Source organism: Vulpes vulpes, chromosome 12, assembly GCF_048418805.1.
Source record: "Vulpes vulpes isolate BD-2025 chromosome 12, VulVul3, whole genome shotgun sequence".
Taxonomy (NCBI): domain Eukaryota; kingdom Metazoa; phylum Chordata; class Mammalia; order Carnivora; family Canidae; genus Vulpes; species Vulpes vulpes.
The window spans coordinates 144,858,125-145,088,032 of record NC_132791.1 but is presented as its reverse complement, the minus strand read 5'-3'; the positions used below and the strand labels follow the sequence as shown (position 1 = coordinate 145,088,032).

The window sequence follows — 229,908 nt, the reverse complement described above, 5'->3', positions numbered from 1 at the left end:
ATGTTCTGCTTTCTATGTAACCCAGGGATTAGTTTCATGTAAACTGTTAGCCTTTTAGTTTTATCACCCACTGAGTATGCCAACCCAAGCAAATGAAGGTTAATAGCCTAGCAAATGTTCTATGGACTTGAGGGTAGACTTGAACATTGCAGTAAATCCTGAACAAAACAGACCCAAAGCCCAAATGGAACAAATGACATCATTAGCATAGTCTGTATCTCCTGAAGGAGGAATGGGGCCTTGCAAGGACCTAGCCAGCTGCAAAGGGCAAAGAAGTTCTTGGACCAAGAAGTGGGAAGGTGGTCTGGAATAATCAGAATGAGAACTACCATTTCTGAGTACCTACTTTGTGCAGGCATCGTTCTAAGTGTTTTGTGTTGGAGGTAAACTGTACCAGTCAGTGGGAACACAATCTCAAAAGTAACAGCAATATTTGCCTAAAGAAAGTCATCATAAATGTGTTTTCAACCTTTGTCTTGAGGGAGAAAATTGATTTTATATTGTTATAGAGCAAAGAAAACTATAACCTATGTTCAGCTGATTTTCAAGTCTGATTTTATGTTTTGCTTGATTTTGTGTTCTGTGTTTTTCACAGTTAACATACCCTCTATGATGTTAAGATATTTTGTTAGGACATCATTTACACATCACTCATTGCATGGACAATGGTTTCTCCGAGGCTGACTGTGCTCCCTCCCAGGCCTTACTGCTTCCTGAACAATGCTATTAGAAGCAGGTCATAGGTCCCCTCTACTCTATAGATTCATTAGGCCTCTCTCTTTTCGTCATTCCCCACCCCTTCCAGCCCCACAGAAACTTCACTTTTCACTTCCTGTTTAAGATACTTGGAATAGGGGCACATCCTGAAGAAGGGAGCTCAGAAAAGGCTCTCTTGAGAAGATGAGATATGAACTCAGATCTCAAGGAAGAGCGAAGAGTTAACATGTTGAAGAGGAGTGAGGGATGGGAAGGAAAGTGTTCATTTGGGGATGAAACCTTAATTATAGAAGAATATATATTCTTGTGCTTTGGTTATGAAACTTCATTAACTATACAGTCATTAACCATTCACTACACAATAGTGGAAAATGTTTAAGGACTGCTCAAAGCCTTGGGCTTGAGTTTATGCCTGACCAGTTATCAGATATATGGTCTTTGGTAAGTTATATTACCTATTTAAGCCTTAATTATATTATCTGGAAAATAGAGATTATAATAATAACTACCTCTCTTATCTGTCCCATAGGATTGCTCTAAGGGTATAACAAGATAATGGACGTGAAAGTGCTCTACAAACTGTAAAGTACTTTAACATACGTTATTACTAGTGTTATTGATAACTAAATCTATTCACAGTACAATTCAATATTTTCTTTTAGGGAGACTTTTATTGAAACAAAATGGCAAATACTGAGTGTTCTGCTTCTCATTTGTAATTGTATGTAACTACATAGAGGTGAACCAAAGGAACACACTATGATACAAATTGTATCATGAATACAATCTTCCTTCCCTACAACAGTTGCAAGAGCATCTAACAACTTACAACTTACAGAAGCTCTATGTGAAAGGTGGGTGGTAGAGAATGACCAAATAAAGTAATGAATATGTAGGAGTCTAAAATAGGAGTCTAAAGTCAGACAAGTCATCAAGTCATCATTTAGGCTCCTAATTAGTACATTAGCAGTGCGTGTGTGAGCGTGCACACGCACATGTGTTGTTGGTTTTTTTTTTTTTTAAGATTTTATTTATTTATTCATGAGAGACAGAGAGAGAGAGAGAGAGAGAGAGAGAGAGAGAGACAGGCAGAGGGAGAAGCAGTTTCCATGCATGGAGCCCGATGCAGGACTCAATCCTGGATCTCCAGGATCATATCCTGGGCCGAAGGCCGGCGCTAAACCACTGAGCCACCCAGGGATCCCCCACATGGGTGTTTAAGGATAAAATGAGACAGCTAATTGCTAAGCAGAACTCTCATTCAATTCTTAAAATTCTATGGTAAACTCCACAACATATGTAATTGGGAAAATGCATATTAAAACAACGAGATACAACTACACATCTATTAGAATAGCCACAATTTAGAATACTGACAATACCAGAGAGGCAAGGATATGGAAAAGTAGCAGCTCTCATATATTACTGGAAGGAACAAAAAATTGTGGACAGCCACTTTGAAAAATAATTTGGGTTTTGGGTAGTGAGGGGTTTGTCTTGTTTTGTTTGTTTTTGCAAAATTGGACATGCTATATGATCAATAATCATTTTTCTTGATATTAACCCAAAGGAGTTAAAAACTTATGTCCATACAAAATCCTGCACACAAATGTTTTTAGCAACTTTATTCATAATTGTCAAAATTTGGAAGCAACCAAGATGTCCTTCAGTAGGTGAATGATAAACTGTGGTATGTGCAGACAATGGAATATCATTCAGCACTAAAAAGGAATGAACCATAAAGCCATGAATAGACATGGAAGAACCTTAAATTCACCTTATTAAGTGAAAGAAGGCAATCTGAAAAGGTTATATACACTGATTCCAATTATAGAATATTCTGAAAAAGATAAAATCACTGAGACAGTAAAAGATCTGTGGTTGCCGGATTGGAGGCAAGGTAAATAACAGACAGAGCACAGAGGATTTTTAGGGCAGTGAAAATGCTCTATATAATACTATAATTTGGGTATATGTTATTATACATTTGTCCAAACCCATAGATTATACAACACTAAGGGTGAACCATTATGTATACTCTGGGTATTTAAGGAGGTGTCAGTTAGGCTCATTGATTGTAACAAATGTACCACTTTGGTGAGTGTTGTTAATAATGGGAGAGGCTATGTGTTGGTGGGGGCAAGGAGCATATGGGAAATCTCTTGTAACCTCTTTTGGTTTTGTTATGAGACTAAAATAACCAAAAACAAATACTAAATTTTTAAAGAAAATTTATTAGAAATAGAGCTTACTACTAGTGAGAAGCCAAAACTAATCTAGAAAGCCAGCAAAATAATTGCTTCTATAATTCCTTCTATAATTTAAAGATCTTAAAATCAAAATTGATGATAATCCTAAACTATCAGAGTCTGTAAAATCAGGAGTGAGAAGGGTAAAATGAAAGAGGTTCAGTGCCTCAGGATCAGTTGCCCAGTCTAAGAATAATAAAATAGTTTTATTTTTCATTTAGACTTGATGAGCAGGGATGGTACAATACATGAACAATTTTGAATGGTCAAAAGTACAGGATAAAAAGAAACATTGTTTCAATTGAATCAAGTTTTTATTTTGTTATACAGCATGTTATAGAAAGTCCAACCTTTAGGAAAGATGAAAAGATGAACAACGATGATTTATATCAGCAGAAAATTTATAATTCTTATTACTTGGCCTAAGCTCTGGGTCTACCTAAGAAATCACCTTGCTTTTGTTTAAAGGATGGCTCCAAAGAAATGGAGATTGTGAAGAAGTGGACACATAAAAGGCAGATTCTACTGTTGCATACATTCCATTCTTAGTTTCATACAGACTTTATTTTTTTTTCTGAGAACTTTGTGAGTTTCGAATGTCTCATCCTCTCCTCTCCACTTAGAAGGCTTTGTTTGCAAAACAGGGCACACTGTCCTATGGCCTCGGTTAACAAAACACAGGACTTGTTCTAAAGAACAGCATGGAATAGGCTGTTAGCAATCTGTTTGGGGGAGTTGCTGCCTCCCACTCCTCCTATTTCCACAAGCTAGCTCTAGAACCCTTCATAAGATAAGATCCAGATGCCAACTACAAATTGAGGACTTTCTATTTTCTCTCTGGGCCCCCTTAAGCCTGGGCTTAAAACCCATAGCAGATTTTGGGCATGCAGAAGAGGATGCCCTGATGTATCCCAGACTAACTCTTCTCACTGAATTGGGCGTGTGATGCATAGTGGCTAAACAATGCAATTTTGACATTTGCTGTCATGTCTTTTGCTTGTCAAATAGTCTAACAAAGTTTCATAGCTTCAGCTCTCAAATCTAAGAGGAAAAAAATCTGATTTAGAGAAGGGTGTGAGAATCCAATATTCTCATAATACTAACACAAGTGGAATTCATAAATTCTGAAAAATAGATCTTGGGAAGCCGAAGATTTAAGAGTCTATGGAACTTTATCTTGTAAAGATTTTTGGTTTAAGTAATTCTAATGGTGTCCAAGTGTGGTTTCTAATGGAATAATAATTTTCTAACCTATTTGGACATTTTATAAGTACACACATGTAGTTGTATGTACTTGGAATATGACTAAAAATAATAAAAAAATCCAACAAGACTCTTACAAATAGCCTAGATCACAAACTAATCACATATTTCTGAAATTAAAGTGTATTTATGTTAAATTGAAATGGAAGCTATACACCAAATATCATTTTTTAACATCAAAATCTGAACTTACTGCATACAATTGGATTATTGGACATTAAACACTGTTTATTTTTTCTTTAAATAGCAATAAGAAAAAATAGTAATGATGAATTATCCTTGATGGTTTGACTTGGGTCCAAGCAAAGTATCTATTATATCTCCCTGAAAAAAAAAAAAAAAAGTCAAACAATTACAATGCAGTAAAGTATAAATTAAGAGGTAAAGGAGTTTTTAAAATGTCATTTAAAATTTATAACTTAGTGATACATATAAAGGGCATTCAATAAGATTGTAATAAGGAAACAAACCAAAGTAAGTTTAAATAGTAACAGTTACTTCCTAGTATAAACCTTTTTCCTATGAAAGACTCCATTAATGGAGTTTCATAAACAATTTTATAACTATTCAGTTAAGAGATAATTTTGAAAGCTCCTGTTTAGCCTCCTGTTTGGTTGTAAGTACCATAAAATCTGATTAATAGGTTTTTTTGAATCTCCCAGAAAAATAACCCTTAAACTTTAAAATATAATGACCAAAAGCATTATTCCTATTCCTATAGGAATAGGAAACATATTCCTATTCCTATAGGAATAGGAAACATATTCCTATAGGAATAGGAAACATATTCCTATTCGGAAACTGTATTTATTATTCCTATTAGGAAACTGTATTTATTATTAATGTATGTAATATATTTGTTACAAGGAAATTTTGCTTACCAGCATTGAAATCATTAACACATATACAATACATATATATACTCACACACACATTGTCAAAAATGTTTCAGACTCTCAGCTTAGCCTTCTGCTTTCAGGGCATACTGCTCAAAATAAAAGATGTCTCTAATGTATATATATTCTACATCTTCTTTGTCCATTCATCATTGATGGACATTTGGGCTGTTTCCATAATTTGGCCACTATAAACATCAGGGTGCATGTTTTCATTCAAATTAGTATTTTTGTATTCTTTGGGTAAACATCTAGTACTGCAATTGCTGGATCATAGGGTAGTTCTATTTTTAACTTTTTGAGGAGCCTCCATACTGTTATCCAAAGTAGCACCAGGTTGCATAAAAAAAGAATGAAATCTTGCCATGTGCAACAATATGGATGGATAGAGAGTATTATACTAAGCGAAATAAGTCAGTCAGAGAAAGACATATAACATATGATTTCACTCATATGTGAAATTTAAGAAGCAAAACAAATGAGCATAGGGGAAGAAGAGAGAGGAAGGCAAACCAAGAAACAGACTCTTAACTATAGAGAATGATGGTTACCAGAGAGGAGGTTGGTGGGGGTGATGGTTAAATAGGTGATGGGGATTAAGGAGTGTACTTGTTGTGATAAGCATCTGGTGTTGTATGGAAGTGTGAATCATTAAATTCTATGACTGAAACTAATATTTTACTGTCTGTTACCTAATGGGAATTTAAATAAAAACTTTTAAAAAAATCTAATTTATTGAAATCCAAACACAAGGATGAAAGTTTTCTTCCACATTCCAATCTATATTCCATACTTTTACTAACTATAAATATGTCCACTAGGAACACAGTTTTTATATTTGTGTTTAAATAATGTTACATAAATCATAACATATTGTACTTCTATAATTTCCTTCAATTTGCTTTTATCACTCAACTTTTTAAAAGATTTATTCAAAATTTGTCATATTAACACATTGAAATATGTATTACTTAAATTTTTATACTAGAGTCACTCATGTGAATATGCCACACTTTATCCAAAGTTTCACTGATGATAATCTAAGGTTGTTTCCAATTTATCAATATAGAAACAAGGCAGGTATGAACATTCTTTTCTCATTAGCATGTCTTTCAGATCACTACTAACAAATTAAAATCTTGGGAGATATACAGAATCCAAAGAGATGTTATTTAAACATCTTATAGATGGATTTTAGTCCTGCCAGATAGGAAAAGTGAAGTAATTCAGAATTACTGACACAGTAAATAAATGACTTGAAATCAATTGTGTGATATAACAACCCATGGAGAGTTGCAGACTTCCATGAGGAGATGGAGGATGTAGGTAATAGGTAAGTTGACTCCAGAAGACATGCACTCTGAGACCACTCCATTTGGAGGGCATTGACAAATCGACTATAGAACAGGGCTCAGTGTGGCAGCCAAGGTATTTAGCAAAATCTCTTTAAACATCCACAGTCAATATGCACATCAAGCAGTTGAGAAAATAATCTCCAAAACTACTCAGAATGCTTCATTTGTTTATTGGAAAACCTATTCTTACCCTGAGAAGAATAATTATTGTATATAGAAATAATGCAGCAAACCAAACAGATAATTTTAATATTTTTTGTATTAAGGAACTTGTATATATTTGGAATTTTCAATATCCATTATTTAAAAGGGAATTTGCCATTATTTGATTGCTTAGCAAATAAATTTGTGATTCTTTTTTTTTAAATTTTTTTCTTAAGGTTTTTTTATTTATTCATGAGAGACACACACAGAGAGAGAGGCAGAGACACAGGCAGAGGAAGAAGCAGGCTCCATGCAGCGAGCCCAATGCGGGACTGGATCCCGGGTCTCCAGGATCGCGCCCTAGGCCAAAAGCAGGCGTTTAAACCACTGAGCTACCCAGGGATCCCCTAAATTTGTGATTCTAATTTAAATGTGTAATTGGGTAATTAATTTAGACCTGTAATTATAGATGGAAATATTATTAATTTGTATAAGGCATTGGAACAATTAAGAAAATTTAAGATCCATCATATTCAAAATTTAAAATTTATTAAATTGGGATGCCTGGGTGGCTCAGCAGTTAAGCATCTGCCTTCGGCTCAGGGGGTGATCCTGGAGTCCCAGGATCGAGTCCCACATCAGGCTGCCTGCATGGAGCCTGCTTCTCCCTCTGCCTATGTTTCTGCCTCTCTCTCTCTCTGTCTCTCATGATTAAATAAAATATTTTAAAATAAATAAATAATAAAATTTATTAAATTAATAAGAATTCCGTAAATATCAGATTTGTTTGCCCATAAGACAATTAAAGTACTCATAAATCTGTATTAAATTTAGAAATTAAACAGATTTAAAGAAACTTAATTGTTACAAAAGCTTATTTAAAGTATGTATTAATATTTGTTGGACTTATAAACAGAATAATAAAATATATCCTCTAAATGTAAGAGCTTAAGGTGAACTAAGACTTTTAGAAATTGTATAACATATTTGAATATGAACATTTTAAGCAAAAGTAGATTGAATAATCATGAACAAAAGAAATTTTAAGACAGGAGAAAGAAAGAAAGAAAGAAAGAAAGAAAGAAAGAAAGAAAGAAAGAAGAAAAAAAGAAGAAAGAAAGAAAGAAGAAAGAAAAGAAAGAAAGAAAGAAAGAAAGAAAGAAAGAAAGAAGAAAAAAAGAAAGAAAGAAAGAGAAGAAAGAAGACCTCACCTTGATGCCTTACACATACCTCCTAGTACACATGTGCAGGACATTCTCTATGGTATCACTGGCTTGTATGGTATATGAATTTTCAGCTTTATTGAATTGTTCTCCAAAGAGGCTATGCTAATTCAGATTCCTATGACCTTTGCATAAAAGTTCCTAATTCCCTACAACTTTGCTGATACTTAATATTGGCTAATATTTTAGTTTTTGTAAATCCAATCAGTTTGAACTGATATCTTGTATAATTTCAATTGTATCTTTCTTCATTAATAGTGAGAATAAATGTTGCTTCTTAAGTTTATTTGATCTTCCAGTTTCTTTCTTATGAATTAGGATGTTATACATTTGCCCTTTTAAGAAATTGAATTGTTCTTTTTTTTTTTTTGAAATTGAATTGTTCTTATTGTTTTGTTTTTGTTGTTGTTGTTGTTCTTATTGTTTAATAGGAGTTTCTTATATATAATGGACATTATGTCTTTCATAATCTTGGAAATTTCTTCTTTTAATCTGTTTCTTTTAACTTGGCATATAGAATCTTGAACAGAAGGTATTAATTTTGACATAATAATCATAAAAGAATACTTGAGTTTTATTGAGAGCTTACTATGTACCAATAATAGTTCTAATCACTCTGTACCCATTAACTCATTTAATCTTTCTAACAATCTTTGATTCTGGTACCAATATTATGCCTGTTTTACAGATAAGAAAACAGGAAAAAACTAAAAAAAATAGGGGATATTTTTGGTCTTTTTAAATCCATCTTTGCCTTTAGATCATTAAGACATTATCCTACATTTCCTTCTAGTGGTTTGTTTTATTTTTCAGTCTTCAGTTCCTTTAGAGTTCACCATCATACAAAATGTGAGGTAAGAGTCTTATTTCATTTTCCTCCCAAGTCACTTCTAGAATTATAAACCTTAAATGGCTTTTTATTTTCTACAAGATGAAGATCAAACTCCTCATCATGGCAAATGACCCAACTGGCCCATTTGTCACTTTTCTCTTAAGCAATCTCTTTACCAGTCAAAAGGTCTACTCATCTTTTCCTTAAAATGTCATGGACCTTTCCAATGCTGTATCTTTGCTCAAGCCTTTCCCTCTGTCTGAAGTAACAACAGTTGTATTTGCTTGTCTGCAAGGAAAATTTCTAATCCTCTGAAGCACAGTTAAAACTTAACCTCCTGTGTGAAAGGCTTCCCCTAAGTATTCTCATATGTTTTGCTTTCCTTCTTCCCACTCTTCTTTCAAGAGTCAATTTTCCTACTCTGTGCTTCTACTGGAGTTTTTAATTATTATTTCAGTGTTTATGACTCAATTATATTTTTGTACATATATTTTCCTTTCTTAGAAACCACGTGCCTTTTATAAGTGTGTTCATTTAGACATTTTTCAATATTTGCTGAGTGCCTATTATGTGCTAGCACTGTGCTTGAATATACAAGTTTCCAAGTAGTTCAGACTAGGAAGAAAGACATATATACAAAATATTGTAGTTTATATATTGATAAATTATTATAGGTCTTGATAGGTACTGTAGATATATATGTGATGAAAAGAATGAACATGCTAATGCCCATAAGTTTCTCTGCTACCACTACCCCAATACACACTAACAAAGATTTTTAAATAATTCAACTCCCTCTCCTCACTGCCCAAGTTTAGAATATTGGGCAAGTTCTTAGAGCTCTTATGGGATAGAACTGATGAAATCACAGAGATAGAAAGGGATGGATTTAGGCTTTGACACTACATTTAGAATTTGAGGGATATGTAGAGAAGAAGAAAAAGATTACTATGAACTAAGTATTTTGATTCATTTTTAATGTTTTTGAGAGACTTGAATAAAGAATAGAATTCTCTGATTCCTTCTGGCTGTTGGGCTGTGTATCTTAAACAAATGTGAGCATAAACATCTCAGTAGCTATTAAAATAGCTTATACTCAACAAATATGTGAGAAATTAAAAATATCAAAATGTTTTATGTCATGAAAAAATAAGCCATTGGGGTCTCATTCCTCAGAGCAGACTAAAACTATGATGTAAGAACATGAATTTTGGGAAGAAAATACTTTATGTAGTGTAATGATTTGGAAAATAGATAAGTAAAAACAAAGACTAAAATTCATTCATGATCCTCACACTAAGAAATAAACTTTCTGATATGTTGAATTTTCCTCCAGTTTTTCAAGGCATATTTATTCAAGAAATACTTATTGAATAACTTCTAAGACACTGTACTAGGCTATAGGAATATAGTTCAGAACAAAAGAGACAAAATTCACTATTTACATGCAGCTTACATTCTAACTATGGGAGACAGGCAATTACAAATCAATAAAAGAATATGATATATTTGAAGATAAATGTTAGTAAGAAAATAAGTCATAGAAAAGTATTAAATAGGAAGTGTAGGGAAGGGATCCCTGGGTGGCGCAGCGGTTTGGCGCCTGCCTTTGGCCCAGGGCGCGATCCTGGAGACCCGGGATCGAATCCCACGTCGGGCTCCCGGTGCATGGAGCCTGCTTCTCCCTCTGCCTGTGTCTCTGCCTCTCTCTCTATCTCTCTGTGACTATTGTAAATAAATAAAAATTAAAAAAAAAATTAAAAAAAAAAAAAAGGAAGTGTAGGGAAGAGTAGAGGTGCAATTTAAAATAAGGTAGCCAAGGACGATTTCACCAAGAAAGGACTATATTTGAGCAAAGATTTAAAGTGGACGGAAGAACAAACACTGGATTTTAAGTAGGAAAAATGACAAGTCCAAAGTCCTAAGCAAGCATCTATCTATCTATCTATCTATCTATCTATCTATCTATCATCTATCTATCATTTACAGTCCAATATGGATGGGATAAACCTCCACCTTCTACATGCAACCCAAATCTAATCAACACACCTGACTTCTCTGGCCACATTTCTCTCTGGTTGGATATTTATTTATTTTTTTTGTTTTGTTTTGTTTTTTTAATTAATTTTTATTGGTGTTTAATTTACCAACATACAGAAAAACACCCAGTGCTCATCCCGTCAAGTGTCCACCTCAGTGCCCGTCACCCATTCCCCTCCACCCCCCGCCCTCCTCCCCTTCCACCACCCCTAGTTCGTTTCCCCGAGTTAGGAGTCTTTATGTTCTGTCTCCCTTCCTGATATTTCCCAACATTTCTTTTCCCTTCCTTTATATTCCCTTTCACTATTATTCATATCCCCAAATGAATGAGAACATACACTGTTGGATATTTAGATTATTTCTTTTTCTTTTTCTTTTCTTTCCTTATCCTGTTACAGTTATGCTATAATTAATTTCTTTGATTGCCTTTATGAATATTTCTATAGAATGGAATTCCAGAAGTATAACAGTCTTGGTTCAGACTGCCAAATTGCTTCCAAAGAAGTAATACTGCATTATTCTAACATTTCTCTGTATAATAGAAAATGTATCTTATCAGATGCTTGCCAGTACTGAGTAGTCCCATTAAATTAAAAAAAAAAAAAAACTTGGGGCACCTGGGTAGCTCAGTTGGTTGAGCATCCAACCCTTGGTTTCACCTCTAGCCATGATCTCATGGGTCCTGAGATCGAGCCCTGTGTCAGGCTCCATGCTCAGCAGGTAGTCTGCTTGAAGATTCTCTCCCTCTGCCCTTCCCCCTGCTCAGGCTCTCTCTCTAAAATAAATAATAAATCTTTAAAAAACTTTTTTTAAATAAAAAGAATGAATCTTTTCCTTCTTTAAAAAACCTTTAATTTCACATGTGAGAATGCTACCACATTTTAATTTGATGTAATAAATTTTTATTTCTTTAATTATCAGTGAGGTTTAATTTTTTTTTTTTTTTTATTTATGATAGTCACAGAGAGAGAGAGAGAGACAGAGACACAGGCAGAGGGAGAAGCAGGCTCCATGCACTGGAAGCCCGACGTGGGATTCGATCCCTGGTCTCCAGGATCGCGCCCTGGGCCAAAGGCAGGCGCCAAACCGCTGCGCCACCCAGGGATCCCAGTGAGGTTTAATTTTAAAATATACTTGCTAGTCATTTTTTGTGTGTGAATGAACTGTTCCTGACCATTACCCACTCTTCTATTATAGTCTTAGTGTATTCTTATGGATTTTTTCATTTTTAAAATATTTTAATATGTTTATCATATTGATGGTAATATTTACTAGATTTATCCATAAAATAATAACTTAAACATAAAAAGCAAAAAATTGTAGGGCACCTGGGCGGTGCAGTGGGTTGCACCAGCTCTTAGTTTCAGCTCAGGTTGTGATCTCAGAGTCATAAGATCAAGTCCTTCATCTGGCTCCATGCTCAACACAGAGTTTGCTTGCAGTTCTGTCTCCCTCTACCTCTACCCCTTACCCCCCTCCTTTAAATAAATTAATTAATCCTTAAAAGATAAAAATAAAATTAAAAAATTAAAAAACAAAAAAAAATGGAAAAAATACCTTAAAATAATAGGCATCTAGTGATACTGATTGGCTGTCAAAGTTTTACAGTAAAGTTTTCATATTTGAAGATCAGAGTAAAGGAACAGGATAACACTACAGAAGCAAAAAAACAAATGCCTATTTGGGGAACATTAGATAATATCTAAAATATTATCATTTCTTATAAAAGTCTTTGAATATTTATAGTAAACTTCTTCAGCTACATTCAATAATTATTATTCCCAACAGTATACTAGGCACAACTTTAAGTTATTCCATGTAACATTTATAATTATTATGGTATGATATTATCATTTTCATTTTACAGAGAAAAATCATGAGGCTCAAAGAAAATAAGCCTAATAGATACCATGCTTAGTAGGTAGCAACTCTTAAAACTTACGTTATTTCCATTGCACTACACTTAACATATTTAAGAAATGTAAATTCCTTGTATGATACAAAAAATTACATAAAATAACAAAAATTTTGTCACGTGAGTCTTACCCGGCCAGAATCCGACGCAGTGGGCATATTTCTTAGTTCATACACGGCAACCTGTCCATCACTGTCACCCACTAGAAGGCAATCTGTTTGTTTGGCAAAGAGAACAGTTGTGAACTTGATTCCAGGGTTAGCAACATTCACAATGAGAGGATCCAAACTGAAATAAAATATTTTATTTTAAATTCAGTTGTTGTTAATACATTCTTTTTGTATACAGATTAAGAAAAGTCAGATATTTTTTGTGACTTCAAATGACAAAACAAAACAAGCTTCTTAAGTAACTTTCCAAAATCAAAATAACTATTTCTCAACTCCTTATTCAATCAAAACTTTCATTTCTTCAGTGAACTAATTTCAAATAAATAAATTCAAGAAGTTCACAATTAAGATGTGAACTCATAAGTTTAAACTCCTCTGCTGGTTAGCTTGGTGAGGCTATGGTACTCAGTTGTTTGGTCAACACCAGTCTGCACTTTGCTGTGAAAGTGTTTTGTTTAAAAATGATTAACATTAAAACCAGTAGAATTTGAATAAAGCAGATCACCCTCCATAAGACAGGCAGATCTTATCCAACTTGTTGAAGACCTTAAGAGAAAAGATTGAGTTCCCTGAAGTGGAATAAAATTCTGCCTCCGGACTGCTTTCAGACTCATGACTGCAACATGGACTCCTGATGGAAATTCTAGCCCGCCAGCCTGTAGCACAGACTTGGCACTTGCCAGGCCCCACAGTCATGTGAGTCATTCCTTAAAATAAATCTTTCTTTTTATTGCTTCTGTTTTTCTGGAGAACCTTGACTAATACAACTTCTGAAGTAATAAATGTCTTTTAAAAGAAGGATATTTTGATCCAAATAAAACTCTGGAACATAAAAGAATACTTTGAACAAGAATTTTTTTCTATTCCCCAATCATCCAAAGCAATCCACTGATGCCTTAAAACACAAAAGAAGCAGTAACTTGTATACTTCTGAAGGAATGTCCTGAGAACTGCAGTTTTACCCAAAAAATTAAAATGATAGGTGGGATGAGTTAGGTAATCATTTTATACATTAGTCATTTCATATTCAAATATAAATTGTTTTGTGATATAATCCTTGTTTGGGGGTTCAAACTGTTTTATAGTATAAGCCATGGCAAATTTTAGAGTTACTAAGTTATTAACTTCTAGGGAAAAAAAAAATTGCCATTAAGAATAAGTTCACCGAATTTTGTGTCACTGATTTTAACCAAGAATGCATCCCTCTGGGGCAGCCCCGGTGGCTCAGCAGTTTAGCGCCGCCTGCAGCCTAGGGCGTGATCCTGGAGACCCTGGATCGAGTCCCACGTCGGGCTCCCTGCATGGAGCCTGCGTCTACCTCTGCCTGTGTCTCTGCCTCTCTCTCTCTCTCACTCTAAATAAATAAATAAATAAATAAATAAATAAATAAATAAATAAATATCTTAAAAAAAAAAGCTTTAAAAAAAAAAAGAATGCATTCCCCTGATTCTTGCTAATGATCAGCATAAAAATCTACAGTGATTTCCAACTGAAGAACTCACCTCATTAAACACTTTATTCCTGTAATGTATAAATTTCTATTTTAAAAAGAAAGATGGCTCTAGAGGATACTCTAGTACCTTGGTATAACACATTAAAATTTTTAATTAAAAAAATAAAATAATAAAATTTTTAATTAAATGCATGGCCCTTTGAATATGTTTTAAAGAGGGTAAGAGAATAAGTAAATATTGTAAAAAAAATTATTTTGTTCCTTTTATCTTATTGCAGAAAATCATCAGTTAAAAACAATTAACTGCCTGTCTGCTTCTTCTATAAACTAGGCAATAAAAACGAATTCAAGGTAGCTATGATATACCAGCCTGTAAAAGTTTTAGATGAATATGGCAACCTATTTTTCATTTAAATATTTTTAAAACCACATATGGGAGGACACCTGGGTGGGTTAGTCCATTAAGCATCTGCCTTTGGCTCAGGTCATGATCCCAGGATCCTAGGATTCAGCCCCTGCTGAGCAGGGAGCCTGTATCTCCCTATTCCCTGCTTCTTGTGCTTGCTCGCTCTCTCTCTGTCTCTCTGTCTCTCTCTCGTTCTCTCAAATAAATAAATAATCTTTAAAAAAAATAAAACCACCTATGGTATAAGTCATTAAAATGAATATAGCTTCCTGGCATATATCTTTTATTCATAAGGACTCTCACAATATAAACTATTACTTGTTTTTAAAATAACTACAATTCTCTCTAACAAATACCAAAATTATCAGGTATCATTTAGTTTGAACTGCTTCTACAAGAAATGTCACCAAGAAAAACATTAACACTTACGTGCTGGTGTGAAGGTCCCAAATCTCTACTCTGCTCTCATTTGCAGCTGCAAATATATAGGAGGATTTTGGGGACCAGGCAACATCATAAACAACATAAGTAGTTGGATAAAAGCTCAAAAATGGCTTGGTGTTCTCCTGTTGCCATATAATAACACCCCAATCTGCAGAACAGCTTAAGAACACATCATGACAAAATGGATTCCATGCTATTTTATATACTGGACCCTAGAATAAGACAAATAAATTAAAACACATACATATATAATATTTGACATTTTATACTTTAAATCTGACCAACAAATTAAAATGCTAAGATTTCTAGAAGACTTATGCACTATGCATTGTGTATTATTTTAACTGAGAGAGTAAGGTCATAAATTGAATCTTCTCTAAATTATGCCATACAGAAACATAAAGATATAGTTGTTATAATACTAACTAAATATTAACACATATTATACTCATTTACCTTAAAAAATATAGGGAACATTTTAAAAAATGAAGGATCAAATGAAGAAAACATAGATGGAATAATCACAAAGATACAGAAAATAAGTATATGCTAGATATATTTTTGCCTTGGGATAAGCATGTTACCATAAGCAAAGTCTCTTAGAAACAAATAAAAATTGTAACTTCCATAATTTGCAAGAAGAAATCAAGAATATCTAGAAGCTAGAGGTGCCTGGGTGGCTCAGTTGGTTCAGTGTCCAACTCTTGATTTCGGCTCAGGTGTCATGATCTCAGGGTGGGGATATCCAGGCCCATGTGGGGCTCCATGATGAGTGTGGAGCCTGCTTAAGATTCTCTCACACCTTCTCCCTCTGCTACCCCCACCCTCCAGCTCCAGCTCACATGCACAACTTCTCTCTCTCTAAAAAAAAAGTAAGAATATCTAGAAGCCAGATAAGATGCCCCATGCATTATTGATGGTTTCCATACAAGAAAGCACTTAGGTTGGTAATGTTAACTCTGAAGTTGTAAATTTATTGCATGTTAAAGGTACTGTGTATAATACTATTTTTTCAGAAATATCAAAAATAAGTTTTCCATACCTACTATAATTAAACCAACCTTATGTCCTCTGTAAGTATCTAGGTATTGTTCATTATAGGAACAAGAACATTTGTGAATATGGCCTTCTTCGGTGCCAGCCAAATAGATATTTGTATCCTATAACACAAAAGATTTAAATGCATTGGCTTGTGATACATTAGTAAATGTACTAAATAGAAAGTTAGACCCCTTAAGATCTTTTAAAATCAATTCTAGGACCAAAACTAGAAATACTATCTTGATCATAGTTGTCTGTTGTCTTTTTCTTTCTATCATGATTAAACTTTCTATAATTAAACTACCTGAAAGGCTACTATGCAAAGAAAATATAGATTTGTTCTTTGCTGGAATAGAGGGAAGAACTTAGATCCTGTCTAGACATTAAATGGACAAGCACCAGCTTAAAATAAGGAAGAAAATTTCTAATATTTAGAGTTACCTAACAATGGAACTAGCAATCCAGGGAAATAGTAAGTGTTCTTTCATCAGAACTAGTCAAAGAAAAAAAAAAAAAAAAGAACTAGTCAAAGAGAAGACAGACAACTTAACAGTACATAATGCTGAAGAAATGGTTCTTTTTTTAATTTTTTTTAATTTTTATTTATTTATGATAGCCACAGAGAGAGAGAGAGGCAGAGACACAGGCAGAGGGAGAAGCAGGCTCCATGCACCGGGAGCCCGATGTGGAATTCGATCCCGGGTCTCCAGGATCGCGCCCTGGGCCAAAGCCAGGCACCAAACCGCTGTGCCACCCAGGGATCCCAGAAATGGTTCTTGCTTAGAGTGAAAGATTGAACTAAAATGGAGTCTCAAGCATTTTTAACTCTAAACGTATGTACTAAGTAGAGATTTTAAGTGTATTTCCTACTGTGAAGTCATAGTCAAAAGGTCTGAAAGTCGGGTTCTATGCCCTATGTAGAGTTACCTGGGAGCATTTTAGAGATGCAAAAACTTAGGCCCTACCCTAGACCTAAGGAATCAGAATCTGCATTTTAACAAGATTCCCAAGTAATTTTATGTACATTAAAATTTGAGACACATTGCTTTAGTATATACCAGTACTTAAAAATGCAACTACTAGATTATGGATTATAAGTAGTTTTAAATAACACAATAAAGTACATATTTTTTCCTAAACTAGTATTAACAATTTATATTCAGCAGTATATAGAAGTTCCCTTTGATCCACATTCTCATCAACAGTTGGGTTATATTAGAAATCTTAAATTTTGCCATTGTATGAGGTATAAAATTATATCTAATTGTTTTAAGTTCCATTTTAATGAATATTAACAAGGTTGAGCACATTTTTATGTTTAATGCCCATTTGCATTTCTTCTTCTGTTCATGTCTCTTGACTATTTTATACATAATATTTTTTATATTCATTTATATAAAAGTTCTTTATATATCCTATTACATATGCTTTGTCTGTTATACATGTTGCAAATATCTTCTCCAAGTGTATGGCTTACTTCTTCCTTTCTTTAGTGTCTTTTGATGAACCGAAGTTATCATTCTAATGTAGCTGGTTTATAGCATTTTATATAGTTAGTATTTTTGTGCTTTGTTTTAGAAATATTTCCTACTTTGAGATAATAGAAATGTTTTCCTACATCTTCTTCTAGAAGTTTTTTGTGTATGATAGAATTGATATCTAATTCCATTTTTATATGGGTAATGATTATCCCAACACCATTTATAAGTGGGTTATCTTTCCCAGAGATCTTCAAGGTCACTGTCTTAGAGTTGTGTTTGTCAGTCTATAAAATCTGACATTTCCATTCAAGAGATTTATTGGTCAGTTCACTCAGAAACAGAAATGGGCAGAGATTTAAGTTGAACTATGATACAGTTGCAACAAAGGGCTCAGCCCAACCTCTAAGAAGTTCTGGAGTTGAGATAGCATTTGAGTTCTGCCTCCAGGCAAGGAGGCCAGACAAGTTATACCACCATCCCCCACCCCCTCCACCACCACCAATAAACTAGTGAAGCAAAATGATAAAACTCAAACCAAAACCATATCAAAATCAAACTGAATGATAGTAGTCTAAATATCACAATTAAAAGACAGACACTGGGGGATCCCTGGGTGGCACAGCGGTTTGGCGCCTGCCTTTGGCCCAGGGCGCGATCCTGGAGACCCGGGATCGAATCCCACATCAGGCTCCCGGTGCATGGAGCCTGCTTCTCCCTCCACCTGTGTCTCTGCCTCTCTCTCTCTCTGTGACTATCATAAATAAATAAAAAATTAAAAAAAAAAAAAAGAAAAATTAAAAAAATAAAAAAATAAAAAAAAATAAAAGACAGACACTGTAAGATTAGATAAAAAAGCAAGATCCAACAATATGCTACCAACAAGAAATGTACTTTTAGACATAAATAGATTAAATGTAAAACGATGGAAAATGAATGATTTAAGAAACAAAACAAATGAACATGAGTGGAGGGAATGAAAGGAAAACCAAGAAACAGACTCTTAACTATAGAAAACAAACTGATGGCTGCCAGAGAGGAGGTGGGTAGAGGGATGGGTTAAATAGATGCTGGGTATTAAGGAGGGCATTTGTTGTGATGAGTACCAGGTGTTGTATGTAAGTGTTGAATCACTAAATTCTACACATGAAACTAATATTACACAGTATGTTAACTGGAATTTAAATACAAACTTAATTTTTTAAAAAGATATAACATGCTAACACTAGTTAAAAGAAAGCTGGTGGCTACAGTAATATCAGACTAAGTTGATTTCAGAATACATAATATTATCCATTATAGATAAGGCCACTTTACAATGATAAAAGAGTTGATTAGTCAAGAGAACATAACAATCCTACACATTTATACACCTAAAACAAACGTTTGAGTAACATAAGGCAAAAACAGAATTATAAGGAAAAAATAGACAAATCCACAATTATGGCCAGAGATTTCAGTACCTTTCTCTTAATAAGTGGAAGAAATAGGCAGAAAATCAGCAAAGATATAGTCAACTTGAACACCTTTAACCAATCTAACCTGATTATCATTCATAGAACACTCCACCCAATAGCAGCAGAATATACATTTTTCTGAAGTGCACAGGGAACTTTACATGTTAATATCACATTCTGGGCTTTAAAACAAATCTCAATAAGTTCAAAAGGATTCCGTTTATAAAAAGTTTGTTCTCTGATCATGATGGAATTGAATTAGAAATCAAGAACAGAAAGATCCATGCAAAAGCCCCAAATATTTAAAAACTAAATAGCATGCTTTGAAATAATCCATCCATCAAAAAAGAAATCAAAGGAGAAATTAGAAAGTACTCTGAATAGAATAAAAATGTAAATATAACATATTAGACTTTGTGGGATGCTGCCAAAGCAGTACTTAGAGAAAAAGTTATAGCACAAATGCCTCTATCATAAGAGAAGTCACAAATCAATGATCCTAGCTTCTACCTGAATAAGCCAGAAAAATAAGAGCAAAAAAAAACCAAAGGAGAAGAAAGAAAATAAAGATCAAAGTGGAAATCAATTATATAGAAAACAGAAAAACAATAGCGAAATTCAGAGAAATCAAAAGCTAGTTCTTTGAGATCAGTAACATTGATAAATTTCTAGCTAGATTAAAGAAAAGAGAAAGAAAAAAGAAGACAAAAATCACTAATAGTAGAAATTAAAGAGGTGACATATTTTAAAGACTACATATTTTATAGCTATTAAAAGACATTAAGGAAATATTATTATGCCATTAATTTTAATAACTTAGATGAAATACATTCCTTGAAAGACACAAATTACCAAAATTCACTCAAGAAGAAATAATGATACTAATAACACTATATCTACTGAAAATTTTAATTTCTAGGTAAAAGTTAAAAATCTTCCCAAAACTCCAGGCCCAGATGCTTTATTAATTTCATCAAATATGTAATGAAGAAATAATACTAATTGTACAAAATTTTTTTGAAAAAAGTAAAGAGGGCATACTTTTCAACTCATTCTAGAGGATTACTCTAGTATCAAAACCAGACAAAGACCTTACAGAAAAGAAAACTATAGATGACTATCCCTTACAAAGTTGAAAAATCTTAAATAAAATTTTAGCATATTAAATTCAACAGTAGATTAAAGGTATAAATCATGGTCAAGTTTCTCTTAGAAACAAAAATTTAAAAATTAATGTAATTCATCATTTTAACAAACTTGAAAGAAAAATTGTATAATCATAGTCATATGTAAAAAAAGCATTTGATGAAAACCTAACATCCATCCCTGATACAAGTCTCAACAAATAGTAATGTAACAGGATCTCCTCAATGTGATTGATTGCATCTACATAAAAACCTCAGCTTACATCATACTTAATAGTAAAAGGACGGAATGCTTTCTCTCTAAGGTCAGAAACAAGAGAGAGATGTCTATTCATGATTGTGCTGGAAGTTCAAGCCAGGATAATCAGGAAAGAAAAAAAAATAAAAGGTTAAACTCTTTATTTACAGACTACATGATTATCTCAAATTCTTCATGCCAAGGACATTTCTAGGACACCAGACTAGGATTTCTCAATCCAGCACCATTGATATTTTATATATATATATTCCTCCTCCTCCTCCTCCTCCTTCTCCTTCCCCTTCCCTTTTCCCTTCTCCTTCTATGCAGAGGAAGGCAGTAGTTGTCCTGCGCATTGTAGGATGTTTAGTGGCATCCCTGGACTCTGCCCACTAAATGCCAATAGCATTTCTTCCCATGTCCCACCTCCTGGAGCTGAAACAACCAACAATAATATCGAGACATTGCAAAATGTACTGTGGTGGTAAAATATGTCCCTTCCTGCCAACATTGAGAACCACTGTTCTACAGTCAAGGTGAAATGTGAATTACAAGAATTTGAGAATGAAAGCAGTTAAGAATACAACTATAGTGGTAAAAATGAAACATAGGGCCTGAACTACACTAGCAGTGAGTAGGCTTGGACTAAAAGGAGCAGGACCACAAGACATGAAAATCATTTGGATGATAAGGTAGAAAAGAGTAAGAGCTCAAGTTTTGGTTTGCATAACTAGGTGGATGACGGTGTCACTAAAGAGATGACCATATCACATGTAACAGAAAACATAAGAGGATACGTTTCCTTTGAAGTCTGTTAGTTGCTGAATTTTCTGATTCCAAAGAACTTCCATAAAAAAGAATGAGAAAAAGTAGGACTTCATTAACTGTGCTTTGATTTGATTCTGGCCTGATAAGCATGAACTTAACTGGTCTTCCCAATCCTCAGGATCATGAGAGGCACCACTCACATTGAAATAGAGGACTGTATAGTAGATTTGATTTCTATTAATATGATGAAGCAGCAGAACACCCAAGAGGAGTAAGGAGGGGCATTCAAGTTAAACATGAAGTTGAAAAGAGAATCCTTTCACAGTTCCTCAGAAATACAGACCTTTCCTCTAGAAGGCAGAGGAAGGCATAGGGCAGCCAACTGGAAGTTGCCACTCTATTTTAGTTTGGCAGCTATGCCTATGTTTGTTTTGTTTTGTTTTGTTTTACCTATAAGGCACAGTATTTATTAACATGCTAAAACTTTGTCTTGCTTTATATCTTAATACACTTCAAACACTGGAAGCTGTTATATGCAATAGTAAATAATGGATTGAAATAATTTACCTTAGGGTGAAAAGCAAAACACATTCCAGGAGCCTGCCGAGATATCAGAGCTTCACCTTTTTTTTCCGTTTCCCCTCCTTTTTTGCTGCTACTAGCGGTAGTTCGCTTCAAGCGCATCAAGTCTTTATTGAAAGAAAAAAACTTTTATCTTATTTACCACATGAAAAAGTATTGTATATACAAAGTGTATCCCTTCTAGAAAGAATAGTGTGATTTCCGCCCTCTATTGCATGTGATTAGGTTGAAATTAGCAAATACCAGAACAAGATGCTTAGAAAAACAATGACCAAGCCCAGTTTCTTTCTTATGTAGCCAAACCAAAATTGGTCACCTCTTACATATGGCTCACTAGGAATTTTAAGGCAGCACATGACAAGAGAAAGATCATTTGATTGATAGATATATATGTATTTATGCGTTCTTTTTACCGTGACTGTCTAGTCCTTTCCGTATAACCCATTTGGAGATTCTTCCATCTGCTGATATAGAAACAAGTATTTCTCTTTTGTCATCACCTGTTGTCCCTCGATCTTGTTCTATCCATTGTAATTGCCATACAGGTCCCAAATGTTTTTGAGGTGATTCACTAAAACAGGGGAAAGCACTAAATATAGAATCACTGTCATAATTTTTGAAAGGACATGTGTATAAGTCATAAGGACAACGCCCTGAAGCACTGCGACCTACTTACAGAATAATGCCTTTATTGTTCAAAACTGGATTTTTACTTAAAGTATTTTGAAAAACGGGGAAAATAATCATTTTGTCACATAATATTTTTTTGGTATTCTCATTTCTTACAAAAGGAAAATTTTACTGACTTAATCATATTAATTGCCATAACAGAAACAAAAGAAAATATTTTCTTTCCTTTCAGAACGTATTTTCCTTACTCCACTCATTTACTTTTTCCTAGATAAGTTATATAAACTTATATTGGATACATTGAGTTTAAGTATCTTCACCTTCATATGAATTTTTTTCATAAATGAATAAATTATTTAAGTCTTATTTAAGTAAACAATTACCTCACCTTTCTTTCTGTTTCTGGCTTGCCCACTGGCTTGATTCTCTCTATGGCTGAAATTTAACGTTTTTCTGAAGAATTAAAATCGCTTCTCAGATTACTGATTTTTTAATGCAAATCTTCCAAAGCAATTATTCTGAATCTTTTAAATATCATACAGCTTTGATAATTTGGTAGAAATATTAGACCCTCTTCCCAGAAACAAGCACAAAGGCCCATGCTTACAAAACATTGCAAATAATTTCAAAGTTAAACTTAAGGGCCCTGCTTTACTGACCATTTTCAGCTCTAAGTTTATTCAAACACTAATATAAATATATTACTTCACTTTTGCCCCACTGGTATCTGATCTATTACAAAAGCCTAACATATTTAATATCTTTCACTTTTGATTTTTTATTTTCTTAATATCACTCGTTTATTTATTCTTAAACACTTAAAATAATCCTCTTCCATGTCTGATATTATGTGACATGCTGAAGATACAAAGCTAAGACTTAACTCTTGATTTAAGTTGCTTACAGCCTCTTCAGAAGATATATATGTAAACAATATATATGCAGTATAATAAGTGATATAATAATTAATACAAGTGCACAAAATAATGGAATGGGAAGGTTACTTGGAGGAGGTGACACCAAAGCAATAAAAAGTATACTTTCAGTTACAAGATAAATGAGTTCTGGAGATCTAATTTACAGTATGATGATCATAGTTAATAATACTGTACTGTATACTTGAAATTTGCAAAAGGGTAGATCTTAAGTCTTCTTACCACATACACTCAAAAGGCAACTATAAGAGGTGATGGATGTATTAATCAATTTGACTGTAGTAAACATTCCACGATGTATACATTATTAAATAATTACATTGTACCCCTTTTAAAAATTACATCATATGACCTAAATGTATACAATTTTTATTTGTCAATTATACCTCAACAAAGCTGGGGAAATTTAAAATTTTTTTAAAGAATAAGCATAAACTGTCAAGGAAGTTTGGTGAGGTGGACAGAGAACATGCAGATTTTAGAACAGAGCATTCTAGCTAGGGAGATAACATGAGGAACTATTAAATATTTGAAAAATAATAGTATCACTTTCAACAACAATATAAACATTCACTCAAAACTAAATAACATTGGAGTAAATTTTTACTTCTCCCTAAAAAAGTACATATTATATGTTTACCTAATTCTTGGATTCTCACCTACTATCCAGAACTGGAACATTACTGTTGCTCTGTACATTATAAATGGCAATTGTGCCATTGTGATAGCCAACGGCTAGAAGATTAGGTGCTCCAACTGAGAAATCCACAGCAGTAACTCCATATGGACTCTGATAAATACGTTCTGGCCACTGAAGAAAAAAATAATTATATTTTAAACTAGGTTTTGCAGGCCATATAAGATAGGTTATAATGGTGGCTAAATGGTGGACTGTCTGGTAGCAGTGGAAACGTAAGAAGAGCTAGTCCACAGTCAGTTACTCCTCTCCTCCTAACTTGAGTATAGATGAGAACAAAACATCAATTAGTCATGTCCTTTACTTTGATGAATACTCAGAGCTCAATAATTTTAAGAAATACCACAGCATGGCCTCCTCCAACAATGATCGTATTTTGGTAATCTTTCAGCAGGATTTGTATGGTCACCATAGATCATCTTCTTTCAGAAACAAATAATGCTCTAAACAAATTATCTAGCAATGTTCCTATCTTCCAGTATATGTTTCAGATGCTTGGATTATCTAGACATTTCTAAGAAGGATAGAGGAAGCTCCAAAAAAAAAAAGAGAAAAGAAAAGAAACTCTTGAGGGTAGAGTTCTACAACTCTACAACTTTGTGAAGAGTTTTATTGTTTTATTTTGCTTGAAGTCTAATCTAAATCCTTTCTTGCTTCTAACAATCTATGTGGAAAAGTAAACAACTTACTGATAACAGATCTTTTATCAATCCTTCTACATGTGTAAAATTGCTTCTTCCTTTCCTTCTTTTACTCTATATAAACCCAGCTCCCTAATAGACTGGGACTATTTATAAAAGGTCTGATTTTTCCCCCCTCTGATCCTTTTCTAAGTTTTCTACTTCACATTTCTAGTTATTAATTAAATCTAATGTAAAGCTGCAAAGTAACATATTGACTGCTACTGCTTAATGAAAAAGCATGATTGATTCTTATTATTCTTGAAAAATTCATGCTAATAACACGGTCATATTTATCTATTTAATGTATTCAGGATAGCAGAAATCTATCTTATAAGGTGATGATTTATTTATAACCCAGTATTAAATGAAACATAATTTGCAAAGGATTTTCACTTGCAAATTTGTCTTTGTTATGGTAGACAACTCTGAATCATCAGATCTAACAGCCCATGGTAAATGCTCAATAAATATTTATTAAATGAATTTACTCTATATCAATAAGAACAAATTTTAATTCTTACAGATTTTCTTTGGTCATTTTTTTTTACTTTGTTTAATTATCACATACAACTATATACTTTATGAGAATTATGTCAACATTTAACTGACTAAAAATAGGTTTATTCCTATTTAGTTACCATAGGATTCTTTATTGACCAGCAGCAAGCCAATCCTCTTTTTTGCTCTTTAAATCCAAAGTGCCCATAGCCAACAGCCAAAAGGTCCTGAAAACCAGCAAATTATGTTAAAATAAGAGAGGATGGTATAAAATATTGGGAAATATGTAAAGATGCATATTAATGAACTGTGTTTAAAATAGCAATAAGACATTTCTATTGAGGAAACAAAATACCAGTCTACCATCTATTTTTACTTTACACCTCCATCTTCCTAAGCAAAATAATAATCATCATATCTTCATACTAATAAATATCTAAAAAGAATCAATTAAAAAGTTCTTTTATATATTGAGATAATCTTCCAAGATTGTATTACTACATTATAATGTTTCATGGGTTTTTGAGAATGACTTAATTATTTCAAATATAAAAACAGAGTACCATTAATTGAATTTTGAATCTTCCCCTAAACTACATGTGTTGCAGCCCTAATCCCCAATATAATTATATTTAAGGATAGGGCTTTAAGGAGGTCACCAGGGTTAAATGAGGTCATAATCTTAGTCCAGTAGGATTGGTGGCTTTATAAAATGAGGAAAAGACACCAGAGCTCTCTCTCTTCACCATGTCTCACATCAGCATGGCAAGAAGGTAGCCATCTGTAAACCAGGGAGAGCTTTAACCAGTAACCAAATTGGCCAGCACCGTGCTCCTAAACTTCCTAGCCTCCAATACTGCAAGAAAATAAATTTCTATTTTTTAACCCAGCCAGTCTATGGTATTTTGTTATGGTACCCCAAGCAGATTAATAAAGCAGTTCATCTCAAGAAATGCTTATAGACAAAAATTTAATGATTAACTAAACCCAGTCTCTTCTTCATTATCAGAATATCTTTATCAAAAATATAGGGGCATATGGGTGGCTCAGTGGTTGAGCCTTTGGCTCAGGTTGTGATCCCAGGGTCCTGGGATTGAATCCCATACCAGGCTCCCTGCATGGAGCCTGCTTCTCTCTCTGCCTGTGTCTCTGTCTCTCTCTCTCTGTTTCTCTCTCTCTCTCTCTCTCTCTCTCTCTCTCTGTGTGTGTGTCTCTCATGAATAAATAAAATCTTTAAAGATATATATATATTTTTTGCCACACCCTATCTTCAGGCAAACATCTTCTCTATAATTTTCTGTGCCTTAAACCACTCTACATGGACAAGCTTTTATTAATCTTAGACTCAGCATAGGCACCACTTCTTCTAAAAAGCATTCATGAGCATCTCTTATGTATTCCCACACAGCACTATTTATTTTCCTTATTAAAGTACATAGAGGACCATTATATGGGCAGGATCTATGTATGACTAAATTACTACTGTAACTCTAATGCCTTATCAGAGTTCCTGGCACAGAGCGAATGTTCAGTATTTGTAGAATGAATTAATAAATATGATAGATGGTATTTGTCATATTTTTAGCTTCACTAAAAATTATTAAACTTTAATCTCTTTCTTTAAAAAATAGTTTTTATTTCTTTATTCATGAGAGACACAGAGAGAGGCAGAGAGGCAGAGGGAGAAGCTCTGTGTGGGGAGCCTGATGTGGGACTCAGTCCCAGGACCCCGGGATCACGCCCTGAGCCGAAGGCAGCTGCTCAACCACTGAGCCACCTGGGTGCCCCTAACTTTAATCTCAATAGCAATATATTAACTTTTAAAATACTAGTATATTCAGTTTCTGAAAGTGAATTATTCATCTTTATTACACAGTTATTATTATTAAATCTCACTTATCCAAATATAGTTTTATAAAGACCAATTCATACTAAAAGTATTTTATGCAATTTAAAAAAATGTGCATAATTTAAATAATGTGTTATAGAGGTTTCTATAAAAATGATTAAATAATTTCTGTTTTTTAATAAACATAACAACTAGCATATTTGCACATAGAATCTTATAAGGTGTGGCAATAAAATAATAAGGCTAATTCTTTTTTTTAAGATTTTATTTATTTATTCATGACAGACACACACACAGAGAGAGGCAGAGACACAGGCAGAGGGAGAAGCAGGCTCTATGCAGGGAGCCTGACATGGGACTTGATCCCAGGTCTCCGGGATCACACCCTGGGCTGAAGACAGCACTAAACTGCTGGGCCACCGGGGCTGCCCCAAATCCTTAAACATACATAATACAATGCAGTGTAAATGAACAAATTAGTTCTGACCACTTTAAAAGCACACTAAATATTCATTCCAAAGATATTGTCATTACACAAAAGGTTTTGGAATCCCTAATTGAAAATCTTGTCTTCAGAAGCAGTTTATAAGCCCTAGGAGAAAATAAGTCTCGTTACTCTCTCTCTCTCTCTCTCTCTCTCTCTCTCTCTCTCTCTCTGTCTTCTCTTTTAATTAAAGAGAAGGGGGGAGAAGCGGAGAGAGAATCTCAGGCAGACTCCCTGCTAGGTATGGAGCCCAACACAGGGCTTGATTTCACAACCCCGAGGCCATAACCTGAGCCAAAATCAAGAGTCTGACGCTTAACTAACTGAGCCACCCAGTCACCCTTATAGTCATATCTTTTTTAAAAGCAAACATACCATTCCTAACTTAATGATTCATATAACTTGCCTCAAGATGATTTTTGGTGCCTGTGCAGTTAAGAACCCTGGTGCCAGATGTTTGGGTTTGAATTCTAGCTATTTAACTTACTAGTTGTATAACTTTGGGCAATTTATTTATCCTTGTTGTACTTCAGTTTCCTCATCAACATAGTGGGGAAAATAGTACCTAACTCAGAGTTGTGTTAATAAAAGTAAAATGCTTGCAATAGCACCTGGAATATAGTAAGTGCTGTTTAAGTATTTGTTATCACTAGTAGTAATAGCATTTTGGGAATCTCAAAATTATTTTGCACATTTTCAGAATCAGTAGATTAAGTATATACTTCTGAATATGATTACTTCAAGAAGAATATAAATTTGGGTACATGAGTTTGATATCTGAAAATAAATCAATTATATATTATCTTCTGGTTTACTTTAAGTATCTAATATGGATTCAGAGAAACTATGTCCCAAGTACATCTCCTAAAATAAAAATGATGATGTTTTCATATTGAAGGAGAAAAAACTTATTTTATAACTATTTTCATTTTCCATTTTTTGAAACATGAACTTCTTGTGAAAGGATATTAAAACTCTGGTTTATGTCAATTAAAATCCCTTGCCTAAAATTGAGGGGAAAAAAAACTTCATTAGTACTTGACAGTCACCTTATATGCTAAACATAGAATTGTTAAAATGTTCAATAACTTACAGGATTTATTTTATTCCAGGCAAGGCTGCTCACACTAAGGCCTTTGGTTAAATCACAGGAAAAGGACCAAAGTCGTTCCAAAATGGCTGGTATTGTCGACTCTTCTGTACTTATTTCTATTTCTTCTTCTTCTTCCTTCTTACCCTCTTCCTGTGACTCTTCAAGTTTTTTACTTTCTAGAAAGTCTGCAGGTTCTTCAGGTTCTGGTTCTAAAATTAAATCACATAAAGATATTATTATTCTCTATCCTTTTCTATGCAGGCCAAATAAATGGTTACAGGAGCCTGTCAAAGGCTCCACACAGCACCTCCATCTATGAGACATTTCAAGCACCATTGAATCTGCTGGGTCATATGGCCTAAGTGATAGGACATGCTGAAATAGTGCCTGGATCTGTTGAAGAATCTTCTGTCGTTCTGGGCCCCATTCAAGGCTAGCATCTTTTCAGGTCACTCAGTAAATGAGCCAGAGTAACACATCCAAATAAGGAATATATTGCCTCCAAAGAACAAATAAGTCTACTAGGCATAGACACCCCCCCCCCTGTTTTTTGGTTCTAAGAGGTGCCAGATGAAACAACTTATCCTTCACCTTGGTAGGTATATCTTGATATACCCCATATTACCGACCTTGAAAATTTCACTGAGGTGGAAAGCCCCTAAAAAACCATATTAGATTCATTTCTCACCCTCTGGCATGCAAATGCCTTACCAATAAGTCTACTTCTTGTTCATCAGGTCCAATCAGCATAATATCATCAATGTAATGGACCATTGTGATATTTTGTTGAAGGGAAAATTATCTGCAAACAAAATTATAATATAATTCTGAAGAGCTGATATAACTTTGAGGTAGGACAGTGAAGGTATATTGCTGGTCTGGCCAGCTGAAAGCAAAATAGCTTCCAGTGGTCTTTATCAACAGGTCTTGCAGGGCGCCGGGTGGGAAGAGCATTTCTGTGTCAATAGTTGCATCCCAGGTACCAGGGTATGTATTAATTTCCTCTGGCAATGCAACCACATTTGGAGCAGCAACCGCAATTGGAATCACTATCTGGTTAGGTTCACAATAATCCAGTTATTCCTTAAGATCCCGTATTTTTCTATGCAGGCCAAATAAATAAGTTGAACGGGGGATGTGATGGGAGTCAATACTCCTGCATCTTTCAAGTCCTTGATGGTAGAATCTCTACCATTCCTCCAGAAATGTGGTATTGCTTTCCTAGTTTCATAAGTAGAGGCAACCCTAGTGGCTTCTACTTAGTCATTTCCTACCATAAAAGGCCTCCCTCCACAGCTCAGTGATAAAACATGAGCATTCTGCCAGTTGCGGAATATTTCTACTCCAAAGAATACATTCTGGAACACGGGAAATAACCACAGAATGGGTTCCGTGACCCACTGGACTCACTAGGAGGTGGACCTGAGCTAAAATTCCACTGATCACCTGACCTCTGTAAGTCCTTATCTGGCTAATAGACCACAGTGATGTTTTGGGTCTTGTGAAGTTAGTGAACTCTCAGAGTTAGTGTGCACTGATCCCTGAAATTTCTGATGATTTCCTTTTCCCCAAAGCACATTCACCTTGGTAAAAGGAAATAGGTTCCTTGGGGGAAAGTTGAAAGAAATATTAACAGTATACATTTTCGACAGTATAGTGGGATACGTCCCCTCTATTCAAGGAGTTCTGGGTCTGCAAACTGACTCAAATCTAGAAATTGCTTAAAGGGCTATGACTTTATTTTGGTATTTCAAATTAGACTTCTGCTCACTTGATTCTTCTGTTTATACAGATCATATAAGAATTTAGGAGACCACCGTTTATGGGCTGTATTGGGTGTCCCCAAAATTTATATATTGAAGCCCAAATCCCCATTACCTTTGAATGTAAAGGGTTTGGAGACAAAGGCTTTAAGGAAGTGATTAAGTTAAAACAAGGCCATTCCTCTAAGTCCTAATCAAATATGACTACTATCCTTATAAGAAAAGGAAATTTAGACATACCAAAAGACACAAGGGATGCACGTGCACAGATTAAAAAAAAAAACCATGTAAAGAACTGCAAGAGGGTAGCCATCTGGAACCCAAGAAGAGAGGTCTCAGAGGAAACCAACTATGTGAACACTTCAATCATGGGCTTCCAGCCTCCACAATTATGACAAAGTACATTTCTGTTGTTTAAGCCACCCGGTCTGGTATTTTGTTATGGCAGCTGTAGCAAACCAATACAGCACCTACCTGTATTCTCTTCTAGGTACATGATGATCAACTACCATGGGTGTCTGTGAGTCAGACTATTCTGATTTCTGCGTTGTCTGCTCTGATAACCATGCCTGCCTTTTCTTTAGTAATTAAGGGCTGCCACTTATCCCCTGCCACTCAGGATCAAATTGTTTAAGGATCTCAGTTTACTGCAGTTCCCACGGTAATTTCTGACCTACAGAGAAGAGTGACCACGGAGATCTTCAAGGACATTGGGATATCCCCTCAAAAATGTATTTCTCACAATTGTGGTTAAAGGTGTATTTTCCTTCTGCAGTGGGTGAGCAGGTGATCATGATAAATCTACCCTAATATTCTAATGCCCTAAGCCTTTGGATACCTTTCTCTATAGTGTACTAAGCAGTTCTGACATTTCAGCTTCAGTTAGTGAAGACCACATTTGGGTCTAATATCAGCCAAGAAAATAACAAAAAGAAAATAAAACTATTAGATCCATTTCTTTTTTAAAAAATATGTATATTTTTTATTGCAGTTCGATTTCCCAACATATAACACCCAGTGATCATCCCGTCAAGTGCTCCCCTCAGTGCCCGTCATCCAGTCATCCCATCCCCTGCCCGCCTCCCCTTCTGTTACCCCTTGTTCATTTCCCAGAGTTAGGAGTCTCTCAAGTTTTGTCACCCTCTCTGGTTTCTCCCACTCATTTCTCTCCTTTCCCCTATAATCCCTTTCACTATTTTTATATTCCCCATATGAGTGAAACCATATAATGTTTGTCCTTCCCTGATTGACTTACTTCACTCAGCATAATACCCTCCAGTTCCATCCACATTGAAGCAAATGGTGGGTATTTGTCGTTTCTAATGGCTGAGGAATATTCCATTGTATACATAGACCACAGCTTCTTTATCCATTCATCCTTCGATGGACACCGAGGCTCCTTCCACAGTTTGGCTATTGAGGACATTGCTGCTATAAACATTGGGGTGCCGGTGTCCTGCCATTTCACTACATCATTATCTTTGGGATAAATCCCCAGCAGTGCAATTCCTGGGTCGTGGGGTAGCTCTATTTTTAACTCTTTGAGGAACCTCCACACAGTTTTCCAGAGTAGCTGTACCAGTTCACATTCCCACCAACAGTGCAGGAGGGTTCTCCTTTCTCCACATCCTCTCCAACATTTGTTATTTCCTGTCTTGTTAATTTTCCCCATTCTCACTGGTGTGAGGTGGTATCTCATTGTGCTTTTGATTTGTATTTCCCTGATGGCAAGTGATGCGGAGCATTTTCTCATGTACTTGTTAGCCATGTTTATGTCTTCTTTGGTGAAATTTCTGTTCATGTCTTTTACCCATTTCATGATTGGATTGTTTGTTTCTTTGCTGTTGATTTTCATAAGTTCGTTATAGATCTTGGATACTAGTCTTTTACCTGATAAAGGATTTTGCAATCTTTTAGATTTGCAAATATCTTCTCCCATTCTATAGGTTGTCTTTTAGTTTTGTTGACTGTTTCTTTTGCTGTGCAGAAGCTTTTTATCTTGATGAAGTTCCAATAGTTCAGTTTTGCTTTTGTTTCCCTTGGCTTCATAGATGTATCTTGCAAGAAGTTGCTGTGGCCAAGTTCAAAAAGGGTGTTGCCTGTGTTCTCCTCTAAGATTTTGATGAGTGTTGAACCAACCTTGCATCCAGGGGATAAATCCCACTTGGTCATGGTGAATAATCTTCTTAATGTACTGTTGGATCCTATTGGCTAGTATCTTGTTGAGAATTTTTGCATCCATGTTCATCAGGGATTTTGGTCTATAATTCTTTTTGGTGGGATCTTTGTCTGGCTTTGGAATTAAGGTGATGCTGGCCTCATAAAACGAGTTTGGAAGTATTCCATCCCTTTCTATCCTTCGGAACAGCTTTAGTAAAATAGTTATTATTTCTTCTTTAAATGTTTGGTAAAATTCCCCTGGGAAGCCATCTGGCCCTGAATTTTTGTGTCTTGGGAGGTTTTTTAATGACTGCTTCAATTTCTTTCCTGGTTATTGGCCTGTTCAGGTTTTCTATTTCTTCCGATTACAGTTTTGGTAGTTTGTGGTTTTCCAGAAATGCATCCATTTCTTCTAGATTACCTAATTTGTTGGCATATAGCTGTTCATACTACATTTTAAAAATTGTTTGTATTTCCTTGGTATTGATTGTGATGTCTCCTGTTTCATTCATGATATTATTGAGTCTTTTCTCTTCTTTTTAATAAGGATGGCTAATGAGTTATCTATCTTATTAATTCTTTGAAAGAACCAAATCCTGGTTTTGTTGATCTGTTCTACAGTTCTTCTGGTCTCTATTTCATTGAGCTCTGCTTGAATCTTATTAACAACTCTCTTTTTTGGTTGGTGTAAGTTTTATTTGCTGTTCTTTCTCCAGTTCCTTTAGGTGTGAGGTTAGCTTGTGTATTTGAGTTTTTTCTAATTTTTTGAGGGATGTCTGTATTGTGATATATTTCTCTCTTAGGACTGCTTTTGCTATATCCCAAAGATTTTGAATGGTTGTATCTTCATTTTCATTACTTTCCATGAATCTGTTTAATTCTTCTCTAATATACTGATTGACCTATACATCCTTTAGTAGGATGCTGTTTGGCCTCCACGTGTTTGAGTTTCTTCCAAATTTCTTACTGTGATTGAGTTCTAGTTTCAAAGCATTGTGGTCTGAAAATATGCAGGGGACAATTTCAATCTTTTGGTATTGGTTGAGACCTGATTTGTGACCCAGTATGTGGTCTATTCTGGAGAAAGTTCCATTTGTACTTGAGAAGAATGTTGCATTCAGATGAAAAGTTCTGTATATATATGTGAAATTCATCTAGTCCAGTGTATCATTTAAGGCCCTTGTTTCTTTGGAGATATTGTGCTTAGAAAATCTGTCATTTGCAGAAAGTGCCATATTTAAGTCTCCTACTATTAGTGTATTATTATCTAAGTATGTCTTTCCTTTGGTTATTAATTGATTGATATCCTTGGCAGCTTCCATATTAGGGGCATAAATATTCATGATTGTTAGGTCTTTTTGTTGGATAGATCCTTTAAATATGATATAGTGTCCCTCTTCATCTCTTACTACAGTCTTTGGGATAAACTTTATCTGATATGAGAATTGCTACCCCAGCTTTCTTTTGAGGACCATTTGAATGGTAAATGGTTCTCCAACCTTTCATTTTCAGATTGTAGGTGTCCTTAGGTCTAAAATGAGTCTCTTGTAGACAGCAAATAGATGTGTCTTGCTTTTTATCCAGTCCGAAACCCTGCACCTTTTGATGGGATCATTAAGCCCATTCACATTCAGAGTGACTATTGAAAGATATGAATTTATTTATTTTTTTTAATTTTTTAAAATTTATTTATGATAGTCACAGAGAGAGAGAGAGGCAGAGACATAGGCAGAGGGAGAAGCAGGCTCCATGCACCGGGAGCCCAATGTGGGATTCGATCCCAGGTCTCCAGGATCGCGCCCTGGGCCAAAGGCAGGCGCCAAACCTCTGCACCACCCAGGGATCCCGAAAGATATGAATTTAGTGTCATCGTAATACCTATTTAAGTCCCTGTTTTGTGGATTATTTCTTTGGGCTTCCTCTTTCTCTTAGAGGGTCCTCATTAATATTTCTTGCAGAGCTGGGTTGGTGGTCACATATTCTTTCAGTTTCTGCCTATCTTGGGAGCTCTTTATCTCTCCTTCTATTCTGAATGAGAGCCTTGCTGGATAAAGTGTTCTTGGCTGCATGTTCTCCTTATTTAGTACCCTGAATATATCCTGACAGCCCTTCTGGCCCGCCAGGCCTCTGTGCAGAGGTCTTCTATTAATCTGATATTTCCCCTCATATAAGTTAAGAATCTCTTGTCTCTCACTGCTTTGAGGATTTTTCTCTTTATCTTTGGAATTTGGAAGTTTCACTATTAAATGTTGAGGTGTTGAATGGTTTTTATTGATTTTTGGGGGGAGACCTCTCTATCTTCTTCCCTCCCCAAATTAGGGAAGTTCTCAGGGATGATTTGTTCAAATATGCTTTCTGGCCCTCTGGCCCTCTTTGGCACTTTCTGGAACCCCAATTATACATAGTTTCTTCCTTCTGAGGCTATCATTTATTTCTCTTAACCTTTCCTCATGGTCTCTTGTTTTTCTCTTTTTTCCCCAGCTTCCTTCCTTGCCATCAACTTGTCTTCTATGTCGTTCACTCTTTCTTCCAACTCATTAACCTTTGTCATTAGGATATCCAGTTTGGATTGCATCTCATTTAATTGATTTTTAATTTCAGCCTGATTAGATCTAAATTCTGCAGTCACAAAGTCTCTAGAATCCTTTATGCTTTTTTCCAGAGCCACCAGTAGCTTTATAGTTGTGCTCCTGAATTGGCTTTCTGACATCGAATTGTAATCCATATTCTATAACTCTGTGGCAGAAAGTGCTGTTTCTGCTTCTTTCTTTTGTAGTGAATTCTTCCTTCTAGTCATTTTGCTCAGTGCAGAGTGGCTCTATGAGAGGGCTGAGTCAAGAATATCAACCACAATTCAAGTAAATTTCACCCTAGATAATTCTTTCTAGAAGTGAAAACCCTTCTCTCTGTAGTGTTCTGGCTGTTCTCTCTTTAACATTCAGGTCAAATTCCTATTAGAGTCATTTCGAATCCCCTGAGCTACAACATTGAATCCATAATCTCTGCTTAGTGGACCCATATCAGTAAATTTGGTCTGATGTAACTTTATATTATTTCCATCATTACCCTATGCCCTTAATATCCATCCCCACATATATCCCCAAGATTTCTGCCTGTATAAGTTGGAAAAGTCAGCAGTCAATTCTCCAAGAAGTCATAGTCACCCCAAAAATGTGTATGGACCTAACAAAATACATTAAACAAAAAACAATAGATCTGAAAAGTGAAAGAAACAAATACACTTATAGTTCAGATTTTAACAATCCTCTCTTAATAACTGACAGAACAGGTAGGCAGAAAATCAGTAAGGATACAGATAAACTGAACATCACACTCAATCAACTTGACCTACTGATATTTATAAAACACTCCATCCAAAAACACCAGAATACATATTTTTCTCAAGTGTCACAGAAAATTTTTTACGATAGACCATATTATGGGTCACAAACAAACAAATAAAAACCTTAAACAAATCTAAAAGAGTAGAAATCAAAGTATATTCTTAGACCATAATGGAATTAAATTAGAAATTAATAACAGAAATATAGCTAGAAAACCCCAAAATATGTGGATATTAAGCAACACATTTATAATTAAAACATGGGTCAATGAAGACGTCTGAAAAGAAATTTTTAAATATTTTAATGAAATGCAAATACAGCATTTCAAATTTTATGAGGTTCAGTTAAAGCAGTGCTTAGAAGGCATATTTTAGGAAAGAAGAAACTTAAATATACATTTGACATGCAGTCCACCTATTCTACTCCTAGGTATTGACCCAAGAGAAATAAAAGGAAATGTCCATGCAAAGACTCATACACAAATATCCATACTAACTTTATTTGTAATGCTCCCAAACTGTAGATAAATATCAATCAACAGCTAAAAGAATAACACAGTAAAGGATATTCATACAATGGAATACTCATCAGTAATAAAAAGAAATGAACTATTGATACATACTACATTAGTGAATCTGAAAGCAATTTTTCTCAGTGACAAGAAGCCAGATAAATAAGAGTACATAATGTATGATTACATTAATATAAAGTTCTAAGAAATGTAAACTATTCTATATGGGGATATAAAGCAAATCAGTGGTTTCCTGAGGATGAGGGAAAAATAGAAAGGAAGGATTCCAAAGGACATGAAGAAAAATTTGAGGGTGATGAGTACATTCATTACCATTATTTATCATTGTATGTATATATTGACTGTGGTGGTATATTAAAGCTTATTAAATTGTAAACCTTAAATATGTGCAATTTATTGTATGTCACTTATGCCTCAATAGCTGTTAGGAATAACAGTGGTATATCACTCTTTAAATGAACCCAAGAGGGCAGCCCAGGTGGCTCAGTGGTTTAGCGCCACCTTCAGCCCAGGGCCTGATCCTGGAGACCCGGGAACAAGTCCCACTCAGGCTCCTTGCATGGAGCCTGCTTCTCCCTCTACCTGTGTCTCTGCCTCTCTCTCTCTCTCTCTCTCTCTGTGTGTGTCTCTCATGAATAAATAAATAAAATCTTAAAATAAAATAAAACAACCCAAGATAATATAAATACTACAGCATTTTTTAATTGTGAGAAAATTCATTGACATAGATTTTAGCTGTACAGTTTGATGAGTTTTAATACACACACCAATGTAGCAAACACACCAGTCAAGACAGAGAACATATCCATTAGCCAAAAAAGTTTCCTCCTGTTACTTCCCAGTTCAGCTCTACCCACCACAGTCAAGCACCGGTTTGGTTTCTATCACCTTAGATTTAGTTTTGTTTGTGATAGCATATCATATAAATGGATCTGTTGGTATGTGTTCTTTTGTGTGTGGCTTCTTTCCCTCAACAATGTTTTTGAGATCCATCAAGGTTATTATGTATATAAGTAGTTCATTCATTTTTATTGCTGAGTTGTGATCCATCATTTGTTAATGCATTGACCTGTTGATAGACATCTGGGCTGTTTCCAGTTTTGGGCTCTTAATGAATAAAGTTGCTATGAGCATTCTTACATAAGTCTTTTTTGCAGACATGTTTTCTTGAGTGAGTACCCAGGAACAGGATAATTGGATCATTCGGTGGATCTATACTTACTATCTTAAGAAACTCCCCAGAAGACTTCCAACATGGTTGTACAATTTTATACTCCCACAGCAATATATAAAAAACCTAGTTACTCCATATTCTTGCTTGGTGTTTTCATTATTTTTAATTTTAGCCATTCCAACTAGCATATAGTAGCATTTTATGGTTTTAACTTGCATTTCCTTGACAACAAATTATGTTTAGTACATTTTAAGGTGTCTATTGATCATTAATGCATATTTTTAGTGGTTTCTGTTCAAATCTTGTGCCTATTTTCTATTAGACTGTCTATATTTTTTATAGGCTGTGGCTTTACATATTCCTAATTTATGTCTTTGGTTAGATGTATGTTGTAAACATATTCTTCTAGACTGTTGCTTGCATTTTTCCCCCATAACAGTGTTATTCAAAGATCAGATACTTTACCACAAAAGCCTCATTAATTTTTTTCTTTCATGTTTTGGGATTTTTGTGTATTAAATAATCTTTTCTTATGCTAAGATCATAAACATTTTTCTTATCTTCTCCTAGAACTTTATAGTTTTAATTTTTATATGTAAATCTATAGTCCATTCTGAGTTAATTTATATATGATATGACATGGGGGTTGAAGTTCATTTTTCCCCTATATGGATATCCAATTGTTTCAGCATCATTTATGAGAAGATAGTCTCTTTTAATTAATTCACTTTGGCATATTTGTCAAAAATCAAGTGATCATATAAGTCTGTGTTTATATCTGGACCACTATTTTACCTCAGCTATCTATATGTCTACCTTAGACAAATACCACACTATCTAGATTACTGTAGCTTTGTAATCATCACCTGTGATCAGGTGGGGTAAGTCCTCCAACTTCATTCTTTGTTTCAAAATTGACTTGGTTATTCTAGGTCCTTTGCTTTACCAAATAAAATTTGTGATCATTTTGACAATTTAATTATCTTTAAGGAAAAATTTTAAATAGTAAGAAATGTCTCTTACTTTCACTCACATTTTCTAATTCCAGCACTCTATTCATTTGTGTAGATCATAATTTCTGTTATTTTTTTTATCAGTCTGAAGAACTTCCTTTAACATTTTTTGCAATGCTTGTCTGCTGGCATGAATTCTCTCAGCTTTTGTTTGTCTAAACATGTTTTTATTTCACCTCAATTTCTGAAGGATATTTTCTCTAGCTGTAGAATTTTTTAGCACAGTAAAAATGTCATTGCATTGTCTTCTGCCTTCTGATGAGAAATAAGGTCATTATTAGCTTTATTCTCCAAATGTAATATCTTTTATCTGGTAACTTTTAAGATTTTTTGACATATATTTATGATGTACCTCAATGTGTTTTTCATTGTGTTTATATTGTTTAGGTTTCATTGAGCTTCTTATATTGGTTTAAGATTTGTTCAAGTATGAGAAATTTTCAACTACCCTTTCTTCAAATATTTTTCTGCTTCTCCTCCTTCCTTTTCCACTACTACAATGCCAATATCATGTGTTAAGTCACATGACCTTGTGACACAGGTCACTGAGGCTTTATTTTTTTTAGACTTACTTCTTTCTCTACTTCAGTTTGGAATGTTCCTGTTGCTTTAATGGTCTTTTGCAGTTTTTAGTATTCTGATAAAACCATCCAGTGAACTTTTCATTTCAAGTATGATATTTTTCAGCTCTAGAAGTTCCATTTGGTTCTGTATATAGCTTTCATCATTCTTATTTTCCTTAAATCCTTAAGTATATGTTAATAGCTTTTTCTTTAATAGACTTTTTATTTTATTTATTTATTTATTTATTTTTTAATAGACTTTTTAGAGAATTTTTAGGCTCACAGAAAAGTTGGACTTAAAAGTGAAGAGTTCCCCTACCCTCAAACCCATATATATGCATAGCCTCCCTTAGAATCATCATCCTGCACCAGTGATATATTTGTTATAATCAATGAACCTACAATGACAAAGCATTATCACCCAACTCTATAGTTTACATTAGGGTTCACTCCTGATGTGTACATTCTATGGGTTTGAGCAAATATACAATGACATGTACTCACCATTATAGTATTATAGAGAATAGTTTCACTTCTCTAATAATTGTATTGCTCTGCCTATTAGTTCCTCCTAGCCCTCAAATCTCTAGCAATCAATGATCTTTTTACTATTTCCATATTTTTTCTTTTCCAGAATGCTATACATTTGGAACCATACCATATATAGCCTTTTTATATTGGCTTCTTTCATTTAGTAATACGCCTTTAAGTTTTCTCCATATCCATTCATGGCTTGAAAATTCATTTCTTTTTAGTGCTGATAATATTGTATTGTCTGGACATGTCACAATTTATTTATTCATTCACCTACTGAGGGACATCTTGGTTACTTCCAAGTTTGGGGAATTATCAATAAAACTACTGAAACCATTTGTGTGCAGGTTTTTATGGGTATTAAAGTATTGAGTAAATACCAAGGAGTGTGATTATGGGTAAATACCAAGGAGTGTGATTATGGACCATATGGTAACAGTATGTTTAGTTTTGTAAGAAACTGCCAAACTGTCTTTCATAGTGGCTAAACTTTATGCAATCTCAGAATAAGAGTTCTTGTTCCATATCTTTGCCAGTATTTGGTGGTGTCAGTGTTTTGAATTTTCATCATTCTAACAGGTGTGTAGTGGCACTTCATTGTTGTTCTAGTTTTCAATTCCCTAATGACATATGATGTTGTCTTTTTATATGCTCATTTGCAATGTGTATATTTTTGGGAGGAAGTGTCTGTTAACAAGGTCTTTTGATCATTTTTGATCATGTTGTTTTTTTATTGACTTTTAAGAAATATTTTTATATTTTGGAAGTGTCCTTTAACATATATGTTTTTGGCAAATATTTTCTCCAGTCTGTAACTTGATTTCTCATTCTCTTAACAATACCTTTTACGAGAAGTTTATAATGCCTTTGGTGTTAAATCTACAAAGTCATTGCCAAATGACTCTAAAATCATCAAAGATTTTTTCCTGTGTTGACTTCTAAGGGCTTTACAGTTTTGGATAGTACATTTAAGTCTATGATTTATTTTGGGTTAATTTTTGTGAATGATATTAGGTCTGTGACTAGATTCTTTATTTTATGTGTAAATGACCAATTTTTTCAATACCATTGGTTGAAAAGACTAACTTTTCTCCATTTTATTGCCTTTTCTCTTTTGTCAAAGATCAGTTGACTACAATTATGTGGATCTATTTGGGGGCTCTCTATTCTGTTCTGCTGATCTCTGTGTCTATTCTTTTGCCATACCATACCGCCTTGACTACTATAGCTTTAAAATAAATCTTAAAGTCAGGTAAAATGTCAGTCTTCCAGCTTTGTTCTTTCCCTTCAATGTTATGTTGGCTATCCTGGGTACCCTTGACAAAATTCAACACCCATTTATCCTTGAAAATGTTTAGAAAACTAGAAAGCAAAGGAAATTTCCTCAAACCAACAAAAGACAGCTACAAAAAATTACACCTAACATCATATTTAATGATAAAATATTGAATGCTTTTCCTTAAGTTTAGGAAGAAGACAAAGATATTTGTAATCTTGAAGCAGGCAAAGATATCTTTAAAATGACATGGAAAGATTAACTACAAAAGAAAAAAGTGATAGATAAGACTCCATCAAAATTAATAACTTGTGCTATCAAAACAAAAATATATTGGGAAGTCATTGACTTAGACTAAACAGTTGTAATACATGTATCTTTCAAAGAGCATGTTCCAGAATATATGAAAATAAGCTCCTACAACTTAATTTTTTTAAAAAAGAAAAGATAAGTTAAAATGGCAAAAGACTCAACCAAACATTACACAGAAGAAGATACGTAAGTGGTGAAAAAAAAAGTGCACAAATTCAACATGATTAGTCCTTAGAACAACACTAAAAGAACTGCCAACATCAGCTGTTATTAAGAATGTGGAGCAACTGGTAATCTTGTACATTATTTGTGGTAGCATAAGGTGGGACAAGTACTTTAGAAAGGTATTTTGCAGTTTCTAAAAAAGTCAAATGTGCATCTATCCAGTGACCCAAAATTCCATTTCTAGGTAATTACCCAAGATAAATTAAAATATATGTCTGCAAAAGACACAAAAATGATCATAGCAGCTTTATCATAAAAACCCCAACTGGAAACAGTCCAGGTGTCCATAAATAGGTGGAATGAATATATGAATAATTATGATATATGCATAAAATGGAACAGTACTCAGAAAAAAAAAAAACGAACCACTTATCACACATCAACTTTGATGAGTCTTAAAACCATTATGTTGAATGAAAGAAGCCAGACACAAAAGCATCCAAGTGGCCCTTGAAAAACACAAGTTTGAACTGTGTAGGTCCACTTATATGTAGGGTTTTGTTGTTGTTGTTGTTGTTGTTGTTTTTTAGTTAACAGCAAAAGCCACAAGGCATTTATTTATAACTGCCCACCCCAGTCTCCAAAGATGGAACAGAGGCACTGGCACAGAGGTGGAACTTGCTATATGAGTGCCTGGGGATGCCCCCTGGGATCCCCCTCAGGGGATGCCCCCTGAGGAAAGGTCTGCAGGTAGCCCTAAGTGAGGATATGATGGTCAGGTGTTACATTGAGGGCTACCAGGCAGAAGGCTGAGCTAAAGATGAACACAACCAGAAGGCAAGGATGCTATTGAACAGGGAGCCCCATGTTCCCCAGAGTCCTCCACCAACTTGCCTCCAAAGTTGCTCCAGGGAGGCCAAGGGCCTTGGTCCCATTGCAGGTCTAGTGCAGATTCTTCCCTGTGGTAGCCCCCTGCCTCATGGCCTCCTAAAGACCAGTGTGCTCATGCTTGGCTGCAACTGAAATGGCCACTTTCAGGTGGTACACCTGGTATACAACTCCAGGCAGTGGTACAGCTCTATCGTGCCTCTAGACTGCTTTCACTACCTATAGGCCCACTGAGCAGCTGCTACTGCTGAGCTGAGGCCACCAGACTGCAGAACTTTGCTATTCTGGGCCCAGGACCACAGTCCCTGTCACTGACCCTGGCCCAGGTTAGTGTATATATAAAACTGTAAATGTATTTTCTTTTCCTTATGATTTTCATAATAATATTTTCTTTTCTATAGCTTGCTTTATTGTAAGAATATAGTATAAAATATATACAACCTACAAAATGTGTGCTAATTGACTAGGCTATTGGTAAGGCTTCTGGTTAACAGTAAGTTATTAGTAGATAACTTTGGGGCGGGGGAGTCCAAAGTTATACTTGGAGTTTCAACTGTGCCAGAGTCATCATCCCTAAGCCCTGCCTTGTTCAGGAGTCAGCTGTACTTACTGTATGATCCCAGTTTTTGAGATACCAAAACAGTTCATCTATGATGAGAAATATCAGATAAAATGCCTGCTTATGGGAAGTAAGATTTAACTGGAAAATAGCACAAGGGAAATCTTAGGGTTTATCATTTATTCCAGGCAATGAGAAGTTATTGAAGGTTTTTTAACAGTTAAGTTCCAGGTTCAAACCCATTAGCCCACCAGGATAGTAGAGGGGAAAGAGAATTGGGATGAGATCAGAAGAACTTGGTTGAATGCCTACCTTTGTCATAGACTCTACACCTGGAAAGTTTCTATATGTTCCATCTTCCTTATTTAAAAATTGAAAGGTTGAATTAATCTCTAAAATCTTTCAAAATATTCTGTGAACATATGAGATGGGATTTGCAGCAATAAAAATAGGAAGAATGCCCTTGCAATAAAGTTAGGGAGTGGTAATAACCACCAGAATCTGGAAAGTATCAGTGGCAATGGAGAGGGGGTTTATATATTTTTTTAAAGATTTATTTTTACTTATTTATGATAGACATAGAGAGAGAGAGAGAAAGGCAGAGACACAGTCAGAGGGAGAAGCAGGCTCCATGCCAGGAGCCCGACGTGGGACTCGATCCCGGGACTCCAAGATCCTGCCCTCCGCCAAAAGCAGGCGCTAAACCGCTGAGGGATCCCCTGGAGAGGGGGTTTAAATGTGAGAAAATAATTCAATGCAGGGGTGAGAGAAAAGAACCACGGAAGCTTATGAAGATTATAGTTTAAGAGACTAACTCTTTTTGCGGGGTCTGTAGTTTGAACTCTGTTATTTGGATGTTTAATGCTAAAAGCTGTACAAATGTGTCTTTTGATAAGTGTTAACCCAATCTGGAGGTTACATTTAGAAATAATAACTCCATTTAATTCTTTTAATTATTTAAGATTTTCTTTTTTATTATTATTATTTGAGTTTTCCTAATGTGATTTTTGCAAATACCTTTTAAAATACGAAGCTGACGATAAGCTGCAAGTTTTGGCTGAAATAAATTTTCCATTAGAACTCGTTCCATAAAAAATAAGGCCTGACGAAACTTGTCAGATTTCAATATTGTCTCTGAGTGATCTTCTTCATCATCATGGATTGTAGTCAGAATTACATTTTCTATATCCATTAAGGAACTAGCTTCACTATCTGTAAAATACAAAATGATGCAATGATAAAATTATTTAGATAGTATTACACAATTAATGCATTCTAAGCATTATAAAAATCCCATTTTGTCATTACTATTTGTTTTCCTCCAATATTCAACAACTTCAACAGACATTTATTGAATAGTTTTTATGTACCAAGCACATAGAACATATACATATATAATATCATTTTGGAATACTTTTTAAATATTTTATTTAAATTCAATTTGCCAACATATAGTATGACACCCAGTGCTCATCCCATCAAGTGCCATCCTCAGTGCCCATCACCCAGTTACCCCATCCTCCCACCCTCCTCCCCTTCTGCAACTCTTTGTTTCCCAGAGTAAGGAGACTCTCATGGTTTGTCTCCCTCTCTAATTTTCCCCATTCAGTTTCCCTCCTTTCCCCTTATAGTCCCTTTCACTATTTCCCATATTTCACAAGTGAGTGAAACCATATGATAATTGTCTTTCTTGGATTGGCTTATTTCACTCAGCATAATACCCTCCAGTTCCATCCACGTCAAAGCAAATGGTAGGTATTCGTCCTTTCTGATGGCTGAGTAATATTCCATTATATATCATATATATAATGTGAGATATATATATCTATCACATCTTCTTTATCCATTCATCTGTTGAAGGATATCATGGCTCCTTCCACAGTTTGGCTACCGTGGACATTGCTGCTATAAACTTTGGGGCACAAGGGTCCCATCATTTCATTACATCTGTATCTTTGGGGTAAATACCCAGTAGTGCAATTTCATTTTGGAATTCTTAATCATTCAAAAATATACTGTTTGTCAGAAGATAAGCAGTGATAACCTCATAGGTAATGTATATCTCTATATATTGTTATTCAAATTGAATTAAGATTATTAGCCCTCAGATAAAGGTCCGATTTGACTATTGTTTTATAAAAATGCTATACCACTGCATTAGTTTTTTTTTGTTGATGAGAAAATAAAGTATCAAAAACTTAGCAAATTAAAACCATGCAAATTTATTATTTTAAAGTTAAGTAAGTTAGACACAGGTCTCACTGGGCTAAAACTAAAAAGCTAATAGGGTTATGTTCCTTTCTAGAGGGTCTAGAGAATTCATTTTCTTATCTTTTTCAGATTCTATTTCTTTAAAATTATTATTTATTTGTTCATGAAGGACACAGAGAGAGGGAGGCAGAGACATAGGCAGAGGGAGAAGCAGGCTCCATGCAGGGAGCCTGATCTGGGACTCAATCTCAAGACTCCAGGATCACACCCTGGGCTGAAGGCAGGCACTCAACCGCTGAGTCACCCAGGTGTCCCTCTTTTTCAGATTCTAGAGGCCACCTACACCCTTCCTCCATCTTGAGAGACAACATCATTACATGTCTTTGACCTTCTTCTGTTATTACATCTCTCTATGACCACAGCTCAGAAAGGTTTCAACTTTTAATTATCCATATGTTTAGATTGAGTTCTCCCATTCTAACAGAAACCACAACAAAGGTTCTTGGCCACATTTTCCCCTCATTCTTTCTGCCTCCTGACCAATCCTGGTGCTTCTCTATGTAGCCCACAGCATAGAATGTCCCCTCCTCTTGAGATCTGTGAGTATAACATTCTTTTCAATGGCAATAGTGTCCTGATCTGTTGGTCTTGTCATGCCTAAATAATAATACAGTCCACATTAAAAAAATATCATTTATAAGAAATGCAATTTAAATGTAAAGACACAGATAGATTAAAAGTAAAGAGATAGAACAATATATACTATGTTAACATTACTCAAAAGAAGATGGAGTAGCTATATTTAATTTCAGACAAAGTAGGCTTCAGAGCAAAAAACAAAAATTATCAGAAATAGAGTATTGCATAATAAAAAAGAAATCAATTCTCCAAGAAGACACAGCAACTCTAATCATTTATGCAACAAAAAAACAGGACTACAAAATATTTCAGGCAAAAGTGATAGAACTGCAAGGAGAATCAGACACATCCACTGTTATAATTGGAGACTTTAACACTATTTTAATAGAATACATGTTTTTCTCAAGCTCACTTGGAATGCTCACCAAGCTAGAGCATTCTGGGCCACAAAGCACATTTCAATGAATTTAAAAGAATAGAAATAATACAAAATATGCTCTCAAACCACAGTGGAATTAAACTGTAATTCACAGAGAACTAAGCTGGATAATCTCAAAGTATTTGGAAGTTAAAAAATACATAAATAAAAAATAGGTCAAAGAAGTCTCAAATAAAATTTTTAAATATTTGAAGTAAATTAGAATAAAAATATAACATCAAAATGTGTGAGATGCAGCAAAAAGATGCTTAGAGGGAAATTTATAGCTTTTGAATGCATATATTAGAAAAGAAGAAAAAACTAAAAATTAGTAATCTAAGCTTCCATCTCAGGGCACTAGAGTAAGAAGAGTAACATAAGCCTAAAGCTAGTAGGAAACAAATGTATATAAAAAATTAAAGCATAAATCAGGGAAACTGGAAACAGGAAATCATCAGAAACAATCAATGAAATTAAAAGTTATTTCTTTGAAAAAAAATCAATAAAACTCATAATGATCAGCTATGTTAGCCAAGAAAAGAAATAGAACATATAAATTTCCAGTATGAGTAATAATAGAGGTGCCATCACTACTGATCTCATAGACCAGTGGAATAATAAGGAAATACTGTGAACAACTCTATGTCCACAGATTTGATTATTTATATGAAATGGAACAATTCCTTGAAAGACAAGAAATCACACAAAGTGAAACAGATCATCTGAATAAGCCTATCTCTATTAAAGAAATTGAATCAATAATTAGTAACTTTCCAAAATAGAAAATAGGCCCAGATGGTTTTACTGCTGAACTATATCAAACATTTAAGGAATGTTTGTACAATCTATTTCAGAAAATAAGTAGAGGAAACACTTCCCAATTCATTGTGTTAGGCTGGCATTACTCTAATACCAAAACTAGATGAAGACATTACAAAAATGGAGAATTACAAAACAATATTACTTATGAGAACAACACAAAAATCAACAAAATATTAGCAAGTCAAATATAACAGTGTATAAGAAGAATTATACAACCCAACAAAGTGGGGTTTGCTCCAGGTATCCAAAGCTAGTGCAACACTTAAAAATAATGTAATCCATCCCATCAACAGGCTAAAGAAGAAAAGTCACATTAAATTCAGAAAACTCTTTTGACAAAAATCCAACACCCATGATGATATAAAGTCCCAAAAACTGAGGTACTTGGGTGGCTCAGTCCATTAGGCATCTGACTCCATTTTAGCTCATGATCTCAGGATCCCAGGATTGAGCCCTGAGATAGACCCTGAGCTCAATGGGGCTGGGAAGGTGGGGGGGGGGGAGGGAGGTGGGAGAGTGAGGGAGGTTTGCCTCTTTCTCTCTCTCTCTGCTTCTCCTCCCATTCACACGTACAACTCCTCTTTCCCTCTCTCTCTCTCAAATAAATAAATCTTAAAAAACAAACAAACAAACTCCCGGGACACTAAGAACAGAAATGAATTTCCTCAACTTGATTTGAAAAACCTCCACATAACATCATATTTAATGGTGAAAACTCGAAAATTTCCCCACTAAGATAAGGAACAAGACTAGGAACCTTTATTCAACATCATACTAGAAGTCCTAACTAATATAATAATTCAAAGAAAAGAAATAAAAGTTATACAAATTGGAAAGGAAAAGAACTTTGTAGATGACACAGTTGTTTATGTAGAAAATCCCATGAAAATTATAAAAAAATAAAATTTAGGGGATCCTGGGATTGAGCCCAGTGTTGTGCTCCCTCTCTCTTAAATGAATGAATGAATGAATAAATAAATATTTCAACATCACACATCATTAGTGAATTGCAAATTAAAGCAATAATGAGAAAAAAACAATAATGAGATACCACTATACATCCGTTAGAACAGCTTAAAAAATTTTTAAAGTAATGATATCAAACGCTGACAAAAATTAAGAGCAACAAGAACACTCACTCACTGCTGATGATAATAACAAAATAGTACAACCACTTTGGAATACAGTTTCAAGGCTTCTTAAGAGTCTAAGCATACTCTCACTATATCATCCAGCAACTGTACTCCTAGGTTAACCCAAATGAAGTGAAAAGTTATGTCCACACAAACGCCTACACATAAATGTTTATAGCAGCTTTGTTCATAGTCACCAAAAACTAGAAGCAATCAAGAAATCCTTCAACAAATAAAGAAACAAATCATGGCACATCCATACAATTTAATATTATCTAGTGAAAAAAGTAAATGAGTTGTCAACTCGTGAGAAGACCACAGAAACCTTAAGGGCATATTGTTCAATGAAAGAAGCCAGTCTGAAAAAAGTTACATATTGTATGATTCCAACTATATAACGTTTTGGAAGAGGCAAAACTACAGACATAATAAAAAGATCAGCAATGGTCAGAAGTACAGATATCTAGGTCAGTGAAATTATTCTTTACAAAACTGTAAAGATAGACACGTGTAATTATGCATTTGCCAAAACTCATAGAACTGTACAACATGAGGAGTGAACCTCACTGTAAATTAAGAATTTCAGTTAATAATAATGTATCAATATTGATTCATCAGTTGTAACAAATGTACCACCCTAATGCCAAATGTTAGCAATAGGGGAAGCTGTGGTTGGGGGAGAAATGAAGGAAAAAATTATAAGCATTTCTCAGTACTCTTTGCTCAATTTTTCTGTAAATCTAAACCTATGCTTGAAATGTCTATTACTTTTTTAAAATCTAAAGGTTCCATTTAAAAAATCCCATGAGAGAAAATTGAAAATAATCTTTCCCTATGAACTGAGATAGGGTCTTACATATATTCAAAGATGGAAATCATGGTCCTGGGATCCCTGGGTGGCGCAGCGGTTTAGCGCCTGCCTTTGGCCCAGGGCGCGATCCTGGAGACCCAGAATCAAATCCCACGTCGGGCTCCCGGTGCATGGAGCCTGCTTCTCCCTCTGCCTATGTCTCTGCCTCTCTCTCTCTCTGTGACTATCATAAATAATAAAAAAAAAAAAAAAAAAGAAAATCATGGTCCTTTTTCCTCCCTCGAATATAATAGAAGGTTAAAATACAACCTGTATATTCAAAGTTTAAATGGAATAGAAATATTTCTTAAACCAAATATGGACCATATTTAACTTTTTTCTTTGTGTTTGCATTATAAAATCTCAGACGCAAAAGGGACCCTAGAGGTTATCTAGTCCTAGTTTTTATCTGAATCTCCCTTACATTCTCAATAAATCTGATCATTCAGCTCTGTTGCCAATCTTTTCCTATTTTTTTTTTATTTTCTCCCTTTTCCTAGGTCGGTTCTCTCTTATCCCCTTAATTGGCTATAATACTAAAATTTATTTTTATTTTGTACTGTAGTTCTTTAATATGGTTTTTATGACCCCTTGTTGCCTTTTTAAAAACATCCATATACACAAGTAATTAAATATCCACAAACTGAGACTTTTTTTTAGGACCTTCCACTTACACTTTTTCTTTTTTTTTTAATTTTTATTTATTTATGATAGTCACAGAGAGAGAGAGAGAGGGGCAGAGACACAGGCAGAAGGAGAAGCAGGCTCCATGCACCGGGAGCCAGATGTGGGATTCGATCCTGGGTCTCCAGGATCACGCCCTGGGCCAAAGGCAGGTGCTAAACCGCTGCGCCACCCAGGGATCCCCACTTACACCTTTTCTATGTGTCAGTGGCCTTAACAGAGGTGGAATATGTATATCCAGTTTTGAAGTCCCAATGTAATTTTCAGTCTAAGATTGATGTTTTTCCTAGCAACTTTTGGCAGGAAAAATTTTAGCTTCTAAAAGCAAACCTATTATATGGGCATTAACATTTAAAGAAAAAATAAATATTTCTTTAGTAATAACTAATAATTCATTTTTCCCTTCATTGTTCTCTAGAAAAATAAACTGGTGTTTATTTTACAAACAATTTCCAGTAAAACATAGCTATAGTCAACATGACTACAAATATAACTTTTAAAAACAAAAAAATATATAGGTGACATGTTTTTTAAGTTTTAATTTTTTAAAATATTAATCTTAAGATATAATGATAGACCAAATTATTAGGTGGTAAGTCCTGTAGATCCAGAATCTCTGAAGGAAATGTAGTCAGTTATAAATATGGTAATTATTTTCTGAAAATTATCAATTCTCCTTTAACTTGATTTTTCAAAAATATTTCCTATTTTTAAATATTACATTTGTCTTTGTGTAAAAATGAGTGAGAATAGAAATATTTCAGTTTACCTTATGAAAATTTGCTAAAATTTTAACAAAACTTGCCAGTGTGTAGTTATTCTGAAATAAGGACTCCTTATATGTAGTGATATTATTTTATAAGAAAAATGACTCAAAAGTTCAGAATAGGGAGAGTAAAACTGTCTAACCACAAAACAATCAGAAATGGAACTTAACAAATTCCTTATAGCTGGACTTTGTAAAAATTCTTTCCGATTGCTAAGTATATTTGAAAGATTAAAATTTCGTGTTGACTTTAATTATAAGCATTTAATCTCAAAATTTAAAACACTAAAAGCTAAAGTTGTAATGCAGGATTTCCCAACTTCGTAGTGTTATATTTGGGCCAGGTAATTTCTTATCGGGGCTGTTTGGTGTACCAAAGGATTTTTAGTAGTATCCTTGGCTTTGACCCAAAAGATGCCCCCATAGTCATGACACCCAAAAATGTCCCCAGATATTGCCAAATGTCCCCCGGGGAGGTAAAATCATCCCAAATTTATCTCCATTTTAAGTTGTTACAGAGCTAGCAGATGTTCTTTTTCTTATAAACTATAGTCTACAGAAAGAAAAACAGAAAATTATGGAACCCACATGTTCCCACATGTATGAAAGAGAACTTAAAAGCAAGTAAAGAAGCAACAGAGGAAGATAGAATCTTTGAAATTCTTGACAGATATCCAAGAAAAATTAATTTTTTTAGTTCAGAGTCCAAGATGATGTGAAAGAGTAACAATACTATTTCTGAGTAAAAGTTGTAGTTTTATCTTCCACCAGAGAGTAAGTATTATAACTACTAAGAAAGAATTTATTTACAATGGCATGTGCAAACATCATTTTTAAAAAAAACTGAAAGAGTGCTTGCTTAGGCAGCACATATAGTAATATTGGAGCAATACAGCATAGCTCCTGTGCAAAGATGACATGCAAATTTGTGAAACATTCCATTTTTTAAAAAATTAAATAAATGAAACTTACTTTTTTCAATAGTACTCCCTGGCATTCTTTGCTCTCGATCTTTAGGAGGTATACTTGCTCTACTAGTTGATTCAAGCATAGATTGTTTTGCTGCTAAAGATGAAAGCTCCATAGCATTATAAGAATCATACAAATCCCAAGTACTGGACATTACACCTAAATAAAGAGACAGAAAAGTAAAAATTATTTTAAACCAAATTCTAATAGGTTAGCTTATATATAATTAGTTATAGCAAAATCTAAGATAATATCTACTGTTTAAGAAAAGAATACTATATTTTACAATGGCAGGAAGTAAAGATGAAAAAGAAATAAACCATGAGGATACCTTCAGATCCTTACACTTTTGCATCTACTTATACATTAGTGTTTTAATGATAACTCCAAATTATCCTCACCATTCTTTCTGATCCCCACACCTCTCTCCCCTCTCTCCCCTCTATCCCAAGCTGATGGAGCATAATCTCATCCGTTAGTATCAATCTTGGTTGATACGGACCAGGACAATCATGTCACAATAAGGATTTAATGATCCTTTACTTATGATTAACATAGTTATATTCTATAGAACTTTTATTTTTTTTAAAGATTTTATTTATTTATTCATAGAGACACAGAGAGAGAGAGAGAGAGGCAGAGACACAGGCAGAGGGAGAAGCAGGCTCCACGCAGAGAGCCTGATGTGGGACTCGATCCAGGGTCTCCAGGATCACGCCCTGGGCTGCAGGTTTCGCTGCGCCACTGGGGCTGCCCTAGAACTTTTAATTTATAGTATTCTAATTCCATGTTTATTATATAAAATCTCCTATATACTTATGTGAAAAGATTATGCTTGTTGGAAAAATGGTAGACTCTTTTCTCAAGAAATTTGTAGAGTAGTATGGTTATTATCTTCCCTTTTATTTTTTATTTTATTAAGATTTTATTTATTTATTCATGAGAGACATAGAGACAGAGAGAGAGGCAGAGACACAGGCAGAGGGAGAAGCAGGCTCCATGCAGGCAGCCCGACGCGGGGCTCAATCCCGGGACTCCAGGATCACGCCCTGGGCCGAAGGCAGGCGCTAAACCGCTGAGCCACCCAGGGATCCCCTATCTTCCCTTTTGAAAATTTTTGTTTGCATTAGCTATATTTTTTCAAATGATCAAATATAGCAATGATCTCCAAACAAAACTTGCAAATTTTTATGTCCAAAATTTAAAAAAAAATCCAATATTTTTCATTATTGATATAACAATGAAAGGTTCACATAGCAATTATTTTATCAGTGACCATGTAATAAAATATTCCTATATGCTAAACTTGCAAAAGTTTAAAGTACAGTGATCTAATAAAGAATTCTTTTCTCTGAAAATCAAAACAAGACTGAATATAATAAATGCAACTACTTCATTGTTATAATTGTTATTTTCATAAAATATAATGAAGGAGCTCTGGTATTTCACAATGATTTCAGTTAGTAAGAATGTGAACTCACATTTAATAATAACATTTCTATTTTATTGAACTGACCTTAATAATGTCTAACAAAGTTATACACATAATAAATACCTAGTCTATTTTATTGAATTGAAAAGGGTACAATTTCTGTTGTTTGTAAAGTAAAAGACCATAAAAAGATATTATGTTTTTGAATATTTAATTACCTAACCTTCATTTAACCGAAAGTTTAACAATTTGAGTATATAGGAATATATTGTTACATCGTCATCAATAATTGCTACATAAACAAAAGTACATGTTATAAATGAGCAATGTAAAATGTTAGGGTGATTTAAGGTTGTTTCTTGTTTGAAGATAACAAATAATATTGGTAATATTAGTTTGGGTACCATCATGACATTTGTACATTTGAATAAATTAACCTAGGAAATAAAAAATCCTAAACCATATGCCATAATATCAAGCACAAAATGAAATGATAAATAATGAATGATTGGTTTTTGTTTGTGTTCCATACAACACCTGGTGCTTATCACAAAAAGTGCACTCCTTAATCCCCATCAGCTATTTAACCCATTCTCCCACTTGCCTCCCCTCTGATATTCATCAGTTTGTTCTCTGTAGTTGAGTCTGTTTCTTGAAGAAAGAAAAATTGAATGATTGTTACTTCGCAATTTTATAGTTATATTATGTTAAAGAAAGTTTTAACTAGCATCAGAAAAAGGTATTCCCAACTCTACCATGTTTTGAGCATTTCTGAGTCTGGGATATGTCTAAATAGTTTTTGCCCATTTAAAAATATTGTTTCTATCTACTAGTTTAACAGACTATGAAAGTGTAGCAATTAGCCATGTAACATTTATAGAAAAATAATTTTACTTTTTAGCTGAGTAAAAAGATATGATCAACATTAAAGAAGAAAAAAAGATAAATATGACTTGTATTTCCACCACCCAGAGATAATAACTGCTAACATTTTGGTGTATGTCCTTCCAGATTCACATATGAACAAATACATATATGTATTTTTTAAAATAAAAATTAGTTCATATCACACATTTTTATTAAAAAATTATAGTATAATATACATAGAAAACAAGCTGGCTTTTTTAAATCTACAGCTATAGGATTTATTTTTTTTAAGATTTTATTTATTTATTCATGAGAGACACACAGAGAGAGAGAGAGAGAAAGAGAGGCAGGGACATAGGCTCCCATGCAGGGAGTACCATATGGGACTTGATTCGAGGACTCCAGGATCATGCACAAGCCAAAGGCAGACACTCAACCACTGAGCCACCCAGGCATCCCTACAGTTGTAGGGTTTAATATATTTTTAAAAGTTAGCCAGGAACACTAATACATTCATTGAATTATCCATTTATTTGAAATGCCACTTTTATCATAAAATACTATATGCGTACTATTAAGTGGAAAACTTTTTTCCTCACTTTCTGTGACTCTTTACAGAGGGAATTTGAGCTAAATTAACACCCTGATCTCTCTATGTCCCTCATTCACTCATTACCAGAGAAAAAGTGATTAATCCTATAGGAGAGTTTAGGAGAAGGAATTGCGCTCAGCCACTTCTGGGTTCTTTTGTTAGGTCTCTTCAAGCATGCTTTCTGGTCTGTTCTCACTCCTAAAAAAGTCTGTGCTTGTCTAGCTGTGCCAATTACGGCTGGTAGGAAGGAAGAAATGGCAAGTCCCTAGCGCTTCAGATTTGAGGCTACATTTTTTTCAGTATCTTTATCAGTAATAAGGCTAATACTTGATTTCCATCTCTCTGACTCCTGAATCTCTTTCAATTTCATCCCAAATCAGGCAAAGAAGACATGTGATTTTTTTTTTTTTACTGATCCATAAGACTTTAATATTTATTTGGTCTATATTGTAATTTTTAATATTAACTTTCATTATTTTTAATAAAATTTTTCTGTGAAAAATATATCATGCACATAAGAGTGTATAATACATATATGTGTAGTGTGAACAGTTACTACCATGTACTCACCAGCCAGGATAAGAAATAGAACATCTCCAGGTACTTAGGAGCCCTGGATGCTCTTCTATCTGGCCCTCTCTTTCTAGCTACCTCCAACAGAAGTAAATCCACTTTCCCTAACTTCATTTTTTTTTTTAAGATTTCATTTATTTATTCATGAGAGACACAGAGAGAGAGAGAGAGAGAGAGAGAGGAGGCAGAGATACAGGGGTAGGAAGAAGCAGTTTCCCTTTTAGGACCCTGATATAGGACTCAGTCCCAGGCCCCAGGATCATGCCCTGAGCTAAAGGCAGATGCTCAACCACTGAGCCACCCAGGCATCCCTCCACTTTCCCTAACTTCTGGATAGGTCATTCTCTTGCTTTGTTTTAAGGTTTTTCTCCTGTGGTAGATGCTGTTGGTGCCCTGCCCATATCTATTATACATTACCTCTTACTAGCCAATCTCCAACTGCCAGCATCTATATTGCTTTGCTTGGGGCCATCTTTGGCCACCAAGGCCACTTTGATGTCCACAAATTTGGCCTAGAACGCCAACAAACTAACAAGTCCATAAGCCTTCAAACAATGATTTAGAAAGTTGGAGCATGACAAAAATAACTCTGACTTCCAGAGTTCTCTAACAGTATTAAACTCCAGTTAACCAAAGAGGTAATTTATCAGCATAACCTCTGTCAGCTACCTACCCTTTCTTATTTCACTTACTCTCCTACCAATGTTTCTTAGGATCACCTCCAAAATAAACGATGTGCACTCAGAACCTTTCTTCAGAGGTTTCTTCTTGGAAAACTTTTGAAGTTCAGAATCCATAGGCACATAAGGCTCTCCAACATATACATATCTACACAATATATTGTCTAGTTTTAAAAATTGGAAAGTTAAAAAAAATTGGAAAGTTAATGATCATATGGTTTCACTCATATGTGGAATATAATAGTGAAAGGGATTATAAGGGAAAGGAGGGAAACTGAGTGGGAAAAACTAGAGAGGGAGACAATCCATGAGAGACTCCTAACTCTGGGAAACATAGGGTTATGGAAGGGGGGGTGGGTGGGGGCATGGGGTAACTGGGTGGCAGGCACTGAGGAGGGCACTTGATGGGATGATGGCACTGAGGAGGGCACTTGATGGGTGTTATACTGTATGTTGGCAAATTGAATTTAAATTTTTTAAAATGTATAAGAAATTTTCAAAATATAAACAATAAAAATTGGATAGCAAACACTATCACAGATGCATAAAAAACAAAACAAAAGAAAATCACCACTATTAAATGAAAACTACTAAAGGAGGACTCTCAGGAGAAGATCATGAGAACATTCTGGGTCATATTCTGATTTCAGCCTCCCTGAGAGTTTACAAGAGCCACTAATGATGAAATCACATAGTGAGACCATGAATATGTCCTTGGAAACATAGAACTTAATCCACAGGTACCTAACAAGCTAGGCATTGAATGTCCAATGAAAGTATGGTCAGGTAAGTGGGCAGCTCTGAATTTTCTGCTCCCCATGGCTTTTGGGCTGCTCTCAGGGTAAAACAGAACATGTATGTGCAGTGAAGTGAATTTCCTCAACTTATCTAAGAAAGCCACAGGAAAGGAGAACAGAAGTACATTAACAATGGTAAAGGCAAGCTAGATATAAAAAAAAAATCGGCAGATTCAGCTGAGCATTCTATCCAATTCCATTTACAAACGCATCAAAAAGAATAAAATATCTAATAATAAACTTAACAAAAGAGGTGAAAGAATTGTACTCTAAAAATGTATCTAGGGCAGCCTGGGTGGCTCAGCAGTTTAGCACCTGCCTTCAGCCCAGGGCGTGATCCTGGAGTCCCGGGATCGAGTCCCACATCAGGGTCCCTGCATGGAGCCTGCTTCTCCCTCTTCCTGTGTCTCTGCCTCTCTCTCTCTGTCTTTCATGAATAAATAAATAAAATCTTAAAAAAAAAAAGGAAAGGAAAATCTTGTGCATTGTTGGTGGGAATCTAAATTGTTGCAGCCACTATAGAAAACAGAAAGAAGTTGTTCAAAAAGTTAAAGATATAATTATCAGATGATCCGGCAATCTTGCTTCTGGGTATTTATCTGAAGAAAACAAAAACACTAACTCAAAAAGATACCTGTACCCTCATGCTCATTGCAATATTACGCATAATCGTCAAGACATGGAAGCAACCTAAGTGACCCTTTATGGATACATGGATAAATAAAATATCACATGTACACACACATAAATATTATCCAGCCATAAAAAAGAAGGAAATCTTGCCAACAATATAGATGGGCCTTGAAGGCATTATGCTAACCAAAATAAGTTAAACCAAAAAAAAAAGGCAAATATCATATGATCTCTAAAATAAACAACCAAAACCAAAGAAAGAAAAAAACCCCAAGTTCATGAATACAGATTGATGGCTGCCAGAGATCAGAAAATAAATGGTGAGTGAAATGGGTTAAAAATTATGAACCTCCAGGTTTAAAATAAGTAAGTCATGGGGATGTAAAGTACAACATAGTGAGTATAGTTAGTAACACTATGTTATGTATTTTAAAGTTGCTAAGAGAGTAGGTCTTAAAAATTCTCACCACACATACACAAAAAAAGAGCAATGCCTGGGTGGCTTAGTGGTGGAGCATCTGCCTTCAGCTCAGGGTGTGATCCTGGGGTCTGGGATCAAGTCCCGCATCGGGCTCCTTGCAGGGAGCCCGCTTCTCCCTCTGCCTATGTCTCTGCCTCTCTCTCTCTCTCTCTCTCTGTGTCTCTCACAAATAAAGAAATAAAATCTTAAAAAAAAAAAAGTGTTGTATAGTGGTGAGGACTTCTCTATGATTAGGTCCCCTGGAGTTTTAAACTCTCAGACTTGTTCACAATGAACCTTCAGCAATTTATCAATTATAGTTCAGGTTTTCTATCCTAGACTTATTGCAGTAATCATTTCACAATATATCTATGTCATATGCCTGAAACTAATATAATGTTACATGTCAATTATATTTCAATTAAAAATTAAATTGAATTTAAAAGAATAAGAGCAGAAATCAGTGAAATTGAGAACAGGAAACCAATAGAGAAAAATCAATGAAACCAAAAACTGGGTTTTTGAAAAGATGAATAAAATCAATAAACCTCTAGCCAGAATAAGAAAAAAAGTATTAATATCATAAATGAAAGAGAGCACATCTCTACAGATCCCATGGACATTAAAAGAATAGCAAAGGAATACTATGAACAAGTATATGCCCACAAATTTAATAATCTTGATGAAATTCAGGATTAATTCATTGAAAGACACAATCTGCCAAAATTTACACAAGAAGAAATAGACAACATGAATAGGCCTATATCAACTAAAGAAATTAAAATTTAAAAAAAGAAATGGAATTGATTACTAATAACTTTCCAAAACAGAAAATACCAGGCTCAGATGGATTCACTGCTAAATTCTATCAGTCATTTAAGGGAAAAAAATTATACCAATTTTATACAATCACTGTCAGAGGATAGAAACACAGGGAATACTTTCTAACTCATTCTTGGAGGCCAACATTGAATACCCAAAGGCAGACAAAAACATTTCAAAAAAACCTCCAAAAAGAAAAAAAAGCTGACAACTGTCAAAGAATATAGATGCAAAATCTTCAATAAATAAAAGCAAATCAAATCCAACAATGTCTAAAAAGAATTATCCTCCAAACCAAGTGGAATTTATCACAGGTATGTACAATTACTTTAACATTCAAAAATTAATGCAATCTGTCAGACCAATAGTCTAGGAAAGAAAAATACATGAGTGTATCAATAAATTCAGAAAAAAGGCATTTGACAAAATCAAATATCCATGCATAATAAAAACTTTCAGTAAACTAGAAATAGAAGGGAACTTCAACTTGATAAAAACATCTACAAAAAAGCTACAGCTAACATACTTAGCCTTCCCACTATCAGAAACAAGGCAAGGATATCTCCTCTCACCACTTTTTTTCAACACCATATTGGAAGTCCAAGTTAATGAAATAAGACAAGAAAAGGAAACAAAATACAAATTGGGAAGGAAGAAAGGAAGCTGTCTTTGTTTATAGATGATATGTTAATGCATATAGAAGATCCAAAAGAATGCACAAAAACTCCTAGAACTAACAAGTGATTAAAGAAAGGCTACAGAGCACCTGGGTGGCTCAGTCAGTTAAGTGTCTACCTTCAGCCCCGGGCCAAGATCCCAGGGTCCTGGGATTGAGCCCCATGTCAGGCTCCCTGCTCATTGAGGAGACTGCATCTTTTCCCTTTGTCCCTCTCCCTCCTGCTGCCCATGGTCTCTTGCTTACTCTCTGTCAAATAATTAAATAAAAATCTTTAAAAAAAGAAAGTAAGGTTGAAGGATATAAGATTAATATACAAAAAGCAATACAAAATTCCTTTCCTAAATGTTGGCAATGAACAAGTGGAATTTGAAATTCAAAACAATACAATTTAATTAGTGCCCCAGAAATGAAATAGTTAGCTATGAATCTAACAAAATATGTACAAAATCTATATGAGGAAAACTACAAAACTTCAAAGAACAAAATTAAAGAAAGACAACAAATGGAGAGACATTCCATGTTCACGTTTAGGAAGACTCAGTATTGTCAAAATGTCACTTATTCCCAAACTGATCTATAGATCAATGTATTCTCAATTAAGATCCCAGCAAGTTATTTTGTGAATATCAACAAGCTGATTCTAAAGTTTATGCTCGAAGAAAAATAAAGCTGAAAGACTAGCACTCCCCAACTTGAAGATTTACTATAAGTCTACAGCAATCAAGACAATGTGATATTGGTGAACAAATAGAAAAATTGTTCAAGGGAACAGAACAGAGTTCAGAAATAGACCCACATCATATTAGTCAATTGATCTTTGACAAAGAAGCAAATACAATGGAACAAAGATAAGTCTTTTCAAGAAATGGTACTGGAACAACAGGACATCCACATGTAGAAAAATGAATTTAAATGCAAATCTTATATCCTTTACAAAAATTAACTCAAAATTGATTATAGACCTAAAAGTAAAAAGTGAAACTATGAAAATCCTAGAGGATAACATGGAATAATATCTAGATGACCTTGGGCATAATGATGACTTTTTAGATAGAAGACCAAAGGCATGATTGTTAAAGCAAAAATTGATAAGCTGAACTTTATTAAAATTAAAAATGTCTGTTCTGTGAAAGGCAATGTCAAGACAATAACAAGATCATACTGGAAGAAATCATTTGCTAAAGGTACATCTGATAAAGTACTGTTGTCCAAAATATACATGTATTTCTTAAAACTCTATAAGGGAAAAAAGTAACCTAATTTAAAATGGTCTAAGGAGCTTAACAGACACTTCACCAAAGATATACAGATGACAAATATTATATGAAAATATGCTCCACATAATATGTCTGTCATCATGGAATACAAATGAGAACAACAATGAGCTGCCACTGCATACCTATTAGAATGGCCAAAATCTGACACTGACAACAAGAAATCTTGGTGAGGACACGGAGAAACAAGAACCCTCCATTATTACTGACAGGAATGCAAAATGGTACAATCACTTTGGAAGAAACTTTGGCTGTTCCTTACAAAACTAAAAATATGCTTACCATATGATTCTGCAATATGTTCCTTGGTATTTACCCAAAGGAATTGAAAGCTTATATGTCCACACAAAAACCTGCACACAGGTGTTTATATCATCTTTATTGGTAATTGCCAAAACTTAGAAGCAATCAAGATACCCTTTGGTAGGTAAATAGATTAAACTTTATCCTCTCCAGAGAGAAACTTCTGGCATCTGCTAGAGTAGAAGAGAGGAATTTGCTCAAAGCATGTATCTGTACTTGACTCCTTTTTATAACTCAGTAACATTTCATTAAATATATGTTACACGTTATGTTTATCCATTCATCCATTTGTGGACATCTTGCATGTTTCCATTTGTTGAGGATAAATATTGTTGCCATGAATAAGCATGTACCTGTATTTGAGGGCCTGTTATATATATGTATACATTTAGGAATGGAATTGCTGGGTCATATGATAATTTGATTGTTCCTCAAACTATTAAAACTGGTTTTCATGGCAGGGGCACCATTTTGCATTGCAACTGGCTGTGTATATTGGCTCCAATTTCTCAACATCCTCATTAACACTTTTTTCCATTTTTAATTATAGTCCTTTTAATGGGTGAGAACTGATAACTCGTGGTTTTGATTTGCATTTCTGTAATGAATAATGATGTTGAACACTTTTCATGTGCTTGTTGGCAATATGTATACATTCTTTGAAGAAATGTCCCAATTTTCTTAGTTTCCTTTTTGAAATGTTCATTGACAGTGTATAAAAATACAACTGAAATTTGTGTGTTGATTTTGTATTCTGAAATTTTGCTTAACTTATTTATTAACTCTACTAGTTTTTGTATGAATTCTTTAGGATTTTCTATGCTTAAGATCGTGTTATCTCTGAATAAAGATACTTTTATTTCTGATTTTTTTTTTTTGATAGACATAGAGAGAGAGGCAGAGACACAGGCAGAGGGAGAAGCAGGCTCCATGCCGGGAGCCCCACGGGGACTCAATTCCGGGACTCCAGGATCCGCTCTGTGCCAAACTGCTGAGCCACCCAGGGATCCTCTTCCTTTCTGATTTAGAGTCTTATTTCCTTTTCTTGCCTAATTGCCTAGGACTTCCAGTACAATGTTGAATAGAAGTTGAGAAAGCAATCTGGATCGAATAGATTTTATCTATTTTATCCTTATCTTGTTCTTGATTTTATGGGGAAAGCTTCTAGTTTTTCACCATCGAGTATAACATTAGCTGTGGGGTTTTTATAAATGCCATTTATCAGATTGGAAAAATTCTATTCCTAATTTTTGAATATTTTTATCATACGACTAAGTTTATTACAGTGATTGACATATATGTTGAATCACCCTTGCATCATTGGGATAAACCCACTTGATCATAGTGCATAATCCATTTAATGTGCTGCTGGTTCAGTGTAGTAGTATTTTATTGAGGATTTTTGCATCCATATTCATAAGGAATATTGGTATTAGTTTTCTTTTTTTATGTTGTCTTTGGCTTTGGTATCGGAGTAAAGCTGGCTTCATGATTTGTGAGTGTTCTCTTCCATTTTTCGGGAAAATTATTTTTTGAAGGGTTGGTGTTGCTTCTCCTTTAAATGACTGGTAGAATTCACTAGAGAAACCATTTGGTCTTGGAGTTTTCTTTTCAAGATTTTACGTATTTATTTGAAAGAGAGAGAGGGAGAGAGAGAGCCTGCGCACACGTTGGGGGAAGGGCAGAGGGAGACGCAGGAGCAGACTTCTCGCTGAGCAGGAAGCCTAATACCATGCAGGGTTCCATCCTATCCTTGAGAGATCATGACCTGAGCCAAAAAACAGATTCTTAACCAACTGAACCATCCGGGAGCTCCTGGGATTTTCTTTGTTAGGAAGGTTTGATTATTAATCCAGTCTCTATACTTATCATAGCTCTGTTCAGAGTTTATATTTCTTTTTGAGTCAGTTTTGACAAGTTGTGAGTTTCTAGGAATGTGTCCATTTCATTTAGTTATCTGATTTATTGATATGCAGATGTTAATTTTTTATGATCTATTTTATTTCTGTAAGGTCAGTAGTAATGTCCCCACTTTCACTTCTCATTTAGTAATTTGAGTTTTTTCTTATTCTTAGTCTAGTGAAAATTTTGTCAGTTTTGCTGATCATTTCAAAGTACCAACTTAGTTTCACTGATTTTTCTGTTTATTCTTTTTGCTTATCTCCATTCTAATCTTTATTATTTTCTTCCTTATGTTGGCTTTTGGTTTAGTTCTATCTCCTTTGTCTCATGCCGTAAGGTGTAAAGTTATTGATGTGAGATTTTTATTATTTTTTTATTGAAGTATAGTTGATATATAATGCTACATTAGTTTCAAATGGAGATCTTTTTAAAATGTATCTACAGCTATAAATTTCTCTCTAAGCACTACTTTCACTATATCCTATAAGTTTTGTTATGTAGTATTTTCATTTTCATTCATCTTAAAATATTTTCTTACTTCCCTTGTGCTTTTAAAGAGTGTGTTTAATACCCAAATATTTAAAAATTTCCCAGTTTTCCTTTTGTTATACATTTTTTGTGTCATTTCATTGTGATCAGAAAAGATTTCAATTTTTAAAATGTTATTATCTCTTTTTTTGTGGCCTAACATAATGGTGTATCATGGAGAGTTTTCCATGTGAACTTGAGAAAAAATTGTGTATTCTGCTGTTTGGGGATGGTGTGTACTGTATATATATATATATATATATATATATATATATATATATGTCATATCTAGTTTATATTATTATTCAAGTCCTCTATTTTCTTTTTGATAATCTGATTATTCAGTCCATTACTGACAATGGGGTACTGAAGTCTCAACTCTTTGTGTAGAACTACTTCTCTCTTTAATCCTGTCAATATTTGCTTCATATATTTGGAGGCTCTCTTGTTAAGTACACGTATGTTTATAATTGTTATATCTTCTTTATGTATGAAATCTTTTATCAATATATAATGTTCTCTGTCCCCTGTAACAATTTTATATAAAGTCTACTATGTCTGATGTTAGTAATGCCATCTCACCTTTCTTTGGTTGCTATTACAACTTTCACTTTACATATTTTTGTCTGTGGATCTAAAAGTGAGTCTCTTGTTAGCATATACTTGCATCATGTTTAGTTTTTTTTAAATCCATCCTACCAATATCTGCCTTTTAATTGGAGAGTTTAATCCACTTATTTAAAGTAATTATTGCTCAGGAAGGAGTTCTGCCATTTTTCATTTAAAGTAATTATTGCTCAGGAAGGAGTTCTGCCATTTTTTTTTCTTCTTTATGTCTTATGTCTTTGTTCCTCAATTTTTCAATTACTGCCTTCTTCTGTTTACTTGATTTTTCAATAATGTTCTGCTTTGATTCCTTTCTAATTTTATTTTTTTCAATTTTTAAGTTATTTTCTTGGTGATTGCCATGGAGATTACAAGTAATTTCTTAAAATTTTAACAATCTATTTTTTAAAGATTTTTATTTTTATTTTTTTGTAAGAGACAGAGAGAGAGAGAGGAGACGGAGAGAGAGATTGGCAGAGACATAGGCAGAGGGAGAAGCAGGCTCCATGCAAGAAGCCCAATGTGGGACTTGATCTTGGGACTCTGGGATCACACCCTGAGCCAAAGGCAGACACTCAACCGCTGAGCCACATTAAGCCACATTGTTAAGGCATCCCTTAACAATCTATTTTGAATTAATACTACCTTCCTTTAATAGTATATAAGAACTCCTATACGGTTCCATTACATCCACTTTATGTTGTCACAAATTACATCTTTATACACTGTGTACTCATTAGTATAGATTTATAATTATTGTTTTATGTATTTATTTTAAATTATATTGCAAACAAATAGAGGAGATACAAACCAAAATTACAATACTGGCTTTTTTTTTTTTTTAAGATTTTACTTATTTATTCATGAGAGACACAGAGAGAGAGGTAGAGACATAGGCAGAGGGAGAAGCAGGCTCTGTGTGGGGAGCCTGACATGGAAGTAAATCCCAGGATCCCAGAATCCCAACCTGAGCCAAAGGGAGACACTCAACCACGGAGCCACCCAGGCGCCCACAATACTGACTTTTGTATTTACCTATGTAGTTACCTTTACCAGTGCTCTTTGTTTCTTCATATGTCTTCGAGTTTCCGACTGTTGTCCTTTCATTTCTGCCTGAAGGATTCCCTTTAGCATTTCTCATAAGGCTATTCTACTAGTGATGAATTGCTTTAGCTTTTGTTATCTGGGAGTAGCTTAATTTATCCTTCATGGGAATATATTTGATCTTAATTATTTAATTTCTTTATCATGAGAATTATTAGAAGGATATAGACTTCTTGTTTGATAGTTCTCTTTCATCTCTTTAAGTATGGCATCCCACTGACCTCTGGACACCATGGTTTCTGCTGAGAAATTGAGTGTAATCTTATTGAGGATTCCTTGTACCTGAGTCACTTTTTTTTTTTTTTTTCTGCTTTCAAGATTCTTTCAACATTTAGTTATAATGTGGCTGACCTAAGTGTAGATCTGTTTGTTTATCCTTTTTGGGGTTTGTTGAGTGTCTCAAATGTCCAGATTCATGACTTTAATAAAGTGTTGGAAGCTTTTTGGCCATTATTTCCTTAAATTTATTTTGTTCCCCTCCATCTCTTTTTCCTTCTATCATTCTAAAATTCCCTTTATGTGTATGTTGGTATGCTTGGTGGAGCCCCATAGGTCCTTTGAGCTGTGTTCACTTTTCCTTACTCTTCTTTCTTTCTGCTCCTCAGCCTATATTATATTAATTGACCTGGTTTTTAAGAATTGCTGCCAGCTCAAATCTGCCATGAATACCTCTAGCAAGTTTTTCCATTTCAATTATTGTACTTTTCATCTCCAGAATTTGTTTTTTTAATAATTCCTATCTCTTTATTCAGATTTTTTGTTTGTACATCATTTTGGTTTGCTTTAGCTCTTTGCCCACAGTTTCCTTTAGCCTTATCAGAATATCTAATACAATTGATGTAAAGTCTTTGGATAATAAATACAATGTACTTCCACCGAGAGAGTTTCTGTTAATTTCTTCTTTAAACAGGACTTACTCTCTTATTTCTTTCTATCCTTTGTAATTTTTTGAGAACTGAACATTTTGAATATAATAGTGTGGTAAATCAGAATTTTCTTGGTCCTTGGGTTTTGTTTTTGTAGTATGCTGTGTGAGTCCTAGTTTGTTTGCTTAGTGATGTTTCTAAAGTATTTTTATAAAGACTGGATTCTTTGCCATGTATCATCTTTGAAGTGTTTGATCTTTGGCTTTTGGTCAGCAAGTGTTCTGACAGAGATTTCCTTGAACACTTGAATTCCTCCCCCATCAGAAAAAAAGGAGAGCAAAGAGAAAAGAAAAAGAAAGGAATAGAGAAACAAAGGGGGGAGGGAAATCTCTTGGTCTTTGTAGATTGAGTCTGTGTTAAGGTATTCTTTTAATACTTAGCCAGGCTGTTTACAAGTATGCCTTAGCCTTCATTTCCTGCTTGTACTGAGCCTAGAGATCAGCGAGAGGTGAAAGATTAGGATCTTTTCAGGTCTCTTCTGAGCATGCGTCCTGCCCTACGTATGCACATGACTCTCTAAATTTCCCTGTACATGCAAGCCTTTTTCAGTATCTTAATTTCCCAAAGAAGCTTCCTCCCTAGCTTTTTCTCTCACGCTTTCAGTGTGTTTCTTGTTTGATTCCCTCCAAGAGAGAGGAGTTGTTCATTTGCCTTTCAATATTTGTGGAGAATGCACTATGCACAGCTGCTTTACCACCTGAGAGAGCTCTGAATTTAAAAATGAAGATTAAAAAAAAAAAAAAAAAAAAAAACACCAGACAAGTGCTCTGTGTTAGTCCTTTAGGTAGCCTCCCAGATGGGTTCAAAGAGAGAAACCAACTCCACTGAGAATAAGGTCTGCTCTGTTCCCTCTGGAACCAAAAGCCAGAAGGCAGACTGCTATCTTTAAGACCAACACCATACTGGGGAGGAGAGTATGGCAAGAGTGAGTAAAGATGCCACAAAGCTTTCCCATTCATTATAAGTTGCCCTTTTTTTGATCTAGTACTTGCTTAGAAGTTTGTCTATTTTAATCTTTCAAAAGAACTAGCTTATAGTTTTGCTGAGTAACAAAGGCCATTAAAATTAAAAACTTTCTTCTAATTACCTTTTAAGTCCTACTTCACAGATTGTTCACTATACAGGATTGTTAATTTATAAACATAGAAAAAAAACCAATAAGTGTAGTAAAGGACTGTCTGAGGGTATTCCTGTGTGCCATGCCAGGTGAGTGACCTTGGCAAATTAGCTAACTTCTCTTCACTTGTTTCTTTCTCCAAAAATGGAGAGTAACAACAGTATGTATCTCATAGGGTTGTTGTGAGAATTAAACCAGTTAATATTCGTGAAAGGCCTAGAATAATGTCTAGCACATTTTAAATATTATTAGTTGTGGTTGATATTCTTTGTGAAAAAGCAGTTTCTCTAAATATTTCATAAACATTTGAAGAGTATAAAATTGCATGAAAGAGTTTCTATAAAAATTAAAAATGGTAATTATGTTACCTAAATCTTCTATATTTATGTTTATTACTAGGCATTTGTCATATTCTAAAAGCTATAGATTACCCATCTACCATTGCAATTTGGCCAAAGTATTTCTATCTTTGCTTTATATGTTTCAACATTTATTTGTTAACTGACAGACTCAGAAAATGTATATTAAAATATGGTAGTTTATCAAGAAGAATAAAATATAAATTACCTTTGTCTTCTTTTATGATTTTGTCACATTGAACATCTTTATTCTTTGGTGCTCCATTAATAGTCTGCATCATCCTTTCAACATATAAGTCATTGCCTAATCTATTTCTACAAAGGGTCTCGTAATTCTTGTTTCTCCGACTATAAAAAATAAAGTATATTCAACTCATTAATAAAAAATATTACCACAGATATTATCTCTTTATATTATGTTTTCTCTTTAAACTTACCTTTCTTAATGTGGATTACATCAAACATGAAGCGAGAGTCCAAAAAACTCCTGAGGAAAAGATGGCACTGAACTACCTCCAAAGGATTCTATTTACTATACCTCTCAGCATCCTTGCTACTTTCAATGTCTACCAACAATATTCTAGCATTTTCTTCAGATAAGTTTTATGAACTTTGCTATAAACACTGAAAGCTATACATTTCCTTCAAAGTACTACATCTGTGTCATCCCGTGGGTATCATTTTCATAATTATTTAATTCTGAGTATTTCTTAAATTTCCATTATGATTTCCTCCTTGATTCATGAGGAATTTAGAAAATGTGCTTTTTAAACTTCCAAATGTGTATGTGACTATGTATCTATACTTTTATTGAAATTTGTGTTATTAATTTTAACTTAATTATATTTGTGGCCAGAGAATTTAGTTTGTCCGATACTATTTCTTGGAAATTTTTGAAACCTTGCTTCACAACCTTGTGTGGGGATAATTTTTAGAAATGTTCTGTTTGTGCTTGAAAAGAGTGTATGTTCTGTAATTGTTAAATGCTGAGTTGTGATTATGTTTTTGGTTCAAATCTTCTATATGTATGTGAACTTTTTATCTGAAAGACATACAGTAATTGAGAGGCATGTTTAAATCTCCTACTTTAATAGGATACTTGTCAAGTTTCTAGTTTCTGCTTCATATATGTTGAGGTTATTTTATTAGGAGTATTCAAAATTAGAATTATTTTTATCTTCCTGTCATTATGAAGTGAACTTCTTTGACCCTAATAATGCCATTGGTTTAATTCTTTGCCTGTGGATGATATGCTTTTTTTTCTTCTGTTTTTAAAATCTTTTTTTAATATTTGATATTTTGGAGTATCAGTACAACACACTTAGTCCATTTCTTTTTTGTGCTTATTTATATATTTATTCCTATTTCTGAGACATTATGTCTTTTAAGAGCTTGAGAAAGTCCTTACTCTTTTTTTTTTTTAAAGATTTTATTTATTTTTTCATGAGAGACACAGAGAGAGAGAGAGAGGCAGAGACACAGGCAGAGGGAGAAGCAGGCTCCATGCAGGAAGCCCGATGTGGGACTCGATCCCAGGACCCCGGGATCACATCCTGAGCCACTGAGGCACCCAGGCATCTCTCTCTCATATTTTATATCACATTTTTCTGTCCAATGTTTATTTTGTTTAATTTATCCAGATCTATGCTTCAATTTATTAAATCTCTGTTCAATTATGACTTCTTTAAATTTAATGTTTACTTTTCAATTTCAACAATTATGTAAACATACTCTATTTTAGAGTTCTTTTTAGATGTTTTTGCAAATATGAGTCATCATTTTTAGTGAGGTGTTAAATCTTTTATTTAAATATTTCACGTATATGTTATATTCTATGTCTCACAATATAGCCCTAATAATATCTCAGTATCCACAGTCATCATGATGTAGATCTAGGCTTTGTTATTTCTTTTAATTCTCATTCATATGTCTTCTTTATTGGTTTGGTGTATTTCTACCAAACTCAATCTGAGGGAATTTTTTTAAAAGACTTTATTTATTTATTTATGAGAGACACACAGAGAGAGACAGAGACAGGCAGAGGGAGAAACAGGATCCCTGTAAAGAGTCCCATGCGGGACTTGATCCTAGGACCCTGGGATCAAGTGCTAAGCCGAAGGCAGAGGCTCAACCGCTGAGCTACCTAGGTGTCCCAATCTGAGGGAATCTTAAGACCCTAAATGGGAGTGCTTTCCATCAGAGAAAATTTGCGTTTGCTTATGATAGTAGCTATAAGACCTGGGATCACTTGAGAAAATTGAAATCCTTTTAACGGTCTTTGAGGAGGACCCAATATTTAACAGACTCTAGATGCATGTGCTAATTTTGACATTTTTAAAAAGATTTTATTTATTTATTCATGAGAAACACACAGAGAGAAGCAGAGACACAGGCAGAGGGAGAAGCAGGCTCCATTCAGGGAGCCCGATGTGGGACTTGATCCCGGGACTCCAGGATCACGCCCTGGGCCAAAGGCAGGCGCCAAACCTTGAGCCACCCAAGGATCCCCTAATTTTGACATTTGCTTCTAGCATCTCTCCCTCTCTAATTTCAGATCACTTATCTGTCCATTTGTTATTCAGAGGAAGGCAAATTATCAGAGATAAAGAGGGACATTACATAATGATAAAGGGGTCAATTCTCTCAAAAAGGCATAACGATCATTAACATGTATGTGTCTAACCACAAAGCTTCAAAATACACAAGGCAAAAACTAATGATTTAAATTTATTAATAAGGAGAAATGGAAAGTCTGCTCTGATACAGTAATTTCAGTTATTTTCCCATTACATATTTTTCCTTCTTAAGTTTTAAATATAAAAATGTCAGTCCTTTCTTAAAAAGAAAGAAGTCCTTTCCTTTTAAAGATTATGGTAAAGCAATGGGTTCTTCCACTAGAAAAAAGAAGGCATATACAACATAAACACTTTACATATCATTTCAAAGGGCACATATGTAACTTTATATATAATTTCACCAAGCACATATGCCACGAATATTTATCCAGGAATCCCCCAAAACAGAAACAAGAATAAGAACCTCTGACTTAGCACTTAAATTGCAGAAGCAAATAAACAATTGAGCCATACATACAGTAGTTTCTCAGCTTCTTCAGATTCCACAGAAACCATGATGGTTGGTAGGTTAAAAAATCTCAGTGTTTCCGTCTCTGTGAGTGTTATCTCTATAGTCTTTTGTAGGTCTTCTTTTGTTACAACTTTTTCAGGTGTTGCCCTTACAACTCGTAAATCTAAAATACATGACTTAATAAGAATCATTTATTAATTGTTATTTTCAATTTTCATTTTACCAAAACATCATGATGGATCATACATTGCAGATGGCTTTATGTGGTCAAAGAACATGTTGTGAGATATATTCAATCGCTCCAAAACTGGAGGAGATTATAATAACCCAATAATCCTCCTGTCTCCCTCTGATAGGATGATCTTCCATGATGCAACAGACAGTGCTGAATGCCTAAATTTTCATTACTAAGGGTTTCTCCCTTCCCTTGCTCTTTGCATTAAGAAAATCAAGCGTTTAGGTTTCCTAGCCTCTCTTGAAGCTGGGGGTGATAAGAGAGTTCTGGCCAGTAAGATAACAGCAGAAATATATAGGAAAGAAGGTGGCTCCTGGGAAAACTTTTACTTTCCTGATAAATAAAGGTGCTACTGCCTTTCTTCCTCTCTCTGCCTTTACTGTAGATATATACTCAGAGCTGAGGTAGATATTTTGAGACCATGAAGAAAAAGCAAGAAGCAAAGTGTTAAGGAAACAGAATAGCAGCGCTGCCAATCCAGAGTCTGACAGTTAAGCCACAAAATCAAACCTAAAATCTACCCTTTAAGATCCTTTAATATGAGAAAAATAGGTGATTGTTTAAGCTAATGGTAGCTGGGTACTGTTACTTGTTAGAGTATTCCTTACATATCTTAACACCAAAGACTCTATCAAGCACTTTTCCAACTTTATGAATACTTATATTAACCCTTCCTTATCATCTGAGGAAGAGACACCCTTACTGCACTCCAAGGCGAATGTTCCTCAAGGAGTTATCCATTTCTTCCAGCACTTTTGATCATCCATTATTTCACCATTCTTCTATTTTCATTTTCATAATCCTTTAGCTCATATTTTATGCTCTGCCTGGAAGGAGCCACTCCTATTTGTTTTCCTGACAAATTACTAATCATTTTTTAAAACCCAGTTCAAAACTCAATAATGTTCTCTGTGAACTCTTTTTTTTTTTTTTTTCCCATCTCAGAGGTGCGACTTTCAAAGTGCTCCCATCACATTCTGCTTATGTCCTATTAGGGCACTGATCACAGTGTATCAGAATGACTTGTCTCCTGAGTTAGAAGCAGAATACTTCTAAAGCAGGGTCTGTGGTTCCTGAGGCTGGTGGTGCAGGAATCACCTTGGGAACTTTACTACTACCCTGGTAATTCTCATGTAGCTACTCCTTAGGTCAGAATTTGGGAATCATTGCCATAGTTCTTTTGTCTCAAATACCTGACAAATAATAACCATATTTGCTAAAGAAATAATAGGCTGTTACTGAAATAAATTATAATATTTTCATTACCTGTAAAACTAGTCAGTTTTTCCCGTTTATACGAAGGTTCTTCTAGGTCTTCTGCTATTGATTCAGTAGTAGATAGACTTGATTTAGTAACTGTACTGCTTCCTAAAACTGACCTTCAATAATGAAAACATGATTCTTTTATTTAGATGTTCTCATGGGTAATTAAATGTATAAATAATAACATTATCATGTTGAGAAATAAAATATACTATAATCACATAAGAAAAATTGATAAAAATAAATTACTTCTTTAAACACTGAGTTGGTTTGTAGTGTTCCTGAAGTAAAAAGTCATTATAAATGTATTTTAGAAATAAAATATGTCAAACCTATGTTTAAAGTGCTTCGATGGGTTCCCAATATATTTAGTATGAAAAGCTAAAGTACAGTCTACCTATCAAGTCTCTCCATCTTCATTATCACTCTTCTCTTCCCCATTCTCCTCAATCTTGTGGTGGTCTCTTAATTTACAGCCTCAGCCTGGAACTTCTTTTCACTTTTTACTAATTATTTGTCCATCATTCAAATCTCATCTTAACTGTGATTTATTCAATTTTATAAGATTTGAATAAAAGAAAATGTATATACTGGTTGGGAAATCAATACATCAAAGAATACAAAAATAATTTATTTAAACATATGAACTTAATATTCCTTAATGATATTATATACTTTTTTCCCTTTGTATTTATAAGTCCAACTGTCCTCCAAAAGGGTAGGTTCAATTTCCTGGAATATTCTTTGTTTTATAGAGCATTCCTATGGCTACTGTATGCAAATTTGGAGACAGACACTCGAATGACATATTTTCTCCTAAAATTTTGTTCTTAATTACACACTAAAATATTTCCTAATAATCTTTAGATTATTTTACGACATACTGTTTTATTATTGCATAGATTGAACTTCTCTATTGTAAGCATTACTAAAATTTCAGTAAGTGTCTACATACAAAATACATGCATAACATTTCCTTTATAAAAAAAATTATGAGACAAAAAAGAAATCAAACCCTAGCAGAACAGGGATTTTCATGGAAGAATGAGGGGGTGGGACAGGGAGAAGGAAAGCTACTTCTTCCCATAAATTGCAACATAAAAGAAATTGAAGAAATACGTTCTGTGGTATGTGATGCTAGCCCCACGTTTTGATTCCTCAGGAGATCCTTAATAAAATCTATATATTTTCTCACAAATGTTTTGGTATGTCAGGGAACTCTTAAGTTATGCAAAGCTGTACATCTAAGTAAAACATGAGGAGAACATAGATATGACACGCTAACGTAGAGTGGCATTGGGAGACTGAAGACAACATCTAAATTACATATATGCAATATGAAAAGATAGTACATATTATGTGAAACAGAATAATAGAATAATATACTCTACCTTGTAAACTGCCCTAACATACTAGGATTTAATGTATTCTGATAAAGGCTATAGGAAGATATATAGTCTGATGCATATGATCCTTCTTGTGATGTCAGTAGTTTATTTGGTTTAGCTGTACCCATATGTGGGTCTGGACGGTAAAGAGGTCGGGGAGTAACATCATCTCCTTGTGGATTAATTACCTGTGGAAAATGGTAATTTAAAATGAAATAAGAAAAAAGGATTTCTGAGTAACAGGTCCTAGAAAATAGAAATAAAAGTAGTAGAAAAAAATGAATACATTGTTTCTAGCATGGAATGAACACGAAAAATTGAGTGAAAGATTTTATTCTTAAAAAATTTCTTAACTAGGCATACTTTTAAAAAGCGTCTTATTCATGTTTTTACCTCTATGCAAGTAATATTATTAATTTTGAGGGAATTCAAAAAGAAAAATAATTCACCCAGATTGTTAATATTTTTGTAAATTTAATTTCTTATGTATAAGCCTTAAAAAGCCCACATTTATTCATTCAATATTTTATTGGAAAATATTTCCCAATTTTTACATATTTTTGTTTTTGCCAATTCTTAATCTTTTCCATTTTGAAATTTAACACATACAGAAATACAGGTCTTACATTCAAGTTTTTAATCCATTTTTAGTTAGTTTTTGTATATAGTATATGTGGTCCAACTTCATTTTTTTGCCTGTGCCTTTCCAGGTTTTCTAACTCTACTTATTGAAGATAGTATTTTTCACCAGTGTATATACTTTGCTCTTTCATTGTAATTTAATTGACCATATATGTGTGTATTTATTTTGGGGCTATTTAGTTCCATTGATCTATGCGTTTATATGCAAATACCATACTGTTTTAATTATGACAGTCCTGTAATATAGTTTGAAATCAGACTGGCTGATGTCTCCAGCTTTATTCTTCTAAGATTGCTTTAGCTATCTATAATCCTTTTAATATATTGTTGAATTTAATTTGTCAATATTGTTTAGGTTTTGTATCTATGTTCATTGCAGATATTGGTGTGTAATTTTCTTTTCCTGTGGTGTCCTTGTATAGTTTTGGTATTAGGGTAAGGCTGGCCTCAAAATAAATTTGGAAGAGTTTTCCCCTCTTCCTTTATTGGAAAAGTTTGAGATGGATTGATATTAGTTCTTTGAATGTTTGCTATAATTCACCAGTAAAACTGGTCATAGACTTCTGTTTGTTGGGAGGTTTTTGATTAGTGATTCAATCTTCTTAATAATTGGACTGTTCAGATTTTCTATTTCCTCATAATTCAATTTTGATAGGTTGTTCATTTCTAAGGATTTATACATTTCTTCTAAGTTGTCTAATTTGTTGGCATATATTTATTCATAATATTCTCTTATGATCCTTTGTATTTCTGTAGTATCAATTGTAACATCTCTCTTTTTAATTTTTTTTTATTTATTCATGAGAAGCAGAGGGAGAGACAGGCTCCTTGCAGAAAGCCTGATGTGGGACTTGATCCAGAACTCCAGGATTACATCTTTTTTTTTTTTTAAGACTTTTATTTATTCACTCATGACAGACACACACACACACACAGACAGAGAGAGAGAGAGAGAGAGAGAGAGAGAGAGGCAGAGACACAGGCAGAGGGAGAAGCAGGCTCCATGCAGGGAGCCCGACGTGGGACTCGATCCTTGGTCCCCAGGATCACACCCCAAGCCAAAGGTGGCGCTAAACCGCTGAGCCACCTAGGCATCCCTCTCGTTTGTTTTTGATTTTATTCATTTGAACCTGATTTTGTTTATTTGAATCCCCTCTCTTTTTTTTCTTGGTGAATATAAAGATTTGTCAACTTTATCTTTTCAAAGAACCAGCTTTTAGTTTCATCGATCTTATTTATTGTCTTTTCAGCCTCTAGTTCATTTATTTCTGCTCAAATCTGTTATTATTTTACTTCCACTAACTTTGGGCTTCACTTATTCTTTTTCTAGTCATTTGTTTCTTGAGATAGGTATCTCTATGAACTTCCCTTTTATAACTGCTTTAGCTGCATCTCACAAATTTTGGTATATGTCCACTTTCATCTGTCTCAGGTATTTTTTTAATTTCTCTTTTGATTTCTTCTTTGACCCATTAGTTATTCAGTAGCATCTACATATTTTTTAACTTTCCAATTTTCTTTGTGTAATTAATGTCTAGTTTCCTAACATTGTGGCTGGGAATGGTGCTTGATATGATTTCAATTCTTTTTTTTAATTAAGACTCATTTTGTGGCCTAACATGTGAGCTATCCTGGAAAATATTCCATGCGTACTTGAGAAGAATCTGTATTCTGTTGCTTTTGGTTGGTATCATCTCTCTGGAGCTCCATTCATTTTCTTCATTCTTTTTTTCCCACTCTTGTTTTTGGGTTGCATAATCTCTATAGATCTATCCTCAAGTTTGCTAATTCTTCCTTCTGTCAGTTAAAATCTATTATTTATCTCCACTAGTGAATTTTTAAAGGTTTGACTAATGTACTTTTCTACTCCAGAATTTCCTTTTGGTTCTTTATAATTTTTTCTGGTGCAACTCAGAAACTGAATTTTATCTGATTAATTTTAATTGAGATATAACTGATACATAAGATTGTATCCACTTTAGGTATACAATATAATGACTTGATGTATGTATGTACTGCAAAATGATTACAATAATAAGTTTATTTAGGGCAGCCCGGGTGGCTCAATGGTTTAGCGCCGCCTTCAGCCCAGGGCGTGACCCTGGAGACCTGGGATCAAGTCCCACATCGGGTTTCCTGCGGAGAGCCTGCTTCTCGCTCTGCCTGTGTCTCTGCCTCTCTTTCTGTGTCTCTCATGAATAAATAAAATCTTTAAAAAATAATACATTTATTAAAAATCCATTACCTCAAGGGCACCTAGGTGGCTCAGTTGGTTAAGTGTCTGACTCTTGATTTTGGCTCAGGTCATGATCTCACGTGTTATAACACTGAGCCTCGCATCAGGCTCTGTGCCCAGCAGACAGTCTGCTTAGGGAGTTTCTCTCTTTGTCCCTTCCCTCACTTACTCACTCTCTAAAGTAAATTAAAAAATAAAATCCATCACGTCACGTAGTTACAAAATTATTTTTTGTTATGATGAGAACTTATTTTTTTAAAGATGTTACTCATTTTGGAGAGAGAGAGAGAGAGAAAGCCCTGGATGGGGAGGAGAGGCAGAGGGAGAAGAGAATCCCAAGCAGACTCCATGATGAGTGGGGAGCCTGTCTCAGGCCTGATCCTGGGCCCTTGACCATGACCTGAGCTGAAATCAAGAGTTTGCTGGCCAAACAACTGTGCCACCCAAGCACTCCATGATGAGAACTTTTTAAATTTTTTTTTATTTTTACCTTTTTAAAAAGATTTTTATTTATTCATGAGAGAGAGAGAGAGAGAGAGAGAGAGAGGCAGATATCACATCTTCTTTATCCATTCATCAATTGATGACTAATTCAATAATGCTGCTATAGACATTATGGTGCATGTATCCCTTTGAATTCGTATTTTTGTATCCTTTGGACAAATACCTATGAGTGCAATTGCTGGATTGTAGAGTAGCTCTATTTTTAGCTTTTTGAGGAAACTCCATACTGCTTTCCAGAGTGGCTGCACTGGTTTGTATTTTGAACAGTACATGAGGGTTTCTCTACATGTTGTCAAAAACAGTTGTTCCTTATTTTGTTGATTTTAGCCATTCTGACAACTGTGAGGTGATGTCTCCTGGTAGCTTTGATTTATATTTCCCCAGTGATCAGTGATGTTGAGTCTCTTTACTGATTTTTTTTCTGAATTGGATGTGACAGTCATCATGCTTCCTTTTATTTCTTTAATCATGGTTTCTTTAGTCCTATAAAGACATTTATAAGGACTTCTCTTAAAACTCTTTTTGTGGGATCCCTGGGTGGCGCAGCGGTTTGGCGCCTGCCTTTGGCCCAGGGCGCGATCCTGGAGACCTGGGATCGAATCCCACATCAGGCTCCCAGTGCATGGAGCCTGCTTCTCCCTCCGCCTGTGTCTCTGCCTCTCTCTCTCTCTCTGTGACTATCATAAATAAATAAAAAATTAAAAAAAAAAAAAACTCTTTTTGTTAAGTCTAACATCTGCTTCTTCCCACAGTTTCTATTGCCTTTTCTTTTTCTTGAGTATAGGTCATATTTTTCTATTTCTTTGTATGCCCTATGTTTTGTTGGAAACTGGAGATTTTAGATAACATATTGTAGTAACGCTAGGTATTGCTATCTCCGTCCTTTCTAAAACTTGTAATTTCTATTTGTTTATTTGTTTAATTACCTAGATCACTTTGTGAGATCTATTTCCCCGTAAAGGGTTGAACTGTGCCCCCCAAAGAAGATATGTTGAAGTCCTCACCTCCAGTACCTCAGATTGTGGAAACAGAACTTTGCAGACTTAACCACGTTAAGATGAGATCATTAGGGTGAGAACCTAATCCAGTATGACTGATGTCTTTATAAAAAGGGGACATTTGGACATAGATACACATACAGGTAAGACATCATGAAAATACATGGGGAGAACACAATGTGAAGATAGAGAATTGAAGTGATAGATAAGAAATGTCTAGTCTAGGACTACCAGAGCTAGAAGAGAAATTAACCCTTCTCTATTATATTTAGAGGGTACATGTCCACACTAACACCTTGATTTCAGACTTCTGTCCTCCAGAATTGTGAGACAATGGACTTCTATTGTTTTAAGTCATATACTTAAAATATATACTTAAGTTCATGGTACTTTGCTAATGGAGCATGTGCCCTCTCCCGTCATTTATCCCAACACAATGTTAACCCTCTGATGTTGCTTCTCAGGGACTAGCTGCTTTGGGTATCCTCACATCCATCCTGGGATGACAATGGTACTGGTAGGGCTGTCTACTACTTTTTAATACACTTAGCTGTTACACTGATTGCTGATTGCTCTACTGTTTTTTTTTTTTTTTCAGCAGTGCCCTGGGGCACAAATTCTCTAATCCAATCAAATTGTGACTACTTCCAGGGAATAATTTCTGAGGTCAGTTTGGTATTAATTCTCACTCCAAAATGCTCCTCCTAGCTGCCTTATTCCCAGGTTCTCTGTTAACCAGCCAGCCTACAGTCTAGAGTGTGTCTTCATTTGATCCATGAATCTAAATCAATTCCCATTCGCCACAACCTCTTCTAGTTTTTGTTTTGTTTTGTTTTAAAGATTTTATTTATTTATTTGAGAGAGAGAGAGCAGGCAGAGGCAAGGGAAGAAGCAGACTCCCTGCTGAGCAAGGAGCCCCATGTAGGGCTCCATGACCTGAGATTATGACCTGAGCCGAAGGCAGACATTTAACCAACTGAGCCACCCCGGCGCCCCTACCTCCACCGTTTTTGAGTGTACTCGTAGGTTCAAACTTCTCCATGCTCTATTGCAAGTGTAGTTAGTTCCTTTTGGAAGATATTAGAAGCTATATGTTTGACAATTTGCTTCTTCCCTCAGATAAGATCTCTGTACCAGGTCTCTGAATGTGGGAGTGGAAATGATAGTAAGCTTCTCTATGAGTGACAGCCTCACTCTAGATGTTAAATGCTTCTTGGAGGGGGCAGAGCAGTAACCTGAAATATTTTCAGCTTACTTTTCCTGACATGGAACCATTATGTCATGATCCAGGGAAGACCTCAGTATTCTCAGTGTGCCACACTCAAGGTAGAATTCATCAGTGGTGATTAGGCAAAAGAAAGGAGTCCATACCTCTCACCTGCTCCCACCTAGAACTTGGCTTCAGCAACAGGTATTTGGGGGCAGGATGAGAAATGCTGAAGTTCTGCTTTTGGAAAAGAAAGCCCTATACATGGGAGCTAAGGGGAAGGGGAACCTTGTGTTCTCGGCTGCAAGCAGTCTAGAGTGGAATATATACCTTGCTAGGCTGGGAGGGAAGCAGTGGTCTTGGCTCAAATGCCACAGCTTTCTTATAAACTGTCATAGACGTTCTTAAATGATTCTTTGTTTACTGTTTGCCCTTAGGTCCATTTCCTGAGGCATTAAATCCTTGTTTTTAAAAAATAACTTTCATCAGTTTCACTTGAGCTGGGCATTGGAGATCTTCATGCCATCATGCAGGAAACGTTGAACTAATTATCTTTTTAAAAAATTGTAGTAAATACAGAATGCATAAAATTTATCATCTTAACCATTTTTAAGTTCTTTCACATTAACTACTTTCACACTGTTGTGCAACCATCACCACCATCCATCTCCAGAATCACTTTTATCTCATAAAACTGAAACCATAACCATTAGAAAAATAACTTCCCTGTAAAAACATCCCCTGGTAACCACTATTCTGCTTTCTCTGAATTTTATTCTAGGTATCTCACGTAAGTGGAATCATACACTTTGCCTTTATGTGACTGGCTTATTTCAATTAGCGTAATATCATCCATATTGTAGTAAGTGTTGGAATTTCATTTCTTCTTCAAGCTAAAAATTTTCCATTATGTGTGTATATATACACACATATTTTTTTTTCATTCATCTACTGATGAAAACTTGGGTTGCTTCCACCTTTTAGTTATTGTGAATTACACTGCTGTGAACGTAGGTGTATGTTCAAGTCTCTGCTTTTAATTCTTTTGGGTATAGACCAGGAAGTAGAATTACTGGATAATAAGGTAATTCTATTTTTAATTTTTTGAGGAATCACAATACTGTTTTCTGTAGTGGTTAGACTATTATACATTCCTATTAACAGTGCACAAAGTTTTTAAATTCTCTAGATCTTCACCAACATTTGTTATTTTCCATTGTTGTGTTTTTAGCTATCCTAACGGGCCTTAGCTGGTATCTCATTGTTCTTCTGTTCTGCATTTCCCTAATGATTAGTGATGCTGAACATTTTTTCATGTGCTGTTGGCTATTTGTGGATCTCCTCTGGAAAAATATTGAATTCTTATCCATTTTTTTTCTTTTTTCTTTTTTTTTTAATTTTTCTTTATTTATTATAGGCACACAGTGAGAGAGAGAGAGAGAGTCAGAGACATAGCCAGAGGGAGAAGCAGGCTCCATGCACCGGAGCCCGACGTGGGATTCGATCCCGGGTCTCCAGGATCGCGCCCTGGGCCGAAGGCAGGCGCCAAACCGCTGTGCCACCCAGGGATCCCCCTTATCCATTTTTTTAATTGGACCACTTATTATTGAGTTATAGAAGTTCTTTGTATCATCTGAACATTAACTTCTTATCAGATAGATAATCTTTAAATATATTTTCCTAATTCTGTCAGTTGCTTTTCACTGTTGTTGTTTCCTTTGATGCACAGAAGTTTCTAATGTTTGATGTGTAGTTCATTATATCCATTTTTTTCTTTTGCTGTATGTGCTTTTGCTGTTATATTTTAAGAAATCCAAAGTCAAGAAGGTTTTCCCTTATGTTTTCTTCTTTTTTTTAAAAAAAAAAGATTTTATTTATTTGAGAGAGAGAGAGGGAGAGCGCATGCACACACACTAATGAGCAGGGTGAAGAAGTAGACTCTGTGCTGAGCAAGGAGCCCAACTTGGGGCTCTGTTTCAGGACACTGAGATCATGACCCAAGCCAAAATCAAGAGTTGAACACTTAACCAACTGAGCCACCCAGGTGCCACTCTTCTAAGAGTTTTATCATTTTAGCTGTTAAGAGCTTGATACATTTGGAGTTATTTTTGTATACAAGTCCTATATCATTCTTTTGCATGTAGATATCAAGTTTTTCCAACATCTTTGTTGAAAAGATTCTCCTTTCCCTATTAACATAGAATTAGCATGCTTGTCAAAAATCATTTGAACATATATGTAAGGGGTTATTTCTGGACCCTCTATTCTATTCCATTGATTCATATATCTATATTCATATATATTTTATATCCTACACCTTTGCTGAATTTATTCTAAGTTTTTGGCTTTTTTGTTTTGTTTTTTTAATGTGGAATCTTTGGGGTTTTCTACATACTAGATCATGTCATCTGTGAACTGAAATTTACTTTTTCCTTTCCACTTTGGATTTTTCTTTTTTCTTCTTGACTAATTGCTCTGGCTAGGACACCCACTACTATGTTGAGAAGCAGCAAAAGTGGGCATCCTTGCCTTGTTCCTGATCTGAGAGGAAAAGCTTTCAGTCTTTCATCACTAACTCTGTTAGCTGTAGTTTTTTCAGAATGCCCTGAGGAAATCCTTTCTCTTTCAGATTAGCTAAATGGTTAAATATTTTTTATATATATAATGATATTAAACTCTTTTAAATGCTTTTTCTTTACCCGATCTAATGATCCCATAGATTCTCCCTTCCCAGTCTACTAATATGGCAAGTAGTATTGGTATTTATTTATTTATTTATTTAAATGCTTTCAGTATTTTTATTTTTTAATTTTAAAAAATTTTATTTAAATTCAATTTGCCAACATATAGTATAATACCCAGTGCTCATCTCATCATGTGTCCTTAGAGCCCACCACCCAATTACCCTATCCCCCTACTCACGTCCTGTTCTGCAACCCTTTGTTTGTTTCCCAGTTAGGAGTCTCTCATGGTTTGTCTTCCTCTCTAATTTTTCCCACTCAGTTTCCCTCTTTTCCCTTATTAGTATTGATTTTTATTTTTTATTTTTTTATTTCATTTTTAAAAAAAAAGATGTTATTTATTTATTCATGAGAGACAGAGAGAGAGAAAGAGAGAGAGGCAGAGACACAGGCAGAAGGAGAAGCAGGCTCCATGCAGGGAGCCTGATGTGGGGCTCGATCCCGGGACTCCAGGCTCATGCCTTGGGCCGAAGGCAGGTGCTAAACCGCTGAGCCACCCAGGGATCCCCTAGTATTGATTCTTAAATGTTGCAACAACCTTGCATTCATTATCCTCAGTTGGTCATGATGCACTATCCCTTTTACATATTGTAACACCATATAGTATGTATTCATTGCATGTATATATGTATAATACATACATATTACATATAATGTATATATAACATGTAATTGTGGACTGAATGTTCATGTACACTCAAAATTCATGTTGGCTTCCTAATCCCAATGTGATGGTATTGGAAGGTAGAACTTTGAGAGGTAATTAGATCATGAAGGTGGAGACCTTATGAATGGGATTCATGCCCTTCTGAGAAGAGGCCAGAGAGTTAGCTAAATCTCTTTCCGCCATGTGATATATAGAGAACACATTAAGAAGTTAGCAGTCTGCAACCTGGAAGGATCCTTACCAGAACTCAACCATGCTTGCATTCTAATCTTGGGCTTCCAGCCCTAGAACTGTAAGAAATAAATTTCTTTGTTTACAAGCCAACCAGTCTATAGTACTTTGTTATAACACCGAGTTGACTAAGATAATGGTACATGTAATATACATTCAAATATATAGTATTCATTTATTAAAATTAGTGTGTTTTCATTTTTTAGCTATTATAAACAAAGATGCTATAAACACTTGTACTAGAGTTTTTTATAAACATATACTTTCTTTTCTCCTGAGTAGATACCTTGAAGCGGAATGGCTGGATGATATAATAGGTATATATTTAACATTGAATAAACAACCATGGTTTTTCATTTTCCATTCCTACCAGCAGTGTATAAGAATTCTGGTTCCTCCACATACCTGCCCACATTTGGTATGGATGCTCTTTCAATTTTAACCATTCTAATAGGCATATAGCAGTATCTCATGGTTTCAATTTGCATTTCCCTAATGGTTAATGCTCATCATCTTTGATGTGCTCATTTGCTATCTTTATATGTGCTTTGTTGAAGTATTTGTTCAAATGTTTTGCTTATTTTATTTTATTTTATTTTTTAAAGATTTTATTTTATTTATTCATGAGAGATGAGAGACACAGGCAGAGGGAGAAGCAGGCTCCACGCAGGGAGCCCGACGTGGGACCCGATCCCCGGACTCCAGCATCACGCCCTGGGCTGAAGGCAGGTGCTAAACCGCTGAGCCACCCAGGGATCCCCTGTTTTGCTTATTTTAAATATTATGTTGCCTTAATATTGTTTTGAGAATTGTTTATATATTTTGAATACAAGTACTTTAGCAGACATATGCTTTATAAATAATTTTTCCCACTGTATGGCTTTTTTTTTCATTCTTTTAGCAATATCTTTCTAAGACCAGAAGCTTTAATTTTGATGGAGTCCAATTTATCAATGTTACCTTTAATGGACTGTGATTTTTGTGTCATATCTAAAAAAAAAAAAGTCAATGCTTAGCCCATTCAGATTTATATATTAATTACATGCTTGTCTGTATATATATATTAAACTTTGATTAAAAGTTAAAAAATTTAATTCTTAGTTTTCTAATGAGATAACCAATTTTGTGACAATTCATTTTATATTTTCTAGAGTACATTGCAAAGACGAATGGATATTAGCTTTACTATCTATAACTGGGTTAGCTATTCTTAATACCATAATCAACTAGTTCTTGGTCACGAGTAGACTTTCCTTACTCAACTCTAATGTTCTCATTATTAGAAATGAATTATAGGAATCAAGAGCCAATATTACGCTGTAAGATATGTAGTAAATACTCTAACAAAATTAACATATCATTATTAGAAGTGAGTTGATTATTTCAAAGCAGTATATTTTTTACTTTAACATTTTAGTCAAGGTCTTTATGGTATCATTTTCAATTTAAACTCAGAATTCTAAGGAACATTACCTGTATGACTGTCTTTGGGGTAGAAATATTCATTTTTTCTGTTTTTATCTCAGGTAGAATTGTCATGGTTTTTGACATAGCCATTCTACTTTGGTTTGCACCAACATAGCTTTTTGTGAAGCCTCCTCTTGCGGTGTTAATAAAGCTAATAGATTTCTTGGCCTGTGGGCCAACGCTCCTATATTAAGAAAAGAAAACATAAGACAAAGGATCATGACAGAAGGAAAAATAACCAACAACAAAATAGCAGACTTTCATTAGAAACATGGAAACAATCTGAATACATAAATAAGAAATAATAGCTACTTGAGAGTTCATTATGTGTAAGCATAGTTCTAGAATGTTTACATTCATTATGTCACTTTTTTCTCATGACCCCTAAGAGGTTGCTGTATCATTTTATATAAAATCACAGAGGCTTAAGAGAGAAATATTCCTCTGAGAATTGAAATTTGAACCTAAGCAGTGTGATCCAAAGTCTATAGTGATTTCTCTGGGTCTCAGTTTCTTTATTTGTGAGATGGGGATATTAATAGTTCCCTATTCATAGATTATTATGAGGATTAAATGGATTAATTTGTATATTATGGTTAGGAAGTCCCTTGAACATAGTAGGCATAAGTGAGTATACAGTGCAGCCACATAGGCAGAATGAAGCATGAGAAATAAAACCTGGAAAGAATATCGTGTTCCTGTCTCAACAATTACATAATTTTTAATAAGAAGAGAAGATAAAATCAAAGTGTTTGCATCCTGGAGAAAAAAATATGATTTTACTTTTGTATACTCTGCAAATTCCTTAACTCAAAACCCTATCTTGTCATTTCTTTGTTCTGGTACTGATTATACTGTGGATTTCTATAAAATAAGGATGATATTCTCTTAGATTATAAAAAGAAAATCTGTTTCCAAAGAAAACATTTTATTTTTCCATTATTATTTTTTAATTTTAATTTTAAGTAGGCTCCACACCTAACGTGTGGCTTGAATTCATGATCCTGAGATCAGGAGTTGCATGCTGTACTGACTGAGCTAGCCAGGCACTCCCCTGCCCTCTCCCCCCATCTCGCCCCCCAAAGAAAACATTTTAAATAGTACTTTTGCTTTCAAAACATAAAAGATCAGACAAGAATGAAATATTTTTAAATGGCAACCATCAATCCATTTTTCATATTTTATTTTTCATAGCTTTTATTACTATTTGATACATTGTTCTTGTTGTCCACTCCTCTACTAGAATGTAAGCATCTTCAGGGCAAGAACTTTGGTCTTGTTAATTGATATATTCCTAGAACCCACAACAGTACCCAGTATATTGTGGTCACTAAAGAAGGATTGTTTAAATAAATGGATTCCATTCATGTAGTATTTCAAATTAACATTCTTCTAAAGTATTTTACTCTATTCTCCCTCCTTCAGTGTCTAAATGACTTCACCTTCAACATCTCTAAGAAAGTAAGATCAGGTGAAAGCTCCTTAAATTATTTCTCTATTGTCATGTTTTTCTTTCATATCCTACAAACACTTCTAAATTCATCTTTCTTTTTTCAGCAAGAGTTGCCATTCCTATCTAAGGCTCATCTTTCTACTTGTGCTCTGAAAATCTGTCTGTTACTACTTTCTCACGGACTTTTGTCCATCAATAATTTCCTGTCTGCTACATATTACTTCCTATTTTTTCCCTTTGAGCATATAATTATGCTCCAGTCACCCCATCAACTTAAAAATCATTTTTTAGCCATGTCTTCCTCTATGTGTTACTTTATATACCCTTCCTTTCATATTCCAACTCTTTAAGTAGTCAAGAATACTACTTCCTTATTCCTCTTATCTGCTCCATAATTCACTACAATCTAGCTCTAACTCTTCTATCCTACTGCATAGAGACTACTTTCATTAAAATCACCTAGTCCTTCAACTTGTCAAATACAAAGACTCTTTTCAGTACTTATCTTTGTATCATTTGACAGTTGACCCTTCCTTCTTCTGTGAAACCATCATCTCCTATTCTTCAATGTCTTTGGGACCTCTAACCACTTGACCCTTCCATTTTCTACTAATTAGTACTTTTAGGTTTTTCTTCTCTATTTAATCCAAAATCCACAATTCATCAAATGAATCACTCTTTTACCATTACCTTCAACTTGTATTTGCTTTCTCCTTGACCTTTGCCCCTTCTATCCTTACAAAAGCTAGTCTCCTTCTATTTTTCCTTTATTAGTTTCCTCTTTTGAAAATTATACTCAAAAAAAAAAAAGAAAGAAAATTATACTCTGGCTCAAACCTCAGTTATCCAGTTGTTCCCTCCCTCTCTCTCCCTGGCTCTACACACACACACACATACACACACACACACACACACACACACAGACCTTGAGTATATGTAAAAACTCAGGGTTTCAATGATTTATATTATATTCTACTTCCTTATGGCAGTCTACCATCAGCACCACCTCCTTTCTTCCATTCCCTGAAGATTTTATATCCTAAATTACTGAACCTTTCTCACATAATCTTGTTCTCCTTGCCATGTCAGCTATTTATTCTCATGGTCATACATTTGACCTTGTCCCTAGCAAGGTCAACTGTCACTTCCTATTTTTGCAGCTTATATCCCTCCCCCTTTTTTTAATGATTTTTCTTGGGTAACTTACTCTTTTTTTTTTTTTTTTTTTGAGAAAGAGAAAGAGAAACCATGCAAGCAGGAGGGGAGGAGGGAGGAAGGGGCAGAGGGAGAGGGAAAGAAAGAATCTTAAGTAGGCTCCATGATCAGCACAAAGCCTGACATGGGGCTGGATCTCACAACCCTGAGATCATAACCTGAGCCGAAATCAAGAGTCAGATGCTTAACTGAATGAGCCACCCCGGTGCCCCTACACCTTCTTAATACCCAATTTCAAACAACTCTATTTCACTCCCTTCAACTCCATTATCACCTTTAAGCCCTTGATTCTACCCTGCTTTACTCCCTTACTCAACCCTCTCACATAATCCCTTTTCCCCTGAGCTTAAGGTTAATAAATATAATTCATAGTTAATTAGGCATACTTTGGACATGTTGCAGGTTCAGTTTTAGGCTACCACAATAAAGCAAATAGCACAATAAAGTGAGTAAAATGAATTTTTTTGTTTCCTGGTGCATATAAAGTTTTGTTTACACTGTACTGTAGTCTATTAAATGTGCAATAGCCTTATGTCTAAAAACACAATATACATAATTAAAAAATACTTCATCGCTAAAAAATGCTAACCATCATCTGAGTTTTCAGTGAATCATAATCACTGATCACAGTTCACAATAACAAATAATTAAAAAGTTTAAAATATTGCAAGAATTACCAAAATGTAACAGCCACTAAGTGAGCAAATGCTTGAAATGTGAGCAAATGCTTGAAAAATGGCACCTAGCTTGACACAGGGTTGCCATAAACCTTCAATTTATAAAATTCACAGTATCAACAAAGTGCCATAAAGTGAAATGCAATACAATTAAACCTGCATTATAACCCTTACAGTCTCATCTTCCTTCTCCTTTTTAAAATTCACTACACTGGGATCCCTGGGTGGTGCAGCGGTTTAGCGCCTGCCTTTGGCTCAGGGCGCGATCCTGGAGACCTGGGATCGGGCTCCAGGTGCATGGAGCCTGCTTCTTCCTCTGCCTATGTCTCTGCCCCCTCCCCCCCCCTCTGTGTGACTATCGTAAATAAATAAAAATTAAAAAAATAAATAAAATTCACTACACTTGCTGGCAAAACCAAAACTTTGTTTAATTACAATTATCTTCTAACTTTGAGCCTACACCTGTATATTAACCACATCTCTATCTTTTGTAAACTTGATATTCTACCATTTGCAACACATGTTTATGCCCAACACATCTTGTTCTGGACAAACTGATATGCTCAAGCACTGTGCCTGATTTCCTGCCTATCTTGTCACCTCCTCCCCTCCCATGGGCACAATTTCCCAATGCAAACCAGTCTATGCCCAACTGCCCCCTTTATCAGGCCCTCACACTCTGGGCCACTATATACACCTTCCCTAATCGCCCGATAGCCAGGTACCAGACAACTAAGGATGGTCTCTATGTTTCAGAACCCACTGATATTATTCAAACTAGCAATCTTAAGCCTGCTTATCATGCCTTACCTGTACCCTCCCACCAAAACCATAAAAAACATGGGACCACAGTTTCTCCCTTTCCCTCTTCCTGATGTCTGTCTGACCCCAGTGCTTTCCCACGTAGTCCCCTGTGGGACTGCCTGCCCTCTCCTCTTGAAAACTATGAGTAACAGACTATTTTTTTCAGTGGCAATCATCTCCTAATCTGCTGACCTAATACTTCAAGTTTTCTATTAATATGATAGATTTTAATTCAACTTCTGCAGCTAAATGAAGCTGGAGAAAAAATATCCGACCATGATGCCAGATCTCATTTTAAATTATGGATCATTAACTTAAAGTGTCTTTAATGTGCCAGCAATTATACTGTGGTACAAATCACTTTTTACTACACCTTCTAAGGCCACTATTTCATACTTCTCTCTACTTGATTGTCAACATCTACTCTCCTATCTTTTTTTTTTTAAGGTTTATTTATTTATTTATGATAGACAGAGAGAGAGAGAGAGAGAGAGGCAGAGACACAGGCAGAGGGAGAAGCAGGCTCCATGCCAGGAGCCCGACGCGGGACTCGATCCCGGGACCCCAGGATTGCGCCCTGGGCCAAAGGTAGGTGCCAAACCGCTGAGCCACCCAGGGATCCCCTACTCTCCTATCTTTACTTTCAGCTAATTAAGTGAGAAAATTGAGCTAATCAGGTAACTTTCAAATATTTCCACTGTTACTACTTTGCACCTGATTATATCTATGACTACATTCCTTATTTCTCTCTTGTTACTTTGGATGAATTAGCTATGATTCCAGCTTAGGTCAATTCCTCTACTCATGTACTGGATTCCATTACTTTCTACCTATTCAAGGACATTGTTCTAGTAATTCTCTCATGCATCATGAGCTTTTCTCACTCTACTGCATTATTCCTTTTAGCAGATAAATATGCCATTATTTCTCCTATCTTAAAAAATTTCTCTTGATTCCATCTCTCTACCTACCATCCCATTCATTTTTTCCTTTAATTATAGCAACTCCTTTGAAAGAACTGTCTGTACTTATTGTTTCTAATTCCAGTAAAGTTTTAGCTCTTATCATTCTTAAACCTGATCCAGTAAAGTTTCAGCCCTTATCATTCCACCAAAAGAATTATTGCCAAAGTCCTGTTACCTCCATAATATTAATTGCCAATGTTCTCATCTTACTTATCAGCAAAATTTACCCAGTTGCTCCTTCTTTGTTCTTTTTTTTCCTTCTTCGTTTTTTTCCTTCCTTCCTTCCTTCCTTCCTTCCTTCCTTCCTTCCTTCCTTCCCTCCTTTCCCTCCCCCTCCCCTTCCCCTTTCCCTCCTCCTCCTCCTCCTCCTCCTCCTCCTCCTCCTCCTCCTCCTGTTCTTCTTCTTCAACTTGGATTGCAAGATACATTTGTTATCTGGCGCTCTTTCTACTTTTTCTGCAGTGTTCATCCTTGGACTTCTTCCTATTTCTGTCCACACTCATAGCCTAGGTGAACTCATCCAATGCATGATTTAAATACCATCTATATGATAATGACTCCTAAATATATATCTCTAACTATACCATTCCTCTGAACCCTATACCCATATACCTACCTGCCTGCCTGACACCTCTAACTCAAAATTAGCAGGTGAAAAACTGAGCTCCTGACAATCTCACTCTCACCTTGTCCAGCAAACATACTCTTTTTGCAGTCTTCCCCCATTTGTTAAAGGTAATGCTATTTCAGTTGCTTGGGTGAGAAAATTTCAAAGTATATCCTGAGTCCAACCATTTTGTTATCACCCTTGTTGCCACCATCCTGGTACCAATAACTATTCTATCGTTCTTGGATTGTTGCAGTAGCCTTCTAATTTATCTTCTTGCTTAACTTCAATCCCCTGACATCTATTCGCCATATGGCAACCAGAGTGATCCTTTAAAACACAAGTTAGATCATATCACTACTATGCTTAAAATCCTCAATCTGTTTACCATCTCATAAAGCCTAAGTCCTTATTATGACCTAAAAGTTCTACATGCATCCAGTTATGTCTCACTTCATGTTCAATACTCTTTCTCTTGTATACTTAGCTCTTGTCACACTGGCATCCTTGATATTGCCAGGTATATTTCCCTATTGAAGCCTTTGCCCTTGCTGTTCCTTTTGCTTAAAATGCTCTTCACATGAAATGTACATATGTAACATCCTTTCTTCAGGTCTTTACTTAAAACCACTTTTTTAGTATAGCCTTCCCAGGCTCTCCTATCTAAAATGCCAAATACTCCTCTCAAATATTTCATATCCCCTTGCTTTATTTTTCTCCTTAGGACTTACTACCCAACATAATGCATCTTTTATTTAAATATATTATGAGTTAGCTGTTTATCCCCCACTTAGAATTTAAGTTCCATGAGGGTAAGGATTTGGGGCTGTTTTGTTCCCTACTGTATCCCTAATGTACTAAACACACAGTGGCTGCTTAATGATTATTTGTTGAATAAATAATCTGTAAGTCATTATATCTAATTCAAAACATGCAATTTCATACTTAGATGTTTAATAGCCTACTGGGTGGCTCCAGCTAAATATCTATAAGACACTCAAATGGACCAAGTCCAAGATGGCAGAGACATAAGAGACCTTAGTTTCATCTGGTCCAAGGAATTCAGCTAAATAGCTATCAAATCATTCTGATTATCTGCAAACTCAACTGGGGATCTAAGAAAAGAATACATGCAACTCTATAAATGGAGAACCAACTACTTTCTTCAAGAATGACTAGATGGAAAAACTCACCTCAAAAAAGAGAACAAGAGGAAGTACTGACTGCCTGGGACCTAATCAGCATGGATATAAGTAACATGTCAGTCAGAACTAGAATTCAGAATAATGATTATAAAGATACTACCTGGACTTGAAAAAAACATAGAAGACACTAGACAATTGCCTTCTGGAGAAATAAGAGAACTAAAATCTAATCAAGTCAAAATGAAAAAGGCTATTAATGAAATGCAGTAAAAAATGGAGGCTCTAACTGCTAGGATAAATGAGCAGAAGAGAAAATTAGTGATATAGAAGACAAAATGATGGAGACTAAAGAAGCTAAGAAAAAAGACAACTACTGGATCACAAGGGGAGAATTTGAGAGATAAGTGATACCATAAGTGAAACAATGTTAGAATAATTAGGATCCCAGAAGAAGAGGAAAGGGGTGGTGGTGGCAGAAGATATATTGGAGCAAATTAGAACAGAGAACGTCCCTAACTGGGGGAAGGAAGCAGGAATTCAAGTCCAGGAGGTGCAGAGAACTCCCCTCATAATAAAAATAGGTCAACACCTTGCTATATGAGTGAAATTTGCAAATCTCAGAGATAAAGAGAAAAATCCTGAAAACAGCTTGGGACAAGAAGTCTCTAACTTACAAGGTTAGAAACATTAGGCTGGCAGCAGACCTATCTACAGAGACCTGGCAGGCCAGAAAGGACTGGCATTACACATTCAGGGTACTAAGTGAGAAAAATATGCAGCCAAGAATATTTTATCCAGCAGGGATGTTATTCAAAATAGAAGGAGAGATAAAAAGCTTCTAGGACAAACAAAAACTGAAAGAATTTGTGATCACTAAACCAACCTTGCAAGAAATATTAAAGGGGATCCTTTAAGTGAAGAGAGCCCAAAGGTAACATAGACTAGAAAGGAATAGAGACAGTACACAGAAACAGTGACTTTACAGGTAATACAATGGCACTAAATTTGTATCTTTCAATAGTTACTCAGAATGTAGATGGGCTAAATGCCCCAATCAAAGGATACAGGGTATCAGACTGGATAAAAAAGCAAGACCCATCGATATGTTGTCTGCAAGAGGCTCATTTTAGACCTAGACATCTTCAGATTGAAAGTGAGGAGATAGAAAACCATTTATCATGCTAATGGACATCAAAAGAAATCTGGGGTAGCAATCCTCATATTAGACAAATTAGATTTTAAACCAAAGACTGTAATAAAGGATGAGGAAGGACACCATATCATAATTAAAGGGTCTATCCAACAAGATATAACAATAAATATTTATGCCCCTATCATGGGAGCAGCCAATTACATAAACCAATTAATAACAAAATGAAAGAAATACACTGATAACAATAGTAGTACAGGACTTTAACACCCCACTTACTGCAATGAACAGATCATCTAAGCAGATGGGAGAAAAAAGGGCTTTGAATGACATACTGGACTATATGGACTTCACAGATATATTCAAGCATTCCATCCTCAAGCAACAGAATACACATTCTTCTTGAGTGCACATGGAACATTCTCCAGAACAGATCACATACAGGGTCACAAATCAGGTCTCAAATTGTACAAAAGACTAAGATCATTTCCTGCATATTTTCAAACCACAATGCTTTGAAGATAGAACTCAATCACAAAAGGAAATTTGGACAGAACTCAAATACATGGAGGCTAAAGAGCATCCTACTAAAGAATGAAAGGGTCAACCAGGAAATTAAAGAATTTAAAAACTGATGGAAACAAATGAAAACAGAACTTTTCAAAACCTTTGGGATGCAAACCATGAGAGACTCCTAACTCTGGGAAACAAACAAAGGGCTGCAGAAGGGGAGGTAGGTGGGGGGATGGGGTAACTGGACAATGGGCACTAAGGAGGGCACTTGATGGGATGAGCACTGGGTGTTATAGTATATGTTGGCAAATTGAATTTAAATAAAAAAATTAGATAAGAAAAAAAAAACCAAAACCTTTGGGATGCAGTAAATGTGGTTCTAAGAGGTAAGTGTATAGCAATACAAGCCTTTCTGAAGAAACAAGAAAGGTCTCAAATACACAACCTAACTTTACATCTAAAAGAGCTGGAAAAAGAACAGCAAATAAAGCCTAAACCCACCAGGAGAAGAGAATTAATAAAGATTAGAGCAGAAATCAATGAAATAGACACCAAAAGAATAGTAGAACGGATCAATAAACTACGAGCTGGTTCTTTGAAAGAATTAATAAGATTGATAAACCCCTGGTCAGACTTATCAAAAAGAAAAAAGAACTCAAATAAATAAAATCATGAATGAAAGAGGAGAGACCACAACCAACACCAAAGAAATACAAACAATTATAAGACCATATTATGAGCAACTACATGCCAACAAATTAGGCAATCTGGAAGAAATGGATGAATTCCTAGAGATGTATAAACTACCAAAACTGAAACAGGGAGATAGAAAACCTGAACAGACCCATATCTGGCGAGGAAATTGAAGCAGTAATCAAAAATCTCCCAACAAACAAGAGTCCAGTGCCAGATGGCTTTCCAGGGGAATTCTACCAAGCATTTAAAGAAGAACTTTTCTGAAGCTGTTTCGAAAAAACAGAAATGGAAGGAAAACTGCCAAACCCTTCCTATGAGGTCAGCATTACTTTGATCCTAAAACTAGACAAAGACCCCACCCACAAGGAGAATTACAGACCAATATCCCTGATGAACATGGATGCAAAAGTTCTCACCAAAATACTAGCCAATAGGACTCAACAGTACATTAAAAGAATTATTCACCATGACCAAGTGGGATTTATTCCTGGGATGCAAGGGTGGTTCAACACTTGCAAATCAATCAACGTGACAAATTACATCAATAAAAGAAAGGACAAGAACCATATGATCCCCTCAATAGATGCAGATAAGGCATTTGACAAAGTATAGCATCCTTTCTGGATTAAAACTCTTCATAGAGTAGAGATAGAGGGGAACATAGCTCAATATCATAAAAGCCATATATGAAAAGGTCCCAATGAATAACATTCTCAATGGGGAAAAAAATGCGAGCTTTTCCCCTAAGGTCAGGAATATGGCAAGAATGTTCACTCTCACCACCGTTGTTCAACATAGTACTAGATGTCCTAGCTTCAGCAATCAGACAACAAAAAGAAATAAAAGGCATCTGAATTGGCAAAGAAGCCAAAATTTGTTACACTCAAGGTAATATCTCTATACTCTGGGGTATATGAAAATTAAACTTACAACTATTATTAAAGTCATGTAAAAGCCTTATTTTTAAAAAATAATAGCAGTCTTCCTATCGTAAAGGACTACAATGCAAATTCAATTTACAGGGATTTCGAAATTAAATCACATTTCCCAAAATAACAAGTAAAAGAAAGAGCTGTATTACTGACCACTCTGCCTTTTTGCATGTGTCTTGGTCCTTGCAGGTTCCCATTTCCAGCACCTTTTGCAAATGACATGATATTCTATGTGTAAAACCTTAAAGACTCCACCCCAAAATTGCTAGAACTCATACAGGAATGCAGCATAGTGGCAGGATATAAAATCAAGGCACAGAAATCAGTTGCATTTCTATACACTATGAATGAGACAGAAGAGAGAAATTAAGGAATCAATTCCATTTACAGTTGTACCAAACCCCATAAGATACTTAGGAATAAATCTAACCAAAGAAGCAAAGGATCTGTACTCAAAAAACTATAGAATGCTCATGAAAGAAATTGAAGAAGACACAAAGAAATGGAAAAACATTCCATGCTCATGGATTGGAAGGACAAATATTGTGAAAATGTCTATACATTCAATGCAATCTCTATCAAAATATCACCAACTTTTTTCACAGAGCTGAGACAAATAATCCTATAATTTGTATGGAACCAGAAAAGACTGCAGAGAGCCAAAGGAATACTGAAAAAGAAACAAAGATTGATGGAACAGAGTAGAGAATCCAGAAATGGACTCTCAACTCTATGGTCAACTAATCTTTGAGAAAGTAGAAAAGAATATCCAATGGAAAAAAGTCTCTTCAACAAACTGTGGGAAAATTGGACAGCCACATGCAGAAGAATGAAATTGGACCATTTCCTTGTACCATACACAAAAATAGACTCAAAATGGATGAAAGACCTAAATGTGAGAGAAGAATCCACCAAAATCCTAAAAGAGAACACAGGTAGCAACCTCTGTAACCTCAGCCACAGCAACTTTTTGCTAGACATGTCTCCAAAGGCAAGGGAAACAAAGGCAAAAATGAACTATTGGGACTCATCAAGATAAAGAGCTTTTGTACAGCAAAGGAAATAGTCAACAAAATCAAAAGGCAACCAGCAGAATGGGAGAAGATATTTGCAAATGCCTTATCAGACAAAGGGCTAGTATCCAGAATCTATAATGAACTAATCAAAATCAACAACTAAAAAATAAATAATCCAGTCAATAAATGGGCAGAAGACATAGGCATTTCTCCAAAGAAGACCTCCAAATGGCCAAGAGATACTTAAAAAAAAAAATGCTGAACATCACCCAGCATCAGAGAAATACAAATCAAAAACACAATGAGATACCACCTCACACCAGTCAGAAGAGCAAAAATTAACCACTCAGGAAACAACAGATGTTGGTGAGGATGTGGAGAAAGAGAAACCCTCTTATGCTGTTGGTGGGAATGCAAGCTGGTGCACCCACTCTGGAAAACAGTATGGAAGTTCCTCAAAAAGTTGAAAATAGAGCTACCCAATAACCTTCCAGTTGCACTACTGGATATTTATCCTAAAGATACAAATGTAGTGATCTGAAGGGGCACCTGCACCCCAATGTTTATAGCAGCAATGTCCTCAATAGCCAAACTATGGAAAGAGCCCGGGTGTCTGTCAACAGATGAATGGATAAAGAAGATGTGGTACATATACAGAATGGAATACTACTCACCCATAAAAAAAAGAAATCTTGCCATTTGCAATGATGTGGATAGAACTAGAGGTTATTATGCTAAGTGAAGTAAGTCAATCAGAGAAAGACAATTATCACAGATCTCACTCATATGTGGAATTTAAGAATCAAAATAGAGGATCATAGGGGAAGAGAGGAAAAAATAAAACAAGATGAGATCAAAGAGGGAGACAAACCATAAGAGGTTCTTTTTTTTTTTTTTTAAGATTTTTATTTATTCATAGAGACAGAGAGAGAGAGAGGCAGAGACACAGGCAGAGGGAGAAGCAGGCTCCATGCAGGGAGCCCGACGTCGGACTCAATCCAGGGTCTCCAGGATCACGCCCTGGGCTGCAGGTGGCGCTAAACCGCTGCGCCACCGGGGCTGCCCCGTAAGAGGTTCTTAATCATAGGAAACAAATTGAAGGTTGCTGGAGGCAAGAGAGGTGAGGGGATGGGGTAACTGGGTGATGGACATTAAGGGGGCACATGATATAATGCACACTGGGTATTATATAAAACTGATTAATCGGGATCCCTGGGTGGTGCAGCGGTTTGGCGCCTGCCTTTGGCCCAGGGCGCGATCCTGGAGACCCGGGATCGAGTCCCACGTCGGGCTCCCGGTGCATGGAGCCTGCTTCTCCCTCTGCCTGTGTGTCTCTGCCTCTCTCTCTCTCTGTGACTATCATAAATAAATAAAAATTAAAAAAAAAAAACCTGATTAATCATTGACCTCTATCTCTGAAACTAACAATATATGTTAATTGAATTTAAATTAAAAAAATAAAGGAATGGATTTGAAAATAAAAAAAGACATCTCAAACCAAATAGATGCCTAATGAAATATCATATTTACTCATAAACCAGTTCTTTCTACTCTCTATAGGACCCAAATAGAAATGAATTAGTGAATGATGTTACATTTATCAATTACCTAGTTATTGGGATCTCTTGAGAGAGGATTATCAGTGAACCCCCTCCATCTTCATACTTATAAGTTTTATCAGAAGGAACCATGTTTATTATGTCCATAGTTACAGTATAGCTCTTAGCATTCTGCCTGGCAAAGTAAGAAATCAGAAAATACAGACCACTTTTTGAAAGAAATTGAAAGAAGTACCTGTAGCAATTATGTGAGAAATTTATGGTACATCTCTAACTACTTAGAAAATATGTTTTCAAAAGGGGCAAATTAGAGAAGATAACCACTTTGAGGTTTCAAGAGGTAAGCACTTTGAAAACCATTACACCTGAAAACAGTCATCATACAAGTGGTCATGTAGAGCTCTATGGACATTCTTGAGTTTTCCAAAGCAGGGACCTAATTTGTTTTGACTCCTGCATCTTCAGTATCTACGCAATAACAAAAGTATAAGGCATTAAACAGGTATCTGTTGAAAGAACTCCTGATAATCACTTCCATGAAAACAGGGGCAAATGACATTAAAAACATGCTATCCATCCACAAATCTTGCTATGAAATAAATAATCACAAGGAAAAATAAGTGTGGCTTGTGAAAGTTTCTGTATTTAGCCCCTTATTTTAATGAGATGATGGTAATTTCCATCTAAAACCAATAAATTTCTTCCACTTATTCAAGTTATTTATAAAACACTGTACATAAGGTAAGGCCTTGTGCTACACACTGGCAAGGATACAATATGAATCAGATCTATGAGCCCTAAGGAGCTTACAATCTAATAGATAAAACATGTATATGATTATAATAGAAGTACAAAATTTTAGGTGCCACAAAGGAAGTACACAGAGGATGAAATGAGCATTGTGGTAAGATTACTTTGGATGAGAAGTATGAACAGAGAAATCACGACAGTGACATCTGACTTAGGCCTTAAATTTAAATAGAATTCAAAAGAAATATTTGGGATGTGCATGTATTTGTATTTGGTGCAGGAGGAGGTGAAGGAGGACAAGGGTATTGGAGCAGAGTGAAAAATGCACCCTGAGGAAAGACCTTTGTGAACGAGAGTAGAAAAGCATGTGGTATGTACAGGGAATCCTAAATAATTCAATTAAATGCATGAAGGAAAACAAAGTTAACCAAAAACAAAAGAGCCAGGCTATGTTTTTGGATTTTTTTTTTTTTTTTTTTACAAAAGCAAGAGACTGGCTTTGAAGGTTTTTAAGCAAAAGAGTAAAGTGACCTAAACAATTTTCCAAAAATATTTAACTGTATGTAGGAACATATGCAGGAACATAGTAGAAGTAAGACCGTTAGTTAGATGCTATGGGAATAGCTCAGGTGAGAAGTAATCAAGGCTTAACATGGAGCAGCAGATATAGACATAAAACAAATACAAGATACACCTTGTGTTAAGCATGTCTTTTTATTTTTCGCATTTTGGTGTTTTGACATCAAAGAACTTGCTGACCCTGGAGGGACTGCCCCACCCAAGGTTAATCAAATCCTATACATAGTAAAAGATTTACCCACAAGCACCCTTACATCTGCAAACCAGCCAATCCAGAGCCTAACCCTTACCAACTCCTTTTCTCAGGCTCTCAAATCTCTTTCTGGGTCACTATCCACCTGCCCTAATCCCCCTTACAACAGGAACCAGAGCCTTTTGAAATTATCCAAACGAGCCAATTCTAAACCTGTTTGTTCTGCTTTGTCTATTCCTCCCACAGAAACCACAATAAAGGTTCTTGTCCATGTTTCCCCTTGCTTGTTCTATCTCCTGACTGGCCCTTGTACTTTCCTATGTGGAACCCTGTGTGGCAATGGCATACCATGCCTCCTTTTTCTATAGATCCATGAATATTAAAAAAAAAAAAAAAAAGACTTCTCCCCTCGTAAGAGTCATTTCCATGTCTATAAAACATAAAAACATATCTTAGGCACCCTTAAAAGATAGCAGATACAGAACTGATAGGACTTGGTAATAGATAATAACAATGCCACTTAAACTTTAAATTTCAAAGAACATCCACCTGTATTTTATAATTTAATTCTTATAATAACTTGTAAGATATTTAAAGTCATGTTTTACAAGTAAGAAAGCTTAAACTCAAAGGTCTATTTAAATGCTCAAACTCATCCAATAATTCATCTGTTTCTTTATTTTTACATTAAGGTTAATAATAGTACGTATCTCATATAGTTAAGGTGGGGATTAAGTTAGTTTTCTAAAACACAGTTAAAAAGTTCAATTGTAGACATGTTCATATTAGATATCAGTGATATCTTGGTGTAGCTGTCTGGTGGCAGTTCAAAATGCAAGAGTAAAGTGAATTTCAAGGAACAAAAGTTAGAGTTGGAGATTCAGATTTGAGAATCTTTGCATGGAGATGATAGTAAATGAACAGAGTCCTAAAATAAAAACCTAAAGGCACAAAGAGAAGGTAACAGAGCTAGAGGGAGAAGCTGGAGATAAAAGAAACCAGAAAAGTGGCATTTAGACCAGTAATAAGTGAGCCAATAAAGCTCAGGGTTGAGGAGAGGAAGATCAATATTGTCAAATGCTACAGAGAGGCAGAAAAGTTAAGAAAGCCCATTGAATTTGATGACTTTTGAAAGCTTTCAGTCACTCATTACTGACCTTTGAATAGAAACAGAGACAACAGACTGCAAGGGTTAAAGAATGAACATAGATGTTTCTGGTTCAACATGTAAAGACCACAAGTCACCAATCTTGTTTTTATCACAAGAAAGACTTAGCAAACTGAAAATCAACAGGTCTCTTTAGATCCATCAGATCAGTTTATAGATAAACCACTGGCCCCAAAGTTGGACAAGCAGGAGAAAGAGAATCACAATTTACTGGGAACAAACTCTGCAACTAGGGTGTTTGGTAGGAAATAATAGGTAGTGAATGGTAGGAAAACTTAAAGTGTAATTGACTGCTGGAGACTGAGTGTAAACTAATTTTGAAGATAAAAACTCTCAGGGCCCAGTCTCACTCACCGAGCCCTACAAAGACACCCATCAGCCTCTCAGGAAGATGATCAGAGAAAAATGCCCTCATAATTCCAGCATGGGAATAGGACATAACCATTCTAAAATATACCCAGAATTTTCAGTTTTCCTTAACAAAGGTCTGGCTTCAAGGAAAACTATTTTAGCAGAGCCTAATCAACATGGGGGAAGGGAAATAAATACACAACTCCAAGTTTTCCTCTACATTTCTTGTTCTACCTGAGAAGGAAAAAAATATGAGAAAGACTTTTGAAGGTCATAGCTCAAGGTCAAAGGTCCACTAAAAGACTAAGACCTAATTATAGGATTATGGAACATTTTCTCTCCCCTCAATATCTTACCATCACACCAATAGGTCTCCTTCCTGTACAATAACAGGGGATTGAAATAGGAAGAGCTGCAAGGCTCAGGCTCCAAGGAGTCTCTAGGGGAATGTAAAAAAAAAAAAGAAAAAAAGAGACAAAAAGAAGGACACTGGAGGAAATTGAAGCCTCATAAACCTACTGCTACAGTAAACACAGCCTAATTCCTAGCCAGATAAACATAAAATCTCACACTAAAGGCTTATTTACTTCAGTTCATATTACATGATGCAACATGTTCAGCTTTTAAACAAAAAATTACACAGCACATCAAAGGGCAAAAAACAGTCTGAAGAAACAAAGCAAGCATTAGAGCAGACTAAGATATAGTAGAAATTTTGAAATTGCCAAGAATGGGAATTTAAAATAATTATTCTTAATATGGTAAGAACGCTAATAAAAAAAAAGTGGACAGGTAACATGAAAACTCAAAGAACTGAAAGGAAATGCATAAATTTGTAAGAGAGTAGAACAGAGGGGCTGGGCAGAGAAGTGGGATAGGGGCATTGAAGAAAGACTGGCTGTTTTATCACGCTGGGAGATTGTTACGCTAATGGTAAACACCTAATCCAGAAAAAATGGGAGAAAGTAAAAAAATGTGAAATACACGTTTCATGAGATCCTTTCCAAGATCAGCATTAAATCTAAAAGGAAGAAGATGAGAAATAACATATTAGGTCAAACAAATGGTTGTAATTTTAAAATCTGAAATTTTGCTTTGACTGGATAACATGGCTATCTAAAAAAGTGAAGGTTATACTACTTCCCACCTGATTCTTTCCTTAATAGGTAATCTGTTATGAATCTGCCCTTATTTAGGAAATCCCCAAGAGAATTCATGAATTCAGCTTAATTTTACTTTGAGATTTCCATACCTATAAGTATAAACAAAAACCAGACAGGATGCACAGTAACCAATATTACTCACATACATTATTCATTCGTTCAGTAAGCAAATAGAATGCTTTCTTCATTCAAGGCAATGGCAGTGAACAGAACAAAAATGTCTGTCCTATGGAATACCATAGTTTGGGTGAAGACACACTGATGAACATGTATATTATATACCAAGTAGAGATAAGTTTTATAGATAAGTTTAAACCAGGGTTGAGGAACTGGAAGGGCTAGGAATTAGAAGTATTATATTACTTTATGAGAAGTGGTTAGAGAAGGACTTTTTGATAAGATGACATCTGAAGGAAATAAGTGAGTCATGAAAGTATGTGGAGGTGCAATATTCCAAAGAACAGCAAATGCAAAAAAAAAAAAAAAAAAAAAAAAAAAAAAAAACTCCACAAAAAAACAGCAAATGCACTGGCCGTAAAGTGGGAAAATAATGTGTCTGATATTGTTGTGGAACAATCAGCCAAAGGGAAGAGTCCAAAGTGAGATCCTGTGGGGCTCTGTAATGATGTGAGTTTTTACTGAATGAAATGGAAAAAACTGGAGGGTTTTGAGAAGAGCCATAGTGACTACCATGTGTAGGGTGTTAGTAAGAAGACCATTTAGGTGGTTACTATAATGTTACAGGGACTTCTATTAGTCTTGATTTATTTTGCGGGTAAAAATGATAGAATCTGCTGATGGAGTGGGGCATTAGAGAAGCCAAAAGAAACTGCAACGTTTTTTTACTGAGTAACTAGAGGAGCAGAAACTGCTATCTAATGAAATGGCAAAGACTGCAGAGTAGAGAAGAGGGGGAAATAAGGTTAGTTCTGCATATGAATTATGAGATGCCTATTAACTTCTAAGTACAGATGTTGATTTTCTTGAACTCTGGTTTTTGGAAGAGGTGCCGGCTAGAGATATAAATTTATGAATCATCAGTGTACAGGCGATTTTTAAAGGCATAAGACAAGAGTGAAGGAAAGGGGTCTAAAGACTGACTGCAGCAGCACTCCAATATTTAGATACGGGAAAGAAGAAAAGGTACCACCAAAGTATTTTGAAAAGAAGTAGCCACAAAACAAGGAGAGAACTAGGGAGGAGTGGGGTCCCAGCAACCAAATGAAACGATTCAAAACGAGAAGCGGAAGGGCTAAGAAACTGAGAAATAAGACCTTGCATTTCGATGGGCGCCTATTGCCGACCTTCACAAAAAAAAAAAACAAAAAAAAAAACAAAAAACAAAAACCAAAACCGGTTTCGGTGGAGTGGTAGAATGGACAAAGGGCCCTGAGAACCATATTCAAGAGAGAATGTAAGGGTCTCTCCCAGGAACTTTGAGAGTCCTGGTAAGAATGATAAGCTGGGCTGCAGATTGGAGGAGAGATGCTGAAGGTCTGAGAAGAGAGAACAAAAGTGGTCTGAAGTGTAGGAGAGCGGATGAAGGAGGAAACTTTAGTGCGGCTGCTGGGGCAGCACCAAGGCATCTTTTGAGGTTTGCAAGCAAAACAAGTCCTCAGAGCTGTGCGCTCTCCTCCAGCTTCTCTCTCCGGTGTTGCAGAAACGGCAGAACGTCCTTCGCAGGAATGGGTTTTAAAGCACGGAGGCAGGAGGTTTTAGAGCACCTGGACCACAGAGCACAGTGAACCTGCGGGCTGAATGGGGGCAACAAGCTTGACCGGCTGACCGGAAAAACCACCCCAGGAGTGTCGGGAGGGAGAGCGGTTCTAAACAAAGCAGATCTTTTCCCGTAGGGCGAACACGGCAGTTGGGGGGTGGGGGTGGGGGTGGGGGCCCAATAAGGCCGTACGAGGCCGAGGAAGGGGACGCCGAGGCAGGAGAGCCCCGAGGGCCGTCTGAGCACGGATGCAGGAGCCCGGGTCTAAAAGAGCTCCGTCAGGGCCCCAGAAGGATGGACTAAGTTCTCGGCGCCGGACTTACAGCCAGAGGTTCTGCTGCTTGCGGCTGTTTCCTGGAGAGGTGGGCATGGTGGCGACAGGCGGCGGAGTGCTCGGCGCCCCCTTCCCTAGCTGCTTCCGGACTCCCTGGACCCCGACGCCCGGCGCTAGCGGCTCCGGCTGCGGCTCCGGAATGTTTGCCGGGCGTCATGGAGACGGAGGAGCCCCGGCTCAACAAGCGGCCGCGCGGTTGGCTGGCGGCTGGAGACCGAGAGGAGGGCGGAGGCGAAGGGGAGGGCAGAGGGTTGGTGGAGCAAGAGGAAGCTCCGGACGACGACTAGAAAAAGGAGGCGGGCGGCCCGGGCCCCAGGCCCCGCCCAGGTTCTGAGTCTCCCCGGCTGCAGGCGGATGGATGGGGCTTCTTCAGGCGGTGGCGGCAGCAGTGAAGGTGGCGGCGGCAGCAGCGGCAGCGGCTGTAAGTGCAGCCTCCATACACCATCTCTCCTCTCCTAGTCCTGATTGGGACGAGGGGCTCCTAAGGTGTCCCCGCTCCCCTTTCTCCCCCTCCCCTCCCCCACCGCAGAGCACCGCCCGGAAGACCCTTAACTTCCGGGGAGGGGCTGCAAGAGAACGCGCCCGGCCCGCTCCTCCCTCCCCGAGGGCGCCGGCCCCCCCGAGGCGCATGCGCAGCTGCCCTCCTCCGCGCTCCCCCTCCCAGCCCGGTCTTTTGCTTTGGTGGCGGCGGCGGCGGCGGCGGCGGCGGCGGCGCGCTGGGAATCCGCTGCGGTGTGAGTTCGTCTCGCCCAGTTTGCTTCCGCCCCTTTCTCCTGTCGGCCCCGAATACGGTCGGGGTGGGGCTAAGCTGACCATCCCCCCTGTGGCTCCGCCTCTTTTCCCCTGTGGATACGGGTTCGGTCCCAGCCCCTGGGAGGCTCCTGCTTGCACTGCAGTGCCCCGTGGTGAGCGGGGTCCTGGGCGGGCCAGCCCATTTCGGAGGGGAGTGAGGGAGGGGAGAGAGACACTGGAAGAGGGCATTGAGATGAAGGAACGAGGCCCTGCCAGCCCGTGGGAAGATCCCTGGGGACAGATGCCTACCCCTCCTTGAAATGGCCTTGTTCTTGCAGCTTTTCGTGGAAAGACCTCTGGCTTGGAGCCCATCTCTGGTCCCCGTTTGCTGTGTGACCTTGGGCAAGTCACTGCCCCTCTCCGGGCCCCTGTTATCCCTAAAGCTTCCTCCAACGCTTAAACTCTTAATTTTGCAGAAAAGCTTATGCAGTTACAAGACTGGCCCTTCTACTGAGGCCGCTTAGCCCAGATGACGCGGAGTTGACCGAACCTTCTTTCTTCAGTCATGGATGGAATGAGGCGACCTATTTATTGGGCCGCTTTTATTCCTTGACCGTCGGTTACCAATTGCATGTCTCAAGGCTAATTAATGTTTTCCTAAAATTGTCATGGGATCCTTGTCCTAATTCTTGGCTATCTTAAAAATTAGAGACAGGCTGAGAATTAGAGACATGGTGAGCTTGTGGTATCATCGTCTCTGGGCTCGTTACTACTGAGGCTCTCTTTCTTTGATCCAGATGGTGTGGTGGCTCGATTCTCCCAGTGCCTGGCTGAGTTTCGGACGTGGTTAAGAACCAACTGGTTGAGGTTCAATGCAGACAAGACGGATGTGATGCTGGTAGGCAGGGGCACACTTGGAGATTAAGGGAGGGAAAGTCCAAACTCCCTCAAATAATATACATACTCCGTTACCCTTTCTGTATATTCCAGTGTTTGAGAATTGATGATAGGCCAATAATTTCCAGAGTTGGGGGTGAGATAAAAATAACATGTCAACAATATTAGGGCTATAAAAATAACATTTTGTGATAATCTGATAAAGTGGGGTCATTCGATAAAACTCTTTATGTAAAAAAAAAAATTATGGAAAAAAAACCCTGTTACTTGAAGAAACAAAAGGCTATGTAAGTGTTTTGGGGTGGCATTAATAATAAAAACTAAACTAACAAAAAGATGATGCTGATTCTTGCATAGATGTGGGGCTTCCGAATGTATTGCATTACTGCTTTGTAACCTGCGTTCTGCATACTAAAGTAAAGGTAAACTCTCAATTTATCAGATATCCTTTTTAAATTTTTTGATATGCAGGTATTTTCAACCAAATTAATAGATATTTGTCAATTTTTACCTGCATTTCATGTGTAGGTTGACACTTTCAAATAAAAATTTTAGTAAATAGTCTATCAATCTCAGAAGGACTCACAGACTCTGAAAATGGTTAGGTAGAGAATTTGTTTTTAAGATTTTGAATCTGCTGCATTCAAACAGTCCTAGAGCCTAAATTGTTACAGGTATTTTCTTGGAGCATTATGAGAGGTTCCTGGGTTGCATAACATTTTGTTTATGTAGTATAGGTATATATCTTATATTTGAGTCAAGTATTGGTCCTGAATAAAAGGTTATATTTCTTAGGTATATGTAAACTGCCAAAGACTTTTATTTATTGGTTAGTTTAAGGTACTGGCTGAAGTAAAATTGTGACCTTAAAAGGCTTTTGTTAAAACCAAAATAATAATTGAAAGGGGTGTGTGTGTGTGCGCGCGCGTGTGTGTGTGTGTGTGTGTGTGTGAGTGTGTGAGATAGCTTCTATAAAAATATTTAATGACTTTTAATGGAGTATCTAGTAAATTGCTTAAAAATGATTTCCAAATATGATAGCAGTTTTGAGAAACTTAAATGTGGTGAAAGTTAATGTTAGTTTGCCTGAAACTAAGGAAGCCTTTAGGTGGGGAATGGGAGCTCAAGAGGCATTTATTCAGGCTTTGTATAGTGGTTTTTTTGTTTGTTTGTTTTGGGACATTAGCCACAAACCTCACATAAAATTGGAATTAACCACACTTTTTAGTTTAACTTTAAAATATTTTATTATCCAATTCTAACAATTACCATTTTAGATATCACATTAATAAATACTATATAAACGGTAATGATTTTAAACAGCTCATAGGTATTGGTGTATTTTTTCATACCTTTAACTCTGTTATGTCTTATTTTTAGGTCTTCTAGTATTATCGGTAGGCATTAAAGATTTATATTTTGTTAACCTAAGTATAAATATTGATTGTTTGCACTTAAATACAAAGAAGACATCTGTTGAATTAATCCAAAGTGCTGAAAAACTCAGGGAAGTGGATGGAAGTAACAAGGAGATAGATTCTGGTTTAATAAAAAGAAGAATGTTCTAAACGTACAGCTTTTTCTGAAAAGAGCAGCCTCTTCATCAGACAGTAAGTCATTGAAGGTGTTTTAGCATAGGCAGAAAAGCCTGATAGTGGGGACACGTAATGAGGGATTCCTATCTAGACAAGGTAGAAATTGACTGAAAGACCTCTAAGGTCCCATCCAACACTGAGATGGTGTGTGGCTCATGAATGTTACTTTTCATATATTTGATACTGAGGAGGTAAGCAAGAGTTTTTGAGAAAAACTTTACTTTCCTTAAAGTGGTTAAATTTTGAAGGATAAGTATATCATGAGAATAAAATGGGAATAAAACTATACTGAATTCATTAGTAATGTGTTACTAATGACTTAACAATATTGGAGCTATTTCTAACTTTATATATTTTTAGAATATCTAAGCCTAAAAAAAGGACTGAACCCGCATTTACTAAAAAGGAAGGAGAAAAACATGGAATTTTTCCTCTAAGTGATGCCACTTAAAATTAATAAAAATGATTCACAATATTAATAAACTTAAAAGTCATTTATCGGTAAGAAGGATTCCCTTCAAATAAGTCCCAGATCCGATTTTCCTGACAATTTCAGAATTCATTCTGTAGCCTAAGGGGCCATGATCCCCAGCTTTTTAATCATAATTGGGATTTTTTTTGTTGAGGTTTAACTTAAGAATCAAAGAGTAAATGGGCTTAAGCAAGCAAGTTATTCCTGTACCTTGCATTTTGACAATACTTTTTAATTTCTGTGAACTAAATTTCATATATTAGTTTAAATGGAAAATCCTCCTTTATCCCATGTTATTTTAAAGCCTGAGTTTCTACCTCTAGGCCCCTTATTCTGTCTTTACCCACCCCAGGTCTATGCACATCAATTGTTCTTTGTCTTCAGCTGTTTTCCATCAAACATCTCAAAGTGAAAACTATTTAAACAGAAACTGACTTGTCAGAAACTGTTTTTTGAGTCCAAAGGACTAAGGTAATTCAGTAGGGTAACTCTATGTACCTGTGCTAAAATATTTATTCTCCCCCCAAGGAATCCTGAAAAACACTTTTATAAAAGTATTCTAAAAAAATAAAGTGAAAATACTGTACAGTACAGTTAATGGTAAAAATTGTTTGTAGATTTGGGAACCTTAAAGTTTTCCTTTCTCTTCTTTCCCTTGCTTTTCTTTCAGTAGAAAATGTGCATCAGATGTTTATGTTTAATTGGTTTACAGACTGTCTGTGGACTCTTTTCCTGTCAAATTACCAGGTAATGTCCTTTCACTTAGCAGCTACTTCATATACCTGTAAATGCACAAATTATTCATGCACAAATTATTATCGGACATAAGAATTTCAAGTTAATGTTGAATCTTTGGAAAAAGGAAACTGCTTAATAGAGTGTAGAATTTTAAGGGAATACAAATAATTTAAGAAAACAGCCCATATTGCATTGTAAGTTGAGTATTAAAGAAAAATTGTAAATGTGCACATTTATGCAGTATATGGTGGTGCTGGCATCACATTATTTGGAAGGAATGACTTTTTATATTTGGTTGATTTGGGTAATCATTTTTGAAATTGCATTAAGAACCCTTGAACATTTAGGGGAAAACAATCTTTTTGAAATTAAGATTTTTAAACTCCTGGTTGAGTAAAATATGTTAGTGCATGTTTTAATATCACCTTTGCATTAGCCAGTATCTGCCTTAGTAGTGGAAGGGAAACATGTTTGTTATTTTGCAATCATTGGCGGTGCAGTCATGAGAGTTGGCGTTGAAGGCCAATTGGCAGTTCTAGGCCAAAATTTTAAAATAAACTTTCAAATTGCTGGCATTTCAGGCATTGCAAATAAGCAGGTTTTCCCTAAATGCAGTCAAGTCAGAGATTACGAATATCCATCAAAGAGCAGCTTTTCAGTATCTCGCATTTAGAAAATTTCTCTAATTGTGCAAAATCCAAACGTTGCACAATTATGTTGCTCCTGGCATCTCAGGAAGTGTGTGAGGGGAAAAAAAAAAAAGCCAGTGAGATGTGAGGACAGCAGACTACCTGTATCCACAGCCCCTTTCCTTAATCTCTGCTCTGACCTCTAGGATTTGGGGATGTGGGATTTTACATTCCCTGTCAGGAATCAACTGAGAGAAATACTTGTCAAGAGACAGCCGCTTTCAAAGCGCTCTACTTTGCGCCCTTGCCCTTGTTGCATCACAGCGACATCCGTTTTCCAGCAAATGCACTTCAAAAAAGGCCTACATGTAGAACACGACGTATCTTTTCCGCTGCGCTGTGAAGGCTGAACGCGGCTTTTTGGGGCACTTTCCTTGCCCTCTCTGGTCCCTTAGGGCCCTCTCCTTCAGCGGGCGTCGCGGACCGGCCAGGGCGGGGGAGGCGCCCCGCGCGGAGATGCCCACCTCCCCCCAACACCCACCTTGGCTCCGCCCCCTCCGCGCTCCTCCCCGGGAAGGCTGCCGCGGGGCCGCGCGCGCGCCCCTTGTGCGCGCGCGCGCGCCGGCTTTTTCCCTCCGGTCCTGCTCAGCCCGGGCGCCGCGAGGGGGCGGAGTGGGGTGTGGTGGGCGCGCTCGGGCGGCTCCTGCGCGTTCCCGCCGAAGCAGCGGCGGCGGGAGCGGCCGAGGCGGCGGCGGCGGCGGCGGCTGGAGTCCTGTAGCCGAGTCTCACATCCGGGTTCTGGCCGTGACCCAGCTGCGGCCGCCGCGGAGATGTGACCCGTCAGTACGGCAAATATGGCGGAGGTAAGGGAGCGAGCTCCCCCTCCCCGTCCCGGAGCCGGGCGCCCCCGGGCCCTGGCCGGGGAGGAGTGGAGTGGGCCTGGCTAGGAGAGGCCCAGCCCTGCTGGCGCCACTGCCCACCTGTTGTCCGGAACAGGCCGCGCTTTTGGGCGGGAGCTTTCCCTGGAACTTAGTTGGGATGGGTCCGGGGGCAGGAGGAGGCGGAGGCGCAGTTGGACTTCGGGGGCAGTTTGAAGGGTCGAGCGCTGCGTGGTAGTGCGTGCCGAGGGGGGTGCGGGGGTGCGGGGCTGGGCGCCCGCCGGGCAGGGGCGTCGGTGGCGCAACTTCGCCGGCCGGTGCGAGGGGCCGGGAGGAGCTGCTGCTTCCTCTTCTGGCGAAGTTTCTTCCCTCCCTCCCCGAGATGCTGTTGCGCCCTTCCGCGTCGCCCCCACCCCTTTGCTGCTGACACCCAGTCGGTGTGAATGGGGAAAACGTACGGCAGGACGGCCTTTCGCTCTCCTCCTGCCGACGGTGCTGAGATGAGCGTGGAGCACCAAGCCTGGCCTCCCGCAGGCCGGCCGTTCGGGCCGGGGACTCCCGGGTGCCCCGGCACAGTGCATTCCTCCTCGGGGTCGGACCTCTTTTTCTCTCTTCCCGTTTCAGAAGAGTTGCTTTCTGCCTTTCCCTCTCTTCACTTTCCCCATATTCCCCCCCACCGCCCCTTGAATATTAAGGCTGCCTATTATTGTCTTCCTCTTCTCCCCCCCCCCCCCCCCACGGTGGAAGATTTTTTTTCCCCCCTCTTTTTCCAGTAAACGAGTTACCGAAGCTCCTTTTTCCTCGGTGGTAATTGTTTTATTTTGGGGGGGGCTTCAAATCTTGGCGAACAACCACTCTTAATGATTCTTTCCAACTTCGTGTTGTGCCACTGGAGATTTAAATTTTGTTTCCGATTTAAATCTTTAAACGTGATTTTTTAAAAAAAAAATACACACCCCCCCCCCCGCCGCCCCGTAACCCTCGAAAGAATTCCGTTATTCTTTACCCCCTGGAGTTGAAGGAGTGATAGTATAGGGGGTTTTAAGTCTACTTCGAGTCAGAGCCTCACTCAATGGTAAGGCATTTCCTTGTATGAATTACTGTTTTCACGTTCTCCGAGACACCCCAAAACAGATTCTGGAATAGGTGATTTTTTTTTTTTAACCACCCAGTCCCCAATTTTTGTGTTCATTGTTTGCTAAATGAAGTGAGTAGTAAGTTAGGGGAGTAATTTTGGTAACACCATAATACCTCCTTTGTAAACCTTGGGCTACAGAAACGTGTAGATTAAGGAAAAATACTAATTTGGATGCTTTTTCATGTACCTGTTGAATAGAGGGACCTAAAAGTTAGCTGTGTTGTGCAGTTGCTCTTAGGGTGTTCCTTCTGCCTTCCTTATGGAAACTAACTTTATATTAATGTATAGTGGAGTATTTGCTATTAAAGGAGCGGATTTAACTATAGCAGGACTCTTTTCTGCCAGTGATGTTTTTAAAACATTTAATACTTTTCATTTAAAATTAAATTTAGAGCTTAGATTTATTTCCATTTTTTTTCTTTGTGGTTAAAGAATATGTATTTCAAGGCACATAAGCTGGAGAAAACATAGTACTGTGTGTTTCACTAAAATATCACTGGATTCATTCCACTGGGCTGAAACAATTTTAGTCCTGGTAAGATTTTTAAGTGTTTCTTTTTTCATATGTAAGGAAGGGGGGGGAGGGCTTGTAGTGGCTGAATTTACCTACATTTTGTCAAATAGTCTTCAGTGAATGCCCTTTAGATAAGCAGGGGTGTGCTGTAATAGGCGATATGGTTTCTTCCCTGGTAGTGCCACTCACGGTGGTTTGAACTCTAAATTCTGTAGTCATATTTTAAGGCAAGCTATTATTGAAGAAAACATAAGTGTTTGAAAATACAGTAAAATTTAAGAAACGTCACCCATAAATTTTAACTGCCTACCACACTGAAAACATGTAAATAGAAGTATATTAATATTTCCTGTTTATTAGAAGCAAAGATGGTTGCATTAATGTAAGAGAGGAAAAGCAATACTTTGAGTCACTAGTCATTTCCTAATATTTTCAAGAGTATCTTTTAGTTTTCTTAAAGATTGCATCACTTGGAGAATGGAACTTTCATGTTCAGTAGGAACACATGGATGGTTCAATTTCAAGAAGAGAAAACCTGAACTTTGTTTTCGATGCATTTATTTAGTGACCTGAAATCTTTTAAAAAATTTCTTTTATAACTCTTAAGTTGCTTGCAGATGGTTTTATTTTTAGTGAATTTGAAGGAACCTCCATCTATGTCCTGCAAAAAATCTAAAACAAGTGAAAAAGTGAAAAGTAAAATTAATTTGTGTTTTTCTGATCTCAATATTTTAGTAATTAGGATGATTTTAGAGCTTAGTCATTTTAAAAAATTAGGTGGAGAAATGCTTGGTGTATAGAGGGCTTTTACTTGCTTTTGTGTGAACTCTCAGGAGATTGATTCTTTATGCCAATATAAAGCATGTGCTAAAATCAAATGTACTGTTGTACTTTTGGTTAAGTAGACTTGAGCATTGAAGTTAACTGATAACATAACAGAAAATACACAGCAACAATATACATTTATTTGATAAATCTGAGGGGAAAACAGGTTATTGAAGAAGCACGTCTCTAGAGAAAAATGTAGATATTATGCTTCTGGGCTTTTTTTTTTTTTTTTTTTTTAATTTTTAGTTCTTACACAGGAGAATGACCCTGACCTTGTTTTTCCAGAGAGATGTTTAATTTTTTAATACAAATTATTTAGATGTGAGTAGAATATACTGATTTTTCATACTTGATCTGATCATCTTAGGCAGTCCATAGTAGGAAGTATGTATTTAACGGTTCCTCATATTGTGGTAACATTAAAAACATATTAAATGTGCTTGGAATGAATGGCACATTCTCCCTTTCTTAATAGTTTTTTTTTTCTTAATAGTTTTTGATAGTATTTCTCATTAATTATCCCTTAAAATGATTTATCAATCTTCTAAAAGGAGCTTCTCCTAGTCACAGTTAAAGGAAGGAAATTACAGAGAGTTGCAGTTTTACAAAGGCAATGAGAAAGAAAGCATTAAGAGGAAGAAATCGTTGATCCTTTGGGTTTTATAAGGAATGTGGTGTAGGGACCTTTGGGAATGAACAATTTGTCTGTTATTTCAGAGTTTGTAAACACATGAGGGACTTTTTTTCTCCAGGAAAAAAAAAGCCACAACATAGTACAAGACCTATCTTTTCACCTAGGCCATATTGTTATATAAAGAGAAGAAAATTTAATGAACTTGCTTTTCTGTATTTTTAAGTACTTAAAAGATTTCCAAAAATGACATACATAATGTGTGCTATCACATCTATTTGTTTGCTTCTCTTGAAAATAGACTGCTTGCTTAGTGGTTTTTTAGTGTATTTGGATTTTGTTTTTTAAGGAAATGGAATCTTGATTGCTGTTCTCGACAGTGTTAATTTCAATTCTAAACAGAACTTGTTTCACTGCGATGGATTTAGGCTTTAAATAATTCTCTGTAGTGGTAATGAATTTTTTAAAAAAATATTTGTCTTTTAGTGTATTTAGGATTTATCCAGAGTAATTAAGAACGCCAATGTATGAGAGTCTAATAAAGTTTAATTTGGAAGGGGTAATGAAGTACTTAATAAGGTAGGAAAGGTTAGTTGGAGGAAGTATAAAAGTGGATTGATATTAGAGAATTTTTGTACAGAGACTATCAGTTTCTCAAATCAGAAATAAAACACTGCCATTGAAGCAAGAAACTAATTAATAAAAGTAGGAAAAGAATCACCTATATAGAAATTTCTTGATACTAGCTTGAGTCCCTGTGTATTTCAAAAGGTTTGCAAAGGGTTTCAAAATTCATTACAGTGATTAAACTGTTCAAGTACCAGTCATCACTTGGGACCCATTCTGTTTGACTTACTCTATGGATTATAAGAATGACTTAAAATTATGTTTGTATAGATAGGAAATTCATAAAGTAGCACCCTCCAGAAAGCTTTTTGCAAGTTGAGATCATCTTTTTCCAAAAGTCTTAGATTAAAAAAAAATTTAGAAGATGCTATTAAACATATCCCATTCCTTTAGCTAAGTATTCCTTAGTAGTGATATGTCTTTTGAGCAATTCATAATAAAAGAACTTAGATCTCAAAGGAAATTGAACTAGAAGAAGTCTAAGTCTTTCTGTCTTAGGGAAAATGAAACTGAGCAGAGTTAATGCAGTTTGTCCTAGGTTGTATAGTTAGGCTGTGGCACAGGTAAGAGTGGGGCCTAGGTTTTTGAATTTCTAGTGCTTAATTATAGCAACTCACCCTCTGAATTACTATTACCATAGTCAATTTGCTAGTTTTAGCCCCAAGACTTTATTAATCTTTTTTATACTCTAGAATTCCTCAGGGGAAAGTTAAGTGACTTAGTTTTGTTTGGAAGAAGAGAAATGATGAGCACAGTTCCCCTGTCTTCACCTGGAGGAGGGCCTCTAACTCCTTCCTGGCTTCTATCCCCATAACTGTAGAATCTTTGGTTTCGTGTCTAAATTTACTACGTTGGTGATGATGATAAAGAAATGATGGTGGAATTGGTTTGAGGGGAGAAATTAGTTCAGACAGTTATGTTCATTGAAAATATGCTTTGGATTGCCTGGAATATAGGAGTCTAATGATTACTTCATGTTTTTACTACTTTAGTGTAATTATTTTTTAATAATGGTAATATGTGAGATTACCATGTTCTAGAAATATACAAAAGAGAAACATTTAGGGGATCCCTAGGTGGCTCAGTGGGTTAGCACCTGCCTTTGGCCCAGGTGTGATCCTGGAGTCCCGGGATCGAGTCCCACATCAGGCTCCCTGCATGGAGCCTGCTTCTCCTTCTGCCTGTGTCTCTGCACCCCCTTCTGTCTCTCATGAATAAATAAAACCTTAAACAAAATTAAAAAAGAAACATTTGAACAAACCTGAGACATTGAATACTGTTACAACTATTAGCAACTGAATCATGTATGTGGTGAAAATATAAAAGTTAACAGTTCATTTTTTAATTTGATTTAGCCTGCTCATACTGTGTGTGGCTGTCTAGTGTTATCTAGTCATGTAATTATGTATGCACCTAAAAGAAAACTAGGTTATTTTTCTAAATTACACACCTGTTTAAAAAAAGTGCATGTACTAAATTTTTTTAAAACTCTAAAAGTAGAGGAAGAAAATGAAAATAGCTCATAATTCCACAAGATAATCTCCACTGACTTTAAAAGCAAAACAAAACAATGCATCAACATTAACAAGTGGTTTGGAAATTCTAACAGTGTAGAAAGGTATAAAATGAAAAAAGCTTTATTTCCCCTAATTCCTAGAGATAATTTTTTAACGAATTCTTGTGTATATTTTTGAAGAAAAAAATCTTCATGTATATTCCACCCAGTTTACCCTCTCTACACTGTTTTTTTTTACTTCCATATGTATGAGTAAATATGTGTATATTTTTTTTACATTTTTTCCTCATTCACAAACAGATTTTCTCATTCCTTTTTTTTTTTTTTTTTTAAGATTTTATTTATTTATTCATGAGAGACACAGAAAGAGAGGCAGAGACACAGGCAGAGGGAGTAGCAGGCCCCATGCAGGGAGCCAGATGTGGGTCTCCAGGATCACACCCTGGGCTGAAGGCAGGCGCCAAACCGCTGAGTCACCCAGGGATCCCCTGTCTCATTCTTTTTAAAGGATTAATAGTGTTTAAATGTTTGGAAGAACTGTATTTCATTTCTAACTAGTTAAATGATAGATTTTAAAATTTTTCACCAACTTTTTGCAATGAACCACTTTATGATAGTGACGTATCTTGGCATGCTTTTTTTAGCCTACCATAGGGTAATTTCATAGTAGCAAAATGATCATTAGAATGGTTAAGCCATTCTATTTTTATCAATAATGTATGTATTTTTATCAATAATGTATGAGTGTGTTTTAAGTACGTTTTAATTTCAAATGAAAAATCTTTACTACTTGCATTTTACTTTGTACTTTTTCTACAAATAGATACTGTTACAAATGAGTACCTGTTTAACAACTTTAGTTTTATTTTTTCCCCTCCTTCTGCCTTTCCAATTTACTTTGCCATTAATGGTAGATGTTTCCGTTTTTTCTGGAGAGTATTGTTAGAGATACCAGTTCCTAACAAGACGTAGATGATAGTCTGATGTGACACTTGACAGCTTGCAGTCACATTTTAAACATGGCTTTGAACAAATGAAACCATTTTAAAAAGAAAAAGGAGTTAGGAGAGAGGTAAAGAGAAATGTTTTTAATATAGTTTTTTCCTTGGAAAATGTAGAAGCATTCAAGTCCTAGACTTTAGTTCCACCTTTACCATCTATCATGAAGTCACTTTATCTTTTTGGGCTGTGAAATCTATAAAATGTCGTAGGCAGGGCAAGTGTTAATTGCCAGGTATATAGTATGATGAAGTAACTTTATGCATTTAAAAAAATGTAGTACTATATAAATGTAAGCTGGTTCTTCTATTCTCTTAAATACCTAAATAAATAGTGTTCTAAAGTATTAAATAAATAAAAAGTGTTCTCATTTCATAAACTGAAGTTTTCTGTATTATGATACTATACTCTTATTTTGAAAAATAATTGTTTTGTCTGTTAGTTGGGTGTAAGTAATGTTTATAGTATAAACCATTTTCAAATGCCAGTTTTCCAGAAGCTGAATTTTTAATTTAACTGAATAGAATTAACTTTCAGGAAACTGACCTCTCACCCTACCCCAAATGAAATAATGGAATTTTATTTTGAGCATAGAATACTAAAATATATGTTTAGAAGCAAACCATCCCTACTTTCCCTCCCCCATGCTAATCTAGGTATACATCAGTCAGATCACAGTTCTTGAAACATTCCAGCATCTCTGACGTAAAATGATCATTAATGCTATCTTTAAGTAGAGGGTGTTCTGCTTTATGCCAGCTAAACTTACAAATGCAACCAGTCCTCTAAACATTTGGTATCTTAATTAATGGAAAAGATTCGGGGCCTTTTTCAGAACTTTAAAGCAATATATAACCTTACCCAGTAAAACAACAATCTATGGTTTGAGGCCTTTTACAAACTACAGACACCATTCACAATTCAGTATCTTCATTATTGCCAATATCTAAAATCATTGAAAATGTACCTTTAATTCTTCAGTAGGATAACATTTTAAATCAGAAACCCCTTTTTTATGAGAAGACTGTTAAATGAATAATTACTGAAGTGCTAAAAAAAAAACTAAATGTTGAAAGAGCAATTTCTTTTAAGCTCCTAATTTGAAAGGAAATCATTTCAAAAGTTTACTGAAAAGGAAAAACAGCACTGTGAGGCTACTCTGGATGGCAAACCAGATGAAGATAGTCATCGTTGCTGTAGTCTTGGAGAGAGATTGTGCTTAAACTTGGTAAATAAAGCATAATTGCATGACATAAAGGTGGATTAATACTTTAAAATATTGGTTTGCTGTGTAATAATTTGTGTGGTGGTTAAATCCATTTTGAGCTAGACATGTGTAGCTCTGCCCAAAACATATTAAGCAAGCTGGAAACCCTTTGTATAGTTACATTACTTTATCACCCTGCTCTCCAGCTTCCTATTAGAGGAATAGAATTTAAAAAGTAGCACTGTTTTGACTCTATTGTGGCACAGTAACTTTTAAGTTAAGGTAGTGGTGTGACGCTTGAAGATATATAATACCGAATACTCTTATTAGTCTTATTAAAATAAGTTGTTTTTATAGTCCTGAGCCATTCTGAGCATTAAAAGGGAAAAGAATAAGGCCCTTGGAAAAGTGTGCTTCAGATCTAGAATGTCATACTTAAGTACAATAGCATAATGTGGACTGTTCAAAATGGAGTTATACTATCTTATAAGAAATTAGTCTTAGAGGACCCCTGGGTGGCTCAGCGGTTGAGCATCTGCCTTTGGCTCAGGGCGTGATCCTGGAGTCCCTGGATTGAGTTCCAAATCGGGCTCCCTGCATGGAGCCTGCTTCTCCCTCTGTGTCTCTCTCTGCCTCTCTCTGTGTGTCTCTCATGAATAAATAAATAAAATCTTTAAAAAAAAAAAAAGAAATTAGTCTTAGAATGCCTAGCTTTTGAAAAATTAGGCACTTGTTTTGTTTTTCTTGGCTCTCTGCCTCATTACTTAGCAGAAAGAAGGAAAGTACAGATTTCCTTGACTTATGATAAGGTTATGTCCTGATAAGCCTATCATACATTGAAAATATCATTAAGTCAAAAATGCATTTAATATACCTAACCTGATGAATAAACAGCTGAGTTTAGGCTAGCTTACCTCAGACATGCTCACAAGACATACATTAGTCTACAGTTGGGTAGAATCCTCTAACACAAAGTGTATTTTATAATAAAACGTTGAATATCTCATGTAATCTATTGAATACTATATTGAAAGTGAACAACAGAAAAGGTTGTATGGGTACACAATGGTCCTAAGTGTGTTGGTGGTTGTTTACACTCGTGATCGCATGCCTGATTGGGAGCTGCAGCTTGCTGCCACTGCCCTGCATCACAAGATAGTATCATACCACGTATTGCTAGCCCAGGAAAAGATCAAAATTTGAAGTTTGGTTTCTACTGAATGTGTATTGCTTTTGCACTGTTGTTAAGTTGAAAAATTGTAAGTTGAGCCATCATTGTTGGGGACTGTCTGTACTAGAATAACCCTATCTCTTTGCTGATGCTTTTAGACTTCCAGCATCTCTGACTTCTCATGGGCATGAAATAGTTCTGAATGAATAGGAAAGATTTTAATTATGAAGTGTGTTATTTGAAGCATGTTTAGTTTTTGTTATTTATAAAAGTTTATGATTGTAGATGATTTGTTTATAGTTGTGAATTAGCTGAAGGTAGATACAAGATAGCCACAAATTGTCAAGTAGTGAAATGAGTTGCTAGCAATTTTATCTTTAAATTTTCTAAATGCTTATAGTTAAATATATGAGAAGTAGAATGCTGCAGTAGAAGCAGCACTATAATTGGAAATGTTTATAATTTTTCCATCAGATAACCTAACCTCTCTAAACTTTAGCTTGAAGGTTACTAATTCTGTGATAGTTTAAAAGTATGTTGTTTTTTAGTAAAGTTAACCCAGTGTACTATTTGGTGCTTAATAACATTTTACTTTTTTCTTCTGCTTTCTTACAATATAACTTTTATATAAAATGATGTCTTAAAGTGTTTTGGCCTTCCCTCTCCCACACGTTTTAAGCCAGAGACCAGCTTGTATATACATATAAGCAAACCTTGTATGTAATTTCTTCTGTGTTAAAAGGAGAAAATATTTTATTTATTTATTTATTTGTTTGTTTGTTTTATACATTTATTTTTTATTGGTGTTCAATTTGCCAACATATAGAATAACACCCAGTGCTCATCCCATCAGGTGCCCCCCTTAGTGCCTGTCACCCAGTCACCCCCACCCCCTGTCCACCTCCTCTTCCACCACCCCTAGTTCGTTTCCCAGAGTTAGGAGTCTCTCATGTTCTGTCTCCCTTTCTGATATTTCCCACTCATTTTTTCTCCTTTCCCTTTTATTCCGTTTCACTATTTTTTATATTCCCCAAATGAATGAGACCATATAGTTTTTGTCCAAAAGGAGAAAATATTTTAGAATGTTCCAAGATCCAAAATCAGATCTCTTAAACTACTTATCTTATGACCTATATTTGCCTTTAAAATCTGAATCAATTCCTTATTGTTATCTTTGTTTCTAGATTCAGGAGTGTTTGGAATTTTTCTCTATGTTTAAATAAACATAATGTCAGAGAAAGGATTATATAGAAGGTTTTAGTTTGTCTTGGGTAATTCAGACATTAGAGTTTACTGTGGTTTTGGGGGTCATGCTAGCCATTGAATAATTCCTTTAAATTTTGTAAAAAGTCACTACACAAAGATAATTTTTCTTCTTTTCTCCCCCCTTCCCCCCAGCCATCTGTTGAGTCTTCAAGTCCAGGTAAGTATTTTCTATGTTTTCTGTAATTTCTATTTGACTAACGTTTGTCCTATTAGTTATAAAAAGGCTAGAGGAGTTAGACTGTTATCTGACTTGCTTTTCTTCTGAATGCTTCTTTTCTCTGGGGAAAAAAGAAATGGATGAAATATTTGACTGCCCATGAAAGTACAGGTGAGGCTGCTGTGAGTTCAACCTCATGACTATTTGTGGGTTCACTTTTTTAATTAATTATTATGTGCATTTCTTAAGGTTTTGTTATTTGATTTCAAGTATATATGAAGTGTATTTTTTCAAAAGAAGTCACTAACTTCTTAGAAATATTTGCTTGTGCAGGAAACTCAAAGTATTTGAGAAAAAAATAAATGCATTTAGTGAGGGAGGAAAAAAATAATATAACCCAAACACTCAAAAATTAATATTTAATGTTGTAAACTAAGTAGGTTATGTTTAGTTTTGAGTATCATCAAGTTGTACCCTCACACCATGTAGTTTTGGAGTTTCATATTCTCTTCCAAATACAGTACAGATTCATTTTTTAACTTAGAGGCTGCAAACATGTGATTTGAATATGTCTGGGCCACAAAAGTTTTTTGTTTGGCCTTTGTAGTAATCTTAAAAATAAGATGATTTTATATAAAATCTGAATTTAGGCTTCCCATGATTAGTCAGAGGTTCTGGCACAGCATTCTTGCATAGCAACAGTTGGTTGGAGCTAAAAAGCAGTCAGGAAAGAGTCCAGTCTTTGCCTCAGTGTCCTGGGACTTTAAGAGAGAAGACTAACTTCTATAATGGAGTACGTGAATTAAGGAGTAATGCAGCATAGTGAAAAAGTCAGAGAGCTCTCTGAGACATGGTAATGTTTTATTTGAAGACACCTCATTTATATTGAATATTTAGGTATGATGTGTTACTGAATTCTCCAGATTATCGAAACAATCTTTCTGTTGTAAGTTTCAGAGAATGTTTGTAAAAATGCTTAATATGTGCCTTTTTTTAATGGTTTGAGGTCTTTTTCATGAATACAAATCATTGTACTTTGTGTAGTACAATATATCAAATGGGAGCTAGACTAGCATACCTTCAGATCCCTTCTAAATGACTAGTGTGCTCAATTGATTGTGAGTTTTGTCATATTTATTTCCGCTGCAAATATCTTACTCTTTCTAATATGATTGGGAGTAGAGTAGGCTTTGTGACATTTCTGAAACTCAAGGACTTTTTTTTTAACTTCTTAGTTTATAAATATTTTTGGGTGGTTGAGGTTGGAAGTAATCTGACCTCAGATAAATAGCAGATTATTATATCCTTTTTAGGACATGGAATTGTTCCCAATTTTTTTTTCTTTCAAACACATCTTTTCATCAAAAAATAGGTTCTAGTTGTTTTTGTTAATGTTGTCACATTGCTGATAGAGTTTTAGATATTTTTCTATGAATTTTTGAGACATTCGTCAGGTAATCTATTAGGCACAAAAAAAAAGTAATTGCTTCAAAAGTGAAATTAAATGGGTTTCTCATTTTCCTTTGGATTTGAATTGGCATATGCTGAACTGGAATAGTGGAGCTTGAAGAATACAAATATCTTTGATGGCCTTTACTACTTGAAGTAATACTAACTGTAGGCAGTTAATAAAAGTTGGTGGGGGAAAAAAACAAGAATAGAGGCTTCAATGTAAAAAAAATTTGGTCCACTGGTAAAAAGCTGTGGCCTTTGTAACATCTGTACTTTGGAATTGATGTTACTAATTATAGTCACATGACCCAGGCTCAGTGGTTTGTCTATAGACTTTACCAGTGTAAACCTGTGGAGGTACAATACAGGGCTTTACTCGAAAGACTAGTAGCCATAAGAGGTGGGGATTTAGAGAAGGGAAGGAAATAAAATTATTAAATGAGTCACATGATGTGTTATAAAGTTTATCTTTTGAATCTTTGAAAAGATGTAGGGTGCCTTTTAGTAATTTTTAGTAGGATACAATTTTATGACCAAACTGGTATTTGCCTTAACTCTGAAGCATATTTATTTACACAAAGCAGCAGACTCCATACCCCTAATAATTTATTTTAGGGATTTTTTTTTTTTTTTTTTTTTTTTTTTTTTTTTTTTTTTACCTCTAGCAGACAGCTTAACAGTGGGCCTAGTAATTAACAAAAAGGAATAGGATGGTTAATTGGTTTCAACAAAGTAAAAAAGCTGGATTAAACGAAGAAGTCAGATTAAGGCAAGAAAAGATGTGACATTGAAAGTTAGCAGAAAATAGTGCAGTGTATTTGTGGAGAAAGGATTGGAATAAGAAGGGGAAAAAGGTTTACCAACCGTTTGGTATTTCATGTAGTGAGAGGGTGAAGTGGCAAAGCTTTAAATATAATTGGCTTTGCAAAAAACAAAAAATGGGAGACTTTAGGTAAGTAATACAACATTCATAGTTTGGTGCTATGTATTCATGTGAGTTTTTTTTTTTTTTAAGTTAGTGGAAGAGTATAAGTCGTTAGAAATTAAGCATAATTATTTTTTTTACAGTATTTGTATTCAATAGGAATTACATATTATGATTAGGATAATAGTATACAGGATGGTGGTGTGAGGTAGTTTTAGGATCTTCCTGCCTACAAAGAAGAAGAAAAATATAGCATTATTTGTAGGAATACATGATTATTGAATAAACATCTTAGAAGATTGCTGAGTCAACTGAAAAGTTTTGGGAACATTTTTCTTTAAAAACTCATAAAGAAGGGATAATGGTTGGGACAAAATTGCAACTAAATTAGGAGCTCTCAAGCTGCTCTCTTATGGAACTTTGTATCCAGTCCCTCAACCAGTACTAAGATGACCTAATAAAATTATGCCATACTTTTCTTAATTCTCCAAAGAAATTGATATTATAGAAACTATAAAATGTTTTTAAGTCATTCTAAAGTCTTCAAGTCATTTTGTCTTTGATAGTTTTTTAAACTCATTTGTATTATAAGGTAATACCTGATTTAGAAGTTATGTATTTAGTTATTTCATATTTAATATCAGTCTTCCTCGAAGAGCAGAGTGACTTCTAAGTGCTTTACCACCTGACCTGGCTTGCAGTTCACCCATCTTAGTAAAAATAGGTTCTCTGCAGCGCACCTGGGTGGCTCAGTTGGTTAAGCATCCACGTCTTGATCTCAGGGTTTTAAGTTCAGGTCCTACTTAAATTTTTTTTTTCTTTGTAAGAAAAATAAGTTCTCTTCAAGTATTTGAGGCAAGATACCTACTGTTTCTGAGGCTAGGGCTTGCAGGAGGCTTGGAATACAGTAAAAGCACAGGCATTAAAATATGTAGACCCAGGATTTAAGTTACATCCTTGCCACCTACTGGTTCCATGAGTTTAAACATGCGCATCAAATTTTTGTTTTCATAGGATTATTCGAAGATTAAATGAAATATAATGTATGTGACATGCTTGAGCCATAGTATTTGGCACACAGTAAGCACTGAAAAAATGGTATTTACATAGAAAATTAAGGGAGATGACAAGAACCTTCAGCCTTGGGCACCTTTTATCCCTGATAGTCTGCTTTTCAAGAAATTAGCCTTTTGACTCTTTGTTTTACTTACTGGTTCTCTTACTGGACTGAAGGAAGAGTATATTGATGTAATATATTACTAATTAATAATGTTAATCTTTATTAATATACATTTTTATTAATACAACTTAGAGCAGTTTAATAGTTTAAATTGTTAAAAGAAATTGCTGATTGATTTTTTAAATGTTAAGTAACGTGTTTATTAGTAAAAAATGTTTTTGCAAACTTAAGTCCAAGTTTGGCAATAGCCAAATGTGGGGATGGTTTACAGAATGTATAGGCCACGTATTTGCAATCTAATACTACAGGCTTGACCCTATTGAATATAGCAGTATTCCCCAGCCACCAGGCTAAAAATAGATTAGCTTACACACTAGTTAACTATTGGAATATTTTTAATGACTTTCATAAGAGTTCTCAATGCAGTTTTAATAAATTTTGCTTTTATATTCTATATCTGAATTATTTCAGACCAAAATCAATTAAGTAAGTTAAGGATAGCTACCTATATGTTAAAATATGTTTTTGTGGAAGAACTAATAGACTACTACTTACGTGCAGCTGTATTTTCATTAGACTGTTTATTCATATGACTGTATATTTCACACAACTTATTCTCATGGGCCATAAGGATTCATGCTCATTGGGTCTATTAAATATCAAATGATTAAGAATTGTGATTTTTCTCACACGAATGATCATTCTATTTGATATGACCCTTTATTCTTTACAACTGAAATTTCATGTTTAAATGAAAGTACACTTTAAAAGCTGTACCTACATTTTTAAAGCTGTACTCTCCTATCCCCCATACTAGTTGTAATTTTAACTGTGAATAAATAAAGATGAAACCGGGCAAAAAATAATCCCTTAGAGAAGAGATTTTTTTGCAGAGGGTTGGAAATAAGTAAGGTCAAGAATTATAGAAAATATAATACTTAATGTGCATAGCTTTTCTCTGATACTTTTATTTGACTTATATCCAGCTACAAATAACATGCCCATTAAATTAATATTAATAAGATAACAATTTAACTTATTATACTTTTAAAAATATTTTTTACCAGGAGGTTCAGCAACATCAGATGACCATGAATTTGATCCATCAGCTGACATGCTGGTTCATGATTTTGATGATGAACGAACATTAGAAGAGGAAGAAATGATGGAAGGAGAAACAAACTTCAGTTCTGAAATAGAGGATCTTGCAAGGGTAAATAAGAGCTAGAGGATGAAGTAGTTACAGCTTTTTTGTGGAGAGAGGAAATATTTGAAATTTTGGTTCTCTACCTTTGTTTTTTGGGAAAAATGATGTATATAATTGATACTGAAAAATTTTATGTGGTTGTAGGTGCAATATTTAAAGTTTGAAATGAAAGGCATTTTTTAAAAAAAGAATTACTATTACATGGAATAGAATTAAAATAATTATTTTAGTAAAACATCACAGGTATCCAGTCAAAAATGTCTATATAAAGAGGATGCTTGGGTGGTTCAGTCAGTTAAGCATCTCAACTCTTGATTTCAGCTCAGGTATTATGATCTCAGGGTCTTAATCATGGTTATCATCTTCTTCATTTCCCATTTATTCCCTAAAGTGCTCTAGATAACCTCTGCCCCTTCCTGTAAAGATGACCAATGACCTTACTGTTCTGTCAGTCACTTTTCTCTGTTCTTCACTCTCACCCATATTCAAGAATTACTGCTCCTTCTTTTATTTGAATTCCGGAGTATCCACTGTCTAGTTTTTCCTCTCTGTTTGTTTCAATTCAGTGCCGTTTGCAGTCAAATCTTTCTTTACCCAAGGTTTAAATTTGGAATTCCCCAAATCTCAGTTTTGGACTTTCTTCTCTCTGTAAGTCAGTGCTCCTCAAAATGTAGCGTGAAGGTCAGCTGCTTCAGAATGCAGATTCCTATACCTCTCCCCAGGCATACTGAATTAGAATCTCTGTGGGATGTATATACATCAAATTTGAAAATTACTAAATTGGTGATCTGATTTAATCTATTCCTGTGATATCAGTATTCTTTAACATTAACATATTCCCCGTCCCCAGTTTTATCTAACCCTCTGCTTAACATTTCTGCTTGAATATCTCAGTAGACATCTTTACATTTTAAGTGTCTAAAAGGTGCCTGAGTGGCTCAGTCTGTTAAGCATTCGACTCTTGGTTTTGACTCAGGTCATGATATCTGGGTTATGTGGTCAAGCCCCACAGTGGGCTCTCTGCTCAGTGGGTAGTCTGCTTGAAGATTCTGTGTCTGCCCTACCTCCTGCCTGCTCTCTGTCCTGTGCATGCTCTCTCTCTTTCAAACATAAATAAATCTTTCTAAAAAATTTCTTTAAAAATAAATAAATAAATCTTAAATATTCAAAGCAGAACTGTTGGTTGATGTTTTTCCCTTATCTGTTCCTTCCATGTCTTCAGCTCAATAAAAAATGGCACTATTTTACTTTGTTGCCTAAGTCAGAAATCAGGGGGTCCTCTTTCTTCAGTCTCAGTACTCAGTCCTAAATAAGCTTATCATTTCTACTCACAAAGATCCCTCTTACCTGACTGTTGTTTGATCTCTGCTGCCACACTCTAGGTCAGGTCACCATCATTTCTAGCCTAGACTATTACAATAGCTTCTTAATTGGATTTTCCCCATTTCCTCTTTTACCATTCTTCCCTCCGGTATATTTCTATAATAGCCATGATGGTCTTTTCCAAATAACCATTTGTGTCAGCGTTTTATTTAAAATCTCTTCAGGGGTTTTCTGTTACACAGGAAGAAAATCCAGATTCCTTGGCTGCCAGGCCACCTGCATGATATGGTCCTTTATCCATGTATTTTACTACCCCTGTCATGCTATTAAATAGCCACACCACCTGCTTCTGTTCTTAGATGTGCTGTTTCTTTCTGCTTGAAGGCTTTACAGTTCATTCCTACTCCTTGATATGTATTTTTTTTGAGACTGGCTCCTTATCCTCTTAAGTCTGGTCTTAATGTTGCCTCCTTAGAGTGACCTTACCTTTCTCCAGATTAGCTTTTCTTAGCCACTATATCCCGTCCAATGTTTGGTTTATAACTAACACAATTTGTAGTTACATGTTTGTCTAATTTATCATCTCTCTTCTCCTTTAGTTCTGTAAAAAGAGGGACAGTGTCTGTTTTATTCACCAAGGTATTTCTTGGTACTTAACAAGAGTGCTCAAACATTTTGAATGAATGGAGAAATCAATATAGTATGCTCTTATTAAAATGTACTACATATATGATCTGTACTCCCTGATAAAAGAAGAAATAAAACATCATGTCAACCTTTAAGCATTTGGAGTACGTAATATCATGGAAAAATGAATTCTTGTACTTTTGTAGTAATAAAGACTAAACTTTAGTTTGGAACTTTTTATTTTTTAATTTTCTTTTTTAAAGATTTTATTTATTTATTCAAGAGACACACAGAGAGAGAGAGAGAGAGAGAGAGAGAGAGAGAGAGAGAGAGAGGCATAGACACAGGCAGGGGGAGAAGCAGGCCCCATGCCGGGAGCCCAACGCGGGACTCGATCCTGGGTCTCCAGGACCAGGCCCTAGACAGAAGGCCGCGCTAAACCGCTGAGCCACCCAGGCTGCCCAGTTTGGAACTTTTTATTTATTTTATTTTTTTTTTATTTTATTTTATTTTATTTTATTTTATTTTATTTTATTTTATTTTATATTATTTTTATTTTTTTTAGTTTGGAACTTTTTAAAGTGTACATTTAAACTGAGAAGAGGAATCCTATTAATACCTATTCAGATCTTGTCAGATGATTGCATTTTAGATCTTTCAGTAATTAAAGCTGACTTAATCCACAGTGCCTAGGCAATTCAGTATTTTATTATTTTAAGTTAAAATGGAAATGGTTTTAGTGGCAATGATGTATAGTTGTTAATAAAAGCTTTTTAAGAATGGGTTAAAAAGTACATGAAGAGCCTGGAGTCAAAACTGTTCTTTAGAAGAGGCTGGAAAGTCATTCACAAGACTGGTATAATTTGTTTGAATGATTCAGAACCTAGATGAACGTTGAAGGAAACAGCAGTCCCTTCATATATTCATAAGTGGAAAGGCAATTATTTGCCTATGAAACTTGTATCACTTTAGATATATTTTTGCTTCTGAGTAACCAATCATGGGATAATACTTAAAGGAGGAAAATCTTGTAATTTCACTTTTTTCACTTCATTTTCCAGTGAAAATGGAAATTTCACTTTTCCATTTTCTCACCTTCTACATTACTCATATGATTAAGTAGTTAGTCAAGAGGAGATAATACAGGTTACGCAGTAGAAGGATTATTGTTTTCTTCCACAAAATTGGCAGTGGGCTTTGCTAAAAGTTTGGGTATGTATTAGCTTTTCCCATTTCTCCTTTATTCTGCCTCTTCCAGTCTTTTATAGCCTCCTCAAATTTGTTTTCAGATGACACTCCATAGGGAAAAAACTTAAAATGGAAGTATTCGTAGAGAATATGAAAGAGAGACAGGGAACCCGTCTTTCTTACTATTCTCTTCATCCAGGCAGTCTTAGACACCTTCTCAGATGCTTCTGACTTTTCCCACAATAATTAAGGCTTAGGTTTAAGTTGTGCAAAATCAACAATGCATTTATCTGTAACCTGCAGCTAAGCTAGTTCAGGGCCAGTATAAATATAAACTCTTTAGGTAAAAACAAAAACCAGTTTGGTTTGGTTCATGTTTTAAAAATGAGTAATATTTTCTCATATTGATTACTGATTTTTCTCTTAGAGAAATGAAACATTAAACAGTTCTCTCAAGAATCAGTTAGGTGGTTTTTACCTGGCATGTTGATTATATGAAATGAACTTTTGGTGTAATTGTGGCAGAATTCTGAAAGCTAATCCATTCAGAAGTTATCAATAACTGCATGACCTGTAGTTTTAAGTTCATTCAGTTTGAAGTCTAAAATTTTAAGTGAAAAAGTAAGATGCTTTGATTTTTATTGTTACATTTCAGTACAGTTCAATACAGGCATGAATCAATATAAAGGTAGTTATAGAAGTTTACCTTTTAAATGTCTTAGCAGAGTTAGATATACTGGTCAGGATTTATTGTGGTGATCTTAGAAGAGTGTCAGAATCATTCCTATAGTAAATAGACTTTTTGCTAGGAATAGCCATATGTAGGTTGGTTTAGCTGTTTTTCAGATGTACTCTTAAAATTCACAGTCTTCCTTTGAATGGCACAATCGTAGCAGTCTGGAAGAAGAGGGATCAGGATCAGCTATATCTTTATGTATTTGCGTCTTTTAAAAATTACATAATAATGATATTATACTTAATATTCACCTTGAAGTGCTAGACACATACCATCTGGTGAATCTCTAGAACTAGAAAATAAAGATTTCAATGTGAGAGATTGAGCTTTTTTTTTTTTTTTTTAAATATACACACGAGAATCATATTGAATAAGAAGAAACCCCATTGTGGGAATTATAAAGAAAAGTTCACTGCCCTCCATCCCTTTACAGTTTATCCTATAGTGAAGCCCTAACCCCAAGAGGTTGGTTACCTTAGGAACTGTCTCTAGTCCAGTCTGGATATAGTCCCTCGACCATTCTGGATGGACATTAGTCTTTCTTCTTCTTCCCTTCTTCCTTCATGAGCATTTATTGGTAAATCATTTGTGATACAAGGTAGAAGAAGAGTACTTTGTCCATCCACCAAATGGCCCTTGAATGGGGCTTATTTGGTAACTTTACCATATTGTTTTGAAGTTAAAGGACAGATTTAACTTCAGGTAATATGTTTGTCATTTATTTATTTATTTATTTATTTATTTATTTATTTATTTATTTAATGTTTGTCTTTTAAAAAGTATTCTTTTCACTTCCATTTATCCTCCCTTTACGTTACACAGACAGGATCATTATAGTGCCTATATGTTAACTTATTTCTTAAAACACAGCATGCAGGTATAGTCCACATTCGTGTATTTTTATTCATTTTGTGCTACGTCCATATCTTCCTTTATAGTACTTACAGTCTATCAATTCAGTACATCTTATTTCACACTCCATCAGGATGAGGTATACTTAACCTAGGGTCAGGTTTCAAGGAACGCAGTGTATAGCATATATGTGTAAAGGCATTATAAAGCATTTCGTCACACTGCCTGGTTCAAAACTCAACTGCAAATGTGTGATTTTGGACAAGTTAATGTCTTTAAGCTTCAATTTTATTATACAAAACATGTAGTGCAGTGTCCTACATGATATCACTCAATGAATCTTAATAGTTATATCATTTGTAAAATTCTCAAAGAAATTTATAACCCCCCAAACTTTGAAAATCCACTCTTGTGATTTTTCTCTTTCACTTTGTTTTCCTCATTTCTATACTCTTAACACTTGTGTAAATGTTAAGAAGACACTGCTACTTTATTGTGATGTTTCAGTTGAATGTGAGGAAAGCTACTTATTACTTAGTACCTTGTAGGACACAGACTTTGACAATATAAGTTAATGCGAGATTGTCTGGAACAGGTGACTGATAGGTCCTGATATAATAGTGTACCATCAGCCATGTTTTATTCAGCTTTTAGTCTTTTTTTCAGAGGGAAATGACAAGAAACATTTGTTTTACAGAATACCATTACTGTTTATATCAGAATATTTGGGGGCAAATAATAGAAATCCATCTTGAACTAACTTAGGCAAAATGAGGAATTTAATGTAAGGCTCATGTAATTTTATTAAGGATGGGGAGATATCTAGGCCTTAAGGACTAAAGTGCCACCAGAAGGTATTTTGTATTTCTGCTGTTCTAAGTAATGGTATCCTTTTTCAGATCAACTTTCTATATGTGCTGTCAGTTTCCAGGTCTCCAAAATGTACTGCTTTAGATACTCTGTTTCTTTAATTGCTGATGGTACACATCTGGAAACAAACTATGGCCAGGTTTGGGTCATGTCCCATTCCAGACCTGTGGCAGGGAGGGAATGCAGTGATTCCAATGGGATCAGATGATATATATGTGTATATATATATATATATAGTCCAGAAAATGAACTCTCAATCAAAATACATGCTTGGAATGGAGGAAATATTTCCTGGAAGAAGCTGAATATGGAAATAGAAAGAGAAAGGATTGGGGTGGGGGGGGCAGACAACAATGAATTAGCCTTATAAGATATTTGTTAAATCTTATATAATACATAGTAGGGACATAATAAATGCTACTTGAATTTGAAGTTGGGAATTCCTCAGCAAAATTTGATTTTGATTTTTACTGTAGTTGTAGCTGTGTTTTACTACAAAGATATTTACTTTTTACCTTAGATCAAGTAAGATACTTTCCATACTAATGTCAGACTGTTGTATTCTTCAGTGGGTCTTGATTGTTGCTTAGGAACCTGTTGCTTTCTAACTTGATACTGGGTGATAGGTTAAGTTAAAACTTAATGCCTAAGCAAAAGCATAAAACCACTATATTACTCCTTGTTTTTAAAATTAAGCATTTTCTTGATGGAATAGGCAAGGATATTTTGTTTACACATGAAGCGACCTAAAATTAACTTTGAAGTTTATTAGAACTTTTTAGGACTTTACTGTTTTTAATTTTTTGGTTTTTAATATTAGAACTATTTTTAGAAGTCCTGTGAATGTGTATCTGGGCACAAGGAGTGTCTGGAATACCAATTCAGTGTCATCAGGACCTCTTGATCATTCTTTACTCATGGTTAAATTTTTTTATTTCTTCAGGGTCTCAAGTTTTTTTCTTTACCACATCCACTAATTTAGTTTAGGTTGTAATTATAGTACATGTAAACAATAGCAGTGGATTCCAACCTAGCTCTGTCTCTGGCAAATTAGATCTTTCCCTGCCAAAGTGCATCTTGAACATTTTATTATGTGTATAATTTTCCCTAAGTCTTCCCAATGTCAATCACTGCTCAACAGTTACTCTCAAATGGAGTCAAAAGTAGGGTATAACATTTACTACTAGAAACTAAGTATAACTAGAGAAGGTAGGTAAAAATACCAGGTTTAACTTTCTTATTTTAGTTACTATGATGCCTTCTGCTCTAATCAGGGTAACGCGGGTATTCTTTTTTTTCCTGTACTTGTGCAGTAGTCATTTGCTCTGGCTTAAATGACTTTATTTGCCAGTTCTGTTACGATTTCCTCACATTCAATCAAGTCTCCTCCAGTGTACTGTGATCAACCACTTTTGACTCTCCTCTGTTCTCTGCTTAGCCAATATTATAAGTGGTTTTAAATTTTTCTTTGAGAAATGAATTGTAAAGTGAGTCATATTTCTTCTTCTTCCTTTTTTTTTTTTTTTTTTTTTTTTTTTGAAAAAGAACGTTTAATTACCTTTATAAGCAGAACACTCAGCAGTGTGCGCTTAGCTCAGTTTGGTGGTCAGTTCTTTAGCCTTTGCCTTTTTCTGCTTGGCAGTATGAACCACCTACTTTGTACCCAGAATGTTGCCTCTCCAGTGACAGCAGATCTCATTATATCTGTTATTATAATTGGTCCCGATAGCTTCCACCAGCTCAGCCAGAGCTTCTTTGTCTTCTGAGTTCACCTTTGTGAAGGCAACAGTGTTGCAGGTCTTCCTGTGGCACAGATGGTCCAGCCTGGCCTTCCCCTTTTTACAACACAGGGCAAGGTAGAAGACAGCCAGCTCAGTGGGATCCACAGCATGTGCAGTCACTACTAGCTGAGCCTTCTCATTTTTACACTAAGATGGTGACAGTATTAACCCCTGCTGGGAGGACAGGTGACCTCTTAATGGGGACATTCTGCCTGGGCCAACAATCTCTGCTGCTTCTCTGTGTCTTTTATCTGTATTTGTGGGCCAGCTTAAGCAGTTGAGTAGATGTTTGGTGGTCCAAAGCCTGGGTGAACTGGTTAATCCCAGGAGGCAGTTTCAGATATTTATAAGAAATAGCCCTTCGCTGCTGCAATTGGATATAGCAGGGACATATGACAAAGTAGGTGGGGTCCCTTTTGGCCTGGATATCACGTTCCATACCAGAATTCTTGGGTCTTTTCTCAAATGGGATCGACTACCTTCTTGGCTTCCTGTTTCCTCATGACAGCAGGAGTTGGGGCCATCTTCTTACCCTTAGCCTTCTTTTGGCATCTTGGATGCCTGGAAGAGAGCTAAAGTGAGTCATACTTTGTAAATGCTTATCTAGGAGGAAAGAATCTTGACCTAACCATGGACATGAGACATTCCACATTCCTGAAAGTGATTTAAAAACAATTCCTTTTCCTGCACTTAGTAATGTCACATACTCTTTTGACACATAACTGAACTAGGTGTCAGGTGTTAGTGATAAACTTTAGTAACGATAATAATCAAGCTTTATTTTCTCCATTGGAAAGGAAATTTGCAGGTATACCATGAGATACATGATTCTAAAGGTAGTCCAATACCAAGAGCATCAGTATTACCTGGCTCATAGGAAATATGCATACTCAGTCTCCACCTCTGCCCTACTGTAGTAGAAACTTTGGGGTGGGGCCCAGCACTGTGTTTTGATAAACTCTAAGGTGATTCTGCTGCTCTTGAATGACAGACCAAAGGTAGAGCCTGAGGACATGTGATTCATAATATATCCATTTTGTGTAATCTTTCATAGTATCATTAACTCGCTTATAAAAATTAGAGGTAATAGCAATCTATATTAAGGAAGTTTTAAAGATGAGATAAATAGGAAGTGCTTCATGAATTCTTAATAAATGTTAGTTGCAAACTTACATTGATGTGGGTTTTTTTTTTGTTTGACCCTTACGCTAGTGACTTCTTTGGCTCTTGTTCATAGTAGTGACTGCCATTGTTATACATTCTAATTTGTGGTACAGAATGAGTTCATGGGAAATAGGAGCTGGGGTTAGGTCTAGGTATTAATAGAAAATACCTGTCAGAGCATGGTCTCTATTTCTGCTTAGTTTTCTTATTTCTAAATAAAGGTAGTAAATACTCCCACTGGTACTTTTAAAGATCTGTTGAGATTACATAATATTCTTACTCTACTATTGTTCAGGACAGAGAAGAGAATAAGATAGTGGAATCAAAGTACTTACCACAAAGGCCTGGCATATAGAAGACACTTTATGGCGCCTGTTTCTTCTTATTGTGTATACAACCAACCTTTTGTATATCTTTCTCTTACTCTACTTTCTTGATTTTGAAGTTCTGCTTTAGTTCTTAAATCCTGATCTTCTAATTCCAAATTTCTGTCTCCTGTACCAGGTCCTTGGTACATAGACCAGATAGCTGCATGAACGAAGTCTTTGAACACCTCAAGCACTGTTTGCTATTGCACTTTAAGAAACACAATAGGAGATGTCAGTTAAGTATGCCAGCTGGTCATTCAGCTGGAGTGGTAGTTCCTTACCTGATAGCATTACCACCATTCAGGTTGTGGCTGTTGCAAGTCATCGATCAGGGCTCTCAGAATTTTCTTTTTATAGTCAGAATGCTTCAATTTCCCTGATACTTTATATTGTCACTTGATTACTAATTAGAGTGAGTACCTTCTATAGCGTGAATACCTTCTGTAGAAAACTTGATTTCTCTTCATTTTACCCTCAGAAGGTATATTTATTATGGATTGATCCCTGGTTGAGGCAGTATGATATACTTATGTGTGGGCTCTTGGAATTAGACTTGAAATCTGGCTCTACTACTTGTAACTTGTATGATTTGGGGAGAGATTGCTTAATTTCTGAGCCTGAGTTTCCCCATCTGTGGGTTGGAGGTAATATAACAGTTTTGTGAAATAGATAGCAAAGATTGCCTAACAGGTTTTATATATAGTTTTAAGTAACCCTAGAAAATAAAGTATGGCTAATAGAACCCAGTATTATTCCTGTATCATTACCATTTTCTTTTAATATGTTTGGACTGGGCTGTGAATTTCATCTCCTTTTCTGAGTATGTTAACTTAGTTTACAATCTCTCTTCTAATTATATTTTCCCACTCCCAAATTATTTATGGTGTTTTAAGTGTGAGCATCTGTATATAGTGTTGACTGTCAGTATACATTTACTGAATTGATTACACAGAACAGTTCTAAACCAGTGTCATGTTTTATTATGCTTAAAGACTTTGTTGTTAGCTATTGGAATTGATTAGTCTCTTTTAGAAATTCTTGAAAGACTAGGATTTTCCTGGATTTCAGAATTCTTTTTGTTCACCTTTTAGGATTTGAGAATTCTTGATACAGTTCTCTAATAAGATAATCTCTGTGGAATGAAGATGTGAATTACACGAATATAAAATATTCACCTATTCAGAAATTAACTTTTTATTTGGTTTATTTAGGAAGGAGACATGCCAATTCATGAACTTCTCAGTCTTTATGGTTATGATAGTACTATTCGACTACCTGAAGAAGATGAGGAGGAGGAGGAAGAGGAAGAAGAAGGTGAAGATGATGAAGATGCTGATAATGATGATAACAGTGGCTGTAGTGGGGAAAATAAAGTAAGAATATATACATTTATTAAGATTGTAGTCTTTATCTTTGTTGAAGTAAAAATTTCTTAATTTTGGAAGTCCCCTGTAACCTACTCCTGAAAAATAATAGTTTCATCTGTGTCATTCCAGATTTCTTTTGAATGCCTCTTCTAAATAAATTTGTACCAACTTTAAAAAAATACTACTGCTTTTTAAGTAATAAAGGCTAATGGATAGTTTGTATTCAATTTTTTTATTTTGTTTTGAAATAATTTTAGATTTATAGAGCAATTCAAATATGGTATAGAGTTTCTCTGTACTCTTCACCCAGTTTTCCCTGTTTATTTATATCTCGTGTAACCATGGTATATTTATGAAAAGTAAGAATTGATACCATACTATTTAAACTATGGGCAATTCAGATTTCACTAGTTTTTCCACTAATACCATACTGCATTTAGTGTATTTCTTTTAGCCATTTAGTTTATTTGGAATACTGTAACTTTTCCTCTGCAACAATTTTCCTTACATCTTAAAGAAGTTTATTATTCTACAGGAAGAGAATATAAAGGACTCATCAGGTCAAGAGGATGAAACTCAGTCTTCCAATGATGATCCCTCACAATCTGTTGCTTCTCAAGATGCCCAAGAAATAATCCGCCCACGTCGATGTAAATATTTTGACACAAGTAAGTGTCATTAGTTGCTAATGTTTGGATAATTTTTACTAAATATATGATGTAAAATGCCACTTCTCTTCCATTCATCTGTTTGAATTCATTTTACTCTCAAATCTGGCAGAACAGTAACGTATTTTGTTCTGGGTTATTCATTCAGCAGTGTTAGGGCCTTGTTGTCTATGAGTAGATTGCAGAGATTGTTGTGTCACTACACTACTTGATTTTGAATGTGTTCCTTTTTTCCTTCCTCAGCATTTCTTTAAATTTGTCTCATGACCATCTTTTTATTTCATCTAGTCTTTTCCTCAGTTTTCATTTTCTACTTTTTTTTCTCTTATCCTTTTTAAGCTATATTCATAAGCATTGCTTTCTCTAATCAGTGGCTCCCAGTTCTCAAAGAACTGGCTTACTCTTGAGGTGGTAATATGTTATACACAGAGAACTCTTCTAATTTTACTATGGTTGTGATCTAGTCAGAGATCTGCAGTAGTTGAAACAACATTTAATGTATATAACTTGAATATTTGCATGCTTCGTCTACTCCATGGTGTTTCATTCTAAGCAGGAATCATTACTATGGATAACAGCTCTTTGATAAGAGAAAAGCAACCGTTAGTATTACTTAAACTTGTTTGGATTTCTGTGCTTTAAAAGAAAGAAAAACATTTGAAGAACAATAACCTCTCATGAAATGTAGCGATATAATAGTTGATTGAACATGGCTACTGCTTCCTGTCAATGATTTCTGATACATATTTAGTTTAGCAGTGAATGTAGTACTGCTAATGATATTTTATTGTGAATTTTGATCAAAGATTGATACACTTGAAAAGTGTATCAGTGTAAGGAAAGATTACTGAAATTGTGTTAATATTAAGTTTGGGGAAAACTTGGTATTTTTCCTTTTTCTCTTAGGTAAATTGCCAAAGTTTGCTTAAAAGTGGGATGCTAAGTGACTGCATTTTTAAAACAATATTTATTTCATACTTCTGATCTGGTATGTCAGTTATGATGTATGCACAGAAGCTCTATATATACTGCTTATCTTAGCTTTTCCATGGGAAGATTTAACTTGTATATGTAATATTATCCTTTTAAACTTTGTATTCCATTTTACAGTTGAGAAGATGCTAATAGTGTAATAGTTTTCAGATTTCCTACCCCTTTTTATAAATACATTCTTATTCCCAAATGTAAACAAATAGCACCTTGCCTGCTCTGAATAAATCAGGTTGGGGAGAATGGAGGTTTTCCTATATAGCCTCTCATTATACTCTCCAAAGTGTTGCTACAAAGTTCTCAGTGTGTCAAGGAGCACTCATTGGAAACCAGTTTTTGTTTTGTCCAAATTGTCATTTTATTAGGGAAGAAGACATTAGGTTTAAGAATAGATTATCTTGACCTGCTTATTTCAATTTTTCTTAATTTTTTTGTAGAAAATCATTTCCTGAGAATACAGTGTTCTAAGATTATCCTAGAAAGTTTTTATGGGTTATTTTGCTTTGTTTAAAACAGGGTATTATTTGGTTAGAAATATCTTAGTCCTATTCTGCAGATACTTTTAGGCATACTTAAATGTTTGATAGTAGATATAAAAATAATATACAGATATATAGATGTGGATAGGATAAACAATTATTTTCTAATACTATCTTCTTTTATCTAGATAGTGAAATAGAAGAAGAATCAGAAGAAGATGAAGATTATATTCCATCAGAAGACTGGAAAAAGGTAGTTAGAGCCGTATTTTCCCAACATTTAGGTAAATTAATATTAAAAAGCAAGTATTATTTTACTAGCTATATATTGGTATTGTTGAGGTAAGCCCTTTTGTGACATTTAAGTGTTTCACATTTCCCCTTAATACATCAAGATGAGAAAAATATTTGTTTACAAAATAAAATAATGGTATAGAAAGAATTTGACTTTTTTGAGCAAATCAGTCTCAAACCAAGAATAGAAATTGAAATTTTTAACTAGTGCTAATTTAGATATTTGGGAAAGCATTTGAGGCTTTGGTTTTGTTAAGTAGATTTTAGTAATTTAGATTTTTAATTATAAAATTGTATGACTGTACAACTTAGTTATACAATTGAGTAGAAAAATTAATCTTAAGCTGTTACAAAGCAGTGGTACTAGGAAAATGTGTCAAAATGTCATGCAGAATTGATTAGAACAAATCATTTATATAGAAGAAATGAAGTCATTCTTACTAAGCTAGCTTACTCGATTTTGCTCTATAAAACTGCATTGTTTTGTTTTGTTTTTTGCTGTTGTTTTTCCTAGGTCTGATTTTAAATTTAGTGTATGAATAGTCATTTCTTTGGAAGCAGAGTAGCTCTGAACATCATGTTGAGTGGGCTTTCTGCACTTTGTTGTACTTGTTATTTAGTTAACACTGTTGAGTCTTTCCTGTGGCTTTTTGTTGTTGTTGTTATTTGTGGTGGTGATAGTTTATAGTTTTTGGTTTGCCTGGAGCAAACTTATAAAAGAGCTGACATCCTTGCTGATTAAAATAAGGGAACATCTCATACTTACAGAGTTTCTATTAGGAAGAATGAAGTATTCAAATGAACTTGGACTGGGCTACCCAAGGATTGTAGTCTTCTGCCAGAATTGATCCATTTCTGGGGGTCCAAGGAGATGTTTAGAAGAGAGAGACTGTCTTTCAGTGTGTTAGAATGGTAAAAGAAGGTGTCAGTTAGAATGCGAGGGAAGGTTAGCCCTGTACAGTATGTATTAATTAATTTGAGTGAATGATGAATGAATAATGAGGCTCAGACCGAAAACAAGGGTCACAGAGTTACTATTTATGTGACCCATTGGGTAAGTGTCCTTCACTTCTACCTGATTCCTACACTGTGCAGCAATTATGAAAAAAGCTAGAAACCTTAGAAGTCATCTTAAACTGTTATAGTCTACCATAAATTCAAGTTTCTGTATCTTTTAAACTATTCCTTTAAACTTTATCTTCAACTTAAATTGTTTTTTGTGTCTAAAATATATAATAGATTATTTGAGTAAGTGTTGAATTATTATTTCATTTTTAATGAAGGAACAAAAGCCCAGAGTAGAGAGACATAAGGGAATATTCCTTTCCTCAGGAAAATAATGTAATAAAACAGGCCATAGTAGATCTAAACTATTAATATGATTTTGGTATAGTAAAAATTGTCAAGATTCAGATTCATCATCTAAGGCTTGTAAGGTAGTGAATTTTTCTATTTTCTAGAAGCTGGGGTAGAGGAGACAGCTTTGAAATCAAATTTGAGTCCAGGCTATAGCCTCAGAACTTAATAGTGCAGTCCTGGGAAAATGAATTTTTTGAGTGTCATCTCCTCACGTATAATACAGGAATAAGAATATAATAAAGGAATAGCCTTTTCAAAGTTGGTGAGGATTTAACGGAAATTACACATAAGAGACTTTGTACATAATGCTCCTAGATGCTATTTCCCTTCCCTTCCCTACAGAACAAATCAGCAGGTAAAAAGAAGTGTTCTAAATTCAGTAGGAAAAAGGAGTTGTCTTATTTTTGTACTAGTCCAGAATCTCAAACCTGGCTCCATGTTAGATCACTTAGAGAATTTTTAAATATTGATATCCAGGGCCTTTGTCCTGAGATTCTAATTTAATTGGTTTGGAATAGATCCAGGCATTGATATTTTTAGAAGTGCCTCAGACAAGGAGGGTTGAGAACTTAACTTATTTTCTGGTAGGCATTGGAAGTAAAGGTAAAAGAGGCACAAGAAGTGATGATAGGGTACTCTTTTTTTTTTTTTAATAAGGAAAGAAAGTTCTTCTATAAGAGTAGAGAAAATTTTCATGTGATACTCTCTTTAGAAAATTGACTGGTTTTCCTATATAGATGTAGCAATTAATTACAAAGCACATGTCTTTGGAGTTGTGCTAGATAAAATGAGATATATATCAATGGGTTGACAGAAACGAGAGAGGCACTGTTTAAATCCTAGGAGTTATTTAAACTTATTTTTTTTTAATTGATTAGAGAGTGAGAGCACACACACATAGGTGGGAGGAGGGGAGGGAGAGAGAATCTCAAGCAGGCTCTGCACAGAGCCCGACACGGGGCTTGATTTCATGACCATGAGATCACAACCTGAGCTGAAACCAAGAGTTGGATGCTTAGCTGATTGTACCACCTAGGTGCCCCTAAACTATTTAATCGCTAATCTTTTACCTTAAACTTGCAACTTTTCTGCCTAGGTCTTCATTTTGAAAACATGGTGAATTTATTCTTAACATTTAGCTACCAGATAAAGGAGGGTCTGTAATCTTGATCCCTCTGTTTTGTAACATCTCATCAGTGGTGATCTCATTATCTTTCTGAACAGCCAGTTTCCCCCTAATCTGTGATTTGACTACTTAGATTTGATGATCATGTTTCCTAAAATAGGATTTTAATTATGTTTTGGGGAGGTTACTTTTTCATTTTGTACTGTTTTTATGAAAGTCAGGCACTATCCTGCTTATCCATTTGGTTTAGAGTTTCATACATTTGGCCTCTACTAAGCTTTATACAAATCCTTTTTGTTACTTTAAATCTGTAGTTCTCAGACTGAAGTCTGTGTTGGAATCACCTGGACAGCTTGTTGAAATACTACTTCCTGAGTCCCATCCCCAGAGTTTCTGGTTCAGTAGGTCTCAGGTGGAACTTGAGTATTTACATTTCTAACAATTTCCCAGGTGACTCTGATAATGCTGCCCAGGGTTTATAGTTTAGAGTGTAAATATCTTAAAATAGCTGAATTTAATTTTGTTTTTCAGGGTGTTTGCAGTTTTCTTATTAATTGAATTATAAGAATTCATTTTTCTTTTTCTCCATATTTTTAAGTAAAGCTCGTATTCATTGTGTATATTGCATTATACCCCATTATTACTAATGTTTTCATCCAATCATATCCAAGCCCTTATCTATTGTTAACTCATTCATCCTCACAATACTCCTCTGAGGTAGTTAATTGGTTGTATCTTTTATGACTGAGAAACACTTTACCCAGGAAAATGGTTAAGCTAAAAAATGGTTATAAAATCTGTGTTACTGGGTCTTACCTAGTGTGTTATGTTATTTTTAAATAGGAGATTATGGTGGGCTCCATGTTTCAAGCAGAGATTCCAGTCGGCATTTGTAGATACAAAGAAAATGAAAAAGGTGGGTTATTAGTAAAGTTACAAAGCTTAAATTCATGCTTTCGAAGTGATGAACTATTACTTTATAGGGAATAAGACATGATAGTTTGTTACCTTACTGATTTATGAAAGAGGACCCTTCATTGTTTCTATAAGAAGATACATGTTTTTTGTTTTTCCAGTTTCATCCATAGAAATCTAGCAAGAAAAAAAAATGAATGCCTTTTTGATACTGAGTTAAAACATCTCAGCTTTTAATTTTTTTCATATATAAAATACTCTGAATATACTTTTTTTTGTAACATGTATAATTTAAATTTAAAAGGTTATTTTTTGTTTGGTGAAGCTATTAGGTTTAAAAAAAAACTCAAACAATAATATAAAAAGCATTAAGTGTTAAAACTTTCAGTATTACTAAAATTGAGTACTTTGATATTTGTTTATTTGTAAAATAATTTGGGAAAACGTCTGTGCTTAAATTTGTAAATAATTTTTTCCCATCATTTTATCTGAGAATTGTAAGGTAAGTCATAAATACTTAAACTTCAAGTAACATAATATACTTAAGGACTTAAATCTGTTTCAGATTATTCATTTTGGATGACTTCCAGAAATGTGTGTTTCTAATGAGTTCATGTGTAGTATGAGATCACTCAATGCTAGAAATTTTTCTTCCATTTCTTTTTATTTCAGTTGTCTTCTTCACCTTTCAGTTTACGTATGCAGAGCCTTTCAGAGTTGTAGAATTCTTTTGCTTCTCTTTTAGTATTCTCTCTAAAAACTTCTTTTAGGGCAGCCCAGGTGGCTCAACGGTTTAGCACCACCTTCAGCCCAGGTGTGATCCTGGAGTTCCAGGATCAAGTCCCACGTCGGGCTTCCTGCATGAAGCCTGCTTCTCCCTCTGCCTGTGTCTCTGCCTCTCTCTGTCTCTGTGTCTCTCATGAATAAATAAATAAAATCTTTTAAAAAAAAATTCCTTTATACATTAAGTATGTACCTGCTTTCAGGGCAAGCAGTAGACAAGAGACAATTAAGGGAACACCACAGGCCAATAAATTCTAGTGATGCAAAAATGTTTTATCATACCGGTAATAATTGTGCTCACTTTCAAGTTAATTCCTGCAATATACAGGAATGTTAAAGGTGTCAGTATGGAGTGACATTTTATATAGTGAAATCCTGTGCATATGTTTTGTTCTGAATACATTGTAATGTGTGCAAAAATAAGTGAACCATTGGCATTTGTATTTATATTTGTAATTGAATTTTGAATGCTATGCTTTGCTTATATGCTATATAATGATTTGTGCATGTTCACCATTGAGTTCTTTCTCCAACTTAAAGAACTGAAAGTTAAACATTACTTCTAATAAATTAATTTTTTTTAAGTTCTGACTGAAAAATAATAGGTCTGTTCTAGAAAATTTTGTGTTTTGTAGGTGGATAGGAAAATATCTTGGTTTTATATGTGGCAGGTGAGTGTTAGAGCTTTTAAAGATAGTTTTACTTACATCTTTTTTTTTACTTATATCTTAATGTGTTTTAATACATGTTTATATTGTCATATCACACTAAATTATCATGATTTCTAATATCAGTGTTTTAAATTTTGGCTTAATGCTTTCAGTTTTATTATAATTTTAAAAAGCAATTATACATAGTTTTTTTCCAGGAAAGTTGATTTATGAAGCTTTCTCATTGTGTGAACTTAAAGCATTTTAGATTGTGTGAGAATCAACGTAGATTTAGTAGAGTGATACTGTGTTGGAGGGGTCACTGTGATAGAGGGACTTTTCCTCAGTTTTGTATTTCTAGGAATTCTAACTTTTGTCATAATACTCAGAATTTGTCACCACTTAGGGTACCCTCCTGTGAAACTTAGGTAAACTACACCCTTAGAAAAAAACTGTCAAAAGGATACTGATGGATTAGTACATTCTTTCCCTTACAGGATAAAGTTTGCAAGATATTTTTCATTGGTTTGGTGAGCACACATTCAAAAGGGAGAGCATTTGGTTTGAGTGATTTTGATAAAAATGCCACTAAACTATCATATGTCTTCACTGTAGGAATTATTTGACAAGTGGATTAGAATTTTTTCATTGATACAAGGCAAACCTATTAGTATCCTGGAGAGACACTGATAAGTTTTTTCTCCCTCTGATATCTGATTTCTTTTTTACTAGGCTCCATGCAGCTTATATATTCTTCATCAGTTAACACTTCTGTTTCAGTTATATAAACAAGATTTGTTTATATGTGTTCAAGTCCTCTTCCTTTGAACCTTTATCTATTATTACACAATCTCAACTACTCTGTTAACATTTCCTTAAATTTATGTAAATTAGCACTTACACTCAGCACAGTGTATTATAATCATTTGTTTATTCATTTTTTTTTTTTGAAAAAATTTTTTTTAATTTTTATTTATGATAGTCACAGAGAGAGAGAGAGAGAGGCAGAGACACAGGCAGAGGGAGAAGCAGGCTCCATGCACCGGGAGCCCGATATGGGATTCGATCCCGGGTCTCCAGGATCGTGCCCTGGGCCAAAGGCAGGCGCCAAACCGCTGCGCCACCCAGGGATCCCTTGTTTATTCATTTTTATATCCTTAATACCTAGTATGATTTATTACATAGGTACTCAGTAAACATTTGGTGGTTGAGTTTTTAGGTAGGTACAGAATAATGTTAACAGAAATGATATGGAGTCAGTAAACTTTGATCAGTTTATAGGCATTTGGCCTTGCACATATTTACGTAACTTTTTCTCCTCATCTATAAAATAGCTGTAAGAGAGCATTTATTTCAGAGCCTTTCATAAGGATTTGCATGTGGTATTTTTATGTGTAGTTTTAACAGCATTGTGTATGGTGCATAGTAAGTGCTCAGTGAGTGGCCTTAATGTTCACTGGATGATTAATCCTATCCATTATGTGTAGGTTTTATTACTCAGATTTTCAGAAAGCATCAGTTTATGCTGTTTTACTTACAAGTGGTTCAGTTAGCTTCAGCAAAAAAGAATTTACCTGATTGTTTAACAAAGGTTCTGTGTGGCTTCAAATATAACTGGATTTGGGGTTGTTATTATTATATCAACTGTCCTTCCCCTTTCCCTCTTTCCTTCCTTGCCAGACAAAATAAGAGCTGGGAACTCCTGGCTTATATTTTACACTGTCCTTGTAGCTAGAGAACCAACAAAAATGATAACTTTCACATCCACCTTTGCTCCCACAAAAGTCCTAGAGAGAACCTTTATGGACTTAGCTTGAGTCACGCTCAGCCAGAAGTAATTACTGTGACGAGAGAGAAGAGTGAGTATTCTGACTTGCTTTGGCTCATTTATGTGTTCTTGGGGCTCCAGGGCGTGGTGTCAGCCCCACTCAGACCAAATGGAAATGATTTAATTCCCAAAGAAGTGTTGAATAGATGAAAAGCATGATTTTTCATTTCCCTGTGTGTTTTGTTTCTTTCATGTACTAAACTGAACACTGCAGTTCTTGTGATAAGACTGAATTAAATGCTGGTGAACATCTTAAAACATAGAGGGCTGCTATCACTGCCCCACGCCCTACCCCCACCCGATAATTATTTACCCAAAGTGTCAGTACTGCTGAGATGGAGAACCCTGAACTAGACTGACTGAGAATTAGTTAGTCTACTTATAGGGATAAAGGTCAAAGGAAGGAGCTAAGGTACTTCCCTAATTTTGATGCTTGCATGGTAGAATTTTAGAGTAAGGAAATGATGGCTAGAAATTAGGAAGTAGTGAATAGCAAAGGACCATGTAAATTGTTTCTAATGAACACGTGAAAAATTACTGATTGTTACTGAGAAATGTACACATGTTATCTTTAGTTGATGATAATATTGTTGAAAAGGCAGTTCATTTAGCCTGTATTTAGAAAAGCTCTGGTAGACAACTTAAAATGTAGGTCATTCATTAATCACAGTGTGACTTAAAGAATGTGGGAATTTTTGTTGTAAACTTCATTATTATACCATAACTAATTATGCATTTTTAGCCTCATAAAGTATTGATTAGATTGAATTTTTATTAAGGTATTAAAAGTGGAATAACACTTTTTTTCTTAAAATTGAAAGTTAATAAATTTATTCATTGGGAATTAGTTTCCCAGATTGCTGAAGTTTGTGGTTTTTGATGGTGGTTTCTCAGGTATCTACATTAGTACCTCCCACTCCCCACACACCCAGTGAACTTTGTTAAATTATTTTGACAACCCATTTTGTTTATTTGACAAGCTTAATTTGTTACTTACAATGCCATAGTAAGCACTTCCCTAGCTAACTTATGTTAATACACTAAGTATGCTCCTGTCTGCAGAGCTCTCACTTACTTAGAATCACATGTTAGGTTGTATCCACCATTATATATTTGTGGTTGCTTTTTAAAGATTGTAATGTTTAGGCTTCATAATTCATTTAGAAATAGTTTCAGAAGATGCTCTTACATTTCAGTAATTGTGATCTTTCAAAATCCATCATGTAATTACAAAACCATTTAATAAAGGGTATTTGTTTCTTTTTGTTGCTTTTATAGTTTTTATATTTTACTTACAGATGTTATTTCTCATGTATTTTAGTGTGTTCATAGTGATGTTCTTCTGATTTCTTGGCATTTTAGTTGTTCTACAACAGACATTTAATAAAAATCAGTGGTGTTGCCTGTTTTATCTAGATCATAGTCAAAACTAATGTTTTATTTAGAGTGAAACAAGTGGAAAATAATTTGGTCTATCTCTGGAACCAGTAAAGGCAATGTGGTTTATTCTCTGTGGTAATACTAGTTGTTCTCATCCATGGTTATTTTTTAGTATGTTGTAATTGTATAAAATGAGATGTGTTCTCAGGGTCAGCCTGTCTGGCTGTCTTGTTACAGTTCGGGGTCTGGCTTATCACTTAGCGCCATCTGCTGTTGTTTGTGTACTTACTTTAAATGTCCCTGCATCCTTTGGCTACCTAAAACTTACAGAATGATTCCAGAAATACCTTCCAGGTCATTTGTGCTTATTTCATAGGCACAACATAGGGATATTTAAGTGGGAGAACACAAGGACTCAGAGATCACCTTCCATGATTCTTAGGGTTTCCTTTGTAAGACCTTGTCCACCTTCCACCCATCAGTCTGAAGAACATGAAAACTATATCTCCCGCCCCTTGGTGAACAGAGGCTAAGCAGAGAACAAAAATCAGTAGTGTATCCAAATTCACTTTATCTTGACATTTTTATTGTATTTACAATTTAAAGTTTGACTAAGATTATATTATCAGGTTAGAAAAGGAATGAGATTTACTAGTGAAGATTTTCTAGAGATTGTCCTTGTACTTTAAAGAAGAATGTATCTGTTTTGGGGAACAGAAAGATAGAAGGATATTTTAAAGTGTATATGTGTAGTGGTGGTGGAGTGTGAGACAAGGTAATTTATATGAAAATACCTAACATAGCGCCTGATACATAGGAGATGCTTAGTTAGCTGTTTATTCCTTTTTCATAACACAGGAACTTTGGTGCTATCAGTTAGCCTCTATCTCTTAAATTCACAATTTTTCTTTAGCTGGCCCTCTTCCTGTTGTCATTTAAGTAACTGTCTCCCACGTTTAAAACCAACAAAACCAGAAACTTTCTTCTGGATGTTACCCCATCTCCTCTCTTGCAGCTGAACTTTTCAGAAGTCCTCTGCTTGCTTTCTTCTCCTTCCATTTACTCTTCAGTCATCTCCAGTGTGGCCTTGGCTTCTGTCTCTGCACAGAAGCAGCTCTGAAACCTCCTCCTCCTTGTTAGTACATCCAACATACCTATTTCAGTTTTCATATTGGCCATTTAACAACATTGAACCAGTCTAGTACTCCTTGAAACATCTTCTTCACCTAGCTGCAATGGTGCCACATTTCTTGTATTTTTTCCTGTCTTGTGACTGTTCCTTAATTTTATCTATGTTTCCATCATCTTGTCACTTAGAATCACATAAGGCTCTCTCATCTTAGGTTTTCCTCCTTTCCTTTCACTTTGTAAATCATGATGGGATTTAGGCTTTAGTCTTATTATAATGGGAATTCTGATAAAAGCTACATGCTTTTTTTAAAAAAGGAAAGACTTTTGTTTTATGAAAATAATTTATGTTCATTATAATACATTTTTAAGTTTCATAGAAGAATACATAAAAGTAAGAAAAATTACCCCAAATCTTACCAAGTAATAAACAGTGTTGACATTTGGTGAGCATTCTTCTAGATATCTTACTTCAAAAATTATTATTATAGGTAACATCCATTGAACCTTAATATATGCCAGAATTGTTCTAAAGTGGTATAAATCTTTACAACTCTTTATGATAGTGTTTTTATCCTCATTTTGCAGATGGGGCAGAGAGCAGGTCATACTGTATGCCCAGGGTCATATATGTAGTGAGTGGTGGTGGTACTATTCAAACCAAGAAATCTTGGAGTTGGTAAAATCAAGCTAAGTCATTTTAGCTTGTGATGAGAGCTATCAAGTGGTATCTCTCTCTTTAGATTGCTTAAATCGCTAAGGCTATAAATATGGCCCAAGAACAAAGGTGGGCAAGTATTAGGACCACACTTTACCTCTCAGTTCTCAACATTTTGGCTCTTAAGTATGAGTTGTTCATTCAATGATAGTGGTTTAACACAAACTTGAACAATTTTTGGCTTTTTTTAACGTTATGTTTTACTACTTTAGTATATGAAAACGATGATCAGCTCCTGTGGGATCCTGAGTACTTACCAGAAGATAAAGTGATTGTATTTCTTAAGGATGCATCTAGAAGAACAGGTGATGAGAAAGGTGTAGAAGCAATTCCTGAAGGATCTCACATAAAAGACAATGAACAGGTACATGAGTTAAGAAATAACTATTTCATTATGGAATGAGTAAGTCACAGGGATGAAAGGGACAGCATAGGGAATGTAGTCAGTGGTGTTCTAATAGCCTTGTATGGTGACTCTTGTGAGCATAGCATAATGTGTACAGTTGTTCAGGCACTGTACTGTATACTTGGAACTAATATAATACAGTTCTATACTATAGTTCAATTTAAAAAAAGAAATAACTAAAAATTTTCCCTAAATAACCATATATATTTGTATATTATAGATTTACATTTATAGAGGCAAATGCTCTCACATTATTCTATACTGTATACCAAAATTGCTATACTGTCATCTGTGGGGAATCTGAAATAGCTAGCATGCACACTCACTTCATTAGTACATTTCAGCCAAAAATAAAAAAAACTCCTTATTAGGATTTTTGAAGTTCCGTTGGATGTCCCTAAGAACCTGTGGATGTCATCAACTTGGGACAACTTGGGAATAATGTTATCAGGGATATATGATAGACCGATGCCTACCATGAACCTGATAACAGCCTTTTTTTTTGCCTTTTATCATCAATGCTTTGCTTTTCTGATTTAAATTTGAATGGAACAGCAAAAAGCCAAAAAGAAGGGATTTGTAATTTTTATAAAATAGTTTCTTTTCATTTTTAAATTTCTGAGCTAGTATGCCTGCCAAGTTAAGAGTATTAGCTTATCCTGTTTTCTAAGTATTTAGACACTAATTATCAGGATTGAATTTGTTTTTCTGTAGTGCTCTGTGTGTTGCATTCACTAGAATTATTTGTTGTCCAAACATTGGATTCAGGAAGAGCTTTTACTTTCTTAAGAAATTGTAGCCTTGAACTTTGTGAAGAGTCACATACTGAACCATTTTATTTTTCTAGGCGTTATATGAATTGGTTAAATGCAATTTTGACACAGAGGAAGCATTGAGAAGATTAAGATTTAATGTAAAAGCAGCTAGAGGTAAGCTAAAAATGTATTACATTTTTATTTGGTTTCATGACTTAGCAGAAATTTAATAAACTTTAGATCTTCAGTCTACATAGTTATATCCTAAGCTTAATAATCCTGATCTTTCTGAGTTCAGTAAGTACTTGCTGAGTGACAAATAACTTGTGACTTGTTAAATAACTTACATATAACGAGCATTATGGGATTAAGGCTATTCATCCTTTATGGGAAAGTAAGGCCACTACAATAAAAATACATGATGGATTTCAATTTCAGTGCATTTTTATTAAATATTTTCTTATTTGATCTTGCTAATAATAGTCCTATGAACTCTAGAATGTGACAGTTTCTACCTTACTTTCAGAATGATGAGACTGAGATCTCTGAACTGAAATACCTTTGCTGAGGCAAACATAATTTATAAGTAATGAAGCCATAACTAAAATCAATCCAGTTTTTTATTTTTTTTAGTCTAAAATGGCTCTCACCCTACTTCACTAAGAACACTGTTTATGTATCATTACATAGCAAACAATTCAACAAAAATTGGAGGACCTGCTAAGCTCTGAGGACATAATTATAAACAAAACCCCTGCCCGCATTGGTGCTTAGAGCCTAGGTTAGGGAAGCTGAGAAATAGTTACGAGTTCTTCTAAGGAGAATTAGAGGGTATAAGTCAAATTTATTGCAGTAGGACTTAACCTAATTTGGGGGAAGAGTGAGGCTTTTAGGGAAAGTTTATAGAACAAAGTGATATTTTTGCTGGGCTGTAAACAAATGAGGTAGGTGAAAAGAGAGTAAGGCAGAAAATGATTATAGGCAAAGGGAATAATAGCATCACAAAGTCTAAAGTGAGAAAGAACCTAGTGAATTTAAGGAAATGTAAGGTGGCTAGTATAGTTAGATCATAAAGGAGAAAATGATCCAAGTTGAGGTTGGAGAATTAGGGATCAAATCACCCAAAATTTTATTAAATACAGAGTTTTTGTCACTTCATCTTTTGCAGCCATCAATAATAGAGCTCAGGAGTAAAATACTTCCCTTATTGTTATTAGAAACTTACATTTTTATTTATAACTTCATGTACAATATTTAGGAAAATATTGCTTTAACAGTTTTCTCTCCCGTTTTATCAGAGGAATTATCTGTTTGGACAGAAGAAGAATGTAGAAATTTTGAACAAGGGCTGAAGGCCTATGGGAAGGATTTTCATTTGATTCAGGCTAATAAAGTAAGTAATGATAAAATGTTCTCTCATTTATAAAAAGATAGTTAACCTAGATCATTTTATATCTTAATTACTTCCTAATGTTAAAGATTCTATAATAAATGTTCTAATACATTGGTTTTTCAGGAATTATAAGCATACCTAGACTTCCTGGCATATGATATTGAAGCCTTTAGGAATTGGACTGCTATGCAAACATATTAATCAACTTCTGGGTGGGATGTGTGTATACAGTGTAATTACTTAAAGCTGTTTTCCACAAACTTGTGACATTTTTTAAAGGACTGGTCTTTAAAATAATCTTGAAACTTTAAAACATTTTTAATATGACAATATTTACAATTAAAAGTTTTTTACATTTAAGTCCTGAGTGTCTAAAATCAGACACTCAGTATTTAATTTGGTTTTAATTAAGATTTAATTTTCTAGAAGACTATCTCAATAAATCAGCTTTATATTATACATTATAATTTTATAATTTGACAGTTTTATTTAACACGACTCATTTGTCATTCCATATTGATAATATCAATTATAATGTCATCGTATGCCAAAAAGAACTTCATAATTACTTGTAGGTTTATTTTTAGGTTTAATTCTCTTTAACACTAAAATCAGGTAAGATTTTTAATAGTAATTGTACAATTCTATAGAATAGAAAAATGTATTGTCTGTGGGAAATTAGGATGTGCAAAATTAAAATCTCAGTTTAAATGGAGGAAATTAAGTAATTTCTAGGCTTATATAAATATAACAATTTTAGTGAAAAGAAATGACAAGGAACTTGGCTTTCCATGTTTCCGTAAAGATAGTATCTGAGTTTTGAGTGATGGCTTGTCTAGGATGGGGTTGACTGAATTCTAAATAGTCTGTCATCACATTCTTCTTTTTATATCTCTAGATGTAATTGGATGGTGTCCACTTAATTTGTTTCAACATATTTAACTATTTTTATGTTCTATAAATAGTTGCTTAAAAATCCTGTGAGTTTATTTTTCTTATTTTTGTTGTGTATTACCTAGTTTGCTTTTTTTTTTTTTTTTTTTTTTTTAAAGAGAGAGAGAGACTGTAGGGGTAGGGGAGCAGAGAGTAAGAGAGAGAATCTTAAGCAGGCTCCATGCCCAGCACGAAGTTTGCCATGGGGCTTGATCCCACAACCCTAAGATCATGACCTGAGCTGAAATCAAGAGTTCAGCCAGCTGAGCCACCCGAGCATCCCTAAGTAGTTTACTCTTGATTATCTTCATTTTGATAGTTGACATCAAATATAACTACTAAGAGAAATTTTAAGTCTTAGCATTGGTGTTAAAAGTGTGTCCTACCCCTTAGTTTTGTGTCCAAACCATCTGATTACCTCTAACATAAGGGAATATTCTGTGAAAGTAGTGCATTATACTAATGATTAAACATGTATGTTTCTGACCGTGAAAAACAAAAAAAAATACATTGTTTCATGGTTGAATGGAGCAACATTTTGGGATAAAAGAGTTTTCTAGCACTGCTGCTTGGATTCAAACACTGTTGACCAAACCATGCTGGATTATCTATGGAGGGGACTCCTGGAGTGATAAGCTGGTAAGATAGCTCTCAGCAATAAGAAACCCCTGAACACCCCACCAAAAGCCCTTTTTAGGGAATAAGAACTTAATAGGTGACTTGAAGTGACTAGCCAAAAAAGTGTTTAACATAATATTGGAAGTAAGACCTTGATTTCTTTATAAATATTTGAGATGGTGATATTTCAGTATTAGAGAAGTCACCTGACCCATCTATATGTAATTTACTAGTTACAATGAACAAAAAGAGGACAGTTATTCTTTAAGAAGGAGAATTAAGACTTTGTTTTTATACCCAGAATTGAAGTTTGGATCTTAGTCATGAGTTCTACTATGTAGGCTTGCTTTATAGAAGATTTTTCATAAGACTGTTAATGTTGCATGCCCCAAAATAGCTTTCCAGTTTTCCATAATAAAATTCTAAAGGAGGAAAAAAAAGGAGTTTGACTTTATTTTTTTAAAAAAGCCTTGAAAATCAGCTTTCAGTCTTAGAGCAACATGGGCTGGATTTGTAAAGTGCAAGCATAAGGGAAGAAAGAAAAATGTATGTCAGGTATTGAAATGAAGATGTCATCAAATTGACTTTGGGTGCAATCCGTCTCACAGGATACCTCCTTCAAGATTAGAATTTTATGGTTTTAAAGTAATATGCATAAAGTAATAGCATCCCAGCACTCAGGCAGATAGCTTTTTTCTTTTGAACTCCCTGTACTTTATTATATACATCAAGTTCTCTAAGCTAAGTAGCAAAAAGAGGGATGTTGTCTACATCATTTGCCAGTCCCCTTGGTGTTGAATGTCTGTGGAAGGGGAGCAGTTTATTCACACAAATAGGTATAGCACAGTTACTGGAGTAACTTAGTAAAACAAATTAGCAGTGGCATTATTATTATACTTTTCAACTCACTGTAGAGTATTTTCAGCCTTTCTAGAAAGTCTGGATCACCAGTGGGACTACTAAGAGAATCTTTTAAAAGGAAATTTAAAGGTAGACTCCCTAGGTACCCTGTGAGTAAAAGTATTTGCAAACTGTTTATAACACTAATTTTAACTCAAATGCCACTTCCAGATAATTTCGATAGAAGAGTGTTTATAGTAAAATTAAGATGATAGTTTTTTAAAAAGCATAATGTTAAATATCTGAAGACTTGTTGCCAATGTATGATTTCTCTCAATGGGAGTTGGGAAAGAGCAGTTTTTAACAAAGCTGCTGCATGTTGTATTTTATACACAGTATTATATATATTACTTACGGTACATAAAAATTTGTTTTCAGACCTCAAATATTTTTCATGAAATAACTCCTTTAAGGAGGAGATGATTCTTAAAAACAAGTGTTTGTTTCTTATAGGTTCGAACAAGGTCAGTTGGTGAATGTGTAGCATTCTATTATATGTGGAAAAAATCTGAACGTTACGATTTCTTTGCTCAGCAAACACGATTTGGAAAAAAGAAATATAATCTTCATCCTGGTGTAACGTGAGTTTATTTTTTCTGTTGAGTCATTAATTTTTGCTCTTGAATTTCTCTTGAGAAAATTGTAATTTTTAGAATCTTCCTTTTTCAGTAGGGTAAGAGTTTACATTAGTTTTATCCATTTGTAGACATATTGTCATAGGGCATTTAGACTTTTCAGTGTCTTATGAAACAAATTACAATTCATATTGCTTGAGACAATAAATTCATCAAAGCAAGTACTTTAATTTCTATTCCATTCAGTATAAGCACATAGTTTTAATCTAGTAATACTTATGAGCACAGTGAGAATAGGAAAGAGACTCTTTTTAAAAGCTATAGGGCTGGTATGCCTAATAGAGGCCCTTTAAGAAGGAATGGAAATTAGTATTTTTCTTTGTCCAGTCTACTTTTGATCACAGGAAGTAAAATAAGATTTGGGTATAGATGATATAAAAGAAAAGACCATAGAAATAATGAATCAGGTCAAATTTCATTTTCTTTTTTGTTACAGTTTTTTAAAGAGGAAAGAACATGTCCATGATGACTTCTTTTTTCCTAGATTTCCTGAAACCTTTCCTCTAACTGAAATATTTAATAATTAGTCCTGCAACTTTAGTTTACTCCCAGTGAAATATGGAGTGTGGGTTGTTATTATATGTAGTCTTCACGCAAAATGCCTTATATGCTGTATCAGTTCCCAAGCACCAAAATCTCTTAGCTTCATTTAGTCTAGCTTTGGGAAAAAAAACTATCCCCGCTAAGTACATAGAGTATTGAATACACCACACCCTTCAATCTCGTCTCTCTTTGAGTTGCTCTAAAATGCTGATGAGTTGTTAAGATGGAATTAACTTTACTACTATCCTTGATTATTTCCTGCTGCTTACAAAATAAAAATAATGCTAAGTTGTGACTTCATTTGGTCAGTGTGTACCAGTAAAGTTCTCATGGTTCTCTAAATAACTGCCTTTGAAAAATGGGCTTATATGAATTTTCGACTGTGCTTTTGCAAAGGCTAGACTATGTCTTGGTCATGTTCACTTAACAGGTGTTTCTGCTGGTCACTTCCTTGGAGGATCACTTTATATTCCAAAGCAAAATTATCTAAAAGGGAATAAATGGGTATGATTGCCCTTGGAAATCATGGGACATTGGACTCTGTGCATCATCCCCCATTATTCAAAGCTCATGATGGCTAAAGTGGAATTTCATACATAGTATTCCAAATTTTATCTAATTGCTTAATGTTATAAATTTATAGTTAATTTTTTTCTGGATGGTTTATTGGTGATATTGAGATATAATGATGTAGAACTAGATATAGCGATTTATTCTTCAGAGTATTTCTTAAAATAGTCAGTTTTCAAGCTATTCTACAGGGAAAAGTACTAGTAACATCTTTCATTTTTTTCACCCATTTCAGAAATATTGTTCACACACGAACTACAGGCAATCTGTCGTCACCAGCAGTAAGAACATAAGAATTTCCATGCTGGGTCAGACCCATGGTTCATCCAGTTTTCTCTTTCAGAAAGCATCACCAAGGGAAGTGTTGTGGGCTGGCTTAGTTGGTCCTCTGTGCTGTCAAGCTCAACAGGTTAGGTAGGGATGTGCTGCCAAACATTTTAGTTTCTCTAATAATCCCTCCATAGCTTCTGGAAACTTTTTGAAGATCCTTATATCTGTGACCTTGATTCCTCTTAAGTATTCAGTAGGTGGAGTAGATGCAGTTAAAAGTAATCCCTGTATCATCTCTTTTCTCATGCTTTTAAGATTTTACTGTGGTCCCCTGGTATAATAGTATGAGGTGAACAATTGTTGTTTTTCCCCCATAGGTGAGAATCCTATGGTTTTATGGGTTGTGGGCTTCAGTAATGTCTCCTGTAGGTGTTTCATAAAATTATGTTTGTTTGTTTTTTTTTTAACTGAACTGTAATTTTTTTACTCCTACTTCTCCCTTTTAGCTCTGGTACATCTTCTAAAAGAAGCTGTGACAGACTATATGTTATTGCCCAAATGGGGAGAAAAATTGGTTTTCTGTAAACATGGAGATTCTTTTCTAGTTTGCTTCCAGAACCACCTCCTGTTAATAGTTATACTTCCAGTGCACAGAACATTTATTATAAGACAGAAATTTGAATGAGTTTTCTCATCTTCCTTTTTTAGTGAAAATCCATAATTAGAACACATTATCCTAAAAGATATTTGTTCATTTTTCTGTTACATTTTTACCTTCTGTTTGTTCACCAGAATGAAGCACATTTGCTGTTTTTATGCCTTATAAACAGCCTTTGCAAGATCCTCCCGCAGATTGTCTGTAGTCATTACCTGGAAGAATTGGTAGCCATATGCAAATTAGAGATTTTACTATAACAGCCTTTAAGTAATATTTTTAAAGTAATAGTTAGTTAATCAACCCTCCATAGTTCTGATTATCGGAATGCTACTCCGACCTCCTGGATGGCCCACCTGACTCTTCTCCTTCCTTAAGCATTGTGGATGCCATTAATCCTTAAGAAATAATAATTTCTTTCACAGTATCATTGCAGTATCTAGTCAACTCTAGCTTCCTTTGCTTGGCTTTTCTTCACATCCTCCATTATCCATTCCTGTCATACCAAATTTATTTCCAGCAATTCTCATGGTGTATCATCTGTTCTTATTAGTCTTAACTTCTGAATCCCTTGGGCATTCATACTCATTTGTGTTTTTTGTGTGCTTCAGATTCATTACATAATTGTTCTGGAGTTACGGTGAATGGCATAAAGCTGAAGGGAGGACTAAAACACCATCAGATTTAATTCCCTCTATTTATAGGTGAGGAAAATTAGGAAGGCCTAGAATGTTAAATTGATTAGGTCATGATTATATACATTTCTTTGATGTGTGTTTTGTACTTCAAGCTGTTGAAAGCTTCGTGTCCCTTTATTATATTCTCATAACCTAGGGGACAGTGTGATCTTGTAGTTTGACATTACAGCTATATTTTAATAATCTGTTCTTAGACTATTACCACAGACTTTCAGTAAAATCCTAATAAGCCTTTCCACTGTTTATTTCTTATCCACATTCTTACTTCCAAGCTCAGAAATTCTAAAGATTTATCTTAATATTTCTATTATAATTATTCTGAGGGAATTTTAAAATATGGTTTTTAAGGTTTTCTTGAGCTTCTATTCTGTGCCATGCACAGCTTAGGCACAGGTGGTGCAGTGAACAAAGACTAAAATTCCTGCCTTTGGGAAATTAGTCCAGCACTGGTATCAGCAGACTTTCTCTGTAAAGAGCTAGAGTATGTATTTTAGGCTTTGTGGGCCTTCAGTTCTCTTGTAACCACCCAGCTCTGCTGTTGTGCAGTCATAGATACTATGTAAATGAGTGGGTGTGGCTGTATCCCATCAGAATACCATTCACAAAATTGTGGCCAGCCTGCAAGCCATAGTTTGCTGACCTTGATTTGAGTGACTTCATAGCACTTCATAGTTTACAAAACTACTTTCTTGCACACATCTTGTATAACAACCCTGTGTGGTAGATACATACATGATGTTCTAGGTAAAGACACTAAACCTCAGAGATGAGTATTTAGCCCAGATCTTCTAACCCCAACCCAAAGTCACTTAACTGCGGCTGTCCTCCCATGACATATAGTTCAGGAATGACTTAGGGAAGAAGTCAGTTCACCTCTAATGATATGCTGGCAAAGCCAGCAGGTAAGGTCAGTAACATAGCTTTTAATAGCTCAGATCTAGCGGAAAGTAATACAGGAGATATCCAGGAATGTTCAGGGAAGTGATTCATTGGTAGGCCCTCATTTGTCTTTCAGGTATTGCTATAGCTATCACATAAATAGGAGCTTTAAAATTCCAATCTATGTTTGTGCAGAAATTGCTTTGTACTCCTGATTGGCATCATCCCTCTCTTCACTTAGAGATCCTCTGATTTTAGTTGAGCCACTCTGAGCACTTGTCTATAATTTTAAAAGCTTTAAAACTTCCTATTGGGGTCTAAAATTTGCTAGTTTAAAGCCCTTATGCTTTTTTCCAACAAACATGTAACCAAAAGAAGCTTTCCATTAAATGTTCAGATCCTGGTGGGGTAGATGAGGCACTGGAATGAATGGAAGTGAAAATTAGGACATATTTATTAATAAAAGTCTTTTAAAGTTAACCTGAATTTTAATTTTCAGCTTTTTTTAATATAAGAAAATAATTATTTTTTCACTTAATTTTAAGGGATTACATGGATCGTCTTCTAGATGAAAGTGAAAGTGCTGCTTCTAGTCGAGCACCGTCCCCTCCCCCAACTGCCTCAAACAGTAGTAACAGCCAGTCTGAGAAAGAAGATGGCACTATAAGCAATAGTAATCAGAATGGTAAGCAACCAAAGAAGCACTTGTTTATTCTTAATGAAGGGCACTTTTCCTTTAGTAGTCAGGGCAGTATGGTTTGTATTAAACTTCCAAAGCCAAGAGTTGTAAAAATAATAATTGTAAATATCTATGGAACGAATGTACATAATACCAGCATACATATGTACTAACACAGAATACAAATTGGAAAGAATTCCTGTTGACATCACTAAAAACTTAAGTTGAATAAAAATAAACCATCAACAGTGACTTTCTTTTAATTAATTTATTCTTCTTGAGTAGCATCGATTTTCTTAATCAGTTGGGATGCTTGGATAGAATGTTCTTGTTAACTCTTAGACGGAAATGCCAGCCATTTCACATCAGAAGTACACAAAGCTGTAACACTTTATCAGGAAAGTACTTTAAGCATTTGGTGGAAAGAAGTAGATAACAAGGGCATGGTTTTGTATAGTTTTCTCTCTGATAGCGTAATAACCTTGAAGGATGAGAAAAGATAAAGCAGGTGTTAGGCTCTGCATTAATATAGTATGGAAACATTTCTGTTTTTATCTCTGCGAGAAAGAAGCAAATGACATTCCATTATGTTTGAGGTTCGGGTAATGTTTTTATTTAAAATACAATGGACCAAAGATCACCGTGTTCATGAGTAACACCTAGTCAGAGAATTATTTTGATTTCTACTTTAATTAAAATAGTCTTCCTCAGTAAGACAGTGGCCAAGCAGAGAGTAATAAAGCCTTTCACTCCTCTTAAGGAGGAAAGTGGTGAATTAGAGATAAGCTCTGCACACCTACATTCTGATGTAATAGTCTTAGGAGAGGGCCAGTGGAGAGCTAACCTCCCTGACAGAAACTAGAACAACAACACTGTGAATGATTATCCCCTGACCTTTGGTATCACACTGGCATTACTGGAATGAATATACTTTGTTCATTTGATGACCCTGCTCTATTCCCTCACCACCTTCCCCTAAGAACAAGTGAAACAAACAGAGAGGGCCCAGCAGCCGTTTTCTGGTCTAAAGTAAGAAGCTAAGACTCTGAATTTAGGACTACAGGTAGAAGCTCAGGGAGGCATAGTTGTTTACTACTTTGGTCTTTTCCTGTTTGCTCATAACACCAAATTGTTTCTCTTTCTTTGTTTTCTTTTTTAACCATTTGATTAGAACGTGCAGTTAAACTAATAAGGTTTTAAATTACCTATAAATTATTCAGTAGCCCAGAAGCCATTCACCCAGGTACCCACAGCCAAGATTCTTGGGTCTTTTCAAGGAAAGGAAGGAATTATTCAGTGAAGTTTCTCTTTCATTAAGGAGCTTAGTATCTTGAAATCTTACTTTTTACCTTCTCACAGGGGTTTTTGGGCTTACTATAATAGTATTGTTCCTTCTGCATCATGGTGGATAATCCCCCTGTGCATTTATGATTTGAGTGTACTTTTGAGTTGGGGGCATAGAATATTTTCTTTGACCAAAATGTAATATTTGAGGCTCATCCTTGATACCAAATATTGTTCTAATAATTAAAATTTACTTACCTCCAGTGGCACATTCTATATTTTACATTACATACCCAAAATGTCTACTCCATTCTAACATGTCTTTTTTACTGTAACTTTTAGTAAATAATTCTTTCTTTTCTCAACTGTTTCGGAGGAATTTGTGTTTGCTTTTATCACTTTTAAATATATGTTTGGACAGTGCAAGCATTAATTTTTTTAACATTGTGGCCAATTATTTCAATCCATTTAGATAAATAAAATGTGTGATCTTTACCTGTAAAGCACAATACCCATTGATTTACTTAAAAATAAAAGTGATGTCATTTTATATGGCAATAGAAAACTCACGCTTCTATAGATGGTCATTTTTTTTTTACATAGTTTTAGAAAGTTATAACCATTTTGCTAATTTGTCCACATCTTGGCTTTAATTTGGCTTATTTTAGACTCTTAGACCGGGTGTTTATTTGTTATATAACACCAACATGCTCCTAATATATGCCAAAATGTTAATTCTTTACATTTATTAACTTAATTTTCATAGCAACCCTCTAAGTCCCTTATTATCTTCATTGTAATATGTGATGAAACTGAGGTACAAAGAATGTAAATAACTTTTGCCCAAAGTGATGCAGTTACTCAGTAAATAGAACCAGGGTTCAGACCATAGGTATACATAGATTTGATACCTCTCATCATTGATGAAAAGCTTTTTTACAATAGCTGTTTTAGAATAGTTTACAGAGTTAACTTTTTAATACTAGCAGTTTCACTTAATGTTTCTTCCAATGTAGGGATGTCATCTAATGGACCAGGGGAAATGTTGAACAAAGAAGAAATCAAAGTTGAGGGGTTACATGTTAACGGACCAGCAGGTGGAAATAAGAGACCACTTCATGCAGATATGGATACTAATGGTTATGAAACAGACAACCTTACCACTGACCAAAAACTTGGCCATATGACTGCAAGAAATGAAAATGATTTTGATGAGAAAAGTGAGAGACCTGCCAAAAGGCGAAGGGTAAACAGCAATGGAAAAGAAAGTCCAGGTTCTTCAGAATTTTTCCAAGAAGCAATGTCACATGGAAAATTTGAAGAACTTGAAAACACAGATGACTAAATCTTAAACTTATTTTACTTTCTTTGGAGTAAAATCTGGTGTGACTACAATTTTCAGGGTTGATGGGTTACCTTAAAAAGTTGATTTCCTTGAAGCAGTTGGTTAAAATTTTGAAAATTTGAATTGAGTCCTAACTTTAGTAAATAAGATTTCATAATTCTGCCCTTTGTAGACTTTTTACTTTAAAAAGTGTAAAGACTTTGTTAAGGATATAACAAATAGTTTAGTAAATCTGAATGAACTACAGAAATATCTGTACCTTCTCATTTGCTGTATTAATCTTAAAAGCTCACTTACAGGTACTTTTTGCTTAGTTTGATGGCAGAGAAGAAAAAACCCAAGTTCAAATTTCTGTTTGACACCAGTTTCTCTGAGTTTCTTGAAATGTCTTTATCTTTTATAAGAGACATTTTTCTCTCCATACAAATTGAGTGTCATTATTAAGGAAACCCTTATGAATCCTGAAAGTTATGCTAGCATGATTTTTTTATATATAGAAGTTTAAAAATAAACCAAGTCAGGTTTGTATATGTAAAATTGTTGACATCAATGATGTCTTTCCATATTCTTATCTGGGCTTAAGAAATACATTCTGTATTTTTCCAGATTCTTTGTAGCCTTTGAAAGATTTTTACAGTACATATGTCTTGACTGAGCTGTCCTTTCTTAATACAAAAGCTTGTATAATTTTCTTAACTTGTACAGTTGGTAAACTTTTATGAGAGGAATTGATATTCTGAGTCTGTCAGCTTTCATTTTATTTTGCTAAGGTTTTTCTAATGAATTTTTAAGTGTTTGTGTAGTAACTAAGTCATGTTTCTTATACAGGTGGTAAAAGCATTCATAAAGGATTGTGAAAATTTGTTTTTTCAAATTTCTACTTAAGGACAAATAGTTTGAGAATTTTGAAATTAAGCATGATACCTAGATTGCATAGTTGTTTTGCGTTTGCTATAATTTTGAAAATTATTTTTGAAGCAAGACAAAAGTTTATTGTTGGCTTAAGTGCTTCAATATATCATGCTGACCAGAATCCTGTTCGGTTATTTTTATATGCATTATAAAATTTCCCATTTTTGCATTAACTAAACCGGGGAAAAGGTCAAGCAATATTTAGATATTGGCACACACAAGGAGTTGGCAGGTAACAATATTGATTTTATGAGGAAAAAGTGATGACGTGAGCGTATTTCCAAAATGAAAATAAGATGTAGGACCAGTGCTCTGTGTGATTACAGATAGGATCATCCATTTGCATAGCCTTGCAAGAGTGCCATTTTATTTTTAGTGCAAAATTCTTGTTAAAAATGTAGTTTTATACAGCTGATAGACCAACCTATATCCAAACTTTTATAAAAGATTATTAACTATTGTTTTTTTCACACAGGCATACCCCAAATGCTTCTACTGATTCATTTTCAGCCATCAGTTCAAGAGCCAATGCCTTTTTAAAATAAATCTTCTGTGGTCTTGTTTTTAATGGCTCAACTGTTTCATGCAATTGAGTAAAGGTTTGCACTGAGAAGTTATGATTTAGGCCTTACCCTCATGAAGTATTACTATTAACATATGTTCAGACTGCTTCCTTCCACCAATGTGAACAACTCTTTTCCCCAAACAGTGTTAAAAAGCCACTTTACAACACTTGACTTCATATAGTGCACATTCACTGTTACATACCATATATGAGTAAATCAAAGTTTTGGGTGGAAGTGTTGAGAAGCTTGAATTTTTTTATTGTTTTCATTTTACCTACAATATCAATTTATCCAGAATGGCAGCTTTAGCAGATGGTCATAATCCAGTTTCTGAATCAGTTTTTATTACATGAATCCAAAGTATCCTAGCTCCTAGTTCTTTGTCAAAGATGGTCTATCGAAGTGTTTCACATGAAGAGTGATGCTGTACTTTTTAAGTCGTTGCAGTAGAGATGCTATTTTCACCTTTTTTTTAAAGATGCATTTTGGTTGCAGGTTTGTGAAGTTCCTGGAAACTAAAATTACAGGAACGTTTTTAGTAAATTCTCAGGCATGTTTGCAAATATGGCACATGTATACTTATTAGGAAATTTTACTTTTCTTAATCTTACCTTTTTAAAGTATGCCTAATGAAAGACATTCCACTATTACAATACATAATGCTCAGCTTTTTGTGAAGAATATTTAATTGTATTTTGTGTTTATGCAGGTATTTCACACAGTACTTTGTTCTTCATAATGCAGCCACTATAACTTGATAAGTCATTGCACTACTTTAAAACTTTTAGTAATATCATGAATTTAATTTGCTTTAAGATTTAGTACATTTCATAACTCTTGAACTCTTAACAAACTGCATTGGGAAAAGAAGCCTTTGTTAATAGTTAGTTTCCCCCACCCCATACCCACCCTCAGCAAAGCACTATCATTTTCATTTGAAATGGTATTCTGTTTTATAATGTGTTTTCAAATAGAGTTCAGAATCTGCAACTCAGTTCAACACAAATCTGTTGAGCTTTAAAAATGTATTTGAATATTTAAATAGGCATTAAAATTATGAATTAGATGTTTTTAAATTTATGCATAGTAGTTTTGCACTGTAAAATAATTCCCTTTTCCCATTCCCTGTCTGCCATTCTGAATATGCTTATTAAAATATTTTTTTAAACATACTTGTCTACATAATACTGTGTGGATGATTTTCATTAGATTGATTCACTAGGTTTTAATTACAGATTTTGTTTGTATAATATACATTGGTCACAATGCAAATAAGTATAATCTGTGTTCCTTCTTCTCCTAGATACATCATATGAACCAGTGTTTGAGTAGCTTCTGGTCCATTTGAGACCCCATCTTGTGTGATGTATTGTCTTTTTTTGTATTGTCTTCTTTCCTCCAAGGAGATCCTTTGGTCTGTGGACCTCTATTCACCCATTTCTCTTCCCCTAAACTATAATTACAAATTTTCCCCATCTTTCGTACTGCAATTCATATCACATAGTATTTTGCAAAAAGCTTTTGTCACAATAGTTACTTTTCTCTCAATGAAAAATTAAGAGTGGGCACACTTAATAAGTGAGATTTGGTGAATTTCCATAGGCAAGGTGTATGCTGATGACTCTAGAGGTATATAACTAACTGGCTTTATATATATATCACCACGAAGTACCAAAACAAAGTTTCCCATAAATAATTCATATTCATGAAAATTTCAAGTGTGGAAATCATATAATATGGAGAAGAACAAGAATTTCCAAATTTTAAACCTTTTATTCTAAAAATGATGTTTTCTTTCTGTATTATATAATTCCACTGATTAATTTTTGTAATCATAAAATCAACTCTTTAACAATCAAATTTATACTTTGCAAAATCTTACAGTCATCCCCCCAAGTCATGGGTTGATGGAGTAGCATCATTTTCTAATATCAATTTTCCATAACCTCATTTATTATGTGCCCTTAGTATAGACGTAACATATTTTCACATCGGTAAGCACATGAGTTTTTCCTTTTCTGACCATGATTATTGTTTTTTAATCTTCACTTGTTTTTATACTAGCTCCTATGATTTATTTAGGATGTATGATATACTTAAAATGTCATTTTGCTGGCTCTGAGTAAGAAATTTGAACACCATCTTAAAGGCTACCTATTCTGTGATATTGAAGAACTGCCACATAAACGAGCTGAACTCCCAATTCTCTGCAAATTGATGGTAAAAAATGTCAGCGGTGAAAGTTTATATGTATCCTATTCAAATATTTGGGCCTATGCTTGTAGCAGCTACTATGCTTGTGGCTTCAGAGACATGTAGCACGTTTTCTTCTTCAAAGAGATGGCATTAGCAGGTAAGGACTGTGGGTAGAGGGATCCCTGGGTGGCGCAGCGGTTTGGCGCCTGCCTTTGGCCCGGGGCGTGATCCTGGAGACCCGGGATCGAATCCCACGTCGGGCTCCCGGTGCGTGGAGCCTGCTTCTCCCTCTGCCTATGTCTCTGCTTCTCTCTCTCTCACTGTGTGCCTATCATAAATAAATAAAATTAAAAAAAAAAAAAAAGGACTGTGGGTAGAAGTGTACACTTGGCACAGGGTGCCAAAAGGACAGAAGCAGTCACAAACTGAAGGAAACCATCTTCTAGGCTTTGTGCCATAGAATTCTAGCTTTAAAATAAGATTTTCCTTGAGCTTTCATTTCGGTTAGAAATTAAGCAATATGAAATAGGTGTACAGTTCCCCTAAGACCATTTAACTTTTAGTGCAGGACTGATTGATTATAACATAACGGTTATGGAGTATTTGGGACTCATCCCTTTTCTCACTCACTGCCTAGCGAGTGCTACTGTCAGGGTAGGGAGTCTCCTGATTTCCTAAAGTTTGGCAAAAGTGAGCAAGGCCTAATGCAGATTTGGCCTGGTTATAAAATAAATTCACTTTTCTGCTGTTTTCATCATCGTTAACATGAATGGTTGACTGTAGAGTGGGCTAAATGTGTTTTTCTGCACACTAGCTAGAACTTGCTTGTAGAGTTCAGGTAGTTCTAAAATACATAGTTTTGCTCTTTTGTCTCTGGAAAAATGGATTTTGGATTAATTTAAGGAATATACACTTAGAGTTTATTTTTATTATTATTTTATTATTTACTTTTATTTATCCATTCATTCATTCATTCATTCATTCATTTAGAGGTGGGGAAGGCCAGAGGGAAAGGGAGAGAATCAGACCCAACACAGGGCTCTTATCTCAAGGACCCTGAGATCATGACCTTATCCAAAATCAAGAGTTGGACTGAGCCACCCATGTGCCCCTACACTTAAACTTTTTTTTTTTTTTTTTTTTTTTTAAGATTTTATTTATGAGAGAGAGAGAGGCAGAAACACAGGCAGGGGGAGAAGCAGGCTCCATGCAGGGAGCCTGACCTGGGACTGCATCCCAGGTCTCCAGGATCATACCCTGGGCTGAAGGCGGCGCTAAACCGCTGGGCCACCGGGCTGCCCTACACTTAAACTTTTAAAGAGAATGAGATCTGGACCCTGAAGTGGTTTTTCTCAGAATTGTAAGAGATCAAGCAGAGAGTGGCACCAGACTAACCTGAACCATAGTAAATTCCTGACCAGAAAGAAAAGATCTAGTCGAACTTGCTCCAAAAAGGGACATTTTAATAATTTACTACTTCATGTCAGCAGTTGTGCTTTAGCTGAGTAAACATGGGAGATCTGTTCTGGCTAGGAGCTAATAGTAGCGCTAGTCATTCTGAGTATGAATATTGTTAGTCCTCTCCTAACATGTATTTGTGGTTGGTGGAAGTTTATTTGGATGGTTGGTTATTTGAAACAGCCTGAATTATGAGCTTCATGAACTGCTTTGCCACATACCTCTCTATGTCACTGTCTGCCTTTGTCCACCAGTGTTTATAGTAGGCATTTGCATTTGGGAACATAGTATAAACACCTGAACTGCCCATCTGTAAAAAGATAAAACTAAGTCAGTATCACAGGGTTGTGTTGGGATTTAAAAATCACACATTAAGAAAAAAAAAATCACATAAGAAATCTCTCTACAGAGCACTAGATAAAGATCCAGCAGTAGTAGTATAAAGGTCTACAGTCCCTTACCCAAAATTCTTGTGGCCAGAATTGTTCAGATTTTAGAGAGGTACTATGTTTTAAAGAACATCCATATCCAGGTCTAGAACCTATGGTTAGAAACACTTGTCCACCATAAAATGTATTCATATTCACACACATTTCAGGTCAGCTGCTGCTGACAATTGAGTTTGGCAACAAGTTCAAAAACCTTGGATTTCAGAATCACGAGCTTATAGCAGCCTTCAAATTTCGCTAGTGCTCACTAGCAGTTGATTCCAATTTACTTTGCTATGTAACTGGCAAAGAGGCACGTAAACAGGGAACCAAACTTAGCAAGGTGTGTTTTGATATGTACAGCAGCTCCAGCTGAACTCTGCATGCTCTGCACCTTCTAAAGTGCTAACAAGTACTCTGTAAATGAAGCAACTGGTGAGAGGAGCCTGCCAAAATCCAGATGTGACCGTTTTGGAGCCTCCCAGGGTCCTCTCATTTTACAGAAGGGAAAACCTTAGGCCCAAAATGGAAAAATGACTTTTCCAACAAGACTCAGCTGCTTAGACAAAGTCTGATTCCTCTGTCCTTTTTCTTCATGGTACTTAATAGTTTATAATTCTGTACTTCTGGCTAGAGCCATGGCCAATCTGTCCTATGGCCATGGAAGTGAATCACTAGCCATCCTTTAGCCAACCCATCATTGTGGCTAGGCAAGTGGCTCTCATAAGGTTGCAGCTCTTTTTGGATTCATTTGGCTTGAACAGTTGGGGAAGAGGCATTCCCTCAAAAGGATCATGTGTAGGTCACAGAAGAATGTTAATTTGGCGGCTAAAACAAGCCTATTGTAAGTATTATATACTATTATTCACTGTGCTACACCCTCATAAACCAATCCTCACAACATTACAAATTATTACAAATGGGGAAATAGCTGTCTTGGTAAGTTGAAAGACTTACACTTTGCAATGATCTGCATTTGTTCACCTAGTTTCCTAAGTTAGATCTTTGCATTCATGGAAGATGTGTGTTGTAGTGCAGAAAACACGTTATTTGCAAACAACTTGTTCTACCCTTTCCCCTCTCAAATCTGAGTTTTGGAAAGGAAAAAGTCCCCCATGTTGGACAGAAGCTGGTCAGCAGGCTCAGAATAGTTGGAATGCGAGTTCATTCTCTAGCAGGACGTCAGAGGAATGGTTGCACGGGTTGTAAAACATGCTGGACTCCATGCATTGAGACCTTCCAGTAGTAGCAACCATCACAGTGTCGAAGTTTGGAATCTGCAGTGCCACCTGCCTTCAAAGGACACCTTGGAGATAGTCACTAAGGACTTAAGCAGTGACCATGAAGGACTGAAGATATTCCCTCTTCTTTTTTTTTTTTTTTTTTTTTTTGATATTCCCTCTTCTGAAGAAGATTCCTCTTCTATTTTCCAGGCATCATGCAATTCCTGGAAAATGTGGTTTAACCTTAGAGAAGGATTGGGATTGAATTTCCTGCTGGGTGGTGAGATGGGGACTCATCTAATTTGATTTAAAAGAAAAGTAATTTGACATTTCTTTCACACAGGAAGGCACATTACATTCTGTAAAGCACATTTTTTTTTTTCACAATCACCACTGTTCAACAGTGGAATCTTTCTGTACCTGTTTCCTCACCTCTAAAATAAGAATAAAACTTAACTTTAAAGGACTGTTTAAAGGATTAAAATCCATCCATATGTAAGGTGCTAAGAAAAAATGCCTACCTAGCAGTAGCAAATGCTCAGTAAATTTTTTTTTTTACTGTGGCTTAGCAAGTATTCTGTTTGCTATACTTCAAATACTACCTTTTTGGAAAACATTTGGAAACCTAACTTAAATACCCTTAAAATGTTCATCTTGGTCTCCTGGCATTCAGATGGTCTCCTTGAATATAACAGGCAAAAGAGAAAATCATCACAGCCTTACTTATAAACAAAAATGAGAAACTGATTTCATTATCACCTGTTAATCCTACCTTCTAAAATAATGTTTCTATATTCTCTGCTTTCACAACTACACCGCAGGATCCCATCATTTCTCACCAGAATGCACAGCAATCTTCTACAGCTGATAAACTGTACAGTCCTGCCCTTTTTTTGACTCCTATCTGACAGTAATCTGCACAGCATCCTCAGTGATCCTGTTAAGAGTGCAAATCTGATGTATAGTAGTTCCTCAATTTAGGCACACCAAGAGCCAGGGGGCCGAATCTGCCTGGCAACTCTTTTGTTCTAATTGAATGCCTTTAACAGGTACGTACCACAAGCCCTACCACTATGTATTGAATCACTGAGATTCACACTTTTTACCTACCCAGCCCTTACCTGTAAAGATTTGAATTTGTCAACTTCTGACCTACAATCCCAATACTGCAGCTGGCATGATCTTTCTAAAATGAAGATGAGGCCATATGTCGACCTTGCAATGCTTAAAAAATGTAGCCATTAATGAGCTACTCCTTGTCTAGAAGTGTTCATTCAGAAAATATTTACAGTGTAACCACAGTGTGCCCGCATTGTTTCTAGGTGCCAGGGACACTGCAGTGAACAGAACAGACCAACATCTGTGCCTTCATAAAGCTTAAATTTCATCAAAAGAGACAAGTGCTATAGAGATAAAGCACAGGAGAGGAATAGGGACAATGGTGGGGTACAATTTCAGATAGGTTGGTCATAGAACACCCACAGAGATGAGGGCATCTGTTCTAAAGACATTACAGGGGGATGCATTTCAGACATAAGCAGACACAGTGGCCGTGGAATGCTAGAAGGCTGTCCCCTCCAATGGCTCCTCAGTTGAATACTAATTGTCCCTCAGGAATCAGCTTAAATGTCATTTCTCTTAGGAAAATTTTCCTACCATTCTCAGGAGGAAATGTATATTCCTCCTATACATTCTTCTGTGTCAGATAGTTTCATGATTCTGTCATCTTTTGTAGATCTTGTCCTCAAAAATACTCACTGGAAAAATTACCTGAAGGATAAACACACAGGATGAGGCATTCCTGAAGAAATTCTCCTTTTGCGTTGTCCTAATATAGGGAGGTTATCTGGATTTCTTTGGGAAAAGATTTCAGAATTAAAGTCCGCATTTAAATTTACAGCTGAGGGAAGCTGGAAAAATTCCTTTGACTAAGCCACTATTCGCACAATAGTAAAGTGTTGTAATATGAAAAGACATGATAAAGGCCTAACTCCATGAAAGAACACAGTAGACTCTCAATAAATAATTGCTTTTCATGCAAACTACTCTCCTTTATTCTTCCAATGGCAGCTGCTGCCACAAGAGGGCCCCATCAGTACAGCTGGAAAGAGTCTACCTTCTATTTAACCAGCGACCAGCTCCTGCCCAGAGCTTTAAGTTATGGTTGCTCGAACTCCAAATGAAGAATGGCATTCGACAGGCATGTACTGGTGATGAGCTTGGTCCCACCAAATCCATTACAAGCAGATGTGTCAAAACAAGAACCTAATGCGGTTGTAAAAAGCAAAGGTCTTTTGAGTCCGGCTGATTGGGATTTGAATGTGAGTTTCACAACCACACTGGACAATTTACCTGACTCAGCTTCATCTGTTAAACATAATTTTGCCAGGTCTCTGCTAGGGGCTGGGTGCCAGCCCGTGAAGTCAGCCTAACCTAACGGACGGATGAACAATTAATGTGATGAGAGCTGTAGGGAAGTCCTGGGCATACCCAGGAACTGCTCACCTGCTACAGATACACGAAGGCACCAGTTCTGTGCTTTGGTCCTCTCAGCAGTGCCTCTCATGTGTTGGTCCCCCAGTAATGACAGCTCTGTGCATGGAAGCCAAGGTGAGCCAAGAAACCAGCAGAGGGCTGAATGAAGCCATGCATCTGACAAGTTAGAAAGTCAAATTCTGAGAGGATTTTAAAAACTTAATCAAACATGCCTTAAAAAGCAGTCTCTTCAACAAACGGTGTCAGTAAAACTACATGCAAAAAATGGAGTTTGACCCTTATACCATATACAAAAATAAAAAATGGATAGAAGACTTAAATGCAAGACATAAACGTACAAAACACTTAGAAGAAAACATAGGGGAAAAACTTAATGACAATGGATTTGGCCATTATCTCTTGGATATAACACCAAAAGCATAGTCAACAAAAGCAAAAACAATGAAATTGTACTACATCAAAATTTAAAACTGCACCAGAGAACACAAGCATGAACAGGCAAACTACAGAGTAGAAGAAAATATCTGCAAGTGATGTATTTTATCAGGGGTTGAAATTCAGAACATATAAAAAGACATCAACAAAAAAATCCAACCAAAAAATAGACTTGAATAGACATTTCTCCAAAGAAACTATATAAATGGCCAACATGCATATGAAAAGTTGCTCAACACCATTAACCGTGAGGAAAATACAAATCAAAACCATCGTATGATCACCTCACACCCACTAGGGCTGGCTACTTTCAGTAAAACTAAGTGTGAAGAAATTGGGGCCCTTGTGCACATTGGTTGGAATGTAACATGGTGAAACCACAATAGAAAACAGTATGGCAGTTCCCCCAAAAAATAAAAATAGAATGACTAGATGATCCTGCAATTTCAAAAGAATTGAAATCATCCTTGTACTCCTCAATATACATTTTGTGTCCCCCACAAATTTTTCTGTTAAAACCTTAATCCATTGGAGATGAGCCTTTGGGAGGTAATAAGGGTGGCCCCTCATAATAGGATTAGTGCCCTTATTTATAAGAGGCAAGACAAAACTTCCTCTCTGCTCTCCACCAGGTGAGGATGAGAGAAGACACATATCCCACAAACCAAGAACTGGGCTCTTACCAGAGGCCAGATCTGCCAGCACCTTGATCTTGAACTGGCCACCCTCTAGAACTCTAAGAATAAATGTTTGTTGTTTAAGCCACCCATTCTACGGTAATTTGTCACAGCAAACTGACCAAAACACCAGGTTTTTGCAGTATTTACAATGCCAAGGGTGGAAACAGTACAGTGTCCATCAACAGGTGAATGGATAAATAAAATGTCCTATATACATACAATGGAATATTATTCAGCCTTAAAAAGGAAAAATATAACAACATACTACAACATGGATGGACCTCAAGGATGTTATTTGAAATAAGCCGGAAGCAAAAGAACAAATACTATATGATTTCACTTATATGAAGATTTTTTGTTGATTTTTTTTATATGTTATCTAGAGTAGTCAAATTCATAGAATGTAGAATGGTGGTTCCCAGGGGCTGGAAGGAAGAGGGAAATGGGGAGCTGTTTAATGGACATGGGTTTCAGTTTTGCAAGAAATAAAAGTTGTGGAGACTGGTTCTACAACAATGTGAATATACTTAATACTACTGAACTATATACTTAAAAATGGTTAAGATGGTAAATTTTATATTATAGGTTATTTTGCCACAGCTTGTTTTAAAGCCTTAATGTACTCCTCATTCTGTTGAGCTTGCCTGTACCAAAATGTCTCTCTTGATGAACACTGTGTTATTTTAGGGTATTTCCTGGTCAAGCTACTCAGAGGCTTAGACACCTTGATTAAGCAGATGAAATATTTTAAAAGTAGAAAGATTAGCACTTCTTTCCTTTGAATTTGGCACAAGTATGTCAGAGACACAGGGTATACTTAATTGTAGGTACTATTCATTCAAAATATTTGTATGGCTATAAAGGAAAAATTCCTTCTGTATCTTCTCTCAATATTCTACTATTTACCAAGAAAATCCATAACACCTGCTGCATTAACCACAACCCAGTCTTGACACTATCTGGAGCATCAGGTCCTGTAGTTCCCAAAAGACTCAAGGGCTCCATGCCACATGATTATCACCTCCATGACTGTCACCCCACCCCCTTCCAAGTCAAATCACAAGTCCACGGTTAACTTGTGCATCTGGGCAACCAGCTATAAATCAGAGCTTCCCAGGACCTGCTCAGGTTTGAATACTTTGTTATGATAGGTCATAGAACTCAGGAAAAGTTTATTGGAGGCCTGGGTGTCAGCATGTTGAAGGTCTGCCTTTGGCTCAGGGCAAGATCCTGGGGTCCCTGGGATCCTGGGGGGCCTCTGCATGGAGCTTGCTTCTCCCTCTGCCTGTGTCTCTGCCTCTCTGTGTCTCTCATGAATAAATAAATAAAATCTTTAAAAGAAAAAAAACCTATCAGTTTCTTATAAAAAGATGTAGCTTGGCAACAACAACCAGATGGAAGAGATGCATGGGGCAAGGTATGTGGGAAGGGGCAGGGAGCTTTCCTGCTCTCTCCTTGAGCACCACCCTTCTAGCTCCTCCATGGGTTCAGCAGCCTGGATGGAAGCTGTCCAAACCTTGTAGTTCAGGAATTTTTACAGAGCCTTCAATGTTGACATGATTAATTAAATCATTGGCCACCAGTGACTGCTCTAACCTCCTGTTTCTCTCCTCTTCCCCCAGGAGGGTAGGGGCGAGGAGACTGAAAGTTCCCAACACAAATCACCATGGTTGGTTCACCCCACAACCAGCTCCTACTGATCCTTTGGGGCTCTCCAACGGTCACTCAGGTGCAGTTGTTCAAAGAGGTGCATTATGAATAACAAAAGACACCCATTGCATCTTTATGGATATGGACCTATTTAAACAACTGGGAGCAAAAACAGATGTAAGAGCTAGAGGAATATCTCTTGTTATAAAGAACAAGAGTTTTAGGAGCTATGTGCCAGGAACAGGGACAAAGACCAAATATAAATTTCTATTAACAACTCACACTATCACGATGGCCAACTGTTTATTACAGGGTTCCAACCAACCAATTAGATGCTTAAGTGTGGGCAGACTTATGGCTCTTGGTATGCACTTAGAAAGGAGGAAGAAAAAAAAAAAGAAAGAAAGGAATTTTAATACATGTGTTCAGGAAAAAAGTATTTATTTGACATCTTTACAAAAATATTTAGGCACATAATTTTCATGTTTATGTCACCTGATTTACATATTTCAATCCTTAGTATGGTTTAAAAACACTAAAATGGTCATTTGGTAAATAGGATCTGTATTGAAAAAATACTGTGATAGGCCAACATTTGTAGACAAAAATCAGTTGATCATCAGCATGAGAAAGAAATATTTATGAACAAAATAATCTCTAAAAACATTTTTTGTGAGACAAAAAATCTAACCAGTAGATTTCTTTTTAAAAAGTAATTCAAAAAAGAAAGCTTAAAAAAACCCTCCAGTGAATGTCTTTTCTTACCATCATGAAGTGGCACCCTCACATAAGACCTAGGAGACAGGTTCAGAACACAGTGATGGTGCCCGAGGCTCCCAAACACGCACTCCCGAGGGAGGCAGAGAGGCGTGGACTCAGGAGGCAGCACCAAGCGAATGCGTTTAACTTGGAAGAGGGAAGAAGGAATGTCTGGCTTATAGAGCCTGGAGAGGGCTTCACACCTTAAGAAGACAAACCGGGAAAGTGTAACTCTGTCACCATTCTGAGGTGAATATAGAAAGTACTTTTTTCTTTTTTGAAATTCACCACCAAAATGTAAGTGACTTCGTTCTTTTTTAAAAACAGGTGGAATCACCTGTATCACATAACGGGCACAATTATATCCAGCAGGTTTTTTTTTTTTTTAAGACAACTATTATTTAAGCATTCCAGAGGCAACAAAGTACAGAGTCACATTTTTCAAGAAATACACCCACTGCCCAGCCTCTAGTATTTAAGGAACACAGATTAAGAATCTAGTTTGCCTACAGTCTCACCATGAAATAACAGTAATAACATTTGCTGGGTGCCTAATATGTACTAGGCATTGTGCTGAGTAGTTTCACATCCATTATCTCATTTATTGTGAAAATTACTGTTTTGCCCTCAAGGAGGGAAAAATCAATTACAGCTTCCTTCATAAGGAGGAACTGATAACAGAAGTCCCCTCCCCCCCTTCATCTGCAGGGGATTGGTTCCAAGACCCCTAATGGATGCCTGAAACCATAGACAGTACCAAACCTATACGTGCTTTTTCCTATACATAAATATAATAAAGTTTAATTTATAAATTAGGCATAGTAAGAGATTAACAACTATCAATAAAATAGAAAAATTATAATATTCTGTAATAAAAGCCACATGAAGGTGGTCTCTCTCCAAGTATCTTATTGGACTGTACTCACCCCTGTGATGATGTAAGGTGATAAAATGTCTATGTGATGAGATGAAACAAGGCAAATGACACAGGCATTGTGACATAGCATTAAGCTACTACTGACCTTCTGATGATATGTCAGAAGGAGGATCATCTGCCTCCAGACCTTGGTTGACTACAGACAACTGAAACCAAGGAAAGGGAAACTGAGGCTGTGGGGGTGACTCCTGTATTATGTAGTTATAGAGAAGAAAAGCATATGTGAAATACAGGAAGGAGGAACTCAGGCTATTCACAGAACTCTTATCAGCCCTGCACTTCCCTTAGAGCTAGAAGAATAGCAGGAGCAATAAAAGTCCTTTTAGATTAGAAAAAAGTGCTTCAGCTCTACGGTGGGTGGCACATCCCTAATCCGTGGTAACTGCTGACAGCTCTTACTTTCAGATCACTGACTCCTTTCATCTCCCTTCTCTTGATATAGGTCTTATGGGTCTGGCTAAAGAATCACACATTCCTTGAGAGCAAGAACTATTCATGGTGGTTTCCCCAGAGCTTAGCATAAAAAAGATGCTCAATAAATCTCTGTTCACTGATAAGACCATAATAATGAAAGCAGGTCCAAAATCCTGGGCACTGCTCCAAACCAGTCAAATATGAAACTCTGATAGTCTTTCTGTGAAGAACCTCAGCGTAATTGACCTGAACTTTCCATGGATTGTTGATGCAACAGGACTACAGAAAAGTTGTAGATGCACGGTTTTTTTTAGACCTACATGCTGGGTCCTACAAATGAGAGACTTATAAAGTCAACAGCCATATGAAGCAATTAAAAAATCACTGGACACATCGGCAATGTGCAGTGTGGTCAGTCAGGGTTATATGAATCAATCTGGCATGGAATAAAAGCAGAATGGCCAAAGAGGGCTTTGAGGTCATTAACTCAAGAAGAGGAGCCACTAGTCAGAATCTGGTTTTCAAAATTCTCACCACAGCGCATCTGTCTCAAAGGGCAAACTAAGGATTTAACTGTGAAGCTGCCTCTCTTTCTCCCAGGAGGTAGTTAGTAGGTCACAGCATTTTTGCCTTGTAAGTTATCAACCTTGGGGCAAAATCCTGACATTCTGGGTGAGGTCAGAGTACCAGGTAAACCTCCAGCTCACTATAACCAAGCCTAACTGAAAAACTCCAAAATTGGCTGGCCAGTCTACTCAGTCTCTGGCTTCCCCAGGCTGCTTTCTTTTATCTTGACGTGGTGGTAGTCAAAGGGGGCAACTAGCAATCAGAACACAGACGGGGCGGGCAGAAGCTGCAACTTGCCAGTCAGAAAGTCGAGGACAGGTGGCGGGCCCTAAGGTCATGTGCATTTAGCGAGGCTGTAATTACACGTGGTTTTCTCGAACCTAGAGAGAGGACAGATAGATCTTCAAGGAACCTGAACCTGGAGAAACAGTTCAATCCCTTTCGGGGTTCTAGCCAAACAGCTCTAGACACATCCAAAGGCCTTTCATGATGAGAAATTCTACAACACAAATTATTTCTAAAGTCAAACTTCCCTCCATGTGGCTTGACAAAAGAAGGAACAAAACCACTAACAGTAACTCTCACGATGCCTTTCCACCTCATCCAGGCAAAACCTGGATCACAGGTTTTGGCAGTGGCAAGCAACATTCACAGCCAGAATCAGCTGAGGCCAGCCTGGAATCTAGACAGAAGCTCTCCTATCTCCTAATCTGCAAAGCCTATTTATTCCTCTTTTACTCCAGATTCAACCAAGTACTTGCCACCTTGACAGAGCTCAAGATAAATCAGCCAGCGTCCCCATTTCCTGACCTTCTCGGAGAAAAGGGGCAGTTAATCAGTGGCAGCATAGTTCAACAGAAAAAACATGAATTTTTACTTCTTAGCAAGCCACTGACTTCCTCTGAGTCTTGTTTTCCCATTGGTAAAAGAGACAAGAAAAATCATCTTACATAAGATAATATCCTACTCCCCCCTCTGGAATTTTCTCAGGTCAGAGGACCTTGAAAAAAGGGAGCCTTGGGAGCTTTGGGCTTGGAAGCTGGCCTTGAGGCTAATTCTAGGGACCCAATACCACTGGCCAGGCTTTAGTAAAGACAAACGCAAATAAAGGAAACACATGAATATGAAAATGACCTCAATATAATTTTTTGAAAGCAAAAAGAAATCAAAACCTTCCAGGCCTCCTGTTAAGCCACCAAAATATTGTTTGGAGCAATAGAGCCCTGTGGTGGATTCCAACCCCAGTAAGTAGAAGTTAGTGTGTACCAGTGCAAAAGTACCCAGCCTCTTCTACACTGACTGCACAGCTGGCCTGTGCAAACTCATACTCAAAGTTCATGGATATCTCTGTGCCAAATCACTGGGCTGTGATGAGTGAAGCCCCTTCCTGCCCAAAGAGGCAATGTAGACAATGCCCATTCACAGCTGCTCTCGCAGGATGCAGCAAAAGAGAAGCTGCCATGCCCAAGGAACACAGAAAGTAGGCAAGAGTACCCGGAGGAGACAGGTATGCTCATGCCAATTATGGAAAAGGATGATATGGCTCTAACACTGACACTGCCAGACAAAGACCAAGCCTTGACAATACAGACACATCTAAAAAGTCTTCCCCCCGCCCGCCCCAAGCAATACATTCAGGATTGTAAGACTTAGTTGTATTAATTCAGAGGAGTAAAAAGAAAGCAACCAAAGGGAAGCACAGGAAAGAGATGGTGGCCACCTTGCTTGCCTGTCATTTTCACTTAGAGAAGAAGGGCTGAGCTGCATGTTTTACAAAATGCAGTTTTCATGCAACTCTTGATCTTGGGGTATGCATTCAAGCCTCACATTGGGTATAGAGTTTATTTTAAAAAGGAAAACAAAAAAATTTTTAAATAAACAGAATGCAGCTCTTCACATGCATGTCCTCCCATATCGTAGCACCTGGTTTCACCATTGTGGGGTAGGTAGGGGCAGGTACTTCTAAACCCATTTACAGAATCACAGTTTGTTTCTAAGAGCTAAAAAAAAGCTTCTGCGACTTGTTCAGAGTCACAGCATCTTCTGAATGGATCATAAAGTTAAGTTTTCTCTCTTGACTCTCAGTCACAATAGCAGGGGTGAGATCATTCAACTACTTCCAAAAGCATCTCTGTACCCTCAGCACTTAGCATAATGCCAGGTACATATTACATACCCAGTACATTTTAGTTGAATGAATGAATCACATAGATGAATAAATGAGTAAAAGGCCTACTTCCTCCATCCCTTCATTATCCCCATCCTACACAACAAAGAGGGAATAGCATAATTTCAAAGAATGCACTGTGCCCATCCCATGATTTCTCAGGGAAGCCAACATAGAAATCAATACAACTTCAAAGCCCACGTATTTTTTTAGTGCCAAAGTTGTCATCTTTAGCAAATGCAGTGATGATACCATGATGAAGAAAATGCTAATGGTAAGAAAAATTCAAAAAGGAGAAATTTAAGATACTTGGCTGCATTTCCAGGAGAAGGAAGGCTAAACTGCCTCTCTATGCAGCAACGTTTGAATGAGGAGGCCCTAGTCGAAGCACTGTATATATGCAGCTCTAAAGGACACCTGGATATCAAACTATGGAATAAAATATCTTCAAAACACCGATGTTTCAGTGTCGGCATAAAAGAAATAAATTAAAAAGCCCAGTACATTTTCCAGTTTGATATAAATTAATTCCAATGGCATATTTAAAATAGAGACAATTATAAGTTTCTCTCATAAAATTTTAAAAGGCAGCAATCAATCCTTAGATTGTACAAGTGCAAAGGAATGGTATTTTCTCCATACTCAAGACACCTCAGTGTCTGTATAAGAATTGCCAGTGTTCTCGGTTGATCAAAAACTTGGGCCTATGTGGTCGAAACAATTCTCTGGTCATACTGCTCCTTTTCCCTTAATGTCCAGCTTGTTACTGGCCTCTGACTGTTTGCTCAGCTGCTCTTCAGAGAAAGTGATGTAGGAATACACCAGGCTCCCGGCAATGCTGCAAAACAGAAAACCACCATCAGGGAGGAAAGGAAGGAACAGTAAATGTATGGGAGACTGGTGTTGAGGACTGGAGTCACTTTCCTAAGTCAACAGCACACAAAATTAAAACAGACACAGTGTCTTCATCTACAAGAGATGCTCCCTCATCATGGATATCATCCACTGTTGTTGATACTTTGAGGAAATGAATGTTTGCACATACCTGCCAGCAGGACTGCCAATTTTCTACCACCTTTCAGGAATATGACTTATTGAAATCAAAAACCTTAGAATTCTGCTTATCTTCTGACCTAGCAATCTACTTCATGGGAGAATTGCGTATGTCTTCACAGATTTATCAAAAAAGAGTTTACCACAAACTTTATAGCATAAAACTAGATAAACGGTAAATGTCCCAAGAGTGAATTACGTAAGTTCATACAATAAAATATATGTATCTCATGAAATCATATAAAATGAAAACAGCAATGACATCTTAAATGAAAAAAATAATCTCACAAAACATGAAGTATTGTCTAATCCCATTTTATTTAAATAAACATGAATATGTACATTGATATACATCAGAATAAAGTCTACAGAGAATATAAGACTATTAATGGTTACATCTAGATGGTGAGATCACAAGTGATTTTTTCTATTTTCTGTATTTTCAAAAATAATAATTCAAGACAAAGAGATGTAATTTTTAATAAGAATGAAAAACATCCCAAGTACTAAGTAAACATGCAAACCCTGGGGGAGTCACAGAGCAGGTTTCTCTCTGACTAGAATCAAGTTCACAGTGGAGAACCTATCACCTGAGCCATCGGTCTCTGAGCTGGTTTCTGGTACCCCTCACTTGTCTACCACACTTACCACCGGGAGGGTACGCGTGGAGGGGGAAGGAGAGGTAGTGATTATACTTGTCTAATTTCTGTGGCTACCTCGAACCCACAGAGGATACACACATAGCCCCGTTGCACCAGTCACTAACTACAAATAAGCTGGGGGAGCTCACAGAGACTAGACTGTTTTGACATGCTCTTTGGCTAAGTCTGACACCTATGACTCTCTTGAGTCTCCAGTGGGCATTTTGGCCCAGAATCTGCTTTCAGACCTTCCTGTCCTGGATTTGGCCTTCCACCTTTTGCCTGACCACCCTCGATTCATGAACTTGCTGCTTATTTGAAATTAGTTCTATTCTCCTCTAGGATTTGGGGTTCCCAGCTCCACACCAGCTGCAGCAGGGTAAGAGATGCCTAGCTCCTGCAAATAAGGAAGCAAAATCAGGCAGTCACAGCACTTAATCTTCAAATTGTGACCATTTACTAAAGTCTACTACGTCGAGCATTTAACATACATCTGCCATTGCAAGGTTCCTGCAAAGTACAATATCCCTTCATTTTGAAGATGAAGAAACCGAGTTCCAGAGTCACAACTTGCTCAGGGCCATAAAGTATCCTAATAATGGATCAGAATAAAATAAAATCCATGTCAATCTGATTTTCTCCACTGAAACAACTTCCTCCCTTATGGCCCCTGCTCCATTTGATGTTAGAGATATTGGTCCTTATTCTGCTCCAATCAGCCTATAAATCTCTAAGACCTTACTCTTAGCTCTACAAAGTCCTTTGCACTGGCCTGACACTATATGGAAGTATGATAAATAACTGCTGGGCCAATATCTGTGACGGTCCATTCAAACAAAGCAGCCTTACAAACCCAATCTTTGTGCCAGTTTCATATCCTTCATCTTCTCCTTCATTTGGTAGTTTTTTTCCCCATTTCTTCTTCTTTTTTTCTTTCTTTTTAGAGAACCTGATCTCTCAGACTTTTCTAGAAACTCTTCTGGTTTTCTAGTGCATCAAGTAGATGATTTCCCTGGTAACTGGGCCAGGATCCAAGGAAATGGCTTACTGGAGCCTTCCTGACTGGAAGCTAAAAATTCTTTGAGGTTTACATGTTCATGAGAGTCCATTTCCCTTTGCCTCCAACCCCACCCCACCTCACAACCAAGCAGAAAGATTGCTCCTTCCTTTCTTTCATTCTGTCCCCTAGGTTCCTCCTCCCACAACAACCTTAAGCATAACAATGCTTTATTTTTCCTGTCAAGACAATCTGATGTTTGTACTAAGCTGATTTCACCTGGATAGAAATAGTAGAGCAGTGTAGGATTGAAGAAGACAAAGAATACTCCAGAATTTCTTTCAGGCCTCATCCTTATGGTGATCCTACATCCTTAGCATAGTGAGTAATGAAAAAACATGGACTTTGTGGAGTTAGATCTTGGTTCAAAACCTGAATATACTGCTAGCTCTATGCCCCTTCACAAATCTATTAATTTCTGAGATTCTATTTCTGTATTAATAAAATAATACTATCTATAAATGAGATAATGCATGAAGAACCTGATCCTGGCACATGGTAAACAATCAGGAAATATAAATTCCCTTCTCCGCCCCTCCCCGTCAGCCTTGCTACGCACAGACTAGAGGGGAGATGCACTGTTAGCAAAGGCAGGGTGGTATAGTACATAGACTTCACCTGATGCAAGAGGAGGGCACATTGTTGCCACAAGGTTGTTTGAACCAGGGCAAAACCAAACCACAGAGACTGCTGTTCTAAACTCTGGGGATTAAAGAGCACAGACTTTTCAAATTCTTACAAGTTCCAACATGAGGTAATAATAAAAGATTTTTCATTTCATCTTTATTCCTGACTTTAACATGATCAAATATTCACACATTTTCAGAAATGGCCATTCCCAAATCACCTGAAGAGAATCCATCAACAATGATCCTGTGTGCCAAGCAGTAGTAAGTTGATGCTTTGGAAAGGAATATAAGGCAGCCCCGGTGGCGCAGCAGTTTAGCACCACCTGCAGCCTAGTGCATGATCCTGGAGACCCTGGATCGAGTCCCACGTCAGGCTCTCTGCATGGAGCCTGCTTCTCCCTCTGCCTGTGTCTCTGCCTCTCTCTCTCTCTGTGTCTCTATGAATAAATAAATAAATAATCTTAAAAAAAAAAAAAAGGAAAGGAATATAAATTGCATCCTGGTAGTTTTGGTAATGAGGGTAAGCTTTGAGGAGGGGAAGAGGAGGCTGGAGAAAACAAAGGGAAAAATCCCAGACTCAGGGTGGGGCAGTCTAAATGAATCCTGACACATCATTACCAAATGGTTTGGAATTAGGATCTTCTACAACTTCAAACCAAAAAAAATTCTCAATCTATTGGCTCCATAAATATTCACATTAAAGATGATGACTTCTGATACTATGGATTTATTTACATATTTGACCATCCTAAATACTCATTTTTTTAAATCTCAAGCAATTTTCCACCTGCCTAATATTCAGATCACAGTGCTACCAACTATGAATTCACTAAACCCACTGTGACAGACAAAGCTGGGAGATAAATAGAAGAGAAAGATGAGGCTCCAGTGAACCACAGACACGGTCTAGTTAGAATACTGCAAGACTGGCTGGAAAGGTGCTGATTGGTGCCACTTCATCTGCTCTGACTACTTCTCATCTTCCCAAACCATGCAGACATAATCTACATGTCCTAGACCTGTACATATTTACCAGCGTCAGACAATTAGCTATCTGTTCTACAAATATATGCTAGAAATGCCTTCCATATAGCAACTCCATGGTCAGGGAGCAAGAGCCTTAAGGTCCAGTCTATCTCCATCTCAAACTTGCATCTGACACATCTGCTCATCTAGCCGGGCAGCTCTGCCTTTCAGATTAGATTCTGTCTTCTGTGTATTCCACCTGTACAATATGTCAACCTATACCAAACCTATGACCCAGGGTAGTTTGACTTTTACTGCTATTTCCTAAAATACAGTAATTCCTCCCAAATAATTGCAATGGGACCTCTGGCTACATTCTTCCGATACCCCATCTTAACTCCCCATATAGCGCCCACTGGGAAGCCTTCTCTCCTCTTTCTCACCAGCCAAATAAAGCAGAGCCATGTTGCCTCTGTATATATCACTTTCCAGAGCTTTCCAATCTGAACAGAGAGAAGCACAGAGGTGTTATGGGGTTGACTGTTGATGCTGACATTCACAAAGGTCTATGATGGTGGACAAGTTAATCTCTCAGAGCCTCAGCTCTGTGAAATAAGCCCATCTGTGAAATGGCAATTAGAATACCATTCTTTGAGGACTGAAGGGAGAATTAAATTATGTAATTTATATAACAAGAGGCTATATAAAACTATATAATTTTATAATTTAAATTCTATACTTCATTATATAATAGGACAATAGACCATTTCAAAAGGTTAGCATACAGTAGACATCCAATAGGGATAACAATCAAAACGCCAAAGTGCACCAGGAGCTAATATTGCTAAAAAGCAAACAGAAGAAACAGGTTTTGCCAATTGCTGCTCTTCCTCCTCTTCATGGCTGCACATCCACTCACCCAGAAAATCAAGGAGTCCTAGGTATAGTAAGTCCTTTGTCTTTGGTCATCCCAAAGAGGCCTTAATTGTACTCAGTGAGCAAGCCTTGACCCAACCTCTATGATCTGCAGTTTAGCAGTAACCCTCATAGCATCTTCCAAGTTGGGTATTTCTCCTTCCTGTGTTATGAGATACTCGAGGCACCACACACTCAAGGCCAGCCTACTTCTCCAGCACTACTCTTGTGGAATCCCTTACTCCAGCCATCCCAGAGTACCTGCTGCCGATCCTCCCAGTCTCCTATCCAACACCTGCACTGGCTCCGTGTTTTGCCCATGCAGAATTCAATGGAATACCTATTTCCCTTCTATTTCCACCTCAAATCCTACCTACTGCTCAAGAACTCACATAAGTAGCCTTTCCTCTATGCAGTTTCCCATGCAGACAACCCCTGCCTTATGACACGTTCCAGTCTGGACAGCTACTTTGTGACACTCTTGTGATGACAGCTGTGGAAAGCTCTCAAGAGAATGTAGAGAAGTGCCTCATCATTGCTGCTGTTAAGACCATATAAATGCCTAATGTTATAATAAATGCTTTATGATTCCTACATGAATGAAAGCCATTACTGTTAACTTCATCATTTTATACTTTCCCTCCTCCTTCTGCCTAAGTGTCAACACAGTGGGCAAAGTAATCCCGTTAAAGCTAAATCAGATCATGTCACTCCTTTATACAAAATCCTCCAACATCTTCCCCGCTCTTAAATGTAGCCCCCACTCTGTTACTCCACCCCATTACCTGCACAGCCCCATCTCATATCATCCCACCAACCTGGCCTCACTTGTTCCCTGAACACACCTAGGCACACCCCCACTTCAGGCTCTTTTCAATTGCTCTTCCTTCAAGAAACTGATGTGGCTCATTCCCTCCATTTTTTAGGTATTTACACAAAATGAAATCTTCTCAGTCAATGTCCCCACCCCCTAAAATACTTATTCCCCTTCCTTGCTTTATTTTTCTCCATACTATTTATCATCACAGCTAACATTCACCAGCAAATATTTCACTCATTTATCTTCATTCATTTTTCTGTCTCCTCTACTAGAAGGAGAACTCCATGAAGGGCAAGGATCATGATCAGTTTTGATAGCAGCTCTATTCCCATTGCCTAAAACAATGTTTGCCAGGTATTAACCATACTCCCCAGCTTAATTACAAATCCCCTGAACATAAAAATTAGTCTCTGGCTTTGCATACACTAAGTCATCACTTTCACTAACATATGCACAGAATGGGTTCAATTATTCTGATTCTTACTTTGCCTACCAAAGGAGATAGGAGAATAAAGACAAATCAGTGGTAAAAGAGGAGGTAAACAAGGTGGCTCTGGGAATGTTCAAAACAAAGAGGGGCCACTTAATCTCTTATCCCATGTGCCCTTGCATGGCTAAATCAAGGGGCAGATTTTTCTAGTCAGATCAGGGTTAGATCACAGTTCCACTTCTCACTAGGGCAGCTATGTGCCGTTGGACAAATTACTTTACCTGACTCTCAACTTCAGTGTCACGTGAACTCGAGATGACTGAACGAGCCGGCACTGTAAAGGTGATGTCATGCACATCGTACTCAACATTAACTCCCTATCTGTTGCCTTTCCACCATGTATTTATGTCCCTTCTACACTAGGGTAAGTGTGGTCTGTGCACATACTTTAAAAATAGAAGTACCTTTGTCAAAGATCTGTCTGTCTGGCCAGGATGAGAACTATTCCATCTGCCCAAGAGTTTTAGGAATTCACCCAGGAGTAAATTTAGAAAATAAATAAATAAATAAATAAATAGCTCCCAAATCCTGTTGTGATGTTTTTGGAACTCATGGGCCATGACAAGGATATTTTTTGCTTTATTATTATTAACTGATATGAATCAGGCAAATGTTCTAAGATCAGAATTCTGGAGAGGCCCAGATAAGTTTGTTATTATTGTTGCTGTTGTTTTTAAACACTCTGAAAAAGTGTTACTGAAAAACAAAATCATAAGCCTTAAAACTTGTTTTCTGCCCACTCTAGAAAAAGGTTACTGAAAAACAAAATCATAAGCCTTAAAACTTGTTTTCTGCCCACTCTTACTGTTTAATGTTAGTTTTTTGGAAGGGGGGATTTTCTTAGCTATTCAGAGAGAGGTTTTTTATTTGTTTGTTTTGCTTTCTTGATATCTTTGATACTGTTCCCTCAACTTGGGGCTGAGTCCAAACTATCTTCAGCACATCCATCATTGGCTATACTTTTTCTTTGCCTCTTTCTCTGCCTCTTAAAAAACCTTAAAATGTGGTTAGAGGCCTCCTATCAGAACTAAAAGGATAATATATTTTATGGTTCCTTCCACACCTGCAGGAAATTCCTTCCAATGTCTTAAGTCTCCCGCAAAATAACTAGACCTACTGAGCACATGGCAGTTTCCACAGAACTCCCACAGGATGAGTCAGAGAAGTTTAGTGGCAAAATTAAGACAGACAACTCTCAAGTTCAGAAACTGAGAGCAAGAAAACAGGCTGCGAAAGGTGAATTACAAATAGCTTGAGGCAGTCCTGTAATAGAACACAATTTTTGCTGTATTTCATTTCACTGCTCTTCTGTCAGGAATTATGATATAACCAGCAGCTAGCCAACCTCCCTAGATTCTATTCGAAAGTCTAAGTTACTCTAGTGACACCGATACCAGTTATATAACTCTATAAATAGCCTAGTGGATATTACATCAGCAGCAGCTAACTGGTAATTCAAAATATGTCCTTCTCGCTCTCCAAATCAGAGAATCACTCAGCCAAGAAAAAGCTTATGTCCTTCAGGAGAAGTCTGGAACCAGAATAGAGTCTACCAGGATGGAATTATGCAGCAGGAAAAGCAGTCTGAAAATCAGAAGCAACTTACGTTTTCTAAGGAAATAGGCAAAGAAGTCCAAAATGAGGGAATAGATTCAGGTGCTGAACAGAGGTAGTTAGACAAAAGGCCTCAGGAACCAACTTTGAAGCTATTCTGAGGTGCACCACGTCCCATCTCAGAGACTGTGTAGACCCTTGTGTGCCTCAGAACAGAAGCTACAGTAAAATGAGTTTTGTGATACTAAAGGGGGCTGACTTAAGAATATGTAACCAGTATGATGTCATGTCATGAAGGGAGATGAAAATAAAATTAATCCATTCATCTATCCACTACTTACCAGACTGTGATTAAGAATAAAGACTTGGAAGGCAAATCATGAATTGAATACTTATCAGCTGGCTATGATGGGGCAAGTTTTTTTAAGGATCTCTGGGAAATGGAATATTCCACAGCATCTATTTCACAGGGCTGCTACAGAGATTAAGTATAAAATACTCAGGACAATGCCCAGTACAAGTAACACATAAAAAATATTGGCTAATAATTTGTTATTATTACTAGCTGAATGCTTATTATGGGCCAGACGCTGATAAATATTGGCACAACTGTAAATAAGACAAGTGATTTCTGCCCTCAAATATCCAACAATCTAAAATGGCAAATGGATACATACACAATACTAGGCTACATTGTAGTTACTCAGTCATTTGCTGAATGATAATGCATTAAGGAAGGAGAACTTGGGACTCTGAAATACAACCTGTCTGGGTTAAAATCCTTGTGACATGAGTTACTAATCGTGTGACCTTGGTAGACCTAAAGGGGAATGCACCATGTCTCTCTAGAACATAATGCCTGGCATACAGACACATGCTTCAGAATGCACTCAGCTTACTTGACTTTTCTAGGCTCAGCCTCCTCATTTATAAAATAGTGACATTAAAAAACAAAAGAGTATTACAAAGAACTAGGCAAGGAAAAAAAAAAAAAGAACTAGGCAAGGTACTGGAACAACTGGATATCTATACTGAACACACACACACCAAAAAGAACTTTTCATTCCAATCTTATACAATATATAAAAATTAATCCCAAAATGGGCTATATACCTAATTGTAGAATAAAACTGTAAAACTGGAAGAACACATCAGAGAAAACCTTTGTAACTTTGGGCTAAGTAAAGATTTCTTAGATACCTAGCACTGAAAGCAGAGCTCACAGAAGAAAAACTGATAAAGTAGCCTTAAAAATTGTGCTCTTCAAAAAAGAGTATTAAGAAAATGAAAAGACAAGCCAAAGACTGGGAAATAATAATTGTAAGTCACATATCTGACAAAGGACTCTTAAAACTTTAGAAAACGAAATAAAATTAAAAAAAAAAATAAGGGGTGCCTGGCTGGGTCAGTCGGTAGAGCATAAGCTTCTTAATCTTGGAGTTGCAAGTCTGAGCCCCATATTGGGTGCAGCGAATACTTAAAAATAAAATCTTAAAAAAAAAAAAAACTTAAATAACCCAATTTTTAAAAAATGGGCAAAATATTTGAAAAGCCATTTTACCAAAGAATATATACAGATGGCATATAAGCATGAATCATTACAGAAAGTAAAACCACAATGAGCGGCACCTGGGTGGCTCAGTTAAGCATCCAACTCTTGGTTTCGGCTCAGGTCATGATCTCAGGCTCCTGAGATCAAGCCCCACGCTGGGCTCCACGCTGAGTGCACAGTCGGCTTACGTTTTTCTCTTTCTCTCTCCCTCTATCCTTCACCCCCCACCACTCTCTCTCTTTCTCAAATAAATAAATCTTTACAAAACAAAACAATGAGATACCACTACAGACCTATTAAAATGTCTAGAATTTAAAAAACAAAAACAAACTGACAATACCAAGGGCTGGGATGTGGAGCAACCGTTATAAAGCATCATATGTGGCTGAGGGATATGCAAAATGGTACAGACATTTTTGAAAATAGTTTGGCAATTCCTTATGAAGTTAAACATACACTTACCAGACAACTCAGGAATTACACTCCTAGGTATTTACCCAAGTGAAATGAAAATTTATGTTCACAAACTTTTAAGCAAGTGTTACAACAGCTAAATCAAAAGAGCTAAAAACTGGAAGCTACCCAAACATCTTTCAGTTGGTGAATGGATAAACAAACTGAACAAACTGTGATATATCCCTAACAGAATATACTCTGCAATAAAAAGTTACAATCTACTGATACATACAACAACACAGAATCTCAGAATGCAACAAGGAATCTCAAATGCAGTAGGTTACATAGCCAAGGAATCTCAAATGCAGTATGTTACATAGTGAAAGAAGCCAGACCAAAAGCTACCACTTTATGACATCTAGACACTATAGGAAAAGAAAATGGATCTCTATCGGGTTGAGCAGAGAGGGAGAGGTTCAATGCAAAGGGACATGGGAAGATTTTAGAGACAATACAACTGTTTCATATCTTGAACGTGGTAGTGGTAGTTACATGACTGTATGCATTTGTTAAAACTCACAGAACACTAAAGGGGTGCATTTGACTGTATTTAAATCATCTATTCATTTTTTTAAATGGAAGGAAAAAAAGAATCACAGATGAAGATGAGTCCCAGAGATTCTAGGAATTCTAGCCTGGGAAGTTATGAGGATGATGTCATTATCTGGAAAGGCTACATTACTTAGGCCAAAGACACAGGCCAAGTCCACCAACTGATGGAAATATAGAAGCAGGCTCTTGTCACCACTCTTCACTAATCATTCCCTACTCTCGCTTGTTGCCTTTTTGGGCTTGGGTGGTGAGCACTCAGTAAGTGGCTACTGGGAAAAGGCATTTAGAAGAGTTGAAGACAGCCAGGCTCTCAACAGAGCCCTACTGGGGGGGGAAAAAAAAAAGCCTCCTAAATCACAGAATCAATTTGGATGAAGCCTGAGTAAGCTACCAGTGCAAACCTCCTGCTTCTTGCACTTGAATCACAATAGAGACAAGGCTATTTAAACTTTTCCTTTTTCTTTTTTTTTAAGATTTATTTATTCATGAATGACACAGAGAGAGAGAGAGAGAGAGAGAGAGAGGCAGACACAGGCAGAGGGAGAAGCAGGCTCCATGCAGGGAACCCGCCTTGGGACTCAATTCCAGGTCTCCAGGATCACACCCTGGGCTGCAGGCGGCGCTAAACCGCTTGAGCCACCGGGGCTGCCCTTTTCAAACTTTTCTTAAAACAACAAAGAAACTAGGCAGGGTAGAGGTAAGCTAGATGTATCTGGGTCTAATCATAGAATCTTTTTTTTAAGTCGGTTCCACGCCCACAGTGGGGCCCAAAACTGGGCCCAAACTCCTGACCCTGACATCAAGACCTAAGCTGAAATCAAGAGTCAGATGTTTGACTGACTGAGCCACCCAGGCACCCCTAATTATAGAATTTTTAAGAATATGATTTAATTAGTGATTTCCTTCTAAGTGCAGTCAGGCAAAGATGTACTGACACCATTTCCAATTCAAGTGAAATATGACAGCCACTTTAAATTTGGTTTTTACATTAAAAAAAAAGTAACATTCACAACCTGTGAGTTTGCTTACCAACTACTGGAAGTAGTAAAAAAAATATAAATAATAAAACCGTAATTTTCCTTCTAAAGAGAAAAAGTGAAAAAAATTAGATAACATATACTTTCCTCTACAAAAGCTGAAAAGCACACTGTAATGGAAATAGTATTCAAACAAAAATTCACTGGATTTTAATCCCAACTCTGCAACTAACTTGGCTGGTTAAGTACATCAATCATTCTCCCTAGCCTTATAATAAAAGAGGATAAAGAGACAGGATATGTAACATTTATTACAATAAAATGTGAAAGCAATTAGAAATTATTAAAAATACTAACTAGGGATAAATACCAACGACAGTCATTATCATAATTATCACTATCCAGTAAACTTGTTAGCAAAATGAGACTGTTTAACCAGAACTAAAATGCACCATGAGACACAAAAAGAAATTCTACTGGAAGAATTTTCAAGATAATGGATTTGATATATGTTAGATTGACATATGGAGTAACATTCCAACATACTCAGATGCTTTACAAGTTCTGGGTTTTTTTACTTAAGATTTTATTTGTTTGAGAAAGAGAACATGAGTGAGTAGTGAGGGAGAGGGAGAAGCAGACTCCCCACTGAGCAGGGGGCTTGATCCCAAGACCCTGAGATCATGACCTGAGCCAAAGGCTTAACCAATTGAGTTTCCTAGGCACCCCTAAAACTTTTTTTAAATAGCCTGTAATATGAAAAAAGATACCTAAGCTTTCTTATAAGAACTTTGTTATCTTACAAGAGATTTGAACTGCAGAGATCTGAAAATGCAAACAGAAGCTTTTACTTCATTTTGGCTGTAAGGTTATTTATTTGAAGGGAACAAAAAAGAAAATCAAGGCATCTCTGAGTCAGGTCTATATGGTGTCATATGATTCTTTAATCCAAATTTTTAGAAGTGAATGAAATGTAAGTCACATCCAAAGTCAAAACTATTCCATCAGGTTGCTCATTATATCCTAGCCCTTTCTCACAAACATTAATGAAAGAAACTGATACTTAGCACAGTTGTCAAGCAGTGAATTAGTATTTTATAATAGATTACTTCATTCTAACAACTCTAAAGAGATACAGATATTTTCATTTCAACATGTAAGAAAACTGAAGCTCAAAAAAAAAAAAAAAAAAAAAGAAAAGAAAACTGAAGCTCAGGAGAGATAAACAACTCACTCAAAGTCACACAGCAAGCATCAGAACCGCAACCAAACAAGGTCTGAGGCTGAACTACTCATCTTCAAGCTTCTATAATATGTGATCCTAGGTACATATTACACCCACTCCCCCCAACTCCTACCCCACAAATAACAAATGACTTTTCCTCTCAAAGACAAAGTATACTTGCAAAATTCAATGTCAGAGAAGAGACAATAATGAGTTATTAACCTATTACCAATATTAGTATTAAATTCTCATACTGATCCATAAAGACGGTAGAACAGGTATTATTACTTGTTTACATTTGAAGAAATAAGAGTCCAGAGAGGTTATATAACTTGCTGTAAGTCAAAAAAATGGCACTCCCATATTCTAGTAGACAGCTTTTTAGTTTCCAAAGTGCTTTTTCACCAATCCATAGTGAATTCATCAAACACTTATGAAGCAGTAGCCTGATTCATTCTAGGAGCTTGGGAAATGAGTGAACAACACAGACAGAGATCCCCATCCCCATGGAACTTACATTCTAGCAGGAGAGACAGAAAATAGCAATAATATAAATAAGCAAATTATACAGTACATTAAAAGAGATTAAGAGCTCTGGAAAAGACAAATAGAAAAGCAGAGTAAGAGGGTTTGGGCAGTATCAGGAAGGGAAGAGCAGGCTGTAATTTTATTTCAGGTTGTCAGGGTAAACTTCCCTCAGCAGGTAACATCTGAGCTAAAGCACAGAGGCATAAACGAGTTAGCCATACAAATGGAGAAGACTAGGTGGTAATCTAGGCAAGAGACAAAGAGACATTGTTGGCTTAGATGATGACAAAGCAATGCAGAAGGTGAGAACTGACTCTTTTCTGGATCTATTCTGAAGGCAGAACCAACAGAATTTGCTAACGCACCAGACACTGGGTAGAAGACTGAAGAGCCCAGGATGACTCCAGGGTTTTTTAACTGAGAGGCTAGAAGGATAGCATCTGTAGCAACTGATATCTACAGGCTGTGAGTAGAGCACACTTTGGAGGAAATAAAAAAGTTCAGTTCTGGATATGTCAGCTAGAGAGGTCAAGTGGAATATAAGATATACAAGCTGGAGTTCAAGACAGAAGTCTGGCCCAAATACAAATTTGAGAATTTTTAAGCATACAGACAGTATTTAAAACCATGAAATTAATTCTGGAACTAAAAAGGATCCTTCATACAAGTCACTGTCATCACTGATAAAGTCTGGACTAAATGAATCCAGGGATATGTTCACAGTCAAGACACATATAAAGCAATTCTAACAGAGCTGCTCTTCTTCAGCCCTGTATTTTCCTGAGAACCATGTACTGCCATCTAGCATAACAAGTAAAGACTATTCCTTGAAGGCTAATAAAGTAAAAGGGGTTTAACTTCCAGAAAAGATTTCCTAAATGCTGTGCATAAATATGGAACCATTTTATCCCCATTTCCTAAAAAGCATTATGTGAAGACATTAAATATACAATATATTGTAAGTGCTCAGTAATTGTTTAATAAATGAACAAATCTGCAATAAAATAGCCCCTTGCTGTGACACTATTTAAGTATCCAAATCCCACTTGTCAAAGTGGTTACAGTTAAATATTTTTACTTACCTGATATTTAAGCCAATGAAGTTTGTCCATGTGAAAATATAATCTCCACCAAAGACCATTCCAATATAAGTTATTAATATATTCTACAAAGAAAAATGGCAATATGCTGTTACACAGGTCTGAGCTTTTTCAATATTCATATAAACTCACACACACAATGGCCCAAATACCTACCCCTAAAATACAAAATCAAATAGACAACAAAACCCACCAATCCGAAAACGAGTATACTAGGAAATATGAAATAAGAAATGACATTAACCTCTTGCCAATCTATCCCTCCAAAAGTTAAACCAAGAATTGTCACCAGATTATCAACTTCCTGGGTCCTATGGTATGGGCTGACATTATAAATCTAAATAGAGAAACACCTGGGGTAGAAAACACTAATGCAATGTTTCACAACCTTAGAAAAGAATGCTTTTTCCTCCCACTGAGGTAACTGCTGACTTGTGAGGGGAAAGTGAAGAAGACGACCTCACATGTAAGCATCTTTTCCTCTTTTTTAAAAAGAAAAGAGAGGATGGAAGGGAGTTTACCAATGTGAACATTGTTTTTAGAGGCATCTTCTTTGGTATCTTAAAAAAAATACATGCATATAGGTTATTAAAATTAAACACTGACTTTCAGGCACGATCCTTTTTGGCAAAAAAAATGCTAACAACTGGCCTATCTCGCACATTCTTGCTGTTCTTTTTCTTAAGATTCAAGCCATTCACTGTGCTCTTGAAGCATTACTTTACAAAACCAAAACAGAGCTAAGAGCTCACCTGAGGGGCTAAAACTATGTTAGCAAGCCCGGGCCTGAATGTAGATTAACTGTCTTTAGCTTTCGTGGGAATTCACACAACTACTTATAGTTTAATTTAGCATTCTATTTACACCAAACACTCCAATTCCATGACTTGAAGTCACAGACCTGAAACTTTAATCCAAATCTAGTTTCCAAAGTGAGGGCAGGTGTACACCACTCCATGGAGGTGTAAAGGTAAACAGCAGGGCAGTAAAAACTATTCTGCAATCCCTTCCCTCACTATTGACAAATGGGGAATCAGAAAAGAAGTCCCATAGCAAGCATTCTCTTTCCCAAAGGATTAAGGACCTACCTCTCTATCTTACCTTTTTTAGAAAGCAAGCCTACCCTGCTAATTCATTTGGAAATCAGGCATGCTGTGGCTTCTTGGATCTTAAGGCACCAGAAGCACAAAGTCAGATGAAAGAGGCCTTGGGCTTCAAGCCACAAACTTCAGCTTAATATTCAAGTCAACTTGGCTCTCCTGGCTGAAGACAAATGAGCCTCCCTCAAATAAAATGGATCAGGAGGAAATGACATCACTGGAAATGTCAGACACAGCTTTTAAAAGTGAGCCATTTAAGGTTTGCCTCATGCACTGGAAAACTCCCTTAATTAACTTCTGGCAGGCATCCTTTCCCTACGACAGCCAGAACAACAACCAGAACGCAGTAAGGCAGAGAACAGAACAGTTTTCACTGGGGGTTAAAGGGACAGGCCTACTGCTACCAAGCTAGCCACCTACCCTGTGAAACAAGCCTACTTCCTCTTCCTCTACTGAGGTAACCCATTCTCCTTTTCCCAAATTCCCCAAAGCCGAGCTGCCTGAAAGTGGAGATTATGCCCTGAGTTCTTAAAGAGCATTGTAGAAACCATCACCACAATCTGTCAAACCAAGATAATCTGTGAGGAAAGAAGGATAATGGGGTTTAAAAAGCCACAGCAGGATTCAGAGTAACAATTTTCAAATACAGCAGGTACCCAAAAGATAAAAGTATTTTTTCAACTCACTTTAATACAGCCAACTATTGTAGTTGTAAGAGCAGAATTATACTGTGTGCAGAGTACTGTGGCATACATCAAAATAAACCTGGAACAAAGAAGGAAGAGGTATAAGTGCCAGTTGCTTACTTTTGAGCAATCTTTAGCCAACAGAAAATGTTGTAATGCTAGCACACTGTAGTCACTATGAGCTTTCTCCACCTCACCCCTACTTATACTGCAGCTTTAAATTTTTTAATTTCATTAACGAGAAACACATGTCATTTATTGACCAGGTGTTCTCCCCAACTACCCTCACCAAAACCTTGAAACGACCATTCCTAATCACTGAGTACTACTCTTTTTAGACCCTATTACCACTAATTCACTTTACCCAGATAGAAAGCTGAGTGCACAGACCATGGCTCAAGTGTGCACCTTCAAGGAGGTCGATAGGACCTTTGAACAGGAAGCAAGAGAGATTCTTAAAGATGGAAAAAAAAAAAACAAATCAGCACTACTTTTAAGAGGGGATATAAGTTCACTTAACAACTAAGTGGCAGTAGTTGAAACAGACGGATTTACAATGAGGCTTCTGAGCCTGACTCATACCAAGGCACTATGTTAATTTTATTTTGAAGCACTCATTCACTGTGTACCTACCCTGTGCCAGATCTAGTCATAAACACCAACCAAACTGACTGGCTGAGGAAAAAAATACCTTAGTATTTTAGGGAAATACAAGGGGAAGAGAAGAGGCACATTAGCAGATACTCTCTTGCCTTCCACATATACTCTTCCAAGAGAAAGACAACCTGGTAGAGAGAGTCAGACAGCCCCAAATTCAGAGAGCCACTACTGCTGCCTGCAACTGTGCAAACTAAGACAATTTACCTGAGTTCTGGGACTGCTTTCTCATAGGTAAATAGGACAAAAATATGTGTCAAATGGTCAATGTGGAAATGAAATAATGCATTTTAAAATATAATGGTGCTTATCACATAATACATTATTGGGTGAACAATTTCTTGTCCCCATTCTTCTAAGTATGACTTTGGAATCAGTTTAGTAGCCCTTAGGGCACATTCCCAAAGGCTGTGAAACCACCTGAATCTGAAAGTTTCACTATCCTGTGCTGATACACTCAAGAGAAAGAACAGGATACTGAGAAATGAAGCAAAAGGACCTACAACAAATTTCTCTAAGAAAACTATCTGCTAACAAGGCAACAAAGGCTTACCCCATCACACAAGAGAGGGTGAACTGCAGAAGAAAGAGGGTGTCCGCCCAGCCTTCAAAATCCATTGCCTGTAATATACAAGAAAACATCTGATTTTAAAGCAAGCCCTCAAAATCAGCTGTCCTATTCTTTAATCAAAATCCTGTGTACTGGGGATCCCTGGGTGGCTCAGCGGTTTAGCAACTGCCTTCGGCCCAGGGTGTGATCCTGGAGTCCCAGGATCGAGTCCCACATCGGGCTCCCTCCATGGAACCTGCTTCTCCCTCTGCCTGTGTCTCTGCCTCTCTCTATGTGTATCTCTCGTGAATAAATAAATAAAATCTTAAAAAAAAATCCTTCCCACCACACATATACATATATACATTTCCCTGCATCACTCACAGGGTAGAGAATGATATTTAAGAATTTGATATATATGGAGCTGAACCAAAAAAGCAGTTTCAGAAGGTTTTCTCCTTTCTAAAATATAATGTGAGGAAGATTTTGTACTTTTCCCTAATGATACAAAGAAACTGATATTTGCTTGAAGGCAGAAGTCATTTCTGCTTAATCCGAGCAGTTCTCCCAGATGGCTAGTATTAAAAGCTTTCTCAAACATTAAAACATACTTCTTCCCTATAACACATGAAAACTCAAGTACACCCTTAGTTACATAAGTTCAGTTGAGGTCTATCCAGGGAGAATTACTATTTTAAACCAGCTGATGGCAAAAGCAAGGTTTTGTTGCCATTTTGTTTTTTTAAGCCAAAAGCAAAGGAAGGAAGAGAAATGAAAGGGTGCATTGATCACCTCATTTCTCACCCAAGGGGGAGGGTTTCTCTCTCAAGTACATAATTTCTCGAGTATCAGTTTGGTAAGCAAATATGAGAAACATTCCACCTTTTATCTTTCTGCCAACCTATCCAGCTTCAATTCCTGCCACTTCAACCTAAATCTCATGGCTCCTGGGCTCCAGTAATATGAGGCCCTTTACTATTTATAAAATATAACCTGCAGTTTCACATCCACATGCCTTTGCTTGGAATGCCCTTCTCATCAACACTCTTCAGACTCCTGTTCACTGATGAGACAAAAACTCAAGCAGCCTCTGTGTGGTGCCTTCCCTGATAAGAACCCCGTCCTCTGTGCCTCAGCAGTACTTCTTTCTAGGACTCTCATCTCTCGGAACTGCAAGTCTTTCTACACGGTGTCTACCACCAGTGAGCTTCCTGTAAGAAAGACTCACATCCACCTAAGTGAACTCCTAACAGTACTTGGCAAACAGTAGACATTTGTTTATGGTTCTTTCTTTGTTGAGGCATAATATGTGAAAAATAAAATTAATCACTTTAAATATGTATTTTAATGAGTCATGACAAATGTATATAGTCATGTAACTACCATTATTTCTTCCTTCCTAATCTGTGTAACTTTTAGTCTCTCATTTTTACCTTATTGCATTGATGACATCCTCCAGTATAATGTCGAATAGAACATTATATGAGTGCAGTCATTCTCCCCATAATCTCAATCTTAGTGAAAAAGTATTCAGTTTTTATCATTAAGTATGTTAGCAATAGATTTTTTTTTGATAGATGTCCTTTATTAGGTTGAGAAATTTTCCTTCTATTCCTAGTTTGCTGAGAATTTTAAACTCATGAATGACTGTCAAATTTTATCAAGTGCATTTTCTCCATCTTTTGACATGGTTCTTCTATTTATTATTAATATCTTATTAACTCTTATTAATGTGGGGAATTGCACTGATGTTAAACTAACCTTAATTCCTGAGATAAACATAATGGTCATATAGGGCCCTTTTTACATATTGCTGGATTTTTTTCTTTTTTTACTATAATTTCCACCCCTTGCCCCTGAAATTTTTTGTCAATAATTAATTAGTACAGGGTATGCTGGCCTCATAAAAGTCAACTGTGAAGTATTCTCTCCTTTTCTACATTATTTTTTTTTCCTTCCTTTTCTACATTCTGAAAGAATTTATGTAGAATTGGTATTATGTCTTCCCTAAACATTTTGCAGAATTATCCAGTAAAATGATCAAGACCCTGTAGTTTTCAAGATTTTTAACTAAAATTCAATTTTTAAAAATAAAGATAGAGCAAAACAGTTCCATTGATGAGGGCTAGTTTAATTAAGTAGAGCTATTTAATTATTTAGTAGACTATGGCTATTCATGAAATAGCATGAATAGCCATAGTCTACTAAATTCTTTTTTAAGAATTTATTCATTTCGTGGACATAGTTTTCACTTTATGGCATAACGTTGTTCATAATATTCTGTTATCCTTTTAGTATATGCAAGCTCTGTAATGATATTGCTCTTTCATTCCTTATATTGATAATTTATGCATTCTCACTTTTTGTCCCAATCAACTGGCAATTGAGCAATTTTAGTGATCTTTTATTGACCTCCAAGTTTTAGGCTGATTTTTCTCTATTGTTTTTCTTTTTCTCTTTTTTTGAAGATTTTATTTATTTTTCATGAGAGACATAGAGAGAGAGGCAGAGACATAGGCAGAGGGAGAAGCAGGCTCCCTGCGAGGAGCCCAGTGTGGATTTAATCCCAGGGCCCCGGGATCAAGACCTGAGCCAAAGGCAGATACTCAACCACTGAGCCACCCAGGCACTCCTCTCTATTGCTTTTCTGTTTTTTATTTCATTGATTTCTGCTCTTACCTTCCATATGTTTTCTTTAGGTTTAACTTGCTCTTATTTCTTCTAGTTTCTTAAGGGGAAGGCTTACGCTGATTTAAGACCTTTCTTCTTTTCTAATATATGCATTTAATTAAATATGGATTTCCCTCTAAGCACTCCTTTAGCAGCATCCCATAAATTTTGCTATGTTTTGATTTTTATTTAGTTCTAAATGTTTTCTAATTTTTTTCTTGATTTTTTTCTTTGATCCATGTGTTATTTAGAGGTGTGTTTATTTCTAAATATTTGAAGTTTTCTCATTTATCCTCATGTTATGAATTTCTAGTTTAATTCTGTTCTAGTTAGGGAACATACTTTCTATGATTTCAATTATTTTCAACTATTAACACTTGTTTTATGGCCCAGACTACAGTGTATCTTGGTAAATGTCCTATGTGCACTTGAAAAGATTTATTCTGTTATTGTTGAGTGGAGTATTCTATAAATGTCAATTAGGTCAAATTAGTTGACGGTGTTGTTCAAGTATTCTATAGCCTTAATGGCTTTCAGTTTAGTTGTTTTATCAATTACTGAAAGAGGAATGTTAAAATCCCCAACTATAACTGCCAATTTCTGTTTTAACAGTTTTTGCTTCACATATTTTGAAGCTTTCCCATTAGGTACACATACACTCGGGACTGTTATGCTTATTTGATATATTAACTCTTTCCACATTATGAAATGTCCCTCTTTATGGTATAGTTTCCTTTGTGCTTAATATAACTTATAGTTTGTTGAGCTTCTTGTATGTGTGGCTTTAGTTTTCATCAAATTTGGGGGAAAAAGTCTGCCATTAAATCTTCAAAAATTTTTCCGACCCCTACCCCCCTTCTTCAGGACTATAATTACACATATATTAGACCTCTTGATACTATACTATACCCACATGTTATTAGTAATCTGTTCGTTTGTTTTCCAGTCTTTTTTCTTCCATGTGCTTCATCTTGGATAGTTTTTTTTTTTTTTTTAAGATTTTATTTATTTATCCATGAGGGACTCAAAGAGAGAGGCAGAGACACAGGCAGAGGGAGAAGCAGGCTCCATGTAAGAAGTCCAATGTAGGACTCAATCCCGGAACTCCTGGATCACGCCCCAAACCGAAGGCAGATGCTCAACCGCTGAGCCCAGAGGTCCCACATCTTGGAAAGTTTCTTTTGCTATTTCTTTAATCCACTGATCTTTTCTTCTGCACTGCTTAGTCTGCTACTTAATACCTTCTGCTTTTTCAATTCAGATTATTACATTTTTTATCCCTAAAAAGTTTCATTTGGGTCTTTTCATATCTTTCATTTCTCTTCTCATCCTCTCTCTCCACAATCCTTTACTACCTGTTGTCCAGTATCTGAAAAACATTTTCACATATGTTTGATATTCCAAAAGGTTAATGTAGGAAGGTAAATCTTGTCCCCGTTATTCCATCATGGCTAGAAGTAAAAGACCAAATTCAGTTACTGACTTGAATTATAAACCTATTTCAAATGATGCTTCCACTGGGAAGCTCTGCACAAAAATCCACATTCACATTAGGCTCTTTCCTGCCAAACTGTCCAGAACACTAAGTGCTACTTTGATCGCTGACATTGCATGTATGTTGAGTATTTGTATGTGACTCTCTGTATCAGTATATACATGATCATCTATCCAGAACTGTGAATGCCTTCAGGGTTTATCCTCGCAACCACAGTGCTTAACAAAGTGATAGCAAATAGAAGGTGTTCCATAACTCTTTGCCAGAAAATGAAGACTAAATGAAAGAAGTCATACAGAGTATTATGCTATGCTCTTTCATATCTGTAAACAAAACCTCTCTGGTGAAAAACCATTAAAGCACAATAAAGCACAGGCCTAGAACTCAGGAGACCAGTCTCTATCAGTGACACTCTAAGAGACCCGGGATCGAATCCCACGTCGGGCTCCCGGTGCATGGAGCCTGCTTCTCCCTCTGCCTGTGTCTCTGCCTCTCTCTCTCTCTCTCTGTGACTATCATAAATAAATAAAAGTTAAAAAAAAAAGAACCTATTTTGTCCCAGGCTCGGAAATGTTAAGTAGTTTCTCCAAAAGTATCTGGCTACTAAGTGCCTGCTCAGCTACATAACCTAAGTACTGGGGAAAACCAAAGGCAAGGTAATATGTTCTGAATTTTTTCTCCTAGATAGCTTCACACGGTTACTGTTGTTGGATCACTGAGTCAAAAATTGGGGGTTTGATTCTAAATCAGCCATTAACTTTCTGAGTCCATCATAAAGTCACTTAACCTCTCAAAGCCTCTATCTACATTACAAATAGAGACAACAATCTGCTCCAGCTGCCTTTGTGAGAGAATGAAATGCAGGCGCTTTATACAAAATTCACAGAGATTATTATTCATTTAAACTTCCATCACCGTTATCTCTCAGTGACAGATTTGCAAGCAAATTTTTATTTTCCCTAACACAGGGAATAACGGCACAGTGAACATATATTTTATTAATCAGGAGGGAGGGAAAAACAACATTTAAAACAAAGCTTCTGCCTCTAGGGAAAGCTAATAAAGAGCCACTGTGAAGAAAATGACCTGCTTGGTCATTCTGTGTGACAGAACTGTATGGGCTCCCTGTCACAAGGCCTGCCGTCTTCAATCATGGCTGAGTGGTAGCTGTGATTACGGACTGCACATATAAAGATGTTCAGGCTCTCCTGTTTTGAACCAAGTCTCTGGTTCTACAGGTGCTGGTGGTGTAATGTAATACAACAGGCATGAAAAAAATGTGGCATAATAAATGGGCAAATGGGTAATGTGAATCTACCACTTCCTAAAACTAGGTATTTGGTTTGAATGAGACTTTCAGTTAATAAAAATACTTGGGAAAAAAAAAAGTTAAATTAAAAAAAAAAAGTGTTATCTAGTTGTTTACGTGAAGGAAACTAAGAAAGGGAGTATCTGAGTAAGATTAGGCATTAAAAGCACATAACATAATCAATAAAATCTAGTCCAGGTATACAGATTTTGTCTTACACCAGCTCTAATCAACTGACTCTGGCTGTCTGAACCACTGTCTTTTTTTTTTTTTATTTTAAGATTTTATTTATTTATTTATTCATGAGAGACACAGAAAGGCAGAGACATAGGCTGAAGGAAAAGCAGGCTGCCTGCAGGGAGCCCAATGCAGGACTCTATCCCAGGACCTCCGGATCATGACCCGAGCCAAAGGCAGACGCTCAGCCACTGAGCCACCCAGCCACCCTGAACCACTGTCTTGGTGAACCGTTGGAGGCTGTCCAGGCTTAGCAAGATAGTGTTGCGACTACGTGGCAGTATCTACAACGAGCATAGGATAAGCACCAATTCATCACCCCGATCTAGTAAGCATGGACTAATTTCAGTGTACACTGGAGTCTTAGACATAATCATTCTCACTCCTGTGAAAATTTGCTAATAAGCAGTCACCAACTTAATTGAGATTTGAGATAGAAACCAAAGCATGAATATTTTTTTTGCATGAATATTTTTTACACGTTTTGATGCCTTACAAGTTTTGAAACCTGTTTACAAATCTCTTACTCTTAAGCCTTTATGTTAAAGAAGCATTCTATTTGGAAAATTCTTTTCCCAAGACACTACCGAGAAAAAAATTGAAATCTTATCCTAGAAAGTAAACTGCTAGGAAACGTACTAAGGCAGAAGATAATGTCTGTAGAGCAAATGGCCTCCATGGCTGCCTGCCTACCCTGCAAAAGTCAGACAAGTTCACAGAGCCAGTGGTCCTGGGTTACCCACCCTATCCTCTACACTACTCTAACTACTAGCCACCACTTCTGCTCCACCTCCTCCTGCTTCTAGCTCCAACAAGGAACTGGAACCCAGATACCTTCACTATCTTTTCTTGCGAGGCTCTGCCACTTATATAAAATCTATGTATTATAACAAAACCACACAATCCAGCTTATTAATAGGGTCTTTTACTATTATTTGAAAAAAGGCATACCCTCAAAGGTAAGAATGGCTAAACACATTAGTTTGTCAGTCAAACAACATATAGGGCAAAGAGAAAGTCACTCCTAACTGAAGAAGAACTGACGCATCCCCCTTATTTTACGTATGAGGATACTAACACCCAGAAAGCAGAAGGGACTTGTCTAGGAGGAAAGAATAATTCAGGGTTTGAGAATCAGTCTGTATGGTCTACAGAGTAATCCAGAAAAAATTAATAACCTCTGGACAGGCTAAACCAACAGCCTAAAATTCTTCATTGTTTAGTCAGCAATGCTTAGTAAGAGACACCTCCATGTAAACCATCCATGCAGCAACTTTTCCTGTAAAACTCATCTGAGCCATGTAATTTAACCAGTGATATAATGAAGACATTATACAATGTACCAGTGACTACAGTACTGGCCTTGTGAGATCTACAGCAAGGGGTCTGTTCCTCCATCCCTACGTGAGAACACCTAGCAGGGTATACTGTCAAAAAGCCAGGCTCCAGTTCCTGTAACTGTGAATCACTGGCTTTGTGCTGCAGGCAGTCCCTTTTGGAGGAAACAACTAACAAGTTCAAACACAGTCTTTCCTAACTGACACTTTGGAAAGCCATTAGTCAACTGATGCTTGATTGACCTTTATCTATGTTAACAAGATATCCTTTATTAACAGTGACCTGGCTTTTAAATACACAGTTTCTTAAGAAAGAGAATGGTTTAGTATTAGAAGACACATTTTAAAAAACTAAATGTTGACTACATTGGTTCACTGGTTTCTGGTAAAGCTAGGACTTTGAGAACCTTGAATAAACTTCTTAAAAAATTACACACACACAGACACACAGACACACAGACACACACACACACAGACACACACACACACGTTTGGCCTCTCAGAAAACTTTGCCAGGGACTTGCATTAAGCACTCACTGGGATAAGTTGTTCAGTTGGATCCTGCTTTTCAATTTTTATAGTAATTTAGGCTTTTCCTTCCTTGGCCTTCAATTCTTCCTTAAAAACTATGTCATATGTCAGCCCTATTAACTGCTCCTCAGAACTCCTGCCTCCCTGGGGAGCTGAACTTTCAGAGCCTTCTTACTGGATTCCTGTCCTAACACAAGGAACTTTTCCCTCTTCTGCCTCCTAAAGTTAACAGTGAGATCTTGAGAAAAATAATTTGGACATGATTTTGCTTCTATTTGCATCCTAGGTCAAGGGTCTGCAACTCTGAATAATGAGAACAAATTAATTTGTCTCACCACACCCAGTTATTTTAAACAGGGATTCATCATAAGATACTCATTATTTATAGAAAAACGTTATCCTTTTCTTACTGTTCCTTTTATAAAATATAATTTAAAATATACCTAGATGGCTCTATAATCAAAAATTATAAAAAGATAAATAGTGAGAAGTCTCCCTCTCATTCCTGTTCTATACTTACTCTCTTCTCACACACATTCTCACACAGGAATTGGTGGTTATTTTATTTGTTTCATATATATTCTTCCAGAGTCTCTTTACTTAAATTAGTGAATAAAATGTATATATATATATAGTCTTATTTTCCCTTTCTATTTTATTCAAAATGTAGTATACCATAACACAATTTTACACCGTGCTACACAAATTTACCTTGTTGATCTTTTCACGTAACACATACAGAGCTTCCATGCAAAATGGCTCTGGGTCAAGAAAGCCAGGAGTCCAACAAATGAGAGCAAGTTTATAAGCATTGGTATTCAGGAGTCAGGGAGCAGCTGGGCTCACGCCAACCTTCAGAACAGAAGCAGCCTAGTCTTCACACTGGCAGGTCTTCTGCTCCTCAGAAATTCTGTCTCAGCCCAGAAGGGGCCCTACCTAAAAAACTAGCCAACTCATTGATATAACCTACTCAGTTTATACATGACAAAGCAGTGTGAGGAAGCAGAAGGGACTTGTCCAAAATCAGGCAGTGGTCAAGGGCAGAACTGGATGTTACTGTTTCATCTAATTAGATGTTGCTTCTGCATTCCACCCCCAATGTTTCCATTGTACCTCTTATATCACAAACTCTTAGGGACTCATCATATCTGCAGAGTAAATTTTAAATTCCAATATCTAGCATTTGTCCCAAATTAGATAAAAGAAGAGTGTGATGTGGTGGGAAAAGCGAGAATAACGGTCATGGTCAGAAAATCAGAGTTCTAGTCTGAGCCCTCTCTGGGCCCCAATTCCCCCAACTGTGAAAGAAGCTTGAACCAGACGTACTCTAAGGTCTCTCTGAAGGTCTCTAATGTCATTGACTGCCACTGCCTAAGCATACTGAAGAGGAATGCCTATGCTCATGGTATTAGTTCCACCTGGAGCATACCTTTTGTTTCTCTTCCTCCACATCCTTCAAGGCCCACCTTGATCTTCCTGGTAATCACCTACTCAAAAAATGCTTCTTGTAAACAATCTGAGCACTCCTACCTTAGCACTTAGAACCTGTTTTTCCCTCCAACCAGAGGACTCCTTCTAAAGAGCCACACAAACTACTCTCAGTCCATTCAATTCAATGCCTGCTCAAATGAAACTGATAAAGATGCTTTCCCTAACTACCTTATCCCAAGTAGCACTTCCTCAATCACTCTCCTCCTTGTTCTATTTCTCCTCATAGTTCTTATTATACAATTTATGTTTAGTTGATCTCACCCAATGGATTGCAAGCTCCTTTAAGCAGGGACAGGTCTTTTGTCCTTTCTTTTCCTTTCTTCTTTTTTTTTTTTAAATTTAGAACAGCACCTGAGTAAAGCACTCAGAACACTTAGTAAATATTTGTTGAACAAAAGCAATATGATTATTTGTAAAAGATTAAGTAACAACAAGGCCAAGCTGCAGAAACTGTACTTCTAATACTACTCTGAAGGTATTTCTCGCATTCAGTGGCTTTTTCTGTAAGAAAGCCCTGCACAAACTCCCAAAGAGGGATAAAATATAAGTCAGAGAGGTAGCAAATGACTCTGAGAGTTGTAGTTATGCTAACAGTAAGAGATCTATCTGGAGTCAGACTGATTCTAGTTCTAATGTCTGCCACTGCGGAGCCTTAACCATGTCCTTAACCTCTATAAATCAAATAACAACATAGGTATGCAATGAGAATCAGGGAAAATGATTTATGCGAAAGTATCTTGTCAGATACAAGGCATCATACCCTGTAAGTAAAGTCTTCCTAAAGGCCAAAAGTAGCCTCAAATTGTTAATATGGGAACAGCTTTATTTAATGATAAATTGCCTCATGAAGAGAGTTCATTCTTAAGAAAAATACATGCACATACAGGAATGTCTACTTATACACATATGTATCTTGAAGGAAAAGCACAAGTTTAAAAGGTACAATGAAAATGAACCCTACTTACTAGAATTCTTACCCCAAATCCTGCCATATATCCCTTCTGTAATATGAAACCCTTTTTGCCACGACTTCAGACAGACAGCCTACTGACTACTATGAAACTGAATCTTCCAGGGGAGGAAGTAAAACTGTGACCTCTTATGGAACAATGAACCTCTTAGATGTGTCAGGTCATCTGTGGCTTCCACACATTGTCTCTGTGGTGGTTAATAAAAGTAAATCACTCAAATACCTAAATTATATCTCTAACCACTCCCAGAACAGGTTAGCATTACTTGTTGCAGTTAGTAGATAAGAAAACCAAACCCTAAAAAGCCAATCTTGATATTCAACCCACACCAATTTCTTCCGAACCTAAACATGTATTGTACTGACTGACAAGCAGGTACTTTGGTGCTAGATTTTATGCCATCTCTGTAGCATGCCAAGTTTTCCTTGTATGACAAGGAGTATGTCATAGTTCTCATATATTCCCAAGAGAACTTAACATAGAGCTTTCTTAGCATAATGAAGATGCTCAGAAATACTCATCTGTATTGAACTTAAAATGAAATTGCAGTAATGTGTCTTACAAGCACGCAAGGAATTCAGGAACAGAGTCAAACAGAATTCTCACTTCCTAAGTTTCAAATGTATTTTATAGCCTACCAAAACAACACTGATTATTCATATCACCTATATTTTAATTTTGTTTGTAGGCAAACCTCCACGAGGCATCTCATCCCCTACAAGGAGACAAAATTGACCCACTTCCATATTATATCTCATGATATCCCCAAAACACTTTTCCCACAGAACTTACAACTGTTTATTGCCCTGATGTTGACATGTCTACTCCCCAAGACAACTGTATGGTCCTCAAAGGCAAGAAAACCATCTAATTCATCTTTTTCTTTTCTTATCACCTAAGCCTGAAACTGCAAGATGTATGGTAACACTTAACTATTTAAGAATGTCAGAATGATACCATGTAAAGAAGAGAATGTTAAGAAAAAAAGCATGATATTGTAAGACTGCCAGTGTGGCCCCAGTAAACATTTTATAAGAACAATATTAATAAGAATGAGGATAAACATTAATGTGAAACCAAAAACATTGACAGGGTTTGATCACAGAACAATAAATTCAGCTTCCACTAAGTTTATCATACCAATTTGAAAAGTATTTAGGTGACCTCTATCATTCTTAAAAAAATTTCTTCCAAAATAAGCTTTTCTTGACCTTGGCCTGGCACTTTCGTTGGAAACCACAAAAAAATTACTCAAATTCTACTCTTCTGCATAAAAAAGAAGAAAAGAATAAGAGGAAAATCTAAATCTTATCCTCATATAGGTGATAAAGCAACTTTTTCACTCTGAGAAAACATTCTCAATTAAACTGAAGCATTTCCAGTTCAATGTTACTGAACTTTCAAATATGCGTGAATTACGCTATAACCTGGCAGATAACTTCTAGTTAAATGATCATCACTCTGGAATGAAGAAATATCTCCTTTGGTCAATTTTTTCAAGTAGCTACAAGCTACTAGTCAAAGCTTCAAATTAACGAGAATCGTATCTTTGCCAAGTCTATAAAATACCTAACCACATTAATTCTTCCAACTTTCTCAGGTACAGATTGGCCTCAAGATTTGGAATTAGCCAGGCTGCCATGTGGGGCCTGGTTACTTTACATTACATTCTTGCCCCAAAGCTAAAGAGTAATAGGTACTTCCTGCCTAGAGAGAGGAAGAACACCATGGAAAGACCAGGGCCTCTGGAGGTAGGCCTGAGTTTAAACCCTGACTCTATCCACTGACAAGTATGGCACTGGACAAGGGACCAAGTCTTTCCGAACCCTTATTTCCACGTTGGTAAAACAGAGATAATTCAAACTTTCTGGAACTGTTGTGGGGACTACATTTATATTATGTATGTCACTAGCACATAATAGGAACTCAATAAATACTAGTTTCTCTTCCCACTTTTTTCACAGTCACAAAATACTTATTCAACACTCTTTATTAGACAGAGCAACAGCTCCATTTCCTACTTTGGAGTCACTTTTAGATCTGCTGGCAGCCAGGTCACAGTTCACTAAAGCATTTATAGATGTTCAAGATGATCTATACCAGTTTTTTATGAATAAAACAAAGCACCTTTATAAGCTTTATACGGTCTTTTCCTATCTTTGATAGAATAACAATTTTTTAATAATCTAACTAATTTCAAAACTTTTCTTTATTTTGGCTGCCACTGATATGTGAGAATTGTCACTGTCATAAGAGTAAATAACCAACACATTTATTAGCCAGAGGCATCATTAGATGAAATCTTGTTACAGAAATTTGGCAAAATTCTAGGTTTCCATTTAGTTTGCAAAATTTTGTGAACTCTAACAAAGTGGTATCAATTTTTCTCCTATGAATATGGGTTTATTTTAAAAAAAAATTCTTTTTTTTCCCTTAAGAAAAATTCTTACGTAGATTCATTTTGCTACTCTATTATGGGTTTATTTAGGTAATAATTTTAGAAAATGAGTAAACTATAGTTGCTATTTACACAGTTAAGTTACCACATGGTGCTAAATATCTCCTGAGGAAAAAACCCAGTTTGGGATTTAAGCCAGCATGACAACAGTACAACACAATAGAGAACTTCCAGAAAGCCAAGCATTCTGTTTAGGTTTGAAGAATTCTACTAGTTTAAGGTTTTTTGTTTTTCAAGGATAATCTACCACTATTCTTACTTTGTAGTTTAGTAGAAATGTAAAAATTCCCTTCCTCTAGCCTTTTGACACGTAAGAGAAGTACACTAGTTGGCATGCACTCTTTTTATGTTAACAGCCAAAGCTATTTTGAGTCATTTTAGTACTATCCAATACTTATGCCAAGAAAAAAGGTTAGCATGACATTAGCAAGCTAAAAAAATAAACTCTGTTTTTGGTCACTCAAGAAGCATATCCCTTTTTAACAACCCCACAGTCTATCTTGTGGACATAAGTAATAATACAGCTCAAAAAATAAGCCATTAAATCATAATTAGCAAGTCCTACCTTTTGCGCATCTCCTGTGAAATAGGCAATGGCCAGAGTGGGCAGAATCATGAACAGTGCATTGTAATAGAGCAGACCATATTTTCCCAGCTCCTGGAATAGTAAATAATTAGGTGTTTCATTTGGTTCTAGCAGAAAGAAATACACAACCTTATACAGAATACCACTCTTACTACTCACACATACACACACACCCCTCCCCCAAAATATAGAGAGTGAATCAGCTAAGTCATAAGTTTGGCAAACATGAAGTAACCTAAGCTTTCAAAAGGAAAAAAAAAAAACACACACACACACAAACATACAAGATTTTAAATTAATTCAAAGTAAATTCTTTGAGTGCTTAAAATCAGGGAAATAAAAAATAACACCAACTAGCTACCTCAAAACTAGCTACCTCAACTATCAGGAAAGAGGTTATTCTGTTTTTGTTTTTGTTTTTTTTTAAGATTTTATTTACTTATTCTCATGAATAAGAGAATTTATTATTCTCTTATTATTCAGAGAGAGGCAGAGGCAGAGACATAGGTAGAGGGAGAAGCAGGCTCCCCGTAGGGATCCCAATGCTGGACTCGATCCTGGGACTACGGGATCATGCCCTAAGCCAAAGGTAGATGCTCAACCACTGAGCCAACCAGGGGTCCCGGGAAGAGGTTATTTTGAATACATACATGTCTTTCTATAAAAACACAATCCTGAGGCCCTTTCCTATCCAGAACTAAATCAAAAATCAAGTAAGTCTTGAACTTTTCAGAACCATAAAAAAGTCCCATTTAAGAGAGATAGGTAGATACCAACACATACACTCACACCTAGGCCAACACAGATAGACATAACTTGCCAGTGAAGTATTTACAAAAATATATGTGAAGTACAATGAAAATTAAGATTACTCTATATACAATTCCCAAAAGTATAGTTTGTTGTGCCCTCAGTTATTGGGAAGGAACAAAAGAACCACATACATCTTCAACATAGGGAGCCTATAAGTAGTCTGGGCTCACTTCCCACTTTTAATTCACACTCTTCTAAGACATTCAGCCAGAAGCAGTCACCTGAAAAGGTAGGTCAGAGTTTGACCAAAGCAACAGGGGGATGAAGTACTGAGTAGTGAAGATGGGGGCATGATATTTGCCTAACTTCTGTGGTGAGAGAATTGAATGATATGAAAAGTCAAACTACCTTCTCAAAAGCCACTTTGAAAAACTGGAAACAAATATCCAACAATAAAAAACTACTTGATTAGATGAGGATACTACAATGAAATATTATGCAAACACTAAAAATGTTAGATACTGACAAGAAAAGATGTTCATGAAACTGTACTGAAAAATATAAACTAGAAAACATTATATATTGCTTTTCATTTAAAATTTTACCAAGTGTCTACATACACATACACATACTTATCCTCTAAAACTGTGCTGCTCACTTGATAGTAGAATTAAGGGAGATTTAGATTTTCTTCCCCTTACTTATATGTTTCTTCTACTCTCATTATAAATGTGTATTATCTGCATTATTTCTTTAAAGTTAGAAATGTTTTAACATTTCTGTTAAATGTAGCACTAAGTCTTTATGCCACATGACTTATGCTCAAAGAACCATGATTTAAGCAGTCCTGAAATTATAGGAAATAACACTTCTGATATATTTATTTATTAAAGATTTTATTTTATCTATTCATGAGAGACATAGGCAGGGACATAGGCAGAGGGAGAAGCAGGTTCCCAGAGGGGAGCCTGATGCAGGACTCAATCCCAGGACCTCAAGATCACAACCTGAGCCAAAGGCAGACGCTCAACCACTGAGCCACCCAGGTGCCCAACACTTCCAATTTATTAACAGCATCTTGGGGCAGGCATACTGCCTTTCAGATAAACCAAATAACTAATTGCCAAGGCCACCACAAGCATCAATGAAAAGATGTGCCTCATTTCTAAAGCAGCAAGAGAAAAACCATCACAGAAAACAACCTTTATTTTTTTAAAGATTTAGTTATTTATTTATTCATGATAGACACAGAGAGAGAGAGAGAGAGAGAGAGAGAGAGAGAGAGAGGCAGAGACACAGGCAGAAGGAGAAGCAGGCTCCATGCCAGGAGCCTGAAGCAGGACTCGAGCCCAGGACTCCAGGATCACGCCCTGGGCCAAAGGCAGGCGCCAAACCACTGAGCCACCCAGGGATCCCCCACAGAAAACAACCTTAACAAGAGATGCCCCATCAGTCAGAGATGTACTCTAGACTGTGCTATCCTATACTGTAGCCACCAGCCATATTCAGTTATTTCAATTTAATTATAATTAAACAACAAATTTAGTTCCTCAGTTGTGGCAGTCATCTATTCGGTGCTCAACAGCCACGCGAGACTAGTGGCTACTGTTAATGGACAGTAGAGATATAGAAGATTTCCATCAACACAGAAAATTCCATTGGACAATACTGTTTTATACAGGTGAGGCTGCTGGACAAACCAAATGTTATTACTGGTACCTATTTTCCAAAGCAGCAAATGGGCTGAGGAAAATACAGAGTACAACTATTTCCAACTGCTCCCTTTTATCTAGCTATTTCAAAAAGATAAAAATGTCTAATTAAGACACAATCATCATACAAAATTGTCAAGACAAATAAATTGAGAACAAAACACAAAGTCATACTTAAGGAAAATTTGTTGGAAACAATCTTCATTGACCCTATTTCTTCAAAGAGCTTCAAAATAAACCTTCTCTGAGAATAACAAAAGCTACTGGGATGGGCATTCACTCTATGGTTCTTTATGGAGAAGGAAAAGCCCCTTGCCAAGACAATACCAACTTGACACTAATACTACTTTTGAATAGTTGGGCATTAGTATTTATGATCTCAACTCAAAAAAATGACCTGAAGTAGTTTTAGAAATAACGCACATAAATAGAACAGACTAAAAACAAAGCAGGTAAGTTATGTGGCTTAGAAAACACAGGTAAGGAAATAAGATAAAGTCATAGTCAGTTGCAAGATTTAATTATAAGATAAAAATACACCACTGTTCAGGAAAAACTATGGTAGCATCTATGAAATCTCATGTGGGTCCTTACACAGGATACATCATAATAGAAAGGACAGCTCCTTCAATAATAATAACCCTATGATATATGCAGCTGAGTTCTACACAGAGGCTTTTTTTTAAAGATTTATTTACCTATTTATTTAAGAGAGAGAAACAGCTCATGTCTCTGAGTGGAGTGGGAGTTGGGGGTGGGGAGGGATAGGCAGAGAACCCCAAGCAGACTCCCCACTCAGTGCAGAACCCACATGGAACTCAATTATGACGACCCCGAGATCGTGACCTGAGCTGAAACCAAAAGTCAGACGCTCAATCAATGAGCCACCCAGGTGTCCCCATGTAGCTGCTTACAATAATGCAAATTTATACCATAATGTGGTGAAAGCAGTATGACTCAAATTTTCTGCTTTCTGATGGTCTGGCTTAACTTAAAATTGAAATTGAATATGTATATAATTCAAAGTATATAGTAGACTAACAAAAAATATCTGTAAAGCCTTTGTGTGCATGATGCAAGTTAAGAGAAAAGAGCTGGATATGTAAAGTTCATATATATGAGATCTAGGCCAAAGAACTCAGTATTACTCCTAAGAGAGAGCAATCCTAATGCTCCCTAAAGTTTCCCATTATTTGTGGGACAAATACACAAAGTCTGTTCTTGTTCTGCAGCCCCTCTTGACACTCACTTCTCAATTCTGCTCAAGGGTTTCCAGATATTTCTTTCTTGTCCAGGTCCCTCACCAACTCCTCTAGAACACAGCCATGAACATTTATGACACTTTTCTGAAATGAACACCCCTCTCCCAAAGTCAACAGTCACTCAATCTCTTCCAGAAAAGCTAACAATAATATCTACTTGCTAATTTATAACTGAAAAAGTTCCTTATGTGAGTAGCAAAGTACAGGCATTGTATCCTTAGAGATCCCTAGATCTTTCCCATTTCTCCTAAAGTATTTTTCTTTATTCCCTGCTTTTTTCCTGACAAATTGACATTTCCACTCCCAACATCAGTAAACATCTCTTAAAGATTTAGACTGCTACCTACTTTTGAATCTAGTTTCTGTTTTACATATGCGCCATTTGCTGCTGTCAGGACATCATTTATCAGAATGAAAACATATCCTTCCAGATCAAATGCCAAATCAGAGCTGTAAAACACAAGCAACACTTTAATAACTTACATTTAAAGAACAAGCATGTAATTTTAAATAGGTCCGAAGTTCAATAAATGAAAGAACATATTCTTATCAAGGTAAGTGAACATTAGGCATTTTATCGGCTATTAGTATTTCTTGATTCCTGGTGATAATTTGCAATTTCATACTCAATAGGGAAATCTTCAGAAACGAGAAATACTAATACTTAAACACAATCATTAGCAATAATTGATCATGTCAGTTAACAGCACGCTGCTCTGAATTCAAAGTCAGACAACAAGAACAAGTAAAATTCACCATTATAATTACATCTGAAGCAGGAAGAAGGCATCAGAGCTCAATTTCAAAGAGAAGGAAACCAAAAAAATGAAGTTGTTAACAAGTCATTTTCCAAGGATTCATTCACACAAAAGGCAAGCTATACAGGTGACTGGGTTACTGTGTAGAATTTCGGAAGCATAGAGATTGTAGTGAGTTCTGAGATCAAGCTACAGTAGTGTCTAAGCACATAGCAGGAACTCAATTACTTAAACGGTTGCTTAGAAAGCCTATGAGATATAACTGGCAGGATTTGGGAAACTGAAGACTTCTAGTATTTAGCTGAGCAACAGACAAAAGATAAAAACTTAGTAAACTGAATAATGAAAATCTATGCCTTCAGTATACTTTAGCACCCTAGTTAAATAGCAGCCCAATATCCTGTGATTGTGCAAAACTAGCTAACTAAGCTAGCTAAACTAGTACATGGCATCGACATCTGAAGAACTCTGTGTCCCTGCCATTTTAGGCAGAACTAGCCTAATGTATATCCCCTCTTCCAAGCAGCCTGACAACCTTCTAACTTCAGACTCCCTCTGCCCAAACTCCTTCCCAAGTAAAAGGTTCTGATTAGATAAGGCTGATCCAGAGAGCAAGCCTCCTCAGAAACTTTTTGCAGGCCAGGGTTGGCCCTGAGGAACTCCTGTTGTTTGGTTCAATTCTGGATCCCACAGCTTTAAGGAAATGCTTCAAAGAGGTTAAAGGCTCATATAAAATATTTCTTCAAGAAGGTGATATTACCTAAAGGGAAAAACAGTCAGCTATATAACTAAATTCTAGTAACCAATTTTTCTATCCTTTTCCTTTTTTTTTTTTTTTTTTTTTTTTTTTTAAGAATGAAATTTTACTTGGAGATTTAGGGTGGAATTTGACTTAGAATATTTCCCCCCCCGCCTCTACCATAGGAATGATGAAGGTAAATGAGCCAAACCATTAGAAGCACACTGAAGTCCCAGACAGAAAATCTACGTCGGACAGAATCTGTGGTATTAGCAAACCCGTATATGCCTGCCCCGGGCTAAGTAAAATGTACAAAGCTTCTAGCCATCACACTAATTTTAGGAGTCTTTGTGCATACATTTTTCTCCCTGCATTTTAAAACTGAAACTTAAGCACAACGGAAAAAAGCTTCGGTAATTTAATAGAAGATCTAAGTTACGGCATTTGTGATAGATCTTAGGTGAGGGCAAATAAAGAAATTCTATTATTTATTATTCCACCACACGGCAAATAATTCATTATCATTTGTCTTTTCTGAGACACTATTTTTTTAGCGCTATGTAAAGTAAAAGAATAGCACACGATTTAAAAAGTACACAGGCTTTGGAGTCAGACACAAATTCAAATTCCAGCACTGCCATTTACTAGCTGTGTAACCTTGACCAAATTTCTGAACTTAGCTTTCAGTTTCCTCAACTAAAAATAGGAAAATTATACCCATATCTTTCAGAGGTGTTGTAAAGAATGCATAAATACGTGTAAAATGCCAAACATACTACGTGACATATGGTATGTGCTCAGTAAGTAGAAGAATCAGGTTTTGCCAGCCTTGACCTTAATATGGCCCAAAAGATTTAACTTTCCAAAGAGTCTTTGGGATGCTTTTCAAAGACATGATTCTTACTTAGCCTATAAAAATTCTCTTTATTGGTAATTGATTATTATCAATAATTATGGATAATTTCCAATGTGGTCTTAATACATTCTTACCTGGCAGCTACAAAGGCTCCAATAATCATTGCAAATACAGTCATCTTAATACCCCAAGAAAAAGTCTTCCTACAAAATAAAATTTAAAAAGTGCATACATGTGTCTTTAGTTATTTGCAGAGACTCATTCTTACAACATAGACAGAAAAAGTGTTTTCCTTAAAAAAGCTATGAACATCATATTTTAAATGTTTTCAAGGAATTGGATATTTCAAAGAATCCTTTTGATGAAGCAAAAACTTAAAAAAGTATACTCATTTTTTCCTTATTCTTATATTTACTATTATTATTGAGCTTGAATCTTTGTAAATCAGAATTTAAGTAGAAAAAGGTCACACACATTTGTAATATTAATAGCTAAGACAGGAATACTACTATTTAAAACCTATACTGAAAAAAAAAATTTTTAATAAAATAAAAAAATAAAATAAAACCTATACTGATGTTTCTGACCCAGCACCCAATGGCACCAGTAGGTATAGGAATTCCTGAAAGTGTATCTCATGTTCAGACAAATGCCAACTTCAATTCATAATCTTCCCAACTACTCCTCCCATAAACTATCAACTCCTACAGTAAAAAAAGTAAGTGCATAAACTTCTCAAAAGATAAAGTAGAAACAAGACAGATAATTTTACTATCTCGCATATACTGGGACCCTTTTCAAGATGACTAAGGTCTGTTTAGGACTAAATATATCAGAAATTTGGCTCACTTGAGTAAAACTCCTTCAGCAAACATTGTAAACAGGATGGAGAACCTTCTCAGAACTGTAAACATTGGCAAGCTGGAAAAAAAAAAAAGGGAAAAAATACAATTCGTTAAAATAAAGTTTAAGAATTTATTTTTTAAACTAAACCTCTCCATATAAATACCCTAAAATAACGCTAATCTCTTCCTTCCATTATGCTGATTAATTCTGTTCCATGTTGATTAATCTGTGATTGAATTCAGCTTTTATTTCTCTCTAGAAATAATTATTACTTGAAAGCCTGAAAGAGTTGCTTTTATAAAACTACTAGAAGTGAGAAACACCAAGCTATCTATAAAAAGTGGTAGAGATCATATAGCTATTATCAAAGACTAGTATGGCCACTTTTTTATTTTACACTACTTATCATACAAATCCCCTGAACAGTAACCATGTTAGTTTTTAAAAGAAAAAGATTCCTTTCTTCCTTCTTTACTAGACTGATCTTACTTCCCACCCCCCAATCACAGCATCTCCAACCCTCCAAAGAGCATCTATGATAATCTCACCCCATGAAATATTTGATTGTCCTTTTGTGGAAGTACTTTCTTCTTCCTCTAAATTACCAGAGCACCTTGCTTGCACTAATCAAACACACAGCCTCTTGCAATATAGTTATTTCTGAATATATCTCATCTCCCTCCTAAGTGCCTTATACTTAGATGGCAACCAAAGATAGGATATGAATGAATGGATGACTAAATGCATGACAGTGGATGAAAAAGAGCAAATTCTATACAAGCAGCACTTTGCAGCAGGTCTGCATTTCTTTCCAAGTGGGTAGTGAGATGGAAAAGGATGCCCTCACCCATGATAAATCTGACTTCTATGAACCCTCTCCCAGAGATACCATTATGGTTACTCTGCAAGGTTTCTTGAGTCTGAAGAAAGAGGAAATGAAAAATGTTTTGTCTCTGATCCTCAGAAATCTCCCCATTCTGTTTTATAATCATCTAATATGCCAAGGGGTTAGCTTAAGTGGAAGTAGTGAAACCATGGATTTCTGTTAAATGGCTTCTCCATGTGTATAATTTTAATATCACAAACACCTCCATGTGTATAATTTTAATATCACAAACACCTACACACTATACTCCTTAAGTGGAGAAGCCAAGAATTAGGAGGTTAGAGGATAATAAAACAGTAATGTCACAGAGCACAGAACTATTGCTTCTTTCTAAAAGTGAATATGCTGCCTCTACAGTGATATGATCATAGGTATAATATTAATCCTATTTGTATCAGAGTTCCATCTGATGTCATTTTAACTACATCATGTTCAAAGAAAAACTACAAAATTTCTCACACCCACCCTCTGATTTGGCTTTAAGGAACTCGCCTAAAATATAGTATTTATAAATTGTATTTAAAGAATTAAAATCCCAGGAGCCTAGCCTATAGTCTTCACTACTATAGGTCTGGAAAAATAATGAAAATCTCCTATAAGCAATTTGCAACATTTTAAGACTTCTATAATAAAGTAAGGGGAGGGGGGTAAAAAACCCAAAACACATAAAAAGTCTTTCTCTTCAAACTTAAGAGAATTTAAACTAAAACCTTTGGTGTAATCTTATTTACTAACAAAAGCTTTCTGGTTCTTTCATATTTTCCAGAATCAATAACAATGTGTTAAATATTTGACATTCAAGTACAGTTTTAAGAATACATATTAACCTCACTAGTAAAATAAAGTTATCCATACTTCAGTTTCTTTGTGCTGAACAGTCCCGTGATTTGGTTCCCAAAATATAGTAGAGGTAGTGGAAACGTCTAGAAAATTTAAAAAGGGATAACAGAGCTCAATAATAAAGATAGCTAAAACAAAGTCCTTTCAAACATAACAGTTTTGTTTATATGATCAAATTCTTTCTGCTTAAAACATAAGATTAGAACTCATAGACAATTTTGGCCCCCATGAAGCACTCAAAAAACATTATTCCTGGATAAACAGCACTACTATGGCAGAGAGAGGGAAGAATGGAGAAGAAAAAAGAAACAGAAATATGAATATGATCAAATCACATGAGATAGAAACATCATTTGCTCTAAAATATGATACTGTATTAGCCCATGGCTCTAATGTCAGCAGAAAAGGGAAAGGTATTTCATCTTCATGTGGAGTCAAGCAGAGGCAGAGAGAAGAGTAAGAAAACAAACCCAAGGAATAATGAATGCAGGATACACTGACCTGATTTGATTAGATGGATGCAGAAAATGCAAAACAGCTATACTCCCAACAAGTGTTCATTAATTAAAACAACACAAGATTTCTGAGGGCTTTCTTCCCTTAATTTTAAAGAACTGGTAGGACTTTTTAAGATACATATTACTCCATTTATTCTTTGCCTTCACTATACCCACTCTGGGTGATTTCAAGACTGCAATTTTTAAATATGCAGAGGACTGATATATATATAGAACGGTTTTCAGAAAATAAAGTTTTTTTTTGTTTGTTTTTTGTTTTGTTTTGTTTTTTTACCTTTCGAGGTACATTTCTGTCAAGGTCAGGAAACTTGACTACTCTGAGTGCCTTTCCCACCCAGAGAACTGCCACTGTGGCCACCATCTGTAAACAGAGAACACAGATTCACTGTTCTACATATAAAGACACACACAGAAGTTCTAACGACATAAACCACGTAATGCTGAAGATTCCAACTAACCTGGCCAAGTCCAACACATAGTGAGGAGGGAAATCTACAAAACGGTAGAGAGAGAGAGCGAGAGAGAGAGAGAAAAAAAAAAAAATACAGGGTCAGAAAATGCCAAACACAGCTCTGTGAATTCAATTCGCACATCTGCAACCTTAAAATGCATTTTGAAACAAACACCAACGTCTGCCCCTTAACCAAATGAAAACGTGAGGGAAAAAAATATCCCTTGCTGGTTGTCAGGCAACAGCGCTGATTTTGTAGCCTCGGGCGGCCACTTGTCTCATCCTGTCCGAGTCCACAATTTTCAGTCAGCTGCCTGCCACGGACGTTTCAAGGGAGGGAAGATGCAGGTCTCCCCGATGGTTCACATCTTTATTTATTTAGTTTTTGGTTTTTCTTTTTTTTTTTTTTTTTGGTTCACATCTTTTAAAACAAAAATGCTTCTGCTTCTGCCTCAGGGTCCCAGTGACAGGATCGGAATCTTCCTCAACGAGCCGGAGGATGCGCACGTCCCCAGAGGCTGTCAGCGAACTCGGGGACCCCGAAGCCCCGGCCCTCGGCCCCCGGCCCCGACCGCGCGGAGGGCTCGGCTCCCACCCCGGCACAGCCCACGAGCCAAAAGTCTCGGGGCAGCTCCGCTCCATCGCTCCGAACCGCCAGGTTTCCTCCCAGGGCGCCGCTCGGCGGGCGCTTTCCCACAGCGGGCGGAACGCGCGCGGGACCGTCCGCAGCTCCGCGCGCGGAGCCGGCGCCGCAGCCGCAGCCGCAGCCGCAGCCGCAGCCGCAGCCGCAGCCGCACCCCGGGCCCGCGCGCGGAGCCGGCCCCGCCGCCGCCCCGGCCGCGCGTTCGCCGCCCGCCCTCCTCCCCAGCTCCCGCCCAACTTTGTTCAGCTTTAACTTCAGCGGCCGAAGTCCAGGGGGCCGGCGCCCCGCCGCCGCCGCCGCCGCCGCCGCCGCCGCCGCCGCGCGCTCCTCCCCACGGCCTTGGCCGCCGCCGCCGCCTCGGCCCTACCTGTAATTGGTGAGCACGCTCTTGTTGACCACCACGATCAGGAAGGAGCTCACGCCGTAAAAGCCGGCGGCCAGCAGCTTCAGGAACACCGTCAGCGTTTCGGCCGACGCCATCCCCAGCTCCTCCTCATGTCTGTGTGTGGAGGATTTCGCGGGGGCTTCTCCTTTAACCCGGGCATGCTGACGTCTATGAACTTCCGCCATGGCCGCGGCGGCGGCGGCGGCGGCGGCGGCCTGTGAGGGGAGCGGCGGCCGGGCCTGGCGGCGCGGGGGGCCTGCGGTGCTGGCTCCCGGGGGACTCGCGGCGCCCGGGCCTGCGGACGGTGCCGGCTGCGCCCTCGCCGCCTCGGCTCCCCGCCCGGTCGCCGCCCGTCCCCGCCCAAGGGCAGGAACGCCGGGTTTCACGCGCTCGGGGACTTTGCTCGGGCATTGTGCAACGCTGGGTCAGAGGGCAGGGGCCGCGCCGGGGTGGCCAGGACAGGGGCCGGGGAGGCCTGGAGCAGGGGCAGCGGCGAGCCTGAGTTCGGGCGCACAGGGAGGACAGGCCAGGGCCGAACCACTCGGGGGCTACGGGGCGCCCGGCGCCACAGCACAGCCCCGGGCGCCGGAGGCCGGATCGCGCCTGCGCGAGGCAGCCGGGTCTCCCCGCCGCCGCGTACCGTCCGCCGGGGAGGCTGGCGGCGGGGGGCCCGGAAGCCGTATTCTCCGGATAACAGTCGCAGCCAAAGTACGAACAGTCCTCCCCTCGGTAGCAGGTGGCTGGCTAAGTCGTCCTGGGGCGTGAACGCGTCGAGACCCACTTGGGGGCTCTTTTGGTCTCCCTTGCAGAAAGTCAAAAAGCCCTTCGGAAGAATCATATGTGGATAAAAGGAAACACTCAGGGCAGCCCCGGCGGCCCAGCGGTTTAGCGCCTGCCTTTGGCCCAGGGTGTGGTCCTGGAGACCCGGGATCGAGTCCCACGTCGGGCTCCCTGCATGGAGCCTGCTTCTCCCTCTGCCTGTGTCTCTGCCTCTCTCTCTTTGTGTCTCTCTCATGAATAAGCAAAATCTTAAAAAGAAAGAAAAAAAAAAGGACACTCAACATTTCATTCTGTATTCCCTCGGGCTCCTTCCTTACCTTTTCTGAACCTAGGAACCCCCCACCCCCAACAATACTTTGCAGATCAAGGGAAAACTTGCTTAAGAAAAATGTAGACATGTCTAAAAATGTAGTAAGATAATAAAGCAACTTGGGGATTGGTGATAGAGCAAAGGTTTGGGAACTGAGTTCCAATTCTAGGAATCCTAGAAATGCCCTCACTAACCGCGCGTGCTCTTGGGCCCATTACTTGACCTCTCCTTATCTCTATAGATGTAGAACTAGTGCACAGCTAGTTTTCAGTAAGTGACAGCCATTGTTACATTACAGAAACAAATCATTATTATCAGCTTGAACAAAGAAATGACATACCTAATTTTAATGTCAAAAAAAGAAAAAACTTTTAATTATTTCTCTATCGTTGTCTTTTTTATTTTATCCCGTATTTTTAAATTGTGGTAAAATGTACATAACATAAAATTTACCATTTCAACGTGTTTTTTATTATGATAAAATATGCTTAGTATAAAATTTATCATTTTACCACTGAGTACAATTCAGTGGCATAAGTACATTCACATTGTTGTGCAACTCTCACCACTAATTTTTTCATCATCTCTAACTGAAATTATGTAACCACTAAATAGTCATTCTCATTCCTCCTCACTCCAACATCTGGTAACCCTATTCTTTCTGTCTCTATGAATTTGACTATTCTGGGTACCTCATAGAAGTGGAGTCATAGGGAATTTGTCCTTTTGTGTCTGACATTTCACTTAGCATAATACTTTCAAGGTTCATCAGCTTTTAGGATACGTCAGAACTTTTTTTTTTTTTTTTAAGGCTAGATAATACTCCATTCTGTGTACTCCATTCTCTATTCTTTTGATCCATATCCTTTTAGTTTTTCCACGAATATTCCTTAGGAAACACTGGTAAACAGAATGAAGTTCTTGACATGGCGCACAAGGACTTAGGGGATGTGGCTTCTGCCCACATCTCCAGAGGTGCTCCTCACATTTCCCTACCGAAGCTGCAACTAAATTAAACTATGCCCAGTCCCCTGAAAAACAATGTGGGTTCCTGCTTCCGTGTCTTTACTCCCATTTTTCCCTCCTTCTGGGCGGCTTTTTCTCTCACCCTCTTCTCCCCTATCCTGAAGAACTCTTACTTTAGTATTTAGGCAGTATTACCTCCTCTTTGGGTACCTTCTTTCATACTGCCCTCCATGCCCTCCAAAGAATTGACATCTCTCCTTTGTGCCCCTGCCACCCCATCTTTGTACATCCCCATTACAGAGGCACTGGAATTATGTGTTTACATGTCAGTCTGTTCCAGTAGACAGTGAGTTCCCTAAGGACAAGGACAAGCAGGGACACCTAGCACAATTTAAATGTTTTTGCTGAATGAATAACTTTTTAACAATGAGGGAAAATGGCCAGATGTTTAATTGCTAGCAGCAAAAGAAAAATAACTAGAAAGTTATATTTTGGGAAACATCTGTGAAAAACTTAGTATAAAAATAACAAAAGCAAACAAGCAAAATAGACTTGTAGCACATAAAAGTATCTTCCCCTCTTCCTCTCCTACCAACCCTTTAAGGGAGCAATTGCTAACAGTTCAGAGGTTGTATTTAGTGCCATGCTTCATACACATGAATACATACATGCATATATATGTATGTACATATCCATATCCATACACGTTTATTTATGGTTTTTAATACATTTTTTAACATACATAGAATAGAACCAGGTAAAAACACTGAGCCTCAAGCCAGACACTGCCTCTGACCTTGGGCAGTTTACTTAACAATACTGCGCCTCATTTTCCTTATCCATAAAATGAGGATTTCAATAGCACCCACCTCATAGGGTTGTGGTGAGAATTGAATGAATTAATACAGGTAAAATACTTAGAACATAGTACATACTTCACAAGTATTTATAATAATTACTATTATTTTTATAGTAATAATAATACCCCTAGTCTTTTGTTTTTTTTTTAATTTTTATTTATTTATAATAGTCACATGGAGAGAGAGAGAGAGAGGCAGAGACACAGGCAGAAGGAGAAGCAGGCTCCATGCACCGGGAGCCCGATGTGGGACTTGATCCCGGGTCCCCAGGATCGCGCCCTGGGCCAAAGGCAGGCGCCAAACCGCTGCGCCACCCAGGGATCCCCACCCCTAGTCTTTTGGATGCTTTTTCTCATTTTGCTTTGCTGGCTCTTCCTCTTTTAGATTTTTTTTTAAAGATTTTATTTATTTATTCGAGAGAGAGAGAGAGAGAGAGAGAGAGAGAGGCAGAGACACAGGCAGAGGAAGAAGTAGGCTCCATGCAGGGAGCCTGATGTGGGACTCGATCCAGGATGATGCCCCCGGCCGAAAGCAGGTGCTAAACCGCTGAGCCATCCAGGGATTCCCCCCCCCCCCCCGCCCTTTTAGATCTTTAAGATGAAGTTTCACATTCCTCAGGGCTCGGTCTTGGGTCTCTCTTCTCATTCTATATATTCTTACAAAATAATTTCATCCCACCATATAGCTTCACTTATGATTCGTCATTTTGCCAACACTTCCCAAATCTACCTCACATATGTTCTCTTGAGCTCCAGATTATACAACTGTCTCCTGAACATCTTTACTTGAATGACTGAGTCTCTTTAACATGTGTAAAACTAAACCCATCATTATCCCCTCAACCCCAGAAAATTTTCTCCTCCATTGTTCCCTACTGTATCAAGAATTGAATCCTGACTATCTAATATATGCAGGCTTTTTACTCAGCAATCTCATATTTTTTACTATATCTTGCTTATCAGGTCCAATCAGCATAATTCAGTCACTATATTGAATCACCTGATGTTTTATGATCACCCTCAGATACTTGCCAACATCTACCTTCTGCATTGGACAAAGAGACAACTTAAGTGGGAATGTAATAGGTATGACCACTCACACATCTTTCCAAATCTTGGTAATGAACACTAATGTCTGCAATTTCCCTGAAGATATGCCAGTCATTTTGTTTACTGTCCTGATAAGAGGGAAAGGTTTTTGATGCTCCCTCTTTCTACTATTAGGGTTCTTATTCTATGGGTCAAAAAACCAATGTAAGGGTTTTGCCAGTTGCCAAGAATTTCTATTATGTCTAAACATATATCTCTCTTCTAGCTACATGTATTCAAGAACTGGAAATATAACCACACAATGGGGCTGTAACCCTACTGGGTCCACTGTGTTTCAAATTTGGGCTAAGACTCCAACTGATACCTGACTCATCAAAGCCTCCAGTTTCACTGGTAGACTACAGTGATATGGATACCCAGGAATTAGTATCAATTAGCCTATGTTTGATAATCACCAAAAGGTCTGGGTATTTCCTTTTCCCTAGCACATAGTCACTCTAGTAAACGCCTAAAGGTCCCTTTGAGGAAGACTTAGAGGAAAATATACAGTATTTCAAATTGAAATTTCCCAAAATTATACTTGGCTTACAGCCATGATGGAACTTCTCAAGGGTGTACATACCCTACAAACAAATGTGTTTTTCAGCATGTTGGTGATCAGAGTATTCTCTGGATCCTCTTAGGATGTAGTTGAGAGATGTGTAAACTACGCATGATAAAATTACTCCAAATATCCCTATCTCCCCACACTTTCCTTCATCTACATTATGATGCGGGATATTCTGGTATCTCAGTCTCATTAGGAGGTCCCTATAGAGCCCAAGTCTCTGTCAACTGATAAATGAAATTGTTAGAATATTTCTACCTTCATGAGCTAACACATTAAATCCAGAACCTCTGGTAAATGCACTCATATCCATACATTTGGTGTAATCCAATGTTATGTTCCATCTTCCTTAAAATCCATTGCTATACATATTCCCCAGGTTTATATTGATGTAAATTAGGAAAATCTTGCAATTTTTTTGTTTATAAGCTGCTTCCTCCTGGGTCAGACTTTGTACTTGTTCCCCTGGAGCATGCTGATATCTGACTCTAGTTATGGGGATAGTGGATAGTTCTCAAGCAAGGAAAGGCTAATATCCTCAGACACAGAAGGACAAGATGCTTGACAGAAGAGGTTCAAAGTGCCTTAAGATTTCAAAATTCTCAGGATCCCTGGGTGGCGCAGCGGTTTGGCGCCTGCCTTTGGCCCAGGGCGCGATCCTGAAGACCCGGGATTGAATCCCACGTCGGGCTCCCGGTGCATGGAGCCTGCTTCTCTCTCTGCCTCTCTCTCTCTCTCTCTCTCTGTGACTATCATAAATAAATAAAAATTTTTAAAAAATCTTTAAAAAAAAAAAAAGATTTCAAAATTCTCAACTTGGTCTAAGTCTAGCCAGATGTATCCCCCATCCAAGTTTTGGGGTCCCTCTCCTTCCCTATCATTTTCCTAACTTCTACACAAGAGAAACGGCAAGGCTATAGAGTCAACTGACATAAAATCTGTGTACTGGCCAATTAAGTGTTTGTTCATTTTTAGCAATGGCAGCCCCAACGCTGGGGAGATTCTTTTAGGCCTGCCATGGAATCTCTCTAATGAGACTGGATCAGAGAGTATAAGGACCAGAGACTAGTACTTTCTGTAAGTGCTTTGGTGTACTCAGAAGAACTGATTTCCCACCAGTCGTCATAGTCATTTGTTACTGTTATTATAGTTGAATCCAGCAGGTGCATGATTCAAGGCACTTGTTTCTGTAGGTACTTTATCACAACCAACTACAGGTGATGATTTAATTAATCGTGATACTTCTACATGACATGGATTACCAGCATTCATTTCCTATTAGCAGGGAGTTCAGCACTACACTCAAGCCCAAGCACAAAATCAAGCTAATGCCCATATCCCATCTTTTAGGGTCTGTTTCTGGGACTACTCCTAGCAACAATTTCCGTAACAATCAGAGACCAGTTAGGAGACAGAAATCACATTGGTTATTTGCTTAGAGAGAATTTAATATAAAGAAATACTAACTAGGTAAATGAAAAGCTTTTTTTTTAATTCTCTAAGGTATTAAGGAGGTAGCAACTGCAGGAAAGGCAGAGGTAATAAAAGGGAGAGACTAGAATTATTAAACCTTAGAAACTTAGAGGGTTTCCCTGATAGCTAAACTCAGACCTCTGAGAAAGAGAGGCTACTCAACTTATCTTAGAATATTTGAGTTAGAAAAGACCTTTGAAGAGGGAACACCATCTGGTAGGCACTATTAGCTCTGAGGGGCATGACTAGACTGACTTTGCAAATGCAGGGAAAACTGCAAACCACATTCAGCTTCTTCTATGGAAAGAGCTTGCTGCTTCTGGGGTAAAGAATCATTGGGGGAGAGATGCTAACAGTAAGCAGACAGTAAGGGGCATTTCTTTCTTTTTCCTCCAGCTTTGCAGTCTCCCCAACAGCACCAATGTCAGAGCCTCACATATAGCCATTGTCAAAGCCGGTATGTGGTTTGCAAAATACAAGCATCAGGTTCATAAAGCAGAATAGAGACAGATAGTACCAGGTTCGGAGCAAAGAGGCAATAACTTAACAATTGGCACTCCCATGTTAGAAAAAGGAATCACCATCCCCCAAGTTGCTCATCTTAGAAACCTTGTAAGTAGTTGTTCTTAGGGCTTCTCTCCCCTTACTGATCATCCATAAGGCCCTAAATATCTCTGAAGTTTGAGCCGATTGCCATCAATCATCATCCCTCACCAAGATTAGATAACTAGCATCTGTGCTCCTCCAGTTCATTCTGTACACAGGAGCCACACAGCAAGCCACAGTGATTTTGTAAAAATGCAGATCTAATTGTTAGGATTAAACCTAACTCCTGCCTTATTTCACAACATTCTTCTCCTTTTGGCTCGCCCTACTCTACACTCATACTTGACTTTCTTTAATTCCTCAAGCACGTCCTCTCATTTCTGGATCTTTGCACCTGCTCATCACTTGACTTATTATAGATTAATCTTCCATCCCCACAAACAAACCTCACATCCATCTGCTGGCTAACTTCTTCATGTCTTAGATAAAATAATCTTCAGTGTGGTCTTTCCTGCCCACAGACTCATTAACATCCATGCATGTTCCTAAAGAGGCATAATAACTTCAGTTACTAATTGAACTATTCCTACATTCTGCCTATTCTCCTTACCACTCATGTTCAGACCATAATGCACAGGCTGTTTACCACAGGTGGTGGCTATTGAAATATACTCAGAGCATAGAGTGCAAATTCTTAAATACTGTGTTTAAAATTCAATGATGCATAAAAATTTTAGAAAAAATCTTTTTCCCCTTCTTATTCCTTCTAAGACAGATAAACACATTCCAAAACATCTCCCCTCTTAGGCTTCCCCAAATGAATTGATAAAAACTCTATTCTTCCAACGTTTATGCCCAAAACCTTGTAGCCATCTTTGACTCCTCTTTTTTTGCAGCCCACATCTAACTTTCAGCGAATCCCATCAACTCTATCTTTAAAATATACCCATATTCCAACATTTATTACTTCTACTGGCATCCTAGTCCAATTTTCCATATGCTCTTGCTAAAATATTGTAATTTTTTTCAGCAATGGTTTTTTTGCTTCTATCTTCTATCCCTAAAATCCTTTCTCACTGGAACACCCATAGTGACCTAAAAAAAATGAATTGAATGTCAGATCTCTACTCAAAACTGTTCAATCACTTCTCATCTTACTCTAAATAAAATCCAAAACCTTACAATGGCCTACAAGGCCTTACATGATCTGGCCTCTTATTACCCTTATGACTTCATGAGAATGCCCCTCTCCATTCCACTTCACTTCACTCAGCCACAGTGACTACCTTGTTGTTAGAACCCTCAAAGCACACCATAACTCAGGACCTTTGCACTTATTGTGCTCTGCCTGGAATAATATTCCTCTAGATAGCGTCATGGTTCATGCTATAGCTTAATTCAGGTCTTAACTTAAATGTCATCTTATTAAAGCAGTTTTCTCAATACTGAAGAAAGAAATTAAAAGAGAGCTAAAAAAATGAAGAGCTGTACTGTGTTCATAGATTGGAAAATTCAATATTGTTAAGATGTTAATTCTCTCCAAATTTATCTACAGGTTTAATATAATTCCTATAATTTATGTGATATAACCATTTTCCATTAAAGGCATATACCACATTTAAAAAATCCATTCATCCACTGAAGAATACTTAGATTGATTCCATATATTGCCTATTATGAATAATGCTACAATGAACATTGGTGTGCAAATATCTCTTTGAAATTCTGTTTTAAAATCTTTGATATAAATACCCATGTCATCGCAGCTAGAGAGTATTATGCTAAGAAAAATAAATCAGTCAGAGAAAGACAAATACCATATGACTTCACTCATATGTGGAATATAAGAAACAAAACAAATGATCACAGGGGAAAATCAGAAAAAGACAAACCAAGAAACAGATTATTAACTATAGAGAGTAAACTGATGGTTGGGAGGGGGGAATGGGTGAAATAGGTGATGGGAATTAAGGAATGCAGCTGTTGTGGTGAGCACTGGGTGTTGTATGGAAGTGTTGAATCACTATATTGTACACCTGAAACTTATATAACACTGCTTGTTAACTAACTGGAATTTAGCACACTTAAAAAATAAGAAAAAATCAAATCAATAATCTAATTTTATGCCTAAAGAAGTAGAAAAAAATTTAATTTCTTTATATAAATGCCCAGAAGTGAGATTGCTGGATCATATGGTAGTTCTATTTTTAACTTTCTGAGGAAACTGCACACTACTTTCTATAGTGGCTGCACCATTTTTCATTTGCTTCAACAGTGCACAGGTTCCTTCCAATTTCTCCTCATCCTCACCAATATTTATTATTTTCCTCTTGTTTTGTTTTTTATAATGACCATCCTAACAGGTAAGGTAATAGCTTGTTGTGAGTCTGGCCTGCATTTCCTTGATTTTAAGCATCTTTTCATATGCTTGTCAGCCATTTGTATGTCTCCTTTGGAGAAAGGTCTATTAAAATCCTTGGCCCATTTTTAAATCAGATTATTTGTTTTGTTCTGTTTTGTTATCATTGAGTAGTAGGAGTTCCTTATATATTTTGGATATTAACCTCTTGCCAGATACATACTTTGCAAATGTATTCTCCCATCCCAGAGGTTGCCTTTTCACTTTTTTCTTTTTTTTTAATTTTTATTTATTTATGTATGATAGTCACAGAGAGAGAGAGAGAGAGAGAGGCAGAGACACAGGCAGAGTGAGAAGCAGGCAGAGTGAGAAGCAGGCAGAGTGAGAAGCAGGCAGAGTGAGAAGCAGGCAGAGTGAGAAGCAGGCTCCATGCACCGGGAGCCCGATGTGGGATTCAATCCCCGGTCTCTAGGATCTGCCCTGGGCCAAAGGCAGGCGCTAAACCGCTGTGCCACCCAGGGATCCCCTTTTCACTGTTTTCTTTGCTGTGCTGAAGCTTCTTAGTTTGAAGTAGTCCCACTTGTCTATTTTTGTTTCTGTTGCTTGTGCTTTTGGTGTCATATCCAAGAAATTATTGCCAAGACCAATGTTATGGAGCTTTATTCTTATGTTTTCTTCTGAGAATCTTATAGTTTCTGGACTTTAATCCATTTTGAGTTGATTTTATTCATCTGGTGTAATATCAGGGTCTAATTTCACTCTTTTGCATATGGATATTCATTTTTCCTAGCACCAATTGTTGAAGAAACTATCTTTTCCCCATTGTGTAGCTTTGGCACACCCACTGAAAATCATTTGACTGTATATACATGGTTTTCTTTCTGGGCTCTCTTTTTTGTTCCGGTGGCTTATGTCTGTTTTTACACGAGAATCATATATTTTGGTTACTGTAGCTTTGAAATATGTCTTGAAGTCAGGAAGTGTAAGACATCAGCATTGTTCTACTTTCTTGAGACTACTTTGGCTATTCAGTGTTCTTTGTGGTTGCATATGAATATTGGGGTTATTTTTCCTATTTATTAAAAACATGCCATGAAATCTTGATAAATACTGCATTAAATCTGTAGATTGCTTTGGGTGGTATGGACATTTTAGCAATATGAACTCTTCCAATCCAAGCACACAGGATGTCTTCCCATTAATTTGTGTCTTTTTCAATTTCTTTCAGTGATGTTTTGTATTTTTCAGTGTACATGTCTTCCATCTCCATTGCAAATACCTTATCCTTCCTCATAGTTTTTCCACTTCTTGACATGTTATATTAGTTTTTGTCTTTCTCTTCCCAATAAAAATAGTAGCCTCATGAGCATAGGTAGACCCAAGTTTTATAAAATCTGAAGCTTTTGTAAATGCTTTTTAAGAAAAAAATGCAAAATTAAGAATGTAAAATGAGATACAAAAATGAATATCTACTTAATGTAAGAATTCAGAACAAGTTTTTAAAGCTGACAAATAGTAGAAAACCCATGTTATGAATTAAATGCCTATCATATTTCTATGTTTTCTCTATATTTTTGGTTGCATACTTATTTGACTGCTTCTCTTTTTATTTATTTTATTTTTTTATTTGCTTCTATAACAATAATTTTGTAATATATTTTTGATAGAGATAATACAAAAATAATTCAGTCTTTCTTCTAGCATGGTTTGACTAGTTTGTTTTTATTACTTATATGTGTGATTTATAAAGCATGCATCCTCACACCCAAAATCACTATAGTACTGCTCCAAATATGTACCCTATACATATAGATATTCTGATAAGTTCTATTTTTCATGATTTCCATTGAAACTGAAAAAAAAGTATACTTATAGTATACTTATTTTTTTTAAGATTTTATTTTTTTATTCATGAGAGACACAGAGAGAGAGAGGCAAAGACATAGGCAGAGGGAGAAGCAGGCTCCATGCAGGAAGCCTGAGGTGGGATTCAATCTTGGGACTCCGGGACCATGCCCTGGGCCCAAAGCAGACTCTAAACCACTGAGCCACCCATGCATCCCTGTAGAGTGCCTTTTTAATTGTATACACATTAAAATAGTATTTGTCAATGAGAGAGAACTCCTATTTTGACTAAGTATTGATGAAACCTGAATTCCCCTAATAAAATTGCCAATAATTTTGTTCATTTGATGATTACAGAAAGGTTTCATAGATAGCTTCCAATCCCATATGTTTCAGATCTTGTTTCTCCCTGTCTAGTCCAAACTTTCGGTACTGGCCACTGTAGGATGCATTTTATTTCATGATATGTCCCCTGGGCCTATAACTTTGTGTCACATGGTAGATAAAGTACGACAGTAGATAGTAGAGGTATTCTAGGAAGGCATTCCTACATTAAAACAGTTAAGTAACTCTATACAGAAGTGACTGCATACCACCTATAATGCATCCTACTAAACCAGGTCATATATTGCTAATTTCTCCAAATAAGGATTCTCAAAATATTTTCCACCATTTAAATGTCATCTGATATGAGGGGAAATATGATGGTTAAAATATTGAGGTAGAAAGAGACAACATTCTTAACCAGTGATAGCTAAAATATCTTCTGTGAATTTTATAAAATGTATAAAATATATAAAGCAGAAGAACATATTTCTAGGGCCCCTCTTGGGGCCTTAGAAAAAGTTCATACAAGTGAGGAGCATGAATTTAAGTTTCGTTAACTTCATAGTCAACATCTGTAAGAGTGGAGGACTTCATTTTTTTCACAGCTGTATTCTTGGTACCTAAAGGATAGTGCCTTACAAAGGCATATTGTAAGTATTCAATAAGTATATGTTAAAAGAGAAGAAAGAAGGAAGGAGAGAAGGAAGGAAGGAAGGAAGGAAGGAAGGAAGGAAGGAAGGAAGGAAAGGAGAGAGAATAGGAAGAGTTCTTCACATAATTTTATTACACAAGCATAATGTGGTTTCTGCATACTTGGCAGAAAAAACTCATTAGAGTTATTTCCAAGGAAGGAAAATGCAAGTGGGCCAAATGAGGTAGTCTAGGACCTGAACTCTACATATTAAGATGACATATCAATACAAGTAGGTAATCTGGACTCAAAAGTATCTGGACTCAAAAGTAGGCAGAACTATGAGATGGCCCAGGAGAGAAAGCTTCTGGATAGAAACTTGGGTAGAGTCAAAAGAAGTTACCATGGAGGGTTTACATACATATGTCCATCCAAGCAGACATCTCTAAAAATGTTGGGTTATTGCAGGTTTCTTCTGATGACTCTGGAAAGACCAATGTTGTTGGTAAATCACATAGTCTCCTCAATTCTTCTTAGGGTTAATATTCAATAGCCACTGACCAGACTGACCAGTCTTAGCCACTCTGTAGTTAGAATATAGGTATATTTCTATAAATGGTGGTAAACAGTAACGTCCCCAGTTTTTCTCAGACTTGACCATGGTCATCCTAGTCCCTCCTCTGGAACCCCCCAGATCTCCCCACAAACCAGCAACCAAAGGAATAAGTTTGGAGTGACATCCTGCTTCAACCATAAGTTTCATTGGCTAATGCTTATCCAGTGCTCATTATTAAATCTTTTGCATATAATCCTTGGTTCTACTAAGCAATCAACATAGCTGCATGGGAGAAATTGTGATCTGGGAGGGTACCCTGTGGTTTAACCTAAGAATAGAGTACTACAATCTTTTTGCTTAGAATGATTATTTTCCCTAGAGTTGAGCTTCCTGAGGGTGGAGCATTGGACAGGTAGTCAACGTCCCTATCAAACTATGTAAAGGGCATAAGTCAAGTCTGTTCTGATCACTGTTAGATTTCCAGCAACCCGTACAGAGATGGCACATAGTAAGCATTCAATAAACATTTTTTGATGAGAAGATGAATAGTAAAGAAAGAATCTGAAAGGTCTATATTTAGAAAGGTTATCTAAAATCTTGGGGAAAAATGATTGAAAGTTTTCCCTGCTATTCAAGTGGAGAATGTGAGGCTTGACATGTTGAAGGTCTTACCCAAATAGCCATGAATTATTAACAGAACTGGTTGTAGAAGCCTGGCTTCTTGGATCTCTATCCGATGCTCTTTTCCCTACATTAAGCTGCCTCTTTTAAATCCAAGGAACCAGG

The 229,908-nt window shown here is 36.3% G+C and overlaps 3 protein-coding genes and 1 pseudogene across 31 annotated transcripts; 2 read left to right on the top strand and 2 right to left on the bottom strand.

The window, feature by feature from the left end:
* Nucleotides 1-3,261: 3,261 nt before the first annotated feature.
* Nucleotides 3,262-103,036, bottom strand: DNAI4 (dynein axonemal intermediate chain 4). The gene is given in 18 exon segments (XM_025983236.2): nt 3,262-4,553; nt 12,766-12,922; nt 15,093-15,319; nt 16,169-16,267; nt 21,802-21,923; nt 22,230-22,387; nt 24,041-24,192; nt 25,400-25,486; nt 28,686-28,894; nt 43,986-44,180; nt 51,464-51,619; nt 67,323-67,462; nt 70,208-70,364; nt 71,703-71,815; nt 73,091-73,275; nt 83,787-83,964; nt 102,757-102,870; nt 102,872-103,036. Coding segments are annotated over 18 exon segments (2,553 nt in total). The 5' UTR covers nt 102,925-103,036; the 3' UTR covers nt 3,262-4,502.
* On the top strand, nt 51,343-51,439 carry LOC112907927 (U6 spliceosomal RNA; annotated as a pseudogene).
* Nucleotides 103,004-161,333, top strand: MIER1 (MIER1 transcriptional regulator). Of its 28 annotated transcripts, XM_025983227.2 has the most exons (16): nt 103,076-103,188; nt 104,297-104,397; nt 107,137-107,210; nt 118,738-118,762; nt 118,897-118,933; nt 123,387-123,532; nt 133,647-133,808; nt 134,338-134,470; nt 136,128-136,192; nt 139,562-139,634; nt 146,333-146,484; nt 147,374-147,455; nt 148,580-148,674; nt 151,579-151,706; nt 155,921-156,060; nt 158,355-161,333. In XM_025983227.2, the coding sequence occupies exons 1-16, from the start codon at nt 103,122-103,124 to the stop codon at nt 158,681-158,683; spliced, it is 1,809 nt and encodes a 602-aa protein (XP_025839012.1). In that variant the 5' UTR covers nt 103,076-103,121; the 3' UTR covers nt 158,684-161,333. The 28 variants fall into 28 exon arrangements, 27 of the variants coding, with proteins under 27 accessions (XP_072586706.1, XP_072586711.1, XP_072586699.1 ...); XM_072730605.1 differs by lacking the exon at nt 118,897-118,933 and having other exon boundaries at nt 103,004-103,188; nt 107,134-107,210; XR_011995960.1 differs by lacking the exon at nt 118,897-118,933 and having other exon boundaries at nt 103,009-103,188; nt 107,134-107,210; nt 153,109-156,060.
* A 9,818-nt stretch (nt 161,334-171,151) lies between these two features.
* On the bottom strand, nt 171,152-217,194 carry SLC35D1 (solute carrier family 35 member D1). Of its 2 annotated transcripts, none has more exons than XM_025983198.2 (12): nt 216,796-217,133; nt 215,793-215,826; nt 215,609-215,695; nt 214,832-214,899; nt 213,094-213,165; nt 212,379-212,447; nt 210,239-210,341; nt 206,144-206,236; nt 193,083-193,150; nt 191,873-191,951; nt 190,069-190,151; nt 171,152-176,409 (listed from the first exon to the last, which is right to left on the bottom strand). In XM_025983198.2, the coding sequence occupies exons 1-12, from the start codon at nt 216,996-216,998 to the stop codon at nt 176,301-176,303; spliced, it is 1,068 nt and encodes a 355-aa protein (XP_025838983.1). In that variant the 5' UTR covers nt 216,999-217,133; the 3' UTR covers nt 171,152-176,300. The 2 variants fall into 2 exon arrangements, with proteins under 2 accessions (XP_025838983.1, XP_025838982.1); XM_025983197.2 differs by lacking the exon at nt 171,152-176,409 and adding an exon at nt 176,924-177,857 and having other exon boundaries at nt 216,796-217,194.
* Nucleotides 217,195-229,908: the final 12,714 nt, after the last annotated feature.

Excerpts from the sequence above, each read along its gene's own strand:
- SLC35D1 (XM_025983197.2), bottom strand. The coding sequence starts at position 216,998 with ATGGCGGAAGTTCATAGACGTCAGCATGCCCGGGTTAAAGGAGAAGCC. Across the intron at positions 215,827-216,795 it reads AGCGTGCTCACCAATTACAG|ATTTCCCTCCTCACTATGTG; the intron begins GTAGGGCCGAGG and ends ACCGTTTTGTAG. Across the intron at positions 191,952-193,082 it reads ACCCTCTCTTGTGTGATGGG|GTTTATTTTGATGTATGCCA; the intron begins GTAAGCCTTTGT and ends TCTTTGTTCCAG.
- MIER1 (XM_072730593.1), top strand. The coding sequence starts at position 103,126 with ATGGGGCTTCTTCAGGCGGTGGCGGCAGCAGTGAAGGTGGCGGCGGCA. Across the intron at positions 134,471-136,127 it reads ATGTAAATATTTTGACACAA|ATAGTGAAATAGAAGAAGAA; the intron begins GTAAGTGTCATT and ends TCTTTTATCTAG. Across the intron at positions 151,707-155,920 it reads AATCTTCATCCTGGTGTAAC|GGATTACATGGATCGTCTTC; the intron begins GTGAGTTTATTT and ends CTTAATTTTAAG.